Source organism: Euleptes europaea, chromosome 5, assembly GCF_029931775.1.
Source record: "Euleptes europaea isolate rEulEur1 chromosome 5, rEulEur1.hap1, whole genome shotgun sequence".
Lineage (NCBI taxonomy): Eukaryota > Metazoa > Chordata > Lepidosauria > Squamata > Sphaerodactylidae > Euleptes > Euleptes europaea.
The window spans coordinates 52,352,721-52,588,944 of NC_079316.1; the positions used below are offsets into that span (position 1 = coordinate 52,352,721).

Consider the following 236,224-nt stretch of genomic DNA (forward strand, 5'->3'; position numbering starts at 1 on the left):
TTATCCTGCCTGTGTTCCAAAGCACCTAATATAATAGGCATGCTCCTATGAGACATGATGCTAGAACATAACAGACCCATCCCTCATCAGCTTTCAAGCCAAATCCTACTAACTCATCTAAGGTGGTGGGCTTTTATTGTTGTTTTACCCAGTTAGGTTACCCTTACAATGCTGCTGTGTTTTTCTTGTCTGGAAAATACTAGCCAACAGTCATTTGAAACATTCAAGATTGAAAATGCAGGTTTTTTAGGTGTTAGGTGGCAAGAACCGGGCTTGGATATCTCTGAAGCGTGCTATAACTTTGGCCATCTTCAGTTATATAGACTGCAGAATGTGTAAACAGGTTAAAGAGAGCCTGGGGCCAGTGAGTCCTTATCGCTGTAGGCTCAGTTTACAGGAGCAAGAGACTAGTATTATATGGTAGAACCGGCAATGGATACGGGTCTTCCGAGGCACTTTCTTGGATCAGTGTCTTTCTGGATAAGTCTGTCAAACCTGCCAGTACTCTTCTGAGCAGTAAAAAGAACTTTAAAAAAAAATAGCATGTCAAGTCTAGTTTAAGGGGGAGGGGGACTCTGTGGGTTTATATCTCAATGGCTAATCTGAATTTTTATATATGACATAAGAGATGTTAGGTACACAGGACTACATTTCTTCTGCTTTGAAAAATAAAATAAATTCAAGAACATGGTAGCACTACTGTAGAAGGTGAGTGAAACTGCAGACTTGGGACAGGAGTGTTGGTGGTGGTAGAAGAGTTGGTTTTTATATGCCGACTTCCTCTACCACTTAAGGAAGAATCAAACCGGATTGCAATCACCTTCCCTTCCCACAACAGACACCCTGTGAGATAGGTGGGGCTGAGAGCTCTACGAGACCCATGAATAGCCCAGGGTCACCCAGCTGGCTTCATGTGGAAGAGTGGGGAAACCAACCAAGTTCACCAGATTAGCTTCTGCTGCTCATGTGGAGAAGCTGGGAATCAAACCCGGTTCTCCAGATTAGAGTCCACAGTGTTGACATCTGCTAGGTTTTCCACCTCAGTAATAGTTTATAGTTTTAGTAGTGAAGGTTCCAGTTGAATCCTGCCACTTCTCATTTAAAGTTCATGGGGTGCAATGTAGGAGAAGAGCCACTGTCTGAGGATTTAAGAGATGAGAATGATGTGCTGACTAGAATGTCAGGAAGGTGTCTGTTGAACTTCATACATTCTGTGTTTAGAATAAGGCATGAAAGTTTGCATATAAAAGTACTAGAATATCAGTATCTAGAATATTAGAGAAAGAGTACAAGGCAGGAGATTCTTTTTGGAACTCTTATCAGATAGCTCTTGTCTTAAGCTAGTGACTCAGTTAATAAAATGTGGGTCTCAAAATTACTTAATACTACAGTTACAGATTTTGTGTACTACTTATGGGATAGTGCTATAACCTTGGCCTCACATTTTTAAGGGTTTGACTTGCACACCTGTTCAGTTAAGTTTCAGGTACTCATATTCCCTTCCAGTCATGCATCGATCTCTTCTGAAAGTAACATCCTCCTTCACTCTTGTACAGTCAGTTGCAGCTGAGTCATGGTAGCTTATTGTGTATACACACAACTTGGGATCGAAGGGAAGAATCTTGTTCCTAGGTGTATTACCAGGGGGTAATGTCTGCAATTCCAAGTAAGTTGGACTAACACTGACAGATACCCCACAGCTGTATACAACCAGCAGCTGATAACTCTACCATCTTACTGTCTGAGAAGTATTCATAGAGGAAAACGGGCCAAGGCTGTGTATCAGTCCTACAAGCCATGAGTCAACACAAGTGTATGAGCTAGAGCAATCCAGCAGTTCTCTGAACGCGTTTTGCCCCCCTGTTGCCACTACCCTCCTTTCTTTTCCCCTTTGAGACCAAGCTTGAAGTCATGTTATATTAAAGTGGTTTTATTCCTAAATGTTAAAAAAATCCCTGCCTTCTTACAGGGAGAGCAGCAGGACCCTGGAATGCCAGCCTCCTTGAGGGTAAAGGAAAAAGAAGAAAACCCCCATTGTCAGGAATGCCAATATTTTACTCTAGGCAGGCTAGAAAGCGTGTGCTTGGGCACCAAACAGGGAGGGCAAGAGGCACCCCTGTTGCCCCCCCACAGCTGCCTGCAGCTGGGGCTTCCTCCGCAAACCACTGGAAGCAGGTCAGTGGGGATGAGCCACTGTGCGGTTCTGGCGGCCATCTCCTAAGGGATAGAACTTTCTGCTGTGCTTCTCCATGGAAGTAGGGTGCATCCTACTGTATTCCACACATTGGTACAGTGTGCTTCTTGTCCAGTTCATATTGCCAGGAGTGCAGTCTTCTGTTCAGGAACACAGGGAGAAGTGTCCCAGCTCAGGCCAGATCCCTTGGGTGGGTGAGTAGAGGGCAGCAGAACTCTGGTGACCCAATGCCTGCAAAAGAGAATGGGGCATCCATTAAGAAAGAAGAGTGGGTTTTGATACGCCGACTTTCTCACTTAAGGAAGAATCAAACTGCTTACAATCGCCTTCCCCTCCCCACAACAGACACTCTGTGAGGTAGGTGAGGCTGAGAGAGCATGACTTGCCCAAGGTCACCCAGCTGGCTTCGTGTGTAGGAGTGGGGAAACAAATCCAGTTCACCAGATTAGCCTCCACCGCTCATGTGGAGGAGTTTAGAATCAAACCCGGTTCTCCAGATCAGACTCCAACACTCCAAACCACAGCTCTTAACCATTATACCCTGCTGGCGATAACTACAGGCACACCTATATAAGGGCTTGTTTGTATACCCCAGACTAGCAAAGGGATTGTGGTGCTATTGTTGAGCCCAAAAAAGGAAGCAACTAAAGGAACAACTAGAGTGATGGTGGACCCCACTTCCAGATTTATTCTCCTTCCAATAGCACCTTACCTCTTTCTCTCAACACCTAGGAACACCTTCCAGTTGCCCAAAGGACCATAGCTGTATGGATTTCGAAACACCTGGAGCCAAAGAAGAGGTATCATGAAATAGCACTTGGATAGCTGCTTCTAACACAGCCACCCTTCCATTTGGCAAAGCAGCCCCTGCTCAAAAAGGCCCTGGCTAAAGCCCCCCCAGATGGCCAGACAGATTGTGCAGAAACTCACACTCTTCACTTGGTATTAAAAGTGTACGCCCTACTTAAAACTCTAGTCTGTTTTCAGCACACTGAAACAAATGTGAACAGAACAACATTAACTAAAACCAGCTGAAAGTTCATCTTTCCATCATCACCTTGCCCTTCTTCTGGAGCCTCTTTTTCTCTTTGCGGTTGATGTGTCTTTCAATGCTGGTCTCACCCCGGGTGATGAGGACAGCATGCCAGATCATGAGGGCTCCCAGGGCCAAGGCCACTGAACTGGGGAAGAAAAGAGGAAAGTTGCAAAAACAAACAGGCTGATACAGTCAGACACTATGACGGCACGAAGAGTTTAAGATTAAGATATTCAGGTGTGTCCTCTTTTGCAGAGGGCAGCTAAATAAGAAAAGATGAATAAAAATAATTTAGGAGGGGCCTTTCCCTGCCCTCCCCATGACCACTCACAACCAAAAGGCCACATCGCTTACCTGCACAGGACCCAGGCGTACACAACACTCTTGTGAAAAACTCTTTGGTTGAAGGTGAAGGTAGGGGGTGGTGTCTGACCATAAGTCTGTAAGGTAAAGGAAATGTTGCCCTGTTCAGATGAGAAAACTCAAGAGAAGGCTGGAACCCAAACTGGTAAGATATAGAAGGGGTTCTCTAGAATGAACAACCAAATAGACAGCACACTAAACAGACAGCTACCTTCTAAGAGGCGGGGACTGCCAATGATCATGATTCAGAAACTGGGCAGAGCATGGGGACCAGGGCTTGGGACTTGCTTCCCTCCCATCATTGCTTTTCAAATAGGGGCAGAACGTAGCTACTCTAGTGGGTGACAAAATCTGGAGCTTTGGAACTGCCTTGGGTCAAAGCCTTTCTGCCCAGCAAAGGGAAATCTGACTTATTACACCCAATGTTCTAGTTTCTTTCCTGGGGGGGGGGGGGAAGCAGGAAGGTCCTCTACCATGCTCTGTCCTGCCTCTGACTTGAGCAGATGAGGAGCAGGTACCCCACCTGATTGGCTGTCACTTGCAGTCTCTCCTTGGCAAGCAGTTTCATTTTCTATCGGATGGAAAACAGGCCGCCAGTTATACACGCTCATTTCTTGGCCTGCCTCACCCTAGCCACATGTGGCAGCACCAGGGCCACAAACGAAGAGCCCCTTTCTCCCCCTGCCCCGGCAAACAGCCCAGCTCCCATTTTCCTGAAGACCCTAGCTAGGCCTGGAACCTCACCTCAATGGCAGCGTAGGCCTCCCAGAACATGTCCCAACCGCTGATGCTGCTGTAGATGCAGCCCATGGTCATGAAGAGGCAGAAGGAGAAAAAGTAGCGGTGGTTGAAGTGCCCAACGCAGTTGTTCAGCCATGCTGCCCCCTAGGGGTTAAAGGTCTGTAACTGCAAGCAGAAAGCCAAACCTCCCGAAAGTGCAGCTGACAGCTGTAGTTAAGGGCTCCCACCCGTCTCCCGTTAGGCCTCCAGTATGTACTGGCGAGGTGTGGTGACAGCGTTGGACTAGGATCAGGGAGATCCAGATTTGAATGCCCACTCTGCCACGGAAGTTTGCTGGGTAACCCTTGGGCTAGGCTGGTCTCTCAGCGAAATCTATAGGGCTGTTGTGGTGAAGATGAAATGGAGGCGGGGAATACAATGCCATAAGCCTCTTCAGGGTATAAGTATCTGAATGAACAAATGTGTTCCTCCTTGCTTTGCAAAAGGAACAATTGCTTAACAGTATACTCTGAGAGCTACGCTTAAAAGCCAAAATCCAGCAAGCCAGAAGGAAGCGTCACAGGGGTGAGGCCAGACCCCTGGGCCAAATGCCTCCTATAGTACAGATGGTTAACTCTGTAGTACCGGCTGAGGTGTTCCTCACATCATGCAAACTTAATCCTCTTTGATGGTGCAGGACACACTCTTTGAGACAGTCAGCCTGAGGAGATCCTTATATTCCCTTCATAGTAATAGGGGAGCCTGTCTGTCTCTAGGGCAGGGGTGGGGAACCTCCAGCATGCGGGCCATGAACGGCCCGCAACATCATTGGCTGCGGCCTGTAGACTCTCCACGGAAGCCACTGCCATTGCTGCTGCAGGGCTGCCCACAGGTGTGTGTGTGGAAGCCGGGAAGGCTTCACCCCGATCACGGCCGGGTGCTTGCTTGTGTGTGTGTGTATGGGGGGAGAAGCTGGAAACCTCTCTTTCTCTCCCTTCCTTGCTCTCCTTCCTTCCTTCCCTCCTTCTTTGCATAGCCTCTTCTAGGGTTGCCAACCTCCAGGTGGTGGCTGGAGACCTGGCAACCCTAGCCTCCCTCCCCCCCGCCGAGAGATCTACACCTGGTATGGCCCCCAAATGATGTTATAAATATGTAAATGGCCCTTGGCAGGAAAAAGGTTCCTCACCCCTGCTCTAGGGGCAAGTGGCCCAGTTTCTCCTGAACTGCAGGACACTATCCCTCCCTCTAGGTTCAAAGTATGAGCTTGTCAGTGAGATGGAAGGATACGACAGTGATGGTCCATCTTCAGTACACATCTGTGGGAGGAAGGTAGCATTGATTTTGAGTGCTGTCACACTGGGGTTAGAGATGAGAGAAGAAAGGAAGGCCAACAAGGCAGCACAGCTAAAGTAATGGTGAGACATAGACTATATCAAGCACAGCGATACAGGGAGGGAGAAATGGAAGGGGAGGCCAGCTGCTCTATGGGCACTGCTTCATCGTGTACATGCAAGCAAGCTGTAGATTTCCACTTGGCCAGGGCTGCTCATTGCCGCCAGTCTTGTATTGTACTTCCAGTTGCCTTGGGGAATATTACCTGAGTGTTAAGAACACTCCTAGAGCTAGGACTGCAGGCATTTTGCAGGTCTCTAACAGCTCATTCCTGAGCTTGGGGCCAAATGGGCTTAGGGGGCGCTATGAACCCTATGCCGACGTCCGTGCCACTTGCGCCATGCAAACTGGCACTTGCACCAGCCCACCTGGACTGCCACGGCAGAGCAGTCTTTGGATGCCAGCTTGGCCTCCCGCTGGCATCCTGCTGGTGCAAGTCCTTGCACCGGTGTCCTAGGAGGTGGTCCCAAGGCATTCTGGGGGGCAGAGCTGCTGGTAGGCAGCTTCCTAATCCCTTTCAGCCTAGGAACGCCCTCTTTAGAAACACTGGTGCTGCGCCAGCTTTTTGTTCACACAGCATCGCTGTTTTCAATGGGGCTTTCCCCCCTTTTTAATTTTTCTTTTTTTAAACCCCCCTTTTTCCCCCCTGCAGCAGCAGCCAAACCTCTTTGGAGGAGCCATAGCCTCACTGTCTCTGGCCGCTGCAGCTCTCAAGAATGAGCTGCAAATCTACAACATGCATAGAATTTAGTATCTGGCAAACAATTCAGCTTTTTGATAATGCTAGCTTTCATTTTAAAATAGTCATGAAAGCAAGTATCAGAACTTTACAGCTGGTGGTAGTAGTATAGGCTTTAAAATTTGTGGGCAGTGCAAATGCACGGGCAATATGCTGAAAGTTTCCACCCTACTTAAATTCTAAAGCAGGGGTTATTCATAAAAATAGGTTTCAGTCCTGCATTGGAGGAAACGCAAACTCTGTGGCCAAAATGAAACAGAGTGTATTGACTAAAGGGGATATGTTGCTCACATTGAGATGTTTTATTCTGATGCAAACTGGGGGGAAAACCGAAGGATAAGACAGAAGAACAGGAAGGGGAATATGGAAACCAAAAGATTTTTTAAAAATCCTCAGCAATGTATAACAGACACACAATTCTACAACAGTTTTCATAAAACATGCAGATAGAATTGCACAAGACGAATCAGCCTAGTTATCAGCATGCAAATGGATGTTCCAAGAACCCCAGACGCAGAACTGAGAAATGCAACCTGCAGAGCCTCCTGGGGGAGGTTCAGTGGTATAGAATTTGTCCCTAGCACTCGCCATTTAAAAGTATTTTAGATACTCTTGAGACTTTGGAGAGCCAATGCCTGTCAGAATAGACAGCACTGGCTTGGATGGACAGAACGGCTGACTCAATATAAAGCAGGTCCATATGTCCATATCCATGGTCCAGATCTAGCTTATGTGAAGATATATGTTCAGTTGGTTTTCATATTTTTTTTGAACGCCCTTCTTTTAAAGTCAGCAGCTGCATTTTGAAAGGGGTTTAAGGTCCCCATATATTTATCAGAAGTATTTTTTTCACCAGTTATGAGATGATATTTAATGCCCAAGCACAAAAGTCACAACACACTAGGAGAGCGAGAAACACGAGGGTCCCCTTGTTCTGACAGAAGGCAATCACCCACCTGTTGCAGATGCTGCAGTGGTGGGTCCTGGCAGGCTTCGGAGCAATGCATTTCCTGCAGATGGAGACAGCAGCGATGTCGCTCTTTGACTGCTACAGGAAGGAAAAATGGAAGGGCCCTTCAGCATTCTCTTGCAAGGATGCTGCCACCTAACGCTAACTCAGAACAAGCTGGGATCAAGAACACTTGGAGTCGGGCCTTCCAGAGCCCCACATGAGGGCAGCTGCAGGACAGCCTTTGCCTTCTGTTGTCTTGTGAGGCACGAAATGGTGGGAAATGCTTCAAATACCAGCATACAAAACCCCTCTATGAGGCATCAAAATCCTGCACCCCCTGCTGAAAGAAGCAGAAATATTGAGGCTTCTTCCCTACCTGCGGTGGGCAACCAGGCTGAGTAGTGATGGCCATGTAGTAGTGGAAGACGATCATGACAAGGTTCCAGTGGCCATAGATAAAGTGCCAGAAGATCCAGGGAAGAGGGTAGGTCCGCAGAATGAGTGGCAAGAGGCAGAAATACACGATGCACACCACTGAGCTAGTCAGAATGATCACCAGTGCAACAAACACCTGTTAGAGGGATCAGGGAAGGAACTGAGTCACTAGCACAGTACTGCAGGATGACTGATAAAGCCTGTGTGGACTCCCACTAGCTCCAAAGGAACAACAACTTTGGAAGGATTTTGTGAATTAATCCCATCTCCTCCCAGATCTGGATCTCCCCCTTGCTTGGGGGGAGAGGCTGTAGCTCAGTGGGAAAGCATCTTCTTTGCATACAGATTCAATCCCCAGCATCTCCAGTTAAGGATCAGGTCATAGGCGATGTGAAAAACATTGCCTGAGACCCTGGAGAGCTGCTGCCAGTCAGAGTAGATGATGCTGGCCTTGATAGTCCAGGGCAGCTTCATGTGTTTGAAGTAGGTACTCAAAATGGCTGGGGGCAACATCTCAAAAGGTCAATGGAAAATGTCTTGAATGGACTTTAGTCTCCACTCCTCTTCCTAAGGACCACCTCTCCCAGTATACCCCCAAAAGAGCGTTATGCTTAACTAACAACTTCCTGGCCCAAGGAGTGTGCTGCTGTCCTAGACAAGGGCCAGGGCAACTCCTTTCCTAGTGAAATCAAAGAGTTCTGCTGGGCCTGTAAAATGGAATTATTCCACCAGGCCTACAAGTGAGGGCAGCTGCAGGTTGACATCTATGTTGGCCTCCCTATCTCCCCCACTTTCAGTTCTTCAATTTCCTTTCCTTTTATTTCAAGCTCATCCGACCGAAGATCTTGAACGCAACATACATAAGACAAAAACAAAATTTACAACATCATAGAGTGATAAAATATTATAAACAATATGGCTTTAAAATCTTGGAATTCAATATAGACAGTACATTGGTAATATTTCTGTTTAGCACATGATTTAACTTTATCGTGACTTTAAAGACAGGACTATTGCCAGATATTTGGCGACACCTCTAGTTATTTCTGGGTCTGTGTCTCCCATTAGTAATGAAACCACCCAGGGGTCAGCAGAAAGATGATGTTTCTTCAATTAAATATGTGGGGGCACCGACTGCTCTATTGGGCCTTTCAGCGATGATTATAGTTAAACAGACGCCATCTGGTCATATTAATTAATTACTGTGGTTTTAATCGTAGATGTTTTATTGTTACTGTTCTGTTGCTACCCGCCCTGAGCCCAGCTTGGTCGGGAATGAGGGCGGGCTAGAAATCTAGTTAATAAACAAGTAAGGATACCCACCACTCCAAACCAACGGGTAATGTGATCCACCAGCCAGTAGACAGGCTCAAAGAGAGCATCGAGGGCGGTGTCGCTGTCAGTGAAAGAGTTGAACAGCAGAGAGCGCAGGCACAGACGTCCATATAGCCACAGCTGCCGCACCTTCCGGGTCGGCCAGAACCGGTGGCGCTGACCTATCCGCAGGCACCTCAGTAAGAGGCGCATGACAGCAGAGAATATCCACCGACGGGTCCTCATTCCTGCCACTCAAACCCTGGGGAAGGAGGGAGGCAGCTGCATCAACCCCACTCTCATTGTAACAGACATTTCAGAGTGTGAGCAAAGGCTTGAAGCCTGGCCTTCAGGAGCCTGTGCTGGACATAATTCTCTGGCATTATGACCATAAGGAGCCATCTAGTGCTGCAAGGGTGAGGAACAGTCACTGCCAATCCAGAATAGTGTTCTAGGTGTGACTTTGCCAATAGGATGGAACAGCAAACCTTGTGATACACACTAAGTTCAAGAGGCAGCAGGTTGACCAGACCCCCATGTGCCAAAGCAGCATATTTAAGGATCCTTCTCCAAACGTCATAGGGTTGGATCCTATAGAACTTTTCTGCTAACAGTATAGTCCAAGGAGCCTTGGACCAACAGAAGACCTTCTTACAATTGAGGGAAATGTCACAGTGGAAAACATTCTGTAGAATCCTATGCTGGCCAACGGCTGTAAATAAAAGCATCTATCATTCTGTAGGATCCAACTAAAGATTAGAGGAGAGAGAAGAGGTAAATTAAGATCAGTGATAGTCTCACACAAAATAGATAATGTGTTACCGAGCTGTGCGCTTTCAGGGTTCAGATGGCCATCAAAATATCTGCAAGTTGAGAAACAGACCAAGCAACGAGGGGGCAAACAACTATTAACAGTCCCAAAACCAAGTTCAGTCATACATTGGGGAACAGCCTATCTCCTTGGTCCTTTTTCTTAAAATGGGACAGTTATCCCATTTAAACCAGTCTATGGCACTTGACACAGCCAAAAAGACTCAAATAAGAACCCAAAGGGGCTGAAGGAATGATGGTGCTTACCTGCTTGCATGAACCTGATGTCGAGCTGCAACTAATCTAAGAGCAAGAAGGAACCTGACCTAGGCCAGCTCTGGAGAAAGCTGATCTTAGCAAATTAATATTAACCAACAGTGGTGATCTTGTGAACCTCACGGGGTGGTGGCTTTAAGCAATGAGCAACCCAGCAAGGGGTGGCAGGTAGGAACAGCCCGAAGGGACCAGGCAAGATGGAATGGAGCACCTCACAAGCTTAGGCTAGCAGGCTTTAGCCTAACCCAGCAGCAAATCCAATTTCCAGACTCCACTCCACAGTCTTACTGGGAGTCTTACACAGGGAGTCTTACACAGTCTTACTGGGCCTTCCCCTCCCCCCCCCAACACCATCTACTCATTTCAAATCCTTGATTTACAATACTGCATTGCAAGAGGTATTGTGAAGATGCTCCAGCCAGGGTAAAACATGTTCGTGTGATGTCAAAAGGCAGCATACTCTTTTTTTATTAGTCTCTCATCCCAAACCCAGGGGTCAGGTTTGGTTCATCTTAAGAACATATCATCCCCCAAAAAGATAAAGATTTTCTGCAGGCAATTAAATCAAAATGGTATTCAGTAGCAACGTACAATGCCCAGCTCTGCCCAAGGTCAGATTTTTGTATGGGCAACTCTCCAGTCCCTTCCTCATAAGACAGGAGTGTTTCTTGTATTAATACCGGTAATGATGTAGTCACTCAGGTTTTTTTACAGCGGAATATTCTGAAGCAGTTTCAGGGCTCAGGCTCACATGGGGCTAGACACTGAACATCCAACCCCACTAGCATGTTCATATGAAAATTATAGTACATATTAATATACACACCCAGGCATTGTTGCTGAAAGCAGCCAAATCATCCAGCCTATCTTTGCCAGCTGGGCAGAGTTGGCATAATTCCTAGGCACAGATTAAGGGCGATTTTTTTTAAACCAGCATCATCCTTCTAAGCAGATGGCAGCACAGAAAATCTTCACTGGGGGAATAACATTAATAAATGTGATGCTCATCAGACCTGTGTGAGTGAAACTAAGAATACACTTTGTAGCGGGAGACCTCCTGGAGGGGTGTTTTAGTCACCACATTCTCTACGGAAAAAAGGGTCAGCCCATGTTGTAACTCCACCCTGCTCTGCTTCGTGGGCATGACAGCCCGGATAACACTCAGGGTGTGCGTGTCCGGGGGTGGGGTGCGAGGGAAGACGAGGCATCTCCTCCACCAACCTTTGCAGAGGCTTGAGAGAACTGGAGGGAGCGCGTCTGCAACCCCAGAAGCAACGAAGCGTTGCATTCCGACGAGGTCCATTGAAACACGCACGCTGGAAGGTGCCGTCAAGGAAGTGGAGAATAAGCGAGGCAACTTCTGCGGGAGAGGAAGGGGACCGACCTCCAGCTGGGTCCCCCAGCACGCCACACAACGACATCCACAGAAACGTTAAAAGAAGAGGGGAGACAGCAGGGTCTTAGCAACAGGCTGCGCCGCTATCAGCAATGGAGAAAGGGAGCCCCGCGGCAGGGAGAAGGACGCTCTCTTTCAAAGCATGCCGGGCTAAAGGCGACCTACCCCAGCACGCACCGCAGAGATACAGCGCGAGAAGGATCCCTCTCTCGCCCGACGCCTCCATGCCTGGGACAAACCGCTCTCCGGTCACCGCATCCTCCCAGAAACCGCTCCTGCTCGCCCTGACCCAAACCTCACCGCGCATGCGCTCCCCCGCACGGAACTACAAATCCCATCAGGCATCGCGCCACCCCGGTCCTTATTCCCCCCCCTCTAGCGGTACTTTCCCCTCTGGCAGTTGATCCAAACCGGGAGGGGCGGAGGGGGTCATGTGACAGCAGGAACAGCCAATGGTGCGGCTGCCCGAGCGGTGGGCGGTCTGCGCGAGGAGGAAGTGAGCGCTGCAGCCTCTGTGGTCCGTCAGCATGGGCCCGGCGCGGTACTGCGTGCCTGGTGAGGGAATGGTGGCGGCCACTGGGGAGGGGAGAGCGGGGGAGAGAGAGGCTCAGCTGGGCCGTCAGGCCGGGTCGGAGCTGAGCGGCCTTCAGGGGATTCGGCCGGCGAAAGACCGCGGGTCGCTCGTCGCGCGCAGAAGGGCCGCCGTTAGAAGGGTTCGAGCGGGAGGGGGGCTGGTAAAGTGAGTGGAGAGATCCGTCTGGAATGGGCGGGGAAGGAGATTGAGCGGCGGCGGCAAGAAATTAGTTGTTGAGAGGGGGTGGATGACGACGGTGGGTCTGTGTAAGCGGCGGCGTGGTAGCCGGCATAAGGGGTGACCCCACTTTGCATTCCCAGCGATGTATTAAGAGTTTGAAAACGTTACAAAAAAACATGGCTTTAAAAGGGTTTTTGGATACCACGGCTTATAAATGGTTGGAAGACGTCTTCACAGCTAAAGGGGGCCAAACAAAGTGCGAACAGTATTTTTTTATAACGTTTTCAAACTCTTAATACATCGCTGGGAATACAAGTGCGGTAACCCCCATGGAGGTGCAAACGCGAACCTGGGTGGATGTCAGAAGCATAAGAGGTATGCAATAGGAAAGAGCCGAAACAAGACTTCACAGAGGTAAGGCAGGGCAGAGAGCTGTACAGCTTTCAAAGTTGGGCTCGAATCCTGAGAATAATTAGGAACCCGGGTGAACGAGCCCCCAGGGAAGAGGTGAGGTCCCTGGGGTGATGCTTCTGTTCAGTGTGTATAAAGGTACACTGGCTTGAATTTGTGAATAAATTCTAGTTCAGTACTCTGGCCTTAGGTCCTACCAGTGAAACTATTTTTCAAGGAGAATAATAACCTTTAGAACGGCCAAACACCAATTAAGGGAGCACAGGTGCCATTCTTATTTTCTTAGTAATAAGAAGCCTTCCTCACTTCCATTGCAAAGCTTGGGGGGGTGAGAAATGCCACTTTATAAACATCTCCCTCTGAGATATTTGAGCATGCAGAATAACTGAGTTGTAGCCTTGCTAGGTTTGGGACACTTAGGCTGGTCCACTATGGCAACAGCTTTGCCTGTTTCGTTTACTGTGGCCTTAGCTTATGAAGTTATTCAGACTGGGTGGTGAACACTGGATTGGCCAAACTTCACAATGCTGCTTCTGATTCTTTTAGCACATTATAGCATTTTGCCAGGTACCATCTGGAAGGGCCTTGGGCACACAGGCTATCTCAGGCAGACTGACTTGGGGTTCTAGCACTGACTTCACCTTTATTGTATTCCCCAGGTGAGAGACTCTGCAGCCTAGAGGAAGGAACTCCTGGCAGTGGCACCTACACCCGTCATGGCTCTATATATGCCTCTCTGGCAGGTTGTTTCATGAAGAAAAGTGAGAATGGCATGGTAAAAATGAAGCTCATTGGTAGCAGTTAGGTTGGATACGCTGAATGATTTGTTGTGGGTGGGACAAGAATTAGTGTGTGGTCTTCTGGAAATCCAGAGGAGATCAAAGACAAAGTTGGCTTATTGTGCCAACAGACGGCCTGATGCAATGCAACCAGTGGATGATAGACTAGTTTTTTGTGCTTTTCTACAGCTGCCAGTGGTCTCTGTAATGAGGGATGTAGATTCTCAACTTCTACCTGATGTGGGGGCCACAGTGACATGCAAGGTAATCCTAGCAGATCTTGCTAGACAAGGTAGAATTGTCCTTAACTTGGTTACTAATGTGCCAAGAAGTGAACAGACTAGGCTTGTAAATCTTGAGTGCTGCAAACCTGATTTCTGTGTATGGGCATTGTTGTCTCCTTTGTTGGATTCTATTCATACACAGGCTTTCAGACTATTTCCATGAGCCCCTGAGTTCCTTCTCCAACAGGCTCACTGGGTCTTGGCAGAAATCTGCCCTCAGCATATAGGGACGGGGTGCAGGAAGAAGGGGAAAGAAGATGCTAAGCAGTGAGATATGGCGTGTCTTCCTTCTACAGTGTGTGTCATGTCCTGAGTTGACTATTCTGGATTTACTTAACCTGAAATAACCTGAAATTCATAGTGAACAGCCTTTCTCCCCCCCTCCCTTCTTCCCAGGTTTGCAGCATTAATTCACGTTTTGCAAAGGTCCACATCTTGTACGTCGGCTCTACACCACTGAAATCCCCATTCCGTGGAACAATACGGTAGGAAGAGATCTTGGCAAGGGGAAAATAGACCTCTGGCCCCTATAATACCATGTTTTATTCTCACTGTTTGCATTTGAGTGCTGGCGAACATTAAGGAATTAGTGTTTTTTTTTACTTTAAGTATCTGCCAGCTGTTAATAGTTTATTTTAGGAGCCCCAAATATTGCTGAACCTGTAGGCACTTTTGACACTTTGAAAACAGCAGGTGCCAGCCCAAAATGGCTGCCTTGAAGGCTAGGGCCAATAACAAAATGTTGAGAGGTTCCAACCCAAGCATTCTACTATGATGGAAACAGGCAAAAAGGATGCCTCTTGTGCCACACTTCCTGCTCCACCAGCATGGAGGAAAGCCAGGACTGGCCCTTTGTTCTGGGGAAGAAAGAAGTAGATGCCCACACATAGGAGGGCAGCATGTTGCCCATGCACACCACATCAGAGATCACTGGTTTACTTGTTCCAGAGCAAGTTTACCTATTAAGTTAGCTAACTCTTCCTTCTAAAGCCAGCTAATCACATTACAGTCAGTTCATTTATAGGGTTGTACACCTGGCAGGAAAGGGAACGGCAAGGATAAGGTCTCAATGTCTCCCTTTACAGGAGAGAAGATATCCGAGCTACAGAAAAAGACAAGGTCAGTGGAATGAACATCTCAGTTACAGCATAAGATGAGCATGCCAATGCAGAAAGAGACAGGAGCATTTCTTATGGATGCTAATATATGTTTTATTAATGTATTAGAGCATTTATATCCTGACTAACCCCCCCTCCCCCCATGATTGTTGAAGTGTGGATAATTTTTTAATGAAAACCAAAATTCTGTGGAATAAGAGGCTGTTCAGCTGTGCCGCTCTTGAGTGTATCTTAGCACAGATCACATGAAGTTCTTTGAAATGTTTCTTCATGCACCATGTATCCTTACTTCTGTGTACTTTCTCTATAACCAGCTCCTTGAAGTAGTACTAAAACTTTATTTACCTTTTGTCTTTCTTCCCTACACACTGGCAGGTGGAGGTTTACAAGAGTTTCCGCCCAGGAGACATTGTTCTGGCTAAAGTTGTATCCTTTTTCTGTTTCTTTGATGCCCATATTAGGAATGTATAACTTCAAGATAGAGCAGAAACGTTCAAGTAGTTTTCCTTAACCTAGCCTGTGGGACTAGATCTCATTGGGGGATGTACAATCCAACTACCTGCTGACAACAGCAGAGAATGAGCTGGGTGTAGTGGTGGCTCATAGTGAAGCAGGTAAGAACAGTTTCATTCTGCACAGATTGGAAGTAATATTGACATGTATTGCACTTGCTGGCATCTTTCAGGCCACAACCTTTTGTACCTATGGCTAAGTAGAAATTTCTGCCTGCCCTAATAACATGACTTACCAGCATTGATAGGAAGAACAGAATATGGAGTAAGTACAAAGAAGGGGATCCCCTTCTGATGATGAGACAGAACATTGTGTTGAGAGCCTTGCAGAAGCAGAACAGACAGATTCCCTCCAAGGTAGCATGAGCTGCGGCAGGAATTGGTCACAGGGTATCTTCATTGGTAGAGGACTCTTGTTTTTGCAGGAGAGGTTATGCATTACAAACATTTTATGAGCTGGATATTTACTGACTCTTGTTTGTATCTCAGGAGTACAGATGGTGCCAATCAGCTGGTGTGAAATGCAGTGTCCCAGCACACATGCCAAGGAACTGCGTAAGGTAGCCAGGGTGCAGCCTCAGTTTCTACAGACCTAAATGGTACATACCAAGATGTACAACAGGTACTGGGAAGACTTAACTCAGGGTAGAGTGATGGAGGACACTGGAAAGAGTTCGCTGACCTACTACTGCTAAGCATGCAAGTCCGAAATAAGCCCCAGGAACCCTGTATTTACTTCTGCCTCTGGAATGGCCTGGGAGAAAAAGGACCTTAACTACTTCTGTTTCCTCCATGTTAATGTCCTAATTGTAATTCTTTATAAGGCAATAAACTTTTCTCAACAGTATCTATACTTTCCTGGCTCAAATAGTAGGGGCCTAGTAATTCCAAGAAGCATGGCAATGTAAAGGGATGTGGGCTGCTTATGTTTCTCCTTCCTTAAGCTGTAAGCGTCTCATCTCAGGAAAGCAATGAAGATCATCTAGCTGAACTTTGAGCCTGTATTATAATGTTCATAATCGCTGCTGTAGTTCCCAGTTTCCTACTGCAGTTGTACCTGGATCAGAATTGCATCCAAGAACATCAACCGGGCAAGGTACTAAGGGGCTATTTGCAGTCTGTTTTCCAAAGGTTTGATGTTGGGCAACACTGTCTGACAGGTTCTGTATCTAGATCTGGATAACAGTAGAGGCTTTGATGTGGGTATCTGTGAACTCTCCTAGGACCACAATTCCCAGGCATAACAAGAGAATCTGCTGGCTGCAGTATTTTCAATCACTTGGTTAGTGAGTGAGGAGTCTTCCACGGTGCCTTCATGGTATCCAACAGGTGCATGCAGACTCCCTACAGAGACAACAACCCTTTGGTCTACTTTGCTGGAAGGTTATCTGTAAACAAGAGAACCTTGAGACATTGTGTGAGAACCAAGGAGAACTGTTTTGCTCTTGTCTCTAGAGACTCCCACATGAAGCACTGAGTGGGCTAGTGCCCCCAGGGAGCTGCTGCATGTGATTTCCCCAGACACCTTTACTCCGTTTGCAGTCCTTATGCAGTGAACTGATTATTGGGTGGTAGGGGTACAGCCTGCTTGGGAATGATCTTGAGTTGATGTGGGATGACTAGGAAGCCATCACAAGAACTGCCCTGATTTTCCTTAAGCTTATAGGACAGCTATGGCATTTATTATTGTGCTGGATCTTCCCTACCTTACCTTACTAATGGAGGAGGGAAGTAGCTTTGCCACATCACCTAAGGATAAGAGAATGGACAGATACAATACTAGCTAATAAGCAGTTTTCAACTAATACCAGTTTCCTGCATTCCAGGTTGGGGGGAGGGGTTACATGAGATTCTTTGGATGTAACTGAACAGAGGCATCTTCAGTTGTTCTAAATGGTTATGTTACACAACTGCAACAGTCCTCTGTAGTTTTAAATCTGTAATATTACCACAGTGTACAGTGCCCTTTCCTACCCTGGTAGTAGCTACCTTCTTTCACTGAGGTACAATCTAAGGTAGAACAGCATAATTAAAACAAGGAGAATTTCCTGAACAGCAGCATGTCATTATTAATAGTAAGACTAAGCAATTTCATAGCACAGAAGCAGTTAGGGCATATGTGAAAAATTGTAGTAGTTACAGTTCAGCCTTTAACAGCTGAGATAGCATAGCTGTCATGTTTGGAGATGGACAGTGACCTCACAGCAAAATGTGGGACTGGCTGCATTGACTACACAATCTGTTCACAGCCTAAAACAGCCTTCTTGCAAAAACTAACCTTTCTGGTGAGACTCATCAATATACAGGGGTCTTTTCATCTGCTGCCCCTAAAATCTGGGACTTCTTGTAGAGGCAAGTGTATTACCATCCCTGCAGGACTCTTAGACTAAGCTGAAGTTGTTTTTATTCCAGAAGGCCTTTGAGCTGATTGAATATGGAACGGTGTTTAGTATAGTTTTAAGTAACAGTATGCTCTTCTTCCCAGTAGTGTTGCCTGTGGGTGTTTAACAGAGTTGGCTACTCTGCAGAGGGGGATCTCAATACTTACAGCATTTACTCAAATGCAAGTATTTTCTCACAGGTATGCCTTCAAAAAAAGGTACTTACATTTGTATACATGTTATGTCCAGTATTTTTTGTGTACAACATTTAAGGGGGTCATCCTACATTCAGAGCTTTCTTCTATACCACCAGCTAATCAGAGAGCAGGAAAGCCTCTTAGTGGGAGGGGCAGGTGGCAACCAGACATTTCAGTTGCATTACAGCTCTCTGCCCCCTAAACCTTGGAGGCTGAGCTGTAAACTGGAAGTACTTGTATCTTTTTATTTATTTAGATTTTTATCCCACCTTCAATCCGCGCCCAAGGCCGGGCTCAGGTCCCATGGAGGTTATTTTCGTTGGTTTGATGAAGGCTGTCACCACCCTCTCCTTCTTTAAGTGACACAGACACAGCAGATATTGCACATAATTCCTTTATTTTACTGAGACGCGGGCAGATTCAGCCATTGTACAGTGAAGTGAGCTCCAGTGTAGACCCACCCTATGACAGGCTGGGATACCACAGAGATTGTGGGGCTGAGAAGCAATACAGAATGATACACAGTATCTGGGCTTACTGGCACTACATTAGCAAGATTATGGGGCTACATCTGAAGTTTTCAGGGCGGGTGCTCTTCCCTAGCCTGATGGCAATGAACTGTGAGTTGGCAATTGTTACTTAACACAGAACCAAATATAGTTCCAGGGGCTATTCAAAATATGGTACAGCCCCTTCAATGACACAAGACACTTGTATCACCACTGTGTTCTGAAGCACCCCTCTTTAAATCACAGTTGTGAACCGCCAAATCAAGTCAAACAACACTTAAAACCAAGGGATTTTTAATGACAGCTGCTGCATGAAATGGAATGAAGGTGGGAAACTGTTTTGCAAATGCCAGAGGTCCCTACCACCTTCATTTTCGGAACCTTATTTCAGAGCCCTTGCTGGACCACATCCCTATGGTTATCTCTCCACAACCTACCGGGGAGGAATGAATGTGGAAGGAAATTGGTCCTAAAGGAAAGGATATGGTCCCAAGAAGCTTTTATCTCCTTTGGCTCTTTGAACCCCATCCCTCAGGCTGTGGCAGGTGTGTGTGCTGGGAAGGAAAGGGATTAAGGAGGGGGATCATCTACTGATTGCCAGCCCCATCCTCACTTCTTAGCCTTGCCCTGGGATGCCACTGCTTCCATGGCCTTGCGGACAGTCTCCTCATCACCCAGGAACTGCATGGGCTTGATGGGCTTCAGGTTTTTGTCCAGCTCATAGACTATGGGGATTCCGGTAGGCAGATTGAGTTCCATGATCTCTGCCTCAGACATTCCTGCAAGAAAGAAGGATGAATATTGTCGAAGGCTTTCACGGTCAGAGTTCATTGGTTCTTGTAGGTTATCCGGGTTGTGTAACCGTGGTCTTGGAATTTTCTTTCCTGACGTTTCGCCAGCAACTGTGGCAGGCATCTTCAGAGTAGTAACACTGAAGGACAGTGTCTCGGAGACACTGTCCTTCAGTGTTACTACTCTGAAGATGCCTGCCACAGTTGCTGGCGAAACGTCAGGAAAGAAAATTCCAAGACCACGGTTACACAACCCGGATAACCTACAAGAACCAAAGAAGGATGAATCATTCAAGGAACTTGGCTCTACTACCCCTTCCAAGAACTGTTACAAGGAACGTGACTACATCAGGCTGCCTGACAGTTTGCCTCGAGACTTGAACAGGCTTGTGCAAACTTACCTTCTAGATGTTTGACAATGCCACGGAGACTGTTGCCATGGGCAGCAATGAGCACACGCTTGCCCTCCTTGATCTGGGGAACAATTTCCTCATTCCAGAAGGGAAGAGCACGGGCAATAGTATCTTTCAGGCTCTCACACGTAGGCAGCTGATCTTCGGTGAGGTCAGCATAGCGACGATCCTGCAGACAAATATGCAGTGACACTCGTTAGACTTTGCTCCTGCTTCTTGGAGTCTGTCAAAGCCATCTGCTGAGATACTTAAGGAAAACCCTCATCTCAGAAACTGCTCTAGTTGATTATTTGGCTTGTGCTGCAATGCAGCCCAGCAGTGGCCATGCTCAAACTGTCTGCTGTACTTGACAACTTAGAAAGTGCCTTCGTTTAATTACAGTAGATTTTAGTAGTTGCCCTGTAATCAACTCATCAGGTAAAAGCGTGAACGTTTTTAGCTTTTCATTGCCTATTAACTGGCATTCTGATCTAAGCATTTTAATAATAGAGCAATATACTAGTAGTTTGTTCATATTAATCTGGAATACACTACCTTGATCTTTTAAAGGTCTTCTGGTCGGGCCATTTTCATGATTAAGTCATTAACAAACAAGTTGTATAGATGGAAGTGTCTAGCTTTGTTTGGAAAGAGCCTTGACTGTCATCATCATCATCCAGAACAAATATCAATGAAAGGGTACAATATAAATGATTAATGGCACAGGACCGCCTCTCTTCCTTAGCAAGTAGGTCCTGTTACATTTGTCGGTGTACACAACATACCAATCACATCCCATGCCAGACCTGCAATCAACAAGGTCAACTGTAGGGCTTCCAAAAACTACAGCACCAGTGGGCAACAGCTATGCGTTAGGAGAGAATGGATGAAATTAGCCCAGTGGACCCCATTGCCATGGCAAAGGAATGAGCAAAACAAGGATAGCATAAAGTTACATCTCGATCATTGGGTCTTGCTACATAACCATTTCAAAAGAATCCTCATACACTGACAACAAAAGTTACAAAGTTACAGTAAGGACCTTTCCAGCTCACCTTACTGATAGTGCTATAGAAAGGATGGTCGGGCTCCATTGGAGGTGGGGGGACGTCAAAAGAACGCCTCCAGATCTTCACCTGGGCCTCTCCATGTTTAGCAGCAGTCTCAGCTTTGTTAAGGCCTGTCAGGCCACCATAGTGCCTCTCATTGAGACGCCAGGTCCTTATGACAGGCAGCCACATTTGATCAATAGCATCCAGTACAGTCCAGAGGGTACGAATCGCCCTCTTCTGCACAGATGTGAAGCAGATGTCAAACTCATAGCCAGCATCTAGGAGAAAAAAAGATTACAACACATTTGATTTTTAGCCCCATTTCAGAGGCACGTGGAATTTTTTTTTTTTTGCGTATCTCTTTATATCCTACTTATCTCCCCACTGGTAACCCAAAACAGCTAAGAAAAAAAATTGCTTCCTCTCCACTTTTTTCTTTTACAACTAGCACCCTGTGAGGTCGGTTAGTGCTAGCAGTCCTCCCCAGACCATTCTGCTAACCTCGGGACCTATAGCTTCTTAAGCATTTGGAATGTTGAGGCTCCACATCTGCCCATTCACTGTTTTACTGTCCAATGTAAGGTGGCGAAGTCACTTACTACTCTGTGAATGCACCAATATAGTGAAGTCTCACATCACTGTCTCCGAGCTTCCAGCTAACAACCCCAGCAAAACAGCTGAGCATCCCAGCCCTGCAGCACACAAGCTCGTGCCATTCCATAGCGCAGCCAGATCATGTCTGCTGATTACACAGCAACCCAGTGAAGCAGAAAGGCGTGATGCTTATGTAACCATTGTAAGTGTAGGAGGGGGGCCCTTAGTAGCAGCAGCCACACTCTGCATGGTGTAAAAGGAAACAACTACTCATCCCTCCCCTAAAAGGCTACCTTGTAAAGCAGCCCTGACAATTCTGTTCCTTGTAATCTCTTGTACAAGGAATGCGTCAAACTGCTGGTTCTCATATGCCCTATTGCCCTTCTCTGTACGGAAGTGCCAACTGTTGCATCGGTAAAGGCAGGAATTGGGCAATGCAGAAGAGCACAGTGGACTGTGCAGGCACCGGTCAAAAGGGATCTCATTCCCGATCCCCTTTAAGAAGGTGCTGGCATTAATTGATGCTTTCCCCTTCTAGGACTTGTTAATCTTGGTTACTGTTTCATTAAGATCAGGTTGCCCCCCTTCCTTGTACAACGAAAGCAGAGAAATGAAACAGGAAGGTTGGGCGGCCATGCACCAGCAGAAGCCAAACCGGCACTAGCTATTTTCTGCAACTGTCTTCCCCAGACTTTCTAAAGCAAGGACTGTGCACAGCCTCCGTCTCCCCATCACACAATGACTCAGCTCCTGCTACGTCTCCCTAGTAAAGGCTCAGCCAGATCATCAGGACACCTCATGGGCTGGAGGGAGAGAGAAACGTGCTCAGCTGCTTCTTAAGCAAGAGCCTCTCAAACCATATTAGGCGACGGATGGGCTTCTTCTTTGGAGACCATGAGAACATTATATGGTTCAGGCAGAGCCAAGGCCCGGTTGGAGAGAGAGGGGAGTGACCTACCAAAGATTATTAGAACAGAACAGACCTACAGCCTATCACCCATCTTCATACTGAAAAAAATAGGTCATGGCTCTTACTTAAGCAACCGAGAAAGAGAAACACAATACATCTCCATAACCACCCTCTGGTACTTCCTAGAGCATGGGTTCTCAACAAAGGGGAAATTTCCCCGGGGGAATTTTAGGGTTCTAGGGGGGAATTGGGACCACTATTCAGCAAAGTGTGATGTCCTGTAGATTATGTACAATCTGTAAAATTGTAGTTTGTTTTTAATTTAATGTGCGACATTCAACAAAGTTTATGACTATCTTGGGAAGGGGGAAATTATCTGAACAATGGTGAAAGGGAGGAATGTAGCAAAAAAGGTTGAGAACCAAAAACCCAAAGCACTGCCTATTGTGGTCAGATCCAGCCATTCAGTGCCTGCTATTCCAGACAAACAAGCATGCATGTTTGAAAGAAGAGGTGGCCAGGTCTCAGTCCCCGGCATGAAACAGCTATACTTGTTTCAGAATAGTGTGGGCAAGGCACATCGCACGTGCTGGAGGGGGCCGGCACTCTCCGCCTTACTAGTTCTCCCTTTCTGCTATTCAGATCAGATTCCGAATCTGAGCCACAGAAAGAGGGTTATTGGGCAAGAGCATTGCTGTTAGCTCTCTCTGGCGTAACGTGTCCTCGTCCAGCTCAGAACTCCCAGATCACTCACAAAGTGAGCAAGCAGCAGAGCTTCGTCCACCACGAAACTGGTTTCTTTCGACCAACGCCTGAATCCCATGAGCTCTTTACTAGAGAACAAGCCCCATTACATTCAGTGGGACTTACTTCAGAGTAAGCAAGTTCAGGCCAGGGCTCCCATCCCGAACAAGGGCAATGCAAGACGCCAGGTGGCCCACTCCCATTGCACAGAGCGCAGGAAAGAAAGGAAAGCCACCACGTGGCTAAAGAATAAAGGAAAATCTGGTTCCCGAGCCACCATAACCCAGATGCACTTCAGCACGCACTACTCATCAGGGTTGCAAAGCGGGCCAGTTACTGCCCCACCCCACCCCCCAGTATCGCGGAGCAGCAAATCCTACGAGCATCTCCTCCTCCTCTGCCTCCATCCTCCCGCTCCTCCTTCACCTCTTAGCGCCTCTCCGCCGCGCTGCGCCTCTTCTTGGCCCGCCGGGCTGAGGTCCGCGTCGTACCAGCCGCTGAACCGGTTCTCGAGGTTCCAGGAGCTCTCGCCGTGCCGAACGAGAACGAGCCTGTACGCAGCCGCCATGCCGGAAACAAACCAGACCGGGGAGGCGGAGAAGGGCGATGCGGCTCTCTCCCCGCGCTAAGAGGACAGGGGACGCTTCCCCCTTCGGTGCGCATGCGTCGAAAGCGCAGCCCGCCCACGATTTCACCGCGCAGGCGCACGGGGCTTGCGAACCCCTCCCGCCGAGGACTAAGCCTTGCTTAATGCGCATGCCCGCAATGCCTCGTAGCGGTCCAGCCTCGGAATCGGTACGTGCGCTAGGAGAGCCGGTGAGGCTTTGCGCGTGCGCCGAAGAGCAAGCATTCGAACGCTTCTTCGGCCACGGCGCTCACGGAGCGCACGCGAAGGGCAACGTGACCTTCAGCCGCGATGATGTCACTGGCGCAGGCGCTCTTCGGGCTTGGAGGATCACCCCCCCCCCTCGCATTGCTGCTGTGGGCCCCCGCTGATCTGGTGACTACAAGAAGTGGATGGATTCCAAGTCAGACCATCGACCCGTCTAGCTCAGTATTGTCTACTCTGATTGGCAGTGGATGTCCAGGGTCCCTGGAGCTGAGAGATCTTTCTCAGCTGCTGTTGCCTGAAATCCTTTAACTGTCCCTGCCAGAGGCTTCCTGTTAGCAAAATGTGCTCTGCCACAGAGCCATGGGCTGCCTCTGCCCCAAATATACATAATAAACCCGTCTTCGCTGACCACCACCAGTGTGAAGAACTTATATCCTCCAGTATCATCTGGATGGAAGCAATTGAATTAAAGAGAATTACATCATATAAGTGTTTCACTAATTTTCTTCAATGTGAATAAATGATATTCTTCAGCATCATCTGGATAGGAAAGGAATCCTGCAGTGGTGACTGCTACGTTTGTCAGGTTAACTATGAGAAGCTGCAATGAAATTGATTTGTATCAAGAACATAATATATAAAAGGTGCGCTGATAGATCTGATCAGTGGTCCATCTAGTCCAGCATCCTATTTCACATGGTGGCCACTCAGCTGTATGGAAGGCTAACAACAGGGCATAGAGGTCAAGGCTTCCCAGCACCAGTGTATTTCTGGATGTTACTGTGCTGTAAAAACACGACTAGGGGGGCATGCAGGAAGCTGGCTCCTGATCAATTCCATTATATCAGTACTATAGAGCAGGGGTTGCCAACCTTTCATCAGAGCTACTTCTGAGTACTAAGCAATATTCCAAGCTTCTCCCCTCCCCCCGCATGCTACCAAGCTTTGTTCTGGCTTAGAAACAGAACATGGGCTAGAATTGAAGCTATCAGCTAAAAAGCAGAGAAAAATCCTATGCTTTTTAAAAAAAAGCCTAGAACACATCTTTGTACAATCTTCTGGGTTTTCTAGCACATGTACTAGCTACTCTGCAGCAGTTAGTGAACTACCTGTTGGAGATCCCTGGTATAGAGAGATTTCCCCAAATATCTGCATTGCTGAATATCAAGACTACTGGAAGCATCATATTAAGCCCTGATCATAAATTTTGAAATGTCAGGTCGGCCTCTGGAAGATTCTAGCAAAAAGTGGGACCCTTATCGCACAATACGTAATGCCACAGATTAGGGCTTTTGGGGTAGAGCATGAGTAGACTCATTCTGTGTTTCTGGGGACATGGCTTGGCCCTCACCATTTCCTCCTAAACTTGTTACCTTCCTTGTCAAGAGGTGTTGCATTTCTACAAACCTCTGTCTTCTGCTTCATAACATACAGAGATCCTCATATAGGTTATTCTTTATAGTTGGTTCTGGAGAAGTGGGAAAAATGTACAAAATTATCAACGTCCTTTTTTAATCCCTGGAAAGGGTTAGGAGGTTAGTTTATTTTAAACATTTACAGCCTGCCCTTCCATTCTACATAGGATCTTCCGGGTGATTCCCCCCCCCCCCCAAGACACTCCTTCAAGTTTTATTCAGAAGTTTTACCTCGTCTGCCAACAATTTGTTGGCCTTCGCTTCAAAAAATATATAGCAGGAGGACCTGCTTCGATAATCCATTCTGAACGAGTCAGTAAACATTCCATCAAGATGTCCCCAAAAACCATCTACTTTGCTGTTCTGTGAAGGACTCCAGAAATACCTGAAACCAACAGTTACCCATTTCTTAATTTAAAGATTTATACCCCATCTTTCTCTCAGATGATCTTCAAGCCAGTTTACTCTGGCTAGTGATGACCCAGGCCTCTGTCCCTTTGTGCTGAGCTAGGAGGAGACAGAATGCAGTGACAGGCAGGTGGACCAAAGTGCTCACTCTGCTGAGCCAGGGGATGAGAGAGGTGAGGTGACCATGAGCCTGGTTGGTGGCCCTGGAGTGGGATGATACAGCTGCACTCATGGGCTGAGGCTCTGCTTTCTGTCCCCCCACCAAGGGCCCTTCTCTCTGACATTCACAGATGATGTTGTGGACCATCTCCATGCCCTGACCCGCACGAGATGAACTGTGGCAGCTGGGTCTGTCATCACAGAGCCCCCGGGCCAGCAGCTGAGGGAAAGGCCATGCAGTGGGTGGACTCAACATCTTCGAAAGGCGGCGGAGTGGGGGCAGCAGGGAACAGGGAGGGTGGAGGTGGAAGATGTGGTCAGCAGCCTCTAGAGCTGGGTGGTGGGGCCACTGGTGGTCCCAGTGATGCGGGGGACTTTGGATCATTGCCTGGGCCTCTGTGACCAGGTCAGCCCATCCCCCCACTCTCTCTTCCATGTGGGCAGCGATCGAGTGGAAGCAGCTGAAGATCTGTCACATGTGGCTGCCATGCCCCTGGGGGGGCTACTTGCTGTTGCGAGGGACATCGGGGATGGACAGGTGTGCATTGAGAGGCTGCTGGGGGACTTGTCCCTTGATGGGAGCTTGAAAATTTCTTATCACAATAGAAAGACTTTTGTCGTGCATATTAAGAATTATTTTCTGTGAGGCTGACAGAGCCTTTTGGCGAAAGCGGGGAAAATATCCGGAAAAGTGTTCCCTTTGTTACGTGCATTTTTGCCTGCCAAATCTACCCACGAAAAGCGACCATTCATGCTGAAAAGTTACAGCTACAGAGTGCAGTACTCTTCCTCACCCATGAAGAACTTGCCAATCCTGGAGTTAGTAACTATAGACTTTTGAGTATCCACTATAAGAGCTACCCTTGTTTCGATACTTGTATGTGTGTTGCTGTAGAGTGCCTGCGAGAGTGTGTGTCTGCATTTGCTCGTCTTGTTGTTACATTCTTTCATTGCACTCACTAATACACTCAGTTTTGATATAATATTGTGAGCCTAGTACTGTTCTTTTATACTTACTTCTAGTTACGGTATTGGTGAATTTTTTGTACCCCAACCTCCGGGTAATAGCAGAAGACCTCCTGCTATTACAACTGATCTCCAGCTGATAGAAATCGGTTCACCTGGAGAAAATGGCCGCTTTGGCAATTGGACTCTATGGTGTTGAAGTCCCTCCCCTCCCCAAACCTCGCCCTCCTCAGGCTCCGCCCCAAAAACCTCCCGCCAATGGCAAAGAGGGACCTGGCAACCCTATCTCCATGGGAGGGGGGCTGCTGGGGGCCTTGCCAACTCTGTCAGCCACCCAGGGACTTATGACAGGATTCAGTTCCTTTAAGGGTGTGCGTGCCCCTTCCTGCCCCGGGCTGTGACAAGCACTGGGCTATGCTGGCCCCTGAATTATTCTGCCTGCCCTGTCCGTCATGGTCCAGCCACTGCAACACATCACCCAGATGGGACACAATGGTGTGGTTGCTGGGGACGCTGATGCAGCCTCAAAAATCCAGGTACAAACTCTTTTTCTGGCTGGCACTGACTAACCAAGCCCTTCAGAGAGCAGACTAGCAGCCACAGTTACACTGGTGGCCAGCAACTGCAGTGCAAGCGGCCTTTAGGATTGCACTGCCCCAATCCTAAAGACAATCCTGGGAGCAAGCCTAATTGAATAAAATAGCACCTACTTCTGAGTAGACCTGCTTAGGATTGCTCACTAAGCTAGGAAAAATAATATATGAATAAAACAACAACACTAACATCTCCTACCCTGTATATATCTTATTTGGGGACAGTAAATCTTTCTATATGTGTGATATTTGTATCTACCACATAAACTTTTCTTGGCTGTAGTAGAAAAGGGCAAGAGTCCAGTAGCACCTTAAAGACTAACAAAAATATTTTCTGGTACGGTATGAGCTTTCGTGAGCCACAGCTCACTTCTTCAGATACCTTCAGATACTTCTTCAGTATCTGAAGAAGTGAGCTGTGGCTCACGAAAGCTCATACCCTACCAGAAAATATTTTTGTTAGTCTTGGGTGCTACTGGACTCTTGCCCTTTTTCTTGGCTGTTTTGGTAACCAAGCCTTTTCACCTTTTCTTTTTGTAACAGTTTTCCTTGGTATTTTTACTCAACTCTCTCACTGCTCAACAGCCAAAACCAGACTAACTGCCTCTGACAAACCTTCCCAGCCTTTTGCTGGGCTCTAAGGTACTAACCAAACCTGACCTGGATGGCCCAGGCTAGCCTGATCTCATCAGATGTCAGAAGCAAAGCAGGGTCAGCCCTGGTTAGTATTTGGATGGGAGACCACCAAGGAAGTCCAGGGTTGCTGTGCAGAGGAAGGCACTGGCAAACCACCTCTTTTAGCCTCTTGCCATGAAAACCCCAAAAAAGGGGTCGCCATAAGTCAGCTGCGATTTGACAGCACTTTACACACACACACACGGTACTATTGGTCTCAACTATAACTATTCTACTACAGACCAACACAGCTACCCTCTAAAACTATCTTCCCCACCTTAACATTTTCAAACTACCACCAATCAGGCATGCCACTATCAGCCTGACCAATCACAAGCCAGTCAAGCATCAACTAATCCTCTTCCTAAATTAAAGCCGCTACTCTAAGAATACTTTCCTGGGAGTAATTTCCACTGACTAAAACTAATCTTATTTCTGAGTAGATCTCCTTAGGCTTGCTGCCTCACTCTTTCAACTCCCCCCCCCGATCCTGAATAGGGGAGCATACCAAAGAGATTAGGGTGAAGAAAACAACTTCTGCTAGTTTTGATCCTTGCATTGTGATCTTAAGTGTGGGACAGTGTTCAGTTGGAAACCAGGAATGTAAGTCTGTATACAACTTCCGCCCTTTCCTATCTCTTTGTAGCTGTGTTCGTGCCTGCTCCGGTCTGTGCACTTCATTTCTGGGATCAGTCATGGGGACAGGAAAAAGTGCAACATTTCCGGTTGTAAAATGTCTACAAACTTCCCTGAAGGGACTACGGTTTTAAAGATTCTGTAGTGGAAATTCCTGTCTTCAATTGTAGAAGATATAATTCTTCATTTATAGGCAAAAGTGATGGATACTTAGGAATTAATGTAAAAACTCACCAAGCAGGGAGAAATGCTCCTTGTTATTGCAGTGAAAAAGCTTCAAACGCTCCAGAAAGTTACTTTTTCTAGCAAGGTCTAGAAAGAGGTCATTACAAAAATCACTGGGTAGCCGCATGCTTACTGCCGTTTTTTGCAGCCCCTTAAAGACTGATTTATTGTAGCATAAGCTTTCAGATGCATGAAGTGAAACCTCAATTAGTTTATGTGGACGTGCAGGCACAAAACGGGGAAAATTGTGACTATCACCCGAAAGAGTTTTGCACATGAATGTTGTAGACCTAGCACCTGCATTTCAGGACCCTTTAACCTTTCTGTTCATGTTTGCGTGTGAATTTATTTATTTAAGTTCTCCTGTATCATCTGACTACGGACGTTAGCCCACACCAAAGCTTAAGATACAACAAACCCGTTAAGACTTTAAGGTGCCACAATACTTCTTAATTTAGAGGACCTCATATCTTTACTGTGGTTGGAAAGCAGGTTGTCTATTCAGAATATGCCGCAGACAGTTAAAATGGAGAAGAATCAGAATTTATGGCCCGGTTACAAGCAGAAATTCAACCGACAGTAATGTAATAATCATAGTAAAGGTAATGGTCCCCTGTGCAAGCACCGGGTCATTCCTGACCCATGGGGTGACGTCACATCCCGACATTTACTAGGCAGACTTTTCACTGTGGGTAGCCGTGTTAGTCTGTCTGCAGTAGTAGAAATGGGCAAGAGTCCAGTAGCACCTTAAAGACTAACAAAAATATTTTCTGGTAGGGTATGAAGAAGTGAGCTGTGGCTCACATCTGAAGAAGTGAGCTGTGGCTCATACCCTACCAGAAAATATTTTTGTGAGTCTTTAAGGTGCTACTGGACTCTTGCTCTTTTCTACTACTGTGAATTATCTTATTAAAGATAATAAGAACCTGAAGAAGTGAGCTGTGGCTCACGAAAGCTCCTACCCTACCAGAAAATATTTTTGTTAGTAAGTGCTACTGGACTCTTGCCCTTTTCTACTAGGCAGACTTTGTTTACGGGGTGGTTTTGCCATTGCCTTCCCCAGTCATCTTCCCTTTACCCCCAGCAAGCTGGGCGCTCATTTCACCACCCTCGGAAGGATGGACGGCTGAGTCACCCTTGAGCCGGCTACCTGCAACCGACTTCCATAGCAAAGCAGCCAAAAAAGACCCTTTAAAGAGAAGCGGAAGTTGCAATGCCCCATGGAACTAGAGACCCGGAATTAGCTTTGCAGCAAGAAAGGAAGGAGGCGGCTGCACGTGGTTTCCCCGTGGCAGAAGCCGGCCTCGGTATGGGCCGTTCGGGCAAGCTGCGCTCTGGCTGTGCCAGTAAACTCAAGCGTTGGCGTAAAGGACACAGCAGCGACAGCAACCCGGAGGGGCGGCGCTACCGCCTGGCAGCGCGTGGCCGTTTGCTCGCCCCCCGATCAGGTCTGTGGGTCGACGGTCAGTTGACTTGCGCGCGGAGGTCGAAGGCAGAGCGGATGGGCGGCGGGGGCTTTTTGCCCGCTCTGCCGCCGTGCTCGGATTTGGTGTGGTGGGGAACCCCCAGGCGGTGCAGGCTTAGCTCCCAAACCCCATTTTATTCGTAAATCGCACTGGCTCACCCTGAACTTATTACTCTTCCCTAGCTTACCTTAAAGGCTTGTTGTGATTGAATCATATACGTCGTCAACAACTCTTTAACGGTGTGTTTAAAACCCAATAAATCCAGGATCTGGTCTGCTCGTACTGGGGCAGTAGCTCTCTATAGCTGCTGCTTCCTAACTCTTTTTAACAGTAGTAGAAAAGAGCAAGAGTCCAGTAGCACCTGCAAGACTAACAAAAATATTTTTCTGGCAGGGTGTGAGCTTTCGTGAGTCACAGCTCACTTCTTCAGATACAGCTAGAATGTGAATCCATCTGTCTTTACTAATGCTTGTCTGAATTCACTCTCCTCTACTTAAAGACAGATGGATTCACATTCTAGCTGTATCTGAAGAAGTGAGCTGTGGCTCACGAAAGCTCATACCCTGCCAGAAAATATTTTTGTTAGTCTTTAAGGTGCTACTGGACTCTTGCTCTTTTCTACTACTGCAGACAGACTAACACGGCTACCCACTGTGAATTATCTTTTTAACAGGGCTGTTTTTGAAATTTGTATTTGCAAGTTGATGTTGATTTGTTCACAGGCACAGTGGTCTTGGTAGAAAGATCTATGGGCGCTATGGTCATGTAGTGGCCAAAAGGCCCCTTTACTGGGTGTATTGTGTGATCCGTCTATGATGGCGGTCCCCTGGAGTTTGGGCCAATGTGAAGTAAAGCTGACTGCTGGATCTTTTGCCTGCTCTGTTAATCAGTTCAGGCACACTCCCAGAGCCTGATCTTTCAAACAAATTCTGAGATACACGAGCAGTCCACTTTTATGCTCCAGCGATCACAGAATCCAATGGTACAGTGTTACTTTAGTATCTGTGGATTGGGGAAAGTGCTGATTCACAATGGAGTTAGAGGAGAAATAATTATGTTTGTGCTGAAGTACCCCATGTTGATGAACTATGGTGTTAAAACAGTTGCCTCGGCTGACTAAAAAGAAGCCCTTGCTTTGTGTAATGTTCATTAGAAACAGGTATTTGGTGATCAAGTCAGTAAAAGGAAAGAAATATCTGTTTCTAATGAACATGAAATTTTGTTTTTAACAGCAATCCATTTTGCTATAGATGGGGAGGGGCTGGCCTATAGGGTGTATAGCAAAGACCATTTCTCTCTGGGTTACTTGGGGACTGTTTGACTTGTCACTGGCCACTCTGGTCCTTGCAGATTCCAGCCTTGCAGGGATGCAATATGAAATGTTTGCCATGACAAGAGTTGACAGAATGTTTTCCTCTTACAGAAAACAGTGATCTGACTGTGGATGCACTGAAACTGCACAATGAGCTGCAGTCATCAGGCCCACTTCCTGCTTTTTGGGATGGGGAGGGTGCCCAGACCCGTATGGAAGATGACAACAATGCAGAAACAAAGACCCACAAATCCTCAGCCACCTTCTTGAGTGGCCTGAGCGACTGCACCAATCTCACCTTCAGCAAAGTGCAGCGTCTCTGGGAGTCCAACTCTGCTGCTCACAAAGAGGTACCACTTCGGCAAAGGAAGGAATAGGGCAGAAGTGACCGGCAACAGTATTGATAATTTAAGTGTTTTCTGTCAGCAAAGGGGTGGTAAGGGGTTGCTCTGCCAAGCCTCTGCTTGGGAACCACCTTCTGCATATCTCCTACTAGGCTGTCGTATGGAAACATTTACAAGGATGGGCATGATGTGATTTACGTGTCTCTATTAGGGGAGGGCTATTAGGGAATCTTACTGAATTGCTTCCAGCTCTCAGTTGTGGATGTTTTTGTTTTGTTTTTTAAGATCTGTGCCGTGTTGGCTGCTGTCACAGAAGTGATCCGGGCACAAGGTGGCACAGAGAGTGAGACAGAATATTTTGGTGCACTGGTGAGTGTCAAGGATGAGGAGTGGGGCTGGCAACCTGTAGCTTCCAGGGTACCAACACATGAAGTTGTGTTGCCATGATCATGGGACCCAGGGATAATCCTATGTTAACACTCTAGTGGGTGCATACGGAGGAGGAATGTTCTCTTTCCCATCAAGAAAATCTGTAATCGCAATTGGTCCCCTGTTGTCCTCTTCTGAGAAGGGTGGTGATAATTGCCCTCTGTGGTTTCCTGTTACCATATGCATGTTGGAGCAGATGGGCTGATGCTCTGAAAATTGTGTTCTAGTCTCATATCAATAGGGCCAATCACAGATGGGGGTTAATTGCAAGGTTTTGTATGGAGGGGATTATATATTTCCCCTCTGTGCAGGATGGAGTCCAGGGTGCCCGATCTGCTCTCTGGCTGCCTCTGTTATAGTAGGAAGGGTGAAATGGTGCCTTTCCTTCCTGGGAAACTCCCTTAGACCAAGGGTTCCCTTGGAAAATACCCTGGTAACCAAAGGGAAAAGGTGGTTGGATTCAAAAAGGGGGTGGAAAAAGGCAAAACAAAATACAGGGAAAAGCACTCAGCAACAACACCACAGAGATATTCAAATGAAAAGCAATACAGTTGAACTAACTAAGCTAAACACTTTACCTAGGCTGTAGCTTGTTCCTCAGAGCATATGCAGATTTCCTTGTGGTAAGAAGAAGAAGAAGGAGTCCTTAACCCCTACCAAACTTCCTGTGGACCCTGTTTCCACTCAAGACAAGGGGAAATCCCAAATGTCCAGATGTTTGCAAAAAGAAATAGAGAGGCCTGTGTCACCTTAAAGACCAACATTTTTTTTAATTCTAGTACTTTCAAGTACTGGAGCCCACTTGGTCAAACATGTGTCGTGGGCCCTTATTAGACAGACACAGATTTAGATGAGGTTATGAAGGGGTGCCACTGGAATTTTAAATGTTGAGAATTTTAACTGTATTCGTGATGTTTTAATTGTTAGAACATGCTGTGAGCCAACCCGAGCCCGGTGATGCTGGGAAGGGGCGGGATATAAATCGAAGCATTTAAAAAAATGCTAAATGGACTTGTACTTAAGCCAGTGTCCTTCTAAGAATGAAAAGTGGGTTTCTCCAATCCCATGCAAATCAGAGGCTCCTTTTACCAATCAGCCATATACAATATTGTCCCACCTCCATGAAGCATCTGTTAATGGCTCTGAACTTCCATGACAAATAGATGGGCTGGTCCAAACCGGACTGCCCTTTGTCCAAAATTGATTAAATCTACAAGGATGGTCCAATGTGGAATGGCAGTGGATAGCTCAATGTGGAATGGCAGTGGATAGCTCATTGTGGCAGTGGAATCTCAGGGTCCAAGATCCCAGAGGCTCTTGACCTGTAGCAAGTTTCAGGATTTCTGTCACAGCCTCATTCCGCCATATTTTGTTTTCACAGATGACAACTCTAGAAGCGGTTGAATCGCCAGAATCCATGGCTGCTGTAGCTTATTTGCTCAATCTGGTGCTAAAGCGGTGAGTTTTAAGAACGTGAGAAGGATGTTCCTGGCCCAGACCAGTGACCCAAATCAGGATGCTGTGGAGGGAGTATAGAGTAACTTGAAGGGTGCAGTAAGAAAACTTAGCTAATTATTTCCAGGATCAAGACTCACTCAGCCTTGAAAAGAAGATTTAGCCATTGAATTTGTTTAGTCCTGTTGTGAATCCATGTAAACCTTTTGCAATGAGTCAACAAGATCAATGAGTTTCCTTTCAACTTTCATTGAGTGCCATCTGGTTTGAGTGCTTTCAAAATAATAAGATTCCTTAGCAACTTTCAGTACCACACCTTTTCCATCAGTCGTTGTATGAAATGTGTTTTGTGTCCTTGATTGTTGTAGCCACTTCAGTATATATCTTGCATTACATTATATGCTGTTTTGGATGAACTGAGAAGAATTGTACATGGTGTTTCAGGTACAGATAATAGCCCCCGTGGTCACTTTTTAGGTTAAGTGAATGATCAAAGGTCAGAAGTATGGGGTGCCACTCACTCACAGTACAAAGTGAGACTGCTGAAAGGGTAGGGGAAAGCTTGTTATAATTTCTGCTACTACCAGCTTCCATTTCCTGCACCCCTAAAAGGGTCCCAGGTCCTGTGCTTATCAAGAAGTTCTCTGATACCTCCAAGGTGTTCATGGGGATCTTGGGCTCCCAAGCCTGCGGAAGCTCCACCTTGGCCCTGCGCTGGGTAAGTGTTCCAAAAGGGGCCTAATTGTGAGGTAAAATGAGCATGTATGTTTGGGGGCGGCAGGGGGGGAGACCTGTCATGATTGGTGGGCCTCATTCAGAATTGTGATGTGCATCTGAATGACCATTACCCAGGGGCCATTTTCCCCAGCTTCTCAGGTTGTTTTTTTCTCCCTTGAACAAAGCATAGGGAGCACTTTTGGGATTCAGGTTATACCACTGTTGGCTAAAAGGTGCAGGATGCTGTTGGGCTACTTGGTGCCAGACATATTAGCAAGTTCAATTGATTTCCTTGATGAGAATTCCCAGCAGCAGAGGTGTTCCTTGGTCTTCATCATGTACTGGGGCATAGCTAGTATTGTTAATGCCACATCAATCCTTATTCCATGTCCTTCATGTCAGGTGCTCTCCTGCTTAGCTACATTGCTGCGGAGACAGAATCTAGTAGCTTGGAACTACCCGGTCACGATGCAAGTTTTCCATGGCCTTCTCAGCTTTACTGTCCATGTCAAGCCCAAGGTGAGTCACTGGAGATGGAGCTCAGTCATGTGGAGATGTTAGCTGAGCCTCCAGGCGGGCACAATGCATTCTGCTCACTGGCAAATTTGTTTGCAAATGGACAGTCTGTTTGTCACTCCCAGTTACACAAAATGGCTTGGATCCATGGGTGAAAAGATTGGAGCAAGACTTTCCCACTTCCGCCTAAAATTCTGTTCCAGTGGAGGCAGGAGCAGCATTTCTGGGGGCAGGGGGTGGCATTTGGGGCTGTATTGGGAGGGGAAAGGGAGAAAGTTGGGTTGCCAGGGTGGGCATTTTTCCACCCATGGAAAATGTCCGGTGGATCCAAGCCCATGCTTTCAGTATGTGCTTGGTGCGTTTTGGGGGTGCTACATCCCAGCTCACTGTCCTCTCCTGCTCCTCTCTCCTGCTGCAGGTCCGCAAGGCTGCCCAGCATGGTGTTTGCTCCATCCTGAGAGGCAGTGAATTCCTGTTTGGAGATGGGGCTCCCTCACATCATCCAGCGGCATCCTCGACTGCAAAGTTCTGCGTGCAAGAGATTGAGAAGGCTGGAGGTACAGCGGTGGGGGAAAATCAATGAGAAGTTGTTGCAATATGGAGATCTGATTCCATATTACTTTACTACTTACAAATCAAAGCAAGCAATTCTCCAGTTCTGCATGGTATAGTGGTTAAGAGCGATGGTTTGGAGTGGTGGACTCTGATCTGAAGAACCGGGTTTGATTCCCCACTCTTCCACATGAGCGGCGGAGGCTAATCTGGTGAACTGGATTTGTTGCCCCACTCCTACACATGAAGCCAGCTGGGTGACCTTGGGCAAGTCACTCTCTCTCAGCCCCACCTACCTCACAGGGTGTCTGTTGTGGGGAGGGGAAGGGAAGGTGATTGAAGCCGGTTTGAGAAAGTCGGCATGTAAAAACCAACTCTTCTTCTTCATCATCATCTTGTGGAATTGTTCAGCCATCTTAACAGAGTTGTCTGTGTTGGCACATACTAGGAATTGCACAGCTGATCTGGATTCTGGTCCACTAGGTTTGTTCCATAGTCTGTGATGGATGCACTCTGCTGGTTTAGGTTTCCTTGTGTTCCTATTCCCCTGTACAAGCCTATGTCTACGGGAACATACAGTGAGGGGAAAAAATATTTGATCCCCTGCTGAATTTGCCTGTTTGCCCTCTGACGAAGAAATGACCAGTCCATAATTTTAATGGTAGGTCTGTTGTAGCTGTGAGAGACAGAATAACAACAGGAAAAACCCCAGAAACCCAGAAGACAAAAGTCAGAGATTGATGTACATTATAATGAGTGAAATAAGTATTTGATCCCTTTGCAAAAGATGACTTAGTACTTGGTGGCAAAACCCTTGTTGGCAATTACAGAGGTCAGACGTTTCTTGTAAGTGGCCACTAGGTTTGCACACATCTCAGGAGGTATTTTGTCCCACTCCTCTTTGCAGATCCTCTCCAAGTCAGTAAGATTTCGAGGCTGATGTGTAGCTACTCAAACCTTCAGTTCCCTCCACAGATTTTCGATGGGATTAAGGTCTGGAGACTGGCTAGGCCACTCCAGGACCTTAATGTGCTTCTTCTTGAGCCACTCCTTTGTTGCCTTGGCCGTGTGTTTTGGGTCATTGTCATGCTGGAATACCCATCCTCGACCCATTTTCAATGCCCTGGCTGAGGGAAGGAGGTGCTCACCCAAGATTTGACAATACATGGTCCCGTCCATCGTCCCTTCGATGCGGTGAAGGTGTCCTGTCCCCTTAGCAGAAAAACACCCCCAAAGCAGAATATTTTCCCCTCCATGTTTGACAGTGGGGATGGTGTTCTTGGGGTCGTAGGCAGCATTCCCCCTCCTCCAAACACGGCGAGTTGAGTTGATGCCACAGAGCTCGATTTTGGTCTCATCTGACCACAACACTTTCACCCAGTTCTCCTCTGGGTCATTCAGATGTGCATTGGCAAACTGCAGACGGGCCGGTACATGTGCTGTCCTGAGCAAGGGGACCTTGCGGGCTCTGCAAGATCTCAGTCCTTCATGGCATAGTGTGTTACCAACTGTTTTCATGGTGACTATGGTCCCAGCTGCCCTGAGATCATTGACAAGTTCCCCCCGTGTAGTTCTGGGCTGCTTCATCACCGTTCTCATGATCATTGCAACTCCACGAGATGAGATCTTGCATGGAGCCCCAGACCGAGGGAGGTTGACAGTTAGGGTTAGGGTTGTCACCTTCTCACCAAGCTGCTTGGCAATAGTCTTGTAGCCCAGTCCAGCCATGTGCAGGTCTACAATCTTGTCCCTGACATCCTTGGACAGCTCTTTGGTCTTGGTCATGGTGGCTAGTTCGGAATCTGATGGATTGATTGCTTCTGTTGACAGCAGAACCCTAACCCTAACCCAGCTGGTTGATAGGGGATCAAATACTTATTTCACTCATTATAATGCACATCAATCTCTGACTTTTGTCTTCTGGGTTTCTGGGTTTTTTCCTGTTGTTATTCTGTCTCTCACAGCTACAATAAACCTACCATTAAAATTATGGACTGGTCATTTCTTCGTCAGAGGGCAAACAGGCAAATTTATCAGGGGATCAAATACTTTTTCCCCTCACTGTACATTGCCCATTTTGAAACAGCTACATTGGCTGCCAGTCTGTTTCTGAGTTCAATTCAACGTACTGTTTATGACGTTTGGATATATGGGGGCCTGTATCTGAAGGTCCATGTCCTCCATGTGTTCCTATGCACCATCTGTGGTCATCAGGTTGCCACGTGCTGGCTGTTCCTTCACTCGCAGTGTCCCAACGGGTATGGACCGCAGCCTGGGCCTTTTCTGTTGTTGCTCTCACACTGTGGAAGGGGCTCCCTGAAGAAATCTTCAGGTGGTGCTGCAGGACTTGCCTGTTTGCCAGGGCTTTTGGTGGGGCATGAAAGGCGGGTATCTTTTAAGGGGAGGAGGTATTGGGGGGGCTATTTGCTTTTAATCTGTAATGTTTTAATCATATGTAAACTGCTTTGAGCCAAGAGGAAAGGCGGGATATAAATATTTTAATACAATAAACGAGGGAGTTTTTGTGGTTGAGCTCTTGGGATGAACAGCAGGGCTGACTTTTTCTGGTTCCCCCAGGTGCGAAAGAGATCACCACCACCTTGCACGTCCTCACTCTGCTGCGTGAATTGGTGCCTTGCCTACCTGCCTCGTCGGTCAAACCCTGTTGTGAGACCTTGCTTCGCGTCATGACCCTCAGCCATGTGGTGAGTTCTCCTGCCCTCCATTCCTTGTGGTTCTCTGACAGTGCTTCGGCTTTGATTTGGGGTTCTACACATTTCAGTGGGGTGGGACAGAGAGCTTTGGTAGGGGGTAATGGTGCTAAGATGGCTTTGGGATGTAGTCCTTCTTGTGACTTTGAGTGTATGTGCTATTTCTTGTGTGTGGAAGTACTTTTCCTATCCCTTTGAGATGGATGTTTGGGTTGCTATTTCTGGCTTGGGGGGGGGGGTGTGGTCCACGTGAAGGTGTGTGCACCATAAGGATTCTCATTTACTTTTGCCCCCAGCTGGTAACGGCGTGTGCCATGAATGTCTTTCATAGCCTGTTTGCTGCCCAACCGCCTTCATTGTGCCTGCCAGCCGAGCTCAATGCCCAGATCATTACCGTGAGTCCTGCAAAGGTCAGACCAGGCTAAGGTGGGGTACAGTCAGCCCGGGACACTCAGGTTAACCTCTGTGCTTTCCTGTGCTAGGCCCTGTATGACTATGTGCCCAGTGAGGGTGACTTGCAGCCTCTCCTGGCCTGGCTGGCTGTCATGGAGCGGGCACATGTCAACTTGGCAAGGTAAGGAGGGAAGTTGGGATAGCGGTGGGGAAGGTTTGGGTGGGAAGGGCGTACCCCCCAACTGGTCTGACATGATGTTCTTCTTTGTCGTAGGCTGCAATGGGAGCTGTGCTGGGCTCACCTTTCTCGCTTCTTCGGTGCAGCCATGGTCGCCTTCCTTTCCCCACATGCCCAGGTGGTGTCAGCTGGTGCCCAAACCCTGAAGGTATTCTGCTCTTCTTAACTTCCATCTGCATGTTGGCAGAGCTGTCTGTAACTGTGCTTGTGGGCTTTCAAAGAAATACAGGGATGGAGAACTTCTGTGATGTAAACTTGCATGTTGGATTTATATGGTTAGTTTGTGTATATAACTATTATATTTTGCAGGTTCTGCTCAATGAGTGTGTGGCCCCTCACATGGCCGAACTGGGGCTGGTTTCCTCTGCTACCCCTTCTGGACCTGCTGCCCACGTCTGCAAGATGTTCAGGTAAAAGGGTGAGCCAGCTAGCCGGTGGGAGATCAGAAGCCTGGATTGTCTTGAAACCACCTCTGTTTGTTGTCAGCTTTGCCAGTGTAGGCTGTTTTTGATTGGGCATCTGCTCCTCTTCTTGCAGAGCAGTGGAAGAAGGCCTAATGTACCGGTTCCACGGAGCCTGGGCCTCTGTGTTGCAGGTTCTGAAGACTTTCTTTGAGGCATGTGGGCGCCAGTGTCATCCCATGATGAGAAAGGTAAAGGGGACCACTGTAGTCGTTGATGTTTACCTAGTAGCTAACTAATTGGGTATTGTCCCTGTTCTGTCACAGTACAGAGATTATTTGGATCTCAGAGCCTTGCAAGAAGGCCCACCTAATGCCTTATGAACCTGCCCGACCATTATGGTCATCTTCGGAGGCCTTGCTTCGAATGCCTCCGCCTTCGGAGTGCAGGCAGGCGGCAACCGAGGAGAGGGGCTTTCTTGGTCACAGGGAGATTCATCTGTTCATCTGTTTTGTTTGGCATTCCCTCAGTGATCCCTCCTTTCAATGTTTTTATGTTTTGTATGTATTTTAACTCTGTTTTTAAACTCTTATCAAAATTGTTTTAATTATGTATGTTTGGGATAGGGGTTTATTTTAGTGGTTTTGTAATATAATTTTATCTCGTATGTTTTAAATCGTTAGCTGCCTTGACAGCACGTGTAAGGGCAGAAAGGTGGGATATAAATTTTATAAGTAAATAGAAAGTTTCTGAGGTACAGAAGTACTAAAGAGGGGAGATACAGTGTGAGGATCAAGAGGTCAATGATGGGAAGATCAGAAAACAAAGGGGAAATTATTTTGTGTATTTTGGTGGCAAGTACTTCTCACTGTGTGACACACACACACACCACCCCCACCCCCCCGCCGTTTCTTTGTTTCCCTTTTTCTGCAGTGCCTACAATCCTTAGCTGACCTCCGTGGCTCCTCACACTTTCCTCACACCATGTTGCTCGACCAAGCTGTTGGGGCTGCCGTGGCTACCATGGGCCCTGAGGTGGTGCTGCAGGCTGTGCCCCTGGGTATCGATGGCACAGAGTGAGTCTGATCTCTGCCTCCTTGGGGTTCAGAGCCACACCCGGTGGGAGGGTTGTGACGTCATTTTATGTCCTTACTATCTCCTCTCCCCTTTGTTTTTATTACACCTTTTAGTGTGCTGCTTCTACTGATTTTTAGCAATGGTTCTGTTTTGACTTCCTTTCTTTTTTGTATTGCATTAACTTTGTGGAGAATGCAGTCAATGAATAAATGCTTCAAATAAATCAGTAATTTCAGTGCACATGTTGGGCAGGCACCCACACATTGGCTGGCAAGCACCTTTCTCGATTTTGTTAAGAGCTGCAGAGCCTGGAGAAAACTGTGGAGGCTCAATCTGACGGTACTCACACCTTGGAGAGGTTCCATTTCATGTTGCAAAGTGACGTTTGGCACAGGAGGTGCCAGCCCATCTTAAAACAGTGCCCTTTTAATCTGTGTTATGCCTATTCATGCCATCCAGCCTCATACTCCAAAACTAAGTTATTGGGTGTACTTACAAGCTGAGGGCATTCACTCCATGGGGCTTTCATGCCTCCACTGGCTTATAGGATATTTGTGACAGCAGAAAGTACTAGGGAGGACACAATAAAGTGCCCAAATCAATGTATCTGATGGCAGTGCTTCCTGAATCCGCATGATGTGACTACTGTTCTCTTACTCACCCACCCTTTTCCATAGGGAGACCCTGGATTTCCCTCGCAGCTGGCTCCTCCCTGTGCTTCGGGACCACATCCATGATGCACCCCTTGCCTTCTTCTGCAGTTACTTCTTGCCACTGGCTACCACGCTAAAAAACAGAGGTAATTGGGAGTGTGGGTGAATTAAGCACAGAACGCAAATGCACAGACCTCAGAAGAGAACGAGAGAAGCTTCAACTCTGAGTCTGAGGATTGCATTAAAACTATGCAGACGGCATGGGGAAACTGCCATTGGCCTATCTGTCATGCCAGATTCTGGAAAATAAAAAGCAAACTCTAAGATAACACATCTTCCCTAGATTGTCAGTCTGGAATTTAGGATACTGAATGCAGAATACAGACATTGCAGGAGTGAAAATTCAAAATGTTGAGTCACGCAGTGATTCCAGTGTTGCTGTAATTAGACATTGCTGAGGCACAAGCACAGCTTGTTGCTGTGACCTTGTGCTTCTGCCTCCCTCTTCCTCCTCTTGCACATGGAGCACGATTGAAAACTTCCCAGTTCCAGACTGCTGTTTCTCGCTTCTTCCTCCGTTCCCAGTAAACAGTCTGAGCTTGGGGGTGGGTAGCGTGGAAGGCTGAGTGTCAGACTAGGATCTGGGAGACCCTGCTTTGAATCCCCACCCTGCTATGGAAGCTTGCTGGGTTACCATGGGCAAGTTGTGGGGATAAAATGAAGGTGGGGAGAACAATGTTAGCCACTTTGGGTTGCCTCCATTGAGAAAATAGGTGGGGTATAAATGAAGTAAGTGAAATAAGTTATATTTGTGCCCAATTGCTGTTTAATGACTGCTGTCTGAAAGCAGCCAATTTCATCTCAGGATTTTTTCTTTTTAGCCAGGTGAAGCATTGCAGGGCAGGCAACCTCAGAGTGCCCCACCACTAAAGTGCCATCGTTCTTTTCCTGGGTTAATGGCTTGTAGCATTTTTTGTCTAACCATCTGAGGCTAAAATTTATTATCCAGGCTAAAATTTATTATCCAGGCGTTATTTTAAATTGGTTAGATTTTTATGACGTGTGTGTAAAATGTCTTCATCGTATTAATAAATTGTAAATTTATGCTGTTAGCCACCCTGAGCCCAGCTTGTGCTGGGAAGGGGCAGGGTAGAAATTGAATTTTTAAAACCTCCATTGTCTCTCTCTAGCCACAGACCTTGCCCAAGCAGAACGGCACTTAGAATCCAAGATCTATGATACTCTGCAGTGCCAGGTGAGGAGGGGCTTCCACAGCTCTGCATCCTGTATCTTTTGTGGCTTTCTTGGCAAGGTTTGTGATGGTTAACTGTGCCAATCTGCCCCCTGTGCCTTTTTAGGTCTGGAACCTCTTGCCCAGTTTCTGCACCCATCCTACAGATGCAGCCGCCTCTTTCAAGGTCCTGGCACGCACCTTGGGAATGGCCATCAGTAACCGATCTGATCTGCGGCTTATAGTTTGCCAAGCTCTTCGCAGGCTAATAAATAAGGGTTGCCAGACAGGTGAGTGGGAGGGGTGCTTGCGATTCTTCTCTCCCCCCCCCCCCACCGTAAATGCATTGTGTTGGCTGGTGGCAATTCTGGATTTGTTGTGCTTCCTACCAGAGAGCAAGAATGGAGAAAGGAGGGAACAGGGACTGGTCCATGCCTGTCCATAGGACACACCATTTAGTCCTTTTTTGGATTGCCCTGCCTTGCTGTGTGTAAAGGAATATCCTTCTGTGTTCCTCTTGCCCTGCCTAGAGCTAGCAGCTTGCAGAATAACTAAATGTCATTTTATCAGCTACCTTCTGCATAGTGTTTTAATCCCAGGCAGAGAACAATCGTTCTGTTTCTGATATACTTGATGATGCATGCCTGGGTTGGATGAAGGTTGGAAGTATCCTGCACCATCTCTATCTGGCATCCTTGCATTCTTCTGCCTCCACTTGTAGATGCTGAACATGCTGAAGTCGGGCGCTTTGCAAAGAACTTCCTGCCCATCCTGTTCAATGCTTATAGCCAGCAGGATGCTGCCACTGAGAGCCCTGTGCAAAGACGCTCTGTGCTGGACACTATCCGAGCCTATTTGACAGTCACAGAGCCTCAGGTGAGCAGAGTTCTGAAAGCAGGGCACAGATGCCACTGGCTTGAAGGGCTGGGATGGAGACCGATATCTGTCAGTGGGTGGATCTTAGAATCATGCAGCCTATCCAAGGTGTGGTAGGAAAGGGGTTCTCTAGGAATGGCAACCTTATCTCTGTTGCAGATGGTGTGTGGATTCTTGGAAAAAGCTACTGAGAAACTGACCAGTCCTGATAATTCGGAGTTTACCAGGTAAAGCCCAGACCAAAGTTAGGAATGTGTGCGTGGCCTTTCTAGTCCTGACCCTGCTCAGTAGGTATGGGACCTTAAGTTAATGCCAGTGAGCAGCCTGCAGAGTTCACTATGCTCAGTTCCAGGGAGAAGGAGTGGAGTCATAAAGATGATTAGCCCTGTATTTACTCTTGCTAACAGTGCTGTCCCTGCTGCAGGCTCTCCATGTTGGACCTTGTTGTCGCCATGGCTCCCTACGTTGATGAGAGGTCTCTACATTCTCTCTACAATACTATCCAGCCCTCTTTGCAGGTGAGCTCTTCATCCACTGAGAAAGGATGGGCTTGACCTATCACAAACTCCAAGTTTTTTGCTTGACTACTGTCTTTTCTTCTTCCAGGCTAATATTGCCAGTGTGTGTGTGGGAGGGAGCATATGCCATTAGATATAAAGGGAATGGGTACCCCACTCCATTTAGAGGAAGAGTCCAGTTACACGGTTGTGGAAAAGGTTGGCAGGAGTGGCAGAAAGAATAGCTTGATCAGTATTTTCCTGGACCATTCCTGCTCTCTGAAGCTTTATTGATGCTGTAGAAGACCTTTGTGTAGGATGTGTCACTATTCTAGCCAGGTCTGATCTGGGAAAGACACTTTCATTGCCTTTGCTAAATACCAGATCATCACTGAGGTATGTCATATGCCCATCCTCATGCAGGTTCTGTTCCATTTAAGATATGTTTTTAAACATTTTCGCAACCACACAGGTGTCCATTATTTGTGATTTGCTTCCCTGCAGCAGAGAAAATGTTCAAATGATCGGTCCTCTTGCATAATGTTTGGGTCGTGTTGGTCTCTCAGATCGAATTAACACTTTCAGGTGATGCCATTTCTACTAGAGAAAACCATATGATCAATCCCAGCCACATGGCTAATTTGAGGCTTAGCATCTCAAGAGCACAATAATCCTGCTTGATGTTGGACTTGGAGTCTTTTTCTATTTTTCTTACTCGAGTACGGCAGGCAGTTAAGGACAAGAGGTGTCTGTGCTTGTGTATACATGAAAATTGTGTCTCTGGGATCACCTGTCTGGTTTAAATTCCTAGAACAAAGACCATGGGATCCAGAAGAAGGCGTACCGGGTACTGGAGGAGGTGTGTGCCTCTGAGCGGCCTTCATGTCAGAACTTTGTGCAAAGCCACCTGAAGGAGCTGCAGAATGCTCTGTTGGGCTCCCTGCCCAGTGCAGCCTCACCTGCCAAGAGGGTAAGGAGAAGATGTTACTGCTCTGCAAGATGAGGCAGGAAAGATGCTGAAAGTAGTTTTATGAGAAGAATCGCAGAGGGATGGAAGGGGACGTTCTGGGTGCCATCGTTTTTAATCTTGCACTCTGTCATCCTTTGTTCCCAGCCCCGGCTGAAGTGCCTCTTCCATGTTGTCAAACAGCTCACAGCAGAGCATGAGGACTTTGTCACTGCCCTGGTGCCAGAGGTGAGATGGAGCAAGAATAGGAGAAGAGGGTAGCTGCTAAGCAGCCAGGAAAGCTGATGATGTGCTGGCTTATCAGAAGACTGGGAGAAATGTCACTCTCAGCCTATAATGTGGGAGTGTCCATGGAGCTGAATCTTTGCCTCAAAACAAACCCAGTTTAAAGGGCTAGGGATATATTCTGAAAACCCACACCTCATTAAACCACAGATGTGACATTTTCTCTTCTTCCACCTTCTGTGTACAAAGACAGGCCTCTGGCAAATGCAGCTCTAATCATACCACCCTCCTTCCCAGTTTATTCTGCATCATTTGCTCTCATGCCAAATCAACTTGTAGTAATCCAGATTTTCCTCCAAATGAGATCCTAGCAGTTTCTCATTTTCTGCTTTGTGGGAAGAGAATGGCCATCATGTTTTGGTGTTTCAGGCACTTTTAAAATGCTCTGTGCTGGGGAAACTCCTAGACCTAGCAGCGAGCCATACAAGGTTGCTGATGAATATTTTCGCTGTCTCCAGGTGATACTCTGCACCAAGGAGGTATCTGTGGGTGCCCGCAAGAATGCCTACAATCTGCTTGTAGAGATTGGTCATGCCTTCCTGCGCTTTGGCCCTACTGCCCATGGTGAGTCCTGGTTGCCCTCTGCTGCGCGAATATGCTGGGGTTTGGGGAAGGGGTGTTACTTTCCCCATGTTCGCTGAAGCCCTTGCTAGCTCCTGTCTACTCCTGTCTGTTTTACTACCTCTGGTGCAGCCATTGTCCCATAATTACATTTACCATTGCCCCCCAACTGGGCTTCATAACCTTGGCTGTATTTTATTTTTGGATATGTTTAGTTCACATTTTGCATTAGATTAATGGGTTGTGGGACAAATAAATCAAACTTGCACACGTTCTGATGTACATAATTCTGTTGCAATGGAAAGGGGTAAGCTATTCAGCATACCAAACCAGCCACTTGGCTCCCCTCTTACCTTCTGGATTTCATCAACCATTGTCTGGCATGGATTCAAGATTATTGTAGCAACTACAAGCAGTGTGATTTTTCAAAAAATTCTCAGGTGTCTAAATTTTGCATCTGATGCTAATATTCCATGCTAGAGCAGCACAGTTGCTAAAAGGGAGAATACGCTTAGCTCTGCCCTGTAACCAAGGCTTTGGGAACCCTGTTTGCTGTTCTTAGGTTGCAGAGAGCACAATTTTTACTCCTGACAACCTCTTGCTTTCAGAGAAAGGGTTTGCTGCTCTTCCCAGATTGCTGTATTAGTCCTGTGGCTGTTTCCTGTCCCCTTCCCCCACCTTGCCTATCAGAAATGGATCTCTGTGCCCTCCTTTTTGTCCTCTGATGCACCAGAAGAATTCAAAATTGCCTGAAGATGTGGTTCTTCTCTCTGTCTCCAGGGTACCTGGATTTAGGCAGTGGCTTGTTCTCCCCTAAATCCTCTTCCTTTTGCATGGAGATTTCTGTACTGTTTAAGTCTGCCTTCTGCAAGAACCTCTTAGGCCCTAGTAGCAGACTATATGGGGTTGTACGTGCCTTACTCTTAACGTAACTGGGACAAGACAAGATTGGGATCCTTTTAACACCCAGTTTTTTAATTTCCTTTAGATGCCATGCAGCGTTACCTCCTCTTGGTCTATGCAGGCTTGATTGGCTCGGTCACCATGATGAGCTGCACTGTTCTTGCTCTTGCCCGGCTGCTGTTCGAGTTCAAAGGTGAGGGAATGTGGGTGCCAAAAAGTGAACAGACAATGCTAATAGCATCAGAAACTGAGAACTGGCCTTCCTGCTGGGATTGGTTAGGGGCCTTTGAGCTGAGTTTGTGTAAAGAAGGGTGCTTCCATGAGGGTGTGCAAGGAGATGTCTCTAGCTGTACTCACCACCCTGAGCAGGGAGCCATGACCCCTAGTTCTAGGACAGTGAGGGCTGGTTTGTAAATGCATAAAGGGGGGGCGTCCTTCAGGACAGAAAACTCTCTGATGTAAGGTAGCAATCCAGAGAACTCACTTACATAGTTGGGGGTGGGAGGGGATCCGAAGAACTGGAGCATGCCTCTCCTAAGCCAATCTCTTTTCCTGCAGAACATATCAGCCCAGTTGCCTTAGAGCAGCTGGTACAGCATATCTGCCTCATGGTCGGCTCACGGACACGAGATGTTGTCAAATCAGCCCTGGGCTTCCTCAAGGTGGCGCTGTTGCTCTTGGATGAAGCTTTGTTGGGACGGCACCTGCAGACCATGGTGAGGCTGGGGTGGCGTGTTTGGGGGCAGGCTGTGGGAAGGAGGGTACTGGGAACAAGAGTGCTGTCAGCTTGCCTGCATTTTAATTTTTTTTAAAGGGTCGGAGAAAGTATTTTCATTGATCGATCGTAGCCCTGCCTCACAAAAGGTTGTCTAGAACTTGGCACAGGCTTTGTGTGTGCATGTTGGAACTGCTGCCCTGTCCTTAGGCCAACTCCCACAGGGCACCGTGTCCCTTCTGCTGGTCTTGGAAAGCAGTGGGAGCTTGACCTGGAGGGAGGGAGTGGGAGGGAAAGATCTAGAACTGACGAATCCTGTTTCCTAAGTGGTGTGATTGGGGGGGGGGGTAACTTTATGGACATCTGTCCAGAGTTCTAATGCCAGTGTTCTGCTTACAGCTGGAAGCTATCGGAGGCATGAGCGATGACATGAGGCGGCACTTCCGCATGAAGTTGCGAAACCTTCTCTCCAAGCTGATCCGCAAGTTTGGGTTAGTGCCAGGATTGGTGGGAGGATGAGTAGGCTGCAAAATGGTGATCGAGAAGGGGAAGGGCCCCAACCTTCACGATACCACTATCATACATACCTCACAGCCCCTGTTTGCTATGGCGCACTTTCTTCCTAGAGTAGCCTGTCGAACTGTTCCACCCTGCATAAGGGTGCACATTTAGTCACACTTTTGAGACTGAAGAGGTTTGAAAGGCTACAAATAGCAGAGAAGCACTCATTGCTGGGAGCATTTTTGCAAGCCTTGGTAGCTAGATATCATTAGTTTGGCTCTCCTAACCCCCATTATGTGGGACACATGGAGGAGGGGACAGCCTTGCTCGAGCAGCAGTAGAGATTTTGACCCCTTAGAGGTGCTTTCCGCCAGTGTGAGATGTGTGAATGAGGCCATTGTAAAGGAGTAAAGCACAAGGCCTTTCACCTTGTGCTGAGCTGGGAGACACCCCGAAGGCATAGTTTGAGCTGAGATACTGATCCCTTTCTTCACAGGGCAGGCAGGCTCATTCATTTCCCTCGTGCAGAGCTGGGAGGAGCTCAGATTCTCATCACTCCTGAGCTTACAAGATGGCTGGCTGACTCCCATCTGCCCACCCTTTAAAACAGGCCTGTGTATTATGGCTTGTGCCTGAGGGTTCTACTTTGTCTGGTCTGGTCTAGCCGGCTTCTGTGATGGGCAGAAGCCCTGGTTTCTGTGGCGCTGATTTCTCATCTTCATCTCCCAGCTTTGACCCTGTGCAGGCTTTGCTCCCAGAGCCGTACTGCAAGGTGCTACTGAATATCCGCAAGGCTGAGGCAAGGAATCGCAAGCGGCAAGCTTTGAAACGGGCAGCAGGCTCTGTAGAAGAGGACAGACCAGTGAGGCCCAAGGGAGACAGGTATGGAAGAGGGTATTGGCTGAGGCTGAATTCCGACCTCCAAAGTGCTTTGGGAGCAGAAGTGCCATGTGTCCCTTACTGAGTGTTGCGTGCATTGCCTCCCACCTGTAGCATGGAGGAGGTCCTGGCAGACTCAGACTCTGACTTGGAAGATGACAGCAAACAGCGTGATGGTAAAGAGACCAGGAAGGCATTACGGCAAAGAGCGCAGGCCTGGCTCAAAGAAGGAGAAGGCGATGAGCCCCTCAACTTCCTGGACCCTCATGTGGCACACAGGGTTCTGGGTAAGGACCATTGTTTTGGTGGCAAGATGAAGATAAGACATGCATAGATGTGGGGGAGGGGCAGGCTGGATGTTCTGCTTCCACATACGGCCTTTGTACTCTTTCTTTTCATGCAGCTACCAAGCCAGGCATTAGTAAGGCTGGGAAAGTCAGCCATGACTTCAAGGTGTCAGCTGATGGGCGCCTTATCATATGTGAAGAGGAAGATGAAGAGGAAGAAGAGACTAAAGGTACTGTGGAATGTATTCAGTTGGGGAATTTGGGTTTACTTGTAATAGTTGATTAAATTATGAATGACATAATTCTAATATTACCACTTGACACTTATTTAATTATTTTTGAGTGTTCGAAAGCCTTTATGCCTTTACAATAGCTCTGCAAGGTGGGTCAGTATCATCATCCCCATATTTGCAATTAGAGGTGGGCAAAAGGCTGAGAGAGAGAGAGAAAAGCTTGCCTAGGGTCAAATGCTAACTTCATGTGTGGTATAGTGTTTAGAGTTTCAGACTAGGATTCAAGAGACCCAGGTTTGAATCGCCATTCTGCTGTGGATCTCACTGGGTGACCTAGGGCAGGTCCTACATTCTCCTCCTAACCTACCTCCCAGGGTTGTTGTGAGGATAAAATGGAGAATGATGTAAGCTGCTTTGGGTCCCCATTGGGGAAAAAGGTGGGGTATAAATGAATTAAATAAATGTGTGAGGGTTGAGATTTGAACTGGGGGCTTCTGGCTCACACTCTCAGCCACTACACCACAACAGCTTCCATTTCTAGCTCCTTTGCCCATATATACTCTTCATAACTCCAAAGCATATTCTGTGCACAACACGAGTTCCTTAATCAGAGAAAGCTACACTTAAGTATATTGTTCAGATTTACACAGCTGGAATCATTTATTTTTTAATCTACAAATTTAGACATTGTGGTTCTTAGAATGTAGGGGTGTCGTCTTACAGAACTCAGGACTGAGTGATGGAGAGCCAATACCTATAACACTAGGAAAAATGGAGTATATAGACTCACCTTGCTGCTAAATTTGATGGACAAGGCTTAGGTAAATGTGCTACAGGCTTGACTGATGTCATTGCTTGGGCTGATGTCTGTCTTTCGTCTTTTCTACAGGAGTGGATGAGGAGATGGCGGATCTAATGCAGGAAGTTGGGATCCGGAGCGTAAGTGAGAAATGTGGATTGAGAGGAGGTGGGGGGGTTGAGGGGGAGTCAAAGCAGAAAACCTTCTCAGCAATAGAAATTGCACACACCCAGCCCTGCTAAAATGGTTTTGCTCTTTAAATGTCAGAGAAAATTGAGCTTGACTGTCAAATGTTTGGCCTTTGCCAAACAATAAGTATCAAAGGGACTGGAAGACTCTGAGCCCAGGCGGGAAGCATAGGTCATTCTGTCTAGCTGATGCATGGAATCTCCCTTGCAGAAGAAGGCACAGAAGCGCCGATTCCGGGAGGAGGCAGATGACGAGCAGGACACTGACGCACAGCCACAGTATAAAGGTGTGTATTTTTACTGCCTGGCGCTGAAGGCTGAGCTGTGCTTTCTACCATGCATTCATTCCCCTGGAGTGGCAGCTGAAAAGGGGGTGAGATGGTTGCTTAAGGCTGAGGCCCAGTTCCTGTGTTACACTTACCATGCAGTGGTGTAACGGCTGACTCCCAGCTCCGTCTGAATGCACAAAGTTCACCACCATCCTATGCTTCCACCTGATGCAGAAGGATGATAGTATAGTAATAAACGATCACACGGAGGTTGTTTCACATAGTCTCTGTATCTAGACTGGCTCCGCATCATTGAGTGCTGGCTGCTAGCAAGCCTACAACTCAACATAGGGTTGGGCCAGAACTTTCTCTTGCAGCACAGCTGAGAAGAGTGAGCACGTATCTTCCACCTCTCATTCCACTCCCCCCACCACCACTGCTCCTGTCCTGTTTTGTTCATTGTTTGCAGCTGGGGGGTCTGGAATCCATCGTCCTGTCGGCAAGAATGCAGCACCCAGTGTAGAATACAAGGCAAAGGTAAGCTCATAATATGCTGGTGCCTAGGACCATTGTCTGATCCATCCAAATACTAACCAGGGCCCACCTTGCTTAGCTTCTGAGATCTGACAAGATTGGGCTAGCCTGGGCCATCCAGGCCGTATGGCCAATATGCAGAATACTATCCAGCTTTCTCTCTGTTTTCCACCAAATTTGGAGAAGCAGTGAAGACCCTGAGTGAATACTTGAGATAAGTGATAGGCTGGATGAGGCCTCCCAGACAAAGTGGGAGTAAGGTTGATTGGGAATTTCTCTGGTTCTGGAGTAGGAATGCAAGTTGTTGGATGGGTTACAAATGCTCCCTTCATAATGTAGAATGGATATATTTTTGTATCTGGATATGCTTCTGAATATACTAGTAAAGGCAATGTCTAGGAATCCTAAGCAGGTCTGCTCACAAGTATGTCCCCTTTTATTCAATGGGCTTACTCCCAGGGAAGTGTTCTTAGGATTGCAGTGTACAATTGCCTTTTACACTCTTTACCAGCTGAACCCCTTCCTGGATCAAAGCCACAGCATTTCATAGCGTAGTAATATCTACATGACACTACTGCACTGTGTTGTGTTACATGCTGCCTCTGAAAAGCATCGAGAAGCTACTTCTCCTCACCAGTTGGTTTCCATGGCCAATTCACAGTGCTGTTCTTAAAGCCCTGGGCATTTGGCATTTAATACTTAGGCTTTGTTTCAGATTTTATGTGGTCCTAATTTCTGCATCCTAATCCTATTACATTGCTTACTGGATGTCCTATCCTATCGACTGCACTGACTTACATTGTGTAATCTGCCTTGAGTCTCAGTGAGAAGGACAGACAAATGTCACTAAAAAATAGGGATTTTGGCATCTTCAAGGAGTGTTACTTGGCAGAGGGTTTGTGGAATCCCCCCCCCCAATTGGGGACATTTTCTAAGTAATGGTTCAAGAGTGATCTCATTATAGATGCACTCTAGCACAATATTCCAGTGCTCCCACCCTGAATTTAGGGCAGCTTGTCTCTGCTCCCTTTGAATTAGTTTTTAAACTATGGCTCACCATAGCTCTAACTGAGCCCCAACGTTGCAGAAGTTCCGATGCAGGGTACTTGTTCTGAATTCCTTGAAATGGTGTCTTTGGATGAAGGGTGGCCATTTTGGGTCTAGAGGCTGAGCCATGTCCTGTAATATGTCCTGTAAATGTGCCAGTCACTGAGCAATTCTCTCCTTCTGTTCCCACAGAAAAGCAAAGGGGACATCAAGAAGAAGGGCCAGCTGGATCCGTATGCCTACATCCCACTGAACAGAGCCAAACTGAACAGGAGGTACAGCATGGGGTTTGTGGGGCATGTAGAAATGCTTACCGGTGCACATAGGCCATTGGAGGGCCAAGGTGTTCCTCTTTCCATAAAATTTTGTCATTGGTAGGAGAAGTGTATGTGTTTCAAGCCAGCCCCAGCCATGATCCTCTGCCTTGGAGCTGTCTCTTCTACTGGAGAGGCTGAAAACTTGGAACTTCCTCATGTGCCAGTACAGGCTGGCCCTGTTTGCTGCAAGGTTGTGGCATCCACACATGTTGCCATGGAGACCTATACATTTGTCAGCTATGCTGTCAGCAATGCTCATTCTCTAATCCTTTGGGGGGTTTTTCCCCTGCAGGAAAAAGGCAAAACTTCAAGGACAATACAAGGGCCTCATGAAGGGGGCCCAACGTGGTGCTCAGGCTGGCAAGAGGCAACGCAAGAGGCAGCCCCATACCTAAAGGAGAAAGGACTCATGAAAACTCAGTCAAGGCTACTGCACTGTGGATGGATCTGGTCATTGCCACTCTACAACCTGAGCTGTTTCTCTGCAAATAGAATGTGATCTCAGGTTTTAAACACTGACCTTGTGCGTGTGCAGGTTTTTCCCCCCTGTAGGCCAAAAGAAGATCCATTGAGTATATACGTATTATCCCAGTCTTTCTCTGTTTAAGGATCTATGCAGTTGGGCTCGTTTCCTCCGGAGGGTGGTTCTGCAGTTCTAAGTACAACTGTGTGCATTTCAGGCAGCCTTGGATTTACTGGAGAGAAAGTGTGAGACAGAGACATAAATATGATTGCCTGCTCTAATTTTTGAGCAATAAATGTTGTTAAAACCCAGAAGTAGCTGGAGCTGGTCTAATAAAAACCTCTCCCTCCATCTATTTTCTTCTTCTTTTGGTTTGACAAGTGCCAGAAACAATCTGGCAGCTATTTCTGATCGCTCAGCTATTTCTGAGAACTTGCCAACATCTTTCCTGAGATTCAGGATTTATTCTGTCATAGATGGTAAGAATGGAGGTGAATGACAAAATTGGTGGAGGCTGTTCCCTAGGATCAGGGACAGCCAAGCCTTGAGAAGCAAGAAATCCTGGTTTCCAAGGCAAACGCTACTTGGCCCCATTATGAGATGCTTTCTTGCTTTCATGAAATGTCTAGAAACGGAAGTAATCAGTGAAAACTGTACTTCAAGTGCTGTGCCATTGACTCCCTTTGGCCATGCTGGAAAGTTGGATTCCATGTATATTGGCTATTGATTACAACTAGTAATTTTCTTTGCATATTTAAATAGTATATTTAAACAGCAACTTAAACAGTAATATACTAAAAGGTAAAGTAATAAAAAATACTTTAAATAAGACAACTTGGAGTCATTATTCAAGTATTACAAATTCCTTTTCAGGGCATGGAGCTTATTTTACTATCTTTGGCTTCTCTTTCTCCGTTTTTTCTTTATCAAGTTTTAAAAGTTTCTTGTTTCAAAAAGGGTGGTGTCCATCCCAAACCTGAGTTCATCCTACTGAATTTTTAAGGGAAGAACTTCCCGTAAAAACATATTGTCTTCATGTCAGGTTGCTGCTGTCCGCAGGCCTAATTGGGTACAGTACCATTCATTTATTGTTCCATTGGCTGTGCAATTGTATTATAGCGACTCAGATTTTACTAAGTGAGAAGGTCACTGAGGGCTAATCAAACTAGTTTAGAGCAAGGGCATGGATATTAATTGAGCAAAGGGTTATTTTGAACAAAAGAATGACCCAAAGTCACAGCTATGCGGGGTTCCAAAGATGCTCACAGTGCCAGGTAGTAATGCAGGTTTGATTTTGTGGTGTTGGGGGGTGGGGAGTTGCACATATATAATGACACCCCATGGGAAATGAACACTGAAACTTCTCTAAAAGATAGCCAAGGTTGCATTTCTACAACAGCAGTGGGATGTTATACAAATGATGGAACATTTGTTCTACTTGTGCTTGACATGACTTGAGATCTGTGAGGGGGAACCCCTTGCTGCGTGGCCTGTAATCTCAGCTGTGAGCACCCTGGCTGGGGTTTATAGAATGCTTTGGAGGGCTATGATTGGTTGCAGCCTTAGTTGATATCCTGATTGGTGCTGGGCATTAGAGGTCAGCACCCATGTATTTTCGCTAGCATTTGATTCTATGGGAGATTTTAAAGATACGCTAGGGTTTTCAAGTGGCGTAACATTATGTAGGTGTTGAGGTGTGCTCATGGCTAGAGAAGCTTAGGAAGCCAACTTGACCCTGCACAACATTCCCCTGATGCTGGCTAGTTCTATGCCAGTTCCGAATTTACACTGGCTCTATGCCAGCATGACTTGGTGCTGGCATATCTGAGATATGTCTGTGTAGGCCTTAGTTGTCATCCTAAACCATTCAGACATGGGGTTTAGGTTTGTACTCTATTAGATCCTAGGAGGCAGATCATGCCAATGCTCCCAGTCCAAAGGCAGTGGTCCGCTGCAGCCTGGGTTACATAGTCTACAGTTTTATAAGGACATTTGCTTGAAAAAATTGATTTTAATTATCAGGGACCCAGATTGCTCATTGGGCACCATTTTTGTGTTTAGCTTCTATTCCATAGCACTTGACCAACCACTAAGCACGCTTTATATTCAACTCTGTTTATTATAGTGCTAATAAACTAATTTCTGCTGGAGCACCTCCCGGGGCAGGAGGATGTTTACATACCAGTAGGAAAATTTACTTGCTGCTCCCAGGTCTTAGAATTAAATCTCTCCTACAATAGTGCCATAAATCGGCTGCGACTTGACGGCCCTTTACACACACAAATAGCTGGAATTATTAGTAAATAACCTATAATATGGACATGTTATAGGATCGCAAAACATCTACCCTTATAGTAACACCATATACATTTGTATATCTAATTCTGAACCTAGCCCCAGAATGCAGATAAAACAAAATCGACACAATGGGCCCATGTAGAGAGAAGGGGGATTTTTCTACAAACCTGGGACACAGCTCCAAGAGCAAGGTGAGGGGGATAAACCCCCCAAATTGTTTAATCAGGGATGTTGTGATGTTATTTTGGGGGTTGCTTATAAACCCATAAAAATACTATCCATCAACCCCCCCAATCAGCAGAGTGTTGGAGGTGGGCAGGCTTGGAGCAGAAAGACTGTCTGGGGCGCTTTGTGCTCTCTTGCCACTGCCATCAGCTGGCTGTTGGAGGGAGGAGAAAGCATGTCCCACCCCACCACCCAACAACATCAAGCCAGCATTTGTATCTCCTGGCTGCCCAACTGATCAGGGCAGAAGAGTCAGGAGAGAGAGAACATGGGGAATTAGGATGTGGGGGGAGGCAAAGAATGTTGAGAACTGGGTGAGACAAGATTGCTATCTCCTGCAAATCTTGCACATGCACAGCTTGTCATAGCAAATTAAATGAACATCGATACAAATATGATGATCCCAGTTGCTTCATTAGGAGTTAGTGGGCAGTAGCATTTTTAAAATGCGAAATGTTGGGTTTTTTTAGACAGAACAGCAGAATTGTCTGCCCTAAGACTTTCTAGTCAATCTAATGTTCCCTCTGTGCATAGTTAGTATGCCAATATTATGTAGCCAGGTGTCATTACATTCTCCACCTCCACAAACAGTAAAAACATACTGAGGGAATTAGTGGTCAGCTACAAAGGAGTCAGATCATCTGTAGCTTTGACCATTTATGTGTAAAGGTCTATGATTAGAACATGAAGGCAAGGGTAGCTAATCCTGTGCCCCCATTTTACCTCTTTACACTGCTATTTTTTTCTCCTAACCAAGCTCCAATCTAGGAAGTCAGCCAAACCCAGAACAGAGTGAGGTAAAAGTTATTCTTCCCTCTGCTGACAAAGGGAGTTTTGGCTATCAAAAGCTCATACACTGAAAATCTTGTTGCTCTCTAAGGTGCTACTGGACTTGAATCTTGCTGTTCTACTGCAGACCAACATGGCTATACCCCTCTGAAACTATTTTTCTTTCACTGTAGCACTATTACCAGCCCTGGTTTCAATGCATTCTCTACTGTTCCCTGTTTGTGCTTTTTAGACCGGGAGAAATCAGAATAAATAGTAGGGGAGGGGCTGTGGCTCAGTGGCAGAGCATTTGCTTGGCATGCAGAAGGTCTCAGGTTCAATCCCCGGCATCTCCAGTTAAAGGGAGGTAGGTGATGTGAAAGACCTCTGCCTGAGACCCTGGAGAGCCGCTGCCAGTCTGAGTAGACAATACTGACTTTGATGGACCAAGGTCTGATTCAGTATTCGGCAGCTTCATGTGTATTTAACAACAGAAGAACATGACAGAACCAGCTGGCAAAATGGACTGAAATTGAATCTGCAGGCTCTAACTTTACGAAGCATCGGTCATCTTCCTCCTTTCAATCACTAATTCACACACATATATATACACACACATGTGTGTGTATGTAGATGCCTGTCTTTCTCAGTTCCTGTAAGTTTCCCTAATGAAGCAAACCGTAGTTCTGCAAGACTGTTTCAGATCAGGAAAACAGCAGAGAGGGTAGGAAATGCTTAAGCGTCTGCAGGCCATGCTTCAATCCAAATTGGTCTACACAGTGCTCTTTAAGCACTAATTAAAAAGGAAAAAATGGGGAGATCCATTCAGGAGGTTCTCGACTTGTTCACTGATCTGGTCCTCCAAAATCAGCCCTTACTGTGAACAGCCCGTGCTATGGAAACTGCTTATTGTGCGAGGACTACTGCCTCTTCATGGTTTCCGTCCCCTGAATAATACTTTTTACAAACGCTGCATATTGTTATGACCAGTGATGGGGGTGGGATGACACATGACCCCCTTCCACTAGGGCAAGATTTCTCCAGCAGAGTAGCAGATGATATAAAGATAACATGTACCAGTCAGTGACAATTGAGACTCCTTGCTTTTAACTGACAGCCACCAAATTGAGTCATTAATTATATAAACAGATAGTAGGCTGAGAGGGTCAGTTTGACTGCAATTCATTCCTTACCTTGTTTACAGTTTCTAAGAAACACTGATTTAAAGAAGATGGGTTTCCATGGTGATCTTCCACATTTCCAGGTAGTGTTACAATGGCAAACAATTGTTTGCTGTAGGTGGGGAAGGGTTAGGAAAACTGCAGTTTACAACCTTTCAGAATGAGGCACCCTCAGAGGTTGATAATGAAGACTTAGTGCTGCTGATGAAAAAATTCAGTCCGGTTGGGGGCTTTTATCAGCATCCCCATAGAAACAGCCCCATGCGGGTGCTTTTGCTTTGCATCTACAACCTAATGTATGTTGCTACAAAAGCCAATGCACATACACTCTACGAATTAAACCAGGGATGTGAGATTTAAATCACATGGTCAGCAGTACCTGTGCTGAATGTAACGTGAGAATTACTGGACTCATATGTAAAGAAAAATCCAGTGTACATGGATTGTGTGTGTGTTCACTGTAACTTGTGAACAGGGCTCCAGTTCCTGGTTATTTCATGTTAAAGGGAAAGCCATCACCCAGAGTGACATTAATACAAGGTCATCATGTGAATTTGTTACTCTAGATCACACTTTTGCACTTGCAATCAAGGCAACTAAAGCATAGTCATGGTACAAGGGCAGCCTAGATCCCACAAATACACTCCCTTTGAATTCTGGATGTACTCCCATGTCCGCCATGGTAGGAGGATTCTACCATTGGAATGTCCAGTGTGTACTTTTGGGTGTGTGGGGACAAGAACAACCCTTGCTATTCCTTAGGATTGCCAACTTCCAGGTGGCACCTGGAGATCTCCCACTATTACAATCGATCTCCAGATGACCAGGATCAGTTCCCCTGGAGAAAATGGCTGTTTTGGAGGGTGAACTCTATGACATTATACCCTGCTGAGGTCCCTCCCCAAAACCCACCCTCCTCAGGCCCCACCCCCCAAATCTCCTGGTATTTCCCGACCTAGAGCTGCTCCTAGATAAGGCTGCTAGATTTTAAACCAGATCCTTTAGCTATGTATTTTAATAGCCATTTCATTTGCAGTGATGACTTTTTATATTAAACTCATTCAAAACTGTACCAGCCGAATTCTGAATATCCAATGCCTGTTAAAGACACAAGCACTCCAAGATGGGGTTTTTTGGTTTTCCCTCAGTTTCTAACCGCACCTCCAAGCTCTTGTGTCTTTAATTCTTATGATAAACTAAAACTCAGCAGATTAAGTATTGCCAGCCTTCAAATGGGGCCTGGCAATCTCCCAGAATTACAACTGATCACTAGATTACAAAAAAAAAAAAGTTCTCTTGGAGTTAGGGTTGCCAACCTTCAGGTGGTGGCTGGAGATCTGGGATTTCAATTGATCATGCAACAGAGAAAAGTACCCCTGGAGAAAATGGCCACTTTGGAAGGTGGACGCTATGGCTTTATGCCCCACTGAAGTCTCTCCCCTCCTCAAACCTCTCCTTCCTCAGCCCCCCGCCCCAAAATTTCCAGGTATTTCCCTACCCAGAGCTGGTAACACTGTGTGTGTTTTAAATGCTGTCAAGTTGCTTTCAACTCATGGTAGCCCTATGAATCAATGTCTTCCACAATGTTTTATCCTTAACACCCTTGCTCAGATCTTGCAAATTGAGGGCCGTGGCTTCCTTTATAGAGTCAATCCATTTCATATTGGGTCTTCCTCTTTTCCTGCTGCCTTCAGCTTTTCCTAGCATTATTGTCTTTCCCAGTAACTCTTGTCTTCTCATAATGTGACCAAAGTCCGATATTTTTTTATGCTATTTTAGCTTCTAGGGACATTTCAGGCTTGATTTTAGAACCCACCAGTTTGTCTTTTTGGTGTCCATGGTATCTGTAAAACTTTCCTCCAACACCACATTTCAAAGAAATCTACTTTCTTGCTGTCACTTTCTTCATTTCCGACTTTCACACCCATACATAGTAAAGGGGAATATTATGGCATGAATGAGCTTGATTGCCAGTGACACATTCTTACACTTAAGAACCTTTTATAGCTCCTTCATGGCTGTCCTTCCCAGTCTCAATTTCCTTCTGATTTCTTGGATGCAGTCTCCCTTTGGGTTGATGATGGAGCCAAGGAATAGAATGTCTTGAACACTTTCCATTTCCTCATTGTCAACCTTCAAGTTGAGTAATTCCCCAGTAGTTATTACTTTTGTCTTCTTGATGTTCAGCTATAGTGCTGCTTTGGCACTTTCTACCTGTCTGCGTTGGAGGGAGCACTCTGGTGTTATACCGTACTGCGGTTCCTCGCCTCCCCAAACCCCGCCCTTCCTAGGCTCCATCCCTAAATCACCAAAATTTCCCAGCCCGGAGTTGGCAACTCTATTCTCTGCCAGTAAAACAAAGTCACCTACCTTATTAAAGATAGAAAAGAGCAAGAGTCCAGTAGCACCTTAAAGACTAACAAAGCTCAGGAAAGCTGATACCCTGCCAGAAAATATTTTTGTTAGTCTTGAAGGTGCTACTGGACTCTTGCTCTTTTCTACTACTGCAGACAGGCTAACACGGCTACCCACTGTGAATTATCTTTTTAACAGGGCTGTTTTTGAAATTTGTATTTGCAAGTTGTCGTCAACAACTCTTTAACGGTGTGTTTAAAACCCAATAAATCCAGGATCTGGTCTGCTCGTACTGGGGCAGTAGCTCTCTGTAGCTGCTTCTTCCTAACTCTTTTTAACAGTAGTAGAAAAGAGCAAGAGTCCAGTAGCACCTTCAAGACTAACAAAAATATGTGGCTCACGAAAGCTGATACCCTGCCAGAAAATATTTTTGTTAGTCTTTAAGGTGCTACTGGACTCTTGCTCTTTTCTACTACTGCAGACAGACTAACACGGCGACCCACTGTGAATTATCTTATTAAAGATAATAAGAACCTGAAGAAGTGAGCTGTGGCTCACGAAAGCTCATTACCCTGCCAGAAAATATTCTTGTTAGTCTTTCAGGTGCTACTGGACTCTTGCTCTTTTCTACTACTGCAGACAGACTAACACGGCGACCCACTGTGAATTATCTTATTAAAGATGTAAGAGATCTACTGGTGTGTGTATATGGGACAGGATGGTCTAACACTCCTTTTTATTAACTGCTGTTTTATTGATTATGTATTGCGTTTTGGCAAAACTCCCAACCTGCAACTTCCATATCATAAAGCCAACAATCCGCGCAAGTCCATTATCCCAGCCGGGCAATCCCCTTCCACGCCTTCCTTCCACGCCAAGCGCCATCCAACACGAAACTCGCAACCCTGGACGCCCCAGAATGCTTAGCGCGCTACATCACTTTCTTCCTCGCCGCGGCCACTTTTCGCTCTATTCCCCTAAGGCCCGCGTGAGGGCGTCCGACGTTTGCCACATTCGAACAGGCCAATGGCTGGACGAAAAGGAGGAGGTGGCGGGCGGGGCTGCTTGGGAAGCAGCCAATCGGCGTTTGACATCGAGCGGCCAATCGGAGCGCAGAGCGGCAAGTATGAGATGGCGGAGTCGGTTTTGAAGGGAGAAGGGAGCGACCCGGGAGCCGGCAGGTAACCGGAGGCCTCTTGGCCGAAAGGCTGAGACGGGGCGGCAGCAAGTTGGCGGGGCTTGTAGAAATGTTGGCGGAGCGGTTGTGTCAAAAGCTCTAAGGCGCAGGGGCAGCGGTCTGGGATGAGGAAGGGGGCCCAGCACATCCGTCGGTTTGTGCGATGCAACGGAAGCATCCGATAGCTAGACAACAGTGGCGCAAGGAGGTCGGAATCGCTAGATATAGAGACGCGTATATGATCCCTTCTCTGTCCCAGAGAAGAGGGTGCTTTCTACTCTGAACTTAAGCCTTTAAACCAGTGGTTCCCAACCTTTTTTTGACCAGGGACCACTAGGACTTTTTTGTTCAGTGCAGGGACCCCAAGGTTCAAAATAAAAATTCCAGGAATTTGAATCTGAATCATAACTGTTAGTTAAACATTAAATTTAGAATTATATTTGAATATATATATTTTATAATAGAGAACTTTTAATTGAAAATATTAATTTATTATGGGTTTATAACTTTGTTTCGCTGACCTTAATTTAGTTCTCGTGGACCCCTGGTTGGGAACCAGTGCTTTAAACTGTCAAAACTTGTACAAAGGAATAAAGCCAGCTATGATGACATTGGTCTGTTTGGTGTCAAAAACAACAACAACCCTATACTGCTGTTCTACCCTCCTCTTGAACTTCTTTAATCACAAATTCTAAAGTTCACATGGCCTTGCCTGTAACAGAAGGTCTATCTGTTTATGATGGCAATAGTAGACCCAAACGAACAAACGACCCTGTGCGATCTTGTGGGCTAAGACTACAAATGGAAATTGGCTGCCAAGTAGAGGTAAATAGCATATGAGCAACATTTGGGATTGGTTTTTGACTTTTGATACTTGCGTACAATCAAAATGTTATTTATCAAGCTTTAAGCCCTTATCCAGTATATAGGAAGATGTATTATAAAGGCTCAGAAACCAGGAAGCAATTAAAATTTTAAAAATCTTATGCTACTTACGTTTTACCATGCATAGTTAAACTTCTGTCTTCTTTTACCTCCCTCTCACCCAAAACTGAAAAGCCTTAATTGTTTTGGCTGTCTTCCCCTTTCCCCCACACTCTATAATGTCTTTTCTGAGATGGAGTGAACAAGACTGTACACAGTATTCCAATAGACCCACCATAGATCTATTCAAGAGAATTACAATCCAATCTGTTTTATTACTTTTCATTCCACCTTACCTTAAAGATGCTCAAGGTAGCATAGAAAGATATGCCTTCGTCCATTTTATCCTCACAAAAACATGTTGAGTAAGGTTAGTCTAAAAGAAAGATTGGCCCAAGGTCACACAGTGAACCATATGGCTCAGCAGGGATTTGAACCTGGGTCTCCCCAGTTGTATTCTTACAGCCTAACCTCTATACCACAATATCAAGCATGTTTCACCAGCCACTCAAGCATCATATTGGTTGTTAAGGCCACTAGGAGATAAGCAATTATTCATGCGAGCAGTGGTCTAGCTTGGGGCAGCTTACAACACAATGTAAGGCACCATCGCCAAATATCACCACAAACTACTGGCTCTGTAATATCAGGATGGAGAGTGCACTGTGGGAACAGCTGCCATAATGCTGTACTTTGTTAAACACAGCATAGTGCGACGGCAGTGTGGTTGCTGCTTATATATTTGCTGCTGGCCTTGAGTGGTACAGGCATTTGAGGTGACTGCTTTACGTTAGGATGGGGAGGTGATGTGGCAGCAGCAGGGAGAAGAGAGGAATAAAGGAAGAAATGATTGACCACCCCCTTAGAAGGTTTGCAAGGCGAGATTACAGTGGCATCTCTCATACATTTTAGTTGATTATGCTTGTTAGATCATTCTCTGCTATTTTTGTTCTGATTGTGCAGCTGTGGTTCGCTTGTTGAAATGGCTTGGAGATGCTGTATACATGGGGAAAATAACTGTACCACAAAAGGCTTGCTGCCAAAGTAATCACACAGTAATTGTTGCCAGTAAGCATAAATGGGATGTATGAAACAGTTCATTGATTACACATTAATGATTAGTTGATGTTTTAAAGGAAAACAACCCACCCCCACAGTACTATTTTTGTCACCTTAAGATACTGCCTAAATTGATATGAGAGATTTGGGGATAAAGCCAGGAGCTGGACCCTTCATTCTCACTGATCATGAACAAATGTTGATTAGGTCTTTAAATGGCAGTGATCTTTCAGAGGAGGCAATCAGGTCTATGGGTTGGTGCTCAGAAGATATTTCAGTCCTTAAAGTAAACTAGAGTAAAAGGAACCCCATTACAGGCATGGGCCTCTACACTGGGCATAGCTAATTCTCTCAAGTTAGAGCCAGGACTTGCTTTGTGAAATTGATAGATGAAATAGACAAGATTCCTGGGGTGTCTAGATAAACCAAACTGAACTGAATGTTCAGAGGCCTAATTATCAGTCTCACCTCACATGCTCAGTGTAATGATTGTCTGGTTTAACAGTACAACGTTTGCAGTTTTCAGTTGCCTGGGTCTTTCAGTTCAGACTATAACTAAGCCTCTAACTCAGGGGTGTCAAACATAAGGCCCGCAGGCTGGATCTGACTCCTTGAGAGCTCTTATCTGGCCTGCAAGCCAGCCAAGGCAGCCACCACCACCCCACACACACTCTCAATCTGGGCTGGCGATGCATGGCCCAGCCCAATCAAGTGACATTTATGTCATATCTGGCCCTCGTAACAATTGAGTTTGACACCTCTGCTCTAACTGAAATAAATACTCCATAATAAGAATATTATACCTCCCTGCTCTCCTTTCTTGAACCCCATAATACTGAAGCCTCTTTCTTAGAAAATTTTCAGTCTTTCTGTTTGCTGGAATAATAAAACCTTTCTCCTATAGTTCCAAACAGTAACTGACTAATCACTGAAAGGCGAGCTTGATCATCAGTAACTAACTTGAGTTCCCAAGTCCTTATGATCAACATTCAAGAACAAGAGACTTTTAACATTTCTTGTACCCTGTCATTCATAATTAAAGGACTGTGATGGATCTTGAAGTGGAGCCTCATACCAAGGCTCGTAAATATTTTAAGTTCCAGGCACCATCCTACAGTTTCCAGAAACCAACAAAATTAAAATGTTAGATCCTATACCTGTGTCTCATTAGCTGGTTCAGAACAATGGTCTATCTTTTCCAGTATTCTGTTAGTGGCTGACCAGATGTCCTAGAAGGCCCACAGCAGGTTCACAGAGCCCAAAGATTTCCTCTGCCGCTGTCCCCTCAGCTAGTAGGATTCAGAGGTATGCAGCCTTCAAATATGGATGGGTTTAATAAGCAATCATGGCTAAGGCTGATCGATAGATTGCTAAAGGGTAGGCCCATCAATCTCCTTTTAAAAAATTCATAGATCTATACAAGAGCAATACAATACGGATTCTTCTTTTTAATCCCTCTAATAGATGTTGCCTTTTTCACTGCTGCTGCACATTGAGCAGATATTTTCATTGACCTATGCATCACAACCCCAAGATTTATTTCTTGGTCAGACACTGCCTGTTCAGACCTCATCAGCGTATATGAAAAGTTGGGACTTTTTTGCCCTAATGTGCATAATTTACATTTAACCTGAGTTGCCACGTTTGCTCACACAATTTGGAGAGATCTTCTTGGAGCTCTTCACAATCAACATTGACTTTCACCATCCTGAATACTTCAGTACCATTTGTGACCTTGGTTACTTCATGCCTTACCCCTAATTCCCAATAATTTATGAACAAATCAAATAACACAGGTCCTATTCAGAAACTTGTGGGAGTGGCTTCCCTGCTTTCTTCCCTCAATCGCAAGAGCTATCAATTTACTCCAACTCTCTGCTTCTTGTTCTTTGACCAGTTACTAACTGATACTACTGTTATCCCATGACTGGTTAAATTTACGCAGTAGCCTTTGGTGTTCCAATACGTTTGAAAGTGCAAGTAATATTGACTAGATCACTCTTATCTACCTGATTGCTAGCACTCTTAAAATCCAAAATGTTAGTGAAGTAGGACTTCCTTTTGCAAAACAGAATGGCCAACAGTTCTAGAGAAAAAAGTCCTGTCCCTTTAATAAATGTGTGTAAATGCCCAAGCTTTTCACAGTATATAGGTAAATAACATTGCATTAAGCCTCTGTTAAAGGGACAAGACCCTTTTTTTTCTCCAGGTTGTCAGCAACCCTATTGCTGAAGCAGTGGTGATTCTTCCTGTATAGGGCATCCCCCTCTTAAGCTTAATAAGTCTTTCTCTGATAACTTTCTATCTTTACCCAGAACAGGTTTCAGTGTAACTGGCCTGTAATTCCTTGACTACCCTTTTAAAATTTTACATGCTGATTTGCAGAAAAGATGATGGTAAACCAAGGATTGGATTTGTCCAGCTTTTTAAAAAGAAAAATTGCAACCACAGGGACAAAGAGAATATCTGCCTTTTTACTTTCCTAAATTAAAAACAGCTGAGGTAGGTCACCTTTGATTGGTAAAACCATACAGGGAGGAATCAAACTCTTTTGGTCCAACTAGCCTCTCCACAGGCTGAAATGTATCTTCAAAATGCTGGGAAACCTTATCACAGTTCTTTTAGTGTCTCCTCCGGTTTTGCCTTTTGATGCTGGAACTCCCCTGATCTCCTTGATCTCTGTTAACATATGTCATTGGAATCAGATCCTGGAGGATCATATTCCTTTCACAAATGAAGTTTTCTTACTCTCCTCTTCACCTCTCCTTGCCCCCAACTTCATGAGCAAAACTGTGCTCTTGCTGACAGGATCTCTCTTCAATCTAAGTAACAAAATCTAGCCACACTATCTGTTGTGGAAATAAATGCAGTTTTCCTGATTTGCCCAGTTCAACACGAGGAGATAAGTGGCGATTAAAAATGGAAGGGACTCCCAATGGCTGAGCAAACAAGACCTTTCCCTCATATGAACAGCCAGAACTGTCTTTTTTCTGGTGTTAGCTGTTTACATCCCCCCTCTTTAATATGGATGAGGTGCAGAGCTTTTTCTATCGCAAGACTGACTGAAAGGGTTGTCATTGCACGTGGAGTCTTGCATTTCCATTTTCATTAGTGATAATAATAGGCAGGCATAGTTTTGTGCGAGGGAGTAGCGCTGATAAAGTGACCTTTTGAAATTACAAAGCCCAGTAAAGTGTAGCACAGAAGAGAGGGTTGAGGCTTTTCCCAGCTGTGAATTCTCTAGTCATTAAATGGGAGTTGGACTAGACAAAAGTGCCGTGCAAAGCTGCCTGGGGGGGTCATATGTAGGGTTCTTTGGGAGGGTTGTGCCCGAGCCCCTTGCCAGCCAGATTGTTTGTTAGAACAATGCATGGTGAATTGAGGAGTTAAAGAAAGCAAATAGCCATACGCTGAAGATCATACAACTTAAAGTTAAATTGGGGGGGGGGCACAAACAAAGGCAAAATGACAGGTGTTGCTTATCAGTCCAGGGGTGGGGGTTAAAATCAGAAAGGGAAGATCTGAAGGAGAGATTTATGTAAGCAGATTCAAGATGAGACTGGAAAGAGGTTGTATGGGAGAGGATACAAACAAGCAATAATGGTTAAGTCAGTTAAGAAAGCAGGAGTATATGGGTTAAGTGTCAAAGTTCAAACCTGAAAGTTAAGACTATAAGCTATGAGGATAAATATCTTGCTTTGGATGTGGCAGGTAAGCCCGTTAGAGAAGTAAGGAAAGGATGGAACCTATGTGGTAGGCAGTATAGATTATTATCCCAATGGTAGGATTCTGAGCAGAGATAAGGCTGATTGAATTATGCAGCAGATAAATTTCATAGTCAGCATAAGAACATCTGAGAATATGAATTAAAGTTCTGGAAATGAAAGAGAGAGGATGGATATGGGCTGTGCTGAGAAGTTTTCTCAAAAAAAAAAAGGATGGAGATAGAATGTGAACATACCATAAGGATTTGAGGAACCCTGATGAAGGAAGGACAGAAGATGAAAAACATATAGTAGAGCCAGCTGAGTGTAAGAGTAGGATTGAGGACATTCAGGTTTAAATCCTCACTTAACCATGGAAGATCACTGGGTGACTCTGGTCCAGTAATCTACCTCACAGAGTTGCTGGAGTCTCTTCAGGGTCTGAGAGCAGAACAGAGTCTGTCCAACAGCTGCTTCCTGAGACCCTTTTAGCTGGAGATGCCAGAGACTGAACCTGGGCCCATCAGTATGAAAAGCAAGTGCTCTGCCACTGAGCCATAGGCCCTTGTGTCTGTCTATCAAGGAACACGACAAAGGAAAGTTCTCCGGTCAGTGTTCTCGTTCATTGCGGGTGATGTAGCCAACCTCCCAGCTCCGCTTTCTCTGTCCCCTAACAAGTTACACAAGTGGCTTGATCTGAGTTCTGCCTTGGATCTGTATGAACATTGATGTTTCTGTGCCAAACGGACCAATAAATGGGGCTTTGTGTTGTTTAGCGTGCGTGGAATTTGCATAGGCTGTGCCGGAGCAGGCAGATCTGTTTCTGAAAACAAGGAGCAAGTTCTTCCAGCTGTATCTCTGCTTTCCAATGCCTCTCCAGAAGATTTCAGCACTTGTGTAAGAGACCTAACTTTTAATTTATTTTAATAGTAGGATCTATCAGACTTTCTGAAAGTTTGGAACAAAAGACCCTCCAATGAGCAGGTGCGCCTTCTTGTCCATTGACGGGTTCTTGAACGATGCTCGGCTTCCATAGGTTTTCCTTTATGTCTGGATAATGCTGGGGTGGCAGGAGACAGAGAAACAAGAGTTGTATTGGAGAAGATGTTGCCTCCTCTGTTTGCCTTCTGAGCTTTGTTGAATCCAGTTAGATTAAAATAGATTTCTGACCAAGTGTGCCTAGCAGCCGAACTGGCCATGGCTGGCATATGTGTTAAGGAAGCACAATGCCATGCAAGCATGAGGTCAATCAGCAGTCCTCTCCAGCTGCTTGTGTTGAACTGCTCCATCTTGTTCTCGGCTTGTGAAGCGTATCAAGCTGTGGGGAAGTTTACCAAGCAGCAGTAGAATCTGACTGCACCTGGCGGTTTGCTCTTTGAAGGGTTGAGGAAATTTCTTCCAGTGTGGTCTTGTCGACTTCGCTGCTGTCATCTGTCTATGAGTCGCACTATGCTGTTCCAATTCACAAGGCCAGGTTGAAGGCGTTTGTTGCACTTTCAACATCTGGCAAGAGGGCAATTTTAGTTAGTCTCTATGATAATATCCCACTTTGTCTAAATGGTCTCCCAATTCTTTCTTGTGAGCTCCAGTGCTATCACAATTGTATTTTTATCCTGTGTTCTGGATGTGTTTTTGCATAATTATATTTAATTTTTTTTAGTTTGCAACACTGTTTCCCTAGTATATTAACATTAATAAGATACCTTTTCCTGAACAGATGTTTTGGGGAGGAATAGGCATTAAAATTGCAAATGAGATTCAATGTGAGCAAGTGCTCACATTGAATCTCATTTGCAATTTTAATGCCTATTCCTCCCCAAAACATCTTGGTGACAGACCAAGAGAGGGATCTTGAGGTGATAGTGGATAGCTCAATGAAAATGTTAAACCAGTGTACAGCTGCTGAGAAAAAGGAAAATTCCATGCTGGTCATAATTAGACAATAAGCTGCTGCTATCATACTGCCCTTGTACAAATCTATGGTGAGATCACGCTTGCAATATTGTGTACAGTTCTGGTCACCACATCTAAAAAAGGATATTGCAGAGCTTGAGAAGGTGCAGAAAAGAGCAACCAAAATGATCAGGGGGCTAGAGCAACTGCTCTATGAGGATCGGTTAAAATGCTTAAGGCTGCTTAGCTTAGAAAAAAGGTGAGTAAGGGGAAATACAATAGAAGTCTATAAAATTATGCATGGTGTGGAGAGAGTGGACAAGGAGACGCTTTTCTCCCTCTCTCATAATACTAGAACATGAGGTCATCTGCTGAAGCTGGAGAGTGAGAGATTCAAAACAGACAAAAGAAAGTATTTCTTCACACAGTGCATAGTTAATTTGTGGAACTCCCTGCCCCAGGATATGGTGATGGCTGCCAACTTGGAAGGCTTTAAGAGGGTAGAGCTATCCTTGGCTACTAGTCAAAATGGCTACTAGTTGTGATGCATACCTATTCTCTCCAGTATCAGAGGAGCATGCCTATTATATTAGGTGCTGTGGAATACAGGCAGGATAATGTTGCTGCAGTTGTCTTGTTTGTGGGCTTCCTACAGGCAGCTGGTTGACCCGTATGTGAACAAACTGCTGGACTTGATGGTCCTTGGTCTGATCAAGCATGGCTTTTATTATGTTCTTATTAATATGTTTGTATAAAATATGTCTGTATAATCAGACTGCACCCCAAGAAAGCTAAAGTAAAACTGATGTGTCTTGTAATTAATTATAGCCTACGCAAAGCCATTTTGTTTAGGCTACTAGGATCCCGTTTGGGCCAGCTATTAGGCTAGGTGTATAACTTAGCAGCAATATGTTTTCATCCTTCCAGTGACATAAAATAAGGGAACACAACTTCCTTTTGAAAAATACTCTGATATACAGGGTCATAAGCAGTATACTGCAGTGTTTGGGTCTGATATTCATATGCAGCACTTGTACCCTTGAAAGAGTAATATGCTTTCCTGAAGAACTACCTCTGCTGGTTATAGAGTGTCAGAAAAGGACCAAGGAGACTCATGAAGCACCTTGGATGACCTTAGGATAGTCACTTTCAGTCTAACCTACCTCAGAAGGTTGTCATGTGGAAAAAATGGAAGCATGAAGAGCCATATATGCTGCTCTAAGCTCCATGGAGGGATGGACGGGGGATAGTAATAGACAGATTCTTTAGCTCCACCTGGTTTGACTGCTATATGATTATGCTTTTAGGTACAGGTGACCTTGATGTGTTGTGTTGACATACTTTGGCAATATACCTGCATACAAATTCATTTTCTTCCCTTGTCTTGCCTAGTGATGCCATTTGCAGTTTTGTTATCTGCAATGACTCCTCCCTTCCCCGACAACCGATCATTTTCAATCCAGACTTCTTTGTTGAGAAGCTGCGGCATGAGAAACCAGAGGTGTTCACAGAGCTCGTGGTCAGTAACATCACCCGGCTGATTGACCTTCCTGGAGCAGAGCTGGCTCAGTTGATGGGAGAGGAGGATCCCCAGCTGCCTGGTGGGACTGGCGTCACCTCGGGGTTTATCCGTTCCCTGATGTCTCTGAAACGCAAAGGTGAGGCCTTGTGTGTCCAGGTTTGGGGTTCTGTTATGTATGCCATATAATCTGCAACACATCCAGGGGTGTTCATGAGAAGCTAACATTTTTTTGGTCTAGTGAATCATAGAGATGGAAAGGTCGATGGAGGCCATCTAATCCAACCCTCTGCTCAGTGCAGGATCAGCCTAAAGTATCCCTGACAAGTGTTCATCCAGCTGCTCTTTGACGACTCCTTTGGCCAAGCTCGTTTGAGCTAACTATCAGTTTTGGTCCTTTCTGAAGAGATAACTACTCCCGTCTCTGCCGTATTTAATGATCTTATGCTATCATAGAGAGGAATATTCCGTGGCTGTTTAAGATCCCGAACAAGGAAATGGAAGTGTAAGTTGATGGGAAGACTTCTGTTAACTTGGTAGACAACCAGTCGCTCCCTTTTGATTTCCTTGCTTTCTTAAAATCTAGTCACAGCCCATTTGAGACTTCTTTCTTCCAAACGGAATTGAAATGTAGGGCCCTGGGATGGGGTAGCTAGTGCTACTTTTAAGGAATGCACTGTAAGATTGCTTGAGTTAAGGCTGCAGTACTCTTAACCTGAATGTGGGCACAAATGCCAGCCCAAAGATCTTTGTTTTAAACCTTCTACATCTTTTTCTGATTATTATTCCCAAAGAACCTTAAGGACATTAATAAGTCCAGAGGATGGAAGCTTTTTTAAAAATTTAAATAAACGTAGCCCAATTCTGCTGGCTTATGTAAAATCTCATCCATAATATGTTCTAGCATCGGCAAGTTTCTTTTTATGTTAATATGTTAGATGGTTGGATGCCATCTGCCATATTTTTCTGTTCCCTTTTTCAATTGGCCTGGTTAAATTGAAATGATTATATTGCTGTTTGGTCAGCATGAATCAAATATCAACAGTAAACTTGGGGGAGGGCTCTATTGGCAACTCTTTGAGTTCCACTGAAATATAAGTTCTTCCAGCCCAGATATTTTGCTGTTCCAGTTCTGCTTAAAACAGTTAATTAAAAAAGGGTAATAATTCTATACAGTCTCTACACCTAATAGAGGCAAACAAAGCTGACAGGCAGTTTTATACCAACATTTATGCACAGTAATATGAAAGTGCGCAAGCTATATATGTGGTTTTTAACTCCTCATAAGAGGCATTGTTAGTTTGTTACTACTGGAATTGGCATGAATTTAAAAAAAGATGTAGCCTGGAATACTGAGAATGACATGGGGAGGGAAAAAAATGAAAAGCAGCATTTGGTTATAGCAAGTTTGTCACTGACAGATTTTTGTCAAAGATTCTTGCAGCAAGATAATGACACTGACTGTGAACAATCTGAAGTAATCCTAGTAAAAATATGCGGTGAGATGAGTTGAACTAGTAAGAGAGAAATTAAATAAAGTTAAAACTCAATCTTCACTAAAAGCAGTTACCAGTCTGGACTGGTATAGGCAGTTACACAGATTTCATCTGTGAACCCATTCCAGAACTTCTAGAGCATCTAATGTACATAAAATATTGTAGCCATCTGCAAACTTTGTCATCATAGACCATGTTGTACTAAATTAAATCATTTTTATGCAGTGGCACTTCCTATAAAGCTATTTCTTTGTAGCACTCTTTGTCTTGGGTATAACTTTTTAAAATAAAATATGGGGGGGCAGGCTGGACGGTAGCTGTGTAACATGAATGGCCCCGCCAGCTGGGCTGGAACTGACGCACTGCTGCTGCGGGTGAGACAGCCATCTCCCAGCTATGTTGGAGAGCTATAAAAGGCCCGTATAGCTGAGGAACAGAGCCTTAGCAAAGAGAAAGCAGCTGCAGTTGTCCCTGGAGGAAGCCCTGACATGGCAGGCGACCCAGATAGGTTTCTTGGGATGCTCCAGAATGGGAACCCAACAGGTAGTCAAACTGGTCATTGGCAATCTTCTCCAGCTACTTCTTCGTACATAAGAAATGGTGGTACACATTGTCATTAGAACAAGTATTATCAAGAGCTCTTAGAGAGCTGTTTCACCCAGGACTCTGTTTTCAGGATCAGAACCAGGGTTAAAGAAGGTATCCCAACTTTTCCCGTAGTTATTGCATCTCAAGTAGATTGTAACTTTTCCAGCTGGCTCTTGACTGCTCCGAATGACTTGTCAATTACCTTCTTAACAACCCATAAAACAGTGTTTAATGAAGGAGACCTTTCCATCAACAGGACAAAAATATGGTGTGGTGCTCGACACACACTAGTAGAACATCAATCGCCGGTTGCTTGAATGTTCCATGGAGTCTCCAGATACCAATATAACTTTTCTTAGTTTTGGTAAATGTATCTCTTGGATTTCCTCTGGCCAAGAGTTGAGTTCAGGAAATCTGTACCAGTTTGCCAAGCCAACTCTGGTACTATGATGTGGCAGAACGGCTCTTTGATTGATGCATAGTTTCAAAAATTGGACTGTGAGCAAACTGTTGAAACCTTAGCCACAGGGGACAAGTTTCTCGTAATACGGATAGAAATTGCTGTGAAAAGAAACTCTGTAGCCACTCTGCAGAAGGTGGGATACAATGTATGATCAGTTGAAATCTCTATTGTTGAATAATGATACCTATGTTATCATTCCCATCTTTATTGCCTGTGGCATATGACAGAATTGAGAGTCAATCTGAAGTAAGCATGGATTGAACCCCCATTTACCTTTGTTGAACCTGAGAAATGTAACTTGGAGCTGGATGTTACACCTAAAACTACTAAATGGAACTTCCATGTACATATGAATAGCAGATAGATCATGATGTTAGTCTGTCAGTAGCAATAAAAAAGAGCAAGAGTCCAGTAGCACCTTAAAGACTAACAAAATTTCTAACAGGGTATGAGCTTTCGTGAGTCACAATATCTGAAGAAGTGACCTGTGACTCACGAAAGCTCATACCCTGCCAGAAATGTTGTAAGTCTTTAAGGTGCTACTGGACTCTTGCTCTTTTCTTATGAACAGTAGGTGAAGGGAGGAGAGAGAGTCTGATCAGCCAGCTTGACACAGGTTGACTAAGAAAGTCAAGCTGCCTACCTTACAGTTTCCTTTCGAGAGCACAGCAATTTTTTAAAAAAATTGAAGCCTAATGAGCTGATGAAGGGCATATGGGACAGGTCATTGGCAAAATGGGAGGGCTCGTAGTTCTGTCCTCTCAACATTGTGGGGAAAGGCCTTACGTGACTCTGATTCTCCCTGCCGGAGTATCAGTTGATGTGCTCATATATTCTGTTTTCATTTCCAGAGAAAGGGTTGGTGTTTGGAGCTCCTTTGACTGAAGAAGGCATTGCTCAAATATCTCAACTGATTGAGTATCTGCACAAGAGTAAGTAGAGTTTGGCTGCCTTTTGTCAGTGGGCTGGGGGTGCACATCTCCCCAGTCTTGTGAACAGAAGTGGCCCTTCCTAAAATTCTTCTGGCTGTCTTGAGTGGACATTCTCTCTGCCAGAAGGAACCACCAGTATTGCAGAAAGAGAAATAATGATGCTATATTGCATGTCTCATATTCTTGGTACCTTTCCATAGTACTTTTCCCTTCACAGATCTGCGGGTGGAAGGCTTGTTCCGAGTGCCAGGAAACAACGCCAGGCAGCAGATCTTGAAAGAAGCCTTGAACAGCGGGGCAGCGATTGATCTGGATTCTGGGGAGTTTCACTCCAATGATGTGGCCACTCTGCTGAAGATGTTCCTTGGAGAACTACCAGAGCCCCTGCTAACCCATAAGCATTTCCATGCACACCTCAAAATTTCAGGTGAGCCAGAGCTTGGGGGGAGGTGAGGGGGCTGTGGCTCAGTGGTAGAACATCTGCTTACATGTAGAAGGTCTTAGGTTCAATCCCCGGCATCTCCAGTTAAAGGGACGAGGCAAGTCGGTGATGTGAAAGTCCCCTGCCTGAGACCCTGGAGAGCCGCTGAGTAGACAATACTGACTTTGATGGATCAAGGGTCTGATTCAGTATAAGGCAGCTTCATGTGTTCATGGGTCTTGCAGCGCAGTAACTTGGGGTTTGTTTGTTCAGTGGTAAGACAGCAATGAGATAAAAGGTATATTCTATGCACATTGTAAGAGTGTCTCAGATTGAAGCCTCATGCTTTAGGATAGACTTTAGTGTTGAGGAAGAAGAGCGTGGGGAGAATTTGGAAAGGGGCACTTTGTTGAACTTGGTAGAGTTCCCCAGTTCCTAGAATCTGTTTGATATCCCCCCTCCCCCGGGCCTACTGTAAGCTACAGATGTTCTCCTAACTCTTGGATTGTAGACCTGATGCAGTTTGATGACAAGGGCAACAAGACCAGCATTCCAGATAAAGAGCGTCAGATTGAAGCACTGCAGCTGCTCTTCCTAATCCTACCGCCCCCGAATCGCAACTTGCTAAAGCTGCTCCTGGACCTCCTTTACCAGACGGCAAAGAAACAGGACAAGAACAAAATGTCGGCTCACAACCTGGCTCTTATGTTTGCACCCCACATTCTGTGGCCTCGAAATGTAGGTGCCCTTAGATGCTTTGGCAGCTTCTAGCACTAGAGGTGGCTGGTTTCTCTCTATCCATCATCGTTTACTTATTCTGCCCGTGGTGCTCTCTGTTATTGCTAGGTGACCACCAGTGACCTGCAGGAGAACATCGCCAAGCTGAACAATGGGATGACTTTCATGATTAAGCACTCACAGAAAATCTTCAGGGTAAGTGTTTCTGGGAGGAAATGGTTGATCTCCAGCTCTTGGTCAGACGTGGAGATGTTGGGAATGGGGGACATCCTGTTGCTTGTTGGGCCTCATTCACCATCCTGAAATACCCAGCATGGCGATTCTTTTTCGGCTGTTTTGCTAGGGATACTGTGTGTTATGTACCTGCTCCCTCTACTGGGCAGACTGTGCCTGGCACTGACATCTCTAAATAGGGGGTTATCTTTTAATAATAAGATCTCTTACCCATGTGGGTGTCAGATGGTGGAGGTGTGCTTACCCTTGGTGTACTTGGTGTACTGAAGTGTATCTAATGTAGGTTAACAACCTCGAGCAGGCTTTGAAAATCCATCTGTGCCTGATCAGTTCTATGATACCTACTTGGATTCTGAGAATGCCCTTTTCCTCTTGGCCCTCTCTAGACTCCTTTGGAGACTGGGCCATGTAAAAGGAGTTCCCTGGAATTACCTTCGTGTTTTTAGTCATCAGCAGAAGCATCCCTGGATCTGACTGTCAGCTCCTTATCTTGGGCCTAGGCAATTGTTTTAGGGCCAGACTTTGGCTTATATTTATTAATTTCATTTGTACATGTCCCGCGCCCAGGCTAGCCCCGAGCACGGGACTGCCCGGCAGCGCACTTACCGGGCAGGAGGAGGCGAAGCCGGAGGGGCGAAGGGACAGGAAAGGGAGCGGCAGAACACGAGCCGCCGATCAACTGGGGCGGGGCCGCAGCCCTCCTGAAGGGGAGGGTGGAGGGATGGAGCTGCCAGGGGCTGATTGGTGGAGCCCCTGTCAGACAGGAGGGGAGATGGGAAAGGGGTGGAACCCTGGAGGGCCTGGCTTGGCTATATGACGGGGAGGGGGTGGAAGGCCAGGGAGGAAGCGGTGCCGGGCGTCCCTGGAGCTGGGGTGGCTCAGAGGAGCAGGAGCGGACCATGGGCTGAAGAGGAGGAAAGGAAATCCTCTCAGGAGGCCCATTCTGAGGCCAAAGGAAGCCCTCTCCAAGTCAAGCCGGCCAGGCCGCAGGGCTAAGAGGCGGGGCCCGAGGGGATGGATCCTCACAGTTCACCACCTTCCTCCCCAATGGGGTCCCAAAGCAGCTTACGCTGTTCTCCTTTCCTCCATTTTGTGAGGTAGGCTAGGCTTAGAGTGTGTGACTGGCCCAAGGTCACCCAGCGAGCTTCCATGGCGTGAGTGGGGATTCGAACATGTGTCTCCCAGAAACTAGTCGAATGCTCTTAACCATTACACCATACTGGTCCTTGTCTGATTCCTCCTTTTCGTCTCATCTTCCAAGGCTCCATCATACATCCGGGAGTATGCCAGACAGTATTATTTGGGCTCCAGAACACATGCCTCCAAGGTAAGAACAGTGCACCACAGGAGGGAGCACATGGCATGCGGGGGAGGGGGGGATCATCAAGTTGAAAACTTCAGCAGACTTAGGAGAACAGAAGGGATTTTGATGGGGAAACCCGTGTCCTAAGGGCTGGAAGACTGGATTAGAAATGGATTTGTCAACAAGGTTGACAATTTCCTAATTAATATGTCCTTCCTTGTTAGTCTCTAGAAAACTGGGCAAACTCTCAATAAACTGTCAAAAGAGTAGATGTTAATACGTTGGAGGAGTGACGGTTGGACTCTCAACTATGAGGGAAAGATTCTGGCCCTGCCCTCCCACTGCTGGATGTGAGACTTGTAGCAGACTTAATATTATATTGAAAGAAAGGACGCCAACCTTGGGGGTGGGGGGTAGACTTCCAGGAGAGGATCAGCTTGAACCAAACAGGCCAATGATGAGCTGAATGTCCTTCTGACTTCACAGGATGACATGGACTTGCCCATGCCCCGGGGTTTCAGAGACTTCCAGCCCCTGAAGTTCAAGAGGCGGGGGCTGTTGGATCCTTCTGCCCACCAGGAAGAGACCCATCAGCACACAGAGGAGGCACTGAAAGAGCTGTTCCGCCATGTTCATAATATGCCAGACTCTGCCAAGAAAAAGAAACTCATACAACAGGTAGGAGATGGCCTTGGACTGTTCTGTTGGAACACAGAAGTGTGAATGGGGCTTCCTACTTGGAGCAAGAAAAAGGGGTTGGGCTTTGGAGTGGGTCATTGAACAACAGAACCTCAGTGATGGTGCTATTAAGATGTGTATTCCCCTAGTTTCACAAACACTCTGAAGCTCTCACTCCTGGAGGTACACCCACAACTCAGAAGCGGACACGTACCCGTTCTTTCAGCGGCCTCATCAAGGTAAGGTCCTTCTAACATTAGCAGTGCATCGTGTTGTGGGGGTATCATTCAAGATACCTTTCAGACCTCTTGGATTTGTGTCCCACCTGGTAGTGTATCCCTTCTGGCTTGGCACAATGAGTTAATACTGGGAGCTATGACCCAAGTTGGCATACATACGAAGGGCCCAAATGTGCAAAGGTGTCCCCTTGCTAGCATAGAGCAAACATGTGCATTTTGAGGACTTCAGTTCTTGGTCTAGCTTGTGTATACCAAGGTCCAGATTCAGGCCAACACTTGAAAGGAGGGGGAATAAGCTTCTTAAACAGATTTTTTTTTAAATTTAATAAACAGAAAAGAGTCCAAATTAAGTTAAGCAATTTGCAGAGCAAAAGGGGATTTACAGAAAGGAAAATGTACAGATAGATACAACACAAAACCTTTCCTTAGAAAAACTGCAAGATGTGGACTTCCGGTGATGACGCTGGGCTGATTGCCACGTCCTCCCAGGGGCTCCTGGGGAGAATCCAAGTTTGCGTGTAATTTGGGGTGTTTTACCGCACCCCAATCCAGCCCTTGCAAGTGGGCTGAGAAGCAGGAATTCCCTGCAGCCATATATGCGGTTTGATCTCCTGAATACTCCGAGAAAGCTTTATTAAGTCCCCCTGAGTTTCAGACGTTTGATCCCGTGGGCACGAAGGGATTGAAATCGCCAGCGCCCAACTTCGGCTTTAGAATCTACTCTCCAGCACCTTATAAACATCATAAGGACTACATCAAGATTAAAACCTCACCTCCAGACGCCCAAGTGAGTAGATAAGAATCCTTCACTTTTCACTGGCGTTATCGAATAACAGGGGGTTGAAGAAAACATTCCTGGTAACCGTTTCCCTCCCTTAATTGAACTGGATGATTTTGCTGCATGAGATCCATCAGACAAAGCAGCAGGAGCCTTATCAAACTGATCAACTTAAACTAAAACAACGAGCTTGAATGATTGACGTAAGATCTGCCAATCCGACGCGTTCTTAAAGGAAGGGGAGGGAGAAACCTTTGAGAATTTGCTTGGGGTAAAAAAGGTCCTCCAGCCACGTTTTACAACAAAGAGGATTTCTTGACCGGAAGACTCTGTGCTTCATTCAATATCCCTCTCTATTGTTCTACAAGCAAATTAACAGGAAGAAGGTCGTAGGACCGGAAATTCGTCTTACTCGTGTTACACCAAAACCATTCCTGAAGGTAACAACCATAGAGAAGAGACGATAGAAGGTCCGCAATGAAGCAACTCCTGGAATACTTCCTGGTTCTGCCGATCTAGAGCGTCTGGTAAAACTCGTTGGTATTTTCAACTTTAAAAAGTTATTTTAAGCTTAAATACTCACTTCTTCAACCCGAAAAAGATATTAAGCTGGTCAATGAAATATTCTCTATCAACTACATGTAATGGACTTCTGCTAGATGACCATCAATTTTTTAACTAAGTTACATATGTAAATGTCTGGAACCTCTCCCTGATCTGGCTAAATTCATAGCCCTGCCCTTATGAAATTAAAGGAAACTTTACAGAATTTAACCATGGAAAAAAAAGTACAGGACATGCTTGCTAAACATTCTGAGGCGACAATTAAACCAGTAAAACAGATATCAACACAGATGGCTCAACTGATTTCAATGATGATGACTCTTGACCAATCATCACAGGTATGTAATCAGAAGTTGGATCTGGTTACAGAAGATATAAAAGTCATGAAAATTCAAATGATGGCCACAAATACAGACATACAAGTAATAGATTCTTCTGTCCAAAAAGTCATGGAAGAATACAAGGATACAAAGAAGAAGACAGAAGTCCAAGAAGGTAACCAGTTGGTGACAAAGAGATCAGACATGCAAGAAATGGACTTTTCATCTAAAAAAGTCATGGAAGGACGTGTGGATATAAGGAAGAAGAGAGCAGGTCAAGGAACGCAGATTGAAGCCATGATGGAAATGAAGCCCAGAAAGAATTATTTTTGGACACGCACCCTGTCTGAGGAAATGAGAGAGCATAAAGAAATCCTGTTCCCATACCTGACTGACTTATTTCAGTTGCAGAAGGAAGTATTAGACCATGGTTAAAGGATTGATTTAAATATGATTGCTGGATTGGAAGGCTTTGACAGTGTGGATGGGTGGCATGGCTATTAACGATGTAGTGGAATTAAGATTTAGACATCATTTTGGGATTATGTAAACAAGTCCTCCTTATATAGACTATCAATTGATATAAAAGTATACTGGAATATGTGATTATTACTTTAAGGAAAACGTTGGAATGTACTAAGGATATTGGTTTTTTCTCCTTTTTTGTTTTTATAAGGGGTGGACTTGTGATATGGATCTGGGATATGATTTACACTGAAATAAGATCGATTTTAAACAGGAAATATCCCTAAAATATTGGAGAGGATGTTGTTTAATATGATTAAATTTATGTTATACTGGCTGCAATCTTATGCAGCCAAATGGAAAGGGACAAAGGTTTCAGAATAAAGGGATTAAATCATTTAAATGTTAGAACTGGTGGAGTTAGAGAAACTAGGGAAAAGGGGAGAATTGAAGGAATCATTGTGATAATGTATAAGATCTGGGAAAAATGGAAGGTTACTTTTTACTCTGATCCAGAATGTAAAATTTTATATAACATGAAACTTTAGAATGAGATTAATACTAGGATCAGAATATGTTAACGAAGGATAATAATACTTCATTAAGAGGTAGATGGAGGTGATGGGGAAGTCGATTTACTTTTTATGTTTAATGGTAATCAAGACAACAATTAATGTAATTGTGATTGTGATATTATTTTTACATTGTTGTTAAAATTATGAAGAATTTATAGTTTTAAAAAACCAATAAAAATTTATAAAAAAAAGAAAAAAAGAAAAACTGCAAGATGTGTTCCAAACCTACAAAAATGGGGGCTGAGGGATAACTTTTTATACCCTTTTGCCTGGGATGAGGAGGGGGGATGGATGTTGGCATTAGAATATGGGAATAATAAAAAGTGATCTTTCAGAGATGAGCCAGCCTGAAAAGAAATCCTTTGCCTACATGGTAGAGGAGAGTTTTGTCCTTTTGCATGGAGAGTGTCTAAAGAGTTATATTGGGAAGATCTGGAAGTGAGATATGGCCAGGTATTTGTCATGATTGGGGAGGACAGGAGTCTTCCTGTCCAGTTGTTGAGATATGGAGGAAATTGCAGAAATTGGCTTATTGTTTTGGAGATCTGGGTCATTAGTTAGGATCAGATTATCCAGAAAGAGGCTTCGAGGTCCTTGGGGAAAACTTTCCTCAACTGAATCCCTCTTAAGGTGGGTATTTGCATGATTGATATAGGAGCTGCCTTGCATTCCTTTCTGCCTTAGTGTTACTTACTGCCTTTTTATATCAGTTTCATTCAGGCTCTTTCTATCAACCCTAGGCCCAAACTGAGAAGTACACATGTACAGAAAAAGAGGAATAAGCTATGACAAAATGGGGGTCCCCAGAGGATTAGGGCCTTGGGAGCATCAGAGTAGCTTCCTAGAACTGTAGAATGATGTTGCTTAGCAACTGCCCATCTTCTTTTGGAGAATGGAAAAAAGTAGGACTGCTTAACTCTCCACTGAGTGGGCACTGAGCAGTTGCAGTGAGTATCAGAACAGGGATTTGTCTCAAGACTGCCATTTTCCTCCCTGGGAATTCACTCTGCTGTGGACAGAATACTAAGATGCAAAGACTAAATTGAGTAGTGACTTCATTTGGCTGTGATTTCCTCCTGCTGTACTTCATCTTGCATAACAAAGTCTTGTGGGACTAAAGCTGCAAATTATTCCCTAGTTCTATGGCTCTTGCTTTCCAGCTACAGTTTCACTCTAACTAGATGAGAATAAATTTAGGGAGGCCTTGGCTGCATTGGTAGTCTAGATACTGACCCAGACGAGTGCATAAAGCCACTGCTGGCTTGGGACCGTGGGGGGGGGGCGGGGGGGGGGGCGAAATGCACCAGCTTCCCTGGTGGAGAAAGATTAACATGCTGACCAAGTCAAAGGTGGAATTTAGAGCCGAACGGTTCCAAGATAACATTTCCCTCTCCTTAATGCAGCGTAAGGTGCTGGGGAGTCAAGTGTCCTTGGACAAAAAAGAGAAAGATACTGTTTTGGAACCAATGGGCACCAAGGATCCAAAGCATGGCAGTAAGGAGAATATCAAAGTGGTAAGGATTGTTGGAATAAATTTTTTTTTTCATTATGCTAATAGGGTCCTGACTGAGGGTTGCACTACTAGAGCGTTGCCTGCATGTTGCATCTTTCTGCATTGTTCTGACTTTCTAATCTTCCTGAGTATAGCAGGAAGTCTGGGATTAACACCAGACTTTAGAAGCTTTGCTAGGATGCCTCTCCCTGCACCCTGTTTCTTTCCTTCTGGTGTCCTGAAGATTGGATTTGATTCCTGTGCAACTCTTGGTCCATACTCTTTCCTTCAGAATAAAGAACCCTCCCCCAACATGTGTTTTGGGGAGATTAAGCTGCCCAGAAGTTTAGCTCTGACTAATTTGCAGTACAGCACCATACATCTGTGTGGCATGAGTAAATTAAAGTCAGAAGTTAATTTGAATTTACATGAGCCACTGCCCCTCAACCTGGTCCATCCTTGTTTGTTTTTTTGGAGTGGGGGAGGTCAGAGTTTCCAATGTCTTTTTTGGAGGTCAGAATTTCTAATGTCTTCCTTATTTTGTCCAGTTACAGAAATCTGGTTCCTCTCCAACACTCAATGTGATTCGAGCAAGACTCAAGTCCTTTGAGAGCAGGAAAGAGGTGAGTTAACTTTTTCATGCATGCATTAGAGTGTATCAGTAGCAGATACCAGTAATCTCATGTTTTCCACTTTAGCATGAGGTCTCTGTACCAACAGTGCATGCCTAAAAGCCAGGCCTATGTGACCACAGCCTGGGTGCAGCAAGTCTATTCCCAAACTACTGTCCAAGGAGCAGGATGGGTCAATTTAATCTGTTGCCTTTGGTATACTGCAGTCGTGAATGAAGTTTAAAGGTGAACGGTAGCTGCCAAATCTGCCAGAGTGGGCAGGTTCTATAGCCTGTACTAGCTCTCTTGGCAGAGTCTGTGAACTAAAGGGAGAGAACTAGAGAGACAGCAATGCTAAAAGAGTGGAACGTGAATTTGGGCTTTTCAAAAGTTCCCCAATAAAAGATAAATTTTAGCCAGCACAGACTTCTGGCGATATGTTTATTGCCCTCTATCTGCAGTACAGTACCAATCTATTTTCCTTCTTTTGACACAGGCCGCCTGTAAACGTACTCACTCTCATTGGTGTTCAGCGGAGGAGTCTTCCATTTGAGCATCCACTCGATGGTTTCCATATGCAGCAAAGACTTGCAAACCTGTGAATAATGCCTGCTCCCCCAATCTGTGAGCAAATGTCTGTGCCAGAGCTCCCTGATCCCTTTAACTCCACTCACTGGAGCCTGGCCAACTACTGAGTATCTGCTAGAACAAGACTTTCTTCCGTTGAGCATGGAGGAGGAAACCACTATCTGTCTGAAATGCAACTGGGCTGGACATTCTAGGTTGTCTTTGGAGAAGCCGTGCTTATATACTGCTTGTCCTCTCTATCACCACTTTGGGATTCAACCTGACTGGCCTATGTCTTCCTGTTTCTCGGTGGCTTGTTTGTCACCATGCTTTCAATGTTTGCTGTTTATCTCTCAATTGTATTAACATCCACAATGGAATCAGGTTTTCAGCCCTTCTTGGCAGCTATAATTATTTCTTCGAATGGAGGTCTCTCCATTGTGGCTATTGATGGAGAAGCAGCTGTTCTCTTAGCCATCTCTCACAGGTTGCTTAGGTGGCTCTTGGGCCTGATCAGGTTGCAACGATCCCAGAATGTGTGTGTGTGTGCGTGTGTGTGTGAGTGCTATGTACTACTTAGCTGCTCTAATTTGGACATCTTGGGCCCACAGCAAGGCGGTAGTGGGAAAGAGCTTCTACAAACTGCCTTCTTAGTTTCACTCTAGCATGTGCTGTGAATCACCTGCAGAGTGGTCACATCTTTTAAAGGATTCTTTCTCTGCTCAAAATGATTCTGTCACATCCAGATGCTACCCCTGCGTGCCCTCACTCCTCCATCGGTGTTGATTACCAGAGGCACAGTGTTGGCTGAAGAGCTGCCTGATGGAGTCCCTCTGGTGGCCTCCTGACGGACATCTTCACACTGGCTGTGGCCCAGGCTCTGACACGCTTTCCTCAGGCAGGCCAAGGAGCTGATGGTTTAATGGCTTTAACGATGTTTTGGAAGAGCACTAAAAAAAAAGAGCTTGTTGATGTGGAAGGAAATTTCCTTTCCCTTTGGGAAGGTGGAGAAGCTGCTCAAAAGCAAAATGTTTCCTTTTTTCCCCCCCGTCACCAAAAAAAGAGGGCAGGTGGGAAGGTTTTGCAGTTTGGGGGCTGTTTGGATGGAAGATTGGCTGCATTAGCACTAACAGAAATGTGAAGTTGCTAAGTTCCCCCTTGATCTCAAGGAAGCAGGGGTTTATTGAGGGTAAGCATCCCGCAACCCTGTAATGGTGGCGTGCAGCCTTCAGTGGTGTCAAGTAAAGTAAATTGTAAAAACAGTAGAAATGACTTGGTGCAGCTTAAAACCCATATTTCTTGTTCCCTGATAGCTTCCATTTGTCTCAGTTGCAGGGGGAAATGGGCACAAGGCTTCCTATGCTCTTGAGGACAGCAAATACTCTCTTCTTGTTTAAGGAATTTATGTATGTGTGTATGTGAGTTAAAGGGCAGACTTCAAGGACCGGATCAGGAACATGTCAGATATTTTCTTGTATATACAGACTGGGAATACAATATCGCTGATGCCCAAACACAGCCAAAAAAAAAAAAAAGCAGTAGGGAACCTATAATGCGGTGGAGTCAAAGGAGTGACTGAGGAGATGGGGCACAAACAGAGTGTGTGGGAGCGGTGTGATGTTGCAATTGTTGTGGATGAAAGCAGCTTAAGCCAAAAAGGGTCCTCCCCTAAGCACGCTGTGTCTGTATGGTGGGGGAGATGCGATGCTGATAAGAATCTAATAGTGAAAACCCTTTTCGTACAGATCCAACCAGCATTTCTGATACTTTCCCAAATGAAACAAGAGCTAGCCTTTCCCTTGTGTCGGAGAGAAGATGCACTGACTGTGTTGGGGGAGAGGCACCTCTGCAAGGAAAGCCTTTGACACCCCAAGTTCTCTCCAAGAGGGAGAGTCAGATGAAAAGTATACAGGCTTTTTGCTTAAAGTGGTAGGTTGGCTACAGAAATCCACTGGGGGAAATTGCATGTGTCCTTTTCTCCCACTTGCAAGACGTTATGGTCTCCGAATGGCTGTCTGACCTGGAAGTAACAATCTCTGTTCTCAAATCCAGGGTGAGGCTGTGCATACAGAATGGCAGTGAGATTCTTCTAAATGGGCTCTCTAAAATGGCTGCCTGTATTCTCATGATTCTTGGTCCATCAAAAACTGGCCCATGGATTCTGCAAACAGCAGGGAAATTTTATAAAGCCACCATATCTGTTGAAGAGGTCATTCAGATTTTAGCAACACTGGGCGTGAAAGCAACTCCAGCACTTCTAGGCACATCATGTCTATTGCAGCTCCTGAACTTGGAGCTGCTGCCCAGAGCATTAATATCCTGTTTGTCTCATTCTTGCTGTCTGTGACTCTCATTTTTCTGTTCAATGTATGTAATGTATTTGTTTTCTTGGTATATTACCCTCTTTGTTAATGTGAAACTCCTGCATTAAATACTGTTTGGTATTTGTGGCTTGTTAACAGCCTCTTGAATTTATTTTTTAAAATACAGAATGGGGTACAGATCTGAGAAATGAGACTGCTGCCATATGTTGGCTTGAAAAGGGTTTGCTTCTGGAACAGAATTAGGCTTGGCCAAGGAGGCTTCTGTACTTTGGGCAGCACCCTGAAGGAAACAGGGTCACGTAATCTAGGCCTCTCTGCCTTGATGCATTTGAATAGCTACAGGAAATGCTGAAATATACTAAAGGATCTTAACCTGCTTAGAAATCATGCATCCCACAGAAGTTTCTTGATATTGGACAGTTGGTGTGTGTGTGGGGGGGGGGAGATGTTGGTGTCATCTTTGTTCTACCTTGACAAATATCATTACTAAGGATGCCCTTCATTTTCCATGTGTCATGGACTGAGACCTAAAACTGAAAAGTTGCAGCCCATAAACCAAAATTTAGAGGAAATTAAGCTCTCCTTTTTATCGTAGCCCGAAATGCAGTTATAGTAAACACCCTTATTATTTTACTAACGGAGGTCTAGGTAGTGGTGTTCTCATAGCAGCTGTGCTGTTTTGGAATAATTGCTATGAGAATTATATTGTTTTTAATAAAGGAGCTTAATTAAAAGAGGCTGAAAAACGAGAATGGATCTGTAGCTAGTTGTTACCCTTGATTTTATATAAGACAGGCTACGTTCTGCTTGACTGCTTTTGTTGCTAGATCAACAGTTCTTGGCTCCTGTGATGAATTAGTTCCAGGTTTCAATTGCAATGAGATGGTTAGTGACGTTACCTCCTCCATTGCAGTGAGTTACTGGAACACTTGAATACAGAATAAAAGACCGTAGATCATGTCAGCCAAGGCAAATTTAATGAAGTGAAACAAAGCAAGTGTATGGTGCATATATTGTATCAGCATATTATAGTCTATCAGCCCTTCTAAATTATGATGAATAATGGTTTTGTGTAATGGTCCCTGCTCATGGGTGAACTTTGGTGGCAGATGAAGTGTTTACTTAGTGCATTTTAGCCTGCCTGCCTTCCAAAAAGCTCAGGGAAGTATACATAATTTGTCCTTCCTCCATTTTATTCTCACAACAACCCTGAGATGTAGGTAAGGCTAAGAGTATGGCTGGCCCAAAGTCACCTAGTAAGTTTCATGGCCAGTAGCGACTTGGATTCTGGATCTAGTTCAGTGCTCTAACCACTGTGCCATAGTGGCTTTCAGTGAAATGGTGGTGGAAAGCGCTGTCAAGTTGCAGCCGACTTATGGCCACCCTGTAGGGTTTTCAAGGCAAGCGATGTTAAGAGGGGGTTTGCCATTGCCTGCCTCTTTGTTGCAATCCTGGACTTCCTTGGTGGTCTCCCATCCAAATTCTAACCAGCTTAGCTGACCCCGCTTAGCTTCCAAGGTCTGATGAGATCAGGCTAGCCTGGGCCATCAAGGTCAGGATCTCAGTTAAATAGGTTTCCCCAGAGTCCCCACAACAAAGCTGTGTTCTACAAAAGATCACCCTGCATAATTTTCAAAGTTTGTTTTTCAGCATTTTAGCATTATGAATAGAATTTTAGGCTATATAAAGTCAAGATAATTTCCCCCGTCAGTATGGAACTGACAGGAAGAAACTGCCTGGTGAAGGCTATAAACTGGCTACATTTCAGAAAAACTAAATTAAGTACGATGGTGCTTTTGCAGTTTAAAAAACAATAATGTGCTAATATTTTTAATTTTTGCAACCATTTTTTTTCTTTTCCATAATGTATATGGGCCTTCTATATTCCCTTCGATCAAATGAAAAATTCAAGAATATTTCCAGTCCATTGCTATGGTGAAAATCTCTTGTGCATTCTTTAAAGCTGTACAGTTTCACAGCTCCCATATTAATCGATAAGAGCCGAAGGGCTAAGGATTCAGTGCAAGCAATCTAAAGCTGAACACAAAGGGGGGAAACTAGCAATGGGATGAACAGGATGAGGTAGACACAACAAGACTCCTCTTTCCATTTGCCAATCTGGTGCCTTCATTCAGCAGGAGCGCTCCTTGTTCAGTGCGTGTTTCCACCTGCTTGCTTCCATCTTAGCCCACTGTTCTTGCACCCCAGTTTGTATTTTTCCTCAGCTCAGTTCCAACCCCACTCCACCCCCAGAAAAATGTGTCTCTTTCCTTGGTGTGCGTAGGCTATGGCTCTGACTCATTCTGAGCTGCTGCTGCTGTTCTGCCCTTTAAAAGAAAACCATTAACAGCTGGCCAGCTGCTCTAATAACTGTGATGAATAATGACACTATTTTGAAAGTTTTGTATCACATAAAAAGTATGTTGCCAACAGGTCTGCTGAAAATTGTCTTGCCCCTTTAATATAGGTTTAATGTGTGGGAATGGGCAGCGGAAGCTTTTCAGAGCATGGAGGTAAATGACATCACATGGTAAAGTAACATAATTCAGCGTCTATTAACGAGACAGGACATTTTTTTCTCCAGGCAGTTGACAACCCTATGCCCTGTATGCTTTTATAGGATTGGGATCTGCAGCTTGAGATAAACTTGGCAAAAGGTTAACTGTCAGAATTAAAATGCTTAGAATGACCAGATCAAGTTTGGACATCCTGTTCATTCTTGATCCTGACTAGTAATTTTCATGGTTAACTTTTGATGGAGCACGATCTTTTCAGAGCAGTTTTATTGCAATGATGATGATCAATATTTGCTAACAAATTGGGGGGTTGATCTGTCTGTGCAAGGATCTTATAGTTAGTCTGCTATGAAAATTATCAAGTCCAGCCAAATTTTATCTTTCACAGCAGTATGGATTACATTTTGCTGTCTTAGTGCTGGCAAGCAGCATTTTGTTTTTGACCTTTCCAAATGGGTGAGGCAGGCCTGGAGGACTTGTGCCTGGGAGGGCTTTCTACACATGGGAAGCAAACTGTCTTCGTTTAATTCTATTTTTCTACATGGAATTTCCCCAAGTGTCTCTAGGGAGTATTCTTTGTCATTATTTCCACATCTTGTGATGATTTGGTGTCACTAAGAGTTTTCCCATTACTTAATCTTATAATTCCCACTGACCAGTCACTGGGGCTGTGTGGTGGGATTTTTTTAAAAAAAATTCTAGGGCGTACACATTCTCTCATCTGCTGCCAGCTTAGTAGAAAAAGGCAAGATGTTGCTTTAGGAGCATATCTTAAATTCTAATAGCAAAGTCAGCCTAATCTTTGGATACTTAAATCCAAAGGGGCTGTGGCTATGAGCAGGCAAGACAGAGCTTTCTAAAAACATGCAAAGCGCCCCAGGTTTGCAGAAAAATATGAAATCTAAAAAGTCTCTGTAGGTTTTAAAAGCCCAAAAATGATAAAAGCATCTGTAGCTTTAAACAACGGATTCCCTCAGTGGCTGTTGCTAGGCGACCACAGTGTTCCAAGGCTTGGTTCTGTCAGTAAAACAAGGAAGAGGGGGCAGAGCCCTTTTCAGGCCAATTTTGCCTTTGAGGGAGGGTACCTTGGGGAGGGTCTGTGGCTCAGTGGTAGAGCATCTGCTTGGGATGCAAAAGGTTCCAGGTTCAATCCCCGGCATCTCAATGTGATGTGAAAGACCTCTGCCTGAGACCCCGGAGAGCCACTGCCAGTCTGAGTAGACAATACTGACTTTGATGGACCAAGGGTCTGATTCAGTATAAGGCAGCTTCATGTGTTCACCTTGGAGCCAGGTCTGACTAGGGTTGCCAGCTCCAGGTTGGGAAATTCCTAGAGATTTTGTGGTGGAGTCTGAGGATGGCATGGTTTGGAGAGGGGAGAGGCCTCAGCTGAATATAATGCCTTAGAGTCCATCCTCCAATGCAGGTATTTTCTCCAGGGGAACAGATCTCTGTCATTTGGGGTTCAGCTGTAATTCTGGGAGATATCCAGGTGCCACCTGGAGGTTGACAAATTTAGGCCTGGCAGCAACCTCTGGGTGACTTTATTACCACCAGACTAGCATGGCTCACCTAGGCTACTATTCAACAGCAGCCACCCTATGAAAGCCAGTGTGGTTAGCAGTTAGAGCTTCATAATAGGGTCTGGGAGACCCAGGTTCAAATCCCCATCTTGCTGTGGAAGATCAGTGGGTGATTTTGGACCAGTCACATACTTTTAGACTAACCTACCTCACAGGGTTGTTATGCAGATAAAAATAAAGAAGTGAAGAGGAATGTAAGCTGCTTTGGTCCCTACTGTGCAGAAGGTGGGGTATAAATAAAGTAAATAAGAAATATAGCTGAAAATGGGAGGCAGATAAAAGGGAGGTTGGTGAATGGCTGAGAAGGAGAGAATAAGGCAGGGAATGGGAAAAAGATATGGGGGTTGCCAGGAGGAGGGAATAGTGTGGGGAGGGAGATATAGGGGAAAGTGAGGTGCCACCCCACAAATCCTTGAGGGTTCCCTACCATGCCTGGCCCAGTGATTGGCACCACACAACTGGGACACATTTTTCCTAGGTAGAGGCTGCTGAGAAGGGGAAGAGGGAAAGCTGAAGACAGAGGGGAAGATAAGAGTGAGTTGGCTGTTAGGTGGGAAGGAGATAGGGTTGCCAACTCCAGGTTAGGAAATACCTGGAGATTTGGGGGGTTGGAGCGGGGGAGGGTGGGGTTTGAGGAGGGGAAGGACCTCAGAGGAGTATAATGCCATAGACTCCACCTTCCATACCAGCCATTTCCTCCATGGGAACTAGGACTGCCAACCTGCAGGTGGGGGCTGGAAATCACCCAGAATTACAACTGTTTCCCAGATGACAGAGATCAGTTCCCCTGGAGAAAATGCCTGCTTTGGAGGGTGGACTCTGTGGTATTGTACCCTGATGAGATTGCTTCCCTCCCCAAACCTTGCCCCCGAAGACTCCACCCCCAAATCTCCAGGAATTTCCCAACCTGCTGCTGGCAACCCTAAGGGGGAACTGATCTTTGTACTTGGGAGATCTGTTGTGATTCCAGGAGATCTCCAGGCCCACCTGCAGGTTGGCAACCCTAGAAGGAGAGAAGGAAGCTGGAAAAGGGGAGAGGCTATGGGGGCTACCAGGAAAGAGAAAATAGTGGGGGACAGGGAAATGAGATGCCTCCTGCAAGTCCGTTCAGGTTCCCGCTTGTAACATTATGTGAACATTATCATTTTTCTTTTTCTTAAGCCTTAGCACAATGTCAGGATTTGACATAAGCACACGCACCTTTTAAACTCTTACAGCTGACAGCGGCTAGGTCACAGACTACATCTCACAGAAAATGTAACAATCATCCATCCGTTTCTCACTTGACTTGTAGAGGTGCTAAAGATTTAAATAGTGCCAAATGCAGCTATTTAGCTGTGGAAAACAGTAACGTCACTTGGCAGGAAGGGGAACTGAGTAACTAGCTGTTGATGACTGATTGGTGCCTTGGCGGTTTGGAGTTGTTGGCCCTTTTGAGCAGGGCATCTATTCTGCTCAGGAGCCGTCATCCCCAATGACCTCTGTTCTCTTGGAGAGTCATGCTGTCATGACTAGGTGCCGGGCCAATGAACGTTCTCTTGCCCCAGAACACTGGTGGCAGTTGGGGGAAACTTGCTGGTGTAGTGGTTAAGAGCGGTGGTTTGAAGCAGTGGACTCTGATCTGGAGAACCGGGTTTGATCCCCCACTCCTCCACATGAGCGGCGGAGGCTAATCGGGTGAACTGGATTTTTTTCCCCACTCCTACACATGAAGCCAGTTGGGTGACCTTGGGCTAGTCACACTCTCTCAGCCCCACCTGCCTCACAGGGTGTCTGTTGTGGGGAGGAGATGGGAAGGCGATTGTAAGCCTGTTTGAGTCTCCCTTAAGTGGTAGAGAAAGTCGGCATATAAAAACCTACTCTTCTTCTCCTTCTCCTTGTTTAGTTTGGTTGCTGGAGGAACTGGGGATTGGTTTTGGTTTCTTCTTCAAATTGAGGAAAGAAGGTGACAGAAATCGTAATGTTAGATGTGTCAGCGATTACATTTTATTGTAAGTGTCCTTTTTGGGTTGTCTTCATTTAAATTTAGTGTTTTAGTTGCCCTAACACCCCCCCTTGGAGACTTATTTACATTCATTTGTCTTGATTCCATTTTCTTTCTTTTTAATCTCCTCCTCTTATAAATTGAAAGCTAGACTTACCATCCCTGGAGCCTGGAGGGTGGCCAGAGGAGCTCAAACAGCTCCAAGGCAAGCCCTTTCCCTCATCCGTGGCACTCTCTGTGTGTGATGGGCTACACCTAGCAGAAGAGGTTGTTACAAATGCTCTATTCACCAGTCCAAAGAAAAGGCCCCCAGAGCTGTTCGATTGGGTAGCAGCACTGCCCGATGGGTTCAAAAGTCATGACAGCAGGCATGTAAGCATTCTTCTTTATATAGTGGTTGGTTTGAGATTCAGAATAGCTGTCTACAAGAACTATATGTTCAGTTCAGTTTAATCTGCCAATTGTCCTTTGTTTGGCTATTAAAATCTCAATTCAGGTACTGGATCTTGAAAGAAGCTTTGGCTGTGGAGCCACAAGAGGGAGCTAGTTGCTCACCCGTGCCTTGTGGTGTCCTGGGCACACTGATGAGCCTCACTCCACCTAAGCCAAGAAGGATGGTGGTATCAGGAGGTGCCTGTACCACGATGACAGCTTAGACAAAGTCACTGATCTTTTAGCAACTGAGCAACAGTTTGCTGTTGCCATTCCTGAAACCAATAGGTTAAAAAAATCTACCTGTGCTACTCTTAGTAAGACAGTTTTTCCAGTTTTGCAGATGGAGCCTCTGATTTTTTTCATTGGATTCATTTATTGCAAGCAGGGAGCAGCTCCGTTCCTCACTTGGGGAGGGGATGGCTCACCCCAGCCTTATGACGAATGACTATTGGTCAGGCCAACCCGTCTAAAAGAAATGGATGGTTCTCGTGCCAGTTCTACCTTCTAGCTAACTATCAGGAAGGGCCTGATAACTCCTTGACATCTTCCTGTATAGAGCAGGACAGAGCTTCATATGGACCAGAAAAAGATTCTGTATTGTCCATGCAAATAGAGAAAACGAAATGTGGCAATCAGCTGTACCTCCCGATGCATTTCCTTTGAAAACTTTCTGTCCATTCTTGGAACTCAGCAACCCTTTGGGAACGCAAGCAGACTCTGATGGGGCATGGGTTTATTACTGTAAAACTGCAGTGTTTGACATTGTGGAGAAATATGCCCGATGTACTTGGCAACAGCAAGTGGAAAGTTAGCCTAATAAGCAGTAAATTATCCCACTCATTCCCTTGAGGAGGGTTAATGAACTTCTCTGAGTAGATGAAGTGCGGCAATACATATAGGGCCTCTGACTTCAAGCTTCTGCACGACAGAATAATTGAATTCCCACAAATTGGGGTGGGGGTGTTTTTAATACGATCCATGCTGTGCCCATTATGCTAAAGGAATAGCTGGCATATCCTGTAGTTAGTGTGTACCAGGAAACCTATTGTAAAGACTTAGGGCTCTTGAACAATAACCATCTCAAGGCCAGATGTCTGCAGCTGGAGAGTTCTTTGCCCTAGCCAAGTGCCAGGAGTCCTTTTAGGCTTCAGCCAGGACTAAATTAAGAGTCAAGATCATGCATAAATGCTTTCCTTAGGATGAAAGATCGCTAATGCCAATTACCCAAAGAAACAAGGAACTGCTTTGGGGAAGGTCATATAACTAATCCCAGAAGCAAAGCAGTATAAAAATGGGCTTCTGTTTATATTCTCTGCATTACATAGTGGCATTTTTAAAATGTAGATATGTACTGATCTCATAATATCAAAATCCGAAGGGTACATTAACCCAATACATGGCAAATACTGTATTCTTTGTATACAATATCTTTGTGGCTAAGCTAGAGAATAAGTAAATTCACATCTTTATGCCTAGCTGGCTACCAGATAAAGAATTCAAGACTGTTCGAGGTACCCCAAAGAAGGGTGCTTTGGCCATCATGTTGCATGTTTAATTGGGTCTTTGATGCTAGAGGAAAAACACTCCCCCAATCATTTGAGCTGTAAGGTCCTGTTTGGCTACTTGAGAAACCTTATCTCGGAGGGCAAACTAGGTCTTATGGGATGGTGGTGTCATCAAAGGTTGCCAGCCTGATGCCCCTTCCTCTTCTGTCTTTAACTTCAACCTCACATTAAAAAGTGAAGCAGGAAAGTCTTTTTATATATATATATATATATATATAGAGAGAGAGAGAGAGAGAGATGAGGGATACAAGCAGCTTTACTTGCTTACGTTCTTTGTTTTGGGCTGCTGTGAAAGGCATAGAAGTGAACTTTGGGACTAAGAAATCTGGACCGGAAAGCCAAGGTAGTAAAGTCCAAAGCTGAGTAGGCTCCTATACCTTGAAGAAATGCACAAAATTTTAAAAATTCCATCTAATGCACCGACTCCCAACACTAAAGTATTATGAAAAAAGCTACATCTTCCAAAAAGTCTCAAGTTTCCGCAGCACTTACTGAAGTCTTCTTGGGGTTCATATTTGGAAAACCCAAGGAGATGGTGAGGTACTGAAAAAACAGAGTTCCATTGCTGAACCATAGTGACTATTGTCACATATTAAGCCCTGTTTTTATACCCTTGTATTTGGCTTCCCTTCTAAAATATGCATTTTTTTCTGGCAAATGGCCAGTAAGTAATGCTCATTTCCCTCAAAATCTTCTAGACTCGGCTGAAATGATCTGGGTCCAGGACACCTAGTCCCATTTGAAACTACCCAGATATGTCCCTTCTTTGTGTGCTCCCCTCACCACGGGAGAGTAAATGGAACAAAGCTTATTTCAACAGGGATCTTTAAGAGACCCTTTGGGGGGCCTAGTTCGAGACGGTTGCCGCAGTGGTTTTTGCCTCTCCTCTGGCCTTGGCTGTGCCCGCTAAGTTCTGTTACTGCTTGTATTTTTAATAGATACCGTCTGAGTCTAACTGTTGTGAGCCATCTTGTGGGCTTGAAAAACTGAAAAGCCAGCTAGGAATAAATGTTGTTTTTAGTAGCGTGAGTGGGTTATAGAATTAGCTCTGGCTTATAGGCAGAGAGAGTGTTTACTTAGAATTAAAGATTGGAAGGGGGGGTCCCAGGGGATCCCCCTAAGGCACTGGTTCCCAACCAGAGGTGCATGGACCCCCGGGGGTCCGCGAGAACTAAATTAAGGTCCGCGAAACAAAGTTATAAACCCATAATAAATTAATATTTTCAATTAAAAGTTCTCTATTATAAAAATATATATTCAAATATTATTCTAAGTTTAATGTTTAACTAACAGTTATGGTTAAAGTTTATTTTCAAATTCTAGGAATTTTTATTTTGAACCTTGGGGTCCCTGCACCGAACAAAAAAGTCTTAGTGGTCCCTGGTCAAAAAAAGGTTGGGAACCACTGCCCTAAGGAAAATGTTGGGTACAATGGCAGTTAACACTCTCTTATAGGTTTCATATAAAATGGGGTGTGCAACAATTTTGCTAGCCTCAAGGGGGTGCCAGTGTTGCAAATAAAAGATGATGACAATAATTGTTGAAATGATGTTCTTATGACATATATCAGAAGATCAGATGTATGGGAACCAAGATGGAAGTCATGTCATGTTTTTAGAGAGGCATTGTGAGAGGAAGGTTGTTGAGCACATTTCTATCCTGCTTTTCTGTTGTTAACAATAATGAACATGGTGGCGAAAAGGATAGAGCAAATAAAACAATAAAGACAAATGATCAAAAACAATGGCAACAGTAAAACTGTCTGGATCCCCCCCCAAAGAAACAAAAAGATTGAAGATAGACTTCCTGAAGTAGGAAATTCTAGAAAATGGGGGCCACCACAGGAAATGCCCCCCACTCTGCCTGGCCCTAGGATGGAACTAATTGGGTCACCCATAGTGAAGATAGAAGGTAGAATATATTATGAACCAGGTGCATAGAAGAATGAAATCTGAACAAAGGTCAGGGCTGATGTGTTGTGCTGGAGCACCCTGCTCCAACTTTGCAGTCCCCAGTTGGGACTGCCATTCTTTTCCAGCATGTCCCCTATGCTTTGTGCAGTGGCTCCTCATTTTATTTGATAGAAGTCCTGGAGGATACCCTGAAGAGAACACGCTTTTGTATAGATCTTCACTGTGTGACTGAAGGTAAGCTGCAGCTGCCATTTTTGTGGTTCCACCTTTTGCGGCAGCCATTTAATGGCTGCACCCACCACACTGTGCCAGAATTCCAAAGGTGCCCACAGTCTAAAAAAGGCCAGGGACCCCTGCCTTAGGGAGATTCTTTGAGTACTATGTGCATCTTATCACTGTATTTAAGATGTGCTACTGGTGAAGGAAGACTGAATCTACCAAGAGCACCTTCCACGGCTAGTAACAGCTGAGGATTTCCTAACAGTAGTTCAGAATCAGACCACAAATATAGGGAGGTATACATGAGGAAACCTTCAGAAGTTTATGTAATGATTCTACAGGCTATTAAATTAAGACAGCCATTTAATAGATCTTTACTATCAACCCTCCCAATCTAGTCCCCCCAAGTTCTGTGGACCCTGATTGGCTGTTACCTTGCTCTTCACATACACCAACAGGCATAAAGGAGACTAGTTATGTATAGAAAGCAGCCAGGATCTTTGCCCAACTCTTATAACCTCTCCTGCCATTTGCCTATGTGGGGAGGGGTACTGAGGAGAACCTTCAACTATTGTATGACTGTTACACAGGACACAGGGTGGGGACCCTGTACTCAAACTATTTTTTTCTATATTGTGTGAATCATGATAGATACGGTAATTTACTTTGCATGCAGAAGATTCCAGATTCAATCCTTGGCATCTCTTAAAACTATCAGGTAATATGCAATGTGAAAGACCTCTACCCAAGACTCTGGGAGAGCCACTTCTGATCGGACCATAGTGCCATATGCATTCCCTTATCTAAATTAGTAGGGCTAATTCTGCCATAGCATGATAATGGATTGGCTCAAAGGAGTTCTGACAGCATACTGGCATATCCTGGGAAATTGTGAAATTTCATTACAAACATATAAGTTATTTCAAAATCAGAAAGTATATCATAAATAGAAGCTTCCTGAGGAGTTGTGAAATTCTTCCTACTGGAATCCAGCATTGGGAAACTCTTGTGTACTCATTTCATGAATCCCCCCCCCCAAACACACTAAATCCCCAATGATTATTCAATCTAAGGGCTCATCATAACCCTTTGGGCTGAACCAGCAGTAAGCTGATGGCTCCAACCTTAATTGTTTCCACTCCACTTGTCTCCTGTGTTCTTCACTTTATATACCGCATGTTATCTTGGGTTGTCTCCAACCAAGAGAAGCCTGTGGGGACATTTTACTGATTAATTGACTACCTTTCTGCTTGCTGCTGCCAAGAATGCATGCTGTATTTCTTCATACTGTCATCTTCTGTGTTGCCTTCAGGACAAAAATTAAGCTGGCCCACCCCTACTGCACTTCTGCAGGGTGACTGATTTGTTATAATTAAAAATTAGACTTCACACAGCAGTGCTGGATCCAGATAGTGTAGAAGCTCCTTTGGGCCTTTGCATGGCTTGGCTAAGCGTTACTGAGCGTCTCTGAATTTGCCATTGTAAATGGTAGGCCAGCAATTTTATCTAGGAGGATGGATGCATTCAAGCTAATTGTTTTTAGGTGATAGGATTCCAAGAAATGGAAATTGCCTAATAATGACAGCATCATAGTTTGTTTGCTAACTGTTCCTTCGTTAAGCAGAATGCTAGTTAAATGTGTTGGATTGTCCGCTTCATTGATTAGATCATTAATTAGTGATCAAAAGATAGTCTCCTAAACTATTTGAGAATCTCTGCGTTTCTGAATGAGATAGACTTTCAGTTGAGGGTGAAGCAGGTCAGTGCCTTTCAGTTACTATGCGCTTAGAATCGACCCCTTCCTGAGAAGAAGTATGTTATCTTATTCAGTTAGACACCTAATAAGCAGGACACTACTTAGTTTACTTACACAAGAGTAAGGCTTTTTATTGAAGAGCTTCAATTAAAATATATATGTGTGTATGTATGTAAAGTCTTTAACATATAAAGAATCTGTGTATGTAGATGGATACAAAGTCTTTAAATGTTACAATAGTTTAACATTATAAGTCTTAAACATATTTCATATTATAAGCAATCTCTAAAGCAATCTCTATCTTAAATCTCTATATTAGAGTTTCAAACCTTAAAACAGTAAAAACATTTCATTTAGAAAACACAACAGGAAATCTGTAGAATGGTTATAAGTTCCTTGTTCAGTGAATAAAATCTGATTTAGTTAAAAGAATTCTCAATATCTAGAATATAAGAAAGTAAGTTAGTAGACATACTTTACCCCATTATGTCATTTGTGAAACCCTCTAGTCCATAAAGACTAGAGAGAGCTGTGAGTCCCCAGTCCATGCTAAGACTGGGTAAACCTCTAAGACCCTCCATTTGTTGGATAAATCTCTGAGAATCTCTAGTATATGGAAAGACTAGAGAAATCTCTGAGAACTGTCAGTCTATGCAAGGACTGAGTCTATGAGCCTCTCCATATTTTGGAGAAACCTCTGATCTATGCAAACATCAGAGAGATCTGTGTGTGAACCCCTAGTTCATGCAAGAACTAGAGAGCTCCATGAGAACCTTTAATCCACGCAAAGATTAAAGAGTTCTGTGTAAGAACTCCTAGCCCAAAGACTAGGAAGATCTAAGAACTTCCAGTCCATAAAGAAGCTCTGAGAACCTCCAGCCCATGCAAGGGCTGGAGAGATTCAGAAGAACCTCTAGCCCACGCAAGGGCTAGAGAGATCTAACTTCACTGCCTTTCTGCACCTCTTTTTATATGTTTCCAATATCAATTACATAATATGGATTGGACTCTGAGATGTCAACTTCTATAAGTCCACTTCAGCTTCAAGTCCACTTCAGTTGCTTACTCCCTGGGTACTCCCATATAAGGAGTTCCTCTTCCAGTCAAGGGTGTCTGTAACACTCTCAACTAGCATTGACAACTGCTGTTGTCATGACAATGTATTGAACAGTCAGTTATTACCTTACAAAATCAGCTGTTTTGGCTATTTAATGCATATATAATATTTAATTCTATTAACATCTTCATATCCTAAGAAAGGCAGTTAATATGAGTATATTTTCAATATTATATCAAAACCCTATAATGTATAAATCTTAAAACCAGTATAACATTTATATAATATCCACTGAGAAATGTTTTTGGCAATGTCCACCATAGAGGATGCTCCAGCTGATCAAGGAAAACACACTAAGGTCCCACTAAACTTTATAGTTGCTAAAAGCTGATAGATAGCAACTAAAAGGTATTTCCTCTGACCGAAGACTTGGCATCCAAAGACAGTTTCCAAGGTCGTCACAATGTTAACTATAGAAACAGGTAAAAGCCAACACAGACCTGTTTCTTGAATGGAATAAAAGAGTATTTTACCTTTCCATAGGAAAAGGTACATCTTGCCAGTCCTTCCATACAGAGAACAGCCCCAGCCTTTACTAGGGAGAAGTGTTCCTTGAATGGATTTCAAATAGGAAAATTCTACAAATTTATACAGTTTTATATGCTCTTTTGTACTCTGTGTGGCTTATAAATGAAAACTTACAACAAGGGAAGGTGGCATGTGTTTAAATATGAAAAACAGGAGCTTGCAGGGTTTTGTTTTTTAATGGGGGAGGGAGAGTAAGCAATATTAGGATTTCTGCTTGAGACAGGGGAACGGGTGACCTTGCAGGGCTTTTGGAGGTGCTGCCTGGGGGAATTTTCTGCTTTATAGGAGTGGCTGTTTGCCTCCATATAAGCTCCGTTTTACATTCATACAGCAAGCAAATATTAAACGACACCAGTGCCCTCTCATCCAAAGGAAACTAAATGTGGTAATAGTGCCCTCAGAATACTAGTCAAAAAAATGAGGAGTTTGCAATGGTACGTTATTGGTCCCAGTGCCCTCAGTAGCTGGGGCTTGCTGCCACTGTGTGACAATCTGACTGGCTCTTTTATCCTCTAAAACTGGCCCATGAGACTAGTTGCTATGCAGAGCCCCAGAGTTCTCCTTGGTGTCATACAAGGATTGGCATGCACATTCTAAACTAGACATGGGGTGAAAACGCATGGTCACTTTATCCTCCTTTAATCCCTGTTTCAGCCAGGATTCAATGCATGTGTTTCGCCTAATGTGCGTTCGATCCTGGCTAAAACAGGGATTAAAGGAGGATAAAGCGACCGTGCATTTTCGCCCATGCTGAACTGGAATTCCTTTGCATGGTCTTGCCTTTAGGCCAATGTACAACATTTTCCTTGCTGGAGATCAATCCATGTAAGGCAAAAAACATATATAGCCATATGCATTGTTATATACATTAAAATTATACTTCAGCTTCCAAATATGTAATCACAACAAGACAGTCACTTGTACAATCTTCCTTTGACCTACATGAAGATAATCTCCTTGTAGGGTTTGTTTTCTCAGGGTCGTTTTCTTTAGTGCTATATTCTTTCTAGAAAGGCATGTGGGGCTCCTGTCAATGGAAATGTCATCCCTGTGTGAAACTCCAGCATTCCCTGTGCATTTTTAATAGGGATGTGCGAAACATTTTGTATTCTTTTAAAAAAATTAATTGTGTCCATTGTTATGTATGTTTCTTTTATTTTGTGATTTCTTTTTCCTTTCCGTTGGTGTAGATGGGAAGCACATTTTTGGCTGTAATGTCTTTCTTTTCCATCCACTAGTTCTGGAATTTCCAGAGACTGTATCCCTTACCAAAGCAATTGTTGCTGCTGGGTTTCAGAGATGTGGGAGCAAGGGTTCTAGTTTAATAGTTAAAGACTCACAAATCTTAAAAAATAAAATGGATGCTGTAGCATCTTGAAACCTTGGGAAAGGAAACCCAATTATTGTGAAATATAAGATATTTGTACCCTGCATTAATTTTTTTCATGGCACAGCAGGCACATATTTGGCACCCCAAGATGGCAGGCAGACTTACACAGGGTCAGTGAATTCCATCTGAAACTTGAGAAAGACAGGCAGCATTTGAGCCTCCAAAAAATGGAAAATAGGCAACAGTATAGGTAGGATTGCCTGCTCCGGGTTGGTAAATTCCTGAAGGTGTAGAGATGGAACCTGGGGAGGATGCAGTATAGGGAAGGGAGAGACTACCGCAGGGAATAATGCCATAGAGTCCACCCTCCAGAACAGCCTTTTTCCCCCAGAGGAACTGATCTCTGTAGTCTGGAGATCAGTTATTGTTCCAGGAGATCTCCAGGGCCCACCTAGAGGTTGGAAATCCTAAGTACAAGAGAGTGGGCAAACAATGTTATGGCACTTGGAACCCCAGGAAGGGGGCACAAAGGCTGATGATGCTATATTTGCACCCTAGTGGACCTGTCAGAGTTACCAAGAGGGCACAGAGGCAGGCATTTTGACAATTCCAGGGAGAAGGCTGTCCTTCTCTTTGTATACCCCTCTGGATATTAATCCCTTCCTGATCAAAATGCTCAGATAACTGATACAGCAGATTGCCCTCAAGACCACTACTACCATGCAGGAAAAAATGCCAAGTAAAGTTGCACAGAAGGCAGCCAGGCAGATTTGCAGAGGGGGCTCTGTTTTGCAGCTGCTGCTGGGCTGCTTTTGTATTGCTGCCTGTCTTCCTGGGGCTACGAACATGACAGCTACCCAGTGTTCTTTTCTGTACTGCTGCAGATGTCTTGCTTTCCTGTAGGAAGATAGGCAACAGTGAGCAGGGCCACAAACCAGAAAATGCCCTGCAGAGGGTGTTTTTTTTTTTGGGGGGGGGTGTTGGGTGTTGGCACCATCAAGTTGCATTTGACTTATGACAACCCCATAGAGCAAGAAATGTTTGGAGGTGGTTTGCCATTGTCTGCCTCTGCATCACGACTCTGGTGTTCCTTGGAGGTTTTTCATCCAAATACTAACCAGGGCTGACCCTGCTTACCTTCTGAGGTCTGACAAGTTCAGGTTAACCTGGAGTAATCCAGACCAGGGCCTTCAGAGTTACAGATAAGTTATTAGCAACTTCTGTACTTGTGGGAGTCTCCAGTTACGTTCTTATGTTCTTAACCCGCTCTCAGGCTTCGCCTCCGCAGTGTGGTGGAAAGTCCTGTCGAGTCACAGAGGCTTGATGGCCATCTGTCAGCAATGCCGATTCTATGACCTTAAGCAGATGATGAGAGGGAGGGCACCTTAGCCATCTTCTGGGCATTAGGTAGGGGTCACTGGGTGTATGTGGGGGGGAGGTAGTTGAATTTCCTGCATTGTGCAGGGGGTTGGACTAGATGACCCTGATGGTCCCTTCCAACTCCATGACTTAATGGAGAAAGACAAGCATCAACATAGTGAAGGCACAGAGGAGTAGGCAGAGACTGGCATGTAGTACTCTCAAACTACTGAACCAACAATGATTATTGGAAACACTATGCAGGAAAGACCCATCAGTAGGATTGCCAGGTCCCTCTTCACCACCGGCGGAAGCTTTTGGATTGGAGCCTGAGGAGGATGGGGTTTAGGGAGGGGAGGGACTTCAATGCCATAGAGTCCAATTGGAAAAGCTGCCATTTTCTCCAGGCGAACTGATCTCTATTGGCTGGGGATCAGTTGTAATAGCAGGAGATCTCCAGCTAGTACCTGTAGGTTGGCAACCCCTACCCATCAGCATAGTTCTGTTCAGTTACAAAATCTGTTTGACTTTGACAACTGGAAAGCTTTGATGTCAGTTTTGTTTCTCCTGATCTCACCTGATTTTCTTCCCCTCCTTCTGAACTCTTCTTGAACTCTCTAAAGCATTCAGGCACCAGGAAAGGGAACAACATGAATGCCAAGCATTCTGTTCCCATTCAGTTTTGTAACCATAATGAATGTAGTAAACAGACTTTTTCAGTTATTTTTTATTAACTTGGAAACAAATCCATATTCAATTTTTTGGGGTTTTCAGCCCATAGGCCCGAACTTGAAGAACCTCTCCCACAGAGTTATTGTTTTCCAAACTCAACGGTAGACCAAAATAGCACTGATTTAATGGCTTCAAGGCCACCCTGGCTTGGAATGGTTCTAGCCAAGCCTCGTGTCTCTTATGCAAACACCAAGCAGAACCCAAAAAAAGAGAGAATTTGCCTCTCTTTAAAAATTAAAACCCTCATATTGGGAGATATGTGGATAAATTATTATATTTTAATTCATATGGACTGTGAAGAGGCAGGGCTTGTGAAAAGCCAAGCCAGAAAGCCATTTAAAGATGAGGTTCCTATCTCTCATGATAATTCACATTAATGCTTCAGGAACAATAGCCATGCATGTGTACAGACGTAGCAAACAAACGAGTCACAGAGCATTTTCCCTAGTGGGATGAGCCCAGTTTCTTCCTGCATTTGAAATGCAAATAGCAGAATATGCCATTAGCAAAGTGCACGATGATTTAGATTGTTATTTTGTCTCTCCCCCAATACTTCAGGTGGACTATTCTTTCATTTATAACATGCTATATGTATCTTTATAGAATTAAATGGACATTCATTACCCCCTTTTCATTTTTAAAAGTGCACAAATAATTTTAAAATAGTTGAAAAGCTGCACAGAGAAGGTTAAGTTGAGACATCATTGGTCCTAGTCAGGCAATGCTGCGCATAGCTAATTTCTGCAGCAAATACACACAAAAGGTTTTTCTCTTACCTTGATCTGGGGAAGAAGATGGTTTATTTGAACAACATGTGGAAAGTGTGCTTGCATAATGCACTTACTGCTCAAATTATGCATATCCATATGCACTATAATTTTCACCTTTCTGACACTAATCTGCCCAGGAATCAAGCAATTTTATTATTATACTCAGGATCCTTATAGGCAGCATATATTATTAACTGTTAACAATACAGGGGAGAGAAGAGCTAGATATTGCTGTCAATGTGACAGATAGACAACATATATCACTCTGCAAACTTTATGGTCCCTCAAAATAGAACTTGGGCTCTTTAGCAGGCCAGTATCATTGTGTTCACACAGATACACACCCCGCCAAAGGAGGGTTTGTTCATATAATTGCCTGATTTAGAACTGCATGAGCCTTTTTGCTGCTGGTAGGGTTGTCAGCCTCCAGGTACTAGCTGGAGATCTCCTGCGATTACAAATGACTTCCAGCCGATAGAGATCAGTTCACCTGGAGAAAATGGCCACTTTGGCAATTGGACTCTATGGCATTGAAGTCCCTCCCCTCCCCAAACTCTGCCCTCCTCAGGCTCCGTCCCAAAAACCTCCCACCAGTGGCGAAGAGGGACCTAGCAACCCTAGCTGCTGGGCATGAAAAAGCACAACTGCCTTGCCTTTCCCCCTCCCATGGGTATGTTGACTACCCTTTCCTTCCAGAGGTGGTGCTTTCAGTATGGAGTACCTCCAAGATTGCACGCAGGCCCTCCTAGAGTAGGGAGTACTTTTTTCTTACTGCCAAATGGGCTTCTGCTGCTGGCCACAATTTGCCAAACCCAAATTGCACACCAAATGTCCACTCTGGGCAAACACCATCATAAATGGGTCAGCCTTGGTGATTAATGTAGTTGCCGGCAGAGGCTCCCCTCTGAGGTAAATTGATTTGCTTTGTGTATTTGCAGGAAGACCTGTGAAATGTGAATAAGACTGGCTAGACTCTGCAAAGGTTGAAAAAGGCACTACAGTATGTGGGATGCCTAGCTGTACAAAAACCCCGTAGGCTATCCTAGGCTGCTTCTACAAAGAGATGATTCTCGACGTAACCCCTGCTGCTGCTGCTAAGAATACAGAGGCATTTGCAGAAGCAATGGAAGGGTCCACAGAAGCTTTCTTGCACTTTCCTTGCCTCAGCCCCCTGTGGCTGCCATCTCTCCCTGACATCAGAGGGCTTTTTTCAGGCTATAATTTAAAATCAGTCATAATTATATTGCTACAGTGTTATAACAATCGATCACAATTGTATTAATTCCCCACTTTAATTTTTTAAAAGAAAGACAAGCCCTTTTGTTGCAGTGTCATAAGGATTTTCCCTTATAACTCTGCAACAAAAAGGGCTGGAGATTTAAAAAAGAAAGAAAGCTGAGAATCAGTACATTGTTGTGACAGATCATTATGATGCTGTAGATATTTAACTACAGAGGGTAGCTGTGTTGCTCTGCAGTAGGACAGTTAGATTTGAGTCCAGCAGTACCTTAGAGTACCAACAAGAGTTTCAGGTTATAAACGTTTGAGAGTCAAAGCTTTCTTTGACTCTCTGATGAAGGGATATTTGACTCTCGAAAGCTTAAACCCTGACGCTCTTGTTGGTCTCTGAGATATTACTGGACTCAGATCTAACAGATATATGACTGTCACTGATTTTTATAAAAGCCCCAGAAAACTTTCTGGTGGGAGAGGGATGGCTGCTACAAGGACCGAGATAGGAAAAATGGCACTGGTGTGGACAGGAGCTGAAAAAATCTGCATCTTCCTATCCACATACTATCCTAAAGTGCATTCACTCTTTCCACAATGATCATATCAAAGCAGGTTAGGGAAAGATTACAAAGGAAAACACGGCAACATGACAAATAGAGGATGACCTTATGAGGATGCTCCCATGAACAAGTGCTGCAGTATGGAAGCCCAGGAAGAACAAAACATATGTGTAGAAACAACCCTAAACACTCAGCACGACGCCACTCGCATGTTCATGCTGCAGAGCAACATTTGCAGCAAGAAATAGGAATTATTGGATATGATACAAACCTCCTGAATGGAAGGGGTTCTTCTTGTCACATTTTAGAGTGAGAGAAAAGAAACCCTACTTCTCTCAGGCAACAGCTGCTATGGATCAGGAGAAGCTGTTTCTGGGATCAGGCTATCCCATATTTATGAGTGCTGGAACACTCTGCTGAAACCTCGGGTGTCAGTCTGGTCACGCAGGAGGCTAGTTTGGATGGCAGTCAGGCAGAGGAAGTGAGAAATGGTGGATCCATCTCATTTCGACTGGATAGAAACAGGAACTCTCTGGGACCTGACAAACATTTCTGCTTCTTTACACAATGTCAGGGGTTTTCTGTAAAAGCAAGAGCCAAAGTCTTCCCCCCGGCCGAGAACTTTGGCATTGATCCAGGATTGGGGCCGGGAGAAGAAGATGTCATAGAAATAAAAGGGGGGAAACTAACAGGTTTAGCTGGGGCCTAGTGAGAAGTAGTTGTGATGGTGCTATTCTATTCTGTGTGCTTCCATGCCAAGAACTAGCAACCCCCTCCCCCCAAATATCTAGAATTTATGTGAACCAAGAATGGAACTAGGGTCAAAATAACACTATGAGTTACAAAGATGAGCTTCATGAGATCAAGTTCTGAATTCCATCAGCACAAATGGTGGTTCTTTTAGAAAATCTGGGTTTTGTCCGGGATCTGGGAATATCAACTTGCCCTGGGAAGGGGCATTAAGAGCCCTGTGACGCAGAGTGGTAAACTGCAGTACTGCAGTCAAAAGCTCTGCTCATGACCTGAGTTCAATCCCGGCAGAAGTGGGTTTCAGGTAGCCAGCTTAAGGTTGACTCAGCCTTCCATCCTTCCAAGGTTGGTAAAATTAGTACCCAGCTTGCTGGGGGTAAAGTGTAGATGACTGGGGAAGGCAATGGTAAACCACCCCATAAACATAGTCTGCCTAGTAAACGTTGTGATGTGACATCACCCCATGGGTCAGTAATGACCCGGTACTTGCACAGGGGACTATGGTTACCTTTACCTGGGCAGTTTGACAGGATAGTTAAGTTCAGCCCCAAGGCAGGCTCAATTCAAGGCACTGGTATCGACTTTTAAAACCTTGTACAGCCTGGGACCAGCATGCCTTAATGACCGCCTTCTCCCATACGAACCTACCCATCTACTCCAGTCATCTATACAGGCCCAGCTTAATTTGCCCTGCAACCTGAGGCTAGATCGGTGGCAACCTGTGAAAGGGCTTTCTCAGTCACGGCACCAAAAGTTTGGAACTCTGTCCCCAGAGAGGTTTGTCTGTCTCCCTCTATCAGTGTCTTCTGCCACTAGGCGAAGACTTTTTGTTTCATTTGGCAGACTCCTGAGTCCCAACAAATATCGGCCCACCTCCCTGGTTCTGGTATTGTTTGTTTGTGTTTTTATTGAATTGTTTTACAATTTTAAATGCTAATTGTCCAAATGTGTGCCACCTTGAGGACCCTGATCAGGTAGAAAGGTGGCATGAAAATGTTGCAAATAAATAAATAATCCAGGAACTCCATGAAGGGCCCCAGTGGTGCCCAGAGATCCACGTGTTGGCTGTTGGAGTTAGATAATGGACACCTGCACCCCAAGTTACATTAGGGGATGAGGTTACTGTTAGTGACCTGTCACTGGGTTTGCAAGTCACAAACATGTGATTCCTCCAAGTGGCACTTGCTGTCACAGGTGACTCCCACTTTCCCAAAACTATCTTTGGTTATCCCAGGGTACACCAGATCACGTATCCCAGCAGAGGTCTGCACTGTGGTTTCCCCTAAGCAGCCACCACGCTTATGCTAAGCAGCAGCTGGGATTCCAAGTATCCTCAGGTTGCATCCCTTTGTTTCTCAGCTGCCTGTTACTGGACCCCTACAGAATCCTTCGATTCTGTTTCCCAAGGGATGTGGGCACCCTAGTTTATTAATTCATCTCTGGTGAGTCCTTGAACACTGTCGTAATCACTGAAGCAAAACTGAAATATGGCATTTATTGAAGAAGGCTCTTCTGATTCCAGGTTGGGGTGACATGGTGGGGGGAAAGCAAACACAGGTTAAAAGAATAAACTACTAAATAGAAGCCAACAATAAGTGAAGTGCATTTGTTCAGTGTCTGTTCAAGACTGTGGTGTGCAGAGAGATGTGACTATAGTTTATTGCAAAAGTCTGATGAGAAGTAGTGGGGTGTGTGTGACCAGTGGCGGACTGGGTCTAAAAATATTGGTTGCCAGGAGACAAAGGGGGCCCACCCACAACTATAAGACTATCATTTAATTTTTATTAATTGTTATTTTTAACATATTGTCTAATGTTTAAGGGCCCCCACTTCATCAGCGGCCCACAGGGCCCACTTGCCATTGGGCAAGCTGACAGGATGGCCAGTCTGCCACTGTTAAGTGACTCTCTGCCTTACCTACTTGCAGGGAATGGCCCGAGCAGTAACCCTGTCCTCTTTGCCAGGGTTGCTGTATATTTGTCTGACTCTCCATCAGTGTTATGTATCCACTTGTGACCCAGCGTGAATGCTTCTGACTCTCGGCAATAGCTCTCCGTGCTTCTGGGAACGCTGGGGTGGTTCATTGTGTCTGCGTGCGCACTCCGCGCTCTCTCTCCCCCTAGAGCCGTGGATGCCCGGGAGGTTGTGCCTGGGGTTTGCCGCTCCCCAGGTGCGCCTTTCCCCCACCCGAATCCTCCAAACTCCAAAAGAAGCCCCCAGGCAGAGTTTTGAGAATTCGGACGGGGGGAGAGGCGCACCTGGGGAGCGGCAAACCCCAGGCACAACCTCCCGGGCACAGGGGTCTGCCGGCGCTTCCGAGGCGCAGACGGCCCGAGCCTTTCACGTCCCCATTGGAGGGAGGGAGGGGGCGGGCGGAGGGGGGGGCGTGGGCGGGGCCAGCGCCGCTCCCGCCGCCCGGGCTTGATGGATGAGCGCTGGCGAGGCTGGCGAGCCAGCCGGGGACGGCCGAGGGTTGTGGGCGCGCCGCTGCCGCTGCCTCCGCGTCGCCCCTGCTGCGCTGCGGCCGGCCGAGCGAAGGCGGCAGGGGAGGCGGCGCGGCGAGGCCATGCGCGGCGGCGGCGGGGCATCCCCTCGCTAGGCGGCATGGCTCCCCAGCGGCGGGCGGGGGCGGCGGGGGGCGCGTGGCTGCGGGCGAGCGCCTGCCTGCTGGCCTGGGCGGCCTTGTGCCGCGCCCGGGCGTCCGCCTGCCCCGCGCCCTGCGCCTGCAGCGGCCCCACGGTGGACTGTCACGGGCTGGGGCTCCGCGGCGTGCCCAAGAACGTCCCCAGGAGCGCCGAGAGGCTGTGAGTGGCGGGGCCGGCCGGGGAGGCGCGGGGGGTCCGGGGCGCCCCCTCGGGAGCGGGGCCGGCGTGGGCCGCCACACCCCCCTCCCTCCCGCCCCGACAATGGTGTCCGCGGGACGCGCGCCGGCCGGAGGGGCCTGGCGGAGCAGGGCTTCCTCCGGGGGGAGCCGGGCGGGCAGAGGCGCCGGCCGCCGGAGGGTCCTTCTGGGGCTGCGGGAACAATCCCTCCATTGCCTTTGTTAAGGAGCTGCCGCGCGCGCCCGTGCCGATGCCCCCCCCTCCCCGGTGTGTGTGTGTGTGTGTGTGTGTGCACGCGTAACGTCTCCCCCTCACCTTCCCCCACGCACACACGTGCGCCGCAGCCGAGTGACCCGCAGGTCTGACTTGGGAGAGGAGAGGAGAGCCTGGCCGGGCGCGATCCGGCGCTTGCGCCTCCTCCCGGCGCGGATCGTGAGATGCCCCCGGCTGGGTTAACTTTCCTGCACACCTCGCTGCTGGGCTCCGTTCCAAACACGGGGAACGGGCTGCGTGTGTGCGTGCTTGCGCGCTCCCGCGGGCGTGGATCTTCCTTGGGCCGGCCGGGACTACTGATTTCCCCGTGTCTCTCGCTCTCTCTCTCTCGCCCTGGGGGTTCTGCCTGATCTGGGGCAATCTAGCAAAACTGCCAATTTGATGAAGCTCTGTAAAAGCCTAAATTTATTTTAATTTATTTAAATGGATTGATTGCAGGCGGTAGTTGTGTAGATGAGTGCAAGGAAACCGCTCTATTGGTCTTACTTGAGCTGGTCCAGTACCATCTTTCCCCCTCCTCATCCATAAAGTTCTGGGGGTGGGGGTGACAGACCCCTTTACTATTACTGGTGTTGCCAGCCACCGGTAAAAGTGTCTTTGAATCAGACTCTGAACCTCCCTTCCATGTGGAAGTCTGCAGAACTAGAAGAGGGGGCCGTGTGTATGTAGTGGCTCACCGCAAGTGGTGGTGGCATTCACAGAAATCTGGTCCCCTGGACCCTGGAGCACCCCTGATCTGGAACGGCTGCTCCTCCGAGTCTCGCCTGAATTGCCTCTGCTGAGCCGATGGATGGGCAGCCGCAGTGGTCTTCTCCTTCATCCCCATCCCCTGTCTTCCCACTTCACCAGTTTAATAAGGGGTGAGATCCGTTCGGGGAGAGGGGCAATTTCTTGCCCGTGCCCTCCCACCCAAGTAATCATAATTACCAGGAGCAATTGCAAAAGGTGAGGGAAGTGAAGGGAAAGTTGGGGGAGGCCAGGCAAGGGAGAGGCAGTGCAGGCACCCGGGATGTCTTTCATCTCTGCAGGTGAGGGTCTGAATGATCTGGAACAGAGGCTGGAGGGAGAGGGAGGAATGAGAGCGCACCACTGGAACCAGGGCTGATCATTAATGCCTCTCTGCTCATAACACAGAATGCCCCTAATTCCTTTGCAGCCTGATGGTGGCCGTTGCTTTGGTGTGTGTGTGAAAGGGGGGTGATAAGCTGGAGGGGATGCTAAATAATTCACCAGAATGCAGCACTGGAACGTGCTGTGTAGGGTGGGGAGGCAGGCAGACAAGGGGGCTGAGTGGTTGGATTTATTGCAGCTTAGCAGAGTCATCGCCTCCCGCCCCTTTGAAGACCCCCCCCTCTTTTCTATTTTCTTTTGACTTTGAAGAAGAAAGCTGCTTGAAACTGTATGCAATATATGCTCAGAGTCTTTAGCAGAGAGTTTGATAGGCAATACTAACCCCTTGATCCTGCCCTTCAACCCTCCTGTTCTGTTGCCTGGGCTCTCCGCTGAAGTCCCTCTGGATTTATGGCCCCACAGCTCCCCCTCCTCAACTTTCTGTCTCCTGCTCTCCTTTGAGGAATGTCTCTCTTGTGATCAGACAGGCTGGGACAGTACTTCGCTCACTGGAGATGCTCAGGTTTATGCTTGGCTGCAGGGAAAACAAACCCAGAATGGGGGTGGCATGTAGCATGCAATCCTGCAGAGGAGATCTACAGGAGCATAAGGTGCAGCAGAAGCTGGCGGGGACTCCCCTGACTAGGCAGGGGGGTGCAAAGCCCGAAATTAAACAGCTTTGCACAAATGGTGAGGATGCCATTAATTCTTTCCCTACAGTCCATTTGCAGCACCGTTTATCTATATGCTGCTCTTGCCACGGGCTCCTGTGAGGTCCACACCTCTCCTTGAACTATGCCGAGGGGAGAATTGTGCACCAAGACTGGCTGCTTTCCTGTCATTGGCTAGCAACCTTATCTTCTTACGATGAGCCCCGCTCTGATCTGTGCTCTCTGGGCCCAGATGTGGGGTGTGTGATTGTGCCCTAAGTGAGAGGTGACAGCAACAGTCCACCCTCCTTTCAGTGTTAAAGAATGGCTGTAGCCATATTCCAGGCACTGAGGAGTCCTGGCCCATTGTGATCATGAGGATCTTGTGCAGGATAATCCACCCACTCCTATTATAATTCCTGCTACTAACCAATTAATGCCCTCAGATCCAGCCTAATTAGGTCAGGGGCCTGTGGATGCCCCTATGCACAACAAAGCGGGGTTGATGAACTTAGTTAGCGGCACTGCGGGACACCTCTTCTAATGACACTTCCTTCTCTGGCACCTTAATTACCCTCACTGAAGTAATTTTTGTGCCACAGCCACAGGAAGCTGCTTTGTGAGCGCAGATGAGGGAGTCTGCTGCTCTCTCTGAATGTTTGTTACCCAAAACACTCAGCTTTGCTCTGATCGGTCCCCGAAAGGCCAGAATTCCAGAATTTATTACCATGCCGTACTGACAATGGAGGTGGATTCTCTTGCTACTCATGGTTGGAGTGTCTCTGCTCATAAGAACATAAGAAAGGCCCTGCTGGATCAGACCAAGGCCCATCAAGTCCAGCAGTCTGTTCACACAGGTGCCTCTAGGAAGCCTCCAAACAAGATGACTGCAGCAGCACCATCCTCCTTGTGTTCCACAGCACCTAAGATAATAGGCATGCTTCTCTGATCCTGGAGAGAATAGGTATGGATCATGACTAGTGTCCACTTTAACTAGTAGCCATGAATACCCCTTTCCTCCATGAACATGTGCACTCCCCTCTTAAAGCCTTCCAAGTTGGCAGCCATCACCACATTTTGGGGCAGGGAGTTCCACAATTTAACTATGTGTTGTGTGAAAAAATACTTCCTTTTATCAGTTTTGAATCTCTCACCCTCCAGCTTCAGCAGATGACCCCGCATTCTAGTATTATGGGAGAGGGAGAAAAACTTCTCCCTGTCCACTCTCTCCAAACCATGCATTTTATAGACCTCTATCATGTCTTCCCTCAGCTGCCTTCTTTCCAAGCTAAACAGCCCTAAGCATTTTAACCGCTTCTCATAGGGCAGTTCCTCTAGTCCCCTAATCATTTTGGTTGCAAAATAAAGCTTGAGTAAAGCCTTAAAAAATTGGGAATATTTTGGGATATACTGTGGCAGGGAAAGGAGCATGTGAGCACTACAACGACTGAGGTTTGTGTCAGACAAGAACAGAGGTTTGGTGTGATACCTGGTTGTCCTAGCCCTTCAGCTTGGACAGGAAGAGAAGGGAACCATTTCAGGAGTGTCTTGGTAGTTCATAAAGGCTGTAGAATAACGTCACAATGTTCATCTGCTCTTGTATCCTGGTTTTTGCAGAGCCTGACAGCAGATGTTCTTGTAAACTGCGTTCTGTGGAAGAACTGGTGGGAGAAAATATGATCATGAAAGTATTGTGTGCATTTGGAAACAAATCTAGTCAGCCATGCGTTCAGGGCTTCCGTGGGTTCAAGTCCCTGGCCTTGCTTTGATATCTATAGGTGTTTGCTAGCCCTGTCGATCCCATGCAGTGAAACATGTTGGAGAGACGGACAGTGCAATTTACACCCTTCTAGGACTATAGAAGTCAATGGGCTTAGAAGGGTGTAATTGCACTCTAAGATTATTTATTTTAATTGTTTAACATTTGCTGCAAGCATTCAGATCTCACAGGCTTCGAAACACAGGGGTTGAAAACACACACCAGTGCACTGAACTGCAGTACAGAGTTTTGTCACATAATGTTGGAAAAAATCAATTGTGGGGAAGATAGGCAAATAAAAACTTACAGCCATTTTATTAGGGTCACCTTGAGACCAACAACGAGATAAGGGCAGGACAGAAGTGTTCTCTGAACAATTGCTGCTGCTATTACCCTGTCCTCATATCTGAGGCTGATGTCCAGTAGAGGTGGCAAATTCAAGAATTTCATATAATGATCCTGTCCCCAACATAATTGTTTAAAAATATGTATATTTTGGGGGGGGGAGTGAAGATTTTCACAGCTACTCATCAGGTGTACTGCAAGGCATTCTTTGCTTCTCATGTGCCCCCATGGACAGGAGTTGTGACTGCTGTATTACTGTTCTTCGTGTATTCATGCCGGGGCTGGTTTCTGTGGCATACTTCCATTCCCAACGTTAATGGCTTTTATTTGGTGAAACAGACCTAAAAACAGTTTCATTCTGCAGGTATGATTAGAAAGGATTAGACATTAATACCCCCCATCAAGTTAAAATTTACACGCCTGTCTTTCTCAAAGAATATTTTCTTAAATGTGCATTTATACATACATTATTTAGCTTTTCTTTCCTCACCCATGCCATAAACCTCTGTTTATTCCGTATAAGATCTATCAATGATGCTGTCGAATCATTGGCCTTTTAAAACTTCCATTGCTAGGGAAAATCCTGAGGTATTTCCCAGTAAGTCAGTTAGCAGTGGAACTGGGTAATTAAACTTTGCATGTGGTGGATTTCCCTCTTTTTTGGAGAAATGGGAGACTAACAGCTTACAATTACTATTAAGAGACTGGTTGTAAGTCTAGATGAAGCTTTTGTACCATCTTTTAAGTCTCTTCCGCTGATTGTTTCCCAGGAGTGGAATAAATATGATCCAGTTTGTAAACTTTAAACTTATGTCCTGTAGCACTCTGATTTACACGAAACCTCACAACGAGGGAAGAATATCAATGGTGCCTTTAAAAGACAGGTGACAATGACATAGTTTTGGCCAGCAAGGTTGGTACCACTTGCCATTCTGTTTAGTGGCCTTTTGCAAGATATTCACCCAAACTGAATTTATTAAGAAAACAAAACAGCCACAGAATTAGCCCCAAAAAGCAAAATATGAATTCTGCTTAGAACTACAGCCTACGTTTTGTCCTCTGTCTCAAAAGCACAGCATAGACAATACCTGATGATGAACAGACTGTCAACCCAAAATTTGCTGCAAACACAATAAGACTTAACTATGTCAATGATCTGTGTGACTTCATAGGCCCAGTTCCATTGGTACCCAAGTAGTATGGGAGACTCTGTGTTGTGACTGCTCTGGTAATATTTGAGAGAAAGCATTGTGGCCCTCTGATGTGGTTATTTTCCGTGTCACTGCTACCTGTGGAGCTTTGGTCAATGAGCCCATATCGCTTCTTTGCATTCCTGGAAAGTTGTGAAAAACTAGCGAGCCATAGTGCCATGGGGATAAATTATGAGACCATCTCCTATTCATTTTGGGCCATTCACAATAATTCTTTCCCCGAAGATCTCAGAATTAGGGGGGTCATTAAACTTAACTTCCTAAAGGTACAAAACTTAATTTACACAGCTGGGCATCTAAATTTGCAAGTCCTTTTCAGTAGAGCACGGCTGCAAAGATCACAAGAGAAAGTAATGGCTTCAAGCCTGTAGTTAAGCAATCAAGATTTCTACATCAGAAGGATCTGTTGATGTAGATGTAAATAAATTCTGTTGAAGAATTTATTTACATTGGTTCTTGTAGGTTATCCGGGCTGTGTGACCGTGGTCTTGGTATTTTCTTTCCTGACATTTCGGCAGCAGCTGTGGCAGGCATCTTCAGAGGAGTAACACTGAAGACAGTGTTACTCCTCTGAAGATGCCTGCCACAGCTGCTGGCGAAACATCAGGAAAGAAAATACCAAGACCACGGTCACACAGCCCGGATAACCTACAAGAACCAATGAACTCTGACCGTGAAAGCCTTTGACAATAATTTATTTACAACTTATCCCACTCTTCCTCTAAAGAACTCAGGACAGCACGTATGGGTTTCCCTCCCCATTTATCCTCACAACAATCCTGTGAGGTAGTTAGTCAACTAGTGAGCTTCATGACAGTGGGGGTTTGAAGCTGGGTCTCCTTGATCATAGTCCAGCAGTGCAACTGTTATACCACAATGATGGTTTCAGTGTACACAGGGTGGTGATTTACATAAAGCAGATGTGTTAGAACAAAGCCTGTCACTGGAAACCAAAACTGGCTGTCAGATGTAGAGTAAAGCATACCTGCTTGGATGCATCAAATATTAATGTTTTGCATGCAGAATGGCCCTGGTTCAATTCCCAGTTAAAAGGATCAGGTGATAAGTGGTGTGAAAGACTTGAGACCCTGAAGAGCTGCTGCCAGTCAGAGTAGACAATAGTAAGCTTGCTAGAGTGCTGGTCTGGTTCAGTATAAGGTAATTTCATGTGAACTTGCCTGCATGCATTCTGCCTTCCCAATTACTACACCAGCCAGTGTGGTGTAGTGGTTAAGAGCAGCGGACTCTAATCTGGTAAACTGGGTTGGTTTCCTCACTCATCCACATGAAGCCAGCTGGGTGACCTTGGACTAGTCACAGTTCTCTTCGAGCTCTCTCAGCCTGACCTACTTCACAAGGTGTCTGTTGTGGGGAGAGGAAGGGAAGATTGTAAGCCGGTTTGATTCTCCTTAAAATGTAGAGAAAATCAACATGTAAAAACCAACTCTTTGAGTTCTTCCCCATTCTCTAATGAATTACTTTGAATACATCTCTCTGGGGTAACATAGGACCATCTTCTAGTAACCACCACGACCTGCACAGGCACATCTGGATGTTAAAAATGTCCCAGAAGCAAGCTAAGAAGCCACTGAGGTCAATTTGACTTGGACAGTGACAACAGTGGGGCCAAAGCTTAGCAGTTGGCCCCCAGGTCTGAGTCAAGTGGCCCCTGCGGCTTGGCTCAGGCCTGACCAGTGGTGACAGCAAGAACAGAGATGGGCTTGCCTGTTGCATCCTCCTTTGCCCATGCTGGCTGGGTCTGATCTAATCAGATCTTGTGGGGCAGAATCACAGGGGGCACTTGGCCTGGATGCAGCCACTGACAGCATGGGAAGTGCTGATGAGCAAGGCTACGCCTGCCGTCATTGCCCATAGCTGGGTCTGAGGCAAATGGACCCTGTGGCACTGCCAGAGTCACTGGGGCTCACTTTGGCTTACTCATAGCTGGCAGTGGACTGTCAGGAACTTTCCCAGTAATTCATAGGGCCAATCCACCCTAATGACCTGCTGGTGTGCATTTCTTGAAACATCTGAGCCACAGTTCTGCTAGGCTTTACTATTGTGTTTCTATGTTCTCTAGAGTCTAAAACTGAGTAGCCTGTCCCCAAGATCCATGCTTCTCAAGTTTCACTGCTTATGAAATCATCCCTCCCTCATTTTCTCTGGTGTTTGTCTTATACAGTAAGGGTGCAACAGTGTGAACCCCCCCTTTCTATCAGGATAAGACTTTTGTATACTATATGTCCAGGCTTTGAATTACTATTGTGCTTGCCCACAGGAAAAACTGTTGATTCTTACAAGTATCAAGTTGCTTGCTTATCGTGGTGAAAGACTATCATAACAATCCAACTGTCACATGAGGCATCAGAAGCCAGCATTTCCTGTTAAATTAGGGAACAAATGGGAGGGATGTGGCTGGAAAGAAAGGATTTGAGGTTTTCAGACTGGAATGATAAAGACTGCCTTCTGCCCACATTAGGGCTAGCCATGTTGCACAAAAGGGGCTGACAGGCATGATGCTGGAAGGACCCCAGAAGTGTTTGATGGTTTTGCCAGCTCCCAGCCTGCAACTTGGAATCATAGAACCCCGGAGGGAAAGTCTGGGTGGGCTTGATAATTCGGCTCCCGTAGATGACTGAGAGTTCTGTCTCTTTCCTCTTGAACATACTCATTGGAAGTGGAGTCCAGGATTAGCAGTGGCATGCCAGCAACCTTGGGGTTAAGCTAGAGTTGCCAGCCTCCAGGTACTAGCTGGAGATCTCCCACTATGACAACTGATCTCCAGCCGTTAGAGATCAGTTTGCCTGGAGAAAATTGCTGCTTTGGCAATTGGACTCTATGGCATTGAAGTCCCTCCTCTCCCCAAACCCCACCCTCCTCAAGCTCCCCAAAACCTCCAGGTATTTCCCAACCCGGAGCTGGCAACCCTAGGTGAAGCTGGCACCATTTTCTAAGCAAGCAACTTGAGAACAAGACTTGGCTGCGACTTGTCTTAGAAAGCCTTTCTATCGCCCATAAAGGACTGGATTTCCTGATAGGGATGTTTCCCCTTGTTTCCCTTCTCTCTCTGGCTCTCTTGGGGGTTTCTGCATTGCTTTGTAAGAGTTTGGAATTGAAGAAGCAGTCGGGAGAGAGAAAACAGCCTCCTCTCCTTTCTGGGTTTTGCTCACATATCTTCACATTAATGTATTGTAATGACCAGACATAGCGCGGGATAAATAAACAACAGGCACTCTGGATTCTTGTTGGGATTTGTGGACATGTGTGCATGTAGTGGAGGATTGCAAGCATGTCTTGTTGAAATGGAAGTCCGGCCCCCCACCAGAGAGTTCACTGTCTTGGCAGAAGGCAGAGGCTTCCCTTAAGCTCCCTTGTGGAAGTAGCAGAGTAGACTTGTGGTGGATCACGCTGGCAGTCATGTTAGATTTCTCTTCCTTCAGATCTTTTGCTGGGTTGTGGGGAATTTGCAATTCTATTCCGATTTCTCCCCTCAGCTACTTCCCAGGCAGATGCTGTCTATGTATTGCCATGGCAACGCTGTGTTCGTCTCTCCATGGAATTGTGTGCTGGAAAAATATTAGTTTAAAAACTCTGCAGTGTTTGTATTGATGGAAGCTGAGGCTGTTAGTGGGGATGGATCATCCCAGCAATGAAGGAAGCCCCAATAAAGGGCAATAAAGTTGCAGGATTTGCCTCCTGAGAACGCTTCCCAACCTCAGGGCTGGTTATTTCCTTATAAATACAGATTACCCCATGGTTTATGGTACACTTTTCAATGGAGACCTATATTTTCTTTATATGTGCCAGTACATCACTGGGAAAGGGATATTTGCTGTACTTTTATCCCTATTACAGCCTTCTGTCAAGGTGTACAGAACAGCATTTAATCACGACCTTTTTCGCACGCTCGACTTACTCCTGATTTTCTTGGCAGTTGATCCACAAGCATTGGAATCGGTTTGAGCCTGGCTCTTCTGCTCGTCTTCCCTCCCTCTGCATTTTTACAGTTGTGGGGTTAGTTTATTTTCTTCCACACGTACCTCAAACAATAAGGGTTTTCTTTGTCATTGGTGGCGTCATCAGTGGCATCACAGCATCTCCCCCTATTGTTTTAAAAATGGCCCTAAAATATCGATTTATCGATATAGTGTTGTAGTGATAGTATTAGCAGGCTGTCTGAATTCCCAGCTTTTTTTTTTTTAAAGCAAGTCTGTAGCTGTAGAGATATAAGGCATATCTCTGCAAGGGAAAGGGCTAGAAACCTTTAAAAAAAAACAAAGGAAACTGACATAAACATTACACACAAGGAAAAAGCTGACTCAAAATCGGCTTCCAGAAAAAAAGATGGGGGGTAAAAGTGGTTTCAAAAGAACCAGAACAAGCTTGGGGAATAAGCAGAAAAACTAAAGCAAAAACTAAAGGCAGAAAAACACATGTGGAAATCGAAGGATAAAGCAGTATGGGGCCAGAACGGACAGGGGGGAAGACCATGTGGAAAAGCCCCACCTCTCTGAAGCAGTTTAGAATGAAAAACAGGAACTTGGACCACTGGTGGATTCCATAGTCTGATTTATCTGTGCTGGTGTCTGATCCTGTGGGTTTCCCACCTTAATCTACAGCACTTTAGCTGCTGCTCCACAGTTTGTTCACTGCCTTTTAAATGCTGTAAGTTAGGTATTTACCTATTACGGTTGTATTCAATAGGCAACTCGTGGGCTATGTGCTACAGAGATTTGCTCCAGTAGCTACTGTATCTCAAACTGCAGTCCTGGCTACAAGAATCGCCCTACCACACCTCCTTACTTTGTAAAACGTATCTGTAAATTTAAAATGTCTTTTATTTGTCAGCTGGTCAGCAATCCTTTGGTCAAAATCTAGGAGGAAGAGCTGGATACGTGAAAGGATGGGTGATAGTTTGTAAGATTCTGGCTTGGCTTCTTGTTCCTCCAGACTGATTAAAAAGGTAAAGGTAATCCCCTGTGCAAGCACCGGGTCATTCCCGACCCATGGGGTGACGTCACATCCTGAGGTTTGCTAGGCAGACTTTGTTTAGGGGGTGGTTTGCCAGTGCCTTCCCCAGTCATCTTCCCTTTACCCCCAGCAAGCTGGGTACTCCTTTTACCGACCTCGGAAGGGTGGAAGGCTGAGTCAACCTTGAGCCGGCTACCTGAAACAGACTGATTAGCATTCTGCAAAACATTTGAGACCAACTCCTTGCATATTGGTTACTTTGGGCTTTAATCAAAGTTTTGGGTGGCAGATTTGGAACCTTATCACAACCTGTGTATTTCTGTTTGTTCTCAGCCAATGAATTATGGCTATTTAGTACATATATAAATTGGGAAGGGAGAGGGGTTGGACTGATTTGGGTATCAGGGTTATAATCAAAGGGAGGCAGCAGTGATGGGGATCAGTAGAGAGGGATCTTCCTGTGGATGGAGGGTAGTAATCTGTACACATGCAATTATTTGCTTGCATGTATGTGTAGTACCATTATTTCATAATAAAACATTTTTATAACAACAACACATTTTGTCATACATACCGACCCATAAAACATTTCCTTCGTCCAAACTAGCCTCTGGCGTTTTCCTAATAAAAACCACTGGCCTATTGTTTCTCGTTCTCTTCACAAAGCAGACAGTGTGGTCCCCAGCATGGCAGTTTGAGACTGCTGCAGAGTAGGATTGCTACAAATTTCTTGCAGCAGCAGGAAGAGGCATTTCTCCAAATAGTCGGGAGCTTTTTGCATGAATGGGAGCCCAGTTGTTGCTGGCAAAAGTAATGTCAAGTTGTGGGACTGGCTGCAAGAATCTCCCCATCACACCCCCTACTTCTGTAAGCTTATTTGTAAAACAAAAGTTCCTTTTATTTTGCATCAGCTACTTACAGAGTAGATAATCTAGCCCAATCTAGGAGGAGGAGTTAGAGGCATGAAGTTACGATATCCCTAAGATTCTGGCTTGGCTGTTTCATCTTCCAACTTTATTTTTTATTTCAAACATTTGTTTTCTGCCTTTCCATTCAATTAGGACCCTAAAGGCAATGGACCATTAAAAAGACAGTAAAAATCAACTTTAAAAACAGTATACACATATAAAACCAGCAATTAGAAACAAACAAGGAGGGTTGGAAAAGAGCAAAAGTCCAGTAGCTCCTTAAAGACAAACAAAATTTCTGACAGGGTATGAGCTTTCGTGAGCCACAGCTCACTTCTTCAGAAGGCGGGTTAGTAAGGGAATGCCAAATGACATTGTCTTTCTGGTGGAAGACAATGATTGTTGGGCGGGGGGGGGGGGGGCTACACAAATCTCCCTGGAGAGGGAGTTCCTTAATTTTGGTTTCATGATTGAGAAGGCCTTTTCTCCGGTTGCCATCCATCTAGCCTCAGATGGTGGGGTGCTCAAAGCAGGCCCTCTGAATATAATCCTTCAGGCTTGCATGTGTTGTATTTCCCCTGCAACTAAATGTTGTGATTTGAATGCTAGGAAAGAGTCATATATCTACAGTAGAAGTGCTGGCATTCAGCCTATTAGCAAGAGTAGCTTCACTTCCCAGTTCAATTTGGCTCTTGCTAGCAGTTCAGTTCAAGGTTTCCTTCTGATGTTCCTTTGCGGTCAATAATAAAGTTACCTGTTATTATGTGGCTTCTGTGTGGTCTCCTCTTCACGATACATAACATTTCCATTATGAACTGATACTTGCAGGTGGTTGCAGACTCTCAGCCAAAACTAAAGATCCTGCTTGCTATTGTCGACCCTGTTGAATGGAAGAACGTTGAGCCAAGAAGAGGCCTGCTGCAGTGTGGTCTTGGGCAGTAGGTTCTGATTGAATTTAGGAATAAAATTATTGGGCAGAATGAGACCCACTTCTTCTATAAGTCAGCCTATGTGGGTGTATGGGTGGGTGTTGTAAATCAGGACCAAGACTAAGCGTAATGCCTGAGACTCTTTAATCACTCAGTAGTTCCCAGAATACAAAAGAATCTGTGGTAGGTCTCTGTCAAATGCAGCTTCTTCCTCCTTTTAAAATTTGTAACAGTGTAGGCACTTCAGAACAGCAATTCCAGTTAAATAGCAGCAGCGATATTCTGCAATGAGATTAACACAATCTGAATTGCAAAGAATTGAAGAGGAATATGATTTTTCCAGTCAGTGAAGCTGAGGAACAACCGAGAGGCACTAAAGTCAAGGGGAAGATGAGTTCACTGGCTTGATTGGGAAATGCAAAGGGATGTTAATCTGGCAAATGGAGGACAAGTCGCTTGGAAGGAGTCAGGAACTGATTCAGAGCATGATTCAGAGACGAATGACACATAATTTAAAGAGAAGACATGGTTTGAAGTCCCTTCCAGCATTTGTGTGTGTCTTGGGTTCTCAGCAAGATTGATGGCATCTCCATTGTTTATGGGTAAAGCAGATGACTACAAATCTGAAACAAGAGCTTACTAGAGTCATAGCTTGTCATGTGAAGGTATGTGAGACAGAGGAAGAAAAAAGAGAGTCTAGGATGTATGATTTAAGGCTTCCTATATGAGTTTTGTTCCTTAACTCTGTCACTGCCTCAAAGAGAATACATAAAGTTATTCCTCTCTGGTTGAGATTCCCATTTCCATAAGGACAAGCTCACTCTCAGCCTTCGGGAAAGAGTGGAGCTGCTATTCTTAACGTAAGTGAAATCCAGACCTGAAGAAAGACCCCTCACTTTCTGCACTGTAAGAGGTCAACTGAGCTGAGGAAAGGAGGTTTGGTGGGGTAATGTACAGAGTGGGTGCAGGGTGGGAAGGGTGAGCGGTTGCAGCTGTCACAGTTTGGGGCAAAAGGCTTTCCTGTCTTGCTTATCTTGCTGGGGTACACTGTCCTTGCATCCTCACTTGGAGGTGCGCAGCATGCCCTTTCTGTGGGGTTCCTATCACCTCATGCATGTTGTAAACATTCTCAATATGAGGCGAGAGAGACCCAGCCCTACTTCTTGAACTCTATACTCTGAACTATGGGTGACCTGATTGGGGTTTACATAGTGCTTTGGCAGGCAGTGATTGTCTACAGACTTAATTGATATCCTCAAGTTGTGCCAGGCAGTTGGGAAAGGATGGGAGGTGGGGAAAGGACTTGTATTTTCCCTAGCATTGTTATAAAAACACAATGCGATTTTTAACAGCGCAATCCTGAGCGGAATGCCTGCGCCGCTGTTTGGAGACAACGCAGTGGCACTGCCTCCAAAGAAACCTCCTCGTGGCACCAAAAATCCGTGCAACCCACGGAGGGTTGCACGGGAGATACGCCACCTAAAAGGTGGCATATCTCGGCCCCCAAAAAGCGGGGCTTTCCCAAGCCGTAACAGCTTAGGAGGCCGCCTAATGGTGGCCCCGCCCCCAGCTGGCACCAGGGAATGTCTCATGGCGTCTCCCAGGATGCCGCGGCGGCCTTTGCTGGCGTCCGGGCCACAAATGCTGGGCCCTTGCGCTGGTACAGGCCTTCCCCGGCCTCCAAAGGTCTTTTGTCCTGGTCGCCGGCTCGGCTCAGGAATGCACTGTAAGTGGTGTAGCATTGGGTCATGCCTGTGGCAGGAGAGAATTAGGATGCCCCACTGTGCCCTTTGTACATCCCTCCAATGCCACCCAGTTCTGTTGACACTGGATTTACATCATCCTAAAACTGGTGTGATACTGTAGCAGTTTGAAGATGGTGTTTAGGATTATGCAGCTGAATGCACTGGTGCTGGGTTTCTGAAATGATTTATGGCCATGTAAGAATGTGGATTTACAGTCACATTTCAACCTTCCAGTACTGTACAGTTATTTCAGCCCCAAGAGTCTAGAAAGTGCACCCACATTCAGTGAAACATCAGGAGTCACTCACCACGATTTACGTGAGCATTTAAAAAAAAAACTTCATAGCCTATCCTGTAGAATGACTTTGCATTTTATAATTACTGCTTGTTCAAATATTTCCGCTCTTAATTCAGTAATGGTAGGGAGATCACAAAAACAATTCAGCCTGATATAATCTTGTTTAATCTATTTCCTGGAATGCAACTTTTCCTGGTAATGGAGCAGGAACAATTGTTTTTGTTAACACCTTTCCTAATCCCTAGGTTTATTGGGGGAGAATGCCTGTGATGCCTTTACTTCTGAGGAATACCTGGGAGCTATGGCGATAGCTCTAGGAATCACTGGAAACTAGAGTTCCCAATGGTTGCAAGAGATACCGCTCTTGCTTCCAGATATTCCCCAGAAGTAATGCCATCACACTGGTGACATCACTCCCCCCCCATGTCCCCCCATGCGAGTTGCCAGGGTCAGCCTGGCAACTCTAAGAGATTGCTGTCTTTGTCTCATTAAGGAACTAATACCCATATTTGGATTTGACTATATCCAGGAGTTGCTCTTTGAGTAGTCTGTTAGAGAACATGATTTAATCTACAGAAAACTACAGAACAGAATTTACAGTGTCTATGAATCTGAAAGAAGTTTGGACTTTGGGGGACCCTTTATCACTTAGATCGGTGTCCATCATCATTTCTCCATTCTCCTGCATGCCAATTTATTTTTATTCTGCTTTTCATGTTTTTTAGCTATCAATTCTGAGTGATCTTTAATGCATAATGACTGTTATGTGTGTAACTGATTGAGTTGCAGTCCCCATTTATCTGTGAAGTTTGCATTTCAATGGATTTTGGTAACTCTAAAATGCTGATTTTATTATTTCTCTAGACTATTGTGTATGTGTGTTTGTGTGTGCCTGTTTTAGTGTCCACCACTAGGCACTGCTTGAGTTTTGGAAGTTTGATACCATAGTCATCAGGGTTGATCAGGTGCACAATTCCCAGCCACCATCAAACTCCCAAGAGCAATCACATAGTAACTCCCCCTTTCTGTGCCCCAACTTCCCTTCTCTCTCACTTGGCATGGTCATTAATTCTGTCACTTTATACACCAGAGAGCATTGCAGCCCCAGTGGGAAAACCCAGTAGTAAAAACTGTGAAGGCCAGAAAGTCTGCCTGTCTCCCATTATGACTCTCACAGTTTGGTGCAGTTTTTGAGGCTTAATGCTTTATGGCAGATCTGGAACGGTTTAATAACCTCATAAAACCTAATGGAGTGTTGCGGGCTAGTACTCATTGGTTGCCAGTTAGCATTTGCTGGCCCATTCTCACTTAGAATTGGACAGTTAATTTGGCAATGGCTTGGAAGATTCGGAGGGCTGTAACTACTCCTTGGGACCCTTCAATGCAGCACCCCTCAAAGAATAATTCCCTCTCTTGCAGTTAAGCAGATTTTCACAGCATAATGTTCATTGTGCTTTCAAACGCCCTGTTCCCATTAGCATTATTATTAAATACATTCCTGCAAGGTCTAGTCCTAAAGCAAGATACGCTTTTGCATCAGACATTAACTGAATGCGGTCTCATCGGACAGACAGTCTTAATGCAAAGCCAAATGTTGTGGGTATATATGATATGGACAGCTGGATGGATGAGGCAACAGAAGGCAAGTAACTAGTGAGATCTCACAGCATTACTTTACTATAAAGTGGAAGACTGTGTTTAATAGTATAAAAACGCCTGAGTTGACTGGATCATGACTATAACCAGAATTTGCTTTTTGAGCCCCCTCCCCTCCCAAGAATGGAAACGATATACTTTTGGTTTGCAATTATCATTATGTGCTAAAACAGACTTCTCCTCCTCCCTCTGGATCTTGCTGCATTTATTTCCCTCTTTAAAGAAACATTTTTTGCATCCTTTGTATTTAAGGGATGTGTCTGCTGCTGGTTTCTCTGCTGTTTGTCCTACTGCTATTTAATTAATTTAAACCCAGTGTTAAGTAGTTTTCAACTTATTAATGTTAGGATTTTAAAGTGGACTCAATGGAAGGGCGTTATATAAATACAACCATAATGTTTATTATATTCTTATATTAATTATTGTATTCTTGGCTATAGCATGTGGATCTGTATAAATAACTGCTGAAAACAGATGCTTGTTAAAGAAAAAAACTACCAAGCCCTTTACGGTGGGGGCTGGGTGGGTGGGGATGAAGAATGTTTCTTGAGCATAAGTGTAGCACTCATAGCCCTTTGGAGAGCGTGGCTTTGTTTAAGCAAACTGTGGATTGGTTGCTGCTTCTTTTACCTTGTGAAATACCAAAGGTTTTGGCTGTCACAAGATCGCTGTCATAAGAAGTACTGTACACAACCCACAGCTGCAAAGAGAATTGGTGTAGAGACTACATTAGGGCAATGCCACCACCCAAAGCCTTTCTTTACAATCAAGGGACTTTGGGACCCTGGGACTTGCCCAGGTTTGTGGATTTTATTTTGGAGCCTCAAGACACCTGATTATTTTGAAGATTAGCCACCTTTGAATGAAAGGCCCCATGAAGCAAGCCAGTCTCTAAAACAACTGGATACTATTCTGAATGAGTTTGATTCTTTACAATGGACATATTCCAACGTTATTTTCAATGAGTAGAAAGTCTTCCCTTGACCCTGGCTAATATTTGGATGAGAAACCTCCAAGGAATACCAGGGTCATGACAGGAGGCAGGCAATGGCAAACCACCTCCAAAGGTCTCTTGCCTTGAAAACCCCACAGGGTCACCATAAGTCAGCTGTGACTTGATGGCAAAAAAAATTAATTCTGCCTACACAAGCAAGCAGTCCCTACCGCCCACTACAGATGCCCATGTAACACACCATGCTGTTCCCAAGACCTTTCAACTTCCAGAAGCCACATTTTAGGGAGTACAGCAACAGTGGGGATGCAACAAAGATGCATTCTGGGAGCAGAGTTCTGGTTGCATTCCTTCATAAGAATATAAGAAAAGCCTTGCTGGATCAGACCAAGGCCCATTAAGTCCAGCAGTCTGTTCACACAGTGAATCCTTTAGATTCAACTTGTTCTCCTTTGCCATATTTAGCCAGAACTGTTGACTTTTTCTTTTTCCAACCCATTGAGATTCTACTGAGTTGACTAACTCTCAGATTTCAGACATCCTGAACTGGGTTGCTAGCTGTTACCTGTTATTTAACAGTTCCTGCCCCATGGCAATTCCCTGCCATCCCTTTTCAACTACTTTGGGGGCAAAACTGAAGTCCTACTTTCAGGAGCAAAACCAAGAAAGACAATGGGACTCTTGTAGCTCAGGTGCAGGAGACAACATCTGCATCTCCTACGATCCAGGGGTGTGAAAGCGTTTATCACAATCTCCAGGTCAGAAGCTGCAGCCCTAACCGGAACTGGCGAACTCTGTCAGACCTCCAAGGGATTAAACGCATGTTGTTGGTGGTGCAGGAGTGAGTGAAGCCACACAGGCTGTCTTTTCAAAGACCTAATCTGTATGTCACTGAGTAATAGAGGTGTAAACTGTTAACAAAGACTTTGCAACTGGTGACAGCAGAGTTCCCCTCCCTTGTCTACTGGGGTTACTTGTTTCAGGGCCAAAGAAAAGGCGGAACAGGTCTCTAGATGTGTTGCTGAGCTTACTGAATCTCATTATGTGTTTTTGAGAGCAGGGATTTTTTCACTGTTTTGATTTTTGGGTCAAGCAGAGACTCTGTTCTCAAGCAATGGCTGTAATAGAGGTCTGGCTTTGACAGACTATAATTAATATCTGAGGAATTGATGGGGACCTGGAGGTGGAAGAACCACTACTGAGTTAAATAGCCCTGTTTTTGTAGCATCATTGCAAATAAGCTTTCACCTGCTGCTAATTCCCTTCTAGCTTCCCAAGGCCATAATTTGTCTGAACAAAGAAGCGACTGGAGGCAGGAGAGGTACTATAGTCATGGGCACGGATGAAGGACAGGGGCTTGTGAATGGGATGTGGGTGTATTGGCCACCTCAGGGGTGATCTGTGCCCCCATTTAGGTAGGAAAGGAAGGAGAGAAAGGAATGTTTCCGCTGGGCTAGGTCTAAACAGAAATCCCAGTCTAGAGATGTGTACAGTTATGTATTCATCACCGAAAATAAATGTGCATTGCAACCTGCACTGAACCTTTGGGGTAGAGAAAAATCCTAAATTTATCAGCTATCCTGGCAGTTGATTTATTTTTTTTTGGATGAAGATCCAAATGCCTTTCTTCTTCAGTCTTTTTGTGCAATAATAATAGTGCTGAAAGGGGAATTAGCTGAGCTTTGAGAGGTGATTTGATGTCCCTCTCCTTGCTGCAGGAGATTTTACTTAAAGGTTTTGTGTTTTCAGGATGACTTTCCAAAGATGTGATCATATGTGCTTAGCATTTCAGAGAGCCAGGAAACAGCTAATTGATCCTTGGCAAAGGCAGTCTATCGTCAAAGCTGTTCGTTTTTTTACATTTTAGCACACAGGCAGAAAGGCAAATGGAATCTTCTCTCTTTGAGCTGAAAGGCGGAATACCTCTTCTGTACTGTTCTCAAACTCAAGAATCACTCATTGTTTGCACTTGGTATAGTTACTGGATTGGCAGCCACATGCTTTTCAAAGAGATGGGCTCTGACACAGCAGGTTGCTGTAGAGGTGGATGGGTGTGGTAACCCCTGAAGTTCAGGGATAAAACAAAAGGATCTTTCTAGAGTAGTAGAAAAGAGCAAGAGTCCAGTAGCACCTTAAAGACTAACAAAAATATTTTCTGGCAGGGTATGAGCTTTCGTGAGCCACAGCTCACTTCTTCAGATACAGCTAGAATGTGAATCCATCTGTCTTTAAGTAGAGGAGAGTGAATTCAGACAAGCATTAGTATGTAAATGTTAACAGTATGTAAATGTGAATAGCAGGTGTGATGGGCTTAGGTGTGGTATGCAGAAGAGTCTGTGATGTCCAGGGGAGAGATGGGTGTGGAGAAATCAGCATTGGTAATGAGCCATGAATGCAAGGTCTTTATTCATTACCAATGCTGATTTCTCCACACCCATCTCTCCCCTGGACATCACAGACTCTTCTGCATACCACACCTAATCCCATCACGCCTGTTATTCACATTTACATACGGTTAACATTTACGTACTAATGCTTGTCTGAATTCACTCTCCTCTACTTAAAGACAGATGGATTCACATTCTAGCTGTATCTGAAGAAGTGAGCTGTGGCTCACGAAAGCTCATACCCTGCCAGAAAATATTTTTGTTAGTCTTTAAGGTGCTACTGGACTCTTGCTCTTTTCTACTACTGCAGACAGACTAACACGGCTACCCACTGTGAATTACTTTCTAGACTAGGAAGCTCTTGAGTCTATTCTTGAATTTGCTGTCCCAGACCAAACCAAAAGGCTGTGATATTTAAATTGAAAATGTAAATTTTTGTGCTAAGGTTTATGATTCACTCTGGTATTGTGTGCATACAAGACTATACTTCTGCCTGCACACCTGCAGCTGAACTCACATGTGGCATCCAGGACAATAGGCCCATCTCCTAGATGGCCTCTAGACACCACAAGCAATATAAATGGTAATTTCCCGATGAAGTCATTTTGTTTGGAGTGAATGGCTTACCTCAGAAAGTCCTTGAACGCATGACCCTGGTTGCTAACTGCTATTCTTCCTTTCATATGTGATTAAGTACAATACTGCAAGTCAAGGCGCCTACTGAGGTACATAAACATTAGAACGCTTTTAACAGCTGCAAGAGACTGTATGGCAGTTGCCTTTGCACGGTGATGTTATCTCAAAGGCCCTTTTCCATTCCCCGTCCCTGGAGTCCTTTGGAGGAGTTTTAAGTTTCTCTTCACAACATGGCAGCAAGTAGAGAGCCATTGTTGTTATGATCCTACATGTGTGAGAACAATTATTAGCTTGGTAGTTTTCCTGGCTTTGAAAATCTAGCTAGGCCATTTTGATGAGATTTATAAAGTGGTGTTAAAAGTGGAGGCTGTTCTTGGTAGTGTGTCTTTAGTATGAACTTAGCCTTTAAGCATAGGGTTGCCAAATCCAGGTTGGGAAATTTCTGGAGATTTGGAGGTAGAGCCTGGGGAGGACAGGTTTTGGGGAGGGAGACACCTCAGGGGGGTGCCATAGAGTGCACCCCCAAGCAGCCATATTCTCCAGGGGAACTGATCTCTGTCGTCTGGAGGTGAATTGTGATTCCAGGAGATCTCCAGGCCCCACGGGGAGGCTGGCAACCGTATTAAGCATTACAAGTTCTGTCCCATTAAGAGCATTCAGCAGTTGCAGTTTTCCTAACTCTGCAGTATTGTGATGAGAGAAACTGCACCTGTAGAACTTCTGTTTTGCTCAGGGCTCTTCAAGGGACAGAACCCCTGCTCTTCGCTGCTCTGCATTTCAGGAGCTGAGATGAAACACGGTTCTTAGATGCAAATTGCTGTATGTTGTCCTGTATTTCTATGGAGAACAACTAGTTTCTTGAAGGGGCTTAGCAATTAGCCTGTTGTTGCCTTGGACGTTGGGAGCTAGCCCTCAGTTCATATTAAGCCACCGATGTGTACCGTCCAGCTTGCATAATGGCCCCTGGAATGGGTCTAGGTTTCTGACATGAAAGGGCAGGAGGCAGTGTTTGTTCACCCATCCATTCAGTGGGGTCCTTCGTAGGGCCTTGGAAGCATACTTCTTCCTCCCATCCCCCACCAATCAGCCTGATAATGAAGGGAGGCCCGCAGTCCTAGTGACTGAACAGATGTAATTAGGAACCTTGAGTGGCCGTTTCTACACTTATTCGCCATTAGCTGCCCTTTCAGCTGGACTACGAGGGCTGTCCCTGAAGGTGCGTGCTGGAGAAGGTGCCTGCTTCATGGGAACAGGAGAAGTTTTAAAACAGCCTTAGAACCCGACACATTCACAGCTCTCCCATCACTGCCTCATTCTCCGTGGCTGAAAAAACTTGCTTGCACGTGAGCAACGTATAGGCATTGTTTCAATAATGTACCGCTGTGCTCTTGGACTACCAAGTTTGCAGTGTGGGCCACCAATCAGGACCAGCCCAACCACCCACCACCCTGAGCCATTTTTTTTGCTTTGTTTTTGCCAGATGAGGCAGAGACTGATGGATTTCAGCATTTCAGTGAGTTAGTTCCAGTCAGCTTTTTCACTCAGTCTCTCCCAATTCCTCGCCATTCTACAGCCCCCATTATATATGACTTTTGTTCATTCAAGCCCCATAATTCTTAGACTTTTTTGGGATAGTTAGAGAGGACATCTTCCTTTTTAACAGAAAAGCTGGTTGCCTCCATCCCAATTAGTTTTATTTCAGTCCCAATGCAACCAACCTAAGCAGGAACCCTCTGCCCACGATGCAACACTATCTCGAGTTGGACTCTGTACATCCCCAGGCCAATTTCCTCCTAACATCTCCCCATGGTCTGTTCAGGCTTAATATTTCCATTCCCTGCCATATTTTCTCTTGCTTTTCTTACCTTGGTGAGCTTTACTCTCACTGCTTGATTGTGATTCTGATTCTTGGGTGCAGGGAAAGGAGGGGGTGTACTGGGCACTTTTCCCACCTTCGTACTTACATAACAAAAAAATAAATAAAAATAAAACAGCTGCTGCACACAAGCAGGCAGAGGGGGCTTCCATTCGGCCTTCCTTAAAAAAAAACACCTTCTAGCATTTATTAAACCAATCTGATAACTGTGAAGAGGCAAAGGCAGAGGTTATAAATCCTTTAGGTAAGGGATAAGAATTTACGGGGAGTGAACTTTGGGAAGAGGGAAAAGATAGTCAAGATAAGCTGTTGCCAGGGGTGAAATGGGGGGGGGGACACAGATGCAGCTGAAAGGTCATAATTCAGACCCATCTCAGATTTATTAAATGGCTCAAGATAACATCTGATAATGTTAATGGTGAACCAAAAATAACGGGAACTACCCAGCTTGGCTCAACACTCGGCTGCTTTAAAACTTAATCCCTGTGAGAGATGGTGCAGTGGCGAATGTGATTGTGGTGGACAATCTCTCAGTTTTGTCTGCGTGGATTTAGTACTTATAGAGCTTGACCCCCCTCCCCATGCTAGGGATGTGAGTTTGCAGCTGGCGCCAAGCACCCTTGCCTTCTTTCCCTCTTCTAGCATTTTTCTCCTTCTCTTTGCAGGGAGCTGAATGGGAACAACATCACCCGCATCAACAAGAATGACTTTGCTGGGCTCAAGCAGCTGCGAGTTCTGTGAGTGCCCCCCATGATCTCCACTTTCTCCCCTATAATACTGTTTCCCTTCCCCATTGCCACAGCAGTCCATTGCTGAGTGGGAGTGGATGTGTGAACATCAACCCTCAATAGAACTGGTCCTTGTCCCAAGGGGGAGTTCTCTTTGCCTACCCCCTTCTTTCCGTTCTTCCCTTGTGTCATCCCAATTCTGATGCTCTTATCGCTTTTTTAGGCAGCTGATGGAAAACCAGATCAGTGTGGTGGAGCGAGGGGTGTTCGATGACATGAAAGAGCTGGAGCGACTGTGAGTGTCTCGGCCATAAGCACATTGTGAAAACTGGGGGAAGGGAGACTATAGAGAGAAAAAGGTTGAGAATTCCCCACAAAAACTATCATATTCAATCTCCTCACTGCACAAGGCCATTGGAGTAATGGGTTTGGATTACCTTTGTAGCCCTAGGTAGATTAGAGGTGGATTGGAGAGGGAAATCTCATGGTCATAGCGAACCAACACCAGTATTTACACCAGGAACCATTTCTCTCCACCCGCACTCTCCTTCTGACACAAGCAGATGGTATGAGTACTAAGTGTTTTTACACCCAAGTCTTAACAGCCTGGCTGGCATTTACACCCAGATGCTTCCCAATCTGTTCACTGTTTCTTTTGGATCTAAAATAACTCTCTGCAGTATGGATTCACTCAGGGGCAGTACACAAACCAACCCAAGCAACGTCTGCATCTTTTCAGCACAACAGCTGTAACATACCGCCAGCAAACCTGTCTCTGAGCAGCCCTTGAGCATCCTCTCACTACCAATGGACTCTAGTTCTGTCCGTGGTAGTTATGACTGGCCTTTCTGGCATTGCATGGAATCATCAGTGGCTAATAGCCCTGGTAAGGGAGCCTCCATATACAGAGGAAGCAAACTTCTGAATACCAGTGCTGACAGGCAGCAGCAGGGGAAGGCCTCAGCCACTATGCCTGGTATTTTTTGGCCCTCCAGGGCAAATGGTTGGCTGCTGTGTGAAACCGTATGCTGGACTAGATCAACCACTAGTCTGATCCAGCAGGGCTGTTCTTATGTTGTTCCTTCCTGCCATCCTAACTTCCAATAAAAGGCAACTAGGGCTTGCAATATAGAGATGCAGGGATACAGTGAAGCCCCAATAGTTGATCATAGAACACTGTGGACACTTTCATTTTAGTACTGAAAGTTCAAACTGTGTTCCTACCGGCCTTAACTGTGTGGCCACCCCCTGATTTATCTAAGCCCTGTACCTAGAAGAACGAATTTGCGATCCTACCAACTAATCTCTGTCTCAGCCTTTGGCTTACTTCAGTATCCCATTCATATTCTACCTCTTCAACTTTGATTAAAAATTCAAATTATTTTGTTTAAATACCTATGTTTTGTAATCTGAGTGAATCTGCAAAGGTGAGCTGAAACTGAAGGAATAGTAAGTTGGATAGCATCAGTCAAAGATGGTTCTAGTTAAGCTGTGAACTCTTCAAGATACAAAGGACCACTCAATGCAGAGACAACATTTACTGCAGTTTGAGCCTAGCTGCTGCTTTTTGCAGGGCATGTGATATGCACTGGGCAAGGAAGCTCAAACACAGGTGTTTGCAAATCAGGCATCCATAACATCACAGACTTTATTCCAGCTCTAGCAGACTATAGTTCTATGGTTCAAGGGTGGTGAAACTTAAATTCCCCCCCAAACAGCGCAAAATTAATTATAGATCATGCCTTGTAAGTTAGCTACTCCCTCTCATAAGTTAAAGTGGTTTACTTCACTTGCAACTATTGTATGGGATTCAGGGAATCATGATGTTAATCCTGGCCTAACTTTCATACTTTGCCTATCCTCCTAGTTCAGTTGCATTGAGATATTAACAACTGTAGACCAAGGCAGTGGAATATCAGTATCCCTTAGCTGAGTGGGAGTGGAGCTTTGCTTCTTGATTATCCTTAAAGTTTTCTTAGGACATATCTTGCAGCAGGTTGAGAATGAATGGAATCGTAGCAACCCCAGCATTTGCGTGAGTGCTTTTATAATATCTTCTCTCCTCCTGTTCTCTAGGCGCCTGAATCGGAACCAGCTGCATACTTTGCCAGAGCTCCTGTTCCAGAATAACCAAGCTTTGTCACGGCTGTAAGTGCCCAGAGATGTCTTGCCTGTTGCTCTGTTGTTTTGCTTTTCTGTTCTTTTGAAGAGTGATGCAAGATATGTAATGCAGACATCGAATGGAAATGCAACAAGAGAAGGGTTGAATGTGTGATGTGTCAAGTGTTGGAGCTGACTGGTGTGATTATCAGAACATATTCTAGCACTGTTTGAATTTGTAGGGTAGATTCTTTGCCTGAACATGTTTAATGAGAAATCCATTCATTTTGTACTGGTGCTGTTGCAACTAGAGGTCTGGATGGTACAGATTTGTTAGTGTACAAGTCAAACTGATGTTGATGCTGCCTGCTCATGTCACTTGTGGTGGGCTCTTATTTTATTTATTTATTTTTGGATTTATATCCTACGTGGTAAAGTGGTTAAGAGCAGTGGTTTGGAGCGGTGGAGTCTGATCTGGAGAACCAGGTTTGATTCCCTACTCCTCCACATGAGCGGCGGAGGCTAATCTGGTGAACTGGATTTGTTTTCCCACTCCTACACATGAAGCCAGCTGGGTGACCTTGGGCAAGTCACTCTCTCAGCCTCACCTACCTCACAGGGTGTCTGTTGTGGGGAGGGGAAGGGAAGGTGATTGTAAGCTGGTTTGAGTCTCCCTTAAGTGGCAGAGAAAGTCGGCATATAAAACCCAACTCTTCTTCTCCTTCTTCATTCTGTCCCTGCTAGAATAGGGCTCAGAGTGGGTTACATCATTCTAAAACACATTATACTTCATAAAATACACATTAATGGTAACACTTAAAAGCGTCTTGAGATCTTGTAAAGTTCACCTGGGTTTAGGCCTACTCATAGATTAACTGCAGGGGTGAGTACCAGTATAGGATAACAGCTAGATTTGGAAACTGATCACTGATCAGCCATTTCAGATGTCTGTTTCGCCCATCAACAGTACTGTTGAAGGAAGGAGGTACCATCTTACCTTTGGAGATAGGCATTTCTGTCACTGGGTTTGTGCCAGAATAGCCATGACACTTGTATCAATCTGATTAGTCAGTTTGAGATAAATATTCATATCAGGACAGTCCCCTCAGGTGTCAAATGCACTGAATCCTGTTGATTTAATTTGAATATCATAAGTCATTGAAGCTTTCCTCTAAAAGTGCCCTTAGAAAAACTAGCAGCCAGGAAGGAAGTGCAGCTGTTCTTCAAGAGTCTGAAAGAAAAGTCCTTTGCCAAGAATCCATTCCATCCTTGTTCAAAGGAAGGGATGCCATTTGAACTAGGTAAGACAAACTATTAGGGCTTTAAGAAGGAAGAATTGGTAGCATTTTGAAGACAACCAGAGCCATGCTTAGTTGAGGGTATAAGTTAGAAAATGTATGAAATTAAGGTGAAGGACTGGAAAGCTCACAACTTGTGGCATCTACCTCCAGTCAGTTCTCCTATGGCTGTCAGTTTTAGAAACCATTTCTGGAAAAAGCAACTGGACTATGAACATCTTAATTGGTGGATCATAGTAGCTGCTTTTCAGCTGCCACTCTTGTTCTGACCAACTGAGCTTCTTGCTTATGATAAGATTTGACATTGGACAACTAGGCTAGACCACAGGTACACATTTGTGGAGCAGTGATGGCTTTCTGCTGGCCAGTGAGCCAGACGTGTGAGAAGATGGGATAGGCAAGACAATGTTACCGCATAAATCTAGCAGGCATCTCCAGTGCCACAGTGTCTGAGCCAAAAGAGCTTTGAGGAGGAATGAGTGAGTGAATCAGTGGAGATGAGTGCCATGCGTTGGCATGTTCCCTTGTACCATCAATGTTGGGCAGAAGTGTCATCCTAAATGGTCCTCTTTCTTGAGCGGTGTCAGTCGGTTGGGTTTTTTTTTTTTTTGCCGTGGTATGGGATTGAAGGTGTACATGGGTATGGATAGATCCACAAAAATGGATGAGATGAGACACGTGCGAGTGAGAACTGGAATTCTTCCTTGCTGCATTGAATCTCTGTTACTGTCACAAGAATATGAATCTAAATGTCTTGCCTCAGGTTCTGTAGTTAAACAAATAATATTCAGTAAGGTAATGTTTCTGCTACTATTTGGCAAGAGCTGGGAAAGGGGAAAAACATTTCATTTCAATGTCTTTTTAAAAAGCTAATCAACAACAGATTAAGTGTAAAATGTACAAGTAACATGGGGAAATATCAGATTTCCTCTGTCAAGCTGCCTCTTTAAAAGCTCGTGCTAATATCTTTAAATATCCAGCTGTCCATAAAACATATTTATAATTATATATTTTAAGCATGGCTTCTATAAATGCAAAAGCAGCAATGACTTGCGTAACATGTTTTGTGCTATGCACTGGCAGCTGCTAACGAAACATTGTCAAAATCATAACAGGATGGGCATGTGCAGAGGTTCATTAGCACATACTGGATGGAGGCAAAAAGGGGTTCTGGCAAAGCTATTGAGTCAGGGAAAGCTGCTCTAATAATAAACTGCTGAAGGTAGGTGTATGAACAGAGGTGATAGGTCAGAATAGGAGAGCTACTTCCTTAAAGGTAGAACCAAATGGATTACTGTAGCTGAAGGCTTCAGCGAGTTATTATGATATTTTTAGCAATGGCTGGGAGAAGGGGGGCAATAGCTGATGACTTATTTCTGTTTCCTTGTGTAATCTACCCCCTTCCCTTTCCAGGGTTATCTGATTTTCAAAAACTACTTACTATACACACATACACACTTGCACGTATGAGAGTTTAGAGGGAAGAATGTCTTCTGGTTCTCATATAATTACAATTAAAATCTTAAAAACGATCACTAACATTTCCATAAAAACAACATGCTGGTAACATTTTCTTATTTATACATAGGATGGGTTCTTCAATGTAAGGGCCAATTCATACAATACAAAGTCCTCATGACCACCCCAGGTGCTGGGAGTTCCATGCTTCCCAGGTGCACAGAAGACATGGAGAAAGGACTTCGGCCTTCTCCCCCAACGTCATTTTCACTAACTGAAATGGCTCAGGGGAGTTGTTATTTGCTTTGTTGGGAAAATTCTGTGTAATGATAGCTATACTTAAGTTTCCAAATGAAGCAAATAGCTGCTCCCCAGGGCCATTTCCGTTTGTGGAAATAACACAAGCGGGGGGAGGATGAAACCCCAATTCCAGGCATACCGCAGTTGCAATGGGAATACAACTCCAGTGTTCTCGGGAGGCACAGAACTCCTGGCATAGGCATGACCCAAAGTCCTTGTGGCAGCCATGAAGACTTCGTATGTGTGAGTCAAGGACACGGGATAAGATTGCAAAGCCATCTCAGGTCAGTTATGATTTCCCTACTTACTTTTGTAACTCTTCATTTAAAAATGATGAACATATGGCATATGTTGTTTGAGAGGGCTTTTAAAAAGCATAGTGCAGTACAATTGTGGAAGATAAAAATATCAAGTGTTACTAGCAAGAAGAGCAAGATATAACCTTGCTTAAAGTGACAGGGAATGGAACTGTCTGCTCACATCCTGTAAAGTTGTTTGCTTCCTATAAAGTGTATGCAATTGGCCATTGTCAGAAATAAGGTAGATGAACCATTGTTCTTCTAGCTTAGCAAGACTGTTCACATATGCATAAAAGACTCTGCAGACATCCTGAAACTATACCACAAAGAGGTGTGGAAGGTCCTGTTTTCTCCATCAGGCCCTCTGTACTTTAATAACATTAATGAACTCCCAACATTTTTAACCAGTGGGTGGCATTCTCACACCGGGAAAGGGGGCACAACCACATGAAGAAAGTGTGGGTTTCAGATTGTAAAGTTTACCGTACTTCTCCTTTCCTCCCCCATATTTTAAGGAGTGCTAGGCTGCATTCTGAGGTGTGTTATTTTTTGCCCTGGGTCGTTAGGGCTTCCAGTCTCAACCACAAGAGAAGAGGGGAAGGTGTGAGCAGCCATTTCCCAGCATAGTCCAGGACCTGCTTGTCAGATGTAAGACCCTAGGAAAGGGTCTGAAAGGAAACAGCAAAGGAGATGGCTTCCTCTGTTTTGTATGTTATATAAAAGGACAAGAGAGGGATAGGCCTGTGCCAAGCCCCCTAAAAGGCATGGTTTCTGAGGCAGCCGTTACCAAGGCAGCTGATGACTTGATCTGGCGCGTTGCCATTGGCCAGCGACTTTGCTCCTAAACAGTTTCTCACTGTTGTTGGTCAGGGCACACCTCTCCCCCCACATACTATATTTTGTGGATAAATAAAATATAGATGTTTGTGACTTATATGAGGGGATCCAGTGTATGCATGCGTGTGCTCACGTGTGCACACTTACCCATTAAGGAATTCAACCAAGTACAGTGAGAGTTATGGATGACTTAAGCCCCAGAGAGGTATCTTCTTTCTCTGTGTGGTATAGCGTAGGACTGACTAGTTTTCATTCTTTCAGTTGTTGGATTATGCTAGCATATAAGCAAAGTTTTTGTGTTATGGAACAATCACAGGACACAACCTCCATATTTTACGGCCTGAGAATTGCCTAAATGCACAATAAAATAATTACACAAGTAATAAATGTAATGCATGAATTGAGGATTGTCAGATGTGTGTTTTTCAGAAATATGGGTACTACAAAGTTGGGAATTACTATTCTGTGGGACTTCATAGATGTAACGTTTCTGACATTTTTTGCTTTAGGAGTTTTTAGGTGGGCACCCTACCCCTACAAGAACTTCTGTTCATGGTTTCAGTTTCTGAAATGATGGGCTTACAAATTTTGTATACAGTGATTATTTTTTCTCCCCATCAATTTTGTGGGAGTTAAGTTCTCTTGAATCACTCCATCGAATAGTGAAATTGATGGTGCTTTGTCTGTTGGTGCAGCACCAATATGGGACCACCCACAGACAAGATAGGGGATTTTGTATACTCAGGAGACTCCCTAGGGGTGCAGGAAAATATCAGTTTGTAAACAAAAAAGTCATTCCACCTAGTGAGAACTCAGTATTCTCATTGCCTAGCAGCATCAAAATGTGGTGGAACTTTCCCACTGACTCTTGAGGGCTGCTCTGTCCAGCCCTCTAAGGCATCTGGGCCTCAGTCAGAACCCTGACTAAGGGATTAATTACATTAGAGGATCCTAATTCATTGCACCTCCAGACTATTTAAGCTGCAAAAAGACAGAGCCCCTGACAATGTATGGTATAATGAATGGAGGTGATATTAAGGTCAGAAAATGAATGGTATGGATCAAAATTCCTAACCCCTTTTATAAAGATCTGTCTAATGCCAACCAAAGGGAAGGTGGGATGGTATAGGCCAATCTTGTCAGATCTCAGAAGCTAAGCTGGGTTAGTACTTGGAAGGGAGACCTCCAAGGAAGGCTCTGCAGAGGAAGGCAATGACAAACCACCTTTGCTTCTCACTTGCCTTGAAACCCACTTGCTGGGGTCACCATGAGTTGACTGCGACTTGACGGCACTTTGCACACACACACACACACACAATGCCAACCTGGTAAAACCATGTAACAAAGGAAATCTTATGTAGGCAGCTGGAGCTGGCATCACCCCAAAAAGCCAACTATCCTCCCATCCTCTTTATGAGCCTCATTTTAAAAGATAGTCTGTTATGCATCCCAGCCCCTTTGAATATAAAAGATGGTATTTTTCTCAGTCAAACTAGCTTCTTGCATGAAGTCTTGGTGATATAGGCTGGTTTAACTGATGGGGCTTCCCACCTTGAGGGTGTTGTTTGATGGGAGCTAACAAATTCTCACCACCCCCACAAAATTATTTCACACAGGAAGCCCTGACAGTCGGGTTTAAAACAGGCTAAAGTTCTAATGCAGTACCTTTTTGTGAATGACATTTTTTATATGGCAGCTCTAGCTCTTCTGTGTAGTAGTTGAGAGCTCCCAAAGGCAGCCTTTTCCAAGCCTTCCTTGTCTGTTGCTTTTTACTCTGGCCAGGGGGAGAGGTTCAGAGGGAGCATGATGGTCACATCATGCACGGGGAAGCCTTTTGCTGGGATGTTTTGTATGAAGGCTAAAGGAGGAATAGACTGTATCAGCTGATGGGCGGAACAATTGAAATATTTAGGTTCAGAAGAAAGAAATAACATGGTTAGATAGGATAGGAGACTGTGGGGAAAATTACTTGGGACACTGCTCAAGGAAATAGAAGGGCGTCAGCTACAGGGAAGGATTGCTGCTGATTTGGATTAGTTACCCACATTTTATCTAAGAATTGATCAGTTGGTATTCACACGTTAGTATATAAAACTTTTTGGTTGCTGCCCTTTCTCTATGGGCTCTACATGAGGAAACAAGCATTCTTCCTACCAGGTGTACTCATTCCTTGCCAGCACCTTTTGCAGGGTTTGCATGTAGTACTTTTAGTTATCACTTTTTGTAAATCTCCTCCTTAAAGGAAAAAGAGCTCCTTAAAGAGAAAGGTGCTCATGCATTCTCTGTACTCCTGCATTCTCTGTTGTGGCCCCCATCTCATAGAATGGCCTCCCTGGTTAGGTTAGCAACCTGGCTTTCCACAAGCTATGCAAAACAGAATTATTCAAGAGGGCTTCTTTGCAAAGGTAAATAGGACTGTACTGTGCTTAAATTGTTCAGAAGGTTGCATTGGTAAAGTGATAGGGACTATTATACTATTGTATCGCTGCCTTTCACTGTAAGTAGGCTCCAGACTAGGTAGTTTCTATACCATGTGACATACTGTGATCAAATGCTTATGCTTTGTTTCAATTTTGTTTCAGGTTTGTTTTAGATTTCTGTTTGTTTTCAGATTTCTGTAGTTGTAAACCTATTGTACTGTTAACTGGATGTCCCATTGTGTTGATTGTGCTTAACTCACACTAGAATCAGAATCAGGTAACATTTATGGCATCATATTGATGGTCACAAGGTCAGAGATAAACAGATAATACATATCTAGATTAAAATTAAGTTTGAATCTTAACCTTAACAACTTCTGCCAAAAACTCCGCCACCTTCACCATACTTACACTATGTAATGTGCCTAGAGCCTCAGTGAGAAAGGTGGACTATAAATAACCTAAATAAATACATAATGCATCATGTTGGCGTAGGGGCCCCACCACGGCATACAGTAGGCTGAGAAGTAGTGACTTAACCTCAGGGTCATCTAGTAAGCGTCATAGTAGGCAGGGATTTGAACCCAGGTCTTCCCATCAGAAGGTCCACCATGCCACTTTGGCTCTCCATATAGCCCGCCCATATGTGTGCCTGTGTATTCTCATCCCCAGAATATGGAGGACATGTGAATGTACAAAACAGGAACACAGAGAAATGCATGTCCTTAAACTCATGCTCTTTGTCCTCAGGAGAGAGTCTCATTAAGCCGCCTTGGTGCCTGGAAATGGTGCGTAGTTGATATTTTTCTGGAGAGCACCTGACCCTGCTGACCCTGTCTCAAATGGGGTTTAATTAAACTGTCAGGAGTGGACGGAGGAACAAAAGGTTGGGCCTTTTCCCCCCTTCCCCCAGTCTCACACAAGCAGGAGGACAGTATCACTGTGAAAATGAAGAGCTGTTAAAAATGAATCTTGCTTCCCATCAAGGAAAATTACCAAGGCGGGAAGGTGACCTTGGCAATCACTCAGCCAAGTAAATTTCCATCATTCTCCCCCTTTCTATGAATGTAGTTGCTGATATACATTGATGCTGACCCTCAGCAGTGCTTAAGAAGAAGAGGACAGCCAGTTTTGGTACTGGGATGAAGCAATGCTGAGGCGGATCTTGCCAGCGGGGTTGGTTCCAAGCTAAAGCATAAGTATTTAGTCAAACAAAAGGAATCTCTCTTTCTTTGTATTTGGGTGTGGCTATGTGGTTGCTATGGCAGCAGATTTTCAAATTATCTCAGATTCACAGATCAAATATGCAAAATATATGTTCTGTAACTCATGGGAGGATTCACCCGCAAGAAAGTAACGGTGCAATAAAATGTTTGTCCTGTGTTGTTTGGGTACAGGATGCTCATATCTCAGGAACTCATGATGTTCCATGTATTATATCACTAGATATGGAATGATGGCAGAGAAGAGGGTACAGTTGGTCATAACTCTGCTTCCCCTCCTTTCCCCTGAATATGTTTTTATTTTTTAAAATGGCTGCCATGACAGTACATATACTGACAGAAGTCAGAGTATAGGGTGTTTCAAATAAGCATATAGCAGTGATCCCCAACATCAACCATGCACTGTGGGTACCAAGGATATGTGTCTCCTGGCACCCACCTGTTTCTTCCACAAAGCATCTCTTCCACAAAGCAGAGAGCCAGTCCTGGCTTCCTCTGCTTAATTTGAGCAGGAGCTGGTTCAGAAGATCCCAACAGGCATAGCATTTGTGTCTGGCTGGAGCACCCATTTTGAAACAGCTGCCTCCACTCTAGGACAGTGCTTGGCTTGGAACCTTCCAGCATTTGCAATTGGCACCAGCTCCTATGGCTGCCATTTTGGGGTTGGCTGACCTCCCCTTCCCATGGAAGCCATTGTATGATGGCACTCGCTAACTATTCTCAAAATTCCAAAAGTATCCACAGGCTCAACATGGTTGGGGATTCCTGATCAATAGTATTCCCAACCTTTACCTTCAGCAAGTAAATCCAAAAGAAATCCCAACAAATAGTGTGATAAAAAAAACTGGACTTAATACATGGCTCATGATGGAAAGGAAAAGGTTGAATAAGGAGATGTGCAAGTTAGTAATTCCAAAACGGTTTTCCATTGTAATCTTTGATATTCCCTCAGTCCTTTCCCCAGCATTAAATTGCAGACTGTAGCTCTTAGAGCAGACACTTTGAAGAGCTCATACTGAGCTCCTTGCAACAGTTGTAAATCTGAGAATATAGAACATCCTCTTGACATCCTCTGGTGTGTAGGTTATGTCAAGCCCAATTCCAGAGACAGTGATTGCAGGAAACAGCTAGCAACATTTCAACCAAAGTTGGCAGCAGAGCAATGAGCATCAAATCTGTAACCATCTTCAAAGGCAGAAATCTAATAACAGACAGCTCAAACACGTGACAATGATTAGGGAATTAGTCCTATCAATTTAAAATGTATGCAGTTGTAATATATTTCTGGAGTTGATGGGGGGGGGGGATGGAAGAACCCTGCTGTAACCACTACAGGATTAGGTTAGTCTGATCATATCCTATTACCTGTATCTTGTCTCCAACTTTGCTTATCTTTCTTTGACTTAAGAAAAATAATTGTGAAGTGGGTGTAAATTAATCCCTAATTAACTCTCCCCCCCACACATATGCTTGCCTTATATAGTCAGATCTAAGTCTGGCAGGGAAAGTGTAGTTTATTCATTTAATTTATTTACAACTGTCCTTTCTTGCTGAGATTCAATATGGGTTACATAGTATAAAACAATGAAGTCAGATGTAAGACATACAGTAAACAATGAAATAGGACTAGGACTACACAATTAAAAACAATGCAACAAAAAAGCATAAGGCATGACATATAACAATGCAGAAAATGGAATTACAAAAGTTGAAGACAATGCAATAAGAGAAAGATAAGGAATAGAATAAGTAGCAGACTAGATCACAGTCCTATTCCATTTAAAAAAGAGCCCTCCTGAACCATTCCATTATACTTCAGCTCATTTCCCTTTATGCAAATTCCCTCCTGAACATTTAAACACATTCTGTTGAATGACAGAAGTTTGGGCTCGTTCCTGACCTCCTCAGGCAGGCGATTCCACAAGGTGGGAGCCACAACAGAAAATGCTTGGGTTGCTGACCTTAACTGTTTGCAGGGTGGCATCTTCAGAAAGCTTCACTCAGAAGAGCGAAGCTGTCATGATGGAACATAGTGGGAGAGCTGGTCCTGCAGTTATGTGGTTCCAAGGTCATGTAGGTCTTTGGAGGTGATAGTCAATACCTTGAATTGAACTAGTAACCAACTGGTAACTGAAGCAGTGACTGCAGAATAGATGTAATGTTCATATTCTACCTCGCTTCTGATATTCCACTTAGATCAAGACCCCCATCAGTGATATGACACCTCTCTCTGGGAAATCAGCCCTCAAAAAAAGCAGCCAAAGAACTGGGTGATTAGTGAAAATATATGGGAAATTAACATGTTAGAATTGCCAGCTCACACAAGTACTATTGCTTATTCTACATTATTCCTCCATTCACCTTGCCACTAAGTTCTCTGTCCTTTTTTACTTGCTTCCTAAGTCCTCTTTCCAGTCACCAGCCTGCCCCACAAAGTTTTTTCCTGTTAGTAAGACCCGAGTGAGACCAGACTGAAAAAAATTCTCTTTGCTCACAAAATGAACTGAATATATTCTGAAAGCATTGTACTGTGTGAAGTTGGAATGTTTATGAAGTTTCTATGTCATCATACCAACTCAGCCAATTGGTATCAGAGGCTGTACCACCACATGCAGTATAATACAGGTCTCTCTCTTTCTCAAAGCCAAACAGTAACATGGGCAAACTGGGTGATTGGACTTATTTCTACAAAAAGTCCTGAGAGTAAAACAAACTGAGACAAGTATGCAGGTGAACAATGTTATATACCTCCTGATCTGAAAGTACATGCAGCAGCAATTTTGCAGGTGCTAAGCACCTGCTTATTCTCTCCAGGATCAGAGGAGCATGCCTATTATCTTGGGTGCTGTGGAGCACAGGCAGGATGGTGCTGCTGCAGTTGTCTTGTTTGGGGGCTTCCTAGAGGCACCTGGTTGGCCACTGTGTGACCAGACTGCTTGGTCTGATCCAGCAGGGCTTTTCTTATGTTCTTATGTTCTTCAGTAGACTTGGTCCTAGATAGGAAACTGTCTGGAAACCCTAATTATGCTATATTAAGTACAACAGAATATAGGAAGCATATAATAGGTTGTTTTAAAAGAAAACATATCACTGTTTAGTAACCTTATTTTTGGAAATGAAGCTCCTTTGTCTTATTTCAGAGGACTGCCTGGTAGTGGCCTCCAGGTGGACCACACTGTTATGTTCTTTAACATGGTTATGAGCCTTATAAGGAGCCTCTGAGAAACAGTACTATCATAATGTGTGAATAGACGGAGATGGGTTACAGCCGAGTGTATGGGAACATAGAAATGAGGCAACTGAGATCTGTGAGTAGAGTACCGGTACACCTTTCCTAGAAATAAAAGCATGACTATCACTCATTTCCATCTTCTGTATTCAGAGGTTGCTTGTTGTTCCCTGCCTGCCTCCCAGTGTATTTGTGTTCAGTGGATTCTTTGGCCATGGAGTGTGACTGTGTTCTTTGCTCTCTTGACTGGATGGCTGCCTTAGTCAGCTAGTGTATACAAGACAAGGTTGTTGTTTTAGCCAATGCCACATGAATGACAATGCCCTGTCTGCCCGTCTGTGAACCCTTCCAGCACTGCTATCACAATAACAGCCTCCTAAATAAGAGTTGAATTAGACGTTACATGGCAGACTTGGGTGACAGCCTCCCAACATTTTTAAAAATGAAAAGCAGACCTGGGAGACTGCAAATTTAAGTGGGGGAAGGTTGCATAAGGGGCTGCTGAACTCTTTTACTTCTGGCTGCTTTTCCACTCAAAAGTATCATCCTAGCAGCTTTTACATTTGTTGGGGGAGAATGACTGGGGAGGAGGTGTTGTGTGGGAAATAGCTGAAAAGGGTAAGCAGCCCACCCTGCTCCTACCAGATCATAGCTTCTGATGGCTCCTTTTCATTTCTAAAAATTAGCGGGCCACAGTTCCACTGCCTGCTGAGAAATATCTGATTTGGCCTTAATGTTCTTCTTCTGTCTGTGGGGTTTGATCCAATTAAAATTTCCACATGCACAAGGTAGACCTCTGACTCCCCCCAGGCTCCAGACCCCTGGAGCAGCATTTTTGCGGGCATTGTGGTCTGCAGTAGGGAGGGGGAGACAAGGGGAATGTGCTTTCATTGATTATATTTATTTATATTTTGTATTCTGTTTATAGTTCACCTTCCTCGCTGAGACTCAAGATGAATTACACAATTAAAAACAATGCAATAGACAGCCTAATGGATGCAACCAACAGTGGGATGAAATTGGATTACAAAAATTCAAGAGCAGTGCACTAAAAACAATATAATAGATACAACAAAAAGTGCAGTGAAGCTGGGTTGCAAAATTAGAGAACTCTGCAATAAAACAGTATAATATATACAATGAACGAAGCAATGAGACTACCTAAAATTTCATAGATGTAAATCCTTCCATTCATGATCATTTTAGGCAGGATCTAAGCCTGTATGGTTTGTCAGTAACATGACCAGACGTGTTATTTGTAAGCAGACTTTTTAGAATCCTGGTTGACAAAATTAATAAATAACACCAGTGAATCACTTAGTAGTGTCATGAATACCAAATGACTAGGTTGCCAGTTCCATAAACAGTAAACAGATGCAGTTCTGTTACTTAAATGAGATTAAGGAAAACATGTCAGTGAGAAGCATTTCAGAAATTATTTAATACACGTTTCTATAAAATAGATAAACAACAAATAACAAATACAATTTCTACAAAATCACAGTGTGTTTTCTCCATGCTGCTTGGTTGCATTTCCTTGAGCCGTTTTGGCTCTGAGCACACCACACATCTCTGGAACGTGGTTGTATTTTCATTACTGCATTCCATCTACTGCCACTTGTATATCAGGACTGTTTGTACATGCAGCAGAAGCCCATAATTTTGGTGTGGGCATCAGTGTTGCGGATCAAGGGGCAATCTGTGCCCAGTTCCCCATGTTACGTTTGTTGGGTTCCAGCCACATTGAATTAAGGGAATCGGCAAGGTATAGTAAAATTGGAAGTAAATAACTGCTTCATCATCACCAGATTGTTTGTAAACTCAGCAGGAGAAAGGGCTGTTCAGTCTTACACTACTGGAATGCACCACATTTGGAGTTTTAAGGTCTTGAGTAGGACATAACTGTTGTTTTGATGTGTGTGTGTTTTTTTAATCAACTGGTGTGATTTTCTTGGTTGTAGCCTATTCGGTGCATGCTACAAGGTTCTGCCCTTACACTCTGTCCCTGCCCCCCCCCCCGTGAGGGAAAGTCCCGTCACCAGCAATAGCAGTGTTTCCCATTTGTAGTTCTCCTCACAACACTGGGGGTAGGGTTTGGGGAGGGGGTGACATACCTGACAAAGACCCTTCTGTGAGAAGAAGCCAAGAGGCTGGGTGCTGCGAGTGATTTGCCGAATACCAATAAGGAGGAGAAATTTGCTTTGCCAAAATGGGTGTGCTAGTGTGTGTGTGTGTGTGTGTGTGTTGGGGAGGGAGGGAACTGAGTGTCTGGGTCTAGGCAGCCCCCAGCCTGGAATGAGAGGGAGAGATGGCGATGCAGAGTAATGTTCCAGTAGTGTCAACAGTGCTGAACAGGGAAAGGGGGGGGGGGCTTAAAGCAACAAAGAGTCAGTTGTGACTAGGTGACAGTGATAACAAATGAGGTACTAATGGGTAAGGAGGATCACCAGAGCACTCAGTCCAAAAGAAGCTGGCGTGACATAGACAGCTGGCTTGGCAGTGTGGGCTCAGATAAGCATGCCAAGTTGTGTGCATTCTGTGTGCAAAAAAAAAAAAGGATTTAATGCATCTTTTTGCATGTTCAAGTTAATTTTCTGGATGAATAACCAATCACTAAATAGGGAATAATTTTCCAAGGCAGAAAGTGCTGGTAGTTTTCTGGCCTAGAGTCTGGAGACATGACCTCTGTGATGTTGTAATGGCTGGAGTATTGGACTGGGACCAGGGGAAGCCTGGGTCTAAATAGCTGTTCAGCCTGGAAGCTTGCTAGGTGGCTTCTCTCACAGCCTAAAATTATAGTGAAGTTAAAATGCTCCCCCAACACATAGAGATACATGCAATTTAAAATTCTCAAGAACCTTAGCATTTCTCTCAGATATCTAAGAGTCCTTGATTACTGTAATTGCTGGTTAATAAGATTTTTTGCACTTCATTGTGTGGGGGGAAAAGCAAGAAAGTGATTCTCCCCGCTGTCCCTGTGAGTGTCTTGCATTCTTAGATCAAGGCAAAGGGCTCCCCATAGATTACTTTCCAAAATTCATGATTTTAACATAAATGTTCAGGGCTGGCATCACTACTCTCACGCATGGCAGAGAATCCCATCCATCCAGCTGGCCAATGTTATTTCATCCAAAGATCTGCAGTAAATAATCCTTCGGAGGGTTTAGATGCTATTAGCAGAATTAAAAATACCGTCCTCATAATGTGGTTTACTTTAATCTATATAATAGTAATAAGTCAAAGCAATTAACAAAAGTAAATAATATTAACAATGGTTTACTAAGCAAATCAATCTAGGATAATTCAATTTGTGGGGAATAAAGAAGCGAAGGATATTACTCTGTGCTTTAAGTGGGGATTATTGGGAGTGGCTAGTGGGTTTGCAGTTTGCACAGATGACGAACTGCCTGGGAGCTGTATATTTTAAATGCATTTGGCACACTTGCCCTGGTTGTTGTCTGTCTGTTAATCTCTCCCTCTATTGGGGCTACCTCTGATAAGCAAAATCTGTGGCTCCTTTGTTCCTGCAACCCGCCTGATGACTTTTACTGGTTCTTCTCCTCCATGCACCCTCTCTATTCCTGATATTGTTTTGTGTGTGTGTGTGTGTGTGTGTGTGTGTGTGTGTTTTTGTCCTGTTTGTGCTGTCTCTGTGTTGCTTGCAGTCCTAAGAACAGCTTGGCATTTCCAGTTATACTTGCCTGTGTTTGCAGTGGGATATGTGTCAGTTTATAAGGAAATCCCTCCCGATTGCACTCACTTCTTCACTGACATTCCACTGCTCAAGGGTATCTGGTCAAGTCTGGGCTCATCTGAAAATAGTAAATGCAGAAGTTTTAAGCCCCCCAGCACCTCCACATTTTAAAATATTAAGAATGGAATGTAGTTGAAATGAAAAGTCTGTTCAAATATTTAGGGAGGATCAGAGCTAGCCATGATGTTAATATTGTAGTAATCTCAATGTTTGTTTTTCATATATATATAAACTTCAAGGTGGGGGGGAGAGAAAGCCATTTGAATGTGATCCACACATTGCTAGACATAGCTAATGCCACCATCCTGTCTGCAAGCTGGTGCCTGCTGGCCAGGGGGAGGCTCTCTCCGAAATGCCCTTGTGCTGCCAGATGCCAAAGATATGCTGGTATGGCACGGCTGCCTCCTGAGGAGGGAAAAGTAGGCAGAGTTGGGGACATGGTAAGAGAGGAGTAGAAGCGAGATGGGATCCTGTGCTCACTCAGGGAGCTACCTCTAACAACAGCATGACAGTTAAGCTTGAAAAAGAAGTTGTGTAAGCTAAAACACTCCTACTGAAGTCAATAGAAAGCCCCAAACAATTACGCCCTCCTTTCTCTCCATCCTCCAGGCACAATGGAGGGCAGGCTTACAACTCACTCTGCAACTAAGGACACAAGGACCAGGAGTGTATAAGCTCCAGCAAGGAAAGACAGTTTTTGTAATCTGTGACATGGGGTTGCATCATTTTGTTTGTTGAGCTAGAGATACACAAATGGAAACAATATATGGGCATTTTGCAAACACTTTGCACCAACAATAAGCAACCAAGACTAATAACAAATGTAGAAAGAACAGATTAATAACAAACCTTTTCAGAATCCTTATAGGTACGTTGTCTCAGGATTTCAGAAACAAATGCCCACAAGGAACCTCAGCTCCACTCCTGCAGTTAGGATTGCAAGCACACAGGTAAGCAAAGGAGGGGACGCATGCTTCAGATATGTCACATGTAGATCTTTCTTTATCCCTTTTACCATTCGTAGCATAGGTATGTGCCTACCATGCACTGGTGAGGGCAACAAGCAGTATAGCTGGGCATTGGCATTCTACCTATAGGCAACCTTGGCCAAACACTCATGATTCATTTTTCCTTGTAGGAAATGAGAATGGAGTAGAACAGACAGAACCTTCAGATAATGTTTCAGTGCAACTAGTAAAGTCCGATGGGTTAATATTGTCTCACCTTCCTCACTAGGTGCAAAAACCAATAGGGCATCAGTGGAAAAGTGGGGAGCTAGGCAGCAGAATGGAAGATGCCTAGGTGATAACTCTCATTCTCACCTACTCACTCAATAACTCCTAATGGTCACTTAGTCACAAGAACTATCAATTGCAGCTGTTTCACATCACTAATTTGTATTCCCATGCCTCCTTTGTCTCCTCACAGGCACAGAGACAAGGATATTTCTGAATCCCCATGCCATGCAAATGACAAGGAGGGGTGGAGGCAACAGCATTGGCCACTGGGAAACCAGCTGTTTTCTTGTGGGGTTGACCACAGCAGGGCTCTGGTGCCTTTCTGAAATCCATGACACATAGCATTGTAGCAGGTGCAGCATTACCCAGCACGACAGGGTTAGCTACACCTGCTACTCTCTGCTATCCGTCATACAGCTTTCAAAACCAGAGGAGTCTTGGAAGACCAAAAAAGCTGTATGGCGGTGTCATCTTGCTCTTTCACAACAAATCCTGTTCAATAAAAGCAGTGACTGTTTCAGTTGCCTCTGTTCTCATGATGATTAGCAGATGGGGAACCTCTTCCCACATGTTTTCAGTTTGGGTATCTGCAGAATAGTATACGCCAGTGGGAAGGGAGAGGTAGCAGCTACTTCACTCTGTTTCTCCACCGGTGCTGGGAGTCTGTATTCTTGGCCTTACCAGTGAAGCCCTGTGGGGAAGAATCCTAGCAGCTCGTTGTCCTCCCCTGCTCAGTTAGTGGTGGTGTGATGACCAACCACTGCAGTTGTGCTGCATCAGATTGAGGATAGGAAGGGGTAGATAATTAGTTGTCTTGGGAAAATAGTCACTGGAGTCATCCTAATGAATGTGCCTGTATTGGAGAATGGGATGAAAGGGAATGGCAAAGCGAAAGGGATTGTAGGGATTGAACGGGTCAGTCAGTAATCTGAGGGTTGGGTTGCCAGGTCCCTCTTTGCAACTGGTGGGAGGTTTTTGGGGCAGAGCCTGAGGAGGGTGGGGTTTGGGGAGGGGAGGGACTTCAATGCCATAGAGTCCAATTGCCAAAGTTGCCATATTCTCTGGGTGAAGTGATCTCTATTCTCCAGTGATCTCTGCTATTACAACTGGAGATCAGTTGTAATAGCAGATCTCCAGCTAGTACCTGGTGGTTGGTAACCCTACCTGAGGGCCACATCAAACAAGACACTGAATGAGCTCCCAAATGTTTTTTTTTTAAACCAAGTGTGCAAGACACTGATTTAGATTTGGACCATGTCACGGGGAATGGGTTCATTTTCCCAACCTGAAATAGCCTTGATAGAGTGTATAGTTGCCTCGCTGAGGTAAACATACAGATCCTTATACTGTGCCTGATTAGGGCCTATATGCTTGCCCCAGCAGGGCAAATAGGTCTATGTGGTCAGTTTAGGTTGGAAAAATGGAAAGAAGACACAGCACCATGCTGCATTCTCAGTTCACACTGGTGTCGCATTTATCTGCTTTTTAGGGGAGGGCACTTGGGAGAACTTCATATTGGTCCACATAATAGTTACTGTGGTTGGTTATCACACTGTATCATCAGATGTGTGTATGTGGGCTTTCTCAGTCCTTTTCACTGGGAGACAGCAGTCACACCTGGAAACTTCTGTATGCAAAATCTGTCTTTTTGTTTGTTTGTACTGAGCTATGGCTCCATTTAGAGTATTTTTGTTGCTGGACTTTCTTTGGTATTTCTTTGGCATGTGATGGGTTTTGCCCCATGAAGCAACAAGGACCATATTGGCATATCATAGGTCTTTGTTCTTTTTGGTCATGTGACTTTGTGATTTAAGTGTTGCTCTCTGAAGTGGGAGGTATTGGCTCCATTGCTATTGCCTCTCTGTTTTCCTGTCTAAAATCATTTGCTATCAGGGCCTCCAGGTAGAGTTGCCAACCTCCAGGTGGCAGCTGGAAATCTCCTAGGATTACAACTGATTTCCAGGCGACAGAGATCAGTTCACCTTGAGAAAATGGCCACTTTGGAAAGTGGGCTCTATGGTATTTTACCCCATTGAAGTCCCTCCCCTCCCCAAACCCCGCCCTCAGGCTTCACCCCCAAAATCTCCAGGTGTTTCCTAACCTGGAGCTGGCAACCCTACCTCCTGGTGTTTTACCTTGTGATGGTTGCGTTTGTACCCCCCCTGGGTGGAAATAGCATCCACATCACTTGATGCCTATTATGCTGGTCTTTTCCACTGAGCTACCTGGACGTTCAGTTCATAGGGTTGTTAGCTGTTGTAGTTTCATCCCTCCTTTATGCATGTGGCTTCCTTCTCTGAACCTTCCAAAAAATCCCTTTCATGCAGACTTCAATACCAATGTGTTATGGGCAGTGTTTTTAGGATTCTTTGTGTGGAGCCATTGGCAGCCCAGCAGGACCTGAACTTGTCTGTCTCCAGAGTGCCCACTTGGCTATGGGGGGCCTCTGATGGGAGAAGTGGTGCCATCTGTTCTTGGGAGCATGCTTGTGTGGGAGAGGAGTGTGTGAGATCTGGGTAAACTTATGCCCTCAAGGCACTGCTACTGTCACTGTATGTTTGATTGGCTTCTTCCTGCCATGGCTAATGTAGAAGCATCATCAGCAAGTGATATTGTAATTGGGAAGTAACGCTAATGTTGCCAAGGATGTAGCTGGGACGGCTGATGACATGGCTGTGTTAGCTTTTGCTTCTAGTGGCATTGTCATGCTGTTGACTTAGCTATTGGGAGTGCGTGGGATAGTGACTAAATTATGTCAGCCTTTGCCTTGGTGTAGTGGCTGCCTAATATAGCAGGATGGAGGCTTGCCTTCCCCCTTCAGAGGACAATGAGAAAATAAGTGGCTCTCATGCAGTAGGTATCTTGTTCGAGGTCTAGTTGTGCATTTTGGAATTATGTGCGGGCACACATGCAGTGTCATTAATGGCATCAGCTGGATCTATTTAGGAAGAAGGGGATTCATTCCTCTTGTCTCTCTTAAGCTAATTATAATTCCATGCTTATCTGCTCTTAGGCACCTAGACCGAGACATCTTTGGTTAACTCCCCTCCACCACTTGCCTGAAGTCTACCAGAGTGCTTGAGCAATTAAACAGTCTTTGGATTAGCATGTCTCACCGGCTGCCTCCTCCTGCCTCCCCCTCTTTCCCAGTCCCTTAGAGGCTTCAATCTCATTTTACACACATGTTTTTCTTAAAGACAAGAAAAGCTGGATTAATTTTTACTATGCCCAAGGGAGCCATTTGTAACTAAAGATGCCTCGCTGTCTGTGCACTGGGTGGTATGGTTGGCTTGCAACATATTTCTCTGCATCCCCACCCACCCACCACAGTCTTTTTAGCATCTGACTTTGCGCTTGCAAGAGCTTGGCCAGGGAGAGAGCAGAGTACTGCTTAATTTTTTAATTGAGAGAGACGCAGACCTCAGGCCTGCTGCAGTAACCTTTCCCTGTAATGACAGATGTCAAGGAGACTTGCTGAGATTATTCAGTGCTGAGTTGATTGCACTTTGCATATGTTCAGAAATGCTCTTCTCTTCACCAGTTCATAAGACTTAGTTGGCTAAAGCCAACTAAGCTCTAGCTCATATTAAGCGCTATACTAGGCTGTAGGGGCTCAGCAAGATAACTTTTAGCTAGGGTTTCATCAGTCGCATTCCAGATCCCCCTTAAGTCGCACTCATAGCTTTTTTACCTGCAAAAGTTCCATGGATTTCCCACATGCACTTCCCATGAGCACTTCAAAAAGTCATTGTGTAAGAATAAGTTGTTTAGATTTTGTGTTGTTAGATTTAAAACCACAGTATGGTATTGGTGAGGAGCCCCATGGCGCAGAGTGGTAAGCTGCAGTACTGCAGTCCAAGTTCTGCTCAAGACCTGAGTTAGATCCCAACGGAAGTTGTCTTCAGGTAGCCGGCTCAAGGTTGACTCAGCCTTCCATCCTTCCGAGGTCGGTAAAATGAGTACCCAGCTTGCTAGGGGAAAAGAGAAGATGACTGGGGAAGGCACTGGCAAACCACCCCGTAAAACATAGTCTGCCTAGAAAACATTGGGATATGACATCACCCCATGGGTCAAGAATGACCGGGTGCTCGCACAGGGGACCTTTACCTTTGTTTTATGGTATTGGTGGTTTTTAGTATTCTGTGTCTTTAGGTTTGGTGGACTCTGATCTGGAGAACCAGGTTTTATTCCCCACTCCTCCACATGAGCAGCGGAGGCTAATCCGGTTAAATTGATTTGTTTCCCCACTCCTCCACACAAAGTCAGCTGAGTGACCTTGGGCGAGTCACACTCTCTCAGCCCCACCTACCTCACAGGGTGTCTGTTGTGGGGAGGGGAAGGGAAGGTGATTGTAAGCTGGTTTGAGACTCCCTTAAGTGGTAGAGGAAGTCGGCATATAAAAACCAACTGTCTTTCTCCTTCTCCTCCTCCCTGTTTTTGGATTCAACTGGAGTTTTCTGTCTGAGAGGTACCCCACTCCTCTCAGACAACTAGCCTCTTCCCTCCCCTCAGTCTATAACAGTGATGGCGAACCTTTTAGAGACCGAGTGCCCAAAACTGCAACCAAAAACCCACTTATTTATCGCCGAGTGCCAATGCGGCAATTTAACCTGAATACCACCCCCAGAGGGGGCCCAGAGGGAGAGGCTAGGGTTGCCAAGTTCCTCTTCGCCATGAGTGGGAGGTTTTTGGGGTGGCGCCTGAGGAGGGCGGAGTTTGGGGAAGGACTTCAGTGCCATAGAGTCCAATTGCCAAAGTGGCAATTTTTTCCAGGGGAACTGATCTCTATTGGTTGGAGATCACCTGTAATAGCAGATCTCCAGCTAGTACCTGGAGATTGGCAACTAGTTCCTTAGTGTTTTCTCTCTACATATCAAGACAAATGGAAAGGTGTTTGGAGGATAGCGTGTGGACACTTCAAAGGTGGAATAGGACTGCACGCCCCTCCGCCCGCACAGACCCAGAGGGTGCCGGAGAAGCCGCTGGAGGGAAAGAAGGAAGGAAGGAAGGAAAGAAGGGAAGGGAGGGGGAAAGGGAAGGAAGGGAGGGAGAGAAAGAAAGAAAAAGAGAGAGAAAGGGAGAAAGAAATGGAGCAAGGGAGAGAAAGAAAAGGACAGAGGGAGACAGAAAAAGAAAGAGGCCATTTATGCATGGGAGGTTTTGCCTTGGATTTGCCACTCAGTGGGGCGCGGCAGCAGGCTTGTGAGGGGCGAGCAGGGTGGGGCAGAGGGCGCCTCCTTCGCACCCACCGACCAGCCATGCCCCTTCGCCCGCACAGGCCCAGAGGGCGCCGGAGAAGCCTCCGGCCATGCCGAGTGTGAGCGCTCGGCTTCTGTTCCCCGCTCTCCCACCCGCCTGGCTGGCCGCGCACGCTCCAGCGGCGGCAATGGCGGCAGCTTCTGTGGGAGAGTCCGGGGGCCACCGCCAATCATGTCGGAGATTCCCCACCCCTGGGCTACAGCCTCCCCCATCCGAGGTGGGGCAGAGCCGGAAAGACCAGTGGCTTGGAGGAACCGTGCGTGCCGGCAGAAAGGGCTACGCGTGCCGGAAGTGGCACCCGTGCCATAGGTTCGCCAACACGGGTCTATAATGAAGAGGCACTGTAAGGAAACACAGGGCTTTGTTCTACCTTTGCCTTTGTTAGCACAGAAGTGGAATTCTCTGTGATGCTCCTGAGAGTAAGGCTGTAGAGAGAGTAGGGTTTTTAACATTTCTGCAGCTCTAATAAAGCATCAAAAAGTTACACAGTTTACATGGGTTGAAATCACTCAAAGGAGGCCATGTAAAAAAGTGAGTCATAGAAGGGGGTCCTTTATAGGAAAGGCAAACTGTGTACTGGGAGCCCATGGGATGACTCCTAAAGAGGATTCCAAGGCATGTACTCATCTTAGCACACTGAGCAGGGTTTAGTTGTAAGATTAGGAATCTAAGGGCCTTTCCAAACTACCTGTGAGGGCATGCCTTGCCTGCATTTTAATCTTTGCACAATAGGCCTGCATGTCTCTGTACCATGGCAATAGTGTAATATTCCAGCTGCACATAACACATGGGAAACTTGTCACTGCTGTTCTTCACCCCAGCCTTGCTTTTAAAACTCTGGCCAAATGTGTAGCTTAAGAGAGGAAGGATACATAGCGCCCAAAGAATTTAAAAGAAAACTGAACAGATGTTTGACAGGACGGTAGGATATTGCTGCCGAGTTTACTTGATGCTATTTTTTTTGTTTCTTTACATCACTACATTAATATTCTTGTACTGAATTTGTAGATCAGAAAACAATACAACTCACAAATATTTTTAAAGGCTCACAGATGATATAAGCATGGGTTTATGTAAGAAACTGTGCTTTTGTTGTTTTAATTTTAGTGTAACTCCTATTTCATAGCCATCTCTCTTCATCCTGTATATAACCTCACTTGTTCACCATGAACTGGTACACACAATGCATTGCCTTCCTTCACATGACCAAATGTCTAGTTGCACATTCATGTGTGCAAAGGTCATGTCATCAAGGATAGGGCTGGGCAGCAGTTCTTATGGTTGCAGCAACAGGGAAAATGCTTCTGTGATCATGGGAATTATTGCCGTTCATGTCTCTGATCACTGAGTACACATGCTATATTTGCCTATACAAATGCACACATTGAGAAGTTTGGGGATACTGCTTAGAAGAATGATGTATTATGGAAATCCGTCCTAAATTCTGTTCAGAATCCTAAATATTCACAATGGATTCTGAGAGAGTTGGGGCTTGCATGGGAATAAGGAAGAGAGTAGGGCTTTATCAGAGAGCTGCTTCTGTGCCAAGCACATGCAGGGTCACAGGATTCTTCTATATTGCTGCTGCTTTGGACTAAAGGAACAGAAACCTTGTTATTGGGCCAAATCAGGAACAGGTCCCTCTTTACCACCGGTGGGAGGTTTTTGGGGTAGAGCCTGAGGAGGGAGGGGTTTGGGGAGGGGAGAGACTTCAATGCCATAGAGTCCAATTGCCAAATCGGCCATTTTCTCCAGGGGAACTGATCTCTATCGGCTGGAGATCAGTTGTAATAGCAGGAGCTAGTACCTGGAGGTTGGCAACCCTAGTAACCGAGCCTAGGTAGCAAGAACCAGCTTTTCTAAATCTCCTGCTTGTGATGCACTTGGGGCTTGGTGATTTTGACAATCCCACCCTTCATATAGAGCTGGGTATGAAAAACTGGTATCTAGCTGTTCCCAGTCTCTTCCTGGATCTGCAAATGAAACAGAGCCCTGGCTCCTTGACAGCTATTATACACAAATGCAAATGTACAGTTAATCCGGACTGCAAGATTATTCATCCCTAGAGAGGAGCGCTAACACATGTATGTGTGAGAATTATATTGGTTGGCATTTGGATGCTAGAGAAACCCAGCACCTGATTCACCATTCCCCAAAGAATGGCTTAGCATCTCTAGCTGGAGTAGAGAAATATGGAAGATAGTTCTTGAGTAGAGCCCAAAGGTAGGGGAGGGCCTCTCTGCTCTGGTGTGTTTGGTTCAAGACAGTGCTGGGTCCTTATGATCCCATTCTTTGCCAGCAGGAATCTGGAGCCAGTACAGAACCCAGCAGTTTGCCAAGAATCAGCTGCATGTGCTTTTCCCAGGGGCCATTGTTCTTGGTTGCTAAGAAACATGGGTCTTCAGGTGTCGCCAGGGAGACCAGGGCCTGGGTATTTGGTTTTAGGTCAGCTACAATAAAGGCAGCAGAACTGCCTGGGCGTCCTGGGCCCTCCTCTGTCATTTGTCAGCTGCTCCTCCTTCCCTGTGTATGTAAGTGTGTGTGTCAAAGAGACAGATATTGGGCAAACTGCCTGCCCGCATGGGACCTATGCCAGTTTGGGAGCCCACCTGATGTCTCCTTGGGCAATGTAGTATTTTCACAGAAGCATTTTGTCCCCATGATCGATGCATTCCTGGCTACCCATTTCATGTGTCTGTCAGTATCATGCAGAATGCGCTGATTCCTCGCAGTTTCCAGTTCTGGTCCTCACATGATTTGGAACAGTAAGATGCGTTCCCCTCTCATGTAGCACTGTTCCAGAAAGCTTTGTGTATATTCATGTGTTTATCAGTGAGTACCTCACTTAACAGGAATTACCCTTTCTTTCTTTTGTAGACCATATCAGTTCCCAGTTGAGAGCACTGGGTTATGCGTATGTTCGTGTTTAAATGTATATTTAACCTTTACACTTATACATAGTCAAAGGTCCCAACACTAAGTTCCATCTCTTCTGGAAAAGGAAAGAAAATGCTACTGTACATTTTAATTCATACTTAATGCATGCAAATTTAAACCGGTCTGTTGCCAAAACATTGAGGCAGAACTTAATGAAGAAATAAATATGTCGTTTTGCTGAATTGAGACTTGCCAGGTGGTATCTGGGAGGGAAGGCGGCATGGTATATCCAGATCTCATCAGATCTCAGAAACTAAGCAGGGTCGGTACTTGGATGGGAGACCACCAAGGAAGACCCTGTGGAGGAAGGCAGTGAACTCTGCTTCTTACTTGCCTTGAAAGCCCCTTGTTGGGATCACCATACGTTGGTTGCGGCTTGACGGCACTTACGTAAGCACGTAGGTGGTATCCCTAAGCTCCATCACAGCTCAAGGCTCTGTAGGGCTATATGCTCCAAAATGCTGTGCACTAATGTTGTCGTTCCAAGTTGCAAAGAATTAGAAAGATTATCCATGTAGTAAGGGAGGAAGTAGGGCAGTCCACACTTAAGAGACACCCCACCCTTGTCCGGTGGTTCTTCATTCTCATTGTCCCTTTTTTTTTCTTCTCATGACAGGGAAATCATGATTCTGCTCATTAGGAATATGCTTGCATGGGCAAAATTAATTTAATGGAGGTGGTGTGAAAAGTCTCCTTTTTGCCAGAAAGGCAGCCATAGGGGACTGCACATATGACTGAAGCAGTAGTGGGGAAGGGTGCATGTGCTTAACTTTTTCCCTACAGACAAGATTTTCATTCAAAATCATGCACTCCAGGTGCTTTTCTCCCTCCAAAAGAAGAAGTACCGGAGGGTCTGCATGTATTTCCCTTTGCAGGTGAAAAACGGAAAGATTTGGCTCAGAAAAACAGCTTAACAGGGGAAAGAGCTAAGCAGCCCCTCCCTGCCATTGCCAGTTGGGTCAGTTGTGAGGATAAACTGGTGGAGTGGAGAGAACCATTTATGCTGCATTGAGTTCCTTGGAAGAAGGGGAAGGTAAAATGAACTAAATAAATACAACTAATAATAATAGGGCCACACTGCATCTAGCCATTCTTAAGGGTGTGGACAGCTGTTGGGGAATAAGGGCAAAACAGATTTGTCTGATTCAAGAGAGTTTTTGCATATGTGCTGTTATTACAAACAGTGGAGAGGTGTGCTTGTTTTAACATCTTTGTAAGATTTGCTGTAACTGTGGTTCATGGCATAACAGTACCCCCTTTGTTCAGATTATCAGATGTGCTCCATGCTGGCATCACAGGTCAGATGCACATTTCATATGCTTCAGAATGGGTGCACCAGGAAGGGAGGGGAGAACTTTGAGGTATCTCCTCCCCGCCCATAAGACAAGACTTTGAGCTATCCCCTCCCCCCACATAAGGTTCCAAAATATTGTCATCTAGGAGGCTTGGTACGAATGAGCTCTACCACCCAGCCTTGGACTGGTTTGTTTGAGCATGCTCATTTCAAATGTTTACCACTAGGTATAGGGTACCGAGAAATTCTGGTTCCCTCACAGTCCTGTGGAATTTTGCATTTCCATATCTAATTACTGCACGTGGAGCTTTCTGCAGAACAGGCAGAGTTTGTCTTAATTAGTCGCTTGCTTTGAATGGTTGTGTGTTAATGCACAAGGTGTGGGGTGTAGGGAGCAGACAGTGACCAAATTTAAAGTGAAGATTAGAGGCAGGTAATTGCTTCCAGATGGAGGTCAAACAGCTGTCATCGGGTGCAAGGAGTGGTGGCGGCGGGGGGTGGGTGGGTGAATTTTGAGTCCATGCCGCAGTCCAAGCTATGGTGAGGACTATCTGGCATTGAAGGGAGGCTGGAGCAGTAGGGGGCATATACAGCAATGCTTATCACTAAGCTGCCAGCATAATTCCCCAACCCATGTTGGACCATGCTGGGTGGAGTCTGCTTGTCTCGTTTTTCCTGCTGCTAATGTTTTTCCCCATTCTCTTCACATCATCACAACCTATACGGCCTTCAAAACTCACAGATTTTTGTTGCAATTATTGGCTGCATTCATTGCCCAAGCAGCTGCTGTTTACACATTTTTAAGTGCTCCAAAAAAAAAAAAAAAAGCCACATCTCTCAATGTGTCACTTAAATGAAGCTGAACCTGTATATACATATCTGACAGAAAAGCAGACACTAGATAAAGGAAGAGGGTGGTGGAGGGAGGTGCCCAGAGAAAAATGAAACAAACGAACTTCTTCCTCATTCTACCTGTTGGCTCTGACATTCACCAGTTTCTGGAATGCCAAATCATCAAAGGCCACTGAGTGAGCGCTCATTTGGGAGCGGCCTTGCTTAGCCCAAGGCTGCTTATCATCTACACGTACCAGAAAACTGTAAATCTGAGTTGTATGTAAGGAATATATTTTCACTGAAATGTATCATTTGTGGAAGTGTTTGTGGTGCAAAATGCAGGGATGGAAGATGGGTGGGGCAAAAGCAGTAGTGATGGGGTGAGAATCAAAGATCGAAGAAGCTAGAAGGGAAACGGGGTGTGGCATGGGTGCTCTGCTTCCTGGGCTGTGGAAATCTAATCAGAGGCTTCCTAGATGTCAGATGCTACAGCCTGTCCTGTTGGCTCTCTTGTTCCTGTAGCCATGGTGGTGCCAAATACATGCTTGCTTTCTTAAATGAAAGCCCCAGGATGATAAATGATGTGCCAGATTCCAAACTAGTGCAAGGCCTGAAACCCCTAAGGTCCTTTATGCAGTTGAGGGTAAAGGGAGAAAGAAATTAATCTCCTGTTTTTAAAGAGACTGTTTTGGATAGGTTCTATGTGTCAATTGAGGAAAGAGGATTAAGAATGGGTGACTTGGATGATCTACCCCGGCCCAGTTTGAGGGGACTGAGTCTGGAGGGAGGCCCACCTGTTGGCCTCCGCCAGACATTCTGTCACTGAGCTGCCTGCCTTGTTGCATGGATTCATGTTTCCTCCTTTCTCTCATTTCCTTCCACAAATAATGAAAAAAATAAATAGCGCAGAAGGCAAAAGCATGGCTGCAGGGGACTGGGGGAGGGCGAAAGGGGGATAGATTGCCAGTCTCGTTCAGCCCATTTCTCCCTCCCTTTCCACAGGTGCTGACCCCTGACATTCCATGGCAGCTTGGGGCGCCTTAACCTGAGAAAAAGCAAATATTAGCTCTCCCCTGAGCCTTGGCTATGAGGCCCCACTCCTGGGCAGTTTTGGTAGGGGTCTCGTGGCTGCTGGATGGGTGGTCTGCACAGAAAGAGGTCATCTCAGCCAAAAGCAAAGGCAGCCCTCTCTAGTTAGCTCTTCCTTTAGTGTGGTCAGTTGCCCTGGTGTACTCTGTAAGTCTGGCTTGGAAGTGTCTGTCGACAGTGGCAGGAGGCAAAAATGTATGCAAATAAAGGGATCAAACATAGCTGTGCTTGAATTTCTTTAGATGTTCGAGGTATATGACCTCTTCCATTAACGAGATTTTCAGATGCAGATTTCACTTTCTGAAACTGTGGCATCAGAAATCAGGGACATTTATTTTGTTGCATGGATCAATGATGTTCTGGAAAAAGGAACAACATTATAATCCATTGGGTAAGAGACAATTGTCAGTGGTATCCCTGAACTTCTCTCAGTAGGCATTTTTTGGGCATGAGGCAGTTCCTGACTGATGGGGTAGTAAACGAGATTCATACTCCACATCTCATTTATTTAATTCCAAGGGTCATCTCGAAGAACTTAGATTCTTACAAAACTTAAAAAGCGGTAAGCTTTGACTTTAAACTGAAGACAGATAAGGAATCCATTTGGATTAAGGAGGTACTCAGTGATGGATTTCATGCATGTTCCACTTCATAGTGTGCACATAATTGTCCAGTGGCTTTGGGGTTACTGTGTGTAACAGATGTAGGACTTGGTTTCCTGATGCTGCAAGGGAGATGGGGGATGATAAGCATTTTTGACTGGGAGAGGCAACCCTGAGGGGCGAAGCTATTTTGTGGCAACGCTCCATTGAGTGAGGTACAAGAAATCTTCAGCCGAGCACGTGCTTTTGCAACCTGTGATCAAGGCTGGGCTCCTCACAACAAAACAGGCCGGTAGCATGCCTGTTGCCTTGTTCTTATAATATTGCCCTCTTTGCACAAGTCCTGGTCTCTAACTTGCTATGCCGTGCCTTGCCATGCCTTCCTATTGCCCCCACCCCACCCCCAAGTCACTGAATTTGCCAGACTGTCTGCACCAGTGAGAATTTGAGCTCCTGATATTCAGGGTCAAGGGGATTGCACGAAAGAGCAGTGGATAAGCAGAAGTGATACAGATTTTGCTGACATAAATAGGGGATTTACTGGGATATTATGGGGGCAGCTGAGGAGAGGAAATGCAACCTAGCTCAGCTTACTAAACCAACTTAAATCTGACCCCAGAGTACGTATGATAGTGAAGTTTAATCACCCATTTATGCCTTTAGATTGGCCTAAACAGAGTCTACAGTGGCTGTCTTGATCCATATGTTGGGGGTGGGGACTTGGAGACTACATCTAAGCCCAGAGGTTTTAACCATCCAGATTTCATTTAATTTCTCTTATTCTGCCCCTTTAGAAATTTTCTGAAATAGCGAGCTCTGTCCTTGGTATAGCATTCTCAAGTGTCTGAGACACAGTGAAATGTTAATGATACATCATTGCCAAACTGAGAAAAAAATTAAATAGCTCAGATTAAGAAATGTGTTGCTGAATCGGATCATAATTTTGGGTTCAGTAACTGGAAGCCCTTTGGCTAAATCAGATTCTTTGTGGTCCTACAGTTGCCGGTCTAGAAGCAACAGAAGGATGCCATGATACGGGCAATGGGACTTGCTCTCAGGACAACAGTGGCTCACTGGCCCTCCAAACTCCTTTGAAGTGGCCCTTCAGGAAAACTGCTTGCTGACCAGGGCCATCAGATCAGGGCCATTGATCAGGGCTGAAGCCCTGGCTCCCCAGTCCAAACTGACCCTGGAGCACTTAGTTAGGCTCCTCACAGCTTCCATGTGGTTGTAAGGAAAGTAAGTCAGGCCTGACTCTTGGCCAAACCTATTGTGCAGTGTGACCATGAGACTTGGAGTGTTCCTGCAACTATTGAATGCAAGGCAAGGCAAAGCAAGGCCTTTCTGTAGCCCAGAGTTGGCCCTGCTCAATGGAGATGCAAGCTTGTGGCTTCCTAGATACAAGATCCCTTCTCCCAGCACCTCTAGACACCAAGTAGTCTCCTCAAGGCAAGTCACCACCCTTGCACCCCCATGGATACACTGCACAGTTAACACTCCCCAGTCCATGATTTCTGCAAGTTGCTTCCTTGTTTTCCTCAGCTTCTAGATTCTGGATACCTGTAGAATTTCTTTACCACAGATCATCACTCCCGTCAGTCATAACAGCATGCAAGTTCCAGTTCATTGTAATTAAAACAAATTATATGAATGTTTTCAGTTCAAAGGCTGGATCAGATGAATGAAACTTTTGCTTTATTGTGAGACACTCTAAAAAGTCTGGACTATGTAGGTTAACAGGACTGCTAGAGGTTAGTTTGAAGTAGTGGGTTTAAAAGCATGTAATGGCACTGTAAGGCAGGAGTGTCAAACGTACGACCCACGGGCTGAATCTGGCACCTTGAGAGCTCTTATCCAGCCCGTGAGGCAGCCGAGGCAACCACCCCCCTGTTGCTGTGGGCTTGCCAGCCGAGCAACCATCACCACCCCACTCCTAATCTGGACTGGCAAGCCCACAGCGGGCTCACCAGCTGAGGCAGCCACCCCCCCCCCAGATCAAAGACTGCTAAATAAAAGAAAAAAAAACTATAAGAGAGTTATTGTTTTGAGCATGTTTGTATTTTAAGTTAAAAATAAAGTAAAAAAGTAAAAGCCATTAATTGGCTTTGCCTGTGTCTTCTGTAAAGTTTGTATCTCTGGTACCTGGCATTAAATTTTTGGTACACATGGCTCAGCCCAACCAAGTGACATTTATGTCATATCTGGTCCTCATAACAAATGAGTTTGATACCCCTGCTTGTAAGAGTTTCACGGTGCTTTGATTCTAATTAAGTATCAGTTCCGAATAAATGAATTATGAAACACATTCTCGATCCGCAGTAGGGAACCACAGCATATCTCAATGGCATAATATTTCAGCTTTTGGCATGGTATAGGCTCCTAAGACTGGAACAGGGGGTTTATATGTGTCCCTACATGGTTCCATGTAGACATTATGTGGCTCCAGCTATAGTCTTTAGTCCAGTTCAGACATCAGCCATGATTTTGCCATTGGAAAAGTGCTGTGGATTTGCATATTCCTCTACCCCTCGTGGGCAGGTTCCTCCTCCCTGATTTGCAGTAACTATAGTTGGCCATGATGTCTATGTCATGTAACCACATTTTGCCTCCAAACGAGAGTCAAAAACTAATTTCAAGACAGGGCTTCCAGTTCCAATTTGGAAGCAAGGTGTGGTTAGCAGTAAATATAGTTTGTCTGATTGAGACACCACAGCAAGTTATGATTCCCATGAGCCAGGAAGTGGCAGAGGGAATCAGCATTTGTGAGGGCACAAGGGAAGGGGGTGTACCAGCCCACAGCATATTCCAGATGGTCAAACCTTGGCTCGTCCATGATGTATGAACAGGACCCGTATCTGTTATTGTCTCATTACAGGAGGGGTAAGAGGGAGGGGTGCACAGGCTCCTCGTTTAGTGCTTTTCTTTTTTACTTGGTTCATTATCTTCATAATATATCAGTGGATGTGAGGACTGCTGCTAAAATTCACCAAATTATACTTTTAAGTTTCAAACAAGAAATCACCTCACTTACCTAACAAATTTTTTCCAGAGATCTGTGAACCAGAGATCAGGGGAGAAAGATCAGTAATTTGCATTTTCTGACCCCACCACCACCACCATGGTAGGCAGTTTACAAGAGGGGAGAGAGCGCAGGAAGTTTCTGGTTCCTTGATGGTAATGATTTAATTACCATTGCATAGATGGTCAGACGTTTCAGGCTGCAGACATAAGCATGCTGTAGTACTTTCCCCATAATAATATTGGCTCAGCATTCCAAGATGTAGACCTGCTCTTTGCACTATGAAAAGTAAAATTATTCCACTCCCAGCTGGTATTCTTTCAGTCATGGTAAAACTAGTTTCAGATCTACCCCTTGGAGATGGATGTGACCCTTTTATACATTATAGATGATTGGAACAAAGGGCTTCTTGCTGTACTGTCCCATTAGTATCCATTGTTTCCTTTCTACAGTTAGGCCGTACTAAATCAGAGAGAGGGAGGGAGGGAGGGAGAACACCAGCTCTCTGCTTTGCATAAGAGAATAGCTTTGCTTCCAACAGTATTCTCGCGAGAGCCTTCTTTCATGTCAAATCAACGTGCTTACATTGAGTATTCTCATGAAAGCATGCCAGGTGTTCTTTCATATAATATACAGCCATTTGGTTTCATGCCCCAGATGTACTTCAGTACTAAACAAATCTTAGCCTGGCATTTTCTCATGAGAATATATTCTATTGTGGAAATAGGAAACAGGGGACATTTTGACTGATGAAGTGTAGGATAAAAGAAATTAAGGTTCCTACCAAATTAAGAAAGGGCAGCTGTCTAAATGGAAATGTGGAAATAGAGTATTATACTTAATTCTGCTAGAATCTGTGCAATTAATGGGGGAGGGGGAGATCATAATGTTGTGCTATCATTTATGAATCTTAAAAGGGGCATCTAGTTAATGAATAATGTATTTGAATGACAGCAGATATTTTTATTCCCATCACTGCCTTTATCATTGTGCAGAGTTAAGACTACCAGGCTAGAATTGTTCAAGATGGGTGTGTGGTTTTTGTTTTGTTATTTTGCTTCTGCATTTGAATTGTCCTAACTTTCTCTGTCTGTAGCACTTTTGTACTTATTTGCAGGCAATTAGATTATGCTCAGAAACTACACAGGCTAAGGAAACCTGGTGATTCTCTGGTGCCATCACAAATCCTGAGTATCTGAAACAGAGACTCTTCTGTTGTTGCTCATTTTAATGGCTCCTGCTCTTTAAGAGCAGTAGTGTCTCAGTGTAACATTCATGTTTGGTGCTCAGTTGCCAGCATTTGCTTAGTGACACGTTGTTAAATATTTATCCCTTGTGCTACACCTCCTGCCCTCCGCCAGCTCAAAGCGCATTAGCTGTAAAATGCCCCTCCCCTGGACAGCATGTGGTTCCTGGACTCTTGACAGCGAAAGCTATCATTTGTACCTGTGAATTATTGATAAGCTATCAGACAAGTCTGGCCTTGGGACAGTCAAGCTGTTTGGGTGGCAAAGGTGCTGGCTGGGGGTGGGGGAGACTAGTGGTTGGAACACGTCTTTCTCTCCTTGGCATTCACAGTTACTACTAAAGCCAATAAAATATCCCAAGTGTCTGTAAGAGATGAGGGGCATGACTAATGCCATAATGGTACAGGTTGGTGTCAGAGCAATGGAGCATATCCTAGACTTTCGACTCTCTTAAAGATCAAGTCCTGTGGCTCCCGCTATGGTGACTCTCATGGCCTGGGTCAAGGTACCAATGCATGACCCTCCCTACCCCTCAGACAAAGTTTAGTAGGGAGGGTCATCCCTCCTCCCAATCCAGGCGGGATACCGATCCAGCAGACACTCTGGTCAGTGACTTTGGGGTGAGCCCATGCTTGTTTTCTGTACGTGGTCGGAAGTCCAGGAAAGCCAGAGACTGGTGGGTATCCCTGCTGTGAAGGATTGTCAGATACATAGAGCAGCTCCCTGTGTGCTCTTCACAACACAGACAGGCGCACTTCTGGAAGAGCTCAATATTCCTAGTTCCAGTGATACAATTCTGGATCCTGTGCCATTAAAACAGCAGCCCTGATTCATTATTGCGGTGTCATGTGTGCAAACCTAAAATTAGTCCCATATTTACCTGTCCTAGTGTTAATGTTGCCAACTCTGGATTGAGAAATTTCTGGAGAATTGGGAGTGAAGCCTGGCGAAAGCAAAGTTTTTTTTTTCAGTGTGTGGGGAGGAACCTCAGTGGCATATAATGCCATAAATTCTACCCTCCAATGCAGCCATCTTCTCCAGGGGAACTGATCTCAGCAGTCTGGAGGTCAGTTGTGATTCCAGGAGATCTCCAGGCTTGTAAGGAGGTTGGCAACCCTACCTAGTGTTGAGGAGTGCAAAGATGAAAATAGTACATTTTGCAACAGATAATTATTACGTTATAACAGTATAGGGGTATAGCAATTTCTGATGCTTTTTAAAAAACCTTCTGAGACTGTTTGGGGGGGAATGGTGGTCATGGGGGCGTTAAGGCAGGAGGGATTACAGCAAGGAAAGTGCAAGGAACATTTCTGTCTGCAGCAGCAGTGAGAGCCACATTGAGAATCACGTGTGTGTGTGTGGAAGCAGCCTGTTTCACAATAGGGGAACAGTCATTAAGACAGCCCTGTTCTGACTGGCTTAGGCTATTGCAAATGAGGGAATGGCTAAAAGAAATTGGCTGGCTGATCTGAGTTTATATGAAAAGAGATGATTCTTAAGATAGTGAACTCCAGGTCATGAAGGACTTTGAAGGTAATAACCAGCATATTGACCTGAACCTGGAAACAAATCAATAGCCAGTACAGTTAGTTGCTTTAGTATCTGTTATATGATTATGCTGACCTACCCCAGTCAACTGATAGGGTGCTGCATTTTACCCCAGCTGAAGCTTCCAAAAGCAATCGGAAAAGTCAGCTATAAAGCAGCTTAGAAAATATTCTTCTTGATTTAAAAACAGACCAATAGAACTGTACAAGGAAGATAACAGCAAAATGCAATTTAAAATTCAGTAACAGAGATGAAACAGCAAGCAATTCTCCTCCAAATTATTGCTAATTGTTCCCATGCTTCTGTTTTCATTATTTGCTTTTTGTGAAGTACATTTTCCAGTGTTTTTGTTCACATGCAGATTTCACACATCAGAGGGTATCTGTTTGTCCATTTGTTATATGCTGTCTCTCTCACTGGAGGAAAGGGCTGTTACCTTCTCCTTCACTGCCACTACCCTCCCATCATGACCGTCGAAACATAATCAGAGGATATCTGTTTGTCCATTTGTTATACCGCTGTCTCTCTCACTGGAGGAAAGGGCTGTTACCTTCTCCTTCACTGCCACTACCCTCCCATCATGACCGTCGAAACATAACCTGTCTTTCCCCCATTCTTGTCCCATTTGTTTGTTGTAGACCTTGCAGAGACCCTGTCACTTCTGTACAGCATCATTGATTCCAAATACAACGTCTGAAACAGTCGTAGTTGTGCCTACACCAATTGCTCCCTGGGGCCGCTCCAGTAGCTAGTGGTTGGCAGCTCTGGAGCAAAGGTGATTGCAAGCCTTGGCTGTGTGTGAGTTGTTATTGAATTTAATGGTCTTTAATCTATTAGAAATCTTATACAGGAAGCAAGCCCTGAGCAGCCATTGATTGCAGGGAGAGGTAGGCTGCACAGTGAGGGAGCCAAGATCAAACTGCAATCTCTGGCAGCAGAAAGAAGGAAAACTGTAAAAGATTGATTGCAGCACAAAGGCCTCAAGCTTAAATCTTTCCCCTCCCAGCTCCGACTTCAGGCACGCTCAGCCTCAGATCTGGCAGGCAGTGCAGGGCAAGGCTATTCCAATATTGACTTTGAAGTGTGAATTTCAAACCCTTTTGGCCTTTTTATTATCTTGTCTGGGTCTGACCGGGGGGTGGGGCACAAAGAGTCCAAGGAGATGAAACAGCTTCGCTTTCAAAGGCTGCTACTGCCAGGTTCACTTCCACAGCCCAGTCTGTTTGTAGGCAATTACGCAGCAGGCTTTCTCTGCACTGACTCCCTCCTCTCTGCTCAAAAGCAAGTCTGGAAGGCTAATAGGGAGAAGGCCCGCTTCTTCCATTACTTTATACTAGGGAACTCTGGAGCTGGAGTGGTCTCAGCATCAGCATCTTGTTCGCTGTGCCAGCATGGAGTATGTCAAGGGAGGAGACTGCTGCCTATAAACATTAATGAGTTTAGGGGGAATGATAACATAGAGTTGCCAGGTCCCTCTTCACTACTGGTGGGAGGTTTTTTGGGCGCAGCTTGAGGAGGGTGGGGTTTGGGGAGGGGAGGGACGTCAATGGCATAGAGTCCAATTGCCAATGCGGCGATTTTCTCCAGGTGAACTGATCTCTATTGGCTGGAGATCAGTTGTAATAGCAGGAGATCTCCAGCTAGTACCTGGAGGTTTGCAACCTTAAGATAAGGGCCTAACTACACGTTACCATTTATCTGAGTATATCCTTGGGTTGGATCATGGACATGTTCTGGGAGCGCCATGCTTCCTAGGTGCATAGGGGTCTGGTTCATAGGGTTGCCAGGTGGGTGGTTTTGGCAATTCTCCACCAATCCACCCAGCTCCTCTGGAGTGTCAAGGAATTGGTTGCATGAAATCTTGCACAAGGAGAAATGCAAGTGGGGGTATGGATAAGTTTGATCTTGCACAAGCAGCTTTTTCTTGTGTTTCTGCTGGAGCGAAAGCTCTAGCACAAGCAGATATTTTGTGCTGGATCCAACCCAATAGCTGGAAATATTCTTCCCCCCTCCCCTTTCTTCCTCCCTTGGTTAAAAAAACAACATAGCTTGAGCAAGTGTTCTGGAAAACTGGAAAGATGCAGCACTGTTGGTTGGAATTAATAAAAGGCGTCACCTGGCTTTTCTTTTCTTTTTTTCCTTTGGGCCAATGTGGCTACCTGCAGCCTCAACACACTTTCTCCAAGCTAGAGGCCAGGATCAAACTCTATGCTTGTTGACCAGAGCTGTAAGAAGAGCAAGGGTTCACAAAGCTGAGAGGTGCAGAGAAAGTATATCATGACTAAAATAAATGTTGTGTTATTATTACTCTTGTTATTTATGTATTTATCTTTTTACCAAAATAACTACTATAAATGTTTAGGGGACACAATTTAATATTCTTGCCTCAGGCACTAAATTAGCTAGTTATGGCTCTGCTGTTGACTGGGCTGACTGGACTACAACATGAAGTATGCTTAGGGTTGCTAGGTCTAGGTTGGGAAATTCCTGGAGATTTTGGGGGTGAAGCCTGGGGAGGACGCGGTTTGGGGAGGGGAGGTACCTCAGCAGGGTATAATGCCATTGAGTTCACCTTCCAAAGCAGCATTTTCTCCTGGGGAACTGATCTCTTTAGTTTGGAGGTCAGTTTTAATTCTGGGAGATCTCCAGCCACCACCTGGAGGTTGGCAACCCTAATTGTGCTCCTGTACGTATATGTACATGCAGTGTGGTGTGATGTGGTGGTGTTCAAAGCTCGTCACTTTTTATCCCACAACGAATCACTGATGCTAATAAATGGTTCCAGATAGGACCCTCCTTTCAGTCTGAGCAGAAAATTGTAGGGTGATTGCTCACCCAGCCAAACAGACAAGATTTCCTTGCTGGTGTGATGGTGAACAAGGGGCTAGTTTGCAGGGCTGCCGTATCTAACAGGGTGTCAGAAATGCCTTGAGTTGCCTGCAATATTTAATTAGCATCCAGCTCTCTGGGCGTCAGGCAGGAAATGTGTCTGCTAATTAGACATTGTTGATTTCATACCCAGGAACATAATGAATGCCTGGCGGGTGCCCAAGGCAGAATCCTTTTCTCATTTCTATGCATGTATTCTGTTTTCTGCCAGCTGGGCCTTACATGTCTAAGAGCCTAGCACATTCATTGGGTGCCTTATTGTAGCGTTGTATGGTGATGTGACCATGACAAGGAATTCCCCTCCTCCCACCCAAAGTGGACACACCAAATCTACAACAAAAAGGGGAAAGAAGGATTTCTAACAAGAGAGCATAAACCGGTAACAATTTGTTACAATTGAAATCAATGAAAAAGTAATTATTGATGAAGACAAAGTTATTACAAGGCCTAAAAGCAACCAGCCCCTCCGAACATCTTTGGTTACAAAGTTCAGTTCTTTGAAAGTCCAGAGATCTGTACAGAGTACCTTCATAAAATTACAGTTCCCAGAGGGGTGCTTTTGGACTGTAACACTAGTTAGGTGTGCACACGTGTCATTCATCTCTCTTTGGCTCTCGTTTGCCACTGCTGTAATTTCAGTTTCAGTCTGCAGTTCTATGGTTATTGGTTAAACACTGGCAATATAAGGGCTCTTCATACAAGTGCCTCATGGGAAGCAGTTATTTATAGGAAATAGCGTATAACCTGCATGTAGATTCCTTACAGTGATTCAGACTGTCAGTGCATCAAGCCTAGCATCATCTGCTCTGACCAGTAGGAGCTCACAGTGCAATCAGACAGCACAAAGCAGCCAGCGAGCAATGCAGTAGGACTAGGATTACAGAATTTGAGGAGAATGCAATCTAAGGCTAGGTACACTATATAGAAAGTGGACCACAAGGTAGAAGACAATGCAGTAAAAGCAGGTGGTGATAATATTTACTGCTGTGGACTACAATCATGTTCCATTATAAACGTGCCCTCCTGAACTATTCCATTCTACTACAGGTCTAATCTCTTTTTAAAAATGCCTTCTTGAACATTACCATTTTGCATATTCTGCAAAATGACAGGCATGTGAGAGCGGTCCTGACCTCCTAAGGCAGGCAGGCCCACAAGGTGGGAGCCACCACTGAGGATGCATGAGAAATGAAGACATCTGCTACTTGCTCCTGTAATATCCCACACAACTAGAAAACTGGGTACAGGCACCGCAACCACTGAAGCTTAGGCTTGACTTAACATGATGCTGGTGAGGCAAAAGTACTCTCCTGTGGAACTTTGCACTTGCACTGTGGCTTATTTAAACTGGACTGCTCCCCATGCAAATCATCTTGTTGTGCAGTTGCTTTGCAGAGACAGCAGACTAGTTGAAACGAAACTCTGTGACTGCAGCATCCTGAAGAAGAGTGTTTTTGCTTTGCCAGCATCATGTTCACGTCAGGCCTTAGCATGTGCTTATAATTCACATGGCTTTTGTAGTTTTCCCCAAGTTGCTGTATTCTGGGACCACTTGTAGTGTTGTTACAAAGTGATAATAACAAGACAGTTTTCTTGGGATAGATTTGGCAGTGGTAAGAGAACTTTTGTGGCTATTGTTGTGCAGGAAATGCCCAAGCTAATGTACGTCTCACCAGCATGGGGAAGGCAAGGGAATAAGTGTTTGATCGAAGGCTGGTGAGAGGAGCTGGCAGCTACTGGCTGGCTGCCTATGCAGCTGAGCTATGGCCACTGACTGGACATACTAATACCAATGGCTGAGCTGCAGCCAAAACCCTGTGGCAAGAGAGTGTAATATCAGGTCCAGAGAAAAGATTCTGGGTTTGCCAAATACTGTCTGCTTGGCAGAAGATGCAATGCCAAATCTTGTTTACAAGCCTGCTGCTTTCTCTGGGATACTGTGAACACTAACTACATTTATTTGGAAGAAGGGATGGCTGCTTTCTCTAGATGGGAGGCTGTTTAAGTGCCACCTAAACTACATGTCCCATGCCAACATATGTAAGGGCACTAACTTTTCTTTGATGAAAAGCAGCCTCAGAATACTGTAGGAATGGAGAGAAAGGGGCCCTTAAATCTTTTTTTGCTGGAAGTTTTCCCATTAAAAATCTCCCTCCCTCCCCATCATCTACTTGTCCTATTGCAGGATTCCAGTTTTGAACGTTGAGAGGAAGAGGAGCAGAGGGGAACAATTTTCATTAGAAAAATGTTCAGCAGGCTTTCCTCTTCTCAGAACGGCAGCCTTCTGAGGCTGCTTTTCATTTTTCATGATTTATGGGTGCAATCTTAAGTAGAGTTACATCTTTCTAAGTCCGTGGAAGCCAATGGGCTTAGAAGGATGTAACTCTGCTTAGGTTTCACTGTTCATTACATGCATTTTGCATGCAATGTGAAATTAGGTTGTGTGCTAGTACAGGAACTGCTTTGTAGACCAGTCATGCAAGTGGAGAGTTGACCTTAATGTGTCTGTATTGTTTCCCCTTCATCATGGGTTTCTTGTCCCATTTTCAATGGCCCTGTGCTCTGTTCAGAAAAGGCAGGAACTTCGCAGAGAGCTCATGTCTGGCATGTGTATGCGCCAGAAGTCCCAGGAATGTAGCCTCATGTACCAGGGCACCCTTATTACGGGGCAATTACTCAGTGGCCACACTCAGCCCTTAAAGCACTCTTTTGGAAAGTCCCACAGGGAGCACAAAGCATCCCTGTGTGGAAGAAAAAGCCCCCAGCCACAAGGGAAGGACAGAGCCCAAGCTGCCTCACTTTGTAGTCTGGGCTGGGAATGGTGGCTAGCCCTCAGTTTGGTCCTTTGCCTAGCAGATATATAACAAAAGTATCTCCTAATCCAGGAGGTTTCCCCATCCTGGAGAGGGCCCAGACTACTGTCTTCCTCTGCTTTCTCTTACTTTACATTGGCTTCCCCTCAACCCAGTCCACCCTTCAATGGAGGTAGTCTCTGGGCAACTAGAGGCCTGTCTTTTGGGCCTCTCCTGGTCTTGCCTTTGGAGGCTTTGGACTCTTCAACCTATCTGGCATCCACCAGTCTGTTTCCCCACAAGCAGAGGCAGGCTCTTCTGCTGGGAGACATCCAGGACCTCGTCTTCCTGTGCCACCTGGAATGAGAGAGTGGTGAGAATTAAAAATGTCTTCTGAACCTTTTGTCCCTCCCTGACACGCTGCTGCACTATGCCTAGGAAAGACTGGCCTTGGTCCAGTGGGTTTCCTGGAGGCCCTGGGAGTTGGGGTGATAGGAGCCAGGTGGGCCCCTGAACAGGGCCCATTTGACCTGGCCTGGTCCTGTCCTCCTTTAGGATGATGGGCTCTGGGTTCTCTGGTGAGTTGGTCTGCCAGGCTCAGGACATCAGCCAGTGGGGATGGTGGAGAGGCAGCCAGGCTACTAAATTGTCAGCTTATTGCTTCCAATGTTGCCAGATACCAGTTTGATGTCCATTGACAGACTTCCTAGCAGCCTCTCAAAATTTGGAGAAGCAGAAATGCACTGAGAAGTGAACTCTGGGGGCACTCACTTTCTCTAGGAAATATTTTTTTTCCTGACTCTGAAGCTGACTTCACCCTAACACCAATTTCAGGTGTTCCAAGCACTGTGCTCTAGTGGGGTTTGCCAGACAATCCCATCTCCAGCCTCCAGTAGCTTCTTAGCCCTTTGCCCCTTGTGTGCTTGATTCAGTTCCTTTTCTCTCCCCGCACTAATTCCTACCGCCAGCCAGGACACCACTATTCAGAAATCTCATTCCTCTCTTTAATCTTGGCTGCGGGAAGCCAGGGAGCTGATAATGAAGAAGGAGTATAAATACCAGCAGACAACCAGCTTCAATCAGAACTGATAAAAATAAATGCAGCAGGCTTGCGTTTCTCAGGGCATTCAGCCAGATGGAGTGCATCTTCTCTTGGGTCCTAGAGATTCCCAGTGCAGTCTGAGTATTTTTTTGTGCAAGTGTTGTGTTGTTGCACTTCTGATTATAGAAGACACAAAGAAGTGGGAGGAGGAAGGAAGGGGGTCCTTTAAATGGTCTGACAAGAATTGGTAGGAATGTAAAAGTTCAATCAGGGGTGTCAAACATGCAGCCCGCAGGCCGGATCCGGTCCCTTGAGAGTTCTTATTTGGCCCGCAAGTTAGCCGAGGCAGCCACCCCCCAGTCCCAATCTGGGCTGGCGAGGCATGGCCCGGCCCAACCAGGTGACATTTATGTTATATTCAGCTCTCGTAACAATTTCATTTGACACCCCTGAGTTAAATGGAGCTTTTGTTAAGCAAAATGTGCTGGTGGGCAGATCACAGGTTCTTCGGGTATCAAACAGCACTGTTCAGATGTCTTGCAGCACTTTAAAGAATAACAAATATATGGCAGCACAAGTATTTTAGGGCCAGTGACCACTTCACCAGCCTCAGGAACTGTTATGCTCATTTAGACAGGCAGACACTTGCACACATCAGACAAACTGTTAAGTTTTATAGACCCAGCAAACCTAACTCACTGGAGCCAGTTCTGCCCGCCAGCATTCATAGACAGTGGTTTGTCCAGTGTACCTTCCAGCCCCAAAAGGGTGTGTGTGTGTTAAGTGCTGTCAAGTCACCTCCGACTCATGGCTACCCTATGAATCGATGTCCTCCAAAATGTTCTATCTTTGACAGCCTCGCTCAGGTCATGCAAATTGAAGGCTGTGGCTTCCTTTATTGAGTCAATCCATCTCTTATTGGGTCTTCCTCTTTTCCTGCTTCCCTTAACTTTTCCTAGCATGACTGTCTTTTCTAATGACTCTTGTCTTCTTATAATGTGACCAAAATACAATAGCCTCAGTTTAGTCATTTTAGCTTCTAGGGTTAGTTCAGGCCTGATTTGATCTATAACCCACTGATTTGTTTTTTTGGCTGTCCACGGTATCCGTAACACTCTCCTCCAATACCACATTTCAGAGGAATCTATCTTCTTCCTATCAGCTTTCTTCAACCCAAAAGGGTGCTCTCTTTAAAAACTGGCTGACTCGCACACTGGTTCCATGTCTTCCTTTCTGGGGACATAAGAAAAGATGCCTGCCACAGCTGCTGGCGAAACGTCAGGAAAGAAAATACCCAGACCACGGTCACACAGCCCGGATAACCTACAAGAACCAATGAACTCTGACCATGAAAGCCTTCGACAATATAATAAGAAAAGACGTTTGTTTATATATCCATATCAGTGTTATAGTATAAAAAGGAAATTTCAGAGTCAGTGCTGTAGTAGGAATGAAAATTGCAATGTGATAAGAATTTTTCTTATATAATTTCTGTGGCTAAACTAGCAATCAAGAGTTTGCAAGAAAGAGGATTACAAATTATCTGTATTCCCAGCCATAAATTACTTAGTTCCACAGCACAGTTAACATCCAGTTAACATCCTTAGTTTTCAGTCAGCAATAAAAGATCTTAAGAATGATATGCAGTCTTATAGTAAACAAGCACACCTTGATGCCCATCATTACAGTGTGATCAGATGCATCCTGCATAATGATTTAAGAGCAATAGGTGTTCAGTTCACTTAAAAGCTCCAGTTGGCTGAAAGGGATTCAAAATACACTTGAAATAAATTGAGAGTATGGGATGGTTGCATTGGAAGTGAACATTTCATTGTTTGCTTTGGCAAAAAAAATTTTTTTTCTAGTATAATTGCATTTACAGAGTTTGCCAAATATCAGCATGTTGTTATAGTAAATTAACCAACAGTTTGGGACTACTGTATAGTCATTTATATGTTTCCCTCATTAGATTTGAATTTTGAATATGACACTGTGTAATGCCCATAGCCTCACTCCTGTTCTGTGTCTATGGCCACTTTTGCCCTTGATTCTAATCTAAGGGTTATTTTTCAGTAAAAGCAACTGGAGACAGCAACTGGAAGGAAGTTGATGTTGATTGGCTCTCTAATTGCCAGTCCAGCAATGAAAGAGGGGTGTGGAGATTGTGGGAACCGGATTTGCAGTCAGGCTGTTTTGAGGGCTGGAGTGTGTTTCACTGGTCCAGCCACACCTCAGACACTTATCAAAGTGTCCCTTTAGGAACTGACTAGAGATCTAAATTATTTCTAACAGTCATTTATCTGACATCTTACACCCACTGTATGGTTTAGTCTTCAATGTATAGTTCTGGTGTCCCCTGTCCTCTTCTGTCCAAACTTTTGGGTTTTCTTCAACCTTTTACCAATATCTAAGTTTTGAATTTGTCATCCTTTATTAGCTAAATTGTCTAGGAGAGGAACACCGAGTTTGTAGAATGCTATTATACCAAATAGTATTTTACCTGATGAAGAATTCTTTTACTTCCAAGTGTAATTGTATGCCTAGTAAATCTATATATACTCACAAAAGTCTATTGTTCATCTTTACATCTGGGTGTTGCTGTCTTGCTGCTGAACGTTTGAGGTTTTCCATTCTTATCTATGACGTCTCCAGTTCTTACTAACTTTGAAGGAAATAACAAATGTAAATTGTTATCCAAGAATTTCCCAGTTATACTGAACATACTGTATAACAGCTGAGTGAGTATTCCAGGTATGAGTGTCATACTGGGTTGGCTGAAAAACCCCAGTATAACCAGGACTCAGTTTGGCTTATCTTTATCCTCACCTCTGTCAGATTTGGACAAGTGAGAGTATCCACTTTGCACTTATTAAAGTAAAGTCAGAACTGTAGGAAGCAAAATGAGTTCTGAGCACAGCGCCATCACAGAGTGTGAGATGCAGGAAGCCCCCCTGTGGGCACTAGCGCCAGCTTGACAGAAAGAGACAACTGCATTCTCATTTTCACCTTGGATGAGTATCTACACAGAGAAGGAGCACATGCTGACAGGGGTGTGCTAAGTGCCAGCCTCCTCAGCTAACGGGAGGAAGACAATGAAGGCATATCATAGAGTAAGATCCTAATCTTCTTGAAGCCCATTATCTTCTGGAGTCCATGCTCGGCCCGTGCAGACTGGCACCTCCCCACTGATGAGGAAGGACATTGAAGTGCCAGTGAAGTACGTGTCCTTCTATGTCTGTAGCATTAGTTCTATTATGCTAAGAAGAGTTTATTAAATCTGCTTATTCAGACAGTGTTCAGTAGTGTTGGTGAGCTGGTATTTTTTTTTAATTAAACATTAATTATTATACAATGTAATCACAAGAAATACAACGGACTACAACAAGTTAACATAACAGTTAAACGATGAAATGAGAAAAAGAGAGAAAAGAGAAGAAAAAAGATCTCTGAGACTCAATAGCTGTATCATATTGATCATTCGTGAATCAAACCTGAATTGGTATTCAGCGACGGAGCGGCATGAAGGATGGAATTTAACTGCTTCCTGTGTTTACCTCTCCATGGTGCATAGTTTGAATAAAGACTCCACTTGTTCACTAGTTTAAGGACAATTCTGAGGAATCTATGGATTGCATATAATTAAAATGTTCCTTGAAATTCCCTCCTGCAGTACGAACCATTAGACTATGCCTTTGAAATGCTAGACTTGCTGTCCTTGAAAATATTTGCCTGTGTTAAATACCGGCCTCTGTTGATGACATCAAAAGTTTTCTTTCTGAAAGGACTTTACATTTTATAGCACTACTTGTTCAGACATCATTGCAGTTAGTAATTATGATGGGGGGGACGATTGAGGGGGAAACTAATCTTTTATAATCTCCAACTTTCTGAAATACACTTTCTTGTGAAAAAGGGCAGGAAAATTGGACTTGGTTAATAATTTTCATCTAATAAAAAAAACAATAAATGGAAGTTGAGATCTTTAGGATTTCAGACATCTTTACCCCATTTAAAACTTGCATTTGCCTCTTTTAGCCAGGAGGTATTTATATGTCTGAACTGTATGGCTCTGTATGCAAGTGAACCATACTCATTAACTCTCAGCCAAACTACAAGTGATTTCAAAAAGGGAGTAGATAACAGATTTAGGTTTATGCATTCAGCAGAATTAGGCAGGTAGTAAAAAGGTAAAGGTCCCCTGTGTAAGCACCCGGTCATTCCTGACCCATAGGGTGACGTCACATCCCGAAGTTTACTAGGCAGACTTTTGTTTATGGGGTGGTTTGCCAGTGCCTTCCCAAGTCATCTTCCCTTTACCCCCAGCAAGTAAGGTATTCATTTTACCGACCTCGGAAGGATGGAAGGCTGAGTCAACCTTGAGCCGGCTACCTGAAACCAACTTCCATTGGGATCGAACTCAGGTCGTGAGCAGAGCTTGGACTGCAGTACTGCAGGTAGTACTGGAACTGAAATTAAAAAAATAGACTATACTACTGCAGAAGGCGGGTATTTTTGTTTGAATACAGTTTTATTTTTTTCTTTGTTTTAAAGTTCCTTACAAGTGAAAAAATACACCAAAGAGAGCAAGGTGAGCTAGAACTTTGTCGCTGGTGTAATATGTTTTGAGGTTTTTTACATGCATGGATTCTCCACACACACACACACACAAACACTTTGGGGACCATTAAAAAAGGCATCTCCTGCATGCATATGATGTAGTTCCTCCAGTGATTCTGGTGCCCTGGGCAGAATTCAGGATGATGCCCCAGCATCACTGTGGGAAACCTTCCCCCACCCCCCACCCCCGGAAGGAAAAAGGATCTCCAAGTAGGTTTGCCAGCTCCGTATTGGAAAATACCTGGAGATTTTCGGGGTGGAGCCTGGGGTATGGTAAGGGGAGGGACTTCAATGACATAGAGTCCAACTTCCGAAGTGGCCATTTTCTCCAGGTAAACAGATCTCTGATGCCAGAAGATCAGTTGTAATAGTGGGAGATCTTCAACCACCACCTGGAGGTTGGCGGCCCTAACCTCCAAGCCATCCTTTCCAGCCAGCCATGTGGGGCTTGGCCAGGCAGGGTGTCTTCCTTGTGGCTCAGGGCTTGGCTGGGCAGGTGACTCCTCCCCATACAGATCATGGCTTCTGCAGTGAGGGGCCTGAAGAAGAAGAAGAGTTGGTTTTTATATGCCACCTTTCTCTACCACTTAAGGGAGACTCAAACCGGTTTACAATCACCTTCCCCTCCCCACAACAGACACCCTGTGAGGTTGGTGGGGCTAAGAGCTCTAACAGAGCTGTAACTTGTCCAAGGTCATCCATCTGGCTTCGTGTGTAGGAGTGGGGAAACAAATCCAGTTCACCAGATTAGCCTCTGCAGCTCGTGTGGAGGAGTGGGGAATCAAACCCGGTTCTCCAGATCAGAGTTCACTGCTCCAAACCACCACTCTTAACCACTACACCATGCTGGCTCTCCGCTCTTAACACTACACCACACTGGCTTGGCTGGTCAAGCACCTCCTCCCTTGCTGCACTGTGCAGGGCTTGCATGGGGAGGGGCTTGGGTGGGCATTTCTACCCAGTGCAACTCAGGGCTTGTGTGGCCAGAGGCTTGGACAAGTACCTCCCCCCATGTGGTGAGGGGCTTGGGCAGGCATCTCCTTCCTGCGGGTCTCAAGCTGCCAGCTTGTGTCTCCCCAACTGTACGGCTGATCACCTCCCCTGCATGGGGACTGCCACCTGCCGCCCGAGTAGGGTTGCCAGGTCCACCACTGGCGGGAGGGTTTTGGGGTGGACCCTGAGGAGGGCGGGATTTAGGGAGAGGAGGGACTTCAGTGCCATAGAGTCCAATTGCCAAAGCGGCCATTTTCTCCAGGTAAACTGATCTCTGTTGGCTGGAAATCAGTTGTAATAGCAGGAGATTGGCAGCTGCTACCTGGAGATTGGCAACCCTATGCCCGAATGAAGCCACCATCACTGTGCTGCGTCAGGGCGGTAGTGTGGCAGGGCAGCTGGCTACAAGGCAGTGGGCTTCCCCACCACAGCCTTAGATGCCCTATGCCTAAGACCGCCCATGGGCACTGCCAATTACACCAACATTTTACCGCCTCGTTATGCTCCATGCATAACCCATGTCATAGTATGTTGTACTGGACCAAAGGAATAGAGGGCTACCCTTACTTAACCATGGAGCATCTTTCACTTGCTGAGACACCGATTGTAAGTAACATTAAGTAACTGGGCAATGTAGCGACAGAAATGAATAAGTGGACTAAAAGACCTAAGACTCCAGTTACCCTCCAGTGAAGAGATGGAGTCAGCGAGACCTTGAAATCCAGATGACTCAAAACCATAATTAAATAGCTGCTCCTAAGTTATTTAGAGGAGGAGACGATTAGTTAACTAGCAACAACACCAGGCAGAGGCAGCAAGCACAACATCTCTGGGAATTAACCACCCACTTCCTCTTTCTCTGAGAGCACTTCCCTGCAGCAAAAGCCTTTTTTGTTTTTACTGCTTAATGTACAGATCCACGGGGAACTCGGTCACAGGAATAGTCTTTCACATGCTGGCATTTTGGGCCACATTGTTTGGCATTGTAGTGTGAATGGGTCATTCCTAAAATCTAAGCAGTTCTTTTTCATTTGAAGAAATCAAAAAGTAATTTTATAGTGGTGAAGAGAGACAGGAAAATAGTTGTGTGGATCCATTCTAGTATGCCATTTCCCTTGTCTTTGTATTAGCCTTGTGTCACATAAACAAAGTAAATCTAGACCTGGCTGAGCAGTATTTCTCTCTGTTTCAACAACTTTTAGACTTTTGACAAAGCCTTTCATGCCCCTTGCTACCTTTTAAAAGAAATTCATTTCCCCTTGTATATGACTGTAAAGTTTTTACTGCCCTCGTTGTTCTAATCGGAATCCTTTCCAGTTTGTACCTTCATAACGTGGTGTCCTGAATTGGATAAAATATTCCAGTTGAGTCAGCAGCTGTGACCGCTTAGTGGTGGGAGCCAAATGGTCACAGCGCAGTGCCGGGATGCAGAGTCAGTGGTGTAATGAGATCTTAATAGTGCAATTACAGCCCATTGATTTACTCAGCACATAATTGGCAGTGGCAGCAGCTGCCCACTAGTAGATGGTTGTGATTATTGGCAGTGAGGAACTGGGATAGACAGCGCTGAATTTTTGAGAGGCCATAGCTCAGTGGTGGAACAAATGCTTTGCATACAGAAGCTCCCGGATTCAATCACACCCATCTCCAGTTAATGGGTCTGTGGAAGTGGGCTGGAAATGAAGTATTCTTGTCATGTATAAAATTAAATCAGTTCCACAAAAACACTTGAACATATACAGGCAAAAACAGAAAGGAGGGTCAGTGAGAATCAGGGAGGGAATGCCAAACAGAAAGTCTTCACCCGCTGGTGGAAGACAGTGATAGCAGGGGACAGACAAATCTCCCTGGGACGGAGTGTCATAGTTTTGATGCCATGACCAAGAAGGCCCTTTCTCTGATTCCCATCTAGCCTTAGATAGCAGGGATATCTGAAGCATGGCCTCCAAAGATGGCCGTAGTGTTTGAGTAGCTCATCTGGGAGTAAGCGGCCCTTAAGGTATGCTGGTCCTGTGCAGCTTGGGACGATCAAACAATAGGCCTGCCCCAAATCGAGTGCCTTTCAATATATGTTGAAATCAGTAGGCTTAAACATGTCTGACACTACACAGAATCAGGCTGAAAGTTGATTTATGCCAATTTCCTATCCACTAATCATTCCACACTTCATTACTATTTATAGTAAATCTAGAGTCTATTAAAAGAGCACTGTGGCGCAGAGTGGTAAACTGCAGTACTGCAGTCCAAACTCTGCTCACGACCTGAGTTCGATCCCAACGGAAGTTGGTTTCAGGTAGCTGGCTCAAGGTTGACTCAGCCTTCCATCCTTCCGAGGTCGGTAAAATGAGTACCCTCCTTGCTGGGGGGTAAAATGTAGATGACTTGGGAATGCACTGGCAAACCACCTCATAAACAAAGTCTGCCTAGGAAACGTCGGGATGTGACATCACCCCATGGGTCAGGAATGACCCAGTTCTTGCACAGGGGACCTTTACCTTTAGAGTCTATTGAGGGTAAGAGAGCGAGAGAATTGGATGGAGTGAAAGAAAAGTGAAACCATTTCTCAGAAGAATTAAATATAAATGCAATTCAAGAATTCACATGAATCCTAAACTAAAAATTCAGTAGAGACCTGAATAATAGGGTTGCTAGCTCTGGGTTGGGAAATTCCTAGAGATTTTATGAGTAGAGCCTGGGGGGGGGTTGGGGAGTGGTGGGACCTCATCAGGGTATAATGCCATACCAAAGCATCAATTTTCTACAGGGAAACTGAATCCCGTAGCCTGGAGGTCAGTTGTAATTCCGGGAGATCTCCAGCTACCACCTGGAGGTTGGCAACCCTACCTATGGAGAATAGGTGCATTTGCAAACTGTATGTTTAAGCAACTTTGTGCAACTGCATGTATCTGGGTGTGAAGATGAATATATTTGTGGGGCTTTTAGTTACAAACTGAAAGGGCCAGTGATTAGTAAAGTGGATCTGAGCATCATGGGAAATCCCATGATTGTGCATGTAGAAATGAGCGTGGTATGTAGTGGCACGCTGTGTGAAGATCACTCGTAGTCTCAACTGAGGGACCCCCCCCCATTTCAGCTACATTTATGCAGATTAATCAAGTGTTGGCCTTTTTGTGTATTTCCTCTCCCCTCCTTAGCCCGACCACCACTCTCTTTCCCTGCAGCTGAGGCCTGATTTATGGAGTGTGAAACCCTGGGAGAGCTGAGATGGAGCCAAAGGAAGTAGCCGGAGGACAGCTCATTGCAGCTACTGGGAAAAGGCAGAGAGTGCCTCTGCTTGCCAGAAAGCCTTCTACATGGGGAGGCAGGCACTCTGGCTGATCTTGTGCCTGGACCCCAGGCAGCTTGTATATCTCCCCGGCCACAAAAGGGAAGCATGGCTGCAGCAGTGACAAAGTATTCCCTTCTTTTAAATCTTCATTGTTGCCTCCTGTTGTATATTACAACACGTAGTATATAACACTTTCCCCCCAGTATTCAGAATGTGTTGCAAGCATGCATAGACCCCTTTCTTCTCCATTGTATTGGTTAAAGGAGGATCTGTTTACTGTTTGGCAGCAAACTTTACTGCTGCTGGGAATCTCGGATTGCTGGCAAAGACACCTAGTATGTATAGAATGTATAGAAGTAGCCACCCTTGAACAAGCATAATCACAGAGTGGACATCTCTTCATGTCACAGACTGCAGAAGTCTGGCCTATCTGAAATGACCACCCACTATTGCCTGTCTTGGTAAGGTGAAGCAAACATAACGCCGAGCTATGATGGATAAAATCCAGAAAACTTTACTACACCCTCATTCATCAGCCAATTTGTCAAAAATTCAGTTCAGACACTGCAGGTGGGGCTATATGGATGGCTACTTCAGTACAAAGTAGAGGCTGCCCATGGCAGGCCCTGGGGATTGTGTGTGAATCACCTCTGTCCATGTTTGTACCCTCACTGATGGCTCAGGACTGTTTTGACATCTTTCTTTTAAAGATTCAGCAAGAATAGTTGGGGGAGGTGGCATCACCTGATGAAGGAAGGGAGCCAATGAGCTTCTCTTTGATAAGGACGCTGCAGGAAGTTGCAAGAATTCTATCTTTTGCTGGAGCATTGCATCTTCCCTGCAGCAGAAGTATGAGGCTCAAACCTTTTTTGACCATCATGTCACATCTGTCTTATGGGGACTCCTAGTGGGGTTTTCAAGGCAAGAGACGTTCAGAGGTGGCTTGCCATTACCTGCCTCTTTGTCAAGCCCCTGATATTCCTTGAATGTCTCCCATCCAAATACTTGCCAAGGTCGACCCTGCTTAGCTTCTGAGATCTGACAAGATCAGGCTAGCCTGGACTATTCAGGTAGATGTGGCTTTTTAACACCTGCGGTCAAATGGCAGCTGCAGGAACTGATTTCCTAACCACTACAAGGAGCCTGATAGAATTGGGACCATGGCACAGGGAGAGAAAGGGCTTCAGCCTTCTCCATGCTGTGAACTCTGACCCAGCAGGTTAAAACATTCATGTCTTCAGTTAATGCAAAGCATCTCTAATTAAATCATAGAATCATAGAGTTGGAAGGGGCCATACAGGCCCCCTGCTTAATGCAGGATCAGCCTAGAGCACCCCTGACAAGTGCTTGTCCAGACTCTGCTTAAAGACTACCAGTGATGGGTAGCTCACCACTTCCCTAGGTAGCTGATTCCACTGTTGAACAATTCCCAATACCCAGCCGGTACCTTTCCACCTGCAATTTAAACCCATTATTGCGAGTCCTGTCCTCTGCTGCCATCAGGAACAGCTCCCTGCCCTCCTCTGACAGCCCTTCAAATACTTAAAGAGAGCAATCATGTCCCCCCCCACCTCCTCTTCTCCAAACTAAACATTCCCAACTCGCTCAACCTTTCCTCATAGGGCTTGGTCTCCAGGCCCCTGATCATCCTCATCTCTCTCCTCTGTACTCGCTCTATTCTGTCCACATCTTTTTTGAAGTGAGGCCTCCAGAATACTCCAGGTGCAGCCTGACCAATGCAGTGTGCAGTGGAACTATGACATCTTGCAATTTGGATGTTATGCCTCTGTTGATGCACCCCAAGATCGCATTAGCTTTTTTTGTCGCTGCATCACACTGGCTGCTCATATTTAACTTACGGTCCACCCATACCCCAAGATCTTGTTCATACACACAGCTGTCCAGAAGTGTATTCCCCATCCTCTGCAAGCCATTGCCCTTCTTCTCTGCATAGATTCCCTCTTCATACCTCGTGTCCCAGTTATCTGTAGCCTGAACTAATCTTCATGTGGCTCTACAATGGGTCAAAAAGTGTTGTAGGTTTTCCTGAATGAAATATGACATTCTGGTGTGCAGTGTATCAGCTTTGGGTACAGGATTCCAAATGTGGAAATACTACGAGGCAGCCACAATTAAAGCTTAATGTATCACCAGCGTGTTGTGCTCACAAATCACTCTCATGTTACACCAAATACTTGTGCAGGTATGTGGGTGCCTGAAAATTTATGATGAGGAATCCTGATGATTCAGCAGAAACCTTGAAAGAACATCCTGCTTGATGAGGTGTTTCATGCCTAATGCATGTGCTGATGGCTGTATTGATTTCCAATACCACATGGCACTCTCCTTAGTTCTCAACTGCCTTCTGTTAATTCATATTTCTGGATAATGTGGTGCACCTGGCTATGTCACTGGGGCCCTCAGCATGTAGCGCTGTACATGGGGGCGGGGAACAGAAACAATAAATAAATTCCTCCTAAATCTGATTAGTAGTTAGTCACTCATTCAAGGTCAGATGGGGGATTAAAGTCACCGCAAATAATTTCTGACATTCCTGGACTGGATTAAGTCAATCATATTGCAACATCCATTTGTGATGCATCTTTTAGTCCACACTACCTGAGATGACCCTACTGTTTCCTGCAGCTGGCGCGGAGTCTCTCTTGGCTGTCAAAACTTTGACTTCAGAACAGTGGGCAACAAGCGAACTCCTCATGGACTTGCCTCCAGCCTTGCTGAAGCTTCTCATTACTCAGTGTTTGAAAATGTGGTTCAAATGTAGAAGGTCTCAGGTTCAGTTTGTGGCTTCTCTAAATTAAAGGGTCTCAGATAGCAGGTGTTAGGAAAGATCTTCCTCTGCCTAAACCCCTGGAGAGCCACTGCCAGTTAGAGTACGTAGGGCTGAAGTAGATGTGCCAGTGATCTATGGGACGTACAGTGCATTCCTGAGGCACACTGGCCTCCAGGATGAAAGCCCTTTAGGAAGCCAGGCAGGGCCCGCTCCGTGGTCCAGGCCCCCGCGCCGGCATCTGGGCAACTTACGCCAGAGTTAGTGGCCCCAAAGCCAGCGGGAAGGCCCAGACGCCAGCCGCTGCCATGGCAGCGCTGCCCCAGGACACCGATGGGGCCTTCCGGTAGCATCCAAATGCCGGCAAAGGCTGCACCGGCTTTCCAGGAGGCGTTCCTGGGGCATAACAGCATTCTGGGAGGCGTTCCCGGGGCATTCCGGTGTTGGCCTGGGGGTGGGGGTGCCTTTAGGCGGCCTCCAAAGCCCTTTCGGGCTGGGAACGCCCCCTTTTATTTTCCCCAAGATACGCCACCTTTTCTGGAGATACGCCAAAAATCGGGTTGCATGGATTTTTTGCGCCAGGAGGAGGTTTTGGCGGGACTGAAACCTCCTTTGGAGGCAGCGCAGCCGTGTTGCCTCCTAAGCCCAGCACAGGCATTCCGCTCAGGAATGGGGAGACATTCAAGGCATTCCGCTCAGGAATGCACTGTTTGTATAATATAGCCTCATGTGTTCATCTCACCAAGAGGGAGGAGAGAAGATGGTTTTCTTCCAGATGTGACTGAGACGAGAAGTGCAAAGCATGTGTTTCCTGGTTCCTTCACATTTCTGTCATATCTGTTTTGTCGCTGCATCAGACATGTTGCAATTGACCTAGGGGGCTGGTATCTCATGGGGGAGAAGCACACCTTTTTGTAGGGGGAAATAAGTCTTAGTAGTCCTGTCATGCTAGAAGCTGGCGGAATTATTTCTGGTCCATTTCAGTTTATGAGTCTTAGTTTAACACATAGCTGAGATAAAATCAAAGAATCTGGAAATAGGAAAATAGGTGAAATCTACCAGATGTTTCGTAGGGTTCTGTCTTGCAGAAAGCACAGTTGTGAATGTCTTCCCATGGAAATTTCAAAGTAATTGCTGCCTACTCTCAGCTTAAACATTTGGCTTTGTCAGGCTCAACCATGTAAAACTTGGTTGTTCTGTGGTCCAGAGAAATACTAAAATAATATGCAAGGCTGCACATGTGTGTCCCCCAATTCCTGTGTAGGAGATGCTGTCACACCATGTAGACCTAGAATTACAATATAAGATGGGCTTCTCTCCACCTCCCAGCTTATGCTGACCAGGGAATTTCCTGGGGTTAACACTAAACCCATTCCCTCTAAATTGGCTTTGGCTTTACTTGGGCCTCCTCAGAAATCTCCTGGTTCTGTTTTGCAGCCTGGGGATGGTGGTAAAAGCAACCCTTCCCTTCCCTGGGTGGCTTATTGCAGAGCTTAATCCAATTCATAGCCATTGTTGCTCCCAAGTGGGGTGTGTCATGCTTCACCTCCCAGCTGTCAGTTCTCCTGGTGCCTTCCCCCCCCCCAAAGTGCTCAATTTGTTCTCCCTGGGAAGGTGTCTGCCAATGCACCAATTCCATCGCACCTTTCTTTTCAACACCTTAAAGAGATCTGAGTTCTTGTTGTCAGTTACTCTCTTCCTCCCCCTCCCCCCAGGCTCTCCTCTACTTTGATGAAAGAATACACAGCTGAAGGATAGGAGCCTTTCCTAATATTCCACAATGATTGAATTGACCAAAGGCTCTCATTTACATGCAGGGGGTGAAATACATTTCAGCTTCTCAGTCACAGCGGGAGAGTAAGAAGGCAACTGCGGCTGCAATAAATTACATTTGAATTTACAAGTACGTGCTTCCTGGTTGGGCAGTTTTTAAAGTGTGGGGGGAGCTAGGAGAGAGTTTTTGGAGGGGCATTTAGAACACGATAGTGCTTAAAATTCTGGGGCCTTTTGTGTGATGCCGTCTTTTAAAGTGTTGGGGTGTCACCTCCAGAGTGGCACAATTCCACTTCCACCCCCCATTACAAAGCCACTATCCATATTTCAAGCTGTCAGAATTAAGTCATTCATGGCGATTCTGTGACATCTGTTGTGTTTTATGAAACTGTAATGTTCTAGAACGCAGCCCTTTTAAGGACAATCTTAAGTAGCCATTTCTCGTGCCAAAACATGTGACCTTTCCCGGCCTGCCAGCGGCCTTGCTAGACAGAGCTCCCAATGCACATCCTTTTGACATGAATGCAAAACATTCCCTAGGGAAACATAATCCGTTTTCCTACAGTCAGCCCTACCTGTCTACTGGCTGTTGTCTGCATCTCTTCAGCAGACACCACAAGGCCAGCAGCTGTGGAAGCGTCACCCCGGGGGCCGGAGGCCCTGTTTGTGCAAATTGCTGACCGCTCGCAGCAAGGAGGGGTGGGATGGGATGTTCCAAGGCCGCATGCTGGTCTTGCAGAACTAGTGAACAGCTGGGTGGGAGGGGATCCCCTTCAAATCGAGTGTTGTCTGTTGGCTCCATAGGGTTTCCTTCTGTTCCCATCCCTGGCAATTGCAGCAGTAGCCCAGTGCAGGGAATGTCACATTGTTAGGGCACTATGGGGGATCCAGAACTAGTTACATATTCCAGTGGTATAGTAACCCTCCTCACAAAATAGATTTGTTGAAGCTTTCATGGGCTAGAGACCAGTTTCTTAGGAGACTTTGGAGGACTAGAAGCAGACGTAGGAGAAGTGTTCAAGCCAGGTCTAATATCCCATGGGTGTGAGAGCCATAATAGGTAGATCCAGAATTAGAAGAGACTCAGAGTCACAAGACCCCTCCCAGCGCAAGTAATAGGTCACAAGACCCCTCCCAGCACAAGTAATAGGTGAGAGCCATAATGCATAGATCCAGAATTAGAAGAGACTCAAAATCACAAGACCCCTCCCATCACAAGTAATAGGTGAAGTATGCTATGCCTACTGTTTATGCTTGCCAGGGTAAATTTTGGGCTAGCATCAGCAGTGGATTGCAGCAGATTTGCCAGAGACTATGCAGTGTGAAGGAGTTAAAAGCAAAGACACTTCTGCGCAAGTAGAAAGCCTTTCGACTGCATTTTGCACCAGCAGTCTTTCACCTATAGAACCAGCCACTGGGCTGAAAGGTTAATGCCTTTCATCTATAGGACATGCTAAGAGTTCTCTGGTATGGAGAAGGGAGATGAAGCAGACTGTAGACACTAAGGAGGAGTCAGAATGCCATTTGATTCTCTCTTCCTGGAGCAGGTAGGTCTGAAAGGGGCAAAGGTGATGGCTAAAGGGGGAGGAAGAGAGGTGTGGGGAAAGAGAAGATATAATCAAAAGCACACAGTACTCTGGAAGTGTTCAGATGCTGAACATCAGGAATGCTGTTGCTAGGGTTTCCCCACCTGTTAGCAAAGGAACTGCATGCAGGTGCAAAGCCTGTTGTGTCTGTTTCAGAGAAAAGGTGGGCGAGGAGATTGTACACCATTACGGGTATTTCAACTGCTTGTCCTTGCTGGATCTCAGCGTTGTCATTGTTTCTACCAGTGCAATAGTCATGACCTGATTGTGTGTGGCAGATCTTGCAGTTGTGGCCAGACTACGTAGAGGCCTCTTATTTCCTAGTGGTTGGGATGGAGAGGAAGTCCTGGGGAAAGAATTCTGAGTTGCAGGCAGCCACAGGGCGAGTGGTTCCCCACTGGTGGCAGAGACAATAGAGACTGATTTTCCATGGCAGAGCTATGGGGGAGCAGTAGGAAGCAATTATCACCCTGCTGAGCCCAACCTTAATCCCCTCAAACAGCGTGAGGAACTGGCTCGCCAAACATGCCTCAATCAGGTTAAAGTGTGAAGTTGGGATTAGCCAAGAGAATGAGAGCTTCCTAATACGCACCCCCCTCCGCCGGCAACAGACTGAGCCTGGCCCATAGGGCAGGAGATTAAGTGCCTGGCTTGTCTGCCTGAGTGGGCTCCCTACTGGGAAAACTATGTCCTATGGATGTCAGACATTTTGGCTTCAGTTCCTTACTGAGTGCTGGCCAGGATCTCACACTAGGAGGCCTTGCTTTCTTCAGTAGTCAAGGTACCAATCCCAGCTAGGGCTCTCCAAGTGGCTCATGTCCAAAGCACATAAGAGTGAAGCTTTGGGTGAAAGCTGAAAGGGGGTGGTAGGTTGTTGAGGCAGGAAATTCTCCTGGTGCCATGAATTGTTGGTAGCAGGAATGAGAGAAAAGATGAAGTCAGAATCCTGCTCAGCCTGGTTCAGGATCTTATCTTGCGTGCTTTAAAGGAGTACTTGAACGAAAGACATGAGCTGATCCACTCTAAACCAAGTGCCCACGTACAGTGAGGCAACTGATATGTGTTCTGGGCAAAATGACACCTCCCTATGATGGACTTCACCCATTCCCAGAGATACCAATGTCACTACCCTCATTGCTGTTTCACATCTGTACCAACAAGTTCCTGTTATTCTTATCAGTTCATCATCATGGTATCTATTTCACAGGTTTTTTTAAAATAATTCTTTATATATTTTGGACTTTATTCATTTTCCATAATCTGGGGAAGGGCTTAGATAGATGCTGAATACCTTTCTGATTCATGTATGAAAATCATGCCACATTTCATAGAAATCTAATATTTTACCTTTACCTTTGACTACTCCAAGTTGATGTGTCAATTTTTCTGCCATAGCTATTTGCCACAGTTCGGAATACCAAGAATGTAGTGTTAATGTTCTGCAGTTTTCCAACATTTTGCTAGTACCTTACGGGCTGCCGTCAACATAAACACTATTAATCCCTTGGATGCTGCTTTTCCATTTTGTTCCCCTCAGATTGTCAACTGAGCCAATGCTGGTGTAGCATGGATGGTTTAATGCGTAATATTTGTCATTCCTAGAAATATTTTCCCGAAAACTATGACAGTACAGGGCATGACCACCACATATGGATATATTTGCCTTGCTGGTTGTAATTTCTCCTAAGGTGACTTCCAGATTCTATCTAAATCAGGACATCACTTACCGGTGCTATATGCACAACCCCAGGGTGAAAAAGAGCGAGCCATGCATTCCTTAGCCATACTTGGAGCACTCCTCTTCTATACAGACAGAACAAAACCACTCAGAAAAGATGATAATCTTTTTTGTATCCTTCATAGGCCATAATCTGGGCAAGAAACTATCACCCCAATCCATCTCCAGATGGATAGTCACTTATATTAAACTGTTACAAGCTGGTGTGAATTGATTGCTGCAGCTGCATGCGCCCGCTACTCAAGCCCAATCTGTCTCCACTGTTTTTCACCATGCCCTCTCCATCGATTCCATCTGCAAGGCTGCAACATGGCCATCATCTTGCACCTTCACAAGGTATTACTCCATGGACATAGATGCCATGAGAAGCATGGCAGTAGGAAGAGCAGTCCTGCAATCTCTGTTCAACACCCACCTTCCTAAAACCAGTTTGCTAATCTCCAGTGTGGGACTGCACAGATACCATAATGATGAAAGAGGATTGTACTTACCTGTAACTCTTGTTCATTGAGTGGTCACGTATGCATTTCACATCCCTCCTTTCTGCTCCGCTGTGAGCTCTTATCTAACTTTAGCAACTCTGCTTCACTCCAGCAGTAGCAGAGAGGAACTGAGGTAAGGGAGCTCCGTTCCTACTTATCACACTATAAGAGGCAGGATAGCCTCAGGGGGACAGAGCGCCCTCAGGCATTTTTGAGCTTCAAAAAGCTTTCGGCAGCAGGCCTGTGTGTGCGCAGTGCCATGTGGGACTTCACAGGGGAGCCCTCGGTGAATGACAGTTGCAGTTAAGTGCAACCGTGTTTTCATTCTGGCCCAAGCAAACTGTTGGCTGAGTTCAGTTAGCCTCATTCCTGTCGGTAACAACATGATATTCTATAAGTGCCAAATTCTTAAGCACATCTGTTTGAACATCACAGAACTTTTTTATTCTAGAAGCATCAAGTGCTGTGAGAACAGCTTGATCTAGTAAGGGTGTGTTAACATCTGGTGGTGGTAAAATCAAGTCACCAGAGAAGTGATGGGAACAATGAATTATCATCATTAATTCTAGCAGATTTAAGGGTTGCTTCAACACCGTTTAATAAGCAGAACTTTGTTGAGGCAGCATTTAAAAAATTCTAAATAAACAAATAAAATATTTATTCTAGAATTGTCCTTATTCATTCTGTTTTAATAGAGACCAGACAACGTCATAGGAAACTCATTGCTTTCTAGTATTTTCCCAGTTGTTTTCCCATCCCTTTTCAGACCTGTTTTATAGTAATTTTTAAAACATACATTGCAGCATTAGCCTGTCCCATGTGAAAAGCCAAGGTGCTATTCAAGTTTGTAGGGAATACTGTCTATTTAATTTTTTTAACTTCTGCTTCCATTTTAAGGGGAACTAAGCCTCAGGCAGCATAGCAAGTCAGTACCCTATGCTCTGTCAGTAAAGGAAAGCTATTCTGAAGAAGACCGAGCTGATGCCATAGCAACTACACAAGAGTCTGTAGTGGCATTGCCCATACCCACCAATTGCTGAGCAGTGTGCTAGCAATGACCCCCCCCCCCATGGCAGACCTATTTTGAACCAACATTTGCTGATGCAACATACACTGATTTTGAACCAGCATACCTCCCTGATGTTGCCCCCCACCCCACCCCGCACAGAACACAACAAGGGAATGAACGTAAAAAACCCACCCCCTGCTCTAGGGAGGCCCACAGCTTGCCCAGTAGGAGCCCTGTAACTACATCACTCCTGGCAAAGCTGCAGATGAGGGTTCCAATTCCCATCTGCAAACACATTCCCTTTGGACAAGGACACGCAAGGAAGGAACCATGGTCACTCCTACAATATTACTAGATACCTCCTCAGCTCACTAGGCAGAAGAAGCCATGAAAAGGCTTTTCTGTACAAAGGCTCAGATGGTTGTGGGGGAGACTACTGCCCCAAGGAGCAATTTTTTGCAAGGCAAGAGACAGACAGTAGAAAAAACAAGAGAACATTCACACCAGGCATTCTTGTCACATACCCCCTCAATAACCTGCTAAGGAAAATCATCCATGTGAGAAACAAGAATTAGAGGGTTCCAATCCCACCAAGGGGGAAGCTGGCAACAAAGCAAACTTCATGTTTTGACCAGTGACAAGCAGATAGCAAAAGAGAAGGAAGAGGTTATGATCTGCCAGTATTGGGGGGGGGGGGTTCTGTATTGTGCAGGTTTACCCTGTGCCCCTTTGTGGGAGACACTGCAAGCACCAGTTGAGGAAAGAAAACTTATTGAGCCAGTATACAGTAAGTACATGCTACAGGGGTAGGGAGACATTTGCAGCAAAGTTTGAGGCAGAGTTCCCTTTCCTTTTTTGCCTGTTGTTTCAGGCCACCACTATTCAAGCATGCATACAGAGTGCCTCCTCATGGCTATATGTGATGAGAAACCCAGTGAATTCTGATGTTACTTTAAAGTCATCAAAATATAAAACCAATCAAAATAGCAGGGAGAAACATATCTCAATATTTTCCGTTGTCTCGGACAATGTTATGTAAAGATTATTTTATTATATAGCTCATGCATACAGTTCTACTAATCCAGAACTTTGTGGATGATGTGAAATATGAAACCTCTGTCTTTAATGCCCAGAGTTGGGCTCAGGAACAGCTCTAATCCTCTGGTGAAATGTGACCCCTTTTATAAACGATCGGGCAGTCCGAATCTAATCAGCACATGATCAAAAACTTTTTAGATGTAATCAGAGCTGTGCTGCACTTCCCAGAGAGAGCCTCTACCCACTTTATCATTTATGACCAAACAATATTGAATTTCCTAGACAGTATGAGGAAAAGGGCCTATATTTATTTATTTAAAGGTAAAGGTAGTCCCCTGTGCAAGCACCGGGTCATTACTGACCCATGGGGTGACGTCACATCACGATGTTTACTAGGCAGACTATGTTTACAGGGTGGTTTGCCGTTGCCTTCCCCAGTCGTCTACACTTTACCCCCAGCAAGCCGGGTACTCTTTTTTCCAACCTTGGAAGGATGGAAGGCTGAGTCAACCTTGAGCTGGCTACCTGAAACTGACATCCCTCGGGATCGAACTCAGGTCATGAGCAGAGCTTTGACTGCAGTATTGCAGCTTACCACTCTTCACCCTGGGGACTTATTTATTTAGAACATTTTAATGCCTCCTGTCAATCCAAATTAGGGTCTCCAAGGCAGTGAATAGTAAAAACCATTAAAACATCTTTTAAAATACATATTATAAAACCAATTAAAAACAACAATTAAGTAGAACACATAAAATTAAAACAGGAAGGATGATCAGTGAGGGAATGCCAAATGAAACATAGAAGTCTTAACCCACTGATGGAAGATGGTGATCGAGGAGACAGATGAATCTCCCAGGGGTGAGGAATTCCATGATTTTGATACCTTGACTGAGAAGGCCGTTTCTTGGGTTGCCACCTATTTAGCCTCTGATGGTGAGGGCATCCAAAGAAGGGCCCATGAAGACCTCAGTAATTAGTTAGGTTCATATGGGGGTAGATGGTCCTTAAACATCAATACTAGCAAATTAGTATTGGTGCAGGGCTTTAAACATCAATACCATGTTTCTGTGGCATCATCAGTAGCATCTCTGTTTTGTCAGGATTACATACCAGTTTGTTAGCCCTCATCCATCCCAACGCTTGTGCAGAGGTCACACGAGCTCCTATCTCCTCCCCCTGCTCCCCGGTTAGGGTTGCTCTGCCCAGCTGCAATCCTAACAACACTTCCCCGGGACTAAGCCCCAGTGAATAAAATTGGATTTACTTCTGAGTAGACCTGCTTAGGGTTGCAATCCAAGTATTGCTTTTTATATTGCAGACAAAGACTTACTCATTCTTTTTTCATTTATTTGTTATGATTACTATAATGTTACTGTCAAATTATGGTAACCAAAAAAAAGAGTGGTAGCTTTGCCTGCAAAATGAATAGTAGCACTTAATTTTCCCACCCAAACAAAAATTGATCATAAACAACTGATTTATTGATGCTTTGATTGGTCATGGAAAAAGCAAGAATACTCTAAAACAAAAGGAATGAAAGGAAAATTGCAGGAAGAAGTAGAGTCTTTGCTGAATGGGTTTTACTTCTGAGTAAACCCAGCTTGCTGGGGGTAAAGGGAAGATGACTGGGGAAGGCACTGGCAAACCACCCCGTAAACATAGTCTGCCTAGAAAACGTCAGGATGTGACGTCACCCCGTTGGTCAGGAATGACCCGGTGCTTGCACCTTTACCTTTTTAAACATACAGTAGTTCCATGAGGACAATATTTGCTGGATTTTGATGGGAAATATAGTGCTAAATGTATTTAGTGTCATTTTGAACCCCAGTCTTAATTTTGTTTCCATGACACAAAACAACTTCTATGAGGATAATCCCAGAGACAGAAGAGAACAGATCTGAGTGTATTTTTAGATGCAGCATTATTTAAATAGTAAGCTTGCAGTCTCCAGGGGAATGTTTGTCCCTGTCCCAAGAGTGTATCACCCCTGTTCCTCAGTTTTCTTAAAGGAATTCAAGTGTAGGTTAATAGTAGTGGTGCTACTTAGCTATGTATGAGAGCTGGGAACTTTCTACATGCATATGTGCTTATGGACTACACTGTAGTTTCCTACAGAATTAGATTCACTAAAAACTCTACTGTTGCCTATTATACAGGGCAATAATGATTCCCACCAATTTAGCTGAGCTGAAAAAAGCAGATTGTATTACACACATAAACAGCATCAGTTTGTCTTTCCTTTTTCAATTAAAGACTCCAAAAACTCTCACCTTGTCCATACCAGCAAGGTATCATTCAGAAGGTCATACTGCCCAGGCACATCGTTAACAGAAGTTGCTCAGGTACCTTGAAGTTCCAGGACGAAGATCTCTCAGCCCCTTTTAGCATTCAGTTTCTAGATCTAGATTGCCAAGGCCTTATGGTGTTGCTAGAGCAGTCTTGGATTAATTAATTAATCTCTGATTAATGATGCCTGATTAACAGAGTTATAGAGCAGGGAGATGCATTTCTGGCCATCTAGTCCAACATCTTGCTCAGTACAGGAAATCTAACTGTGTCCCCTTGATACTAGAGCAGCTCAGCTAATGGAGAAGCAAAGCCGGCAGAGAAGACAAGAGGCCACTGCAAGACAGAAGAGGACAGAAAATAAGATGAATTTATAGGAGAACAAAAAATACAGCCCGTTATGCTGGCAGACTCTCATTTGCAATTTATTATTGCAGTGGGGGGCCCTTACTAATATTGAGCAATAAAACATACAGTAAGAATATTTTACGTTCAAACATCTCACATTAATTTGTATTGCAATCACAGGACGTGTCATTAAACATTAGATGATAGCACAGAGGTACAAAGAAATATAGCGGGGACTGATAGTGTCTTCCAGATCCTAGTATTCTGGGAGCTATTCTCCTGCCTCGTGCTGCCAGTGTTGAGTAGTAGTTAAAGTGTCTGATCAGGGTCTGGGAGACCAGGGTTTGGATCTGTACTCAACCATGGAAGCTCTCTGGGTGACCTTGGATCTGGCACTCTATCAGCTTAAACTGCCTCACAGGGTTGTTGTTTTGAGGATTCAATGGAGGAGGGGAGAACATTGCAAGGTGCTTAGGGAGAAAAGTGATGTATAAATATCTAAATAAATAAATAATGTATGTTGCTCTGAGAGTACTTGATTTTGTACTTTCTTGGCTATCTGCTCCCCTTGTTTCTCACTCGCTAGATAATGCTTTCTCTGTAATAAAGCTTCTTGTCTTGGGATTGCAATTTATCTGGGTTGGCATGAATGGATTGCTGGATGGGTCAGATGTTCTTCTGAAGCCAGTGTTGTTGCCTGAAAGCTGTTAATCATAAAGACTGGAATAATTCATATCTTGGGAGATTAATGTTTCTTGGATTTACCATGACATTAAATGAAAACAAATCTGTAAAAGAGATGAGAGCTGGGAACTTTCATTATTCTTGCTACTCGCTTCTTCAAGGAAGCTGCCTCCCTGGAGGGAAGGGGAGTGAAATTGCCAAAAGCTGGGGAGGATGGTCACTTACTTGATTTCCAAATCCTGCTCTGGTTCAGCATCTGTATAGTAGGTTGCTAGTCCTCTTGACTGGGGGGAGGGGTAAAACAAAAACTGAGGAAAGAAAGACTTGAAAGTGTATACAAATGAACAAGGGAGTGTGTGGCTGTGAAGAGCTGATCAGCCACAACTTAAAATAAATCTTAATTCTAAATAGCAAATATTCCAAAATTTGAAATTTTTGATTTCTGAGGATGATCTCTGAAACCTTGTTTTGAAAATATTTGTGTTTTTTGAAATGCTGCAAAATGTTGAAAGGATTTCTAGAACCCTCAACCGTCTGTTTAGATTTTAAAACAAGCTATGCTTTGACATTTTTACAAGGGCGTGAAAGATTTGTAGACAGTTTTTGAGTACTTCACAGAAAACTCTGGCATGGTGTAACATTCCCTTTTAGGTTTGATCCCCATTTCCAGGACTCCTTGAGGAGTTGCTTTGACATTTTAGCCAGCTGATTTCACATGTGCCTTGTGAATTTCTTGGAGGGTTGTGTAGATCTGATGAGAAGATCTGCTCTGGCATTAGACCCAGGAAAGCCCTGCTTAATGTGGAACAGATGCCTTTGTATTGCAGCTGAGGCCAGGAGGTCCTGCAGCCACTCTGGGACCTCACCCCTTCTTCCCTAGAAACACAGTTTCCCTTAGGGCAGACACAAGTGGGGAGCAGTGTTGGTGTTACAAGCACCTGCCCATAACCGGTTGTGAGAAATCACCACTAAGATGATGGTGGTCATGGTGGAAATTTGGAGGAAATAATGATCAAAACCAGATTTTTAAAATGGGTACTGGGTGCATATTTGGATTTTGGGTGCATGCCCTGTAGATCAAGTTAAACGGCACCACTCAGTGGGCAGAGCATATAATAGCCCTTGTACGCTGATACTATCGTTGTTTGGAATGCATTGTTATCCTCAGTTCCATAGGTCTCTGGGCTTGTTTTGATCAACCTCTACATTGTCATATGACCAGTAACTGGGTCTCTTTGCTGCTCCCCTGCATCCACCATAGTGCCTAGCTCAAATATATTTAACTGGCCTAGAGAGAACAGGTATTCTGTTTTGGGCTTTAGTTACTTACTACTATATGTGGTGTGGCATCGTAAGATCTGCCATCAGATGACTGTATAGATCTGCCATTAGTATGACTGTATAGCTAGAAAACTTCATTTGCATATTTTTGCTGTCTGTTAGACAGGATAAGGATGAAAAGCAGTGCAAAGATGCCATCCCTTTCCTGTTTCCCAGTTGGGTTCTTTTTGTTCTATGATGGACTTTGACTATCTCATGCAGTTACTCTCCTTGTAAACCAAAACACAGACACCCATTTCTCTTTTGAAATTATGAGTGCTATACAAAAGTTACACAAAGTTACTTGGATAAATTATTAGGGACTGTGGTTACACTAATATGTGTAGTTTGCTGTAAGTAGGATCTTACTATGTAACTTTGCATCATTTAATGAATCATTCTAATACTTACACTTTGCTACAGTTTTGTTTTATAGATATCTAGTTGGCTCTACAACCCAAATCCTATTTAATTGTTTATTGAATATCCCATCCTGTTGATTGTATTGTCTCACTCTGCATAATCCGCCTTGAATCCAGGTGAGAAGGCGGACTATAAATAAAATAATATTTCATGCTTTCAGGTCTGTTTTCAGTGCTGTGGGGTCTCCATGTTTAATTATGTTCTGTCTTTGTAAGAAATTACATTAGATAGCCTTTACAAACCTTCCCAGGATTAGTAAGAAACTAACAGGCCTAGTGAAACCATATTCTCTTATCCCATTCCATACCTTTAAAAAGGGATGTGTTAAACAATTTGTATTTTGCTTGCTTATCAGCAGACTAGATACCATCCATGCTGTGCTCTTAAGACTAAATTCAAAAGCAGACTGCTTTTGTTCTGGGTCTTGATTGTGGCCAGAGATATACATTTGATGACAAGCCAGAATTGGGACCCCCAGATTGCTGCCAAATGACTGTGAAGGGGGAGGGTGTTGAGATGATTTTCAGTGGAGAAACATGGCCAAGGGGAGGTGATTCACCATATCTATGTCCATAGCTTTTCTTCTGCGGTCCTCCTTGCCACTTTCCCCCATAGCCAGAGTTTCATGCACCTTATGGAGAAAAGCAGCTAGAGGAGACGATTGCAAGAGAAAAGCAGACTTCTTCTTAACTGTCATTTGATCACCACAAATTGCTTCCTTCCCTCACTGCTTTGTCTCTACTATGTTCATCACTGAGCTGGGCTCCCAAATCCAGGCCTGCCACCACATATGTAGCCCCAGTCATTCTTATATAGTGGTAACCAGGTTTTGTGTCTTCTGTGTACATATATATGTGTCATCAAATTGCAATGGCAACCCCAGCAAGAGACTTGTAAGGCAAGTGAGAAGCAGAGGTGGTTAGCCATTGCCTTCCTTGCAGAGTCTTCCTTGGTGGTCCCACACGCAAGTAGCAACCCTCCTTAGCTTCTGAGATCTGACAAGATTAAGGTATACCATTCCATATCCCTGTTGTGTCCTCTAACAATGGCCAAATCAAAATTTAGTGTTTAGTTTGCATGTATTTACATACTTTTGTGTTTGATTCTGTTACCATTATTCTGCTTTTCAAACAAATATCCTACAATTGTTTAACAGTGCAGTCCTAAGCAGAATCACACCCTTCCAAGTCCTTTGAAGTCCCTGGGCATGGACGGGTGTAACTCTGCATAGGACTGTGCTAAAATCTGCTTAGATGTTTTACCAGGATAGTTCTCAGTTTGCCCTGCATCTCCTTCTAAGCAAAAAAAGGAAGAGGGGGGAGGCACTGATCTGTGTTCACTAGGGGTTTACGCAGTAACTGATGTGTGGTCTGAGAGAGGGTTGGCAAGGGAGGCGAGCCTTCTGCAGCAGAGTAATGGCCCTTGGTATGCCTCCAGGTTTTGCCTCCCTCCTTCGATCTCTTTCAAAATTGTAAGTGGGTTCTTGGAAGCAAATAGTCTACAACTAAGGGCCAGCTCCTAGTCTGATTCTTAGAACAGTCCTAATTTTATAATAAAATTGTTGGCAGAGTGATGTAGATTAAGAGCCTAAAACTTGTGTTTAGGCTCTTAATCTACATCACTCTGCCAACAATTTTATTGGTCAGTAAGAGATTCAGGCATGTTAGTCAGAGCAGGGTTTTAATAGGCCTCATTAAGATGAGAGAGGAGTGTTACATACCAAGGAAGTATGAGCAGGGATCTGAGAGAATTTCATTAGATCTGCCCAGTTTTCCTAACAAGCCAGTTATCCCGCCAAGGCTTTGTATTTTGTTTTTGTTGATTTTTTGCTTCCAGATATCCTGTGGTTATTGTTGCAAATTATTAAATACATTTTAGAACATGCGCAGTAGGACTAGGTAATGCTGTGGGCATGCAGAACCCCAGAATATGGCAGAGGGAGCAGGATTACTGCCCTTTCAGAGCATCAGAGGGGTGAGGTGGTAGACAGGAGCAGAAGGAAGATGCTTCAGAGAATTTAACATTATCTCCATGAATGGTGATACAGCTTAAAGCGGGCACTTATTAAGGGAGACTTTTTAATGATGCCACTTGGCAGCAGGGGTTGGTTCGCAGCAGGAAGTGTGAGGAAGTAAGGAGGATGTCCCTCTGCAGAATGCCCTGGGTCGAGTCTGAACAAAGAGTTGCTGTTGGGCCTCAAAGGTCTTGGTGAAGAAGACAGGATAAAGGAACAGGTGGTAACAGGAATCAACAATGGAAAAGCCTCTGCTTCCCCCTGCTGGCCAGGATTAAGCTATACTGCAATATGTAGACAGCTGTTTTTTTTTTTAAAAAAAGGCTTGCCACCATGAACTGAAGACTACAGAACAGTGTGTGTGTGCATGTGTGTGTGTGTGTGTGTGCACACAGGCACGTGCATGCCCATCCATGTAAAAAAAATCTAGGGATATAGAGATTTGAATCCTGATCTCCCAGAAGCTGGACTGACACTCTAACCAAAGCACAACACTGGCTGACAGCTTCTTCCTTTGAACTTCTCTTCTGCAGAGACCTGAGTGAGAATCTCCTCCAGGCTGTGCCCCGGAAGGCGTTTCGTGGAGCAACTGACCTTAAAAATCTGTGAGTGACCTCACCTAACATGCTGCGGTGGCAGCAGGGGCCAGGAAACCTTGTGATTGTGTGTCGCAAACACACACATCTCTTAGGGCCAGACCAAGTGCCTTGTGCAGATGAAGATCCCACAAACCTCCTGCCACAACAGCTAATATTAGTAGGATAAAAGCAGAGGGATCATGTCCCACAGGTATTGTATCATGTTCACTGGCATCATTGCACTCCAAATCATTTTCCACACTACCCTGCTGGCTCTTTCAGGTATGTGGTGTTTGTTGTCCTTAATCCACAGAGCTCTTGTGTCCCTTTACTTCTCATTTAAATCAGCCAGGTTGGTCTGTGTGGAGCCAAGGTGTGGGGCTGTAGTAATCTTCTCTTCTATCACACAGGCAATTGGACAAGAATCACATCAGTTGCATTGAGGAAGGAGCCTTCCGTGCTCTCCGTGGCCTGGAGGTTTTGTAAGTGTCCCCTGGGAGGGTTCTTCAGGAGGGTTATTCCAGTGGGCTGAAAGGAGGCTCTGTGCACCTGCCTCTCTTTTGTGAGCAAAGGTTATCTGTGAGAGCAGCCAGCTCAAACAGTGGGAGCAATGGACCCAGTCAAGGTGGGGCTGAAGAAAGAAACAAGGTCCTAATGACGTGTGCCTCTTGTCTCTCTTGCATCAGTCTGTGAGCCTTGCCCTGTTCATTACTCTGCTCCTGCCCAATGTTCCTAGCAATGCACATGCAGTTTTTAAATTGCCCATTGTCTAAAAAATCAAGTGATAAAAATATTCTCATGGGGTTGACTCAAAAAGGCAGTCATCTGGGAGCCCAGCGCCTGGTATTCTTCCTGTGCTAGACTGAAGGCTGGTCCTGGCCTTATTGATTGCCTTGCTCCCAAACTTAAGGGGAGTGGGGAGAAATTTTCCAGTGAAGGAATCCTGGAGAAGCATCCTTAGGGAAGCTTCCCAACGAGTCTATTAATCCGTGTAGCTGCTTTAAGCCACGGGATGAGCTTCGCTTCCATCTGTTTCTCAGCCTCTCTCATGTCCCCTTGCAGTTGGGATGTGGTGGAGCTGAGCTTGTGCAAGAGACTTTGAGAGAGATGCCACTCCCCCTTCCTACACTCTGCTGAAGTTTTATGAATAAGATGTGCTGCCAGTCTGAGAACGTGTCAGCGTGCAGATGAAAGAATTATATGTTTGTCTCAGACACTCAATTATGCTCTTCTTCCTTCCTTCCTTCCTGCAGGACTCTGAACAACAACAATATCAGCAGCATCCCCATCTCCAGCTTCAACCATATGCCCAAACTCCGCACCTTGTGAGCACATGAAGAAGCAACTCAAGGGGTGGAGTGGGGTGGGATGGGGCAGAAGAAGGAATATAGGGTGCTTTGTAGATTATGGTGGTTTGGAAACTATCAGGGGAGTTTGGTTGCAACTTTCTGAGACACTTTCAGACCCTGCCAGGCCCGCCTTTCTCACATTAATGTTTTCATGATGGGAAAATCCCAGAAAAGTGCCAAGATCCCATGTAACTGGGCTTTATATGGGGATGTAAAGCAAAAAGAGCCATGACTTCTGTGTATGGGAAGGAAAAGGGGGTGAAGGCATTAGCAGCTCACAGGCAGGAATCTGGGTTAAGCAGAATTGCAGGGTGGTAAGGCTCAGCTCCAGTGGTGCACATACATCCCTGTGGCTCCAGCCTCTCCTTCCCAGGAAGTCTCTCCCACACCTCTGTCCAGAGTGAGGGGGGGGAGGTACGGCAATTGACTTTCTTTCCCTTTTTCTCCCTGTCCTTCCCATCCTCCAGCCGCTTGCACTCCAACCAGCTGTTCTGCGATTGCCACTTGGGCTGGCTTTCCCAGTGGCTGCGTCAGCGCCCCACCATTGGGCTGTTCACACAGTGTGCTGGTCCGGCTTCTCTGCGTGGCCTCAATGTTGCAGAAATCCAGAAGAATGAATTCAGCTGCTCAGGTCAGCAACATCAGGAATGGAGCGGGGGGGGGGGAACTGCAGCGAGGGTGATGGAGACGGGCGGCAACCCTACCAGCCTCCTCACACAGAACTCTTTCTCAGAACTCCCAAACTGCCATAAACTAGGCCCTTTGGCTCCCAGATTCAGCATATCTACACTGGGTCTCAACAGTTAGTGATCAAACCTGCCACAACCAGGAAGTCACTGGTGCCACCAACATACAAACAGTTCCTCTTACTGTGAAAGGTTGACATCAGCACCTTTCCTGTGTCTCCCTCTTTCACTTCCTGTTTCCGCAACAGGCAGTGGTGGTTGCATGACCATGCATTGTGTGCAGCAAAACTTTTTCTTTGGTCTCACAATGTCTGTTTTTTACTCCTTTTGTCCTGACTTCTGTATTTCTGGCTGTGTGCAACTATCCGACTAGTGGTACAGGAATTTGCTTTCTGAAAGCTGTTTCCTCTACATTTCCCCATCCATGTTCTTTATGCACAGTCTTCCTTCCTTGGCCATGCTGGATGCCATATGTGCTCCTTCCTTTCTCGTGCCAGTTTCTGTACTAACTCTTCCCAACTTGACTTGCGCACTCACAGTGCCATCTTGCGCTGAGTTTATCACGCCTAAGACCATTGAAAGTAACTGATGTACACTGGAGTAAATCAGAACAACATTGTACTATCAGTCTGTTATCTCTAGTCACCTGAATAATTAAGTTCTAATTTGTTAGAACTAGTGTCTGTACCCACATTTTAAAAAATTGCTGTGACTGAGACAAGTGAAGGTTTTAGCACCAGGCTAGCAAGTAATGTGACCAAAAACCTGGACTAACAGCTCAATCCTAAACAGAGCAACACCTTTCTTTGTTCATTGGAATCAATGGCCTTCGAAGACTGTATCTCTGCTGAGGATTGCTCGTCAACATTGTTACAGGAGGATCTTTCTTGGCAAAGTGGTGGAGATTCAGTGTAAGGCTGGGAAAATGACAGACTAGGATTTAGCAGAATAATCAGATAAAGTATATTGAGGGAAATCAGCGTAGAAGCTGTAATTCTCCCTTTTACTTGTAGATCAGCATTAGAGTTCTCACTCATGTTCCTGGTTTTAGGTTCATAACAGCGGAGACAGGTGGTTTAATATCGTGCAGTTACAGGCTGAGATCCCCAGAGGTCTTTTCTGTTAGACTCGACAGAGAGCAGACAACTGGGCATTGCACTTTGACAAATGGGGGCTCACGATACTTGCATGGGATTCTTTTGCATTGCTGCCACCAGGCCTGGTGTGGCTCCCAGCTTCTACCACTGGGCCCGCTGAGGCTTCCCCCCCCCCACTATTGTCAGCATGCCCTGTGAGGCTCCCAACCACTAGAGCCATTGTCCTCCCTTGCCAGCCGTCACTGGTGAGCCCAGCACAGCCCCCAGCCTCCGTCGCTGGGCCTACCAAGGCTTCTCCCCCGCAGTGTCGATGGCGAGCTCTGCGCTGCTCCTGGGTGCCTGGGTCCACTGAGACTTGTTCCCACCCCCCATGACCCACCCTGGGGAGCCCCTTGTGGCTCCTAGCCTTGGCTGCTGGGTCCACCAAGGCTCCCCTCCCCACTGTCAACAGCAAGCCTCATGTGGCTCCTGGGTGCCTTGCGTGTTGAGGCTAGTCCCCCCACACATTCCCCCACCACACCCATGGGTCCTGTGCAGCTCCCGGCAACTGCTGCTGGGCCACCGAGGCTTCTCCCCTCCATCGACAACGATGGCAAGTCCCTTCAGAGCCAACAAGGCTTGTGTCCCCCCCCCCCCCACAGGCATGCCCCATACAGCTCTGCAGGGCCCGCCATGGCTTCCTGCCACCACTGCTGTCCAACAGAGGAATGAGAGGAGGTAGGAGTAGGCACAGATAATATTTTTGTTTTGGGGGGAATTAAACCCCCTCAATGTATTATTTAAATCTTTTCAGATTTTTCTCCAAACTTGGGTAGTCCCCCAAATTTGAAGAACTGTTTGTTTTTAGGCAGTGGGCCTGATCTGCTGATTTAGATATCCACATATGAGCCCACATGTAATTATTAGGATATACAAGCCCCCCCCCCCCGTGAAACTCGCGGGGGGGGGGGTCCCATCTCCCCCCTTCCATTCCTGAGCTGGCATGAGTCCAGGCTCAGCGAATCACCTTGGAGACTTGGCAGTAACGGTGGCCATGTTTGGGAGCCACTCCCAAGCCTGGAGAGCTCCCAACACCAGCAGCCACTGCAGCCAGGCCCAGAGTGGCTCCCAGCGTCCGCTGTCACATTCAGCTCCGGACCGGCTTCCAGCATGCACCATAGCTGTGGCCCAGTCCAAAGCAGCTCCTGGCGTCCGCCGCTCCCACAGCCAGGCTTGGAGTGGCTCCTGGCACCCACTGCCGCTGTGGCCGGGCTCCAGGACTCCACTGCAGCTGCCTTTGGGCTCCGCCACAGCTCACAGAAGCAAAGTAAGTGCGTTGCTACGCATGCACAGACAACATTTTAAGTTTTTATTTTAATTTGGGGAAAATTTAAATATTTGAGATTTTTCTACAAATCAAGGCAGTCCCCCAAGTTTTCAGCATCTATGTGGCCCCGATCTGTCAAATTAGGTATCCCCAGATGGGCGCCACACGTCGCTCTTAGATGTCGTGATGATTTAAACAGATGATTGAACAGAATGCAGCAATAGCCACTGAGTTGACCAGGCCTGATTGAGTCATCTCTTCTGGCTTGTCCTTGCATGCCGTGGCTGCACTTTATCAAGGCAGAGATAGTTAGCCATTACATTCAGTTATTAAAATTCAGTTGTGCAAATGCAGCCTGCTTCTGCTTTTCTCCTAGCCAAGCTTTCATTTGTCTCACACATGTATGCGTACCCCTTTTGACTGACATTGAGATCATAGTGGGCCAGACCTTTGTAAAACAGCAGCTCATGTGGACTAGTCATGGACCAAAGAGTGGTAAAGACCACAAAATGGAAGCAGAAGGTGCTGGCAGCACAGTCTTCCACAAGCAAAGAGTTAGTGGGCAGCTAGTGATGCTTTTGCAGTGCCAAGGGCAGAGATGGGTCATATGCAAAATGAGATCACTAAGTTTCTGCAATGCTCCCCTTTCTCTTCAGGCCAGAATGATGCAGCTAGAGTCCAAATCTGCAGTTTTTCATCTGGTTCCTGCCCTGCCATGTGTACCTGCAGCAATGGCATTGTGGACTGTCGTGGCAAGGGGCTGACAGCCATCCCAGCCAATTTGCCTGAGACCATGACAGAGATGTGAGTAGGAAATAACACGGGGTGGGTGGGGAAGAAGACCTGACAGAAGCACGAGGACCCTTCTCAACAGAATCTCCTCTGCATGGATATTCTGTCTCCATTCTCTGGTGTTTATTTTGAATGGAGATGCTACTAATTGTGCCCTTGGAGCATCACGGGGCAACTGTATTCCTTAGGCAGAGGTGACTGTAGCCCCCCCCCCCCCCCGCAAGTTTCCTCAGTGGCTGCAAGGCACTGTTCAGATCAGTAATTTCTCATACTAGGGAGGAAAGAAGAAGATGCTTTTAAGTCACAACTGACTTACAGCGACCCCTTCCAGGGGGTATTCCAGGCATGAGATGAGCAGAGGTGGTTTGTCATTGTCTTCCTCCATGTAGCAACCCCAACCTTCCTTGGTGGTCTCCTGAAAATGGCTGATCCTGCTTAGGTTCCAAGCCATGACAATCTCAGGCCAAACTCTGCTGATCAAGCTGCTTCAGGGAGGGAAGCAATCTTTAAAATTAGCAATAGGCCTCCTTCCCTACTGAGAGGAGACAAACCAGGAATGTAGTTCAGTTTGGCTGGGATCCAGTATGAATTTTAGTAATTAATAGACACACACATACACATATTGCTCTGATCTGGATGGCCCAGGCTAGCCCAATCTCATCAGATCTCAGAAGGGTTGGCCCTGGTTAGTATTTGAATGGGAGACCACCAAGGAAGTCCAGGGTCGCTGTGCAGAGGCAGGCAATGGCAAACCACCTCTGAATGGCTCCTGCCTTGAAAACCCTACAGGGTCACCATAAGTTAGCTGTGACTTGAGGGTACTTCCCACCACCAAACACATACCTACTGTCTTTACAGATCTCTCATATACAAAGGTAGAGTATTTTAGATGTAGGGTGTTTTAACTAGTGTTCAGGCTGCTATTTTCCCCCACGGTGTGGTGAATTTTGTAGTCACAATATGCTATTGATCCAAAGAGGTCCAGTGCTTGATAGAGACTGTGACCACCATGCTTTTAATAACCCAGAAACCTCTAGCTTGGCAAAACCGTGATGGCCACAAAGTCAATGATATTTTGGATACCTTGCTATACCTTGATGGCCACAAAATCAGTGGTACTTTGGACATCTTTAGAAAATTCTTTGGGGATCCCACAGAACTGCCCCCTTAATTCTATTGATTTCAAGCCAATACAACTGGTACATACATACAAAAACAGCAGGAGGAAGCTTTCAGTTGCTTCTCATGATTTCTGCCTCCATGCAACAAGGTACTCATGCAACATGGCTTACCCTACTGACTGATGCCACTGTGATGGAGAAAAAGACCTAATCCACACGGTGGTTATATAGACAGCAGCCATGGTGAACCATTTAAAATGGCCCCCACGCACACAGGTCCTAAGTAAGCTTAAATCCAGCTCTGATTTTGAGTTAGCTCACATGCCCAAATTGGCATGTTAGGAATGTGGACTGAATAGTCTCTGTAAAGGTCTGCCCATGGTGAGGTACTCCGATGCCTGGTCATGTGATTAGCACCATGTGCCCAGGTTGCAACTGAGAGTGTGTCATACTGTGGTAGTTGTGGGTTGAGCTGCAAGCTGTGCATATTGTGATGTGATGCAACCACTTCAGAAAATGGCAAACTGCATAGATTTGCTTAAGCTACGTGGTTACTACTAAATCAGTTTTGTCTCACCAGTAGGTCCTTAATTAGTTTGCAAATGTGGTTTGCAGTGCAGTTGTATGCTGGCTTAGTTTAGACGGAGAATGGGGCACTGTGAACTCTTCAGGGACAGGAATTTGCCCCCTATTCAGATGCTCCTGCCCTGCTTTCTGCAGCATCCCTCTCAAAACAGGCTGGATTTCAACAGTTCCTACAGGTGCGCCCCAGTAGATTTTATCACTTGTGCTCTGTTTCCCATGCAGACGTTTGGAGTTGAATGGCATCAAGTCCATCCCTCCTGGAGCCTTCTCATCATACAAGAAGCTTCGTAGGATGTGAGTATCTGCAAGTAGATTGTATCCAGTCTGTCCTTCTGCTTCCCTCAGTGCCAGCCCCCATCCCTCTGGCCTCATCCCCATTTTGCCCAGATCTTCTGTGTACCTTTTCTCCAATGTGCAGTTCTCTTTTTATTCCTTGGCTCCATCCATGGCTCAGCTGGGAGTGGGGAAGACCGGGGTTTGGAGAGACTGGAAGATAGGATTGGGTAGCTACTGGGACCTTTGTTCTTTTTTCTGTTCATTCTTCACAAACTTGCAGAGATGGACTTTCTCCCTCCCAACCTCGCCTGCCCCCCAAAGGAGGGAGGGAGAAAGGAAGAGGCCGTCTGCCTGCCCATGCCCCACCTCCCCAATTGACTGGGTGCTGCGTCCCCCCACCTTGCACGGGGATTGGGCACCACCTCCTCACTCTATGCAGAGCCTGGGTGGGCTGGTCACAGGCCTTGTGCCACAGGGCTGGCCCAGCCCAGGGGGGAGGTCATCGGCCCACAGGGAGGCATCCTGGTGCCCATAATGGCCAATCCTGCCAATTAGGATACCTTCTGAACAGGAAGGAAAACTGCCATCCCAGTCACAGAAATATGCTGTTACCATTTCCTACAAGTCTGTCCGGACCCATGATAATTTCCACCTCTAAATAAGAAGAGCGAAGCTCATTAGAGTCAAGGTGTGGTTGTGCAGTAAAAGAAATTGCCATCTTATTACTGCTGCAAGCAAGCTGTGGTGATCCCTCTTCTACACTGGCTGCCATTTCAAAAACTGCAATAGTACATGAGGCCTTGAGATATCTCATTTATGAGCCTGCTTTTAGGCCTTCTTTCCTCAGTGGTATTCCATCTGTCATTTTTCCAAGTGAGTGGTTTTTTTTTTTTAAATCCTGTGCTAGAAAAGCTCCCAAGATTGCTATCCTCAGCTGTCTTGCTCCTACTACCATGACTTTCTTTATTCCAGTTTTAAGATAAGTCATGACTAAAGGCAGGTCCCAGCTGCCCTGTGAATAAAAACAAAGGGAAGGGGCCTAACTAGAAAGTGCTGCATTGCAAAGTGGCCTCTGGGAAGCAAAGGGGTGGGGTTCCCCTGACATGACCTTCCAGCCCCATCCTGGTATAGGCTCTGTGAAGTACACAAATCAGAATATGGCACCTCAAGTGAAGAGAAGGGTTATGTAGGTTCAGCACTTGTTAGTGCCCCACAACCTCTGCGTTAGTGCTGACTGTGCCTTTCCCTTTCAGAGACCTGAGCAACAACCAGATCTCAGAGATAGCACCTGATGCCTTCCAAGGCCTGCGGTCACTCAACTCTCTGTGAGTAGCCCCACTGGGAGGCAGCACTGTGTACACTACTCTAAGAGAAGGGGAGTGAAATTTCACTTGCATGCTATACCAGAGTGTTCTCCTTTTTCGCTGTTCACGCATGTCGTTTCGCTGTTCATGCATGTCGTTTTGCCCATGACAAAGTATCATGGACACTATTCACAGTGTCTCTGCTGTGTTAGCCCAAATTGTCTGGGACCAGAATATTTGAAGGACTATCAGTGGACATCAGAAGCCTTCTCCAGGTTTCCCCCCTACAGAACTTAGGCAGGTGTCTGCTGGAGACACATCCTTCTCTGTGGCTGCACCCCACTTATGGAATTCCATCCACAATGACATTTGCTTGGCACCATAGTTATCATCTTTCAAGTACCAGGAGAAATCTCCCTTACTTTCCCAAGTCTTTGGTTGTGAAGTCCCTTTTGTGTATTTTGAGTGTGTGTAAAGTACCATCTGGGAGGGAAGGCAGAGTCGTATAGCCCGGTCTTGTCAGATCTTAGAAGCTAAGTAGGGTCAGCCCTGGTTAGTATTTGGATGGGAGACCACCAAGGAATACCAGGGTTGCTTTGCAGAGGAAGGCACTGGCAAACTACCTCTGTTAGTCTCTTGCCTTGAAAACACCATAAGGAGTTGCCATAAGTCGGCTGCGACTTGACAGCACTTTACACACACACAAAGTGCCATCAAGTCACAACCGACTGTAGGGTTTTCAAGGCAAGAAACAAACAGGTGGTTTGCCATTGCCTTCCTCTGCATAGCAACCCTGGAATTCCTTGATGGTCTCCCACCCAAATATTAATCAGGACTAACCCTGCTTAGCTTCTGAGATCTGATGAGATTGGGCAAGCCTGTTTTCTTAGCATATACGAACTGGGCCTTAATAGAGGCTTAAATCACTTTTTAACTCAGATCCCCAGTGCCAACACCATAAGCAAGCTGGTACTTTGAAGTTTCATTCTCCCATGAGCTATGTGCCTGTGATACGTGTCAGCTCTGTTTGTAGAGCGACCTGGGAATAGCTGTTGAACGGAGACAGCCTTTTTTCCCTGCACACAATAAGGAGATCAGAGGTAAACATGAAGAGCTGCTACTAACCCAAGGACTGATATCATTTCTTTTGCAGAGTCTTATATGGGAACAAGATCACAGAGCTGCCCAAAGGGGTGTTCGGGGGACTGTATGCACTGCAATTACTGTAAGCACAAGTGTGAAGACTAGCTAGAGGGCTGTGTGGCCATGTGCGTGATGGGGGTTTGTGGTAGTGTGGCAACTTTGATCCAGATCTCAGAGCAGCCCAGAATCACATATACATCCCTCCCAGGGCTTTTACCAAAACTATAAGCACCTGCCATTTGGTCCTTCCTCGTTCTCTACAACTTCTTGCTTCCCCGGTATTTAAGTTCATCTTCCACATAGTCTGCCTCACTTCAGACTGCACCTTTTTGCCCCACAGTCCCCTTTATGGTCATAATCCCCTTCCCAACATTAGCCCCCACTTTGCTCCTTATCTAGTTGCAGCTTCCCCCACAGCCACACTATCCCAGGTTAAGGCATAAACAGGTCTGTCTGCTGTTAATGAGGGTAAGGGATGGGAATTACACAGATTCGTCCTCTCAGAGTGCCCTTAAAAGTAAGATGTTGCCTGATTTAAATGTCATTCTAGAAGACAAGAAGAATTTACCCATGTGGTCTTGCACACATAATAAAGTAAGAGTAGTTGTGTGGGAACAAACCAGTGTTCCATCTAGTCCAGCATCCAGTTTCACACGGTGGCAAACCTGATGCCCTTTTGGGAGGCTTATAAGGAAGGCATAGGGGCTAAAGCCTTTCCTAGTCATTGCCTCTTCTGCAGAGGCTCATTGCTTCAGAACACAGGAGCTCCAATTGATCACCTTGGCTAACAGCCTAGGATTGACCTCTCCTCCATGAATTTGTCTAATCTCCTTTTAAAACCAACTCAACCAGTGGCGGTGAACTCCACAGGTTAATTACTCTTTGAGCCAAGAAGTACTTCCTGTTGCCTGTATGGAACCTGCTGCCCATCAGTGTCACCAGGTCCCTTCAAGTTCCAGTACTATGGGAGAAAAAACATTCTATCTACTTTCTCCCCTTCATGTATAATTGTATAAACCGGTACCCTGTACCCCCACCCCCTTAATTTTTTGTTCTCCGAACTTAAAAGCCCGCAAACTCCTTAGCCTTTCCTTATAGGAAAGCCCCTTGATAATATTGCTTTGCCCTTTTCTGCACCTTTTCAAGCACTGCTGTATCTGCTCAGTGTATTGTTTAAGCTGTGCTGTTATACATGCAATGCTGCTTGCCATGGATGCCATGTAGTATGCCAGTGCAACGCCTGCCCAGGTTACGGATCTCTGGCATGCTAACATTGTACTCTAAACAGCTGAGAGCCCAGTTTAAACAAATGCCCAGTCAGTAAAAAAATCTCATGGGTACAATGCCCTTACCCACCAGCATAAGGTTCTTTTGGTGACTAGTTGGGTGGTAGCTGGGTGGGGTCCATGGAATCCCCTCCTACTCTGAATGCTGGCCGTGAATGTTTTTCATGTTGTATGTCTCTCTCACACATACACACACAGCTAGGCTGTAACACTTCTTCCACTCCAGGCTCCTGAATGCCAACAAAATCAACTGCATCCGGGCAGATGCCTTTGCTGATCTGCAGAACCTCTCACTGCTTTCACTCTATGACAACAAGATCCAGACCTTGGCTAAGGGCACCTTTTCCACCTTGCGTGCCATTCAGACACTGTGAGTGCTTTCTTCTCTTAAGATGTGTCCAGTGGCGACAGGATACTGGGGGAGGAAGGTAGGCTTTTGAGTGCTGGGATTCCAAGGAGAAGGCAGGCCAGGTTCTGGGCAGAGGACAAAGGGTGACTGTGAAGCTCAGCGCACTAAGAGGAGAGTCTTGCTAGGTCATCGTTTCTCAACTATGCCATCTCAGTGGGAAAAGAGAGCCTCCTGGAAGGCTGAGATTGGCTCAGGATCATTGCTAGGACCCCATGTTCTAGCATCCCAGTGGGGTTACAGAGGCATTGTGCCAGCAGCATGCACCATCTCAGCAGCTAGATTCAAAATTGTGATGTCAAACTCTAATGTGGCCTCACACACATGGGCTAAATATATCTACATAAAGCCACACAAAACAAAAGGTAACCATACAATTTCAAAAAAAACTTTTTTTCATTCTTTGGGTAAATTATTTATTAAGGTTATAGTAATTGACTTTTTCTCTTTCCCCCCCTTTTTAAAAGGCTTTTATATATATCTTTGACCTTGTATAATGTGTATATAGATGTCAGGATATGTATTATAAAATTGGTTTACATATGACCACTGAGGAAGGCCTATATAAGGTCAAAACGTGTTTGGTCTAAGTTTGGTCATTTTATGAATTGACATCAACTGAGTATGTATTGTTAATATTTGTTCATGCTTTTTAGGTAGCCTATATTGTAGTCCCAGTGTTTTTAACATATATTTGTGCACAATGTAATAAAAATAGATTTATTTGTTTATATTTGATGTAGTATCTAGCTTAACCTCTTTGGTTTCCTCTTACATTAGCCACCAGAGCAACTCCCAGATCCCTGAGTGTGTACAACCATTCCGGGGAGGATGTGCTAAACAACTCCTGTTTCTTCTCCTCCCTACAGTCATCTAGCCCAGAACCCCTTTATCTGCGACTGCAACCTGAAGTGGCTGGCGGACTTCTTGCGGGCCAACCCTATCGAAACAAGTGGTGCTCGCTGTGCCAGCCCCCGACGCTTGGCCAACAAACGCATTGGACAGATCAAGAGCAAGAAGTTCCGCTGCTCACGTATGGCTTAACTTTCAACGGAAGGGTTGCTTTTAGATTGGGAGCTTAGGACAGAGCAGGATACCACCCATCATAACCCGTGCACCTACCTGCGTGCTTATTCAGAGACTTTATCTCTGACATGGAATTGAGGCAGAAGTGTTCTCCGCACCCCAACTATATTCGTTTCGTGCCAAGCCATAAGATTAGTAATGGTTGTTCACCATCCATAAATTCAGCCTAGTTCTTTTTTCTTCTTCTCCTCCTCATTTTAAACTGTCTGTGGCCAGAGCTCTTAGAAAGAATCACTGTTACTGTTTATAAAGGTTGGATCCAGCACAAATTTTCCGCTTCTACTAGCGCTCTCGCGCAAGTGGAAACATGAGAAAAAGGCTGCAGTAGCTGCTTGCACTAAGTCAAACCTATTGCATCCTCTCTTGTGTTTCCACTGGTGCAAGATCCCGTGCAATCAATTTCTGGTCACTGTAACATATAGAGTGGAAAGCACTAGGTGTGGCTCAAGTGGAACTGCCCTGAATCTGTTAGTGTCGCTGCTTGTGCATCTCTGGATCCAAGTGTGAGGCTGCCTCTACCTTAAAAGTGAAGACATGCCAGGGGGAGGGGAGAAAGGACTTAGCTGAGGTGAAGGTATCATCATATTCTGTTCAATCCTCAACAAAGTGGGATTTGTTATCATAAAATTATTGACTTATTTGAAAACTGAAGGCCGAAGACTTTGCCATTTCCTTTTTTAAACAAGAATTAATACTCATGTTAAAAAGAATGTGTACACTGTAATGGGTGGTGGGGCAATATGCCTATTTTTCTTCAGATAAACATATTAAGAGTTGATGTACCTGCTGTAGTTCCTTGGCATATATATTGAGAGTATTGAAAAATAATGAGGGGCATGGACCTTAGTATGCCAAGTTTAACTGTGTTTACATTAACACTGTTTGCTTGTTTCTGTTCACAGCCAAAGAGCAATATTTCATTCCAGGTAAGGGAGCAAGACATGGAGGCTGGATTTGCTAGGATTTATGTACTAGTTGCATGCATGTGTTCATGGTACTCTTCCTCTGCTGGCAGAATGGGGTTGTAGGAATGTCCATTATGCTGGTTTTGAATGGCTGTATTTAAGCCTGTCAAGGATATCAGGCAATCTTTACAGGCATCCTTTACAACACAGAATCAGACTGGGATTGGCGAGTCTCTCTCTTTGGGATGAACCTTTCCTGTTGCTGTAGCATCTGCACTACTCACATTTGGACTCTGTCTGGATTTTTTTTTACTGGGCCCATGGAGAAGAGGTGCCGGGAAGAGTTTGGAATATTTGAATACGAATGCCTCCATTTTAGAGGGAGCTATAGAAGTCTTATATAAGCTAAAGGAATCATTGGCCTGCTGGATAGATTTTTTTTCCTGATTCCCCATCTATGGCAGGATCAGACAGAGTTGTGGGCCTGGGGAACCGATGACCAGAGAGACTGTACAACTTGGAAAGGAGGATCACTGTGGTGGAACAAGGAATGGAGTTTGGATTTTTGGGAACTAATTTTAGTCCTCACTCGGTCCCAAATATCCTGCTTATGATATAGAAATCTCCAGGCCCATTCAGTTCTTCATGAAGTACCTGTAGATCCCTTACCCTGTTGGAAAGTTGAGCTCCCCCATCTCATTTTTGCTTTCCAGTCTTGAGAGGAGGGAGCTCCATGGGGCTAATGCAGGATGAGCACCTGAGGGTTACCTAGCCAGGGAGAACCCTTCCAGAGTACACTTTTGTAGCAGCAGCAGCTTTCAGATCCACACACACATCCATGTGTAGAGACTAACATGTACACAAGCAGGCGGTATTCTTTTTTCTGGGCAGGTACAGAAGACTACCAGTTGAACAGCGAATGCCACAGTGACGTGGTCTGCCCTCCCAAGTGCCGCTGTGAAGCCAACGTGGTGGAGTGTTCCAATCTGAAATTGACGAAGATCCCAGAACGCCTTCCACAGGCCACAGCTGAGTTGTAAGGCTTTGTCTTTTATCTGTGAACTTTACGACTTCCCCTCCCCCCCCCCCAAAAAAATCTCTGAACTCCTTGACTGTGGCTTACACAGTTGTGGATACCGAGGCTGTTCCAGAGGTTGTTATTTTAGGATTATCGATATCTCAAATCAACAGTTTCATTTTTGTTTTGAAAGGCAATGAACGTTTAGACATACAGGCACAGTCGCAGTTTTAAAGGTTCACTGGGTGTTTGCTGCCAATTGTGAATTCTGCCCAGTTTGTAGATTGCTGTTTAAGGTGAAAAAGAGAGGTCAGAGGAAAGCCCCTTGTTATCCATGAGCTTTCCTCCTTCATTTTTAAATCAGTTCAAGAGCAAATGTACTCTTAGATTGTCGTCCAAACAAACACAGCATGACAGCCAGTTTTCACTCTCCTTATCCCTTATTCTGGCACCCACCGCCCACTTTATGTGCTGTCAAAGCCTAGAACGGCTCCCTGCATTTCCTGCAGCTGCCACTACTTCTTCCCTTTTCTTCTTTTGTATCTGCCCTGTGTAGGTGTATGCCTCTCTAGTCTGAAACAGCTTGTGTGCCTTACTTATTCTGTGTGCAGGCACTTCACAGAGTACAGCGGAATGACCCTTGTCTTACGCACATTACTGAGACTTCCATACAGCCACTTCAAATGTGTACTTTGAGAGAATCTTTGAGGAGGAAAGTACGGGTGTTGTATTATTTGAAGTGCAATGCAAGTGTTTTTCTGCTGCAGATACACAATTTAGAAAGCTGATGTGTATTGGCTTCTTGGCTTCTTCTGATGTGTATTGGCTTCACATTGTACTTTTGCATGCTTTATTACATAGCGATCGCCTTAGCACAGGGGGGAAATGAATGTGTGAAGGGGCCCTTAGAGAATATTGAGAGAGGCACCAGAATCCTTTTGTTTTTCTGGCTTCAATTTCATTCCCACTTTTTCAGTGTTTACTTTCCTTTGTTTCTCTTGCAGGCGCCTAAATAATAATGAGATCACAGTGCTGGAAGCTACAGGCATCTTCAAGAAGCTCCCACACCTGAAGAAAATGTGAGTGTGTGTGTGGGTGAGGGACTTCAGTAACAAAGAAGACCTCCTTCCCACACAAGATCTGGGAGATGTTCCAGGAAAATGGAGGTGGTGGTAGGGTAGGGCTTTAAGTTTAGCAGACGTCCCAAAGTCCAGCTGTTTCTGACAGGTGAGGCAGACCCACAGATGGCAGTTTTGTTGCTTAATGTCCCAGGTTCAAGGCTGAAAGCAGGAGAGCATCCAAGGTGGGTGGAGAAACAGTTCATCAACAAACTAAGAGTTGAATGCCATAAATAAAACTGGAGCTAACATAACTCATCTTCTTTTGTTCGTCTCAGCCAGAACTAAGAGCTCCCTGTAGGCTGTAGGCTGAGATGAAAAACTTTCTTCTTGCTCCCTCAGTCTTCACTTCTTCCTCCTTGCTTTCCTAGAAACCTCAGCAACAACAAGGTGTCAGAGATTGAGGACGGGGCCTTTGAGGGGGCGGCCTCCGTCAGCGAGTTACACTTGACTGCTAACCACCTGGAGTCAGTGCGCAGCGCCATGTTCCGGGGCCTTGATGGGCTGAGGACATTGTAAGTTACTCCCAATTGGAACGGGGTGAAAGGAACAGTATTTATTGGTTATATGAGTACATGTGGGGAGCAGCAGGAGTGTGAAGGTCCTTGGTAGTAAAGGCTGCTTTCCATTCTCTCTCCAGAATGTTAAGGAACAATCGCATCAACTGCATCCACAACGACAGCTTCACAGGGCTGCGCAATGTGCGCCTTCTCTCTTTGTATGACAACCAGATCAGCACCATTGCACCCGGCGCTTTTGACACATTGCAGTCACTCTCTACTCTGTGAGTCATGACATCAGACGGAAAGTACCTCCCGAATCAGCCAGGCGAGGGGTGTCTGGGTGATTGTGCTCCCTCCTGGTCTTGATTTATTTCTTTTTCAGTCTATGTTCCCCCCACCCCCGGCCATCTGCTGGGGTGTTCCTGGCAGTGTGAACAGGCCCCCACTCACGAGCAGTGCCAGAATCAGCAGACAGCCTGAAATTGTAGCTCAGAGAAAACAGTCCCATTTTATCTCTGGCTGGGTTCCATAGCTTTAATGCCGCACCTGTAGAATCTGGCATGTATCTATGATATCACAATATTGGATTGTAATAATACAAAGCACTTGTAATGCTCAGAGTCCTTACTGCAGTAATTCTTGGAACACCCACATAAGGTAGGTCAGACAGTATTATTATCCTGATAGTGCAGGAGAGGGGCTGACGCTGGGAAAATCATGGCTTATCTCATGTGTCATAGAGAGTCTATCATTGAGGTGGGATTTGAAACAGGGACTGGCTTTTTGGCTCAAAGCTCACAGTGTTAGCCAGTTTGCTGTACCCTCTTTATCCTGGGGAGCAGAAGTGTAGGTTGATTTGCAAAAAGGGCTGGGGTCTTTCTTGCCATCCCTCTTTGTGGATGCCATATAAGATGGTCCCAGTGTAGCCCAGGTTCCTTATTCTCTGTCTTCCCTCTCCCACATAGGAACCTGCTGGCAAACCCCTTCAATTGCAATTGCCGCCTGGCCTGGCTAGGTGACTGGCTTCGCAGGAGGAAGATTGTGACAGGGAACCCACGCTGCCATAATCCAGACTTCCTACGTCAAATCCCGCTACAGGATGTGGCCTTCCCAGACTTCAGGTGTGAGGAAGGTAACTGACAGGCACTGGGTGTTTTGGATAATATTGTGAATGGAGTGGGGGGGATTATGTAAACTGTGGGTGGCTCTGTGGATGGCTAGAAACATTCCTTAGCCCCTACAAAGCCCTCTCTAAGTTTCTGCCAGTGGGTCAGTGTATTGTAGTGTGGCAAAGTGCTGTGTTTCAACCAGGCTCAAATCCCTGCCTAACCCCCTTCAATCCCCTTCCCCACCGAACAGTATTGCAGTGTAGATTTAAGTACAGAGATGCACATGTACAAATGCAAATTGTGGATCATTTGATTTTAGTGGGGCATGGAACTGTTGCATGTTAAACCAAACTTTTAATATGCCAAATGTCCATTAGCCCAGCCTGCAGAGTGTGTACGAAACTACTGCCATATATTTCAGTTCTGAAAAACAGTGCACACCTGGATACAGGTTTTCTTATAAAGGCAGGCGGAAGTGGGAGCCCAGCTGGGGCTGCGCTCCACAGATGAAATAATGTGTGCGGAACTATGTGCATTATCCACTTCAGGCTTGGGCACCCTGTTTTGAGTAGTAGTGACAGAAGCAACGTGTGTGTGCACGCGCGTGCATACGTACAGTTCAGTCTGCTGCTATCCTCACTGTTCCCTGAACTGGAATGACCATCTCTAGTGTGCCAGCATGGACCTATGAAACCTCAGCATCTGTTACATGCCTGGCTCCTCTGGCATTACCAAAATCTGAACTTTGCCAGAGATGTAGTAGACCCTAATTATGTAATGGGCTGCTGATAGGGCTGTCAGCCAGTTTTAAGCATTTTCCAAGTGAATTAATTGGCGGAAAGCAAGTCAACCTAATCAGCTATTTAACCATTCATTCTATGTAAATACAATTTCTCAACAACGGAGATATTTTGGAGATGTTTAACACAGGGTCACTTTGCCAAATAGATAAATGATTTGCTGTTTGGTGAATCATCTTGAGCTATTGGCTCTGATCCAAATAGCTGCTATTGATATGGTCTGGGTGGAGGATGGTTGGTGGAGGCTGTGGATCAGAAAAATGAATTAAAAGTCCCACAGTTCTTTCGGGAGGCGTCTGTGCACTGAGTCTCTTGTAAAAATCAATGGACGGGCATATATGTCAAAGGGGCCTTTCACACCCTTTCCAATGGAAAACTATATTTTTATTTGAAGTGGATTGATTGCCTAAATGAATTAATTTTCTCTGCTCTAACTGCTGATGCCTGTGGCCATTAAAAAATTCAGGGACCCTTTATAGAGTGACCAGGATAGGTGAAGATTCTGATTTCCCTGGAGAAATTTGAGATAATACCTGTATCAGGATTCTCGAATGCCATCACTGTGCCCTTTCCTCTATAACTCCCTTGGCTTGTCCCTTAGCAGGTCAGGAGGAGACCAGCTGTTTCCCACGCCCTCAGTGCCCCCAAGAGTGCACTTGCCTAGACACTGTCGTTCGCTGCAGCAACAAGCACCTGAAATCCCTCCCCAAGGGGATCCCCAAGAACGTCACAGAGCTGTGAGTAATGCTGACTCTTGACAGTGCCTCAGAAGAGGGGGGCGGTGAGGACAGATGTGTTGCATCTTTGGATTAAGGGGCTCGGAGCAGCTGAGTGAGAAACAACCTGCTTCAGTCCTAACTCTGCTTTGTAAAAGCAATGACTTCCTTGTAAGGCCTGCGTATTCCATATCCTGATGCTTTCTTTTTGAATGTCGGCTCAAAAACCATATGCTTAATGATCTATGAAAAGCATTCTTTCTTTTATGAAAAGTATTATTATTATTAGAATTAGAATTAGAATTAGAATTAGAATTATTAGTACATGGGGCATGTAAAAGAGGCCAGTCTGTTGCTCCATGAAGTTAATGAATTCTGGCGGAGAAACTGAAAGTGTGGAACTGATATTGTTTCAGATTTAAGAAACTTGCACATAAAGGACCTTGCACTCCTAAATGGATGCTAGCTCCTTTGTTATATTAGAAATACTAATGAGAAGCACGTATATTTACAAATACAGTATCAGTCAGATGGTTTCCCAGTAGTTGGTCCCAGTGACAGCGCAATGGGGGTACTATGCCTGTCACCGCTTATGGTTCCTAAGTTCACAGTCCTGTTCTAGACACCCCGATTAGCAGTCTGCTATCATTCCGCCTTTATTAGCAGTCTGCTGTCATTTCACCCTGACATTTGCATCTCCGTTGTGATCTCTGATACATCCTTGATTACTCTTGCAGCTATTTGGATGGCAATCAATTCACCCTGGTCCCTGGGCAGCTCTCTACCTTCCGTTACCTTCAGCTGGTGTAAGTATGAGTCAAACAAACAGAGATGGGCAACACAGGAAATCATAGTAGAACAAGGAGGCAGCCATGCTGTTAACCAGGACAAAAGAGTGCACTTGTAGGGATGCAGCTATTTAAGGGAGGTGGCTCTCCCCAGGTCCCAAATGGTCCATTTCCACCCATTTTTCCTCCCATATATGTGGTTACTGTATCCATGAGGAATTATACTGAAATCTGGACTTATCTGGTCTGGGGGAATGTAAGACATCTCCATCCCACACAGTTCTTAGTAATATTAATTCTAACAATTCACCCTCAGAAACCACTGTTTCACCTAAGAATATGCAGAAGCTCTGGCCTTCTTGTTTCCTTTCCCCACTTTCAGAGCATGCCTAATGGCAGACTTCCCTCTCCATGTATGATGCAGTTAATCAAGACTCCTTTCCAGTAGCACCTGACAGAGCAGTGATTAGAGGAATTAGCTGGCATGGTGCAATCGTCTGCACAGAGAGATTTCTGGAGGATAAGTCAAATTAAGGGGCCATTGCTTATGCTTTGAAGCCTCAGTTGCACATGAAGATGGCCCTAAGAGTACAGGAGACAGGTGCTTGAGATGGGGCCTAACCACACATCTTTCCCTGGATCCTCCTTGAGCCCACACAGATGTGTTGCAAGTTTGTGCTGGGAACTGAATTCACAATTGTGTGGGAGCCCAATTCTGATTGGTACTGCAGCATACCAGCCTCCCCTCCCCTCCCCTCATGCCATTTTCCCAACTTGAAACAGAGGGGGCAATATTTGCCTCGTTGGGTCTCCACATGTACTGCCAGGATACACCTAGGTTTCTCCAAAGAGGCAAATAGCATCTGGTTGAGGCCATTTGGTGAGGAGCCTTTTTGTATATTCCACAGACCCTGTCTGAATTGGACCTCCATGCCCCTGGGAACTGGATTCTCAGCACAGATTTCCAAGTACACATCTTTAGCATGCAGTGGGTAGTTCGGCCTCCATTGGGTAGTAAGAAGTGGTCAGAATGATGCTGAAGGACAAGCAAATCAAAGGTTGTATTAGAGCCTGTCTGGTGTTTCTTTTCTTACAGGGACCTGAGCAACAACAAGATCAGCTCCCTCAGCAACTCATCCTTCACCAATATGAGCCAGCTCACCACCCTGTGAGTGCCTAGTAAAAATCTGCATGGCAGATCAGAAAGGGGCTCGAAGCAAAACTGTGCTTCCTGCTAGCTGCCCTTGATTCACAGGCCACCAACTAGCCTCAGAGGATATCACTACCAAGGGTGGATGAGACTGTTTCCAAATACCTAAGCATGGGTGCCTTTCCTGCTATGGCATCCGCCTGCCCATAAGAGCGCACACCACAACCACCGGTTCAGTCTTAGATTCTGGAAGTTGCCAAAATTCGCATGAAGGGTACATTTACACAGGTCAACTCCCATCCTAACATTGGCTTAAAAATCCTAAAACTGCTACATAATAATAAAAGCTGGGGATTTTCGTTCTGTGCTACTGACAATCAAGTTCAGTGCATGCCAGGATTCCAGTGTTTTAAACAATCAGCCAGGAGGGCAGGACACTTACATTGCTCATTTAGAATAAATATTTAAGACTGAAAACATCAATCAGTTTATAATTAACTGATTTATTTGTAGATCGGAATCTTTAAACTGTAGGTTTTTGTTGGGTTTCAATTTCCATATGAAAAAGGTGGGGGCAAAATATTAACTTTAAATACTATACGCCCCACCCACCCCTGCCCTACGCATGCCTATGTTATTTGTTTGGGGGGGAACAGCTATCAGTCTAATAATATTTAAACTTCTATTAGAATTCTGTAAGAGTTATTTTAATCAGTGAAGTAATTCATTACTGGGTTTGGAGAAAGAGACATGAATAATACAAATGAATACACATGAATAATTAGCAAGCTCCTCTAGTCTTATTGGTATTACCATCAGTTTTGCAGTTTTAAGATCATGGCAAATTATGCTGCATGTCATACATGGAGTGAATGAAATATGTATTTACTGTGATGCCAGCAATCACACAGGATGGAATATACTCACCCCAAGAAAAAAAGAGACTCATTTTGTGTGAGTTGTCCTTTGGGGAACCTCGAAAAGTGCTGGGGGAAGGGAAGCAGAGAGCCCCTCAGCCAGTGTGTGGGATGTCTTTAGAGACTGTGTGATGATCCAGACTGTTCCTTTCTTTCTCCACCATCACCCAGGATTCTCAGCTACAACGCGCTCCAGTGCATCCCCCCACTCGCCTTTGAAGGTCTCCGTTCTCTACGACTGCTGTAGGTACCTTGTACTTCTGCACACGCACACGCACAGTCATGCCATCTCAAGGTTTTTACCACAACTTCCTTCTCCCTCTCCTTCTCCAAGAATTCAAATTAGTCTGCCCCTCTGAAGTCTAACCCTGGCCTGATTCTTGCTGGGGATGGGAAGCTTAGCAGTGAGGCAAAAGGTATCGGGGAAGGACTGTTTAATTTCCCGTGCACCATGGGACCTTGTTCTCATAGGCCAGTTTTCTAATGCGTGTTGGGGGGTACATGACAACTCACGTACTTTTTCTGTGCTTTTAGCCAGCCAGGCTGGACTAGCAATGCTCCTCTTGGACAGGGCAGGAACTTGACCGTAAGCTGCCAGTCCCTGGGCATTAAGAACTATTGCCTGTGATTGTGTGCAGGTCCCTCCATGGAAATGATATCTCCACACTCCCAGAGGGGATCTTTGCTGATGTCATATCCCTGTCTCACCTGTGAGTATCTGTGTCAGTCTGAGCATCCCTTCCCCCTCTATGGGACTCCCACTGGGGAAGTTGCCTGGCACTCTGTAGGACTGTACTGGGGAGTGCAAATCAGAGAGCATAATTTGTTTTCTCCTGTTTTGTTCAGTGGTTGAAGAATTGCACAAAGCAGTGCTAGGCAGAAGTGACATCTTTTCTTTTTCATTTGTGTTTAATGGCTGCCAGACGTTGTGTGGATAGCACACTCTAGATGCTGAGTAGCAGCAAAAACCAATCTCTGTTTTGCTGCAATTGTGGTGTAATTCCTACTGCACCTGTCACCAGAAGTTAGCTTCTCACCCTTATATATAAGGCAAGGGAGTTTGGTCCCTATGGGACTTCGTTGGTTCTTGGGGGCCAGTAAGATTTCGTTCGGGAAGTTAACTGCACTGTGCTTCACTTTTCCCACCACAATTCCAGGGAATGTGTCAGGAACTAGCCTAGACCAGCAGGAATTGTAAAGCTATAACAGACTCAGTTGCATACAAGGACAAGAAGGGGGAGGGAAGGACACGTGTAAGGAGCTTTGGAGGCAGACTAATATTATTCTATATATTGGCTGGGATTTTGTGTAGCTCAGCCTCACACTGTAATTTGCATGCATTTTAAATTAATTAACGGGCCACACTTCTAGGGAAGGTAGGCATAGTGGAGATACTTCTATACATGTCCTTCGCTCTGCAACGTCCAGGTGATGATCTGCAGGAACACTCTGCATTTCACTGGAAGCAATTTCACACATTTAGTTACCACTCATTGAGCAATGTCATCAAATACTAACATACTAAGTGATGTGCTCTAAAGCACTAGAATGAGAAAAGAGAGAGTAGTCCAGAATGTAACCAAACATCTTGCTTTAAGTGGACAAATTCAAAGCCTGGATCTGGACACCTGAAGATTATCAAATCAGTTCCAGGGCTACTGTCTTTCATGCCAAGTCAAAGCATGGTGAGCTGGTATAGTCCAGCTGTAGCTTCAGGAACAGCCTCAGTGCCCAGATGCAGAAAGCCACTTTACCTTTAATAGTGATGCAGACGTTCTGGTTTTCCCTGCCCCACAGAGCCATCGGAGCCAACCCACTGCACTGTGATTGCCACATGCGTTGGCTCTCAGGCTGGGTCAAAACTGGCTACAAAGAGCCTGGCATCGCCCGTTGTGTTGGCCCTGCTGATATGGAGGGCAAACTGCTGCTCACCACTCCGGCCAAAAAGTTTGAGTGCCAAGGTAAGTCACTGGGTGGTGGGGAAAGGAAGAGCATCTCCTTGACCACTTCCCTGGGGTAGGTGATGAGACATCCATTCCATGCTGCTCAATTGCTCTATTTCTGTCTCTCAGTTGAGCATGAGCATCAAAGCATCAAGACCAGGTCAGAAGAAAAGGTTGGGTGGGCACAGTATTGTGTGGGTGGGGCTGCCGGAGACCAGATGCATAGAAAGAGAAGGATTATTGGTGTTGCTGATGTGTGAGAGAGGAGGGAGGGCCTTGATTCTAGAGGGTGGCATGTGACATGTGGAGCCTCCAGGTCCCGCCAGATTGGCCCACAAATGTGTTTTAAATAGCGCTCAGAAGGTAGGATCATCCTTTCAGAAGGCAAACCTCTGGAAGATAGTCACAGGTACTAGACTGGAGGATATGTTGCCTCTCTCCCATGTCAAGACAATGCAAGTAAATACATTCTAACAGACAAACTAAAGAGTCTCCATACTGGGACGTTTAATCTGTGATTGCTTCTAACCAAGACTGCTACTGAAGGGGAGTTTCAAGCAAGTGTCCTTGATGGGACTCTGCCCAAGGTGGCCACAGTCTCGATATGAGAATCCTAAGCAGCACACATACATCCCATCCCACAGTAATGCCCTGATGGTAGTCGCTCACTCACCTGTGTGTGCACTTTCTTGCCCCCCTCTATCTTCTCAGGCCCTCTTCCCCTGAGCATCCAGGCCAAGTGTAACCCCTGCCTCTCCAGCCCCTGCCAAAACAAGGGCACCTGTCACCAGGACCCTCTGGATTCTTACCGCTGTACCTGCTCCAGTGGCTACAAGGTGAGGAACATGAGGCGACTTAGCAAGACAGTGGTGACTAGGGAGGGTGAAAGAGAAGGGGATGGCTTTCTCCTTGCCTCAAGGGCCGTGCCTCTCAAACACCAGTTTCTCTGGCCCAAGGGCATAAGCTATGAGCAGGGCCCAGACTCATCCTGCTTCTCATCAGGACAGCTGCTTGAACTCAGCCTCCATCCTGACATTTGGCCCAGCCAGTCATTACCCAACTCAGCAGCCAGAGAGCTGCCACTATTTCCAGAGGGGGAAAGAAAATCCCAGCTATTTCATTTGCATACCTTGCTTCATGTAAATATATACAAATGTCAGCAGTTGTTGTCAGATAATACTGAAGCTGAGCTAAAAGGGAAATGTTGCTAGCAAAATTCAACCGAAAGAGGTTGACCTGATTTTAATATAGGTAGCAACTCCTATCAGTTCCTTGGTTTTTTTTTTATGGCTGACGAGAAAGCAGCTGGGGCTGAGAAAAACTCCATTCTCAGCCAGGGCTCAGCTTTTCATTCTCTGAACTGATTTCAGGGTCGAAACTGTGAACTCTCTCTCGATGGTTGCTCCAGTAGCCCCTGTGAGAATGGCGGGACTTGTCTGTCTCATGAGGAGGATGAAGCCAGATTCACGTGAGTGGCAGTTCGGCACCTTGAACAGGGGCTTTGCCTGGTAATGGGAAGCATCTTCATATTCGGGATGGTTTGAGGTCTGGTTTGAGATGCTTCGCCTAGCTAGTGCCAGTTGCAGTAACACACCAAAGGCTGTACAGCTTCCCATATCTTTAAGGCCTTCAACGAATAAAGCACAGCAAAACTTGATGGCCTTTCCCTTCAACTGGGAAGCAGTTCTCTGATATCCAGCATGCGCTCCACCACTTTGTAAACAAGATCCATCTCAGGCCCTCCGACTCTGTAGTTTCTTTCTGTAAATATGGGCCCGGTCTTGGAAGAGAAAAATATTAGCAGAACGCCCCCCCCCCCCACTGCAGAATTAGCTACTGTTTTGGTCTCTTGGGGTGCTGTGGACTTTTGCCTTGTAGCTGGACCTCTGTGCGCCCGGGCTCCTCCTCACCAAGCTCTTCAGAATACAGTGTGGGCGGCTTTCTGGGAAACAGACCATAATTAGTGGCTGAAAATAAACCACAGGCAGTGGAGAGAGAATGGGGCCCCAGCCTTGTCTGTGCACCCAAATTGCCAGGATGCTAAATGGCCTCTCATCCCGTCACCATAACAACCCAGCATCTTCAAAGCCAGCACACCGTGTCCTTTGGGAGTTGACAAAGCCGATTCTCTACACAGGCCATACTAGAGTCTGCCTTTGGGGAAAGGTAGCAAACAGGGAGATGACGCCTTTTGGAAAGGGGTATGAGGGCCTTCAGCCCCACAGAGCAATGCAGGTCATCTAGTCCTTCACTACCCTCCGCTAAATATGTTGCAGGCGATATAAATGCAAGTGCCATCATATGCAACATACCCTTCACATGCTAACTGGCATTTTACCACCCTCTGACACATCATGTGAATGCAGTTAATCTCTTTTTATCAGTGTCCACACATACATGGAACAGTGTGCATGTATAAGCATATTGTGCAGTTCACAACTACACTTATCCGATTATTCCTGCATACCACTGCATGTATGAAGAGCACACAACAACCAAAGAGAAAGAATATGCATTTATTTAGCATAGGTTAAAAACATACATTTATTTATTTACTTCATTTACACCCTGCCTTTCTCCCCAGTGGGACCTAAAGCAGCTTACATCATTCTGTCCTCCATTGTACACTTACAACAACCTTGTGAGGTTGGTTAGGCTGAGAGAGTGTGACTGGCCCAAGGTCACCTAGCAATCTTTCATAGCAGAATTAGGTTTTGAACCTGGGTCTCCCAGATCATTGCCCAGCACTCTAACCACTGCATCACACTGGCTCTCATAAAATAAATGTAGTATTTGTTTGGCTTTGGCAGGAAAATATGGTCATAGATCTGGCTTTGAAAACTAATTCTCATACCCTGTGGCTTATCAGGCCAGTGCCTATTTCTTGCCGGAACCAATGGCCCCTCTTTTCTCCTCACATCACATTTCCCACGCTACTGTTGAACTTAAAGCTTGCCAAGCACCATCTGTTCTCAGTCTCTGTCCAAACAAGGATCTCCTTAACCCATTTTCCGTCCAGTTGCCCTCAAATTGATTCCACTCACATCCTTCCAATCAGATGCAGAAATACCCTGGGAGCAAGACTATGTGGTGGTTATAGCCACAAGAGACCCTGACTGCCCACCCTCCAAAATAACCCACAGTGAACAGCTTCCAATTTTTGTTAAATAACCATTATTTCCTTTCTGATAGGTGCTCCTGTGTGGATGGATTTGAGGGACCAACCTGCAGTCTGAAGACCAACCATTGTAACAATAACCGCTGCAAGAACAGTGGCACATGTGTCAATGGTTCCACTGGTTATTCATGCTTGTGTCTTCCCTTCTATACAGGTAGAATAGGCATAAGTTGGCAGCAATGGTTCAGTGGCCCCTGCAGGTCCCAACACTGTAATGAGACCATTGCAGAAATAGTCAGGACGCACGGCCTTTGCAAACTGTGCCATCAGATTCTAATTTATGGTATTTTAGTTTCATGCTCCATTTCAATTTCATACTCCATTACTGGAGACAGGTTTATCATGAGTGTCCTTTTACACAGAATGAAAGGCTCGACGGTACAAGAGACCCTAGTATTTACCTTGGATGTCCTTTGATTATTTTATTGTTATTTGATTTATTTAAAATAGTTATCTTCCACTTTTATCCCAGTCAATGGGAGTTACAGATGATGCCCATACATTTAGAGTCTCAGAGGGTAGCCGTGTTGCCACAGTACAACAGCTAGACTCGAGTCCAGTAGCCCTTAGTCCCATTTTCCCCTAAAGTGGATGCAGATTTCTCAAAATTCGTTCCCTTCTCCCTGCCCCATGAATCCACAATATTGACTTTCCCTCACAGGAAGAAACCCTTCTTTCATAGAGTGGTGTTTAATTATGGATTTGGGAGTTAAATCTGGACATTGTTTTACTGAGAAGGAAACACAGCATTTGTGCTAAGGCCTGAGATTTTAGCAAGTTATTGAAATTGTAATTTGATGAGGGAAATAAAGTTGGGGAACTCTTATCTCCCAAAGAACTAGGTCTGCATGCTGGCTAGCTGTGCATCTGTGGGTCTTAATCTTAGTCTAGATTAAAATCAGTCATAGACCAGCACAGCTCTTCACAATTTACCACTGAAACTCTTAGTATTAAGCTTTACCCACAAGTTTATACAAATAGTAAAAAAAGTTGTTTGCAAACTATATATACTACCCTTTAAAATTATTGACCTACCGATGTTCTCAGCAGTGTCTGACAGATTCTACAGTCCACTGCACAAAACTTAGCTGTTCCTACTGTAACCTGTGGGTTTTCGTCTATAAGCAACATTTTAGTGTACTCATGACCTGTATGGCTGGAATGCTGACTAAGCCAGGGGGGAGATAAACTTAGAACGAACCTCTTGATATAGTGGACAGAGCAGTAGAACATGCTCTGTTTCAATTTCCTTTAGAGCACAGGGACATACCCTGTCCTCCAGGGGAACCTTTCTGTATCTCCCATCCACAACTGCATCTGGGGGTCACTTTGCATAAATACAGGCAAGCAGGAGGTCCGATTCACTAACAGGTTCTGACTGTTGTTTAATATTCCTCTCCATTAGGAAAACCCACCCCCTTTGTTGTAGACCCATCCCCATGTAATACGACCTTCCACACATGAGTGTGCACGTCATACTTAGTCATACATGCTGCCTGTCATTGCATCTAGCTATTTTATCTTGCATATGTATATTATCTGATTCCATGCAAAAAGTGTAGAAGGTGGTAGTGGAGGCAGAATCCAGCAGCCAGAGAATCCTTGGGGTCTTTTTTTCCCATTCGAGTTTCTCCTCCTCTTTCTTGCAGTGATAGGGTAGGAGGACTGAATATGATTTCCAGTAGTTAAGAGGCACGACTTTGGTGACCCACACAGCACCTTGTCCCTCATGACCACTGGAAGTAGAAGAATCGATGCATAATAATCAAATTATCATAGTGAACCTTGTTGTGGAATTAAGGGCCAAGAACAGTCAACTCTTGCATTTGGCTTGGACCCCTCTTATAAGACAGTAACAGAAGATATTGGAGCCATTTTAGTTTTTGGATGAGTAGGCACTTGTACCCAACAATTCAAAAGAACTGCAGAGTAGGTGGCTTGAGTGTTTATGTGTTGATCTAGCAAGTGTTGGAGAGCAAAGGTTGTTGGCTGAGTGTTGGCTTAGCCAGATCACAGAAAACATTAGGCCTGATCTTGACTTCTCTCTCTCCCCCCTGCCCCTCCTGCAGGAACTTACTGCGAGCAGCATGTGGATGTTTGTTCTCCGGAGCTCAACCCCTGCCAACATGATGCCAAATGCAGGGTTTCCCCTGATGGGCCCAAGTGAGTGACTGGGGGGAGGAGGGCTGGTAAAGATTGGAAAGCAAAATAAGCAGAAGCCTTGGAAGTAGGCTTGGTAAAGACCTATAACAAAGATAGAAAAGGCATACTGCCATGGCTACTGGCTCTCGGAGCAATGGGCATCCTGGCTCATTTGATTTATTCCTACCTCCAGGTGTGAGTGCATGCCTGGCTATGTGGGAGATAACTGCAGTGTGGACTATGATGACTGCCTGGACCACCAGTGTCAGAACAATGCACACTGCCTTGATGAACCAAATGGGTACTCCTGTTTATGCACTGGAGGCTACAGGTAGGTGCATTTGATGGAAGAGACGCCAAAAACACCCACCCCGGGCATCTTGCAGAGGGTAGCATCATGGCCTGCCCTGTACTGGAGAGTCTCTCCCTCCACACAAACAAAGGAAAGGTCAGTAAAACAGTGACTAGGCTTAGGAACCTGGCTATTTCCAGGCTGGGTTGGCTGTTTTTGTGAGATGACAAGAGTGCATCTCACATTTGCTGTGCCTGTACCACGTAGGGAATTGGCTGCCTAGCTTGAATCCCTTTATGTACCTAATGGTTCATCACAGCAGCTGCTGTAGGGTTTTCCTGCATCCTATCTGAGATGTTCTGAATTACATAATAGGGGCAGTGCTGCTATATATAGAAATAGGTACAGAGATATGACATGGCTCCAACCTGTAATAGTAGAGAAACTGGGTGGGCCATATTTTTCTTTCTTGGTGAAGAATCAGAGAGACTGCATCAAGTGGATTCAGGACAATGTCCTGAGCAAGTTTTTTTTTCTTTTTCTCTCACACACCACTACCACCACCATTATTATTTTGAATAACCCAGTGGAATGAATTGGAGTCCTTCAGTCTGTGGCCATTCAAGGGGGTGCGAGGACGGGAGAGAAATCTTGGATTTCACATGTGGCCGTGTGCTTCTAATTGTTCTTTACTCTATCTCTGGTCAGGGGGAATTCAGATGAGGGTTGGAGAATGGCAGTAGGGGGTGGGGTCATGCACTACCCTAAAAACCCTCCACTGATTCCTGCAGTGGTATGTGTGTTGGAGCACAGGGCATGTGGCATCATCTTTTGAGTTGCCTCCTGACTTTTTTGTCTCACTATATGATCACTTCATCTTACAGTGGCCAGCTTTGTGAGATCCCACCCCATGGCTCCCTTCAGCCCAGCCCCTGCGAGAGAGCAGAGTGCCAGAATGGTGCCAACTGTGTGGAGCTGGGCAGTCGCACCTTATGCCAGTGCCTTCCTGGCTTTGGAGGTCCCAAATGTGAGAAGCTTCTGAGTGTCAACTTTATAGACAGGGACACATACCTCCAATTCACTGACCTGCAAAACTGGCCCAGTGCTAACATCACTCTGCAGGTAAGAGATGGAAACTAAGCTACCATCCTACCCCACGGGTGGGTGCTGGCAACTTGCCTCCTCTGTGCTATTTGTAGTGCAAGTTGGATGCAGAGTATCTTTTTTCTGCCCCTTCCTTGTTCACCTTTTCATTCTCCATAGGTCTCTACAGCTGAGGACAATGGGATCCTCTTGTATAACGGGGACACTGACCACATGGCAGTCGAGTTGTACCAAGGCCACGTGCGTGTCAGCTATGACCCCGGCACCTACCCCAGCTCTGCCATTTACAGGTAGCCTTCTGCCCTTAGTCATTCACTCAGTCCCAATAAAGCCTTCAGTACTTAGATCTGTTGCTTCCTCAGCAACCTGCACGTTACGCATGTGGTAGAAAGGGAGAGAATGGGGTTTGGACCATTGCCCAAGGTTTGTGTCCAGGATTAGGGCAGAAGTTACGGAAGGAGCAATGGATTAGAGAACACAGTGAAGGTCTCTGTGTGGTTGCTGAACTTGAATGTTGGACGGGCAAAGGGTGACTGTAGATACTGTCGATGGTAGGCTAAGAAGTGAGTTTCATTAGCTTTTCCCAACCCCACTCCTCTCTTCTCTCCCTAGTGCAGAGACCATCAATGATGGGCAGTTCCATACAGTGGAACTTGTGACGTTTGAGCGAATGGTGAACCTCTCCATTGATGGAGGCGACCCCATGACCATGGATGGCTTTGGCAAGGCCCACACTCTGAACTCTGATGCTCCACTCTACGTGGGGGGTAGGGCTGTGAACTCTGCTCAGTTCAGTTGGGGAGGGGATGGAATGTTTCTACTCTGACGGGGGAGTAGAAGGAAGGGATGCTTTATGTTGCTGCTTCCACATTTGCACCATTTGTGTTGTAAGATCCTTCATCTTGAGTTTGGTCTGTTCTCTGCTCAGGAGAGTATCTCCTTTGCTGAGTAGTGATGCAAGAACAACCTTTCAACCAGAGCCAGGGACAAAATGAAGAAGTGCCAGGTGGGAGGAAATAGAGGTTTATGGATTAAATGACTCCCTCAAATGGTTGACCCAGGTTCTAGTATCCTCCCCTTATGCTCCACTGAGGATTAGAAAGAGACTTCCCCCTTTCCACTGCTATTTATTTCCCCAGAATTCTACCTTTTTTTGCTTTTCCTGGTCCTCACCTTTCCACTATGGCTCTCCTCTAGGAATGCCTGTGGATGTGAACTCTGCTGCCTTCCGCCTCTGGCAGCTCCTGAACGGCTCAAGCTTCCATGGCTGCATCCGCAACTTGTACATCAATAATGAATTGCAGGACTTCACCAAGACCCAGATGAAGCCAGGAGTGGTGCCTGGCTGTGAGCCTTGCCGCAAGCTCTACTGCCTGCACGGCATTTGCCAACCCAACACCGCTCACGGCCCCATTTGCCACTGTGATCCAGGCTGGGTTGGGCCCCATTGCGACCAGCCCATTACCAATCCCTGCCAGGGGCACAAGTGAGTACACTGAAATATTGCTTCAGTGGGATATCAAATAAAACAGCAATTTAAATAAAATGGAATAATACAGTACACTATTAAAGCATTATGTATGGAACTGTAATGGGGGGGGGGGAAGCTGAGTCAGGAACAATATCATTAACCAAAACAAAGACATTTTAATCTTGCACTTAAATCTGATTAAACTGGGCACCCAGGGAGATGGCTGTGGAGAGGGAATTCCATAACTGAAACTTCGGAACTGCCTTTAGAAACACACCAACATATAGCATACTGCAGTAGTCTAAAGTGGATGTGATCAGACCATGAATAACCATGGCCAGATCTTCTTTATCCAATAAAGGCTGCAGTTTGGTGTATCAGTGAAAGTTGAGAAGAGACACTGTGCTCAAAGGAAATCTGAGCCTCCATCTGTAGACATGGATCTAATAGGACCCTCCAAGTTATGAACCTGTTCTTAAGTAGTGAGTGCAACCTTATTCAAAAACAGGCTGACTCCTTAGTTTGTGGATAGCAATATTACAAATCAGCAGCACCCCAGTCTTCTCTAGCCTGAGCTGCAGTTATGCTTTGGAAAACCTCTGGGGGACCCGAAATTGGGCAGACTGGGAGGACACCATTTTAGATGCCCTTGCTGTAGAAACCTGGTGCAAGGATGGTATATCTCTGAGGCTACTGGATAAGACATATTGTGTGTCCCTACTCCTCACATCCAGAAATTCTCTCTCAAACAGTTCCCTATTGCTGGCTGCATTCCATAAGTTGCTCTGAACACCAAAAGGGAGACCCAGGTGCACAAAAGGAATCCTAGCACAGAAAGCGTTGACTTTAGCTAACAGTTTCCTCTGATAGAAGATGGTGGACGGAGAGGGTTAAAAAAAAGAGAGAGAGACTCTAGCCATCTCAACCTAAACTCCGTTTTATGTCTTGCTTGATCTGCAGATGCGTGCATGGAATTTGTGTCCCCCTTGATGCGCTCTCCTACAGCTGCCAGTGCCAGGATGGTTACAAGGGGGCCTTATGTAACCAGCAAGGGGAGCTCCACAACCCATGCAAAGATTTGCAGTGTGTCCACGGTCAGTGCCAGATCTCGGACACAGGTGACGCCTACTGTGAATGCAACGGGGGATTTGATGGCGACCTCTGCGACCAAGGTCAGACAAGTCTCCATGCCCACACTATCCCCCCCTTCATGATCAGATCCCTAAGGGAACGTGCTCTTCTCCACCCAGACACTTGGGCCCCTACTTATGCTGGAAGTATCATGTTAACCCAGGCACTCCCTCATGGATGACAAAAGTTTCCAAGCAGGGTTCACTTGGATATTGTTCCTTCCCCAGTTTCCTTCCCTAGTGAATTGCTTAGCAACTGTAGACCTCCATCCGTTCAGGTAGAAAAAAAGCTTCGGGTCTGTATCTTTCAGCAAAACAAATGGGAATTCAAATCTCAGTTATCCTTCCGAGCAGCCAGCATGAGCCGCATCTAAAACAAAGACAACTTTGAACTCACTTCCTCCAGCCACAGCTATGACCAGGGAACATGACCAGCAAAACCATGTCCCCCTGTTATTCTACAGCATCATTTTGTTGTTCCTTTCTGGCTGGAATGGATTGCTTTCGCTATGTCTTCTCCTTTCATTAGAAGAAAGGGCTCCCAGCCAACCAAGGCTTGAGAAAAGAGATAAATGTCCAAGAACTCCCCTTATTTGCCAGTCCCCCACCACTTAAGACTCAGGAAGGTGAGATTGCCCCACACTGCAAGCTTCTGATTTTAGATGGCCTTCAGCAGAATCTCTCAAGCTGTGTGGACAGAATAGTAATGCCAACCACAGGGTGTTGCCCCATTGCCTGACTTGCCCCTTTCTAATGTTTTCTACAGAGTCGGAGTGCCGAGGTGAGGCTGTGCGTGATTTCCACCAGGTCCAGCGAGGCTATGCCATTTGCCAGACGACACGCCCTGTGTCCTGGGTGGAGTGTCGGGGATCATGCCCGGGCCCGGGCTGCTGTGCAGGACTGCGTCTGAAGCGCAGGAAATACACCTTTGAGTGCAGTGATGGCTCTTCCTTTGTGGAGGAGGTGGAGAAACCCAGCAAATGTGGCTGTTCTCAGTGCATGTAGCTTTCAGCAAGGGACAGGCCAGAGACTAGAGGGCCAGGCCTGCCCTAACAGAAGCCTTGGGAACATACTTGCTATCTCCTCTTGCCCAGTTGCTTCATGGGAGAGGGGAGGGCTGGGACAACTCAGTTTGGCAACTGAGCAGCTCCTTTGGCTTGGCAAGAGGGGCTCTTCCGGATGGACCAGACAAAGGTGTAGATAGAAGACTTCTTCTGGCCAATCCAGCACAACAGATGTATTTATATCCAGCACAGACACTGTCTGGGGGGTTGCTCCTTGGGCACAGTATGGATTCTTATCAAGCCCGATCATGCCTGTTTGTTTCACCCAGTGTGCTGTCCTGAGAGGTGCTGCCTTTGGCTCAAGCCTAGTTGCAGAATCTTGCCATTTCATATCTATAGTCATTTTACCTGGTGTCTGAGCCTGTCAATCTACACCATGCCTGCTTTGTTGGGGTGGGGGAGGGTGCAGCTCTACTTCTTAATCTCCCTGTTTCTCTTTTTACTGCCCCCTCATTGCAAACTCATCTGTTGTCCATGGGGCTAAATGGCAAGCAGCACAGAAGCAGCAGTCGAGGAAAGGGACAGGAATGACCTGTGCTTCAGGACAGGAGAAAAGAGAAAAAAATGTTTTAGGAGAAGGGAAGGAGATTGCATGAATAGGTGCCTCCTACAACCCATTGTTTACAAGGTAGTGATTAAAAGAAATCACTTTAACCTCATGATCCTATGTTCAGCTATTCCTTCAACTGTTCATAAAAAGCATAGCATATACCAGGCTGACTAAGCCAGTTATTACCAAGAATGCAATGATTTGCCTGTCGCTTCAATCATATTGTTACCTGGGAGTAAGCCCTATTGAATAGGGGGGATGTACTTCAGAGTAAACATGAATAGCATCTGGCTGCACAAAACCTGGATAACCCACAGCTAATTTTTCCCCATTGTAGATCTGCTGGATGGCACTGGGAGGCTGGTCCCAGTTTCATGCTCATGGCCATAAATCATGCAGTTTTCTTGGTATGGCTACAACTACAAGAACAGAACTAAGTTTCACTGGTTCCGCATCTGTCCCCCCACCAATGATCCCCTGCTCAAATGCTAGCGGCTTTCTGTAACAAAAGATGTGGATATTGAGGGTGGTGTTCTGCACATCACCTGCTGTCAACTCTAGGATAATTTCACATCCATCTGCCTTTTGGAAAGGCAAAGGCAGGAAATGAATCGCATGCATCTCGTGCACTCAGTTTATTATAAAATTTCTGCTCAAAGTTCTGCTCCAGCATTTCTGCTTGCAATTCTGCAAGTTCATGTATCAGCCCCACTCCCACCCCACACATAGTAAGTACCCTTATGTTCCTATAATGGGGCAGTGGGGTTGGGTGAACCAGCCACTGCCCCAAAGGAGGTGCCCACATCTTATTTTCTTAGATGCAGCCACACTGACCCAAGACTAGCAGCATTGTGTCTTGTGCCATCTTGGCAGCATCTATGGGAATAAGTTGGATCTTCAATGCCTAGGCATGTAAAATAAACTGACAATGTCTTCTTTCTCTGTGTCTCCAAATGCCTGTCTGATAGAGAGTGATGGGGGACTGGACCTAAGCAAAAAGAGCTGTAAATGGGTCAGAAGCACTTTGGTACTATTGTTTTCTGCCAGAGAAAGTGTTCTATGAAACTCAAAATTTGCTGTCTTCAGCACTAGCCTTTGACTGGAAGTGAAGTCTGTAACTTTAAAAAATCAAGCCAGATTTCTGCAACTGAAATTATACATAAGAAAAGCTGAAGCCTCTGACCTATATGCATTATGCCGATCAAGAAATGTGGGGATGATTTGCATAATTTATTCAGTTTCTGAGAGTGGGAGGGGCAAAGTGGTATGCTGGACTCTGAAGCTGCATATATGCCCTGGGCAGTGGCAGTTCTATTTGTGCACTCAGTCCCCAACACCCAAAACTTTAGGCTTGACAGTGTATCGCTAACCTTTCTGAACTTCAACTACCTTTGTTCAAAAAATTAAAGCGGAGGTATTCAGGATTGCCTGTAAGAATCCAGTTGCTGAGTGAACACAAATTATCTGGTGCAAGTGAATTAGCTATTGCCCAACCAGCAGGTCCCATCCAGACCACAGCCTTGGCTCTACTTGTGGTTCAGTTTCCAGAACAGCCTCAACTAGCTTCCTATTGCTTATTTTGTACAGGCAACTCTCCTAGAAGGGCAGCTCCTTCAATTTAGCGTGTAGCACAACTAAAACTCAAGGTTGAGGCTTTCTAGGCCCTTAAGGCTTATTGCGTGCTAGACACAAGTCAGGCAGTGTGGTGCAAAAGGAGGCAGCTTACCGGGGGGAGATGTGGCTAGAATGCTCTCAGGTATAAAATAGGTGGATTATTATAAGCACATTTGTTCTGGGACGGAACAGAACAATAAAAATGCAACTGTACACTTCCTTCAGAAAGACATGTCTGATTGGAGGGTGAGCAGCATTTCACAGATCTTTGCAGAGTTCCTGGCATGTAATTGGGCTTGTGCTAGCCATGCCGACTGCCAG

At 45.3% G+C, this 236,224-nt stretch overlaps 6 protein-coding genes across 7 annotated transcripts; 4 read left to right on the top strand and 2 right to left on the bottom strand.

Annotated features, from left to right (window-relative positions):
- Positions 1-2,303: 2,303 nt before the first annotated feature.
- ZDHHC16 (zinc finger DHHC-type palmitoyltransferase 16) lies at positions 2,304-9,405 on the bottom strand. 2 transcript variants are annotated; one of them, XM_056849644.1, is made up of 10 exons: positions 9,155-9,405; positions 7,773-7,967; positions 7,401-7,492; positions 5,601-5,629; positions 4,338-4,471; positions 4,117-4,164; positions 3,585-3,670; positions 3,252-3,375; positions 2,907-2,977; positions 2,304-2,425 (listed from the first exon to the last, which is right to left on the bottom strand). In XM_056849644.1, exons 1-10 carry the CDS (start codon positions 9,389-9,391, stop codon positions 2,311-2,313), a joined length of 1,131 nt encoding a protein of 376 aa, XP_056705622.1. In that variant the 5' UTR covers positions 9,392-9,405; the 3' UTR covers positions 2,304-2,310. The 2 variants fall into 2 exon arrangements, with proteins under 2 accessions (XP_056705622.1, XP_056705623.1); XM_056849645.1 differs by lacking the exon at positions 4,117-4,164.
- A 2,748-nt stretch (positions 9,406-12,153) lies between these two features.
- EXOSC1 (exosome component 1) lies at positions 12,154-16,116 on the top strand. Its single transcript, XM_056849994.1, has 8 exons — positions 12,154-12,182; positions 13,452-13,567; positions 13,761-13,835; positions 14,252-14,340; positions 14,941-14,974; positions 15,349-15,399; positions 15,503-15,587; positions 15,975-16,116. The coding sequence occupies exons 1-8, from the start codon at positions 12,155-12,157 to the stop codon at positions 16,079-16,081; spliced, it is 585 nt and encodes a 194-aa protein (XP_056705972.1). The 5' UTR covers position 12,154; the 3' UTR covers positions 16,082-16,116.
- Positions 16,117-18,811: 2,695 nt separating this feature from the next.
- PGAM1 (phosphoglycerate mutase 1) lies at positions 18,812-23,634 on the bottom strand. The gene is made up of 4 exons (XM_056849388.1): positions 23,482-23,634; positions 20,811-21,085; positions 19,765-19,945; positions 18,812-19,351 (listed from the first exon to the last, which is right to left on the bottom strand). The coding sequence occupies exons 1-4, from the start codon at positions 23,621-23,623 to the stop codon at positions 19,182-19,184; spliced, it is 768 nt and encodes a 255-aa protein (XP_056705366.1). The 5' UTR covers positions 23,624-23,634; the 3' UTR covers positions 18,812-19,181.
- Positions 23,635-30,273: 6,639 nt separating this feature from the next.
- Positions 30,274-52,744, top strand: RRP12 (ribosomal RNA processing 12 homolog). The gene is made up of 34 exons (XM_056849650.1): positions 30,274-30,412; positions 31,854-32,092; positions 32,372-32,455; positions 33,897-33,973; positions 34,583-34,688; positions 35,090-35,206; positions 35,622-35,760; positions 38,333-38,460; positions 38,763-38,861; positions 38,949-39,040; positions 39,134-39,245; positions 39,407-39,507; positions 39,635-39,749; positions 40,432-40,574; positions 41,253-41,374; positions 42,419-42,483; positions 42,587-42,749; positions 43,181-43,335; positions 43,495-43,562; positions 43,760-43,853; positions 44,644-44,802; positions 44,947-45,027; positions 45,543-45,648; positions 46,634-46,741; positions 47,107-47,264; positions 47,663-47,754; positions 48,494-48,646; positions 48,758-48,930; positions 49,047-49,160; positions 50,053-50,102; positions 50,362-50,437; positions 50,889-50,956; positions 52,193-52,275; positions 52,610-52,744. The coding sequence occupies exons 1-34, from the start codon at positions 30,274-30,276 to the stop codon at positions 52,710-52,712; spliced, it is 3,882 nt and encodes a 1,293-aa protein (XP_056705628.1). The 3' UTR covers positions 52,713-52,744.
- Positions 52,745-67,313: 14,569 nt separating this feature from the next.
- ARHGAP19 (Rho GTPase activating protein 19) lies at positions 67,314-82,544 on the top strand. Its single transcript, XM_056849651.1, has 12 exons — positions 67,314-67,368; positions 69,757-70,022; positions 73,282-73,362; positions 73,580-73,789; positions 74,295-74,521; positions 74,630-74,716; positions 76,017-76,082; positions 76,545-76,736; positions 76,886-76,975; positions 81,081-81,191; positions 81,718-81,792; positions 82,277-82,544. The coding sequence occupies exons 1-12, from the start codon at positions 67,340-67,342 to the stop codon at positions 82,331-82,333; spliced, it is 1,491 nt and encodes a 496-aa protein (XP_056705629.1). The 5' UTR covers positions 67,314-67,339; the 3' UTR covers positions 82,334-82,544.
- A 25,081-nt stretch (positions 82,545-107,625) lies between these two features.
- SLIT1 (slit guidance ligand 1) lies at positions 107,626-233,746 on the top strand. The gene is made up of 37 exons (XM_056849443.1): positions 107,626-107,825; positions 130,215-130,286; positions 130,501-130,572; positions 132,354-132,425; positions 199,910-199,981; positions 200,365-200,436; positions 201,208-201,279; positions 201,771-201,934; positions 205,049-205,196; positions 207,113-207,184; positions 208,420-208,491; positions 209,624-209,695; positions 211,126-211,269; positions 212,175-212,338; positions 213,294-213,317; positions 214,188-214,332; positions 215,319-215,393; positions 215,804-215,947; positions 216,073-216,216; positions 216,901-217,067; positions 218,449-218,581; positions 219,298-219,366; positions 220,445-220,516; positions 221,587-221,658; positions 222,054-222,125; positions 223,213-223,376; positions 224,070-224,194; positions 224,729-224,826; positions 226,551-226,690; positions 228,606-228,699; positions 228,872-229,009; positions 229,855-230,092; positions 230,234-230,364; positions 230,687-230,841; positions 231,272-231,560; positions 232,506-232,717; positions 233,442-233,746. Exons 1-37 carry the CDS (start codon positions 107,626-107,628, stop codon positions 233,678-233,680), a joined length of 4,608 nt encoding a protein of 1,535 aa, XP_056705421.1. The 3' UTR covers positions 233,681-233,746.
- Positions 233,747-236,224: the final 2,478 nt, after the last annotated feature.

Excerpts from the sequence above, each read along its gene's own strand:
- ZDHHC16 (XM_056849644.1), bottom strand. The coding sequence starts at position 9,391 with ATGAGGACCCGTCGGTGGATATTCTCTGCTGTCATGCGCCTCTTACTG. Across the intron at positions 7,968-9,154 it reads TTACCCGTTGGTTTGGAGTG|GTGTTTGTTGCACTGGTGAT; the intron begins GTGGGTATCCTT and ends TCCCTCTAACAG. Across the intron at positions 7,493-7,772 it reads AGCCTGGTTGCCCACCGCAG|CAGTCAAAGAGCGACATCGC; the intron begins GTAGGGAAGAAG and ends TCCTTCCTGTAG.
- SLIT1 (XM_056849443.1), top strand. The coding sequence starts at position 107,626 with ATGGCTCCCCAGCGGCGGGCGGGGGCGGCGGGGGGCGCGTGGCTGCGG. Across the intron at positions 201,280-201,770 it reads ATGCCCAAACTCCGCACCTT|CCGCTTGCACTCCAACCAGC; the intron begins GTGAGCACATGA and ends CCCATCCTCCAG. Across the intron at positions 201,935-205,048 it reads GAATGAATTCAGCTGCTCAG|GCCAGAATGATGCAGCTAGA; the intron begins GTCAGCAACATC and ends CTTTCTCTTCAG.
- PGAM1 (XM_056849388.1), bottom strand. The coding sequence starts at position 23,623 with ATGGCGGCTGCGTACAGGCTCGTTCTCGTTCGGCACGGCGAGAGCTCC. Across the intron at positions 21,086-23,481 it reads CGGCGGAGAGGCGCTAAGAG|ATGCTGGCTATGAGTTTGAC; the intron begins GTGAAGGAGGAG and ends TTTTTCTCCTAG. Across the intron at positions 19,352-19,764 it reads CATTGTCAAACATCTAGAAG|GAATGTCTGAGGCAGAGATC; the intron begins GTAAGTTTGCAC and ends TCTTTCTTGCAG.
- EXOSC1 (XM_056849994.1), top strand. The coding sequence starts at position 12,155 with ATGGGCCCGGCGCGGTACTGCGTGCCTG. Across the intron at positions 12,183-13,451 it reads GGCGCGGTACTGCGTGCCTG|GTGAGAGACTCTGCAGCCTA; the intron begins GTGAGGGAATGG and ends TGTATTCCCCAG. Across the intron at positions 14,341-14,940 it reads CCATTCCGTGGAACAATACG|GAGAGAAGATATCCGAGCTA; the intron begins GTAGGAAGAGAT and ends CTCCCTTTACAG.
- RRP12 (XM_056849650.1), top strand. The coding sequence starts at position 30,274 with ATGGGCCGTTCGGGCAAGCTGCGCTCTGGCTGTGCCAGTAAACTCAAG. Across the intron at positions 39,041-39,133 it reads GCACATGTCAACTTGGCAAG|GCTGCAATGGGAGCTGTGCT; the intron begins GTAAGGAGGGAA and ends TCTTTGTCGTAG. Across the intron at positions 50,438-50,888 it reads CGCACAGCCACAGTATAAAG|CTGGGGGGTCTGGAATCCAT; the intron begins GTGTGTATTTTT and ends CATTGTTTGCAG.
- ARHGAP19 (XM_056849651.1), top strand. The coding sequence starts at position 67,340 with ATGCCTCTCCAGAAGATTTCAGCACTTGT. Across the intron at positions 74,717-76,016 it reads ACTCACAGAAAATCTTCAGG|GCTCCATCATACATCCGGGA; the intron begins GTAAGTGTTTCT and ends TCATCTTCCAAG. Across the intron at positions 81,192-81,717 it reads GTAAGGAGAATATCAAAGTG|TTACAGAAATCTGGTTCCTC; the intron begins GTAAGGATTGTT and ends TATTTTGTCCAG.